The 288,358-nt window shown below is 45.8% G+C and overlaps 1 protein-coding gene and 1 long non-coding RNA gene across 2 annotated transcripts; one reads left to right on the top strand and one right to left on the bottom strand.

Moving 5' to 3' along the window:
• The first annotated feature begins 89,978 nt into the window (after positions 1–89,978).
• Positions 89,979–228,246, top strand: LOC146868463 (uncharacterized). The gene is made up of 3 exons (XR_014962901.1): positions 89,979–90,268; positions 190,666–191,098; positions 224,571–228,246. It is a non-coding gene; the product is annotated as an uncharacterized LOC146868463 (long non-coding RNA).
• A 6,068-nt stretch (positions 228,247–234,314) lies between these two features.
• Positions 234,315–272,733, bottom strand: LOC146868462 (CCN family member 1-like). Its single transcript, XM_085610243.1, has 5 exons — positions 272,423–272,733; positions 247,769–247,982; positions 244,228–244,596; positions 242,067–242,260; positions 234,315–237,761 (listed from the first exon to the last, which is right to left on the bottom strand). The coding sequence occupies exons 1-5, from the start codon at positions 272,480–272,482 to the stop codon at positions 237,459–237,461; spliced, it is 1,140 nt and encodes a 379-aa protein (XP_085466369.1). The 5' UTR covers positions 272,483–272,733; the 3' UTR covers positions 234,315–237,458.
• Between the last annotated feature and the right edge of the window lie 15,625 nt (positions 272,734–288,358).

The following is a 288,358-nucleotide window of genomic DNA, read 5'->3' as shown; positions in this document are numbered from 1 at the left end:
CTGAGCAGCAAACCAGGCCACTCAGACCAATCAAATAGGCTGGTTACTCCCTGGCAAGCAAAATATATTCTTTCACTAAAATGCTCAGCAGAGTCCCTCCAAATATTTGAAAAGACCAGCAGCACCCTTCTAAACAGTTGATCTGCTTATATAATTGCAGAGTCCTTTCTGACCTTGAGCAAAATGCCATTTTGAAGCATTAAGGGGCAGATTTACTATAATTCTGTATCCGGATTGCATCACTTTTGTAGTGCCGCCCGATGCAAATTAATTTTTGGTATTTTCTAAGCCACGCAGAGCCACTTTGTGTTGCTTTGCGTGCTTTAGTAAATAAAAAATTATGCGGCGCATTGCACTGCCTTGCATTACCTTACGATGGGAAGGCATTCTATGAGGGGAGGGGGGCATGGGAGTTCCCATGCATCCACCCCTGGATTTTGGTGCATTCCCAGCTTACTAAAGCTAGTAAACCTGGGACTGTGTCAAAATACTATGCCTTCCCAAGAGAGGTGTAACAAGCAGAAATATCTTTATTTTGTTCTCGATATTTCCTGCCTCTAAGAATTTTTTTTGTGCACCACACTGCATCACATGACTAATGCATAAATCTTAACAGTACTGCACTGCTGTCACTCCAAACACATCCAACTTGTTGAATTTCCCCCTCTCCTCGCACAGATCCGCGGCATAGGAGTTTACTACTGCAGCTGCCGCCCACCACACCTGCACTGTCGGAATGGTAGTAGCACTTTTCACAAGTGGTTTCAGCACTGCTTTCCAGATTTTGACCTCTGAGATGCCAAATGCCACTGCACTGGTGTGATCCAGGTCTCATTAAAGCAAAGCTGGCCTGTTATTTCGACTCTCCTTTTCCTGACTCTGCAACTTCTGTAAGTTTCACCTGAACCCAGTTGACTTGAAGTGGCTGGTCCCAGAAGGATGCTGACTCATGTGTGGTAATTTTATCATGTACATGTAATAAACTGCAAAATGTGAGTTGGACTCCACCAGGGTGAGGGTGATAACACCGGCTCAGCTCTGGCCGTTCAGCTCCATCCACCACTAAGCAAACCCCAAGGAGCCCTCATTTCCATATGACATCACAGGAAGCTGCGGAAGCAGGTGGAGGAAGTCACAAAAATTCCATTAGTCATCCTTGTTTTGTCGTACAGAGTACAGTTAAGATCCAATACTACCGCTTTAAAATGTGCATATATCTTCCCATGTCTTGTCCATAACATGGGTCAACACTGATGTTTCTCTCAAGTGAAATTGCAACTTTCAGAACACAGCATAAGATATGTACCTTGAAAATTGGTCAGTTTAAAAATGTCACAGATTTAAGACCGATGGAAAATCCCTGAAAACAATGAACAACCTGTTACTATTAATCTATGATACTTTGTAAACTGCCCTCAGACGATATTAATACTGTATGTGCAAAGGTTTCCTCTCATTAGCACGAGTTTAACACCTGAATGTAGCAATCAGCAAATGTAATGTCACCAGTCAACTTATGTTGAAGGGTCTGCAACTGCGTGGCACCAAGGGTCCAGCTTTTAAGAAACGTTTGATTGATTCCAACTAGAAATATACATACATTTAAAATATCAAATAATGCAGCAACTGGTGGATTGTGTAGTAATACTAATGGTAAACCTACAAATATGTAAAAACACCACCACCATTGCAGAATCACATAGTTACAGTGGCCTTGATTGCAGCGTACACCTTGTGACAAAACAAGTGTTCAAATGTATGAAATGAAACCCGGGAGACTGCAGAAGCTCTCTGAGGCCTAGCCCGGGCACACCTCTGTAATTGTATTGCACCTGATTTAAAAGGTCAAATCTTTGCTCAAACCTCTAGTGCTAATTATGTGCCATACCTGTTGATTCAATGAGACAGATCTCAGTGAACACAAAGGGGCAGCTTTACAAGAAAGTGACGCATCTGTAGAGATGCGTCACTTTCCCTGCGCCACCATGCAAAACCCTTGCGTCACCATGGATGCGCCATATTTACAATACGGCGCACCATGGCGCAAGGATTGACAGATGCGTCAGAAATTCTGACGCATCTGTTGACAGAAAAGTCACGCATTGCTGGAGTCATGTCGCAAGCAGGCCGCAAATCCAGCAATGCGTGTTGCGGCCTATTCCCAATACACTGTGTCACTCCTTACGCTTGCTTGAAGCAGGCGTAAGGTTTTGACGCAGTGGCGTCCTAAAAGTCACGCAGTGAAATCTTGTAGATTTCACTGCGTCACTTTTACAAGGCTTTCCTGCGTGGGAACACCCACCCTGCATACATAGGGGCAGATCTATATTGGAGATGCACCACTTTTACGCCGCCGTTACGTCACTTTTGTGATGCAGCGGCGGTGTAAACCCTGCGCCACGTTGCGCCATATTTACATTGTGACGCATCTATGGAGATGCGTCACGATGTAAAGCCCTGCGCCACGTAAAACCTGCGTCAGGTTTCACGTGGGCGTGTCGACAGAGGGGGGGGGCGTTCCGTCGCAGGAACGCCCCTGAAAAGTGACTCAGTCAAATCTATAAGATTTGACTGAGTCACTTTCCCAACGCTGATGCGCCAAAACCCTGTGCCTGCTTGAAGCAGGCGTAAGGCTTGACGCACCATGTTAGGGATAGGGTAGGTTGGAACAGTGCTGGAGCACTGCGCCAACCTTACGCCATCGGATGCGTCACGCATCTGTTTATTCCTGCGCCATGATGCGCCGCATTGTAAATGCGGCGCATCATGTGTGGCGCAAGGGTAAACTTGCATGACGCATCATTCCTGGCGCATCCTTGCTGATTTGCAGGGATGCGCCAGGAAACATAAATCTGCCCCATTATACCTGGTGCAGGTATAATGTGACACAGGTCTTTACAACATGACGCATCTCCCTAGATGCACCATGTTGTAAATGGGCCGCAACTTTTACGCCACTGCTGCGTCACAAAAGTGACGCAACGACGGCGCAAAAGTGATGCAAGGGGCTTGTAAATCTGCCCCAAAAGGTCTAGGTCCTGAGGAAACTGATATTTGATCCCATTTGGGATGTATGTGCAATGGTCATTCCAATCGAGCATTTTGAGACCCTGTGGCCTCCGTGTTTGGCTGTTGTAAGGGATACTAGGCCCTCTGGGTGTAAATGACCCAGTGCTGGCCAAACAACAAGACGACTGCCAGAAGCCTGGCCTTTGAATGGGTGCAGAAGCAGGAGACACTTTTTAAAAACATCAATCAGGTGTGAGGCTGGCGACCTGCCTGGGACAGGAAGCAGAGCTTGCGGCGCCTGCGGTGGGGTTAAGTGGGTACAGCCTGTCACAATACCCGCTCATGCCAAGCAAGGGGGGCTGCTCCCAGGTGCTCTGGCTAACAGGTCCTGGCAGCCCAGGCCCTACAGGGCTATTTTTAGAGAAAGCCCGGCCCAATCAGACCAACTCCCCGCAGGAATGTCGGACATTTGACACAAACGCCAAACGCTTGTGCTTCTCTAAGAGGTGGGGCCAGGCCGCAACTAGAGATGGAGTTGTGGCAGGTTTAGGGGCGCGGGGCGCCGACTGCTGCATTCTCAAAGGGGTTCAAAATGAGAAATTAGAGGCTTTGAGATGTCACCACCATTATTTCAAGTGCTCTAGCCCTCCCTTAGGGTCTCAGTCTGAGTCCTGAAGTGGTTTCCCAGGGGATACACTGCCCATTAGCTTAGCAAAAATACAATGGGCCCGGGTGCAAGCACGAAAAATGTCTCCTTTTACTGCTGTTGGGATAATAAAATACTGCAATTTGGGCCCAAATGTCACTGCACCTGCTGCACCAATGTTAGCTACGCCCCTGATACTGCCCTGTCCGACTGCGAATGGCTTCGGCTTTACCAGATCCACGCATCCATGGCAGGCATGGCGCACAGGTGCAGCCCCTCCGTCCTCCTAGTGTGGCATGGGGGTAGCATGGAACCCTCCCTCACAGCAGCCCAGAGTCTGCCCTGCCCATGAGGCCCTCCCAATTTCCTCTGCACATAATATGCATTGTGCTGAAAGGGCGTCAGCCCGAGCTGCTGTAGCCTCCTGGACACACACAGGTCATCTTTTACAATAAATTGGCATAAAGCAGCGCTGCAAGTCTTTTTGCTGCGCTGCCCCACGCCAATTCAAAAGGGCAGAAAAGGAATTAACCGTATTTACAAGATACGGTGCATTCCTGTCCTTTCTGCTTGCGCCGAGAGCCGTCACATAATTTGGTGCCTAGTGTCAATGCAGGCACCCTTGCACCATAGTGCCAGGGTGTCTGCGTTGTTAGTAAGGGCGGGCATTGAACTCCGATCCGCTGGCAGAGATCACAGAGTTTTTCCCATCTCGGGCTCCGCTGGGAGCGCAAAGTTCGGCAAGAAACTCCGCTGCATTACGCAGCAGAGTTTACTGAGCATCACCCAGCACCCCAAAACCCTTACACCACCCTGTGTGGTCTGCCCTGACCTCCACATCCCCCTAATCTGTCCACATCTTCGGCCCAGTCAGGCCTGAGCAGAGGGGAAATCCCCTTAGGGCCATTGAGAAATGTAAGCCGATTTGACCCTCAAGTACGACCATATCCCTCAGCAAATACCCCCCCACAGCACACTTTGGTATCCCCTTACCCAGTGATTGAAAGGACAATATAAAAATATAGGTACTCACTATTCCAGCGTACTTGGGGGCATATCAGCAAGGGCCGGCGATAATTATCGCTCAGCACACTTAGCGCGAGGATAATTATCGCCGGCTAGCGCAGAATTTTATCGCTGAGATAGCGTGCCATCAGCAACACTTATCTCAAAAGCGATAAAATTACAGGCGCAAGCTGCCAAATGTGCGATTATAACTGGAAATACAGGGATAATCGCACAACGTTTGGCAATAGCTTGCTGATAGGGCAGGGCAGACTTAACCATGATATCCACCTTCCATTGGATATCATGGCTAAGTCAAACTAAAAGCAGGCGTAAGGAAAGTAGCGATAACCGCGGTTAGTGCTACTTTTCTTATCGCTATGCTTGTTAGCGTGCCCATTGATAATTGGAGAAATGTGAGTTAGTGACATTTCTTCAGTTATTTTGGGACGGAACGCTCACTTTGCATTTCATTAGAGATGCAAAGCGGGGTGTTGTTGTGACGGGCGCTAAGCCAGCAAAACACGCAATAGCGTGTCTTAGCTGATAAGGCGATGAAATTATAGCCGCTTTTCACCCGAAAACGGATGCAAAAGCGGCGATAATTTTATAGCGCCGCCTTGATGATATGCCCCTAGTTTACTACTGAGAAGTGCAGATACGCTCCCTCTGCGTCTGTGCTCTACCTCCGACTCAGTCCACTCCTGATTCCTTTCGTCACGAAGCTTGAAGGATGCTACACGCTTCGCATAGTCATAGATAACGGACATTGAAGTTCTTCCTGACAACCACTAGAAAGCAATAGTTATTTCATCACAACATTTCTATTCACTTTCAAGTGTTTGTCAGGGGAAACTTCAATGTCCGTTTTCTATGTTTATGCGAAGCGTGTACTAGGCCACTGTGCTTCCCCTCATAGTTTACTTCAGCCCTCGTACTGCTAGTCCGGGATCATTGTTGCAGCACATAGCGTCAACATGCAGGTGCTTACACTGATCGGACTTTTTCTGATGCAGAGCTGGCAATTTACTGGCACTCTCGCTCCACCAGGAGCAGCAGCATCCTGACAGCGAGGCCATCCTCGGGGGCAAAGGGCTTTGGCACTGGCATAATGATGACTCTACATCCGCGAGAGGTGGGTCGGAACGGAATGCTGTGATGTGATGTACGTTGTGGTTAGGCTAGATAGTCTGACCCCAAGATAAATTAACTTAATCCTCGTGCAGCTATATTCTTATTGAAATTGTTTTCCTTCCAATCATCTCCCTTGCAGTAGTGCTGTACCTGTTACTACACGATGTGTGGAACTCCGCAGAATCTCACAGAGTTTTTAACGAACTCTATGGAATTCCGCGGAGTGATATTCTGCGAACTCAGTCCACCTTTAGTAGTTGGCAGGATTGTTTTTGTGCTGAAAGATATACCTTCCTGCAGAAAACTAATTCATGGAGGCTTTTCCCTCTTTCTATGTGTGCTGAAGAATGCAGCACACATAGAAGGAGGAAAAAACAGGAGGAATAAAGATAATTTTCCTGGTTATACCTCTCCTATGGAGGTGTACAGTTTTGACGATTTCCCAGGTTTGCAGATTTGTGTAAATCTGGGAATGTGTCAAAACCCATGGGTGTTGTGTGGGAAACCCCCTGCATTGCCAATGGAATCCCCCCCAAAGCAGTGTAAGGCAATGCAGTGACTTGCGCTACCTTGCCTTACACTATATCTACGGGGCCATGAAAAGGCATGCAAAGTGGAATTTGCGTGGCATCGTAGATATGGATCTGAACTCTGCGCCACCGGAGCATCATAGAAAGTGACACACCGAGAGTGCAAGGGGCGTGTGAAAAACAAATAAGCCCCACAGTTCTTTCTCTGATGTGTGCTGAGCTGCGCTGCACATGTGACCTTAAGGCCACCCTAGTACAAAATATTTTGCAGATCATCCAGAGCTTAAAGTGCATAAAGAAAGTATGAGAACTGTGTTAAAGTAATGGTTGGGAAGTACATTATATTACATTACAAACGTTTAATTGGTTAATACCCTCACTGCAGATGTCTGTGTGTGTGCAACCGGACAGCCACATAACTAAATCCTGGTTGGTGCAGCTAGGAATAGTGACATGTATTGATAGTGCTATGAGATGCCATCCTACAACTGAAAGCACTGTGAATATGCAAGTCATTATTTAAAAAAGTGTATGGCACAGTATAAGATAGGGTGCCACAAATGGTATAAAGAAATTTAGGCCCAGATTTACTAACACTGTGCCAAGGGTTTGTGTCACAGAAGTGACGCAAACCAAATGCACAGTGCTGTAGTGGGATTTACTTTCCAAAGAAACTGATGATTTTCATTGGAATGTTGCATAAAGTAACACAAAGTAGCACTATGTGCTACTTTGCCCTACTGTGCATCAAGGGAGTGTAATATGGGTAGAACGTTGGCAACCACCAATGGGTTTTGTCACAAATCCCGGTCTACTAACATTGGTAGACAGGTTTGCACCAAAAACGTAAGCCTCCCCGAAGCAGACGTAATAGTGGAGCAATGTTTGAAAGTCTCCACATTTTTCCTACTTTAAAGGCGTATTGCACTGTGCAGCACACATATAAAGTGGCAAAAGTACGAAAGAATAGATATTGTACTACAAGACCTCCCCATAATTTTGCAATTTTGCAGTCCAACAATTCAAGTGCCTGAAACACGTTATTATAAAAATTAGACTGCCCTTTCTTATCAGCTTTGTGCTGCCACTAAGCCAATAAAAGGAGGGTGACCAATAGGCCAGCTGGCAGCAGAGGTCTTAATTTCCTCTAACACATTCCTCGTAACACTACTTGTCTTGCATAGACCCCCTTTTGTGCAAACTGCCTGCAGGATGAGAGTGTCAGAGATTGGGATCTGCAGGTATGTTCACGAGCCTGTCTCTCTGCACTTGTGCTTTTGAACCCCCTTCTCTGCAGTAGCCTGGCTGTTGTGGTGCACCCAGGACCTGACCTCATGTCGCTCATCACCTGAATGTTTTATCGCTTATCCCCATGCACATTAGTGATGCAAGTAAGTGAATTTCTAGTGGCAATAGAGTCATTTTAATATTTATTTACTACCTCCATCTCTCCTCTGTCCCCATCTACTGCTACCTCCTGACCTTTTGCTTCTCTCTCTGCCTGTTGTCTCCTGTGTCGGCCTCCTCCTGTGACTCATGTGACCATCTCCTCCACACTCCCAGAATCTTCAGATCACCAACACCTTAATGCCCCCTTTGCCTCCAGTATCCCCCTCCCTCATCCCCCCTTCCTACCTCACACCCTCTGCTGCCCTGTGCACTCCAGGGGAAGTAGGTTGTTCGATGCCAAAGAGAACAGAGTTGTTTGCATTCTGTGGCACCAGACAATCTCCTGTTCTGAGGTGCAGTGCTGTTGGAGACTCTGCCAGGTCACAGACTGTGACTTCTCAGAGCCTTCAGAAGTGACATATCACAGACCGAGAGCTATTTTTGTGATGAGCACATTTTCTACTTACTACAAAAATACCATAAATGTTGGGTTTTGAGCCACAAATGAAGCTTTTTTGCCACAAATCTTTCAAACCCACGCCAGCAAATACTGGGGTGGTCTGTAAAGTGCATTAGTGCAGGGTGAGAGGACAAAGTATGACTTTATAAATAAAACAAGATAAAAACAATGAAAATCCAATATGTAGGAGTTGAGATATGAATTTTGAAGGAATAAATATAAAAGTTGCTCTTAGAAGCAAATAGCGCTTAAAGTATTAACTAGTTGTGCCAGACCGGGACAAAGTCAAGAGATCAGGTCAACCGCGAGGGAGCATGGGACGAATACTGTGACCCATTTAGGCCATCTGAACAAAAGTACCTGGATCCTAGGTTTGCATCAACAGAAGTGGGGTGCAGCCAAGCGATGCTTTGGTGATACCCAATGCAGCAGTGGCGAGTGCGACGAGGGCCATGAGCGAATCACCGGTCCCGGAGTGCGACATTTCTGAGTGTGATGCGGTGAGTCCGGGTGTGATGTACCGATCTGATTCCAGCCCCAGCAGACAATGCGTCAATAGTACTGGGGCAGACCTCTAGGTCCACTTCCAAAAGTGCAGGACTGGGTTGGCACCTACGGTACGACGGACTTACCAGCAGGTGAGCCCAAGGGCTGGATGATGGAGAGTTCAAATTCTTTTTTTCCCTGAGACTTAGGAAACAGGAGGCATGCCAGCAAGCCCTTGAAGTCACTCTGGTTTCAAGTGATGCAGGTCCAGTCCTTCTCACACAGGCAGAGAGAGAGCAGCAGCAGAAGAACACACTGCAAGGCAAGAGTTCAGCAAACAGCAGATTTCGCAGAGTGGCAGTACTTTAGCAGCACATCAGCTCCATCATTTCCTCTCAGAGTGCTTATAGGTACAGCAGTGAACTACTTTGGTACGTATACCCAAGCATGCCTTTGAAGTTCGGGTCACTTCAAAGAGAGGTCTTTGAAGTGCACAAGGTCCTTAATTTCCAGCCAGACTATCAGTAGGGGGTGATGCGCCCTCTGTGTGGGGTCAGGCCACTACAGATTGAAGTGTAAGAGTCAGCCCTTCCCTCCTTTCTTGCCCAGGAAGAGTCATTAGAATGCCGATGTATGTAGATGGGTACTCAGACACACCTAGCCTTCCTGTGTTTGTGGCTATCTAGAAGGAATGAACAAAGTGTAGCTGTCACCCACTCCAGGCAGTCTTTCAGGCACACAGAGCTAAGAGCAGAGAAATGCCCACTTTCTAAGAGTTCAGAACACAAAACAATGAACCCGGCTCCGTACTACCGTACACTCCTACTACTCATGGAGTACCGAACAGTCAACTCTTTTATCTGTCGAATGGAATTTTTATTAGACCATTCCTGTTTCTTATTAATTTAAAAATTGATCGAAACTATTTTTTGAACTGAGAAAGAAACTCAGACTTATCACTTATTTTTAACAACAATCCATTTCAAGAGCATATAGCGCAATGGTTGCGCTATATAGATGACATCTGGTGCTTGTGGAATGGGTCTAAGGAAGAGTTGGAAAGTTTCTATGGTTGGCTAAACACCCGCCATCAGGATATCAAATTCACATTGACCATGAGCAGGACAAAGCTGACGTTTTTGGACATTGAAGTAGCGTCCAATGATAAAAAGTTAACAACTACTTTGCATAGAAAGGCAACTGATAAAAATACCATCCTTCACCATACAAGTGCTCATCCTAGGAGCTTGAAAGAAAATCTTCTGTATGGACAACTATTAAGAATACGTTGCAATTGTTCATCAAAATCAGATTTTGAACATCATGCGGTGCTATTTAAAGAACAGATGATCCTTCGTGGGTACCCAAAAAAGCTCTAGAAGCATTCAATAAAGAGAGCGAGGTACACGCCTCGGGTAGATCTTTTAAAAAAGAAGGAGAAACCACCATTGGAACGTGTGATTTGTGTGACCACTTTTAGTCTGGATACAAACAGATTCAGGCAAGTTATAATGAAAAATTGGCACTTTCTTGAAAACTTAGAAAGTGGTTTTCCAAAACCCCTGTTCGCAATGAGAAAAAACAAGAGTATTGGTCAACAACTAGTATGAGCAGACATCTTTCCCATCCAAAATAAACAGTCTTTAAGATCGCAAAGGCAATTGAAACCGGTTGAGGGCCATCATAAATGTGGAAAGTGTGCAGCTTGCGATTCAACCATGGAAGGTGTTGAATTTTCCCATAATGGTACCAAATGGCGCCATTCAGAATTCACTAATTGCAAATCAAAAAACATAGTGTATGCGATTGTCTGCCCATGTGCCTTATTATATATTGGCAAAACAAATCAACAAATAAATCAAAGGATCACGCAGCACCGTTCTAGGATTAAAAAGAAAGTGTTGACTGCCCCTATGGTGCAACACTTTATTGACAATTCCCATACTGAGAAGGATTTTAAATGGACTGTTTTGTCTAGCTTTGAAACAACCAAACGCTATTTTGATATTGATGCTGCATTATTGAGAAAGGAAGCTTATTTTATTTTAAAATTTGACAGTGCTTCCACTGGATTGAATGGTATGACTGAATTATCTAGAGTGTAGTGTGTATACTACAAATCCCATAATGCAATTCATGAGCATTTGCAAAAAGAGGGACTTTAGAGCGTTTTGATTGGGCAAAGTTCCTTTTCCCATAAATCATAGCTCTCCAAACAGGAAGTGCTCTGGTTTGAGGTGCCGAGTTGAGTCACAACCAGCATGGTGCACGAGTTGAATATTCCTTCTCGTTTTTGAGTGAAAAGTAAGTCACTGTTTTGCCCCTGTGTTTGTTTGGTTACAAATTACAATACTAAAAAACATACGACCGTATGCTTAAATGCGCTTACGTTTGTACTTCTTATAGATAATACCCGTAAGGGAAAGCACGCCCATATTTGATCAAAAGGAAAGTCCATTACATTCAGAGTTTTGAATTGGTGAAGATGCGGGAAAGTAAGTCCGCTTGTTAATAGTGTTTTAAAGTGCTTCATGCATTTTGCCTGTTTGGATACATTGTTAAATGAGGACAATATCATTTTTCATTTGTAGAATAAAGAGTCTTCAAGGAACTCAGTCCTGCCCATATTCTGCAGTAAAGGTACATATCTTTTTGGTGCTTCCCTCAGGGGTTGCAAGTCGAGAGTAGAAGTAGATATATTCAATACTTTGGTTCTTTCTTTTCAGAAATTTATACTGGCAAAGTGTTAAGGGAGCCTCATAGGCAGTAACTTAAACGAGTCCAGTGGCAGAAAAGCCCAAAACTCTTGGAGCAAACGAGCTGGAGCAGCCGCTCCATCTCTAGAAAACAGTTACTCACTAAGTTAGTCACATGTACAAGAGAGAGAATTCGTTCGGGTTGACGTTGTTTTTGCATCATTTATTTATTTTGTTTTTTGTAGAATATCCGGTCCATTTATATGAAGCCCTGATGATAGTCCCAGTACTATTCGCCTGGGTCTTGAAACGCGTTGGAATTTTGGGAAGCATTTATTTAATTCTGAATGAGGCGAGCTTGTAGGAAATTATTGGATGAAGGATTGATATACTATTCAGACACTCTTTTGATGCTGGAGTTGGAATAACACGTGGTTCATAACATTGGATATTTTCATGTTTATTACTACATTTTGTATATGATGTAAATTTTCCTAAAAATGTGTTTTGCATCAGATTAATGTATGAATTCATGTGCTGATTTTGTCATGTTGCAAGCTGTTGGCAATAATTTTTTCACAGTGTCTAAGTCCATTTTTGTCTTTAAGTGTATGTTAATGTGAATTGTATATACGTGTAAGTTCATGTGTGAATTTGATAAGTCTGTTATTCTTTTTCAGTCCAAAAAATAGTTTTGATCAATTTTTAAATTAATAAGAAACAGGAATGGTCTAATAAAAATTCCATTCGGACAGATACAAGAGTTGACTGTTCGGTACTCCATGAGTAGTAGGAGTGTACGGTAGTACGGAGTCGGGTTCATTGTTTTGTGTTCCGAATTTTGAATAGCCCTACCTGGCCCCGGTCCATTGGATTTAACCCCTATAGGTTTTTGCACTTTCTAACAGTGGCCTTTCTAAAATAGTACTGTGAAATCCAACTTTACCAGTAGCGAGAATTTATCATTACTTTTCCAGAGATATAAATCATAATGCAGCTACTCCTTTCTGATCAGAAATTACAGCTTAAAAGTGTATTAAGGAATCACTGAAGTTACCCTTTGAGAGGGGTAGGCCTCACAGTAGTGAAAACGAATTGAGCTGTCACCACCAGGACCTGTAAAACTTAAGAGTACATGTCCTACCTTTTACTTACACAGCACCCTGCCCTTAGGGTTACCTAGGGACTACTAAGGGGTGATTTGGGTGTAGTAAAAGAGGAGTTTAAGGCTTTGCAAGTAGTTTTAAATGCCAAGCCGATGTGGCAGTAAACTGCACATACAGGCCCTGCAATGACAAGCCTGTGACATGGTTAAGGGGATACTTATGTGGGTAGCACGATCAGTGCTGCAGGCCCACTAGTTGTATTTAATTTACAGGCAGAGGGCACATGTAGTGCATTTTTCTAGGGACGTATAAGTAAATTAAACATGCCAATTGGGGACGAGACAATATTACCATGTTTAGGGGAGAGAGAACAAGCCCTTTGGTATTCTTTAGCGGTGGTGAAGTGTGCAGAGTCCTAAACTAGCAAAACGAGGTCAGAAAAATGGAGGGATGAAGGCAGGCAGAACGTTGGGGGAAAACCACCCTAAGGCTGTCAGGTCTAACCCAAATATACATTTCTAGGAATTCACATCAGACTGCACCTAATGCAAAACCTGTTTTTTTTATGTTTCAATTAGAAGGACTACTCCAAAACTCAGGTAATAGCACACTCCATTACCTCTAAAAAAATATTTTTCACCATTCACCCTCAAAGAACCCTATCTATTAGAGCTATGTACTAGCCACAATGCAACATTTACAAATGCTGATTACCCAATTGAACACACTTACATTTCTTTCACATAGAAGGCATCCTGGCAAGAAGGTTTGTTTCTTATTTCCTTCTATCACTGACTTCACTGAAAAGGAGATACCCTCACTTCCCTTTTAGCCAGATGCACCTGAAAGTCAGCATTATCCATTCTGAAATTGTTTTAACAAGTACTGGAACTGATAGTTTAACAATTAAAGTATTAGGAACACTGTTTCCGATTCTCCCACTCATTACAACCACTGAGTTCATACAAAAGCCATTTACAGGTCCACGAGGCCTTGTTTTATTTTTCAATTCTTGTGTCTCGAATTGTCGCGCTCTCTTAGACTAATCAGGCCACGTGCACGCTGCTCATAAAAGACATTGGCCCCAATTGAGAACTGTGTGGAGCAGAATTCCAATGTGGAATTCTGTTCTGCACAATTGTAAGAGGTCCGGTGTTCCTGCATCTGGATTTGCTGTGTGCGGGAAATATTATTCAAGCAGGGAAAGGCTGCATTGTAGCCTGGACTCCTTCCACAACTATGGACTGAATCTCAGACAAGGCACAGGAGAGCATTACAGCTGCACCTTTACTGGCCAACATTCTCCACACCTTCTTTCACATGTCTTACCCCGCCCCTACCTTGCAACAGCCCCTGCACACTTTTACCACAGCCTCCTGCCCACTTGTTCAGAGCAGGCAGTAAATGTGTGTGTTAAACTCCACAGAAAATAGAATACCATGAGTAACTTTGCTTGGTAAATCTAGGTCCACACAGTAATTCCCGACTCCGTGGGGTTTAAGTCATGCTTGCACAATACTGGTTGGTTGTTACTGCATTGTGCTGGTAATCACTGGTGTGGAATGTGTACCCCACCAGTACGGTGCAACTTGGCACTGGGGCTATTGTGGGCTACTTAAGCTGCCTCTGGATAGATCAACAGGGAGGAAAGTCCCAGTAATCACATCTCACCATATCTACAAATGCACAACATGGGCAATCCAGCACACTTAACTTCAGCACACTAGGGGCACTTCAGCAACTCCAACAAAAGACAAAGAATGTAAGATTCCTTCAGAGTGTAACAGAGAGAGGCAGTCACATTGTATTGTACAATTTGCTTTAATGTATGGCTTGTGTGGTTTATGTCTGTGATGTTGTCTCTGCAGAGTTACTACACCAGCAATATCTTTTTGTAGGCATTGCATTGCTGTGTCCTGTTTCTTCAAACTAATGTTTAGCAGTAAAATGATTATTCCACTGTCAAACTAAGACTAGGTTTGTCAAAAGCAGCTTTACTCTGATTTTATGCAATAGATTGCCAGTGCAAAAGCACAACACCATGTACACTTCTCCAGTATCATGCTGACTGTCTGGTGTCTCTCTTGTACCCTATTCAAGGGGGTTTCTTTCTATACCCAGTCCAGGATAATTGCCCTAATTGGTATAGACATTTAAGAACATCCCTTATAGAGAACATGGTCCTTTTTCGAAATTATGGTGAAAAGGATTTGAGGCAGGATTGTTGTTGGAGTGACTTCTTTACAGAACATTGCTCATCAGATACATTCTATGTGTTCTGCAACTTTAGGGAATACTTGTATTTGTTTTTAACAACTTTATTTTTGGGTTTATGTGGGGTACGGAACACACACAGAAAGGCACGTACAATCATTGTGTGTATTGTTCAAAATTGCGAAGCATAGTGAACCCTTCCCCACTTCTCCTTTGCCATACAGTCTCATTGTGGATATGGGTCTCAACGTGATATTGTAAGCCTTGTTAGGTGGAATTGAGGGTCTGGCTGTCTTCTTCTTACGATGATATATGATATATTCTGCCTACTCATTATTCCCGTCTGATGTAGGTGACAAATGGCTGCCATATTGTCTCGAATCTGTGAATACAGTCATGTATCAATGCTGGTAGTCTCCCCAAGGCGTGTAGTGACCACATATTGAGAGTTAAAATGCTTACTTGTGCCATAGCTGAGCGACACTGAGGCGGGCGGCTATTAGTAAGTGGGAGAACAATTTTCCTAATGGGGTAGTCATGGGAAATGCTCTTTGGGCTTCTGGGTCTCCTAACAGAATGAGGAGTGGGTCTCGGGGTAGGGATATGTTGGTGATAGAACACAATTTGTTGCAAAGTTATTTCAAGGCAACCACATTTCTCCAGTTCTTCAGGGGGCCTCCTGCATTGATGTAGTTCAGTTATCTCATATGAGAACAGCTCAATGGGGAGTGCAAATAACAACATTTTTTATTTTGATGAAGGATAGAGCAGATCCCTGGCAGAATAATTATCAGTTGATAATATTGCCAACTGATTGGCAGTCACTCATTCAACAGCAGGAGGAATGTAAAATGAATTAGGAATCAAACCTGTGACTTGCCAGTCACACATCCCAGCATCAGGAACATTAACTCAATAAGCTCAATATTCGGAGACCTGTATATGTGCGCGCCTTAAACAAACATACAATGCAACGTCCCTAAAGATTAGATTACAAACATACCTTTGGTCAACAGTCAGGCTGGTGCGTCTTCCTGAAGATTGAATAGAAAATGTTTCATGAACTTACTGTCATTTCACAGAACGCATATATGGAACGTGAGCAAAAGGGTGGTCATCTTGATTGCACAGACTTGTTCTGAAGTGCTGTGAACTGAAATCTGCAGAAGTTGCTTACCAGTTGTTCAATCACTCATTACCCTTTTTAGGTCTCGCCTGACCCAGCACATGCGCTGGTCTGGCAAGACTTATTGAGAGGGCTCCAAAACGTGCTACCAGGCCAGCCTAGAGCTACAGTGCATGCGCGCGGGTGCGCGCGCCCCGTTTTACCGCGATTACTTTCACTTTCACAGCCGCAAGGCCGCCTTGATGTTTGATCGCGTTCGCGATCACTTTCACTTTCGTGGCCGCAAGGCTGCGTGGCATAGCCAATAGGTCTCTTTTTTGATACCTTATAAGTATTTAGTTATGCAACTGCTGCATGGCTAAACACTTATAAGGTCCCAAAGGCGAGACCTATTGGCTATGCCAATGCTTGTTGAAGATACGTGTCAGTTGCCTACAGACATTAGCAAGTCACTAAAACATGTTTGTTGGAATCGTATCTGGTTTCACTGATATATTTAAAATGCACAGTTTATAACTATTTGTTTGCAGTAGATCTAAGAACAGCTCCACCTCATTGTTTGAAGTGTAAACCCCATTTTCACTGGTTGACCTGTTAGCCTCTGCCGAAGTTCAGGTCTAGTGTCGCCCCTGATCTGAGGGCCTAAATGGGAACAGACCTCTCCCTGAGGGAGTCTCTAAGTGAGGGCGCCTAGGGACCCTGGGTCTTTCCACCCTGCTCCCAAAGTGTGCCTTCAGTGGGTGACCTCATTGGTCGATTAGAAAAAACACCTGGAAATCTGCACTCTCAGTACCATTAAACACATGGTTGCAGCTTTTTGAAGTGTAGGTGTTGACAAATGTTTGCAAAAATTCTTAAATCCCTTCGTGTGTTCCCCTACTGAGCTACAAGCGTGGTCAAAGTGGGCGGGATCGGCAGGGCACTGCGTGCCCCTACTTATTTAATTTAGTGGAATCCGTTCCCCTACTTTTTATTTTTAGGTCTCGCCTGACCCAGCGCATGCGCTGGTCTGGCGAGACTTATCGAGAGGGCTCCAAAAAGTGCTACCAGGCCAGCCTACAGCTACAGTGCATGTGCGCGGGCGCACGCGGCGCTCTTGACCACGATTACTTTCACTTTCGTGGCCGCTTTGATGTTTAATCATGATCACTTTCGCGGCCGCACCGCCGCTTGGCATAGCCAATAGGTCTCGCTTTTGGGACCTTATAAGTATTTAGTTATGCAACTGTTGCATGGCTAAACACTTATAAGGTCCCAAAGGCGAGACCTATTGGCTATGCCAATGCTTGTTAAGAATGCATCCCAGGACCGCAGGCTCGGCGCTCGTGAATGTTCGAGGATGGGCTGGCTGGCAGAGAAGGTTAAGGACTCTATCTTTTCCAAGGACAGTGTCCACTTCTCCAGCTGTGCTGCTGGCATCTGCCCCCGCTCTCTTTCTTCTAATTATTCCCTCTCTTTCTGTCTTGCTCCTCCTCACTTGCTAAAAACCGTGACTTCTAGAAACTCTTCTTACCCACCTTCCCCTCTCCTTTTGTTTATTTGTTCCCCTGTGAAATGGATCCGAAAACAGAAAAACAGTTTTACTTGAAATGTCGTTCTATTATAAAGTGCAGCCTCAGGACGAAGAGAAATAAAAGGTTTAAAATATGAAAAATATCTAAATAAAGCAAGACAGAGTCGTCACAAAGTGGCCAGAACAACATTGTTTTTCCCGGGTGGGGAAGTGCGCCATTCTTGGAGGTACTGCAATATCTGGTTGATGGGTGGATTGGAAAACAAAATGTGTACCGCGCCTCTGTGTTCACGGAAGTGGTCTTTTAAAACCATACTGCTTACATTTTGTAAGGATATAAGGAATGGACATGGAAACGGGTCCCTACTGGGTCCTGTAGCCATGTCCTTAACTTTTCAGGCAAAAGCACTTACTGATTTCTGAATGAGTGTAAAAGCTTTAAGGTAACCATGTTGTTTGTTGTTCCTGCTTACATTTCACATACTTTACCTAATTTTAAATTGCCTATGAGTATTTGCTTTTTTCCAGGATATTACTTTCTTTTGCAGGCAGCATGTTACTCTCATCTAGTGTATAATTTGAATTGAGTCGCATCCAGGTTTTTATAGTGGGCACAATTGGGTTGTAGCTGAGATGAAGGCAGTGCAAGTTTCTCTCAGTGGTGCAGTAACGTGTTCAGTGTGGGGGAGGATGTTGCACTATGGCCAGAGCTGCTGAATTTGGAACCAGGGAACCAGGTTCTGCCTTCATGACCAGTCCATCAGACCACTCTCCTGAGACAGCACATTCCCATGCTAGACTTTAGAAGGCTTTGCTAGGCCTTAGAAGTCCTGGTGTGGTGTAGCACCAGCTGGTGGGTCCTAGCCCCTAGCGGTGGCAAGTGTGGGTTAACCTTGAAGGCATGTCCACCACGATCCATACTGAAGTTCATCTCCAGTCTTGGCGGAAGGCCTACGAAGCAGCACACCCCAGAGCGGCAGTGACTCTGTCACTGAGGTCACAGGACCATTGAGGATGGTCAGCCTTACCCTTTGGTACCTCCATTGGCCTTGTTTCAGCAGTAGTAGTGTAACTCGCCAGGGATCGGCAATGCAGGATTTGCACACACACACCAAACTAAGTTTGCAAAATTCAAGGTCTCTCTGTTTCATGCACAAGCACTACCTGCTTTGGGGCCATCGGAATTAAGCAGCAATGGGGGACAAAATGATGCTGTAGTGTTGACTAAATTATGCAGCATAAAAAAGGCTTCAGCGTATTGCTGTATATTTTCTGATACTTTATTATTTTGACATTTTTACACATTCTAACAGTCTCTGCAAAGATTTTGCCTTATTAGTACCAGTTTAACATAGAAATGCAGCAGTGAGAAAGGTGTCCATTCAACCTTTGCAAATGGTCGCCCACTTCGTAGTAATGCAAGTCAAATATTTTAGTAACTTTAGATCTGTTGAAGCTTCAAACAATGTATCAGTTAAAATCGTCAGATTATGCAGCAGATGATGTATTTATTATGTGGCAAATGGCAGAGCCATAATTATGTGCAAAACATTTGCAAATTACGATATTTTGCCATTCATGTTTGAACTGCTCTTGTGGAAAAAGGGAGAAGTGCTGATGATAGAAACTCCATGGAGACAAATGGCTTGTGATTCCACTTTTAAGCGTATTTGGAACATTCTGTGATTGGGAATGCATCCCACTTTGTGATAGTATTTTAATGTCAATAACTCATATTAAATATTAAATAAACATGTGCATCCATTGGTTGAATTAAATAACGCAGTAAGCTGTAACTGGTCAGTGAAATGCCAAACAAATACAAAAAATTGGGATGTTTTGCTCTTTCAGGGCCACACCTCTGACTCCGCCCACTGACCCAATCCTCGGGTTATTCCCACCCTCTGATTCTCAGTCCACAGTTCCCCTACTTTTATCCCCCAGTTCGACCACTGGCTACAAATGAACATATGAAAATACATGTGCATTTTTCAATTGCAGATCTATTTATGTTTTTTCTCAAAAAGGATAATAATACGTCCCCGGAAGAGAAACCCATTTCGATGTTCGCCAATGTATTTGATTTGGGAGGAGTGTTCCCTTTTCCCCTCCACCCTGGAAATGGATTTACTCCTGCCCTCGAGCCTGCACTGGTGATTTGTTTAGACTGCTTGATATGCTAGAAAAGGGGCTGTTAGTGAAGTAGCAGAGAGCGTATGAAGGCCTCGTGTAATGTGTAATGTCAGAAGACACCTGATCTCACAATTACTTCCTGTTCCTCCACCAAAGGCTACACTGATGACGTTGGGTCCACCCGGGGTTTCATCTGGACGTCTGTGTGAGCTGTGCTCTGCCTTTGTCTCCTCCTGCGTGGAGTTGACATTGGCAGAGAAGTCAGACAGGCTGAGAGCAGAGGCCCCCCTCTGCAGCCGGGAGTGGGTCAGTCCTGAATACACCATGTTAGATTTAGCAGGAGGTCGAGGAAAAGAAAGAGGGGCAGCTGTGAGAACCTTTCTGCAGGTGCCCCTCAATATGTTTTGCCAAATGGAGCCAAGCTCTTGCTTTCCAGCAGTTGTGTGAAGCGGGTGTGTGGTTAGGAGGCAGGCTGACTCAGCAGCCTTGATGCACTGATAGTGAGAGGCCTCCAAGAAGCGCATCTTACTGCTTGCTGTGACAATATAAAAAATATCTAGGCATAGCCAAGTTTTCAAGCTCCATGCATGATTTGCTGCTCTGGTCCACGTGTTTTCTTTGAATTCTAGGACTTGTAGTCCTGTCATATAAAGGAATAAGCAAGTCAACAAGTCCCAGAATTAAACACAAAAAATTTGGAACCTGTAGTCCTGTTATATAATGGAATACACAAGACTAAAAGTCATAGATGTCATTTGGGAGTAGTCAGGGGTCGCCGCTGCGACCTCTGGCTTGCTCCCTGCTACTCCTGGCACTTCGTTTGCTGCGACCCCTGACAACTCCCAAATGACGTCCATGCTTCAAGTCCTAGAATACAAAGTAAGAGAGAGCAGCACATCTCACATGGACCTGGGGAACATGGCAGAGCTGGATAGGCCCCAATTACAACTGCAGTGCCAATTGCGTTTTAGGTACAAACTGCCACGTCTGGTGGTATTTGCTTGTGTATTATTTGCACAAGTAAAGTGCCTATTGTTGCTATTCGCCACAGTTTTATGACATGTAAAACCTGTTAAGAAGCTTGTTGATAAATAGAATGATTTCCAATAATTCCAGGAGGATTTGAAATACATTTCCTGCGCACTTTAGAAATGTCTCCTCATTCCATAATCTTCAGCCAATGTGTAAAAATGCATGATCATCAAAACAACATAAACCATCAGAATGAAGCCTTAGAATACACTTTCTCATAACATATATATATATATAAAATGTTTCATCCCTCCCTTCTATAATATTTCCCTAAACACGGTGGGGCTCAATTTGGCTTGGCAAATTTAGTCAGACCAGTCCCCATATGGTGATTAGCGAGTGAAAGCAGAGAGCGAGTCACACCACTACAAATCAATCAATTAATCATTTGTAAAGCGCACTACATACCCGCGAGGGTCTCAAGGCGCTGGGGAGAAAAAGGGGGGGGGGGGGGTGCTGCTACTGGTCAAACAGCCAGGTCTTGAGTATCCTCCTGAAGGTCAGCAGGACTTGGGTCTGTCGTAGGCTCAGTGGGAGGGTGTTCCATGTCTTGGCGGTGAGGTGGGAGAAGGATCTTCCACCGGTGGTTGTTCTTCAGATGCGCGGGACTGTGGCAAGTTAGAGGTCGGCGGAGCATAGCTGGCGGTTGGGGATGTAGAAGGAGAGCCGTCTGTTGAGGTAGGCTGGGCCGGTCTTGTGGAGTGCTTTGTGTGCGTGGATGAGGAGCTTGAAGGATATCCTCTTGTTGACGGGGAGCCAGTGCAGGTTTCTCAAGTGGGGGGTGATGTGGCAGTGTCGTGGTACGTCGAGGATCAGTCGTGCCGAGGCGTTTTGGATGCGTTGTAGTCGTTTGATGAGCTTGGTCGGGGCTCCCGCATAGAGGGCATTTCCGTAGTCGAGTCTGCTGCTGACGAGGGCCTGGGTGACTGTCTTTCTTGTATCTGTCGGGATCCATCTGTAGATTTTGCGGAGCATGCGGAGGGTGTTGAAGCAGGAGGAGAAGACGGCGTTGACTTGCTTGGTCATTGAGAGCGTTGAGTCGAGGATGATTCCCAGGTTGCATGCATGGCCGGTGGGTGTCGGGGCTGCCCCCAGTGCCGTCGGCCTCCAGGAGTCATCCCAGGCTGAAGGGATGGAGCCGAGGATGAGGACCTCCATCTTGTCCGAGTTCGTCTTCAGATGGCTGACCTTCATCCAGTCGGCGACGGCCTTCATTCTTTCGTGGAGGTTGCCTTTGGCGGTGATGGGGTCCTTGGTGAGGGAGAGGATCAGTTGAGTGTCGTCAGCGTAGGAGATTATGTTGAGGTCGTGCTGTCGGGCAACGTGTGCGAGCGGGGCCATGTAAATGTTGAACAGTGTCCGGCTGAGGGAGGATCCCTGGGGTACGCCGCAGATGAACTCGGAGGCTTTGGAACGGAATGGGGGAGGCGGACACTGTGGGTTCTGCCGGAGAGGAAGGAGGTGGTCCATTCCAGAGCCTTGCCTCGTATCCCTGCAGCGTGGATGCGTGCGCGTAGTGTGCGGTGGCAGACGGTGTCAAAGGCAGCGGAGAGATCTAGGAGGATGAGTGCTGCGGTCTCACCGTTGTCCAGCAGGGTCCTGATGTCGTCGGTGGCGGCGATGTGGGCAGTCTCGGTGCTGTGGTTGCTGCGGAACCCTGACTGGGAAGGGTCCAGGATTCTGTTTTCTTCGAGGTAGCGGGTTAGCTGTCTGTTGACGATTTTCTCGATGACCTTGGCTGGGAAGGGGAGCAGAGAGATGGGCGGGAAGTTCTTGAGGTCAAAGAGGCTTGCGGAGGCTCTCCCCCAAGAACATTTGGAAGGAAATGGCAGAAATGGTGCATTCTACAACACATTTGTCATTATATATTCAATTGCATAATTTTTTTAAAGCATAGTAAATGATGGCCTTACAGTGCAGCAGAATATGGCAATCTTTATTGGAGTTCTTGAATGATTGCCTCTCTATCAGGCTCCAACAGTGCCTCTCATCTCTCCATAGCCCCTCTCTCACATGTATTTATTTTGTTTTATAGCACCTCTCAAACCAGTGTCGGGTGTCGGAGCAATATCCATCACACACACACTCATACAGGTACAATGAGTCATACATGTGTTAATCAGTGTCTAGAAAATGCTACATCAGACAAAGGGGAATGCAGTGTGTAGGATTCACATGTGATCTATACTGATAGGCATTTGTAAAAGTGCTTGGTCTGGGGAAGCACAAACTCAGGATACAAAATGTAACACTGTGGTTAGGGTTGACTTTACAAATAAGAATTTATTTTTACCCAAACAAACAATTTTTTAGCAAAATTAAGATAATGAAAGACTGGGATACAAACATAACTTTGTAAACTAGATTATGATTGTAACTTATGATCTGCACAACTCTGTGACAAAACCAGTAACCCACTGAGCTATGCACAGAAAATACTGTTCTGTGATCTGCATAGTTCACACACTCTGCAGAGGGCATGTTAACTCTCTGTTCCAACTTAGATGAGTTAAAGCTGCCACTAGACAAAACATCCATCTCTCTCCCACAGGTACATTAATCCCTAGAGTTATCTTGGCACTTTTATTATTGCCTGAAAACTGTTGGATATAGAGGGAACTCTGCAGTGCTTTTAAAACTGCTGCACTGCTACAAAACCCGGCGCACAGTAACAAAATCGTCCCCCCGCGCTTCCAGACTCCCGGGGAAACATCCGAACCCAGTACGGCCAGTCCGGCCTTGAACACACCCACACACGAGTAAGCCAATTGTTGTTTACAAAACACATTTCTACTACTGACTCAACATGCATCTGAGCATTCAACTGTAGGAGCCTTGATATCTAAAGATAAGAATGGCCTTTTGCGTCTTCTCAACAGTGGTTATGTGGCTAGTTTCTGATAACGCGTATGATATATCTTCAGAAGAGTGACAGCTTCATAATCTGCAATGTAACAAATCTTAACTAGGATTGTAAAGTTCTCCTGACAATAAGCAATCGCTTCCCCAACCTATAGCGATACCTTAATACAATATATGTCAGGCACAAAATATAATTAAAGTTTATGAAGGAAAGAGCATCCTTTCTATTCCCCATGTGGCATAATGAAGTGTGCAAAAACATGAGTTCATAATCCTAAAAGGAAAGCCCCCAAAACAGTGTTGTTTAAAAAAAAAAATTTTTGAAGATGAATGGTTTCTTAGAACACTTTATTGTATACGGTTTGGTGCTTCAATCACAACAGTCCTGAAGGTTTATCCTAACTCTGGCAAACATTTCCCTGGCGTCAGCATCTATAGAACATGATTGCCCAGGAAGAATGCCCTGGCCTACAAGGAACTTATCCTCTGTAACTTCAGAAGGTCAACCACCACTTGCAAGTCTCGTGAGAACCCTGTGGCTTCATGGAACATGTAGATTCCTTGATTGAACTAAGGTGTCTCGCACAGTGTGTCCACCAAGATGCAACACTCCACACACTCTGACAGACTATCCTGCTTCTGAATTCACACGCTGTCAGTCAGTTTGGAGCATTGTGCTACCATGCTCCCCGAGCGAGAGGAGGTAAGTTTGAGCAACAGAATATGTCAATAGACTCCATATTTTGCTCAGAACATCTCCTTTGCTAATTGTGAATAAGAGATGGGTGTAGATAAGGAAGGTTAATTGCTTCGGAAAAGTCTTTATTGAAAACTCAAGTCCTAAGCATGTTAATAAACAGTGACTGGAATGATGCACATTGATCCAGATACTAAAACTAGCAAAAGCTAAAGATGTATTTACTTTTAAAACATTAAACACTATGGACAAATGTCAAGAGTTGCAAAGTAGAAACAAGGGTGGTGGCAACTCCTAACTAAGGGGCCGATTATGTTGGCGTGCGGATCGCCACTGCCCGCATGGCGGTGGCGATCTGCTGCTAGCATTCACCGCCCACCTACCTTTCTCCCCGCCACACATTACGATGGGGGGGACCCCGGCGGACGGGAAGACCGTCCGCCGGTTTTCCACCGATCGACAAGTCGACCGGGCAGAAAAGGGGCTTAACATGGTGGCGGTGTCTGGAAGACACCGCCATCCATATTAAGATGCAGGCGGTCACTCGCCTTTCCATGGTGGCATTGCCGCCATGGAAAGGCTCAAGGACTTTGCTATTGGGGGCCCGTAGCGGGCCCCCAGGGTGTTGAGGGGGGTGGGGGTGCACATGGTGGGTACCTATGGTACCCCCTTGCATTTGCATGCACAAGGTGCCTTTTTTACATTGCCGCGGGTGCTGCTGACAGCACCGCCCGCTGCAATGTAAGAATGCCGGATGCGCCTGTCAGCGTGGCGGGCACATCCTAATTTCAATTGCGGGACCGCCGCACTTATTGTGGGTGGTCCCTTTTGCCGTTACAGTGGTGGGCGGACTTTGTCCGCCCGCCATCGTAATGGACCCCTAAAACCTCTCCGTGACATAAATCCCATCCTTTGGGTTCCCACCTTCAACAGTTTAGGAGGTCGTAAGAATTCTGCTTAAACCTTCCTAATAATTTGTGTTTATGTGATGCCACATTGGAAAACGACAGTGTAGCAAGTGGAGAGCATTTTAAGGTAGCATGGCTAGAGAGAGGGGCATAATGCATAGTTCTAAAAAGAGGATACAGGGATGCCAAGCATGGCCAGCCTCTGTGATGCAGAAGGAAAAAGGGAGTGGGGTAGGTTAGTTTGAACATTGTGATGGAGTCAATGCCAGATACACGGATGGATGGGCAAAACACATTGTTAAAATTTAAGGCAAAGAAAGGACTCATTGGTCACCAGCATGGATTTGCCAGGATGCAGTGACATATAGCAGGTACAGAAAGCAGGTCAGGAAATGTAAAGATTGTGCAGAGGTCTTCCTTGCCCTTCAGTTGTGTACAAAAGCTATATGGTGACCTTTCCACGCTGCAGTTTTAAGACATCAGGGCTGCCGCTGCCTAAGCAAGCGCATTGAAGTGACCATAGACAGCTTATTCCCAAACAAGCATTCAATGAAGGCGACCTAGTCACCTTTTCTCAAGGTATGAAAGAGTCAACACAACCCCAGGTCTCTATCTGTGTAATTTGTGGATGCGATGTGTGGACATTTTCCCACACGCCAACTGTTGGAATGGAAAACAACATTTTATCAATGCATTTGGAGAGCGCGACCCTCTACCGTGAGTTTATAATAGTAAGATGACGCTCTTTGACGCCTGCCCCAGTACATATGATGATCATGTGTATGAGCTAGAAGCATTATTTTGACACCGACTGAAACCCTGAGCAGGGCTTTATGGTCTAGAGGGACTCGCCAAGTTCACCTTCCTTTGACTGAGCTTGACTACAGTCAGTTTACCGGGCTCAAGAGGACTGGGCTGATGTTGTACAGATGTCATTTAGATTGGCAAAGCAGGCCTTCTAACCTGCCCATTTCCAGTAGAGACAGGGCTGGCCTTAGAGCTGGTGGCGTCCTGTGCGACAATCAGTCATGGCGCCTCCCACCCCCCCATGACCTCCTCCACGGATTCCCTGACTACCACCAGGCAAAAGTGCCCCGCATCTCTCCATAGCCCCTCTCTCACACACATTTCATTTTTTTAAGTTTAAGGATAGTTTATTGGAGATAATTATAAGATAGATACAACAGCAATATAACATAGTATATAGCAATAATAAAAATGAAAAATATGCTGTATGCAATAAAGAAAGAAGAAATAGAAGGAAGAAAAGGAAAGGGAGGGGAAAGAAAAAGTAAAGAGATATAAATAACCTATAGCAATGCAATTGAAAATATTAATCAAAAGTATAACATGTACATCATATTAATCTCATTACTACAAACTTGACTATATAATGAGAATAAGCACAAAATACAGTAATATTGAAATACACTTAATTTAAGGGGGTTTGGAAACTTCTTCTATGGCTTTAATATGTGATGGTAATGATTGAGCAGACATATTTAGAAAATTGGTAACGGGTAGCCATAATAAGTCACGTTTAATGGCCAGCGTAATCGGGTGAACATAAACTCTATCTAATCTGTGGTTATAACAAACACCATACCACCAGGCTTGAAAAGAAACATTTGAAGCATTTTTCCACGATTTAGTGATCTGTTGAAAAGTAACAGCTATAAACAAGTCAATGCTGAGTGTATTAAGGGAGGTGGAAGAGGACCAAACTTCTGCAACACTACCGAGAAAAATATGAGAAAAGGAAAAAGGGATATGTGTGTGAAATATTTTATTAATTTGTTGCCAAACCTTAATCCAAAATTGATGAATAACTGGACATGTAAATAACATATGCTTAAGATCTGCAACAGGGGCTGGACATGACCAACAAGTAGAGGGAGAGAGAGGGTTGATCTGATGCAATTTGTCCGGAGTAATTAAAAGTCTATTATATATGAAAAATAGTGTTTATGTAGTATTTGCTGCCCTAGAGGATTTCCTCAGTTTATTCCAAATTTTTTCCCATACTAAAGTGGAAAAGGAAGTACTTAAATCAGATTCCCAACTAGATTCAACTGCGGATTTATCTCGAGCCGGACCAATGAGTCTCAATTTATTGTAAATTTGAGAAGCTGAAGTGTTCGATGTAAGGAACGAAATGTGAACCGGAGAAGGAATAACCTGTGCGGAAGTAATCACGAGTTTATTATAAGAACTTTGAGCAGCCATGGACAAGAATACATATTTAGAATGAAAGGAAGAGGGAAGAGAGTAACGCTTTTGCAATATGGAGAAAGATATGCAGGCATCGCCTAGAAAAAGCTGATGAATCCATTTAAGACCAAGATTGAACCAGTCCTTCCAAAAAAGAGTTCGATTTTTAATCTTACTGTGATTGTTATACCAAATCGGAGACTGCAAAAAACGATTTCGGTCATCTAAACCATCTAGCATGAGAGGATAAAGAATTTTACTAGAATGTTTAAGAATGGGAAGAGAAAATTTTTGGGGGTTACTAGACATGGATAAAAATTCATCGAATGAGAAAGGCTGGATGAACTAAGATTCGATTTCTACCCACACAGGTAATGATAACAAATCATTCGCATTCTGAGACAATAATGAGGAGGAATTCTTAAGAAAGAAGGAAGTATGATATGATGCAAAATCAGGGAAGTTAACTCCACCTAAGTTTTTAGGTTGTTTTAGTTTGGAAAAAGACATCCTAGCTTTTTTATTCTGCCACCAGGATTTAGGAATGTTAACAGGAAGATTAGATAAGAAAAATAAGATTATAGGGACCAACATCATTTTTACAGAATCTAGCCTACCCCACCAAGATAAAAACAAGGGATGCCATCGCGCTGTGGAATTAGTTAACGTTGACCGGAGGTTCTTAAGATTAAGTGCTACAGTCTCTTTAATAGAAGGAGTGAACCATAAACCTAAGTATTTAATTTTAGTAGGGTTCCAGTGAAAAGAAGAAGAGACAAAATCAGCATGATAACAATACTTTTTTAATGGAAGAATTTCACATTTATCTACATTAAGTCTGTATCCGGAAACTAAAGAAAAATTAGAGACTTCTAAAAGAAAAGCCGGTAAAGAAGACTGAGGATTAGATATAAATAAAAGAATATCATCAGCATATGCTGAGAGTTTTAGATGTTTATCGCCATAAGGAAAACCAGTAATATTTTTATTCATCCGGATTTTAGATAAGTAAGGTTCTAAAGACAAAATAAATAGGAGGGGAGAAAGAGGACAACCTTGCCTGACACCCCTGAGAAGCGGGAAGGAAGAAGAAACAAGTCCATTGGCTAAAATAAATGATCTTGGAAAAGAATAAAGCAGCGAAATGTAGGAAAGAAATTTAGGACCAAAACCAAACCAAGTAAGAGTTGAAAAAATAAACTGCCAATTTACCCTGTCAAAGGCTTTCTCAGCATCTAAAGCCACGGCTGCTAACGAAGATTTATGGGAGTGAGATTTACTAAGTACATTAAAAAAGAGACGGGTGTTATCAGAGAGATGGCGACCTTTAATGAAACCACATTGTTCTTTACCGATTAATTGAGGTAGAATATTATCCAGACGAAGCGCAAGAATCTTCGCAAAAATTTTATAGTCCAAATTGATTAAAGAGATAGGTCTGTAATTTTTACATAGTGAATGATCTTTACCTTCTTGAGGAAGGAGACAAATCAGAGCCTCTTGAAATGAACCTCCGGATCTCTGGGAAGTTATAAAAAACAAGAAAAGGTTAAGTAGTTTAGGAATGAGCAACTTGGAAAAGTGGATATAAAATTCTATAGTAAAACCATCAGGTCCCGGAGCTTTCCCCTTTTTAAGTGATTGAACAGCTCGGAGGATGTCTTTAGTATGTATATCAGATTCTAGAGAAGAGAAATCCACATCCAAAGCAGGAGGTGGAGGAATAGAGGCCAAATATTGGTCAATGTCGGATGAAAGGGGTGAAGATTCTGGAGTGTATAGTGTTTTGTAAAAATTGGAGAATTCTAAAAGAATGTCTTCATCTTTATGGAGTAGGGAATTAGATGAGGATATAATAGAATCAATTTTGGTACGTTCCTTTTTGATTTTGAGATAATTAGCAAGGAGGTTGCCAGATTTATTCTGTGCACTATAAAATTTAGCGCTAGATTTAAGTAAATAGAGATTTGCAGATTCAGTAGAAAGTTTATTAAAAGAAAGTTTGGTATTAATAAGCTCCTCTAAGGTAGACTGGTTTTTTGTTAGGTAATAACGGTGTTCTAATTTATTAATTTGTAAATTAAGTGTCTGAGATGAAAGAGACACTGCACGTCGCTTTTGAGCAACAAAGGAAATGATAAAATCCCTAGAAGCAGCTTTAAAGGAGTCCCATACAAGTTGAGGGGACAGTTGAGGAGATTCATTTTCTTTGAAAAATAAGGAGGCAAAATCAAGAAAGGCTGGTGTGAACTTAGGGTCTAATAAAAGAGAATTATTAAATCGCCAGCGTCTAGTACCTTTAATGTGGGGGAGAAGATCAAAACTTAAGGAAACAGGGGCATGATCAGAAATTAAAATAGACCCTATGTCTGAATGAGAAATGTGCTGAGTTAAAGCCTTGGAAATGAAGAGGTAGTCTATTCGAGATTGTGACGAATGAGCAGGTGAATAATATGTGTATTCTTGTAGTGTGGGATGACAAAGTCTCCAAGAGTCCACAAGAGCTCTTTGAGAAATAGTGGAGGTGAATTGAGAATGTATAAGAGAAGGGACAAATCTGGAGCTGGAGTTTCTGTCAATAAAGGGATCCACAATCATATTACAATCCCCACCAAAAATCAAATATTCATCAGTACATTGCATTAGAAGGGAAAGAATTTGGGGCCAAAACAATTTATCCTGTGAGGTGGGAGCATAGACATTAAAAATGGTGAGAGGAATCTTGTTAATCAGTAAGGAAATCGCAACCCATCTACCATCAGAATCACTATCTTGTCTGATAAGCTGGACATGTAAGCGTTTATGACAAAGAATAGCAACGCCATTGCGTTTTCCTGAGCCTGGTGAAGCAAAAACATGGCCTACCCAATTTCTTCGTAATTTAATTATTTCAGTATCCGGTACATGAATTTCCTGTAAAAGAACAATATCTCCCTTTAAATTTGCAAGATGCGACAAAACTCGTTGACGTTTGATAGGAGAACCCAAACCTTTAACATTCCAAGATATAATGTTTAACGACATTTAAATCCTATATAAACGTAGTCCAAACAGTTCGTAAAAGAATTTGCCATACAAAAAGGCAAAAATAATGCGAAGAACACAGCAAAGATATGAAAAGAGATCATTAATATAAAGAGATAGTAGTGAGAAATATAGAAGAGCATGAGACTGTAGAAAAAATGAGGATAAGAAAAGAGATGAAATAAATGAGCAGCACAAAAGAAAAGTTGAAAAAAAGAGATGGAACCAGGGAATGAGGAGAAAAAAGAGGGAAAGAGTGAAAATAACAGAGAACATAAAGACAAATGAAAATTAACAATTGATAAAACAATACAATAAACGAAAGCCAAACCACAAAAGGACAAGAGTGACGGGGTAGGCGGAGCCACATGGGGAGGGCCAAACACCAGACGAGAGGTCGCAGGACGCGAAACGCACAAGGAAACACTATCCAGGCGAAGTGAAGGACACTGAAAATAAGGGAGCACAGAGAATAATTAATGCGAAAAAAGTATAATAACACCAAGACTAACAATTATGACTAAAACAAAAGAAAATCACATCTGCAAACAGATACGTAACAAACATGACATCAATGAGACAAGAATATTCACAACATATTATGGTTTAGCAATGTCCATAGAAACTCCTGGACAAGAGTCCAAAAATCGTTGAAGTGCAGCAGGGGCTTCATAACTGGTAGTTCTGTTGTTGTAAGTCACCTTGAAAAGACATGGGTGAAATAAGCCATAACGAGCGTTCAAGCTGCGAAGAGCTGGTCTCATATCCAAAAACTTCTTCCGACGATCAGCAGTTATTTTGGCGTAATCCTGAGCGAAAAAGAGATTAGAACCATTCCAAGAAATCCTTCCTCCTAGTTTGGCCGCCTGCTAAGACCTTAAGTAGATCCGTATATTCCAGGAAATACAAAATTACTCCTCTGGGTTTTGTTGAGGAAGATGAAGAACGGGAGTTTTGGCCCAGGCAATGTGCACGCTGGATATTTAATGGAGGAGAATCTGCAAGACCGAGGAGAGTTGGAAGAAAAGACTGAAAATAGGATATTGCATTAGAACCCTCAAGACCTTCAGCCAGACCATAAATGCGTAAATTATTACGCCTATTGCGGTTTTCCAACTGTTCAACTTGTTGTTTAAGATGCGCAACTTCTTTATGGATAAGAGGAACCTGCCCAGCAAACTCCTGGGCAGATTCAACTCGTTTCTCCAGAACATCAACTCGTTGCTCAGTGTGAGACCAGTTATCCTCTAAGCTCTGTAAACGAGTATTGGTTTCCTCCATATAAGGTTTGAGGGCACGGATCTCCTCAAGAAGAAGTTCCAACGAAAGAGGTGAAGAGGGATAAGTAGGAGAAGGAGGATTCGTTTTCCCTCGTTTTCTAGGCGTGAGAGGAGCTGAAGATGGTATTTTGGACCACTGTTTAGAACCTAGTCGAGTCACTCAGGGTATCATCTGCGTTCTCCTGTAAAATGTTAAAAGGGTTCAAGTCCTCTAAGGATGTACCATTAGGTTGCGGAGCATCTTTACGAGTGGACCGAGATGTTGCCACGGTCTTAGGCTGAAAGGAGGTGATTTTCAGCAAAATACTGGAGAATAAAATAAAATAGCTGTATGAAGTAATCAGATGGAGGACAATATACAATGTCACTGAAAATAAGCTAAAAAAAAATCCTGTCAGATTGACGCCATAACACACAAAAATCCAGGTTCAAGCGCAGAAATAGCAAGCGCAAAAATAACAAGTCCAGAAACAAAAGGTAGATAAGAAAACACAGCAGTAGTGGTCAAATATGAAGAACCAAGCGCACCACAAAAAGGAGCTCAATAGAAGTATAATGAAATACAGGTTAGGCAGTCATTTCATCAAAAATGGACATCTTCTGAGGTAAAATGACAGCAAACGCGGGAAACACCTGAAAAATATAAACAAAATGGCGGCCGCGAGTGCATTTCAGTCTTTATGAGAAGAAAAAACATCTTGTAGCTCACCGTACATCGGTAGCTGTGGTGCGCATCATAAAACAGCACTTCCGACGGTATTATACGTGTTTTTCACGCTCCAAAATCGAGCGAAAGTGGCCTGGATAGGTTCTGCCGTTCACGGCATCGCGGAGCTCCCGAAAGTTGCGGCCGTCCCCGAAGGCGCCTAAGCCACGCCCCCACATTTCATTTTTTTAAAGCACTGGTAAAGGCTGGATTTACTAATAGGAATCTATATCTACCCTAATGAACCCTTTTTAGCAACATTAGGACTAGATAATGAAAGACTGGGGGAAAAACATTATATCATAACTATTTGGGGGAAAAACATTATATCATAACTATTTTATTCAGGTTGCACTCCTTGATCACAATTCTTAACAGTCACAGTTCTATATTAGGGATGTATCTTATGTACTGCGGTAGCAAAAGGATCTCTGTGACAAGAGCAGTAACCCACTCAGCTAACCATACAAAATACAGATTTTTGATCTGCGTGGTTCATGGTCTTAGCAGCAGGCATATTAACCCTCTGCACTAATGTATGCCACTAGACAAAACTCTGATCACTCTCTATATAACAGAGGCATTAAACACAGGAGTTATCCAGACATTTGTATTGCTGCCCGAAAGTTGGATGCACAAGGAACTCTGCAAAAGATGTTTTTGAATCGTAAGTTATTGCCAAACACAACACAGCACACCCACTTAGGCCAGCGCCCCCTTCCTAGGTCAGTGCCTAAGTGCGGCTGCACTAGTCAAGGGTTGAAGAGAGACCAGCTGTGAATTGCAGGGCTCTTCCAGGACATTCCAGGAATGCTTTGCAGAGGGTCATGTTTTGGGGCATAGAGGAGAGGAGTAAGAGAGCCCCTGTGAAGCTAAAGAGTGCCCATGTCGTTTCCTTGCCCACTTTGATCTGCAAAGGCTCCACCCCCCACCCCTCGCCCCAGATTAATTGATAACCTTGTTATATGTAGCTCATGCCTCGAGTCTCCCAGCTCCCTCCTCCTCTTCCTGCAAGCACTTTGCAACTAGGACTGTAACTGAACCCGTCTGAATGAAATAAGGAAAAGGGCGGAGTAGCCAGAATCGCTCTCAGAGCTGACTGTTGGAATATACAACTTCTGCATGTACTTTTAGTCTAAAGATGGTGCAGAAACTTCCGCCCATTGTGCCAAGATATTTTCACCAGAATCCGGGCTCTTCACACAACTGGCGACTGAGAAACTCTATTGGGCTCCACATTTGGGGTATCTTCCACCTACTCCCCTTTCTAAGAAAGAAGGTCAGACAAGCTAAGGATGCCCACTGGCACTTACAGGAGTAATCTGCTCTAGGAGGTCGAGGTCCAAGGGATCCCAAAGTGACTCTGTGGGGATATAGGGTATGGAGGAACTTGAGTGCAGCTTTATTCCATTGCAGAACTAACTGCCAAGAAGCCATGTGGTGCCAAAGAAGAATGGGCCACAGTCCCCTGTTCATGCATAGATGACCCTGAGGAAAAGTACATCAGTGGAGAGGCTTGCATTCAGAATTAATTACCTACGTCATGAGGGGTAGGCACCGAGCTTGTTTTGGATGGTGAGTTTGGTGTGTTTGCCTAATGAAGTACCCAGGCCGCAACATCCATTGAGCAGCAAACGCTGCAAGTCAACAGCAGCCTCCTTCACTGGTGCTGGCATACCTTGGATCCCCTTGCAAGGGCGTCAAAGTTCCCAGTTGAGCACCTGTCAGCATTGAAGGGCAGAATCACCGATCCTTGAACTATGTTGGCATTGCAGGGCACACGACATTGAGCAGCGGGCCCTGCCAGCAGAACACAGGGAAGACCACCGCAAATGGACTGATCTACACATAATATACTGAGCATGCCTCATACAAATCAAAGAGATGCGGAAACAGGATCTGCACCAAATCAGGGGGTATCCTTCCTGCTCTAGTAGGTACACCTGCTCATAAGTAATACTAATATGAGACTTTGTCTTGATTCTCTCTCTCCCTACCCTAAAGACAGCTAGTTAATGTAACTCCCCTCTGTGTTGGAAGGAGTGGGTTCTAAATATCAAGTAGGGAACATTGTCATACCCTAATATTGTAGGCAATATATTGAGGACAAATATTGTATGTATAGATTTTCTATATCTAACTCCACATATACCTACTGTGTCTATATATATCTTCCAGATATGTACATGTGGAGTTAAGAATAGTAAACCTATACTTCTGCTTATGCACTTACCTTTCGATATTTTTGTCTTAAGTCTTTGGCTATGATACTAAGGCATAACGATATCTCCTGCTCGATGTTCCAGACTTCCGTAACAGGAGGTTGTTAGTGCATCCTAAAACACTCTGTGCCGTCAGCACAAAGGATATTTCTGAATATTATAAGACATGGGGGAAATTTAAATTATGTCAGCAATTTTGGGAATTTTGTGTAACTATCTTTACGCGAATTTTAAAAATTACACCATTATGCCGCTTCGCATAATACCTCACTCACAGAAATTTCTTACAATGAATAGCGCAATTCGCTCTAAAATCGACCAAAGATGCACAGAAACAGCAGAATGCAAGTGGCTGTCACTGCTCTACTTTTATTTAAAGCATCTTTGGGACAAAAATTGACTTATAGACACATTTTGCACTTAAATATAGCTTTAAATGATGGATTCACATTTCACGTAATTGGGTTTATTTTGCATAATTTTCCCGTAAATTCACGTAAATACAAGAACTCAAATTCTGCCAACAATAAGGCGTGGTATCTCCTTTCTGAGCTGAGACCAACTACATGTATTGAGAGTGATTGACGCTGTTGTTGGTGGAGACAAGTGGAATGTGACTGTGAGAAGCCCTGGAGACATCCCCTTAGAGAGGGGTGGCACGCTTTGGCCATGCTGTGGTCCTATCAAACACCACCCCCATGCTCCATGCCTGGACTGAATGGTAATACCTAACACGAAATTGATGTAAATGTACTGTAAAGGAATAGCCAAAACTTTCTTAGGTCTAACGAAAGTGTGATAACCAGTATCAGATGATGTCTGCATGTAACTGACGATGGTACATATGTTATTGTACTGGGTGCATGCTGTTATAAAATAAAAAAAAATGAATAATATCTCTCTCAGGGGAATGAGGGAAGATTTTGGGGATAGTGTTGAGTAATATGTTGCCAACATTCTGGTGAGGCAGGGCTTGGAGAGTGGTTCTGTAAGTCTGTATGATGAGATGAGGTGAAAAACCATCAATTTTCATTTTGCACAGCCTCCATACATGGTTTCAGGTTAGACCTATTTCCCACTTGGGCTTCTTTAGCGTCATTTTATTTACACATGCTGTTATATGTTTGCAAACATATCTCTTGCAAAGATGATCATGTAAATAGACGTGAATAGGTGTTGTGTATCACAACAGCTGTGCATTTTATGGGAATTAATGACTAAATATAAATAATGATGATTTGTTGACTTGTAGTTGATAGATCTATAGGGGAGCTTCTTGGCCCAAATGATGTGATAGTGTCAGAGACAAAGAGAGATGGAGCCCCTGCACCGTTTTGGGGAGTTGTCTTGCCAACGGGCTGCTTGTTCTCCAGAAGTGTACAGGAAATTGTAGGAAATATTTTGTAACTTGCGAATTACTTCCAGTAATTATAAGGGTGCGACACCTTGTGGTTTAAAAAACAGTTTTTCTTTTCAGTTTGATGATCTCATCACCGCCAGGCGCAGGTGATAATAGCACACATAAATCAGTGGCTTAACAGGAGACCATGATGGATTTGTGTGCCATGAGTAGGCGAGCACATGCACCCAATGGAAGGCAGGTTATTCCCCATCTACCATCAGATTCTATGTTCCTGGAATATTTCCTTCGGTGATGAATGCCCAAGTCGACTCCATTGGCTCATCATGTGTCATCCTGGAGCTACAGCAAGACTTGAAAAGACAACGAAGCTCACAGGACACGTCACTGAAAAAATATGAGTCATCATGTCATTAGCATCCCACCCTTGTCAGCATGATCTTTCCAAAAACATTATGTGCTATCAAGGGAGAACAATGAGTGTGATAAATTGAGTCTGGCACCAGATCATCCAAGGCTTTGCCAAGGTGCAAGAACAGAAAGTTTTCACAATCTGCCAATGGGTGTCAACTAGGATGAGTCAAGTGTAGGGATGAAAAAAATAGAAGAATACATCAAAGAGTCTGATGATGCCTCTGACAAACTAATTTATTGAGTTAATTTATTTGTCCATTATTTAGGTCACTGAAATTTATTTTATAATACAAGTGAACAATTATTATATATTTTATATAAGTAAGCAACCTCATTAACATCTTCCTACTGTAGCTGTTCTGTCAGAATGCCAGTTTTAGGTGCAGCAGGTGTGTGACTGTGACATCCACCAAGGCTCTTGGAGTGCTCACAGTGTCATATGTGGACCTTGTCCAGGTCTTCACAAAGATGCAGATTTGTAGATTGAAAAGTCACCTCACCCCAGTGGTGTAACACAGAATGATGCCCCCCCTGCAGAATGTGAACAAGGGCCCCTTAGTCTCCCATATCTCACAGGTATTCATTGGCTTTGGGCTGAATGGGGGCCCTCCTGAAGGGTTTGGGTCCCCTGCACTCCTGGGGCTGCAGGGGCTTGTGTTACTGCTGCTACCTCACCAGATTGGAAGGATGATTTCTGCATCCAGGGATGCAATAACAAGGAGTGGTGCCCCCCTGGGTCTGTGCTCACCCATAGAGCTGTCGCTCTGTTCCACACTTTTGTTCTGGGTACATAGAATTCCTGATAGAAATGAGTCCCTCCGTACTACTGAAGTCAATTATATATGTCTTCCTTAGTTTGGTAAATCACTTCATCAAGATGCCGGGTTTCTCTGCGTACAAGACTGTAGCAGAACCATGCAATAAATAGGCACTACCTTACTTCAACAATTCATTAACTATATCTACATTTTTGCACACTCCATCATACTGACGCTAAGGAATCCGCCATATACAGGGTGCAGTACAAGCTGCTTGCTCAAGAATTCAAATGAACCTATGGTACAGCCTCACCCCATGTTTTTCATAACAAATCATCGTGCCACACCTCTCAGTTCCCAGGCCTCTCTGCCATACTGGATCATTATTGGTCCACCTCAATTGCAACAGAATCACAAAAATATACATCATTGTGTATGTACATATGTAATTATTGTACGTGGTGTAAGAGTCTTTACTTTTCCACTCAAGCATCACTTGCCAGCAGCTCTTTTCATGTAGCTACCCTTCCATAACTTAATTCACTTGTCTCATAGATTTGTACATCATGTCTGTTAGGACAACCTAACCTCAATGCATACAAAATAATGCATAGTAAACAAGATGATGAAGTATATCTTCTAGAATTGTACTACTTCCGAAAAGGATTGTTTTTGTGTAGGAAGGCATACCTTCCTGCACAAAACAATCTGAAGAGGCATTTTCCTCTTTCTGTGTGTGATGCATAATGATAATGCATAAAAAGAGGAAATAACGAGGAGAAAATAGATTTTTCTCCTCGTTACATCTCTCTGTTGTTCTGTCCTGCGGACACATGAATTCTACAACGCTGCACGAGCACCCGGGCCGCAGCATGAATAACCACTCCATCAGTCGGGTTGGTGTGTAGGTATAGGTCTGACCCGGATGTCCGGTCATGACCTGTCTTTATTAACATATCTGTTTCTGGGGGTGATACCATCAGCCCCCTTGCTGCAGGCTAACTCCGTAGGACACCCCTGACTAACTAAACAACATGGGGTGATCCACACAACATAACATTCCTCCTTTATTATAAATTGACTGACAACAGATAGAAAAACAAAAAGAGAGAGAGACAGAGAGAGAAAACACAACAGACTGAATGTCCGTGCCTTAAGTCAGTATGAAACCTCTCAGCCGGGAGGACAATGCAGGTTTGGCTCTGCGGTGGTACCTCCTTTTTCCTCTCCATTTACTAACTTGTCGACGGTCCTCTTCTCGAGTCGCTCCTGATGAGTTGTCACGGGAGGCATCTGGCAGGTGTATGTCTTGTCGGCTGAACAGCCAGATGTCATTCACACCGGGCTCGACATACTCTTCGGCATCATCCGCCTCAGGTGTGTCCACCCTGGAAGAGGCAGACTGTCGGTACTCCTTGAAGTGTGAAATATTCCTTGTTACTGTTTCGTCACCTTTCCTGGCAGTGATCATTGTTTCTTTTATTGTCTGAATGGTACAGGGGTCCAGTTCAAACGGGAGTGAGAACTTCCCTCGGGGGTTACGATTCTTCAACAATACAAGATCACCCTCTGCCAACGACCGGTCCTCAGCATGCCTTCGCTTGGACATGTAATCATTCCTGGTCCGTCGTTGCTGGAGCCGTTCAGCAACCTGGTCGCACAAGCTCGATGACTGGGTTACCTGAGGTATGACATCCTCCACCATCTGGTTGATACACAGCTATCCGAGGCTAACCAGTGTCATGGAATGAGGCGTCAGTCTGTAGTCCCTCAGAAGAGTGTACAGGGCGCATTCCATGTTCTGCCCCCAGGCGATGGCTATCCACAGAACCTTGTTAAGGGTGCGCATGAAGCGCTCCGCTTCCCCATTCGCTTGAGGCCAACGAGGTGTGATCTTTTGGTGCCGAACCCCCTGGACTGCAAGTAATCGGCAAGCTGATGACTAGTCAAAGGCGGGCCATTATCAGTGTGTAGTTCACGGAAAAGTCCATGGGTGGCCATTATCTTCTCAATCCGGGGTATCGTGTTACTCGCCGTGATAGAGTCTAGAACCTCGACCTCCGGATACTAAAAATCATCTATAACCACAAGCATGTGTCTTCCATCCGGTAGACTCCTGAAATCGGCACTTGCTCTGTGCCAGGGAGGAGGTGGTATGTCTTCTGTCACAATCGGTTCTGGTGGGTCAGGTGGGCCAACCACCTGACACAGTGAGCAGGACCGAACTGTTTGCTCCACGGCGTTATGGAGGTCGGGAAACCACACCTTGCAGCATGGTCTTGACAATTCCTTGGTGAGCGATGTGAGCTAGGTCAACCACTTGTTGCTGCATGGCTTTGGGAATTGCCAGACGGGACCCTCTCATAAGACAGCCTTCCGGTGAGACGGCTAGTTCTGCGCAGACATTGTGTAGGTCCTTTAGTGCAGTTTGCGCTTCATCAGTTCTGCATGCTAGCTTGTCCAGCAGCAGATGCCACCTTCCTGTCACCACTGCCGAGATTGCCATCTGCCAGCATTCATCCTCTTGGGTTGCTCCCATGATTTCCTCCAACGAGATGGGGAGAGGGGGAGACTGTTCTACGACCAGCTTGACATACTCTTCGACCTCATCCACTTCGTCTTCCTCTTCTTTGGTCACCGGTCTGGCATGTTGTTCTGCTTGGGTTTTCGGATCAGATAGAACCCGCTCATCAGAGCCTCACTAACCCAGCCAGAACGTTACCCCCTCCCTAGAACCTATTTACAATAATGCAACCACATATATCTACCACCTAAGGACAGGGGATTCCTACTATACATACCAAGACCTCTTATAATCGGCGGCCTCGCGATCCCACACGGATCCAGACCTCTCTGCCCATACGACAGTATCACAAGTGGCGGCCTCGCGATCCCACACGAATCCAGACCTCTCTGCCCATACGACAGTATCACAATCGGCGGCCTCGCGATCCCCTACGAATCCAGACCTCTCTGCCCATACGACAGTATCACAAGTGGCGGCCTCGCGATCCCACACGAATCCAGACCTCTCTGCCCATACGACAGTATCACAAGTGGCGGCCTCGCGGTCCCATACGAACCCAGACCTCTCTACCCAGACGGCAGTCTCAGCACAATCAGCGGCCTCGCGATCCCATACGGATCCAGACCTCTCTGCCCATACGACAGTATCACAAGTGGCGGCCTCGCGGTCCCATACGAACCCAGACCTCTCTACCCAGACGGCAGTCTCAGCACAATCGGCGGCCTCGCGATCCCATACGGATCCAGACCTCTCTGCCCATACGACAGTATCACAAGTGGCGGCCTCGCGGTCCCATACGAACCCAGACCTCTCTACCCAGGCGGCAGTCTCAGCACAATCGGCGGCCTCGCGATCCCATACGGATCCAGACCTCTCTGCCCATACGACAGTATCACAAGTGGCGGCCTCGCGATCCTATACGAATCCAGACCTCTCTACCTAGACGGCAGTCTCATACGACAGTTCATCCTATGATCACCATAACATACAAAAAGGGAATCAGTCTCACTATTCACCAGATCACACAAGGATTGCCAGTTCGAGCATAGCCTGTTCTCAGGTTCGAGGGGCTCCTCTTTCCCTTATTCAGTTACCACTTACCTGATCAGGGTTAACATCTGTTCATGTAGCCGCAGCTGACTAGAAGAATAGGCTACCCTCTTATACAAGAACACGCAGCACATGTTGGTTCACTACAAACTGGATACTTTATTACTCATTACATACACAATCACATAACATTACGATATAACACATAACCTGCAAAGAAAAGTGAAAGATTAAGTTGTACACTCTAATAAGAAAGGGTCGACATCACCTTAGTAGTATGTAGCCTGCACTCAGTGGTCATCTAGGTTCCCTTCTCGTCTGTGCCTCGGCTCGCCTGGAATCACCCTTCTCCGAGTCACTGGGACCTCGTTCTTATCGGCTACTCTCTCCTCTCTGGCTATTCTGCTAGGAAAGCATCTGTCTCTCGGTTCTTCTCCGCCTTCAAGATGGCGTCTGTCTTCCCTGGAATAAGTAGTAGCTTTACTGCTAACGGCTAGATGCCGCCTACGGACTGAACATGTAACTGCCTCAGACTTTCACTAATATAGAGGTGCGTTTCCTCATGGAAAATTCCGGCCCGTAACCTGCGGCCCACCAAATTCTTGTACCTCCCCGTACCAAGGACACGTTCCCAGCCGGCCGGCCTGATGTAGTGTCTTCGGCATGAAGAAAAATACAATCCTTCGATAAGGGCCGGCCTGAACCGGTTCTCTCCATGCGAATAACACCTCATAACTAAAACATTACATTTGACCTAGAAGCATCCCAAGCTGCCGGAGCAGAAAGAAAGATGGAGTCTCTCCCGTTTGAGGCCTACCAGGCCTGAATTCAGCACATCTCCATGAAATACCCTCACTACAGGACAGGTTATCCCTAATACTAACGAATCTATCCCCTAGGCTATGTGTGCGAGCCCTGATCTATGGGGAAGAGCACAGAATCATGTCGAAGTGCCTAGTAAATAGGCTCCATTCACTACTCTAACCCTTAGACTTGAATGGTAAGAGACTGAAGTCACATTTAATCATCTTTTCCTCACAAGAAGGCCGGGAAAATCGAGCAGAACATTTCACCCTTGACTTCAGTCTATTATACATTCATTAAACGGAACTAATATCTGTGGAAGAATAATATGAAACAAAACTAACTGATCTATGTCTAGTACCAGGTGTGCAGAATTGAAGTAGTGAAGGAATACACTGAATAAAGCAACAGATAGAAATCAAAATGCCGATAGTAATCAGAATACCTCCTAATATTTGACGTAACATATGTAAATCAGGTAACCAATTAAAGAGCCAGTCAAACCAGCCCTGGTCAATGTGTTTTCTAACTTCTTCTGTCAAGTCATGTAGTTTATCAATGTGAGCTTGAATGGATTTTGTATGATCCGACAAGTTAAAACAACAAAGACCCTCAAAATCAGAACAATCGTGTCCATGTTTAAGCAAAAGATAATCAATGGCCGCTCGATTTTGAAAGATAGCCCTTCGTTCACCCTGGGCGTCTAATAGCATGTCAGACAGGACTGTAGAAGTATGATTGATGGATTTTACCATCCAGCAGGCCATTTTCCCAATAGATTTGGCATTATAAACTGCCAAAGCAGGAACACCAACAATTGAAATAGCCAGGCTAAGGTATTCAGACTTGGAATATAAATGCAAAGATGAGTCACAATCCTCCTGTAACCTCACTGTATCTCGAATCACACGAGAGTTGGCATTCGGATGTGACGAAAACATGAGCAAGCTCAGTCTAGTAATGGCACAAGGGCCTCCAGAAATATTTGCGGGTATATATGGCCAGGAAGTATTACCACATGAGAAAAGCCATCCGGCAGGCAGTAACATCGTGCGATAATGACTGGGGGTAACTACCATACTCTTGCAAGTCATGTTATTCTGAACAGAAGTACATGTTTTCGGTGTCCTTTGAAGGCACAAAGTTCGTTCATGAGCGGTGAATGAAGTGGCACCTTTCAATCTTAAACGCATACATTCAGAAATCACCCTAGGATCACAAGTAAGGAAAAAACATAAATCACCCTGTGTGATATTATAGGTAACTATTTGGGACTAGATGGGCGGTATCGGGTCTGACAGTACAGTACACAAGGGGCAATACTCATGGGCAGCGAAATCGCCCAGAAGAACATTGGGGCGAGCATTTGAAATATTAAAAATATGAGTCAAAGTCTCCAATGAAGCAGGGACAGCAACTAAACAAGTTGCCAGAATGTCCGTCACCGATCTCATCGGTGTCAAGCAGAAATGAGGGGCTTTAGTCACTTGCTTGGCCAATGTAATCCAAAAGTTCGGCGACGAATCCCACGCAGCGAAGGAACGCGACACTCGGGTTCTCAACTCAGCCCGGGTTGATGGGATCCCTCCTCTCTCGTCGTACCAGCCCAAAAGAAGTCCAACGCCGACACATCCTGCAGCAACAGTCCAAAGAATGATCTGAAAGAGAATCAAATACAGGTATTATTCATTCTCGTAAGTAACATTTGTCAGCCGGGACTGCTTCCCAGCTATCTTTCCCTGGTCTCATAACTAAAATGGTGTTGTCTTGACCGGTTGCAATCACTTCTGCTTGTTCAGGGGGATTCTTAGGCGACTGCACCCAAACTCTGGCCCCAGGATAATCTGTGGAGCCAAAACCTTTCTGGCCTCGTACAGTTAGCAACGTTGGGGCAGTGCCTTTTGTCATCTCACCACTGAAGACAGGCATTATTAGCAATTGAGCCACTCGGTCAGTTTGATGTATCAGTAAGTCAACCTCACTGCTATTCAGCAGGAGCACCTTAATCTCTCCCTGATAATCACTATCAATGATTCCTCCAAGCACCTGAATGCCTTTTACAGCCAGCCCTGATCTAGGGGCGATTAATCCGAAATTTCCAGTTGGTATATGAACACCAACACCAGTCTCAATGATGACTCGATCCTTACTTTTTATAACGGTGTCATCCATGGCATGCAGGTCTAAACCTGCCGACCCTGGGGTCGCTCTACATGGAGCCAAAGCTCCGGGAGTAATCTCCCAGTACATCACGGTCTCTCTGATTTCATTGGGCTTAGCATCAACATTCGGAGGAAACAAACGCATAAGTGGGGATTCAGCATTTAGAAAAGGACGGTTATTCAAAATCAATAGCGCTTGAGGCAAAAAGTCTCGCCAATTCTTATACTTGTCATCTGTTAATTTACGCAATTGATCTTTTAGCAAGCCATTCAACCTCTCCACAAGACCCGAGGCCTGTGGATAATATGGTATATGAAACACCCATTCAATATTGTTTTCCACACAGAATTCCTGTACCAATCTTCCACGAAAATGGGATGCATTATCAGATTGAATTTGGAATGGCACACCATAATACATCATAATCAATTCCAATGTTTTAATAGTATTCAATTGGGTAGCTTGCTTACAGGGAAGGGCCACCAACAGGCCACTGTATGTATCAACAATGGTGCAAACATATTGACAATTCCTACTCATAGGAAGTGGACCAATGTAATCAATCTGCCAAATTTGAGCGGGCAATTTCCCGCGATGTAAATGACCTTTAACAATTTGGGGCACTTTGCGCTGCCTGATATGCTGACAAATGGGACAATGTAGAATAACATTTTTGATTACATCTAGGGGAATATAAATTCCTCGATCAGCAGCCCACCTGCTAGTGGCTTTCTCTCCAAAGTGTCCTGCTTTCTGGTGGGCCCATTTCGCCAATCCCGCAATATCAGAATCTTGCGTGTCCACCACTGCCTCAGCAATTTTAGATTTCTCATCTGCAATATTATGAAAGAATTTGTCAAGAGAGTCTATCGGGGTATGAGCATCCACATGGAAGATTGTAACAGTACTCTGTGGGAGCATTTCCCAAATCTCCTGCCATAATTCTTTTCCCCACAGTTCTTTTGAATGGATTTTCCAACTATGGGAATGCCAAGTCGGTAACCAAACTGCCAGTCCATTGGCAGTAGACCAAGAATCGGTAAAAATATGACATGTGCCAGGTAACTCTTGTTTCAGAACTTGATAAACAGCATAGAGTTCAGCAAATTGACTGCTCTTACCCTCACCAGTTGTACTCAGCAATTTTTGTGTGATCGGATTATAGGACACTGCCTTCCAATGCCGTTTCGTCCCTATGAACCTTGCTGAACCATCCGTAAACCAGACATGGTTTCTGTCCTCTGCGGACAAATCATCAAAAGGTTTACCCCACTTAACAGGAGACTCCTGTACTAAAGGTACGGAACATTCACTCTCAGTCTCAGTTGATGGCGCCCGTGCCACCTGCTCATGCAAAGATGCAACTCCTTTTTGTCCCACACGTGCCCTGTCTTGTATATACCATTTCCATTTAATCACACTCGCCTCTTGAGCGTGTCCAATTCGGTGAGTTTTCGGCGAACTCATAACCCACTGCATGATAGGAATCTCAGGTCGCAAAACTATATCATGTCCCAAAGTCAATTGCTTGGTATCCACCAGAGCCCAATAACATGCAAGTAACTGTTTCTCAAAAGGTGTATAACGCTCACCAGCATCAGGTAACTTTTTAGTCCAGAAACCTAACGGTACTCTACTCTTGCCTTGTTTCTGCCACAAACTCCAATTCGCATAAAGGCCTTGTACAGACACATTCAAATCCACATCACCATCACATACAGGCCATAAATCCAGAGCATGCTGAATTGCTTCTTTTGCCAGACTGAACGCATCTTGCTGTGGTTTACCCCATTCAAATGCATTCTTTTTACGAGTGACCTGGTACAAAGGGGCCAATATTTGACTCAAATGAGGAATATGCTGGCGCCAAAAGCCAAATAAACCAATGAAGCTTTGGGCTTCTTTCCTATTCCTCGGAACTGCAAAATCAAGAATTTTCTGTTTAACCTGAGGGATCACTTCTCGGTGCCCCTCATGCCAATTAATGCCCAAAAATTTCACAGCCTGGGACGGACCTTGTAATTTATCCGGATTGATTTCCCAACCTTTCTCACGCAAGCACTCAATGACTCTATCCAATTGGGTCTGAACTTCCTCTTGTGTTTCGCCTTGGATCAAAATATCATCAATATAGTGACATATCTGAATTTGCGGATGAACCGGCACCTCAGCCAAATGCTCTGCCACCAGCCGGTGACATATCGTAGGACTATGCACATAGCCCTGGGGAAGACTTCTAAACGTCATCTGACGCCCGTTCCATGTAAAACTGAATTGTTCCTGACACTCAGGGGCAATCGGAATCGAAAAGAAAGCATTAGCAATATCAATGGACGCATACCATGTACCTGGATGTTTTTGGATTCTTTCAATTAGGGTAATAACATCCGGTACTGCAACAGTCACAGAGGGTGTGTGTCTATTCAATTCTCGATAATCAACAGTCATGCGCCAAGAATTATCACTCTTACGTACAGGCCAAACAGGATTATTCCAAGCAGAAGTAACTGGGGTTATAACTCCTGCATCCACCAACTCCTGAATAGTGGTACTAATCTCTTCATGACCACCTGGAATACGATACTGCTTCTGACTAACCACTTTTGTCGCCTGGGGAACTTTTATGGGGGGCATTCTTAAACGACCAACCCGTACAGGCCTGGACGATATATAATGTTTAGTTCCAAATTGGTAACATCCATCATCTAAGTGCAAAGTCATTCCTTTCAAAATATCAATTCCAATTATGAATTCTAAGAGTGGCACCACCAATACAGAGTATTCTTTTCTAGGAATTCTACCTATTCTCATTTCAAGTAAGGTTTGAACTGCGGGAGTTTCCTTTCCACCTAATCCGGTAATTGTAAAAGGCTGACCTTTAAACTTCTTTGATTTTCCATGAATAAGAGTGGCCTCCGCTCCTGTATCTACCAATGCTCGGGCCCTTTGGATATTACGATGTCTCCAATAAATATCAATATCTACATAGGGTCTATTATCTCTGTGAGCCCATCTGTGTACTAGAGCTTGACCTATTTCCTAGTCCTTTTTACTGTGTTCTGTGTACCAGGATAAATCAGGATAAAGACTCTCACGTTTCCCAGGTATCGATACCTCCTGTTCATATCCATCTCCATTACGAAATGGATTACTGTTCTCTGCATTGTACTGCGGGTTTCGATCGGCCAATACGTGTCGATCCTCTCTCCTTCTCAACTCAGGGGATTGATCCCTATCATCTCTACGTCTGCTGTTAACATAATCATCTCTCCCCCTCTCTCTTTCCCCCTCTCTCTCCCTGTCTCTCACACGACGGGGGGACAAATCACGTACATAACGTCGATCATCACGACGATCAGAGCGCCCACGCCGGTCGTCATCACCGCTACCGTCAGAAAAACCACGATCACACTCAGTTGTCCGAACACGCCGGGCACCCTCCTTTCGATCCAAGCCACGTTTGCGAAACATTTCCCACAAACGAGAAGTAGTCTCACCATCAATGTCCTCCTTCCGCACACCATCGGCCATAAGACCAAAAAACATATCACGTCTAGTAAGTTTATTGTCACCAGGAGTACGAGTGTCAGGCCGGGACTGCCGTTCAGGTTTAAACCACTCACCCAACTCACCGAGTTGGCGTACCGATTCCAGCACCACAGATAACATGTTACCAGTCTGATTAATCAATAAAGTCATCACGACCTGCTTATAAGCAACAGGGGAAGAACGAATAATACGATTCCGCACAGAAGATGTCAAGAAACCATCAAGCAACCTGTCAGCAGTATTTAGAAAAATTGCCGTTTTCATCACCTCCTCTTTGAGACGTTGTGCAGCATCGCGCAAAGTATTCCACGGTTTGTCATTCACAGGCCAGTCAGACTCAGTAGGATATTTTTGATTACAACCCTCAGTCGCCAATTGAAGCAAAGAAATTTGACCACCAGCATTAAAGTTACGAAAATGATCCTGTACAGTAGAATCCGAACTCAAGGAACAAAACTTCAAACAATCGCCAGCATCCAACATAATGCCAGCAGCGCCCAGTTCATAAAGGCGCACCATCCATGTGAGTAAGGTCTCACCAGCTCGCTGCCGAAATCGCTGCAAAATATCACTAATTTCTTGTTGAGTAAAATCCTCCAAAGAGTCTAAAGCAATACCATTCGGAGCACCGGGAGCCTGCTGCACCTTCCGCCGAAAAACTGGATGCACTGAGACCGCGGGACGAGCATCACAAGGAGCTCGACCAGGACACGTAGAGGAACAATCAGTGTAAGAAGCATCGACTCCGCTCGAAGGACGAGCGCAATCATGGGGTGCACCATCAGAGGCGCAAGAAGCAGACTTACAATCACGGCCGGAGCGAGAGGACTCGCGCTCGGCAGACTCCTCACCCGAGGAAAGAGAATCACTCGAGTTCCAGATATTACCATCCCATTCATCAGGATTCCAATCCAGTCCGGCTTTCGCCACGACCAGACGCACCTTTCGCGTCGAAACCCGACCACGACGACTCTTGTATTTATAACGAGCAATTCGCACAGCCGCCCTCTCGGCAATAGTTTGGTACGTCTCAAGTTTGTCAGCAAGCAACTTATTTTGACACCGCAACAAAGTATGAGCATTCTGAATCTCAACAAAGTTCGCTTCCAAATCCTTATGCAAGTTCTGTAACTTCAACAACCTCTCATGCAGAATTCTGTACGCAGACAGAACAATCCAACCTCTGCGCCCCAAAACGGGAAGCTCATCACCCTTAGATACCGGCGCCTTCTGTAAACAAGCAATCACATTAGCCGGCTCCGCCAGCTCCAAAAAAGAATTCCAATTCTCACTCAAACCAGTAGAATCAGCCCACTCACGGGCTAAGGCTTCATAAGGCGTTGAATCCCAGCCGGGAATATCAACGGGCAACTTAAAAGTAGATTTCGACTTTCTAGAAAACATCTCGGAAAAGAAAGAAAAAGAGAAAAAGAGAAAGAAGAAAGAAGAAACAGAAAGAAAAAGAAAAAAAAAAAACTACACTCACAATTATATAGAAATAATATACAAACGAAACCACGCACGCGCCGAAAGCAAACACGACACAACCACAACACACACAGGTTTCGTAAACGGTTCGTGACGCCAAATGTTCTGCTTGGGTTTTCGGATCAGATAGAACCCGCTCATCAGAGCCTCACTAACCCAGCCAGAACGTTACCCCCTCCCTAGAACCTATTTACAATAATGCAACCACATATATCTACCACCTAAGGACAGGGGATTCCTACTATACATACCAAGACCTCTTATAATCGGCGGCCTCGCGATCCCACACGGATCCAGACCTCTCTGCCCATACGACAGTATCACAAGTGGCGGCCTCGCGATCCCACACGAATCCAGACCTCTCTGCCCATACGACAGTATCACAATCGGCGGCCTCGCGATCCCCTACGAATCCAGACCTCTCTGCCCATACGACAGTATCACAAGTGGCGGCCTCGCGATCCCACACGAATCCAGACCTCTCTGCCCATACGACAGTATCACAAGTGGCGGCCTCGCGGTCCCATACGAACCCAGACCTCTCTACCCAGACGGCAGTCTCAGCACAATCGGCGGCCTCGCGATCCCATACGGATCCAGACCTCTCTGCCCATACGACAGTATCACAAGTGGCGGCCTCGCGGTCCCATACAAACCCAGACCTCTCTACCCAGACGGCAGTCTCAGCACAATCGGCGGCCTCGCGATCCCATACGGATCCAGACCTCTCTGCCCATACGACAGTATCACAAGTGGCGGCCTCGCGGTCCCATACGAACCCAGACCTCTCTACCCAGACGGCAGTCTCAGCACAATCGGCGGCCTCGCGATCCCATACGGATCCAGACCTCTCTGCCCATACGACAGTATCACAAGTGGCGGCCTCGCGATCCTATACGAATCCAGACCTCTCTACCTAGACGGCAGTCTCATACGACAGTTCATCCTATGATCACCATAACATACAAAAAGGGAATCAGTCTCACTATTCACCAGATCACACAAGGATTGCCAATTCGAGCATAGCCTGTTCTCAGGTTCGAGGGGCTCCTCTTTCCCTTATTCAGTTACCACTTACCTGATCAGGGTTAACATCTGTTCATGTAGCCGCAGCTGACTAGAAGAATAGGCTACCCTCTTATACAAGAACACGCAGCACATGTTGGTTCACTACAAACTGGATACTTTATTACTCATTACATACACAATCACATAACATTACGATATAACACATAACCTGCAAAGAAAAGTGAAAGATTAAGTTGTACACTCTAATAAGAAAGGGTCGACATCACCTTAGTAGTATGTAGCCTGCACTCAGTGGTCATCTAGGTTCCCTTCTCGTCTGTGCCTCGGCTCGCCTGGAATCACCCTTCTCCGAGTCACTGGGACCTCGTCCTTATCGGCTACTCTCTCCTCTCTGGCTATTCTGCTAGGAAAGCATCTGTCTCTCGGTTCTTCTCCACCTTCAAGATGGCGTCTGTCTTCCCTGGAATAAGTAGTAGCTTTACTGCTAACGGCTAGATGCCGCCTACGGACTGAACATGTAACTGCCTCAGACTTTCACTAATATAGAGGTGCGTTTCCTCATGGAAAATTCCGGCCCGTAACCTGCCGCCCACCAAATTCTTGTACCTCCCCGTACCAAGGACACGTTCCCAGCCGGCCGGCCTGATGTAGTGTCTTCGGCATGAAGAAAAATACAATCCTTCGATAAGGGCCGGCCTGAACCGGTTCTCTCCAAGCGAATAACACCTCATAACTAAAACATTACATTTGACCTAGAAGCATCCCAAGCTGCCGGAGCAGAAAGAAAGATGGAGTCTCTCCCGTTTGAGGCCTACCAGGCCTGAATTCAGCACAGCTCCATGAAATACCCTCACTACAGGACAGGTTATCCCTAATACTAACGAATCTATCCCCTAGGCTATGTGTGCGAGCCCTGATCTATGGGGAAGAGCACAGAATCATGTCGAAGTGCCTAGTAAATAGGCTCCATTCACTACTCTAACCCTTAGACTTGAATGGTAAGAGACTGAAGTCACATTTAATCATCTTTTCCTCACAAGAAGGCCGGGAAAATCGAGCAGAACACATGTCTGGACAGGAAATCGGCTAGGTTGTGTGCCCCGGGGCGATAGAGCACTTTGAACTGATACTCCTGTAACTGCAGGATCCATTTTTCAATTCTCGGTGGAGGTTTTGACGAGACTCCCATGAAAAGAGGAATTAACGCCTTGTGATCTGCGTGAACTGTGAATGGTTGGCCGTACAAGTACAGATGGAAGTGGCAGCACCCCCAATGGACCGCTATTGCCTCCTTCTCATTATGCGAGTACCGCTGTTTCGTGTCTGTTAGGGCGCGGCTTGCATAGGCCACTGGGGCCCATTCTCCATCTGGCTGCTTTTGTGACAGCACCGCGCCGAGTCCAATTGGGCTCGCATCCACTGAGAACTCCGACTCACGGGTCGGGTTGAAGTAGAATAGCGTTGTCTCAGCCAAGAGTGCGCATTTAGGGGCATATTCACAAGAAACTATCGCCGAGTCAATGGCACTTTATCGCAGCCAAAGTTGTGATCAATCTATCACCCCATTCACAAGCTGGTGTTAATAGCCCACAGCACCAGTATACCGGTGATAGCAGCCGCAAAAAACATCGCCACAGAGGCCCCCCACAACTATCGCTAATAAGATGCAGAGTGGACGTTTCCGTGCCAAAAGCCGTGACAACATCACACCTCAACATTCACAATGACCAGACAGAACTGCGATAAAAACACAAAACAGGCGATAAGGCATGTTAGCACCAGGAAATCTACACCTGCTCTGACCTGGTGTAAAGTCGGACGGCAGCCTGCACAACAACAGGGAGCACAGCCCAGGGCCACATCGGAAGGGTAACAGATGCCATGGAGCCACCAATCATGCGGCCCGGACACCTAAGAGGGCCACCAACACCCACCAACACCACCCCCAGGACCACCCCTCCACATCAGCTACACCTAAACATGCACAAAATAATCCGCCTGACGTCGCACAATCACAACTTGTGACATGCATGTGTCGACACAGAAATGAGCAGCACACATTCACTTTCGAAGCAACAAATGAAACTTTATTAAAATGAACACGGAAATGAAATGAAGACACATGGCCGCTCCCCTTGGGACAATCCGTAGGTCCCAGGCTGCAAGACAAAAAACATGATGAGAAGGTGTGTCCTCCGTACATCAAAGGACAGAGAGTGAAGGGGAGAGAGAGGAAGAGATGGGGAGAGAGACAGAGAGAGAGAGAGAGAGAGAGAGAAGAAGAGAGGGGTATAGAGAGAGAGAGAGAGAGAAGAAGAGAGGGGGACAGAGAGAAGAGGAGGGGGGAGACAGAGAAGAAGAGAGGGAGAGAGAGAGAGAGAAGAAGAGAGGGGGAGAGAGAGAGAGTGCCGCCCCTGCGCACCCAGCCCACACTGCTCACCTGCTGCCACTGGTGTGTCTCCAACCACGTGCCGGTATGTATCGCAGTTCACCAGGTCACACATCTGAGTCAGAGCCGTCAGCTGAAACAGAGTCCAGATACATGACTGGCACAGTACACACACCTGCACAAGACAACATCGCCTGCCCGCCCATGCATATCCAGGCAGAGGTACCCCAACCCCTCCCGCCGCCCATCGGAGCATGCCCGCCCATGCACACCCAGGCCTCACTGCTCACCTTCCGCCACCGGTGTGTAGACGAGAAGTCCCACCATGTGCCGCTGCAAGCTGCAAGCCCGGGGCCCGTGGACATGGCACCCTCCACACCATGCAACCACGCTCCATAGGCCAACAGGTCTCACGTTTGGTGCTGGGTCTTGATTGCTCCATGGCAGAGGACATACTAGTGCACCCGGCACCATCGCAGGCTGCACACCCGCTCAGCCCAATGGGTGCCACTAACTCTGGGATCCTGGAAGCGACGCCACGTGGCGGTAGGCCCGCGCTGCCCGCTGGCTCCGGCTACACTGCGGTCCAGCAGGGCTCACTAAACCTGAGCTGTCCGGACCACCGGGACGGGGCATCATCGCAGGCTGCACACCCGCTCAGCAGCTTAAGGTGCCACTGACTCAGTGCACCCAATGTCACCGTCCCGTGGCGGGGTGCCTGTGCCGGCCGCAATGCTCTAAGCGCCACTAACCCTGTGCAACCCCAGTCAGCGCCATGTGGTGGCAGGCCCTGCCAGGATTAAACCCTAATTTTCTTACTTGGAAAATACCCTCTGTGTGCTAAATTAGATCAAATAAAGATAACTGAAAATCCTAGCTGATTCCAAGTATCCATTGATAAAATATGCAAAGCAAAATGAAAGCTCCTCTGTATCTAAAGCTTCAAATATTTATTTTCATTTGGTGAATGAAATTTGCATCATCACAAGGACAAGTTTGCATGGATGATGATCTCTCAGGGCACCATTTTAGCTTGTCTGGGCCGAATCCAAGACACAATGTTAAACTCTAGGAACAATTTTTATGCATCCATGAATCAGATATTAACCTTGGATGTGTGCTAATTGATTGTCTGGTCCATCTTAGTCCCACATCTCAGAAGTCTAGATACCCAAAATGTTGTCAAGCTGTGCACTACAGAATGTCGAGGAGATTTTCAAAATGTAATGAAAAAATATATAGGGCCATATGTATCATTCCAAATTGCAATTGCAAACGCCAAAATTTGCCGAATTTTGGCGTTTGCGATCGCAATTGGGCTAAGTGGTATTTATGAATGAAAAACAGCCTCGCAAAATAAGGAATCGCAAAATTTGTGATTCCCTATTTTGCAATTGCATTTAAGGAATTGCACATTGGGATTCCTTAAATGCAATGTAAAAAGCACAGAAAAAGTACAATTTGGCCTTAAGGAATCGCAAATTACCACCAACTTCAAGTTGGTGGTAATTTGAGATTTCTTTGAAAAATTCACTTTTTTGCATTTTTCAAAGTGCCATGTGGCGCACATATATGCCCTTAAGGCATGTATGTGCGCCACATGTGCACACATACATATTTCAGGGGTGCAACAGGGTGCCCTTTTCACACCCTGGCACCCTTGAAATTGCATTCTCAATTTGCGATTCTCTAATCGTAAATCGCAAATTGAAAATGTCTTCCCATTCATTCCTATGGGCTAGGAGGAGAATTGTGAATCTCTAGTTGTGATTCGCAATTAAGGAATATGTAGGATTCACAAATTATTTTGCAAATCCTACATACATCTCATTTTGCGATTCTCATATAGTGATTCTGTAAAATTCGCTATTTGAGAATCGCAAGACCTAACTTCCATACATATGCCCCAAAATGCATTTAGGCCCTCATTACATGTTAGTCCGACAGGATTGGGTATTTACTAGGCCTGGGCTAAAATTTCGTTCCGTTCGTGGAAATTGCGATAATTTGACATTTTCGCATTCCGTGGAAAGCGCGAAAATGTCAAAATTTCCCCATTCCGCAGCTTGGCGATAATTTGTTTCTTGCTCGAGATGTAAAATAATACATTCTCGCGCGCGCGCGATCTCCTTACCTGAATCCCTGCATTCGCCGACAAGTTTTCTTGATCCGGTCGCGTTCTTCATGAGATGTTGTATTGTTTTTAGCCATTTGCGCTGTCTCGCGACAGTTCGCGCCCGCAGTGACGTCATGCGTCGCGCGATCACGTCTTTCTTCTCGCGATCATGCACCGCGAGACAACTGAAAACAAGATGGCCGTGAGAAACCACATGGGTAAGTTGGCGAGCCGCAACCATGCAGAAAATCTCGCGAACATGCGGGAAAAAAACTTCCGCATCTTCGCGATATTTCCGCGTGTTTGCGATAATTTTTAACATTTTCGCGATAATTTGCAAAAGTGGATTTCGCAAATTCCGCCCACCCCTAGTATTTACCACACAAGGTAAAGTACCAGTACTCCAGCGTGAGGTAGTTACCACATGTGATTTATACCTCCTATTCCAAGTTTTGATCAGGAAACGAGGCCTAGCACTCAGAATCAGTTTTTAACACACCGAATTCTGCATGCTTTGCCTTTTTTTCCAGGCCTCTCCCTCCCGATAAATTTCAGCAAATTGACCTGCCACAACACCTCGGGAGTTTAGCTACGATTGAGCTCTGGAAAATATAAGTTAGCACAAAATAATGTAGTGTTGATGCTGTAATATATATATGAGAGATATGTAAGTGAAGTCGGAGTATCTGGGATAATTTTGCCTCCGTACATCAGTCAGACCTAATTCCTGATGAAAATATTTTATAGCTTTCTAAGTTTTGGGTTCATTTTAACTTCTGCTTTTATTTGAGGAACCATGCACCATAAGTAGAATTCAGTTAAAATCATCCCATTACTTAACATTGGCCTTGATAGATGCCAAACCGAACAATAGTGCAAATAAGGTATCTGCCTTATCTTCTATGAGCCCATCAGTACTACATAACTCTTCTCGTTTGCACTGTCCGCAAGACCTGCTGTATGTACGATATGGAGTTCAACCAAGCCCATGGACTGCCATTGGTTCTTTGTTGTGGCACTCGGAAATGCTGCTTTTTTATTGATGCATTGTCCCTCCTTTGGGCGCTTGGTTCCCTCCCAGGCGATTTCACTTATTGTTTAATTTGATTGTCCATCACAAAGTGTTTGTGCTCGTGACACACCGTGCGATGGCCCCTACTCCTGTGTTCCTCCTGGTCGGCCATCGCATACAAGAGTAGTAGTATTTAACTCATTCACTATTCTTTAATATGTGGAAAATGGACCAAAGTGACAGGGAGCTGGAAAAGCTGCTTCCAGTCACTTGTGCTCACCGTGAAAACTCACTTGGAAGCAGCGAGAACATAGAGTAAACCCAAAACGAAATGTCAAGTGCCGATATGTCTTGGAAGGGACGCTGCGCATTTAGGAGTCTGGAACGCCCCCCATAGCAGTAAACATTATAAAGTGGAGAATTTGGTGTTGTCGAGTGACTTCCCGTGCTGGAGTACACGTGAAGCCCAGTGCAATGCCGGATACTTGTTTCTGGTTCAGGGAAGACCTGGCCTGCCATTTCGGGCTGGACTGGTACCATATGGAACAGGGTCAAAACTGATTTGCATATGGCTGGGTCTAAACTGGAATGGCTTGGCATGCAAAACAAATGGTGGATTTAACCCAGATCTGTGACTGGGGGTGAATGGTTAATTCAGCATTCTGTCCATCATCTGTTCCTTTTGCATTCATTGCTCTAAGTGGGAAGGGTATGCCCAGACGTGGGTCACAGGCTCGCTACACTACCAGATTCAAACTAGCCTGGCTGATGAGGGGTATTACACCGAAACCGGTCCCAGGATGATTGATTCTGGTCCAGGTAGGACCTGGCCTGGCAGTTCAGGCTGGACTGTTCCCATTGGGTACAGCGTCAAGACTGATTTGCAGCATATGGCTCGGTCTAAACAGGAATGGGGTTGAGTGCAAAATAACAATCGATTTAACCCAGATCTGTGACTGGGGGGAACATTTGATAAATTCCAATTCTGTCCATTATCTGTTATTTTGCATTTGGTGCCTCTGTTCTCGGCGCTGCTGGTCCATTAATGTCTTTGGTGGGTTTATTTCCCGCATGGTATCACTTTTGTAACACCTAATTGAAATCTGTTTTAGTGCACAACCTGGACAGCCTTAAAACTAATGCTGCCAATTTAGAGGGTGGCCTTTCAAACACTGGAAGGCCATCCCATGGTGAAGGCATGTTGGCTTACATAAAAAGAACGATATGCTTGTCGCAACAAAGAACACAGATTTTGCAGCCTCTGTTTGAGAGTAGCACTATATTTACATATAAATCTATATTTATAATTACATCTGGTTTCTGTTATGTAATTATATATTCACCCCCACAGAGGCTGGTCTCTCTTGATAAATTCACGCTTCTTCCCAACCGTATCCGTCTGTCCAAGTATTTATCCTCCTAGCATTCATTCACACAGCCAAGCTGTAGATAAGAAAGCTCAGTGGGTTGGGTGTCAGCTGATCAGGTACATTTTTTGCTTCCAAGTTACAGGTATGACTCCAGCGGCAGCTGGCTCGTCTAGTCAACCATTGAAGGGAGATAGAATGAGGAGAAGGGGTCTACTTAATGACTGCAAACACCCTCGGGCGTGAGGACATCATTTAATCTGTGAGTTGCATACATGTCAGTCTTTCCATTGCACTTCACCCATATGGAATCCAGTTATGCATTGAAAGTGGGGACACTGGGATGTGTAGATTATTGTATGGGTATACTGCACAGCACAAACCACTCTGCGCGCTAATCTGCTCAATCATGGATGTGCCTTGAATTGGGATGGTTTCTGCTATGATAACTGTGCGGCACTGACCCCCCGTTTGCATTACACGTCTTGTACTGGTCATGGTTCCCAAGTGCACCAATGCCTGCAGAGATATCAGATGGCAATAACTGCTGTGAGTGGAAGGCGTGTCCTACCCACAATGCTAGGGGATATTTGACGTACTGGTTGAAAGGACCGCCAAAGCCTTAGGGGCAACACTTCATAGCATCCAAATGTGTCTGACAACTGCAAGTGTTCTGCAAGTGGCATGCGGCCTTATATATTACAAACAAAAAGGATCCCTTTGGGGAAAAATAAATAAATAAAAGACCACGGGAAAGCCAAGCAAACACAACCGACGTCCGCTCCATATAGAAAAAAATGCATACCAGAAGCAATTTAAGTTCGCCGATTCTCACACGAAAACGATGGCATCGGAGCGAGCATGGTACAGTGGCATGCCCAGAGCTTCAAGCGAGTACTTTGAAGCTGACCCTGTGTGCACTGGAACAGGGCTGCGTCATAACAGGTTAATGGAGCAGCCGCATTTACTGAACAGGACCAAACCATTTTTAGAATCTTATTGCTTTTTTGCACCGTCCTGCACTCTTCCAATGAAAAAGTGTGCCCTAATTTTGCCGTAAAATCAGTTAATTCTGTTTTTTATCACACTGGTTAAAACAATAGTGCAGAATCAGTTAATTCATTTTTTTTTTACATAATAATTGTTGACTAAGAACTCTTTGTTCGATTCACAATTACAGTAGTGAAGATATATATATGCAATAACGTTTGTCATATGCACAGCAATCCTGGTACAAAAACCTTTCTGTAGTACAGAGTTCAGAAAAGTGCGTTTGTCCTGCTTTGCATTACACAAGTAGCAGAATGGTGTTAATTCGTTTTGCTCTCATTTTTTGCACTAGTGCAAGGTTTTTGTGAAATAGCACTTGTGACTGAAGGGCCAGATTGCACTGCTGCTTGTATCATTTAAAACCAACGTTTCTGGCTTGCACAGATTGCAGGTGAACCTGCACCTCCTTACAGGATATCCATAGGCATGCAGTGTACCAAATCCATTCATCCACTCTGCCAACCATCCATCCTCTCTGCCAACCATCCATCCACTCTGCCAACCATCCATCCACCCTTCCATTCTGCCATCCACCCATCCATACATCATACATTCATCCACTCTGCCATCCACCCATGCATCCATTTGTCCATCTACTTTATCATCTGTTCACTCATCTTTTTAACCTTTCATCCAGCATCTCCTTACTCTGCCATCTTTTCACTTGTCCATCCAGCTACCCATCCATCCATTCACTCTGCTATCCTTTCACCTGTCCATCACCTATCCATCCATTCCATCTGCCATCCTTTCACCTGTCTATCCACCTATCCGTCCATCCATTCACTCTGTCATCCTTTCACGTGTCCATCCACCCCATCAGGGGTTGTCCGTCTATAACAGCATAAGACCCAACCATGCAAGCATGGGGCTGCACCCAATCCAACAACTTATGCTTATCTAATGATCGGAACCAGCCCCTATTACTTTAGTCCACCATAAAAAACTGAAATGACTGCATGGAATGGTTTGCTTCGAGCACACAAGACTAATCCAAATAACTAACAGTAACTAATAACACTAAACTAACCATTAACCATGGGTTCCGGAGCAGCGTGCTGCCTGGCGTTAAGCGCTTCAATGCCTAGTCGGTGGATAGTATGCGCTGTATAAATGTGATTACAACCTACACGACACACACAGTATTACCTTTGTGATGAATTAGGTAGTCTGAAAATATGCTGCATGGCTAAACACTTATAAGGTCCCAAAGGCGAAACCTATTGGCTATGCCAATGCTTGTTTTACTTTGTTTCTAACCGGTTTTAAACACATTCTATTCATATGGGAAACGCTACTTTAAAGTAATCCCACTGAAATCATGTATGCTGCTTTCACCTTAGGCACAATACAGTTATTTGTTATTGTGTGCTTTTTAAACTGCTGTAAACTTTATTTTGCTTGTGAGTTGTTAAATCTTTTACCGGCCCCTTCCAAACACCAGTGTTGCAATGTAGAATAAGAATAGCCCCCAACGCTTCAATGTGAGTCAAAGTTTTTAAAAGCTGCTCTCAAAGTGAATTTAATAGCGATTGTGCATGAAGTGCAAGTTGTGGAGAGGTGTGGCTCACTAGTTAGAGGTGGCAGACCCGTAAGCAGAGAATCGGCCAGGGACCAGGGTTCAATTCCTGACGTAGCAGGGTCGTGGACCAGGGTCAAAATGGACTTGATAATTCTTGCCTCGGTACCTACTCTAACCAGGAACACACTTGGCAACTCTGGGCATTAAGCTTGTCTCATCTCTACAACGGCCCCCCACAGACGCCGGGGATGCCTGGTTTCACCTTGGAGATACCCAGAAAGGGACCATCTCACAGGGTCTCACAGGGATATCGAGGACGGGTTCCCCATTGCTGGGGCAGCTGTGCACTTTACAAGTCTACAAGTCTACAACATTTACATACCTAGCACAAAGGTTTATCTCCTTGTTTAAGAGGACTTTTAATCTGTGGCCGATATGGTTAGCTCTTGCACTTCTCCAGAATCCGCCCTCTTGTAGAGGAGAGCACGAAGCAGTGGTGTAACAAAAGCCCCCACATCCCCAGCAGGGTGGGAGCGGGTTCCCGAGCTCCAGCATGGCCCTCTCACGCACTATGCCTGGCAGCAGGCCATTTGCCTGAGAGCTCCTGACTGGGTCCTTTGCAGGGTGGCCCCCCTCGAGTTTTGTTACGCCACTGGTACTAAGCAAATCACATTATATGAGAGGTGGGTTGCATTTCCAACCAAGTGGTAAGGCTGCTGAAGTCCTTAAAATGCCATTTACTAACCTGGTCGATAAGTCCAGTCGTTGGTAGGACTGGATAAGCATGTAGGGACAAATTTACAAGAACTGGCGCATTCCTTGCATATTAGCAGGGATGCGCCAGTTAATTTGCGTGACTGGAAAATAGCCTTGCGCCACCATGGATGTGCTGCATTTACAATGCCGCACACCGTGGTGCAAGGATAGACAGATGCGTGACGCATCTTGTCGGTGTAAGGGCAGAGCATTGCTAGAGTCGTGTCGCAAGCACGATGCAACACCAGCAATGGTTAGGAATACCTATTCATAACATGCTGCGTCACTCCTTACGTCTACTTCAAGCAGGCGCAAGGTTTTGACGCAGTGGCGTCATAAAAGTGACTCAGTGAAATCTTGTAGATTTCACAGCATCACTTTTAAGAGGCTTCCTTGCGACGGAACGCCCACCCTGCATACATTATACCTGATGCAGGTATAATGTAGCGCAGGGCTTTACAGCGTGACGCATCTCCCTAGATGCGTCACGTTGTAAATATGTCGCAGTATGGCGCATTATTACGACACCGCTGCATCACAGAAGTGACGCAACAGTGGCGTAAAGTCGGCGCAAGGGGCTCGTAAATCTGCCCCTCAGTCTTTTACCCTTCGTAAAAAAAGGTTAGGGGCGGTGTTTGTTTGGAATTTATATAGTACTGCATATTATCCTGATCACTCAGGAGTACCATAATATGGGAAAATGTGGAATAATTTAAATATGTCTGGCTGGTTAAAGGAACTGCTATTCAATCAATGTTCTTTGACCAGTCGCGTTGATGTGGCATGCATGGTGTAGTAGACATAATACTTAGCGTAATTTGTTTTAAAATATTGTACCAGCAACAGGGCCAGCCTTTAGCATGGGCGAGCTGGGCCGACAACCAGGGTGCCAATATTCTGAGGGACACACAGAGCTGTTTGCATTAAAGTAATGCTAATAGCAGCCCCCCTGTCGTCTTGCTCCAGGCTTGCCGATGTCCCTGCGTGCTTGTTTCTGTCTGATTGTGGTTTTAATTCTTCATGATCATACTGAAGGCAATGTTTTTAACACCCCATTGCCCCCTTCATTTTACCCCTCACCATTTCATCCCTGCTGACACACACCAACAAAACCATCCTCAGCGTGAGGCAGCTATGCCGGGGTGATATAGGTGAGCTGGGGGAGGTCCATAGATGTTTTTGTTCAGGGGCAGTCACTGCTCATCCAGGGACTGACTAGAAATCACAAAAGGGACCCATGCTACCTCATTTAGGGGTATATTATCAAGGGGCTAATGCTGCTTTAGCGGCACTTTTTTGCCGCTAAATCGGCGATAATTTTATCGCCCTAGTAGCAAGCTGCAGTTAACGGGCCTTAACGCGAGTTTTTGGGCGATAGCGGCACGTTTTTTTATCTCAAAGCTTGTTAGCGATATTTACCGCTAATGAGATGCAAAGTAGGCATTCCTGTGCAAAAAGGCACGCAAACACCACTACTCCATATTATCAAGGGGCTCCTTAAAATTCTGAAGAGCCAAAAAACTGGCTCTAACTGCTGTTAGAGCCAGTTACTTAAGACCAGAAAATAGCTGGTCTTAAAAATGGTGATAAAACTTGGGCCCATATTTCTGCAGGTTTTGGCGCTGGCCAGCGCTGCAAGCAATGTTGCAGCGCTGCCCTGCGACAAAACTAAAGTGCCGAAATGCACACAATCAATAAGATAGTGCACATTCCTGTGCTGCAGTCATGAATAGTGTTGCTGTGCTGCGACAAGACAGCGTTGCAACACTTCTCACTACACCCTTCTTGCGACAGCATGGATGCACTGAAATCACTGGACAGTGCTCCATGATGCAAGTAATGAAAGATATGTCAAGATTCCTGAAGTATCTGCCTGCGATAAAGTCACGTATTGCTGCAGTCGTGTCACAACCATGATTCAACTCCAGCAATGCATGGGGTCAGCCTATCCCTGTGGCAGTGCCTCACCCTCATGCCTGCCATTAGGCAGGTGGAAGGTACTGATGCAGTGCTGTTCATGAGGGGTGCCCGAATGTTGGCGCTGTTGAAAATCCATCGGTGGTGGTTGCGCGCTGCGGTGTCATCGTATGGAAGCATTGGTGGAGTGTTGGTGCGGAGGAAGTTGAGATGTTCTTCGCTGGCCTTGATCCAGATGCGAGGGGGTGCGATGATGGCAGTGGCATCCGGTGGGCAAGGTGAAGACGTGATGTTACCAAAGATGGTCGGTCCAGGAGAGTCCGGTGTTTTGGCTGTAGTTGAAGTACCCGCTGGCGGATGTGACGTGCTCGACCGTTTGTGCTGCTGTGTGGCCTGTTGAGATGACTTGCTGCTTGCGTCTGATGTCGGTGACCCTCCCCAGGAAGGGGTTGTCCAGGTGGAACTTGAGTTCACCGAGTTGGATGTCGTCGGTGGATGGGAGAACCTGGGGTGCAATGAGGTCTACAATGGTATTTGAGAATTGGTGGCCATGGCCCGGGGGGCCTCCACATGAGGGTGCTGCAGAGGATCTTCTTGGGCTTGGTCCGGATCTGGGAGTTGACGTGGTCCATGGTCACCCTTGGCACATTAGAGTGCATTGTCAGTCGGAATGTGCCTCTGTAGGTGACGGCAATGCCTCCTCCTTGACGGTCGGGATGCTCCTTGCGGGTGATACTGCAGCCGTCAGTGATGGCGAAGGGGATGCCCGGCATGGAACAGAGGTTGGTCCTGGCAGGTGAGGTGGCGTCCAGGGTTGATGTCGAGGAGGGCGCTGGCGTCATAGGGATGGAGTGTCCAAGAGGAATGCTCCTTGGTGCTGAGCGAGGTCCAGGGGCAGACGGACGCAAACGGCGTAGCCTATGGGTTGGCTTTGGCACGGGAGATGACCATTACAACGCAGGCAGTACATTGTTAACAACGCAACTACGACAACACAGGATCCTTAACATCGCATTTGATCACAAAGCATTGTGAGGTCAGTAATGGGGTAATTTAAAGTTTCCCAGGTGTGTAAGGGTTTTGGGGTAAAATTTGAAAATATACGTTTGTCTTGGGTAAAATATGAAAAATTGAGTGTTTGTTAGGGTTAAATATAAAAAATTGTGTGTTTTCTGGGGTAAAATATGAAAATCTGGTGTTTTTTGGGGTAAAATATGAAAAATGGGGTGTTTGTTGAGGTAGTAAAATATGAAAAATGGGGTGTTTGTTGAACAAATGGGGTGTTTGTTGGGATAAAGTATGAAAAATGGGTTGCTTGTGTTTTTGGGGGTAAATAAATGAAAAATGGGGTGTTTGTTGGGGTAAAATATGAAAAATGGGGTGTGCATTTGTCTCAAATATGATTTTTGTGTGTGTATTGGGGGCTCAAAAAAATAATTCCAGGGTTCACAGTTGGGTTTGTGGTGCAAAGGTTAGTTTTGGGTTGCACTCACTGAAGTGGGAACAGTGATCTGTATGTCTCCGCTATGCAACACCCACTCTACTGTTGCAATGTGCCAAGTATTAGTATGCATTGGAATGGAATGCGAGGTGATGGCATGCATCGCAACTACGTATGTATCTTTAGCACACGAGTGGTAAGCCTGCTGTGCATGGCGCACAGCAGCCACCGTTGAGAAGTGCGGGGTGTGCTGGACAACTGTGAGGTGGTAAACTGCCGGAAATAACACTGGATGGTGCGTAGACGCAGGGATGTGTGTGTGAGCGTGTGTTGTTAAAAGGTTATTGAGGTAAGTCTTACCTCGAAGATGTGTACTGTGTCTTTGTAGCTCCTGCTCTCCTGCATCTGCTTCCAGGAAAAGGAAGTAGGCAGCCAGGCTCCCTCCCCTGAGTCAATCACAATGCTGCGATGCAGCGGTGAGATTGGTAATCGGCAACGGGACCAGTCATGCAGCCAGGGGCTGGAGGGGTGGCCATGTTCTCCATGCAGGCTGTAATGCAGCCTGCATTGCAAACAAGGAAGTGCGCATGACTGCTTTGGACGGCCAGAGTGGGCCGACCAAACAGTCATTGCGCACTTGAGTGGGTATGCCAATCCGCCCATGCCCTGCTCTGTGTTTGGAGCCATCCTACCCACCCTCTCACCCTTAGGATACATAGCATGATTACATCAGTTAGTTATCCCTTGTTTTTAACTTGTGATCTGTTTTTTGGGCTTCTCGGAGCCCGCACTTCCTGCTTCCTGCCGCTGCTGCCCCTGTGGCCCTCACCCCTGTACCCTCCTAAATGGCAGATGCTGTGTGGTTGCGCAGCGGACATGCGCCGCTGGCGTGCAGAAGGTGCTCCTAAGCCAAGCCAGTCTGCGTCCGTGATCTGACCACGACCAGCACCAGGACCTCTGGATATCAAGTCAGTCTCTGCTACAGCTCAGCTACCCTCCACGAACTCAACCACAGAAAACTCAGAGATTGACAACAGGCTTGGCCAAACACGACCCACGGCCAGTTCTCCTGCTTACACTGCCGCCAGACCTTAACCACCACCCCGGCCTCCAACACATCCGACGCCAGCATCACAGCTAGAGAACTCCACACATGGATCTCCAACTGCGCATACAAGCTTGCCCCGCTATGCAAGTCCAACAAACAGAGCCCCAGGAAAGCCGCCTGGTTCACCACTGATCTCCAAGAAGCAAGATGCACCTGCAGATGCCTGGAGAAGAACTGGAGAAACACCAAGATGCCCGAAATCTACACCACCTACAAGGACGCCATGACGGAATACCACAACCAAATCCTCAACAACTCCACCAACTACAAGCAACTCTTCAAGGTCATTCATGAATTCACCAACCCACGCAGCAAAGCCACAGACATCACCCCGTCCCAAGACCTCTGCGATAAGCGTGGAACCTACTTCCTCCTCATGATCAAAAAACTCTCCAACAACCTCGCCGACCACCCACCAGACGCCACAGCCGCCCCCCCGCCTCCCCCAACACACCAGCCAGCCTACCATCTCCACCTGGATGCCGGTCACAGCTGAATACACTGCCTCGACCATGAAAGGCATCCACTCGGGGGCCTCCACTGACCCCTGCCCTCCTCACATCTACCACAGCACCAAGATCGTTCTACTCGCCGCCACAGACGACATCCGCACCCTCCTGGACCAAGGCCACTGTGCAGTCCTCATCCTACGCAACCTTTCAGCGGCCTTCGACACCGTCTCCCACCGCACACTAGTCTCCAGACTACACGACGCCGGCATACAAGGAACAGCCATAGACTGGATCCAATCATTCCTCACCGGAAGAAGCCAAAGGATCAGACTACCACCCTTCCTCTCCGATCCCACGTAAATCACCTGCAGAGTCCCACAGGGGTCATCTCTGAGCCCGACCCTCTTCAACATCTACATGGCCCCCCTCGCCGCCATCGTCCGACAACACGGCCTCAACATCGTATCCTACGCTGATGACACCCAGCTCATCCTCTCCCTCACCAAAGACCCCACTACCGCCAGACTCAACTTCCAGAAAGGAATGCATGACGTCAAAGTCTGGATGACCAACAGCTGCCTGTAGCTCAACGCAGAGATGACAGTTGTCCTTGGAACCACCCCTTCAGCATGAGACAGCAACTGGTGTCCGCTGCCCTCGGAAGCCCACCTACCCCCTCGGACCACGCCAAAAACCTCGGCATCGTACTCGACTCATCCGTCACCATGAACCGGCAGGTCTACACCGTCACCTCCAGCTGCTTCAACACCCTCCGCATCCTCCGCAAGACCTTCAAATGGAGCCCCCCGGAGTCAAGAAAGATACTCACCCATGCACTCATCACCAGCAGACTGGAGTAATGAAATGCATACCACGCCGGCATTTACAAGTCCCTACTCCACAAACTCCAGACATTACAGAACACTGCCACCAGACTCATCCTCGGCATCCCCCGGCATGAACACATCAGCCACCGCCTACGTAGACTCCACTGGCTCCCTGTGGAGAAAAGAGTCACCTTCAAAATCCTCACTCACACCGACAAAGGCCTACACAACAATGGACCCAAATACCTCAACAACAGAATCAACTTCCACGTACCCAAAAGAGACATCCGATCTTCCAAACTCCCACTGGCTGAAACCCTGCGCATCCACAGAGCCAGAGCAGGTGGCAGATCCTTCTCCCACATTGCATCCAAGACCTGGAAGGAGCTGCCGGCAGACATCAGACCCGCCCCCTCTCTGAAGACCTTCAGGAAGACCCTCAAGAACTGGCTCTTCGGCTAACAGTTCTGCATCCCCCCCCCAAGCGCCTTGATACCCTCACCGGTGAGTAGCACGCTTACAATTCCCCTGATTGATTCATTGATTGAGTTATCATCATGTGATGATTGTTCCTCTTCTGCACTGCTTGAGGCGGTGGGGCAATGCTCTTCCGCCATCATGGAAGAGCCGCCACTGGCGTTATGTCATCTACGTGTGTTAGGCATGAGCGACTCACCCCACGGCCCTCTTGTGCTATGCGTCCCACCTTCTCCTTACCTGGACATTGACACCGTGGCACAACCCATTGCACTCTCTTCAAATCTGTGACTCAGCCAGCAGGAGCCTCAGCCAATTGTGATTTCATTCGGCTGGTTACAGCAGTCGCCGCCTAGTACGCTGGTGGACCTCCCGATGCAGTAGATGCAGCAGGGTCCCCTTAGCTGTGAAGGCACAGCGCTCACCCCACACAAGTTCACTGTAGCACAGGGGCCTCAGCCTCCACAGCATACGGCCAGCCCAACATCATCCGGCCTGTGATGCAGGGAGATGGCACACACCGTTGGTAATCCCCTCCGTGCATGCCGGTGTAGTGGTGGATTGTAGTATGTGATGCGGACCTCACTACATTGGTGCGCAGGAGAGCTTCTACCATTAACTGCTCCAAGGGTCGCAAGGCGGTCTTCTCACACAGGTCAGCTACGTGGCTCCATGCGACCTGCCAGACTTCATTACCAGGTACTGGCGGTCATCTTGCATCAATGTCTCCCACCACGGCTCATCGACTCCAAAGCTCCTCCACATCCCACTCCAGGCTCCAGACGCAGGTCCAGCGAGGCATCCAGGCTCAAGACGCAGGTCCAGCGGGGCATCCAGGCTCCAGACGCAGGTCCAGCGGGGCATCCAGGCTCCAGATGCAGGTCCAGGGAGGCCTCCAGGCCTCAACTCAGGTCCAGCGAAGCATCCAGGCTCCAGACGCAGGTCCAGCGGGGCATCCAAGCTCCAGGCGCAGGTCCATGGAGGCATCCAGGCTCAAGACACAGGTCCAGCGGGCCATCCAGGCTCAGGTCCAGGGAGGCATCCAGGCTCCAGACGCAGGTTCAGGGAGGCATCCAGGCTCAAGACTCAGGTCCAGCGGGGCATCCAGGCTCCAGACGCAAGTCCAGCAGGGCATCCAGACTCCAGACTCCAGACGCAGGTCCAGGGAGGCATCCAGGCTCAAGACACAGGTCCAGCGAGGCATCCCGGCTCCAGATGCAGGTCCAGCGAGGCATCCAGGCTCCAGACGCAGGTCCAGGGAGGCATCCAGGTTCAAGACACAGGTCCAGCAGGGCATCCCAGACACAGGTCCAGGGAGGCATCCAGGCTCCAGATGCAGGTCCAGGGAGGCATCCAGGCTCAAGACGCAGGTCCAGCGGGGCATCCAGGCTCTCATCCTGGTCATCCTGGATGTTGGGTGGCTTGAGGGCGTGGTTGGTGTGTGCTGCACTTGGCCCTGGCTGCTCCAATCTGCATTAAACTTTTTTTGGGGCATCTTTACTATGGGAGGTGGACTGTTAGGCTATTTTTTAAGTTAGAGGGAAAAATCACTCATGTTGGGCTGCCTAACATGCGTTTTTTTATCGCTAATGGGCTTATCACCACTTTTTTAACGTTAGCGCAAGGATTTTTATCGCCGTCCTGCAAATGTTATCGCCGGACATTTTAGCCGGTAAGAGAAACTATTGCCTGTTAGTGGCGTGTTATTAATACGCCGCTAACACGGCAATAATTTCCCGTGGTGGACGGCGATAAAAAAAGTCACGCTAACGGCGGTTAGCGATAATTATCGCCACTTCTTAATATTACCCCCCTTAATTTCTTAGCATTAGCAAGGGCACCATATTTTTCTCCACCCAGGGTGCTATCTTAACAAAGGCCCAGCTCTGAATATTAAAAGTGCCTCTGTTGTTATCACTCTGTACATGTTTCTTTTAAGTTACTGCCCAAATCACATCTGCGACTCGTGATGAGAAATGACGAGCTCCTCCAAATCTAAGCTTTGATATCCATGGGTAAAGGGGCTTTGTGCATTGATGGTTTTAAAGGGCATGATTAAAAAGCTGTGTTCCCAGAGGCATTTCCTAAACTTTAGTGTTAAAGGTTTCGATTGCTCTTTATGCTGTTTTGCTTTAATAAGAAGGAAACTGCTTAACCTCGCAGTATAGAATCTTTGGTATTCTATTTATTTCTAATGTTCTGTGAGCAAATGTTTTCTTTCAGGTCCTCGTGCCGGCTCCCCCTGCGAAAGGTCTCCTGTCCAGCTTGCCCGCAGTCGGCTACCCTCTTGCTGCTTTGTCGCAGGCTGCCCTCTGTCCATGCATTTTCTGCTTGTTTCTTGCCCTGTGTCTGTGACTTCTCTACTCGTTTCTTTCCCTCTGTTTTACCTTTTTTCTGCTCATTTTTTGCCCTCTGTTTTTTTAGGTCGAGCCTTCGGTCTGTGTGGCTATTTAACCAGTGGCATGTGAAGTAACAGTATATGTAGCACCAAGGGTAATGTGCTGCATGGCTAAATACTTATAAAGTCCCAAAAGCGAGAGCTATTATTGGCTATGCCAATGCTTGTAAAAAAATCTGTTCTTCAGATCTGAGAGTTCATTATGCCTTGGGGTCATTCAAGCTGAGCACACATGAGTTTTTCGCGTGTAGGTGCCCTTAGGTAAATGGACAGCAGCTGGTTCACAACAGAACATGAAGTCCAAAAACTGAAAGTGTGACGGCTGTCCTCGTCCGCCCTGGCTCGGAGTCTGCATGGGCTGGGCCTGGTACCGCCGATGGGAAACGAGTGTACGGGGCTGCGGAAGCAGTCCAGGAGGAGAGGTAGCGAGGGAATGAACCTGTGTGCTGACCAAGTGTTCCAGGCACATGTGGAAAGTGTTCCACATACCAGTCTGACACAAGGGCTCCTGCTTCCCTTCTCAACAAGGCAGCCTTTCACGGTCTGGGCTACAGGCCCAGTACAGCCCGCCCGCCCCTGATCTCAGCGTGACGTGTCCCACGCCGGTTCCCGTACTCTGTCTCTGGTCGCCCCGTGCAAACACCGGCTAATGTTATTTCTGCTTGTTCTGGACAAAAACAACTTCCAGTCTTGTCATGTGAACCTTCAATGCCCTTTTAATAAGCTGCTGGGAAAGTGATTGGTAGTTGTCCATGTACGCTGGCACGGCACCCACGCTAGGGTACCATGCCAGCCAACTCCATTTTGGATCCCATAGTGTGCCAGGTAACTCATGAACGGCAGCGCACTCTCAGGGTGCAAGACATGTGTCTAACCTTTGCCCTTTACTAACATTACATCTTAGGCTGTCATTTCTATCAGGAAACAGTATTATATATCCCCCTCCATGCACAGGTAAGAAGCATTAACATCATCACAAATAGGCTGATATTAAATATTTTTCATTTTAGGAAACGAAAACAAAAAAAAAAACAAGTAATTTCCATATTAAGTTTAAAGTACCATCGTGAAATGTACACAAAAGGAAATATGAGCACAAGACCTAATGATTAGTTTGGAGTTTGCCTTGGGAAGATTGTGCCCAACTGTAAGTTTGGTGTGAGATGTAAACAAGAACCTCAGAGAAAGCAGTGAGTTTACAGGTGGGGGCTCGCGCTACAGCAACATCTCCCTGGAGCGAACATTGGGGCATATCAACAAGGGCTTTATCTCTGCTTTTTTGGCTTTAAAAGCCAAAAAAGCAGAGATAAAACTAGTGCCCTATCCACAACAGGGTGCTAACACGCAAATTTGCATGTTAGCACCCTTTTACTCTACGCTTCCCCTTGCATCTCTAATGAGATGCAAAGGGGGCGTGCCAGAGTAAAATAATAGGAGAAATGTCGCTAAGCGACATTTCTCCTATTATCAAGAATGTCGCTAACCCTGTTAGAGACAAAAAAAGCAGCGCTAACCGCGGTTAACGCTGCTTTTTTACGTCTGCTAATTTTCAGACTTAGCCATGATATCCTATGGAAGGAGGATATCATGGCTAAGTTTGCCTGTCCCTATCAACAAGGTAACGTGTGATTATCGCTGGGTTTCCAGCGATAATCTCACGTTAGCCTGTTAGCGTGTAGATTTTTATCGCTATTGAGATAAGCGTTGCTAATAGCACGCTATCTCAGCGATAAAAATTCACGCTAGCCGGCGATAATTATCCTCACGCTAAGAGCGCTGAGTGATAATTAGCGCCCGTTGTTGTTGATATGCCCCAATGTTTGCTCAAGTGCCATTTCGAGAAATCAATTATGACGGAATGTAGTTGTTGTAGAAGGCTCTGTTTGTTTGCTTTGCCTCCTCAGTAACCTGTGGTGCAACTGATTCTCTGCAGTTCGTGGTCTCCATCTCTACTCTTCCTTTCACATGGCACTTCTCCCTACTCCTTATCTTGACACTTTATTAAGTTCAGTTTTACTTCCTAATATATTAACATATCTTAACAGAACCTTATTTAAATTTAAGGCTCATCATTTTAAGGCATTCATGTTGTGAACATTTCCAACTACATTTATCATTTTTTAAACGTTATAAATATTCAGATTTATTATTTTATCAGTAGCTGTCCAAAAGCAAGGAGAAAGTAATCAAAAAACAGGGACGAAGCAAAGGGAAGACAGGAGCAAGAACGAAGCAGCAGCACGTGGAGAGCTTGGCCTAAGACCTGCTCAATGGGGTCGTGCAGCGGCCTCCACTGAGTTGGCCATGGGAGGAGAGAGGGGAGCTAGGTGGTGGTGGATGTGGCAAGGCGGGAGGCAGGAAAACATGCCGAAGGCAGGAGTGGCAATGAAGGCAAAACAAGGAGAAAGCAATGAAACGGTGGGGAAAGCAAGGAGAAGGCACTCAAAAACTGGGGTAAAAGCAAGGCGAAAACAGTGAAAAAGAAGGAAAAGCAAGGAGAAGGCACTCAAAAACTGGGGTAAAAGCAAGGCGAAAACAGTGAAAAAGAAGGAAAAGCAAGGAGAAGGCACTCAAAAATGAGGGAAAAAAATTGAGAAAGCAGTGAGAATGAGGGAAAAGCAAGGATAAGGTAGTGAATAATTAGGGAAAGGCAAAGACAAAACACTCAGAAAATAGGGAAAAAGCAAGGGGAACACAGGAACAAGTGCGATGTGGCAGCAGGGGGAGAGCTGGGCCTGGGACCTGCTCAATGGGGTCCCGATGTGGCCTCTGAAATGTAGGTCTTGGGAGGAGGCAGGGATGCTGGGAGGCATGACTAGGCAGGAGGTGTGAAAACGGTCAACAGGCAGGAGCGGCAATAAAGGAAAACAAGCATTTGCAATGCAATAGGTCTCGCATTTATAAGAGTTTGAGCTATTGGCATTGTAAAATTACAATGCCTTTTATTTATGTTTTGGTTTTAAAACAAATAAAAGGCATTGTCATTTACAACGTCAGTAGCATAAACTTGCATAAAAACAGTGTGTGGAGTGCAGCAGTGTGCGGCGTGCAGAAGTGTGCGGTGTGCAGCAGTGTGCGGCGTGCAGCAGTGTGCGGCGTGCAGCAGTGTGAGGCATGCAGCAGTGTGAGGCATGCAGCAGTGTGCGGCGTGCAGCAGTGTGCGGCGTGCAGCAGTGTGCGGTGTGCAGCAGTGTGTGGCGTGCAGCAGTGTGCGGCGTGCAGCAGCGTGTGGCGTGCAGCAGTGTTTCGTGTAGCAGTGTGAGGCATGCAGCACTGTGTGGCGTGCAGCGGCGTGCAGCAGTGTGCTGCGTGCAGCAGTGTTGTGCAGCATGCAGCAGTGAGTAATGCAGCAGTGTGCAGCAGATCGGTAAATATTAACTTGTGCTCAAAATTTTTACGAGTGCCTAACATTTTCCTTCAGACCCACCAAGCAGCCACCCCTAGCAGACAGGGCTCATTGCCTAAAACTATCCTGGGATTTGAATCCGCGCCGCGGTCAGTAGTCGCACACAATGGAAAAGTTAATACATCAAGCCGTTTTGTTTGAGCGAGTCGCGCGCGCCCTCTGCGGGTGATCATGGGTAAAGTGCGCGCGATTACACAGACGCACGCACCTGCTGTCCCTTCTCGCAGACGCTTTTATAAACAGATAAGCTGAGGGGTGTCGTGGGGGAGTGACAGCTGACAGTCTCGATGGGATATAATGCCGGAGAGACAGGGTGACGAGGGGCATGCTCTCCTCATACGTAATCTAGTCCATTGCCTTATTCTACCAGACACTTTCAATTTATTTCCCTTTTGACAGTCAGTGAAAAAGTTCCGGGGAGCGAGACGTTTTTGAAAAGGAGAGCAGCGGTGATGTGTAGAAGTGGTTAGCACGTGAGGGAAACAGTCTCAGGCACGGATGGGAAAAAAACAGTGTGCATAGGACCAGGTAGGGACAGACGAGAACAGATTGAGCCACAAAAAAAAATAGGTTGTGATATACATAAGAGGAAATAAGCGATGATTAAGGGACAGAAATTGGGTTAAATCGCCGGGGACAGACGAAGAGATGGCGTAATGAATGGCCAGAACTGCCTGCTTTGGAACTGCGTGTGGAGGGAGGGGGCGGCTAGATTCGAGGTGACAAGAAGGGCTGGGCGAGAAGGGAGGGGGGAATGTCAGCAACAGAGGAGCCCGCGAAAGTGAAAGTGATCGTGATTACGATCGCTACGGAGGAAAGACACATGGCGCTGCGCTCGTGCACGTTCACGTGCACTGTAGCTTTAGGCCACGGCAGCACTTTGAGAAGCCCACATATAAAATGTCTCTTCGAGCCTTTGGCTCGCGAGACCTAAACATGGAGACAGCAACAGAAACGTGGGGAAAGCAAGGAGAAGGCACTTGAAGAAATTGGGCCAAAGCAAGGAGAAAGCACTGAAAATGAAGGAAAAGCAAGGAGAAAGCACTCAAAAATGAGGGGAAAAAACAAGGAGAAAGCAGTGAGAACGCGGGAAAAGCAAGAAGGCACTCAAAAACGAGGGAAAGTACCGAATCAACATTGATGTACTTTGCATTGTTTAACCCCTTCCCCTCCCCCTTCCTTCTTTTTTGGATCTTTGGCTATGTATATTCAATTTATATTCAATAAACAGATTTGAAATAAAAACTAGGTAAAAAGCAAGGAGAAAGCATTGAGTACAAGGGAATAGAAAGGAGAAAGAACTCAGAAAATGGGGAAAGGGAAAGAGAAAGCAGTGAAAAATGAGGAAAAAGCAGGGAGAAAGCACTCAGAAAATGGGGAACAAGCGAGGGGAATACAGGATCAAGAGCAATGCAGCAGCACAGGGAGAGCTTGACCTGTGACGTGCTCAATGGATACATGGAAGGGGTATTGGAATGACTGCTAGACCAGGCTTCCGCCAGCTGCATTTTTTAGGTCGAAGCCTGCGCTGTCTTGTTTACTAGCGTTGGGCCCGATTCACAGAACTAACTTAAAACAAAATCCTAAACTTACTACCATTTACTCATTTTGGTATTCACCGAAGGCACTCACTCGTTGATGAGTAAGTGCCTTCTGTGAATACCAAAATGAGTAAGTGCCTTCTGTGAATACCGAAATGGTAGTAAGTTTAGGATTTTGTCTTAAGCTAGTTCTGTGAATCGGTCTCAACATCTTGGGGCATTCAGAAAGCTTCCCTGGGAATGCCTTCCACCCATTGCTTACCACTAGCTTGTTGGTTTGTAATCCACATTTGCTTGCTTTCTATGTGCTGCCTTTGTTTGTTTTAGGCTGTCCAGCTTGAGTTTGTCCCTTCCCTTGCCAAAACCTTATTTACTGTATTCTTCCACCGGTCCTGGATTTTCTGAAACAGGCCTTTAAATCTTGTTCTTTAAAAAAAACATTTTTTTAATTATATATCCAGAGAGATCCGATTACAATATATAAAACGATCATACTTATAATAGAAAGCAGGCTAATAATCATAAATAGTTACATATATGCAACTAATAAATAGTATTTAAAAAGGATGTCGCAGATACCATAAATACTATAAATACAAAGCAGTTAACGGCAAAGAGAAGAGAAATACATATATATATAAGTAAAAAGACAGAAGGCAGTATTTCATAATTATTTACATTGAGCTAATGCGTGCGCAACTTAGGATGACTGCCAGAGACCTCCGCCTCTTAATCTATCAGGACATCCCACACCCTTTCTCCATTTTGTGATATACAACCAAATGTATGCCCTAGTTTCCTTGCCCCCCTACCCCTACATGCGTATGAAGCAGTCTCTTGGTTGTATATCCCCAGGAGCCTTGCTATCCATATCTGAAATGTGGGGGGATCCGGGTCCTTCCATCTAGCTGCAATTATTATCCTAAATATCGCTGTGCCAACAATCACGCAATATTTCCCAGCAGTATTCAGGCCGATGCCGCTGTCATATCCCATACGTATCCGGGTGGGGGACAGATTAATCTTATGACCCATCAATCCCTCCCAAAAACCCGCCACCCCATTCTTCAGGGGAAGCAATTTGTCACAATCATAAAACCTACCTATTATTGTGGCCGGCCCCTCCCCACATCTCTGGCCGTTATTGTCTATTCTCTTGCCCCAGTCAAATAGCTTAGCAGGGCTGAAATACAAGTTAAAAATAGTTTTAGAAAGTTATGCCTTCAGAGTAGTTGATAAGAGTATCTTAGCAGTGAGTGACAATGCCATATATATATCAACATCTGGATTGTTCAGCTTCCTAGCCCAGATGGTTTCAATTTTCTCTAGGTCATCTGAGACGCTATTGAGCAGTGTACTGTAGATGTTCTTTATCCCGTTTCTCCTCCAGGCGATTATCTCTAGTACAGGTATTTTCTCCAGAGACATAACTGGTCTGCGGGTGACAAGGAATTCTCTGATTTGCAAAGATTTAGAATACTGCTTACTGGGAATCCCACAGCCTTGCTACAGTGTGGAAAAGGAGCATGGCTGATCTGCCATATATAACTCTCCTAAGGTGGCTAGGCCTGCCTGTTCCCACTGTCTTCCCATAGTGTTGTAAAAGAGGGGTGGAAAGAGAGAGGATTGCCACAAGGGGGTATAATGGCATATCTTTGAAATCACTATAGCTTTGCGCACTTTGTTCCAGATTTCCCAAGCGCTATAGACCACCTTAAATCCAACCTTCTTATAGTATCTGTGCTCTACCTGCTACAACAGCAGCCCCACAGCATCTCTCCCTGTGGCGAGCTCATATATCGATGGAATTCTGACATATCTTTCCTCCTCTGTCTCTTGGTTAGTGCCCACACAGAATAAAAAAGACATCTGTTGTAAACGTGCCACCCAGTGGTAGAGTGTAATGTTCGGGAGAGACAGTCTGCCCCGTCCTTGAGGGAGGGTTAGATATTTTAAGAAGCGTCTCACTTTCTTGTATTGCCAAACAAAGTTTGAGAATATAGATTCTAATGTTTTTAAAAATACTACATCTAATGCCACTGGAATAGACCAAAACAGGTAATAAGATTTTTGGCAGCACTGTAATTTTTAAAAACATTCCCTCGCCCGATAATAGATAAATGCAACTCGTTTATCCATTTGAGATCCGTAGTAATTGTCTCTATCAAGGGGTTAAAATTGATCTTGCCTATTGTATCTATTTTTGGGCTAATCTGGACTCCCAGGTATACTGCACTTTCTACATGTCGAGAGTCATTAAAAGTTATATTATCTGTACAGATTACTAGCGATTTTCCTTCATTCAGTGAGTATCCTGATGCATGCCCAAACTCTTCAGCGATAGCGACAGCCTCCCTTATTGCATTTGTCGGATTAGTAGTTAAAATAGCAATATCGTCAGCATATGCTCACACCTTAGTCTCAGACACCTTGCATACAATCAGTTTAATCTCCTGGTTTCTTAAAAACTTCTCTATCAAAGGGTTTAAATGCAAGGCAAATAAATGGGGGAACAGGGGCATCCCTGTCTGGTTCCCCTTGATATTATCATGTTTCCCGATTCCTTTCCCATCAACTGCAGCCGGGCTCAAGGATCAGAGTACATTGCTCTAATGGCCCTGATAATACGTGGGCCAAAGCCTTTTAGCTCAAGTAGCCCCAACAGAAACCTCTAGGCCACCCAATCAAAAGCCTTTTCAGTCTCAAGGAGGATCATGGCCATCTGCCCCCCTGTTCCAGCCTGGATATCAAAGAGTGTTATAGCCCCACTAATGTAGTCAGTTCTCCCTTTCCTCAGAATAAAACCATGCTGACAGGATGAAACCAGATGACCTATGACCCTCCCTAGCCGAGTAGCCAACACTTTAGAGTATAGCTTGGTATCCGAGTTGATCAGGGATATCGGCCTATATGAAGCTGGATTATCCAGTGGTTTATCTTTTTTAGGAAATACAAAAATATATGTCTCTTTCCAGGACTCTGATGGACACCCACTGTGTTGCACTCCCATAAACTGATCCAATAATATAGGGGCTATCAATGTTTCTATAGCCTTATATGGCTCTAGGGGAATCTTATCAGGGCCAGCCGCCTTCCCTGATGGTAGTTTATGCAATGCCGTTAGAACCTCCTCAAGTGTAATATACGCATCTAACTCATTCTTAAAATGTTCATCAAGGATGGCCCAAGTTTTGCTTCTGTTATTATTTGCAAAATTTCTTGAGCTATTCCTGTGTCCTCTGTGTATAGGAGCTGATAGTAATCCTGAAATACCCCTAGAATATCAAAGTTATTAAATTCTTTAACTTTTTTTGTTGAGTGAGTAATACTAGCATCTTCCCCACTAATTCTCCATTCTTATATAGCTCATTTTGCTGCGTCTGGTATTCTTCAGTCGATTTCTGGGTGAGCCACCTGTTTATTTTGGCTTTTGGAGGAAAAATCCAGAGCTGAGTTTGTGCTGTCTCCTGACATGCTCTGCTTCTGCATTGCCCAACTCAGTTAGTAGTCAGTCATTCTCTATCCGACGTTGCTTACTTGTCCGGGCGACAAAGCTGACAGTTTCCCCCCTTAAGCAAAACCAAAGGGGATGATGGACGCAGTGTTGAACAATGCAAGCACTCACCCCCAGTCAACTGATCTGGGTTTAATCCATCAGCATTCTTCAGCTCACTCCGCCACCCCAGTTCAGACAAGCCATATGCAAATCAGTCTGATTCTGTGCCTCATGGGAACAGTCCAGCCCGAACTGCCAAGCCATGTCTTCCCTGGACCGGAAACAAGCATCCTGGGACCGGTTTCTGGCTAATCAGCCGTCATCAGTCATGACGCACAGGGTCAGACTGATTTGCATATATACTGGATTCAAGATTGCCTGGCTGATGAGGGTTAAGAACCCGAAACCGGTCCCAGGATGCTTGTTTCCGGTCCAGGGAAGACATGGCTTAACAGTTCGGGCTGTGCTGTTCCCATAAGGCACAGGATCAGACTGATTTGCATATGGTCATGTCTGTACTGGGGTGGCGGAGTGAGCTAAAGAATGATGATGGATTAAACCCAGATCATTTGACTGGGGGTGAGTGCTTGCAATGTTCAACACTCTGTCCATCATCCCCTTTGGATTTGGTTTCCCCCCTTAAGCCAGCCTCAAATGTATCCCAGACTATGCCCCTACTGGCACTATATCTATTATTATCAAAAATTCCTTGGGCCCAGCTCTTTATACATTCGATATAGGCATTATTTGCCAGGAGTTTCCTGTTCAAAGTCCATTTATTGCTGGTTTTGCTGGCCATGAAAACCTTGATTTCCAGAACCAGTGGATTGTGGTCCGATATTACCGTTGGTAGCTTCCTTATCCCCACTTCATTAACCAAATCCATTGAAGTTTAAAAATAGTCAAGCCTAACATGCTTCTTGTGGTGGCAGGAGTAGTACGTATACCCCAGGTTGTTAAGACCTTTAATGCTCCAAATATCGGCCAGGCCATGGCTGTTCATGAGGGAAGTCAGTGTCCTATGAACTCTAGGCTTCCTCCCTTAATACCGCTGGCCGCTACGGGTCTCAGCTGATATATCAAAGTCACCACAGATGACCAGTGGGCAAGGCAAAGTTGCCAGCTCTAACTCAAGGTCCTCAAAAATCTTCGAGACATCTTGGTTCGAACCGTAGATCGCACATATTGAGAGGCCTACCTCCAGCTCAAACAATGCCCACCGCCCCAGCGTATTTGACAATTTGCATTTGGCTGACCCCAGGGTACCCTTTGCAAAAATCGCAGCTCCCTGGGTGTTGAAGCACTGAGATGTACAAACCAGCATGCTGTACCCACCTATGCCCATCAGGTTCCTTTCCCCCCTAAAGAATATGAGTTTCTTGCAAGCACACAACATCAAAAGCATTTATCCAGACAAAATCAACCAGCAATTGTCTCTTGCTTCTTTCATTCAGCCCGTCCACATTTAGTTAGCAGATATTTATCCTACCCATTTTAAGTCCAATCTGAGCCAACCTAGTGTGCCTTCATGTGCTTTGATCCCTACATTAAGTGGCAATTTTGCATTAGCCTCCATTTCATCTCTGGGTATATATTTTTTAGGATTTTCACCCCCACCACCACCAACCTTTGCCCCTGCCCTCCCTCTCCACCCACTCCACCCTCTCCACCTACCTCCCCATCCCCCCTTCACACCACCCCTTAGAAGCACTCAGACTAAAGGTCTGCGCACGGTGGGTACAGCACACATGACCGAGAGCTTTATAATAATACCATATTATATATTCTGCCCAGTGTATTGATCCCTATTAGTTCCTATACATACTTTTTCTTGTCTTCCCATAAGGATTTCTTTCCGATCCTCCTATATTCCCAAATAACCTTCCGTTAATTAACCCCCTCAAACAAATCAGAACATTCCTTATGCCTTTAAACCCTGCAGATACTCCTTGGCCTTGATCTCTGAGACAAAGAAACGCATTTGCCCTCCCCAAATCCCTTTTACGTGCCGGATTGATCAGGAAGGCTTGCGCATTCTTGTCCTGAAAGGGCTTGATCAACTTCCTTAACCGCCAGCGCCTCTCAACCATAGTAGTCCGGGCGTACAAAAAACGAGACTCTGAAGAACCGGGCTCATTAAGCCTGGCGGCGCAGGGTACGCCTGAAATCTTCTGAGTTCGCCTTCCAAATTACAGAGACACGGAACACTCTGTTTGGCATAGGAACTTCAATTTTTTAGCTGCAGCTAGGTACAGTTGTCCTAGAAGTACATCAGTGGTAGGTTCTCAGGAGACTGCCACTTCAATCCGTGGCTCACAGTCTTTTGTAGCGCTTGAATCCCCTAAAGCAATAACCCCCTCAATGTGCAATTAAAATGCAAATCATCCACAAGAAAACATTCTTTGTACAAGATACAGGATAATGGGTAATAGAAATTCCTTCCCTAAGGTCGTGTTCTCTACCCGACCCTATAGGTCAGGCGGCATAGCCATTCCTTGGTTAAATTAATTTACGACAGGACGTGTTTGCGTGTTGAAGAGGGTGATTCGTAAAACAACTGGAGAGGCCGAGAACGGTCACCAAGGGTCAACAGATGGTTATCTCGGGGATTAGTTGCTTCGAGCCGGGTCTCAGAATGGACTTAGCTCAGGGAAATAGGAAAGGTCGTGTAATATGTGCAACAGTGTAGAATGTGAAAGAAACGCTACGAAGGTTGAAGGTGCCTGAGTGAGGGCAACAGCGTAAAGGTGTTACTAGGGAAGATGGGGCCGTATTTGAATTTCCTCAGACCCTCCTTTTGCCATTACTCAGGCAAAGAAACCAGAGGCTGTTGTTAATCCGAATCGACTTCAATTGCCATGAAATCTACAAGCTGTTGTTGCAGCATTATCTTTGTTTTCGCTGCTTTCTGTGATACCGGATTTGGAACACACAGGGTGGCGCAGAGCCCGCATATGGCGGGACCACATTGTAGGCAAAGGCAACATGAGAAGAGAATAGCCAAAGTCGCTCCGACAAAGGTAAGAATCTTCCATCCCCATGTAGACAGTAGTCCCCCAAACCATCCCATCAGAGACCAATTCCCTTCATCCTGGTGAACGGACTCAGCGATCTTTTGTAGCTTAGAGATGGCTTGGTATACTGTAGGGGCGTTGTCTGGAATAAAAATGCAACAGCTAGATACGATCAATCTGCATACGCCCCCACGGTCAGCAAGGATGATATCTAATACCATCCTGTTCTGAAGCGTGACAAGGCGGTCAGCAGCGAGTTCTGCAGTGATGTTACTTAAAGCTCCAGCTGTTTCATTGACAGCGGCTTCTACAACTCAAATTAGTTGTCCTATGTCTTTACTGTTGGCAATTGAGCCCCAGAATGGAAGGAGTCCTTTCAAGACATCCCCGACTTCTTGTCCTGACGTATCCTGGTCAGACGCCACCCCTCTTTTCTGTAAATGATGCTTGGCATCTGCTATATATGTAGGGGGCAACAACCAAGCGATATAACAAGTGCCTCTCCAATTACCAGGTAGAGAAGTGTAAGCCTTATTTCCACACACGAAGTATGTATTACGTGAGGGAACCATGCGAGGCCAATCTGTCCCATTCAATGTCACAATATGTTGGCAATTGCTTGTACCTTTATATTCTAACCCTCCTTTCCTAATACAGAATGGTGCTTGTCCAGGTACCACTAGAAAAGTTTGTCCTTTTCGAGAGGTTCTATTAGAGGGCAGAAAATACAAATCCGTAGATTTGGTTTGGCGATCAGCATATTCTGACTTCTCACTATCCGTCCCATATATCCTTTTTCTGTCCCGCCAACATAAATGGTATAGATGTACTCCCAAGCTCCTTACTTCTCGAGTATCCCCATCTCCAGAAAATACCCAACTGGCGCTCAATTCCCACCATGCACTACAAGAGCCATTAAATGAAAAAGGAAGGGTAATGTATGGCATTCCAGTATTCACCGAACTTGGCAGAAGACCGCAAACCCAACAGTTTGTCGCATTAGTGGCCAATTGATGTTGGTGTAGCATGGAAACAAATGTGTTGTTGCGGAATTCACTCCTTCTTGACTCAACATGAGGTGGTAGAGTGACATGTGTATGCATTTCAACCGTAACTTTGGGAGTAGGCTGTGTAAAAATTACGTGTAGTCCCCATCCTATACAAGACAATATAATACATATCAAAATCAATATTATTAAAACCACTATAAAACGATTATGCAATAATTTACAATGCTTCGTGCTCATTGTTTGTATTTTGTCCATTCCCTTGTTAACAGTCATTTCCAGCTCTAAATATTGCCCGTGACGGGAGGTTGCTTCACTCAGCTGTGATTGTCTGTAGTTCTTTATACTTTCCTACAAGTCCCACAGGCCTAGAGCCACATCCTGGGTCACAATTCTGAGACTTACGATCACGGCCCTGCAATCATGTGGAAATCGGGATAAAGACAAAAGTCAATGAAGCACTATTGAGGTATTTTTGTTCAGTCTGGGCCTCAAATCGTACCTCCGGGAACCAGGTACAGTTTGCTCTTGGAAAAGGAGATGTGGTTTAGTAGTGTCCAATTTCACTGCCGGTGGTATAGCTGTCTGGAGGACCTCGTCGTCGTCTTGTCCTGCTCCGGCAAAGTCTAGGCGCGCATCGCTGATTAGTCCAAATCTTGGTACTCTTCCGGTTTCAGAGTCACTAATTCGTTTATGAACCCATTGATCATAAGGCAATGGTAGGGGCACTTTCTTGCAATGTACCCCATGTACCCAGTTCTTTTTGCTGACCACCTTTACTGCAGTACGTGTCGTCAGTAGCACCTGACGAGGTTCTCTCCAGCGAGGTTCCAAGTTCTTTGACCTCTGGAAGTTTTTGACGCAGACCCAGTCTCCCGGCCGTATGGTGTGAACAGGATCCGTTGAAGCCTGGGGCAAAGTATCTTGTACCTGTTGGTGAAGGACACGTAACTTAGTGGTTAGATCATGTAAATAGTCAATTAACAATGGATGCTCTATCTCTGAGTATTTCTTTGGCCTTGGGACTCCCCAAACGTTTGCAGGGCGTCCAAAGACAACCTCATAAGGACTAAGCCCCATACGGCAAGGGGTGGTTGTTCTGGTGGATAAGAGAGCCAAGGACAAGGTATCAGGCCAGGCAAGACCCGTGCTGGCTTGTATTTTCGCCAGTTTAAGCTTAAGGGTGCCATTATAGCATTCCACCAAACCTGCTGACTGAGGATGGTTTGCTGCGTGGAACTTTTGCTGAATGCCAAGGCCTGTACATACTTTCTGCATGATCTGACCCACAAATTCACTTCCGTTGTCACTCCAAATAATTCTCGGTAACCCAAATCTTGGCAGAAACTCCTTCAAAAGGACTTTTGCTGTGGATAGAGCAGTATTATCTTTCAGAGGATAGGCCTCTACCCATCGGGAGAAGGCACATACCACAACAAGAACGTACTTCAGATTGTTACATCGTTCCATGTGGATGTAATCTATTTGTAAAACCTCGTAAGGGTAAGTTGGGGAAGCAAAGTGTCCTGCTGGTGTTGGTGTTCCCTTCCCCGGGTTATGCATCAAGCATACAATACAATGCTTAACCAGATTGTCTGCACATTTAGGGATCCCCACATTCTTCCATACCGGAGCCAGAAGCTTGCATATACCTTTAGCGCTAATATGGGCTGGACCATGTGCCATGGTAACTACTGGGAGTACATAAGCATCTGGTAACAACCAGCGTTGATGTTCTGACAAGTCTGTCCAGCACCCTGTCACATCCAATCTTCCTATACTTTCTTTCCACGTACTCAATTCTTTCTCTGTGGCCTCTGCCTGGATCATTTTCACACTGTCCACAGTATTCTCACACATCCCTCCTTGTGCAACCCATCTAGCAGAGCCCGCAACATACATGCGGCTTGTAGTGTCTCTAGCTGTCTCTTTCGCTATGTGGTCTGCGAAAGCATTTCCTTGACCTACATCATCAGTGATCTTCTTATGTGCACTACACTTCACAATCGCTATCTGAGTGGGCAAGGTGAGTGATTCAAGGAGGTCATTTACCAATTGGCCATGCTGTATCTTAGTGCCATGGGATGTGAGAAACCCTCTTTCCTTCCACAGGCGGCCAAAACTATGGGCCACTCCAAACGCATACTGACTATCAGTATACACATTCACCCTTTTTCCTTCAGCCAACACACAAGCTCTAGTCAGTGCTATCAATTCAGCTGCCTGGGCTGAGTTATGTATAATACGCGCTGTTTTTACAACAGTGTATAAGGTAGTGACTGCATAGGCGGAGGTCGTTTCACCATTGGGAAGCTTAAAACAAGAACCGTCCACCCATAAGTTCCCATCCGGGTCCGGGAGTGGAGTATCCTTTAAATCGACTCTGCCTTTTGTCTCTTCCTCCGTGCGGAGGAAGCAGTCGTGTTGCTCCTGAGTGTCATTTTCTACTGGAATTGGCAGCAATGTTGCCGGGTTCAAGGTATTACATCGCTTAATGTGTATGTGGCTAGCCAAGAGCGTCAATTCGTACCCCGAAAGGCGTGCACTCGTGAGGTGTTGGGTCTTTGTTCTATTTAGGAGGGTGTCTACTGCATGCGGTACCATGACAATAAGGGTATTATCTAATACCAATCCAGCAGACTGGCGAATGGAAACTGCTGCTGCTGCTGTAGCCCTCAAACAGCTAGGTAATGCTTTGGCCACTGGATCTAAGGTGGCCGAAAAATAGGCACAGGGGCGTTGCTTTTCCCCAAATCGTTGCGTTAAAACTGATAACGCGCAACCTTCTTTCTCATGAACATAGAGTGTGAAAGGCTTACTGTAATCAGGAGTACCTAACACAGGGGCAGAGCACAAGGCAGTGCGTAAATCAGTGAAACTTTTCTGACATTCCGCAGTCCATGGAAGCGGGTGTGGTGTATCTTTAAGAGTGAGTGCCAACAAAGGTTTTGCCAGAAGGGAAAAATTGGGGATCCATTGTCTACAATAAGAGGTAATACCCAAAAAGGCACGCACCTCTTTTTGCGTACATGGAATAGGTATTTGGGCAATTGCTTGGATACGTTCTGGGGTCAATCGCCGTCCCTCCTTTGACAAGAGATGACCTAGGTAGGTAACCTCTTGGCAGCAATATTGCAATTTTGATGGTGAAACCTTGTGGTCGGATAAGTGGCGTAACAGTGAAATGGTAGCCTTTTTACAAGTGTCTTCAGAATCTGCTGCAACCAACAGGTCATCCACATATTGAATGAGAGTGGCCCCTGGTGGTAAACACAAAGTATCGAGCTGTGATTTCAATGCTTGACTATAAATGGAGGGGCTTGTGCAATAGCCTTGAGGAGCTCGCTTGAACCGGAAGCTTCGGCCTGCTAAGGAGAAGCCAAAAATATCCCTACTTTCCTCAGCAATGGGAATGCTGAAGAAAGCATTTTTGAGGTCAATGACGGAAAACCAGGAAGCTGAGGCTGGTATCATTGTCAGCAGGGCATTAATATCCGGGACAACAGGGAATTGAGGTACCACAATCTTGTTGACCTCTCTCAGATCAATCACAAAATGATAGACAGGTGGCTGAGAAGGGTTGGTTCGTTTAAAAACAGGCAGAACAGGGCTATTACATACATTTCCCCTAGTCTCTTCGACCACATCGTTTTGTACCAAATCATGAACTATAGTCAAAAGAGCTTTTTCGCCGTCACTGGAAATTTTACAATGTAGGGAGGAATCCGCAGGAGGCCCACATCATTGGGGCCGGTGGCCCAGATGGTGGCTGGAAGAGATTGTAATTCAGGGGGAAGCTGATCTTTAGACAAGTACATCGGTGAGGTCAATTTCTTACCTAAGGTAAGACGTACACCAGAAGGGGAACAGTGTAATGTCGCATACAATCTCTTCAATAAATCCAAGCCCAACAAATTTTCACCACAACCAGTTGTTAAAAGGAGCGGGGCCTCCAATTTGTAAGGACCTATTGAAATGGGCAAAGGGCATGAAACTGGGTTTTGAACTGGGGCGCCAGAAAACCCTACAGAAACATTTGTACAGCCAGACAAAGGTGACCCAGGGAGTTTACAGTGAATCATAGAGCTCTTTGTGGCACCAGTGTCTAATAGGAATGGCTCTGTAACACCTAGTGCTACCACATCAACATAAGGCCCGCTTTGGTCCACTGGAACTGATACTACTCCCTTACTTTGTCCATGGCTGTCCTAGCTAGGTTGGGAATTCTGACTCTCATCCTCAGTATAGTAATCACTGTTGTAATAGTTGGTAGACTGAACATTTTGCTGATCAAAATAATTCATGGAGTTTCCAGGGGGCATGGAACGTTGGTTATTAGGCGGCGTACCTCGTCCTCTACCTCTTGGTGCTGACTGATAACCACCCTGGCCTCGTGACGTGGGAATACCGCTTGTGCGCTGTAACAAAACCGGGCAATTATACATTAAATGGCCTTGTTCTTTACAGTAAGTGCATTGATTTTGGCCCAGTGGGGGTCGGGGAACGAAAGGCCCAGACCTCTGCAACTGTTTCTGGAATTGTGGAGACGGCTGATATTCACGTTGGGCAGGGCGAGGAGGATAAGCTTGTTGCAAAAGAACTTTTGTTTTCAACTCTTTGGTCTTTTTATCAAGTTTCTCTCTTTCCTCTTTATCCCTATTTTCATAGCACTGGGCAGTAGCCAATATCTGGGCCGAAGAGGAGACCGCCCATGCACTTTCAGAATTCTTCAATTTATTAGATATTTCCGGAACCAAATTTGACACAAATTTGTCTACAAACAACCGTTGGCCACCTTCCGTGCTCATATCCTGACCACTATGATCGATGAACGTCTCCTCGAAACGAGTGAAGAAATCAGAGACGTTTTCATCCGCTTTCTGCTTACAAGCTGCTAACTTATCCCAATTAACTCGCAGAGGTGGCATCATAGTTTTCAGTAAGGTAATTATCCTAGCTGGGAGTTCTGTAATTAGAGCCTCAGGTTTGGCACCACCCACTTGGAGTCTGTCCGCGGCGAGTATGGCAGCCCAATCACCCCCCAGTTCCCCCACATGGTCCTCCTTCCGAATCCTAGCCCATAACGGTTGTGGGACCACATTACCCATTAGCATGTCTATATCAGCCAAATTCATAATACATGCATCGACAGTTTGGGACAACTCTTTGTAGTACCCAGCAGGATTTTTACGGGGGTCCGGTAACGACTGCTTAAGGGCCAATACCTCAGATCGTTTCCACGGAACGTGTACCCACACACGTTGAAAGTGAGCAGGTATAAGAGCATTACCACCCTGAGCTGCAACCTCCTTTTTCCACACTGGGGGAACCTCTCTCATGGGATAGTGTTTTAATTTTCGCCTGACGGGCGAATCGCGTTTTGGCAAGGACCGGCAGGCAAGCATCATTCTAAAAGTGACAAGCGTTCCTACCGCGTCCTCAACCTCTGCGCCCACAATCAGCCCTTTATCAAACTCGGCCTGTACATCGAGCAGGCCCTGAGGGGCTCGTCCCAATCCCATATCCTCCCACTCTTGACTTAAAATGTTACACATAGCATCGAAAACATAACTCTGCGTTGGCGCCTCCCACTGCTGAAAGGTGACCATAATATTTTGCACACTATACTGGGGGCCATTCGTGATCCACCTTCGGGCTTGAAGATCTAGCACTTCCCGTTTCTCCGGACCTGGGAGCTGACTACGAGTTTGTCTACGAGGAGGAACAGGGGTCTTTTGAAATGTCCCAAAGAGAGGGGACAAAAGGCCAGAAACGGTATCGATCATTCGCCTCCGAGCGGAGGGAGAATTCGTCATTAGGACAGGAGACAGAATATTAGGCGGGGCAGAAAAGGGAGTAACATTTACGAAGGGAGCCGAAGGTAAGGGAGAGCTCGGTAATACCGGAGAAAGCTGTGGTGGGGGTGCAGGAACGGATTGAGGAGCGACAGGTGGGACAACAGGCGGAACAGGCGGGGCAGGTGCTAATAATAAAGGTGCATTCGCTCCGGGAGCAGGCGGTAATCCAAAAGGTACATTAGCTCCCTGCGCATAGGGCGGGGTAATCTCAACAGATGGGACATTAAAGAATCCTTTTCAGGGTCCACATTTTAATCCGTAGGGGAAGTTGGCAACACTGGATAACATTTATCTACCGCCATACGATGTTGCCTATCTGAGACCTCAATCGCATGATCGGTTTCATTATTTTTAAACTGTTGCGCAGCTTGTAAAATAGACATATCCCTCCTATCTCTTTTAGCTTGTTTTATTTCTTTCTGTTTGTCCTCCTTACGCCATAGGCGAAAAGAGTCAAACATAGCCGGCCCACTTAAACAAAGTGTTCTCCAAATTATCTAAAATATTGAGCTCAAAACTGCCGTTCTGTGGCCATCATAAAACACCATATTTCCTAGTATAGCGAACCCATACCTCATTAAAAGCTATGGGGCCAATACCATGTTTAGAATATACTTCATAAGTGGGAGTTCCGGCCGGAGGAATTGGACAAGAGTCCTCCAGTCGGGAAGCCCTATCCCGATTACAACAAAACCATCTTCCAAACTTACTGAAACCAGGCATCGCTACCACAATAGTTTCTTTACAATCTTCAAGGGGTTAATTAGTCACTTTATAGTACAAAAAACTGCACTCACCCCTCGGTTTCGGCTTTTGCAAAAGTGGAGCAAAGACAAAACAAAGACAAAGGAGTGGCCACTATACTTAACTTAACCTGATGTTTCCGTACGCCAACAGAGGTCCGTCTGATGTCTCGCGATACCAATTACCAAGGGAGCCAAAGCGTGGCCGCAGTCAGGGCAGCAGGTCTTTGCAGCCGTTGGAAGGGAGAAGCCACACGGTAAAAAACCTTCGGTCCACTTACGACATGCAGGGGTCGATCACGTGGTGCGCGTCCTCCGGAATTTCCTTGCGGGGCTCCTCACGATCCTCGGGCTGGACCCTCGACCTCTGAAGCGGCCTCACAGAGGGCACCAATTGAAGAACCGGGCTCATTAAGCCTGGCGGCGCAGGGTACACCTGAAATCTTCTGAGTTCGCCTTCCAAATTACAGAGACACGGAACACTCTGGCATAGGAACTTCAATTTATTAGCTGCAGCTAGGTACAGTTGTCCTAGAAGTACATCAGTGGTAGGTTCTCAGAAGACTGCCACTTCAATCCGTGGCTCACAGTCTTTTGTAGCGCTTGAATCCCCTAAAGCAACAACCCCCTCAATGTGCAATAAAAATACAAATCATCCACAAGAAAACATTCTTTGTACAAGATACAGGATAATGGGTAATAGAAATTCCTTCCCTAAGGTCGTGTTCTCTACCCGACCCTATAGGTCAGGCGGCATAGCCATTCCTTGGTTAAATTAATTTACGACAGGACGTGTTTGCGTGTTGAAGATGGTGATTCGTAAAACAACTGGAGAGGCCGAGAACGGTCACCAAGGGTCAACAGATGGTTGTCTCGGGGATTAGTTGCTTCGAGCCAGGTCTCAGAATGGACTTAGCTCAGGGAAATAGGAAAGGTCGTGTAATATGCGCAACAGTGTAGAATGTGAAAGAAACGCTACGAAGGTTGAAGGTGCCTGAGTGAGGGCAACAGCGTAAAGGTGTTACTAGGGAAGATGGGGCCGTATTTGAATTTACTCAACTCCCCCGCTTGATCTCTTCATTTCAGGCCTGGCTTTTTCAAAAACTGCTTGCTGCAGTAGAAAGTTCTCAAAGTACACTAAGATGTCCCGAAGCTTAGGCCCTTCTTTCAGTGGATGCCTCAACGTAAAAGGAACACGATGAGCCCGTTGCACCTCTTGTGACCAATTCCAGTCAGACAGTTCTGGGAGGGCAGCCTTTAGTAGCTCTACTACGTAGGTTCAAATGTCCGACCCCTCTCCTCCTTCCGAGACCCCAAACACGTGTAGGATGTTACGCCTCCCACGATTTTCGTGCTCCTCCAGCTTCCCCTGTATGTCTACTAGTTAGGATTCATGTGCGTTGGTTAGTGCTTGTGTTGTTATGAGATCGGTCTCTGTTGAGGTTATTCTTGTTTCGATGTCCGTCATCTGTTCCCCGATGGAGTTACATGTTTTGGTCAGCTTCCTAACCACCCCCTGAACCTTGCATAGTGCAGGCTGAGCTTTACGACTGTCCTGGTGTGTCTCATCCCGATGCATTAATATCGCCTGATAGATAGCCTCTAGTGTAGGGGAATTTGAAGCGGCTGTATCTATGTCTGGCACCCCCCCTGGTGAGGTGTTGGTTAGTTGATTAGTAGATGTATAGTCCCAGGTGAGATCTTTACCTCCTTAGTGTTGTGTATTACTTATGTTTCCTGACTTGTGTGCAGTTTGGGCTTGGGCACCATCACTCTCTTCAGAGGCGATTTCGTTATTACTAAACTCCGAGGAGGAACATGCGAAATTATCCTCTGACCATTCAGCCCCATCTGAAACTGGAAAAAAAAGTCACTAAGCTGTTTCTTGGGGTCGGCTTTATCGGTCCCTTCTCCCACCTGATGATCATCTGGGAGCGCTAAAGCCAGAGTGCGAAGCATGGTCCCCTGCCTCATAGATTCCAGCTTGTTATAGGGATTGGTTCCTTAGAGGGGCTTACTTATAGGTATTGAAGGAGCAGCCATTGTTGCTACAGTTATCCCATCTCCACCCTTGCCCACGGAGACCTGGGTGTCTGCAGTCGCAGGGGGTCCCCCCTCCTGCTCTTGCTACTGCTTCCTTGCTTTCCCCTGATAAGCAAGGCATTGCGCTGTCAAGGACTGCTGACTTCCTAATATTTTGCTCTGTCCCCCCTAAGAATCAGAGGAGCTGGGTTCAGTACTGTCAGCCTACCGTCGTTTGCAGAGAACTTAGCAACCTGCTTCGGTTCCAGTGTCTCTAGGGCACATTCCAGCCCGACATCTCACAAGACACCTGCTCAATCTTGGCTCAGGCTACTGTTGGCTCCCTGGGTCCACCCTCAACTCTCTTCCATGCCAGATACTGCTCTTGTCTTGCGGCGGACCCCCGAAACAGATCAGCCACTGTGGGGCTGGCCGGGCGTAGCTTCCCAGTGGTCCCGCCCCTTCTTTTATTCTCCGAAGGCTGCTCGTTCTGTTGTACCGATGTTCAGCATCCGTGCTGAGGTGCTGGCTCCTCCATATTTTCCCCTCCATGTTCCGCAACCCCGGGCACACTCTGCGCCTGGGGGCGAGCACCCTTAGCTTTGGTGCCCCCGCCTGCAGGTTTCGACCCTTCCTGATAATTGCAGGTATCGGAGCTGCACTCGCCCCACAGCAGACAGTGCAGGGTGAGTGCACCAACAACGCCGCAGCAAGCTGTTTCAGCACAACCAGCCCCACAGCGATCCAGGTCACCCGTGGGCAGCAGCCTACTGCATCAGGAGACATCAGTTCCAGATCGAGGGTCATCAGCTCCACTGGTCAGTATAGTTTCATAATCCATAGCCCTCCCATGGCCAGTGTGCTACAAACAGCCTCCTAAGCAGCCACCATCTTGATTCTCACCCGTTCTGTTCTGCTTTGAAGAAGCGAGAACATCGCTAAATCTTGTTCTTATCTTGTCAAATTTGCTGTGCATTCAAAGACAGAGGTCAAGTGTCAGGCTCACTCTTCCAGGAAGATTGTTGTTCACTTTTCTTTTTCTGACTTCAAAGTGAGAGGATTTATGTGACAATAATGGTGGCTCATGGGGGAGTGTTTCAGGATGGGTGTATGATGTTATTTTTTTTCTAGCACACAACTAAATTTAAATGTCTGTAAATGAACTATATCAGAATATATCATAATTAGAAAAGCACAAATGAAGCACATTTATTGGTAATTCTGAAGTATAGTGGAAACCCATTTGTATACGATCAGAACAAATCAATACACTAGGTGATGACATTTCCACATTTTATTGTTTGTGTGCTGTATATGATTATCAGCAAAACTTTATGTCCGTGCAATGTAATGGTCATTTCAGTCTGTAATGACAGTGCACTACCACACCATGAATAGTCCACTCTATGCCACTCCATTCTACTCTGCACCCCTCCACTCCACGCCACTCCACACTGCGTCACTCCACTCTACTCTGCACCATTCCACTTTATGCCACTTCACTCTATGCCTCTACTCTATGGAAATGCACTGTTCCCACAACACCCTACTACACACAACTGCTTTCTTTGCCACTGCACTCTACACCACTTCAGTCTGCATCACTCTACTTATGCCACTCCATTCTGCAATACTGCACTCTATGTCACTGCACTCTGCTCTGTACCACTTCACTCTACTCTACACCAGTGCACTCTATGTCAACTCACTCTAATCTACTCTGCTCTGTACTCTACCGTGCACCACTCCACTCTGCTCTGAAACAATTTATTCTACGCCACTTCACCCAACGCCACTCCACTTGGCACCATTGCACTCAGTGCCACTCTACTCTGCGTCACTCCACTCTACTCTGAGCCACTACACTTTACTCTGTGCCACATCACTCTACACCACTTTACTCAAAACCAATGTAGTCTATGCCACTGCACTCTTTGCCAATCTACTCTGCACCACTCTTACACAACTATACTCTGTTACACTTTACACCACTGCTCTCTATACCTTTGTACTCTACCACTGCACTCTATGCCACTCTTTTCTAATCTGCACCACTGTACTCTACACCACTGCTCTTTATGCAATTCTACTCTGCACCACTCTTCACCACTGCACTCTATGCCCATGCACCACTATACTATACACTACTGTACTCTTCGACAACCTACTCTGCAACACTGCCCTCTCTGCCACTGAACTTTCAAGCCACTGCATTCTACGCTATGCCACTCTACTCTGCACCACTCTACTCTACACCACTGCTCTCTACACCACTCTACTCTAAACCACTGCACTCTATGCCAATGCAGTAAACACAACTCTGAAGAACTAGGATTTTAATCCCAGCGGCGCAGGGGACACGCCCTCAGTCTTCGGGTTCACCTGTCTTAGAGTACAGAGACACGGGATTCTTCTGGTGACATAAAAGATCATATTTATTAGCTGCAGCCAGTAACAGAGATCCTAGAAGTACAACACGGTGTATGTGCTCAGGAGACTGCTCAATATAATAGAGCGGAGCGTCGTCTTTTATGACAAAAACCACATTCCTGGCTAGCATCAATTACTCACAAACTTGACCAATCAGAGGATGATATTTACAGAGGCATCACATAACGACAAACCAACTTTCAGTTATCCAACCCACTGCCAATGACAAGGCATAAATCCAGCATTCTTGCTCGAACAGGCCGGACGGGCCCATCATAAAGACCTCAACCCAAATCAATAATTAGGCCATAAGGCCATAAAAGTAAGGAGCAGAAACAGATGGGGAGAAAGATAGAGGGGTGTGTGCGTGTGCCATAGAATCAATAATGTCCTGTTCTTTGATCTCTATCTGACCAGCTGCTTAACAAGGTACTGGCTTAACAAGTTTAGCTTCGGGCAACAGGGTCAGTTGACTCAGGTCAAACTGAAGTCAACACGAGCTCAAACTAAGGTGTATGCGTCCCTAGAGGCTCGCTTGGCCACAGTCATCCTTTAGTCGTTAGCCTATGTGAGGGCAACCACAAAATGGCGGTAATAAACAAAATGGAACCCACGGGTGCAGACTAGATCGTTAAATACAGAGTGAATCCATCGGTGTAGCATGACGAAAATGCTTACGCGTACCGCACTTGTCAGTCGCGGTTCGCTGATACCAAAATCATCACGATACGACAACCTTCGTTAGATGGGGTCTGAATTCACAGAACCACAGACCCTCCTTTTGCCCTTACATAGGCAATAACCTAAACTCACGTCAATCTGAATCCACGTCTATGTTCATCAGATCATTGAGATGTTGCTGTAGCATCATCCTGGTACTTGGTAACTCTCTCTGGACAGGTCTCCTCGCACACGAGGTAGCAAAAAGGCCACGTATTACGGGAGCACACTGTACACAAATACAGAACAGGAAGAGGGTAGCTAATACCATCCCAATGACCATCAGGATCTTCCATCCCCAAGTGGATAACAATCCCCAGAACCATTCCATAAACGACCAATCTCCTTCGGCCACATGTATGGACTCGGAGATCTTATGTAACTTGGAGATGGCTTGGAAAACTGTCGGAGCGTTATCTGGGATGAAAACACAACAGATCAATTTACAGACCCCCCTCTATCTGCAAGTATGACATCCAACGCAACTCTGTTCTGAAGAGTCATAAGGCGATCCGACTGGAGCTCAGCGGTCAAGTTACTAAGGGCGCCGGCAGTTTCGACTATGGTGGACTCAACCACTCTCGTCAATTGCCGTATGTTCCTGCTGTTAACCATAGGTCCCCAAAATGGCAGAAAACCCTTCACGGAATCTCCCAATTCTTGTCCTGCGGTATCTTCCTTACTGAAGACGCCTCTAACGACTCTCCTTTTGTGGTAATCTGCTGCAGCTGTAAATGTAGGAGGCAACAAGAACGAGACAAAACATGTGCCCAAGAAATCAGGGGGCAACCATGTATATGCTCTGTCATGGCAAATGAAGTAGGTGCCCTTAGCTGCTAAAAACGATGGGGAAGTCTGGGATGCAAAAACATATGTCTCAGTGCAAACACTCTTCCCTAGCTGAGCTCTAGGATTCTTGCCATTTCCTTGCAGACAGTAATGACCCCGATGGGGTACTATCCAGATCGGGGAGGATCTCTTCGCTCGCTGGTTCCCACTCAGACTAACTCCATATCCAGTGACGTTCCATCCAATATACGCCAGTGTCTCATCTCTCGGGATAGCCTCATAAGAGCTCATTCCTCTAATCATGTCGACTATTCCCTTGACCAGAGCACTATTCTTTGGGCTATCTTTCAGAGAACGTAGGGGGTTAACTTCACGGGCATAAATGAACATCGTTCTGTATGCCCACACAGAACCATTGTAGCTAAATGGCAGGACCAGGTAAGGAATACCTTTCTCTGCAGTATGGGGCATAAGGCCACACACCCAACAATTAGTTGTGTTCACTACTAGCTGGTGTTGGTGCAGAAGCTGAACAAAGGAGTTATTAGCGAATTCCATTCTCCTAATGGACTCATGCTCAGGCAGAGGGTGAAAAGAATGCGAAGAAACAGTAGGAGGAGGCATAGGTTGTGTAGTGGGCATGAATGACGCGTGAATAGAGAATGTCACATATCCAATTAAAAACATTATTAGACTCAACAGTATAAACAGACATAATATTAAAAAATGTTTTCTACTCATTATTATACACATTTTGCTCTTGAGGCTCACTCTTTTTTTTTGATAAACAAGTTTTATTGTTTTAAACAACACAATAACAGAAACAGTCTGGTATTCCGAATCAGTACTACATAGCAATACATTAGGAAGCACCCCCCGCTCCCCCCCGCCCCCAGAATCCCCCCCCAGCCCCCGAACCGCCCCATTAAGGTATGTTGCCTAGCCATTTCCCCCAAACCTTTCGGTATTTCTTGGGGCATCCTCGTGCCCGATAGAGAGTCCGCTCCTGCGCCGCGCACCAGTCCACCCCAGCGCCCCACTTGGCCACACTTGGCGGCAGCGGTTGCTTCCATGCCGCAGCAATGTCGCGCTTGGCCACCATCAAGGCCGTCATGAGAAACAGCTGCTCTGAGCGCGTGCCATCTAAGCCATCTGTGATGCCCAGCAGCGAGTGTCGTGGAGAGGCTCACTCTTTTAGTAGGTCTCTCCATCTCAAAAAACTCCATCCTCTAACCGTGCTGCTCGCGGCAGATGGGTGTTCTGTGCTAAGGAATGCGCCTGTCGGTCCAGGGAACGCCCTGAGACCAACCAGAACCGTCGACCTAACGTCTTCGGCTTGCACTCCAAGGACTTGGCACCGCGACCCTACAGCTGAACCAGGATGGTGGTTCGAAAAACAAAAATCAAAAAAAAGTTTCTCGGAGGGGAGCCAAACAAAAGAATAGCAAAGAAGGGACGCAGTTTGTTATTCGTCCCACGACTCTCGGTCGCAAGTTATAGCGCTCTTTACCAGGCAATGTCTGTTCTCAGAAGAGTAACTCAGGTTCAAAAGTGTTCAAATGGTTTGATGGAGGTACAACTTCTTGGAGGAGTTCGTCGCTCTCTGGCTCAATGTTTGTTCCAATCAAACGGGCATCGCTAAAAGGCAGAAAACGAGGCACGGTCTCAGTCTCAGACTCAGGAAGTCCTTTTTGGACCCACCGGTCGTACGGCAGAGGTAAAGGGACCCTCTTACAATGTACGCCGTGAATCCAGTTCTTTTTACCGTGCACTCGTACCGCAGAGCGGGTGGATAATAACACCAGATACGGTCCTATCCAGCGGGGCTGCTCGTTCCGGGTTCGCTGGAAGTTCTTCACGAGCACCCATGCTCCAGGTTCAAGGGTGTGCCCTGGATCTTCAGAAACCTGTGGCAAAGTATCATGAACCTGTTGATGCAGAACACGCAATTTAGCCGTCAATTCATACAGGTAGTCAAGCAATACAGGGTGTTCTATCTCACTAAATTTTGTCGGCCGCCGCACTCCCCAAATATTTGCCGGGCGACCGAACACAACCTCATAAGGACTCAGACCCATTCGTGAATGCACAGTCATTCTTGTGGACAGAAGGGCTAACGGCAAAGCATCAGGCCATTGTAGACCAGAGCTCGCTTGAATTTCGGCCAATTTCAATTTTAACGTGCCATTGTAGCACTCAACTAGACCAGCTGACTGGGGATGATTGGCAGCGTGGAACTTCTGCCGGATACCCAACCCATCACACACTCTCTTCATCACTTGACCCACAAATGCACTCCCATTGTCACTCCAGACCACTCTCGGCAAACCAAACCTAGGGAAAAATTCCTTAATAAGGGCTTTAGCTGTGGACAAGGCAGTGCTGTCCTTCCGAGGGTAGGCTTCCACCCATCTAGAAAAAGAGCAAACAACCACTAGGACATACTTCAGGTTGTTGCACCTCTCCATGTGGATGAAATCTAGCTGCAAAGCCTCAAACGGATACGTGGGGGGAGCAAAATGACCAGCTGGAGTTGGAGTTCCCTTACCAGGATTGTACATCAAACAAACCATACAGCTCTTGACCAAATTCTCTGCACACTTAGGAATGCCAGCATTTTGCCATACCGGGGCCAATGACTTACAAATCCCTTTCACACTAACGTGAGCCATCCCATGTGCCATGGTAACCACTGGAAGTACATACGCGTCAGGCAACAACCACCGCTGATGCTCTGACAACTCAACCCAACAACCATTCGAATCCAATTTACCCTTACTTTCTCTCCATTCATTCAACTCTTTCTCTGTAGCTTCAGCTTGGATGGATTTCACACTCTCAATTGTATCTTCACACATACTCCTATCTGGAATCCATCTCGCTGGACCCGCAACATACATTCGACTCATCACATCTCGCGCAGTCTCTTTCGCGACTTCATCTGCAAACGCATTACCACGACCAACATCGTCCGTGACTTTCTTATGCGCACTGCATTTCACGATTGCAACTTGCAACGGCAAAGTAAGAGATTCAAGAAGTTCATTCACCAATCGACCATTTTGGATCTTGGTCCCATGCGAAGTCAGAAACCCACGTTCTCTCCACAATCGTCCAAAGCTAAAAGCAACACTGAACGCATACTGGCTGTCAGTGTACACAGTCACTCTTTTCCCTTTCGACAACACACACGCTCTTGTCAATGCAATAAATTCTGCCGCTTGTGCGTAGTTGTGTGGGATACGAGCAGCTTCAACAATCGTATGCAAAGTCGTAACCGCATATGCCGCAGTCGTATCACCGTTCGGAAGTTTAAAACACGAACCATCAACCCATAATGTACCATCACATTCTGCAAGGGGAGTGTCCCTAAGGTCTATCCTCCCTTTTGTTTCTTCCTCAGTCCTGAGGAAACAATCATGCTGTTCTATATCATTTGTCTCAGTTGAAATCGGCAACAATGTGGCTGGATTCAACGTGTTGCATCTTTTTATATGTATATGACTTGCTAACAAGGTCAATTCGTAACCTGACAACCGAGCACTAGTTAAGTGCTGTGTCTTGGTACGGTTCAACAAGGTATCCACTGCATGTGGAACCATCACAGTCAGTGTATTGTTCATTACCAGACCAGCGGACTGTCGGATTGAAACAGCCGCTGCCGCTGTAGCTCTCAAGCAACTCGGCAACGCTCTAGCTACCGGATCTAGAGTTGACGAAAAATAAGCACATGGACGTTGCCTATCGCCAAACTGTTGAGTCAAAACTGACAATGCACATCCCTCTCTCTCGTGGACATACAATGTGAAATGTTTACTGTAATCGGGAGTACCCAACACAGGAGCTGAGCACAGGGCGTAACGCAAGTCTGAAAAACTCTTCTGACATTCGTCAGTCCAGGGAACGGGATTTGGGGTATCCTTAACAGTAAGAGCTATCAAAGGTTTTGCAAGCAAGGAAAAATTAGCAATCCACTGTGTACAGTACGATGTAATACCTAGAAATGCACGCACTTCTCTCTGTGTCGTAGGCACACTCATTTTCGCAATCGCTTGGATTCTCTCTGGGGTCAATCTTCTACCCTCCTTTGATAAGAGGTGACCTAAGTAGGTAACTTCTTGTCGGCAATACTGCAACTTCGACAGAGAAACTTTGTGATGGAATTCAGACAAGTGACGTAACAACGACAGAGTAGCCTCTCTACAAGTCTCTTCATTTTCAGCGGCGACTAAAAGATCGTCAACATACTGAATAAGGGCAGCGTCATTGGGTAAAACCAACGAATCAAGTTGCGTCTTTAAAGCTTGACTATAGATCGATGGACTCTCACAATAGCCTTGAGGAGCGCGTTTAAACCTGAAGCTTCGGCCTCCTAAAGAGAAGCCAAAAATATCTCTACTCTCTGCGGCAATCGGGATGCTGAAGAAAGCATTCTTCAAATCAATCACCGAAAACCACGTGGCTGTAGCCGGAATCAAAGTCAGTAGAGCGGTGATGTCAGGCACAACAGGGAATTGTGGAACAACGATCTTATTCACCTCGCGAAGGTCAATCACAAACCTATATACAGGAGGCTGAGAAAAATCAGTTCGTTTCAGAACCGGCAAAACCGGACTATTGCGCATTACCTCTTGTTTCCTCAATGACACCTTTCTCAATCAGGTCAGCGATGATCGCCAAAAGTGCTTTTTCACCATCACTTGAGATACGATACTGTGGAATGCGTGGTAATCTAGCATTCGCCTTCAATGTCACGACATATGGTGGAATCTTCAAAAGACCCACATCATTAGGACCAGTAGCCCAAAGAGAATCAGGAAGAGAAGACAATTCAGCTGGAAGTCGGTCTTTAGACAAATACATCGGAGAGATCACTCTCTTTCCCAATGTAAGCTGTACTCCTGAAGGAGAACAATAAAGCGTCGCATACAATCTCTTCAATAAGTCCAAGCCCAACAAGTTCTCACCACAACCTGTCGTCAGAATGAGGGGTGCTTCAAAGTCACGAGGTCCAACAGAAAGAGACAAAGGACTAGAAATTGGATTGCTAACCGGGGCGCCAGAAAAACCTACTGAAACATTCGTTAAGCCAGACAAAGGTGCGCCAGGGAGTTTGGTGTGCATGATAGAACTTTTCGCAGCACCAGTATCCAACAGAAAAGGTTCAGACACCCCTGATGCAATCACTTCAACATAAGGTCCACTCTGATCCACTGGAACTGAAACAACTCCCTTTCTTTGTCTGTGGCTGACCTAGCAATCATTACCTTCCATACTCTCCCCTTCAACGTAATAATCGTCCGCATAATACTGAGCCGTCCTACCAGATGCACCATTCTGTTGATCAAAACAATTCATCGACTTCTGCGGAGGCAAGGAACGCACAATCTGAGGCACACAACGTCCTCGACCTCGCGGAGCTTGTTGAACACCTCGACCTCTCATAACAGAAACACCATTTGTGCGCTGTACTAATCTCGGGCAATTATTCTTGAAGTGACCTTCTTCTTTGCAATACTCACACTGATTGGGGTCTACAGGGAAACGCGGTTGAGAAGACTCGACCATTTGCGAGCTTCTCTGATAGTGTTGTGGTTGCTGATAATCACGCTGGGTATTGCGGGGCGGGTATGCTTGCTGCAGAAGAACCTTAGTCTTCAATTCCTTAGTCTTTTTGTCCGCTTTCTCCATCTCATCTTTATTTCTATTGTCAGAGTACTGGGCAGTAGCCAGTATCTGCGCTGATGAAGAAACAGCCCAAGCACTTTCAGAATCCTTCAACCTATTGCACAACTCGGGAAGCAAATTATGCACAAACTTGTCAACGAACAACCTTTGACCACCTTCTGTACTCATGTCTTGACCACTGTGGTCTACAAACGTCTCTTCAAATCTAGTGAAAAAGTCGGACACAGTTTCGTCTTTCTTCTGCTTGCACGCAGACAATTTGTCCCAATTTACACGTGTAGCAGGCATCAAAGTCTTCATATAATCAATAATTCTACCAGGGAGATCAGCAATCACATTTTCGGGTTTAGCACCACCTATTTGTCTTTCATCTGTGGTTCTAAGATTATTCCATGTATCACCTAATTCCTGCACATGATCCGTATGACGGATCTTACTCCATATAGGCTGTGGAACAACATTCCCAAATAACATATCTATATCAGCCAAATTCATAATACAGGAACTCGCAGTTTGAGATAGTTCCTTATAAAACCCCGCAGGATTTTTACGTGGATCAGGCAGAGTCTGCTTTAGAGCTAGTACTTCGGCACGCTTCCATGGAACATGTACCCAAACGCGCTGGAAATGTGCCAGAATAGGTGGATTAGCATTCGCATCACCAGGTCTCCAAACGGGAGGAACCTCACGCATCGGATATTGACGTACCTTTCTCCCAACTAAAGAATCAAGCTCAAATAATGACTTAGAAGGAAAATCGCTCCTAAATGACAACAATGTCGCGACTGCTCTTTCTACATCGAGACCCACTATAGTTCCTTTCGCGAACTCGGACTGCACACAGAGCAACTCAGGCGGAGCCCGCCCTACCTCACTATCTTCCCACTGTTCACGGAGGAAAGAACACATCACATCAAATACATATCTTTGGGTCGGTGCTTCCCATTGATGGAAAACATTCGTAACACTCTCCAGATCATAGTGTGAAGGATAGTTAACCCATTTACGTGCCAAGTGATCCAGCACTGTCCGTTCATCAGGACCAGGCAATTGACTACGCAATTGCTTACGCTCTACAACAGGAGACATACCTAATGAACCCATCAGAGGAGAGAAAAAACTAGCAACCGCATCAGTCATTCTTCGTCGGGCAGAAGGAGAAGGTGACAAAAGAACAGAGGACAAAGCGGAATGAGAAGGAACCGAAGTCGGAAGAGTGACAGAAGGGACAGACAACACAGGTATAGAGGTAGTAGACGAAGGAGGTAGCAAAGACGGCGGCCCTTGAGAAGGCTGCGCTGAAGCAATAGTAGTAGCCAGCAAAGGGAGAGCTGGCTGTTGAGGAACCGCTGGCGGTAAAACAACCGGAGGTTGTGAAACTACAAGTTGCGGAGGTGCGGTAGCACTCTGAGCATAAGGGGGTGGCAAACTTAACAGATGCAACATTAAAGGATCTTTCGCAAGATCCTCCTTTTCTTCTTGCTGTTGAGGTGGCAAAACTGGATAACATTTGTCTACCGCTAATTTACGTTGCCTAAACCTCTGTTCGCTTTCCTGCTCTTCCTCATTATCCCTAAACTGTATCGCAGCCTGCACCATCGACATACCTTGCGCACGTTTATTTCGTTTCGCTAACTTAGTTTCCTTTTGTTTAGACTCCTTTCGCCAAATGCGGAAGGAGTCGAACATTGCCGGCCGGGCTTTCTTTTTGAAAAGTCTGACTTCCAAATTATCTAAAATTTCCGTGTCGTAGCTACCATATTGGGGCCACTTTAGGACACCATCTTTCCTAGTATACCTAATCCATACCTCATTATACGTGATGGGGCCCACGCCGTGTTTCAAATAGAGCTCATAGTTCGGAGTTCCGATCGGAGGCACCGGACACGAGTCCTCCAATCGGGAATCCTTTTTACAACCATAACAAAATATCTTTCCAAGTCTGCTAAGGCCAGGCATCTTCGCTCACTAGTCTAGCTTCAAACTTCAAGGGAATATCAGAAACGATAGCCTCGTGAATACACGTGTCCCTCGGCTTTGGGGCCTGCAGGTACCAAATCAAAGCGATCCCGAAGGATACCAAATCAAAACGATCCCGAAGGATACCAAATCAAACTGGGAGACGCTCCACTCATACTTAACTGAAATATCGATGACGTCGCCAGAAGACCCGTCTAGCGTCTCGCTTTACAAATCATCAAAAGGCTCCAAGACAGGGCGACAGTCAGGGCAGCAGTCCCTCGTAGCCGTCGGAATGCGGGGAACTTCGCAGCAAAGACTTTCGGACCACAACGACATACAGGGGTCGATGAAGTGGTAGGCCTCCCTCCAGAATTTTCATACGAAGCTCCTCACGATCTTCAGGCTTGGACCGGCACCGCTGAAGTCACCCCGAGTTGGGCGCCAACTGAAGAACTAGGATTTTAATCCCAGCGGCGCAGGGGACACGCCCTCAGTCTTCGGGTTCACCTGTCTTAGAGTACAGGGACACGGGATTCTTCTGGTGACATCAAAGATCATATTTATTTGCTGCAGCCAGTAACAGAGATCCTAGAAGTACAACACGGTGTATGTTCTCAGGAGACTGCTCAATATAATAGAGCGGAGCGTCGTCTTTTATGACAAAAACCACATTCCTGGCTAGCATCAATTACTCACAAACTTGACCAATCAGAGGATGATATTTACAGAGGCATCATATAACGACAAACCCACTTTCAGTTATCCAACCCACCGCCAATGACAAGGCATAAATCCAGCATTCTTGCTCGAACAGGCCGGACGGGCCCATCATAAAGACCTCAACCCAAATCAATAATTAGGCCATAAGGCCATAAAAGTAAGGAGCAGAAACAGATGGGGAGAAAGATAGAGGGGTGTGTGCGTGTGCCATAGAATCAATAATGTCCTGTTCTTTGATCTCTATCTGACCAGCTGCTTAACAAGGTACTGGATCCCGCACAGATATCCTGCATGTGATCCTCAGCCTGCGCTACATGCCCGTGTTGGTGATTGAGAGCGGCAACCGATCGTGTGATCCTGAAGTTTCTGGCGGCGGTACCGCCTGAGAAATGTTCATTTGAAGTTTGCGGCCTGTGCAGCCCTGGAGCCGGGACCTCGGGTGGACAACATGGCCGGGCGGCAGTTCAACAACAGCGGCCATTGGTGACCGGGTGGAGTCGGAATACCGAAGCGGAGCGAATATTGGCCTAAATCTCACTGTGGTCGCTCCTACCATCGAGCGTGGCGTAGTGGGTGCATACCCGGGGTGACGATTCCAGGGTCTTTCGGCGATTGCCTGGGCCCTCGCCGGTGAACTGATCGGACGCGGCCTGTGGCTCGTCCCGATTTGCGCGGGCTGCTCCCGGTTCTCGCGGGCACTGGCCCAGGAGGAGAACGACTGTTACCTGTGACCACACACTGGATGCATATTTTGCCTGCCTCCGGAACCCTGTGTGCAGTGCCATGGAACTTGATGCGCTTGTGCCTGAGTCCCGGTTCCCATCTGGGGTGGCCCTGCCCTGCGGCCATCTTGATGGGATGGACTCTATCATCCTGTACATTGGGTCACAGCAAGATTGGGAGTGTGTGGCGCAGAGGAGCGTAGCGGAGCGAGCGCAGGGGGCTGTGCTGGGGTACGGTGACCTTCTCGACGCTCTCGGAGCCCTTCATTCCACCCTGGTTCACGGCGCCCGGGTATTGGGGAGGAAGCTGGATGGTATTGCGTCAGCGTCGGAACAGTTGAGGTCTGCCTGTCCCCAGGTACACAAGGATCTGCTTCACCCTACACAGGAGGAAAGTAACGTGACCGCCTCTGTGAATAAGGGACAGCTGGAAATTTCGGACACTGTGGCAGCGGGTGGTCGGCTGGCTGTGGGGTCGGCCTGTTCCGGAGATTTTGGACTTGAGCAGAAGGTGGTGACTTTGTCCCATGCGCGGCCTCCGGCGACCCGGGCGATCTTCCCGCAGCGGTCGCTTGCTCTGGCTGATTCCTCCTTCCTGGACCTTGTGTGCGGCGCAGGCCCTGGGGCAGTACTGGGAAAGGTGATCTTCCATGACGATGACTGTGTTGGTGTTCAGAGACATCCTCCCTACATGTGTGTGTCCCTTCCTGGTCTTCTTTGGACGCTCCTCTTCCTTGTAACTTTGGACATGATGATGGGTCGCTGGGTATGCATTGGTGGATTCACAAAGCGTGGCCAAGGATAAGGCTGATCCTTCAGAGGTTGTCATTTAATAGGCGGGCGGGCTTGGGGGTTGTGTGCTCTCACGGCATAACTAATAGTGTAGTCTGTGAATAATGCTCCCCATTTCTCTTAGACATGGTCGAATTTTGGTTGTTTACTGTTTGTTTTGGGGAGGAATATATTGTGCGGGAGGGAGAAGCCAGGGGCATGATTGAAGGCCCTCCTCCAGTTTATTACTACTCTCTCCCCTTCTCTGTTAGGGGGGGTTTCCTCTCTTTCCCCTTTTTCTCTGTTTCTTCTATATTTCGGGTCTGGTTCTGGGGCGACAGGCACACTGCGGGGGGGGGGGGCCGTAGTCATCTGCAGAGGTGCAGGGTGGGGGGTTGGGGGAGGGGCTTCTTTAGTCCTTTACTTTGTTCCTATGGCCTCCTTTTTCTTCTCTTATTCTTCTTTGTCTTTCTTTTCTGGGGTCAGTACGGTAGGTTTCCTTCGTTGCCAATCATTGTTTTTTATTTGTGCATCAATTTCCGTGATGTCTTCTGGGTCCTAGGGCAGGGGACTGCAGGCGCAAACGGCTCGTGACATTCCTCCACATCCTGAACCTCCTGTTTCAGCGCCAGTGACTTGATAGATTGCTGTTCATTGTTGACGTTCACTACTCTGCCTGCCATTTTTCGCTGCTGAGAACTTGATTGGCACCTGATCCTTCTATCCCTTATTGTAAAATGAAAACCTTTTATATCCTGGTTTCCCCTTTGGGCTGTTCACTGGACTAGAGTATACTAGCATGGAGAATCTGCTTCCCGAGGTGCTGCGTGTGATTAAGATTTGCTTGCTGTTACTTTAACTGCTTAGCGGCCGGCCCCGAGGGTTGTAGGCCCATACTTGTCTTTGGTTGCAATGTCAATAAAGGTTTTTCAAAAAAAAAAAAAAAAAACAAGGTACTGGCTTAACAAGTTTAGCCTCGGGCAACAGGGTCAGTTGACTCAGGTCAAACTGAAGTCAACACGAGCTCAAACTAAGGTGTATGTGTCCCTAGAGGCTCGCTTGGCCACAGTCATCCTTTAGTCGTTAGCCTATGTGAGGGCAACCACAAAATGGCGGTTATAAACAAAATGGAACCCACGGGTGCAGACTAGATCGTTAAATACACAGTGAATCCATCGGTGTAGCATGACGAAAATGCTTACGCGTACCGCACTTGTCAGTCGCGGTTCGCTGATACCAAAATCATCACGATACGACAACCTTCGTTAGATGGGGTCAGAATTCACGGAACCACAACTTAACTCAAAACCAATGTCCCCAAAACACTGCACTACACACCACCTGCTTTGCACCACTGTATTCAATGCCACTATACTCTACTCTGCAACACTCTATACCACTGCACGCTATGCCACTGCATGCTAAGCCACCATTATACTGTGCACCACTTTCCTCTATTGCACTTCTCTCTGCACCACTCTACTCTGCACACTGTACTCTGCAATATTGCACTCTCCACCACTGCATGCTATGCCAGTGCACTCTAGGCCACACTACACCATTGCTGTCTGTCACTGCACTCTATGCCACTCTGTTGTACTTTACACCACTGTACTCTATGCCACCGCTCTCTGCACCACTCTACTCTGTACCACTCTACTCTGCAGCATTCCAGTCTACACCATTGTATGCTACACCACTTCACACTATTGCACTCTACGTCACTCCACTTTACGTCAGTTTGTTCTACTCTGCACCACTGTACTGTCTGCCACTGCTGTCTGCACAACTTTGCACCACCCTACCTTGCCACTGCACTCAATGCCACTGCGCCATTCAACTCTACACCACTCTACTGCACTCTATGCCAATGCACTTTGCACCACTACACTCTGCATCACTCCATGCAACTCTAATCTATTCTGCACCACAGCACTCCAAGCCACTGCACACTACTCTACAGGTCTGCATTCTATCTTGTACCACTCCACTCTACCCTGAACCACTCCACTATATGCACCTTCACTTTACTCTGAAACTGTGCCACTGCACTCTATGCCACTGCATTCTGCTATGCCCCACTCTACTGTAAGTCACTCTACTCTATGCCAATACACTTTACACCACTTTACTCAAAACCAAATCATTATATGCCAATCTATTCTGCACCACTGCACTTTACGCCACTTCACTCTAGGCCATTCTACGACACCACACTCTATGATACTCCACTCTATGATGCTCTACTTCATTAATCTATACTCCACTCTGCCACTCTACTCCATTCTCTGCCACTCCACTCTACAGCACTCTAGTCCACTCAATATCACTTGAAACACTACTCTACGACATTCTACACAACTCTCTTTATGCCACTCCATGCCACTTTACTCCACTCTATTTTACGACACACTACCCCACTCTAGGCCACTCCACTCTGTGAAACTCTATGTCGCTCCACTCTAATGTTTGCCAGTAGTCTAGTCTATGCCATTCCAATCTACAACAATCTACTTCTCTCTATAAGAGTCTACTCCACTCTGCGCAACACCCTCTATGCCACTCAACTTCACACCACTCAACAACACTGTACTTCAGTCTTTGCCACTCAACATATCTCCACTCTATGCCCTTCCATTCTATGACACTCTACTCTCTCCACAACGCTCCACGCCACTTGACGCCACTCAACTCTACTCTACACAACTCTACATCACTCCATAATACTTCACTCTTCTCCACTTTACGACACTCCACTTCACTCTCCTTTATTCCGCTAACTTTTAACAATGCTGAACAGCAGCCACACTGGTGTACAACATGGCTAAAACATATTGGGAAAGCCAATAGCTTTTACATAGGCGAGATCTATTAGCTTTGCCAATGCTTATTTGTTCGCTTTTAATTCTATGCTATTCTCCTAGAAGACTTAGTGCCTCGTTAAATGTTCTCCAGATATAGGTGTAGAGATACCAGGGGTCCACATTTCATGTTCAGGCCAGTATCCCCGCAGATTGCTGGATCACAATGCATTTTTCCCAGAATCCAGAACGGGGATAATGTGCAAACTCAGGAATGCTTGGTCCAAATGTGTGCATCTTCCCCTTTCAAAAGAAATAATGGACCTAAATCTGCATATATTTACTACCTGCTTAATGCAGGTGGTGAAGATGTGCAGTGGCTGATTTCAGGACCGTGGGGCAGAGAAGGCGAGCAGAGAGCGTTTGCTGCTTCCCCTCATCCTGCCTTTATAGGTGTGGTAGGGGCTGGGCACAACAGCTGACCACAGATCCCATAGCTCCACACTAAAGCCTGGACACAGTGTCTCTAGAGTCCTCTTTTCATGTCTAGAGTTAGTGGACTCAATAATTATGTGCCCCGAGAAACCGGGAAACAAAGAATGGCCCTGAGCAGTACTACCCCAGGGGCACCCCTCTGGTGCACTTGAAATGAGGGCCCAAAGGACAGCATGGGGAATTTATTGGAACACCTGTTTTCCATGTTTTATTTTTAATGTATATATGCAAAAAAAGAAAGCTGGTAATGTTTCATCTCTATTTATGGGAGTAAATAAGTGATAACGGAAAACTGGGAGCCTTACTTATATTTCATACCTCTGAAAGTGCTCTCCATACATATCACGGGTGCCTTAGGCTTACAGCAAACCAAGCAGTAATAGAAAAAAAAATCTTAAAATCACATTTTACCAGTCAGCTCCTGATATTCTGGCAATTAGCCCTGGCTGGCCTCCCCTGTTGATCAGCACACGATGGCCTAAACTCACAAGGCATCCTACAGGCGTGTGATTTTATTTTGGAGTTTTGTGAAACAATGCTAACTGCCAGTGCTCTGCAGATAGGTTTGCTCTTTATAGGGTTACATTGAATCGATATATATATATATATAGGACTCCTAACTTCTGTGAATACCGAAATGAGTAAGTGCCTTCTGTGAATACCAAAATGGTAGTAAGTTTAGGATTCTGTCAACCGGGCCTTCGAAGTCTATTTGTAGATTAAATGGTCACAGCCAATATTTGATCTTCTTTATGCAATTGGCATTGCTACTTAAATCATGTCCATTTCTACGAAAGACTAAAGGCCAGAGTCCTGATTGCAGTCAGACCATGCACCAATAGGCCGCCCTTCGGTCCGACCGCCACATTTTAATGGTGGCAGTCGGACACACAGCGGGCAGAGTCCACACCGCCGACAGAATCTCATATCCCTACTGGGTGGCTGTCTGACTCATGGCCCATAATGATGGCAGCGCAGAGCCAGGCACCACCGTCGGGATTTCGATATCCCTTTCTGACAGCTTGTTCATGGTGTGTACACAGACATGTACAGGCTGACGTAAAGATATATTGAGGGCCCCCAAACAGGGCCCCTATCCCTCATGGGCCACTGCAAAGGGGGATGTGACTGGGGGGCACATGTAGTGCCTCCACTCACCTCCATGCACCGTATGCCATGCACCACATGGTGCATGGCACACGGTCCATGGATGTGCAGGAAGTGCTCCTTTTCACTGTGACTTATGCGCAGTCCTTTTCGTGGGCCATACCACAAACTTTTGGAAAAAGGAGCACTTTCTTACTGCCAGCCCGGCGGTTGCATCCTAATGCGGCGGTCGGACCGCTAGCTGCTGGTTGAGCAGTCGCCTGACCGCTGCGATAGCAGTCAGCAGTCTTTTTTTTTGTCCACATTTTGCCAAATCTCTTGCTAGGATTACTCTTATCCCTCTGGAGTCAAGGGGGGGAAGAAATGGGAGGAAGAGTAGTGCCCCACAAGAATACGGCTGTTTCCACTTCCATCTCCTTCGCATATGTGGACCAAGGAAAATCTAGGAGAGGCCAGGACCGACAGCATATTTGGCTTAATCATTGAATCCACTTGCCTTCTCTCTCCACTGTACCAATAATGTCCAGATCTTATGCTTACTCCTTGGTTCGCAGGTCATATCGGACTCACTTGTATAAATAATACTTTTAAGACACTCGGTGAAGGATGGGGGACTTTCAGATTTCCGTAGCCTACAAATCTCAGCCTCGCCAGCAAGATCACATAAAACGTAAACTTGGAACTAACTGTGTTTATCTGTTCTTCTTCCTCTTGGTTAAGTCCAAAAATTATAAAACGAGGGCTTACCTTAATCTGGTTACCAATTATTTCCCCAAGAAAATCACAAACCAAGGTACAATAAGACGCAATTTTTGGACATTGCATAAACAAATGCAGGTCATCCACTGCGGTGAGCAAACACCTTGGACAGTTGTAGATATTGCCTGTTACCTTTGACAACTTTGCTGGGGACCAATAAACTCTGTGGGCAGTAAATAGATAGTAACGTTTAAGCGATGCAGGTTTTACCACTGTTCGTAACATACAGAATGAATCCAACCATATTTGCTTCAAATCCTCATCGCCAAACTCTTTACCCCATAAATTTGACATTTCAGTTTCGATCTTCTCATCTGTCTCCAGGAAGGTCCAATAACAAAAGGAGATTTTCTTTTTCCAATGATCAGTCCTCATCACCTGCTCAAGCTTCGAATCCTCCTCCTCTTGTGCCTAATCTTGTGTTGGCCACCAGAAACATAATTGATAATACTTAAACCTTGTCAATTGTCCCTTAGTGCAATTACTTAACACTTCCCAGCTCACTAGGCTTGAGCCCATCTTAAGATCTGCCCAATAACGTATACCTCCCGATTTTAAAGGTTGACTAAGTTGATCTCTCAGGCATTCTGGGGTACCTGGGATTCCCAGATCGGAGCCCGTGATGAATAATATGGGACTCACAATCTTTTTCGCAGGTACATCCAAGTTTTTAAAGCGGACTTCAGAATCTTCAGCCTCACCTTTTTTTAAAAATTTTAGGTCACCATATTTAAAAAGGAAATGGTGCTGGCCTTGGCAGACATCAGTCAGCATAGCCTCAAACAGTAAGACCATAGATGACCTATCTGTTTTGTTAGCAAGCATGTGGATATTCTTGAAGTGGAAGCGTGGCAATAACCAAGAAAATCGGGTAAAAACCAATCCTCCTGCCTCTCACCTCCTTCTCAACTTTTTCCAGGCTATCCTGGGACCTTTTGATGCTCAGATAGAATGACCTATTTTCCCCTGGAGCTTGGCTATGTCCTCCTTCCAAAAAGTTAAAGGGATAGAATTAAAAAGAAAAGTGATTTTTGGGAGAATAGTCATTTTCATAAGATTTACCCGACCATAGATGTTTAAAGGTAGGTTTGTCCATTTTAACAACAGACTTGCTATCTCCTGACTAACTTTCTTCCAGTTTATTTTGGGAATATCCTAGCTACATTTCTCTCCATTTCTCTCCATAAGCAAAATGTTGACGATTACTCACTTTCCATCTGTCAAGTGTCTTTTTAGCTAGCTGTGCCTGGAATTCCGCCTGCAACTTCTCCAGTTCTCTACTAAGTGCAGACACACTATCTAAGCCATCCATTACAGCCTTCTGTAGATCCCCTTCTTTTACCTTGATCTCTCTAATTCTGTTCTTGTCATCCTGCTTCGCCACCCGCCTTTTTCCCACCATTATAGACCTTAAAATCCTGCTTAGATATGCTTTAAAAGCATCCCAGACTATTTTCACTTTTGCAGAGCCATTATTGGACTGAAAATAGTCAGCTGTTCTTTCCCCCAGGTCACGTACCACTTCCTCATCCAATAATATAGTCCGATCCAGCGTCCACCTTCTCTGTCCCTCTTTTTGATGGAACCTCAGGGACATGGCCACTGCAGAATGATCTGACAAGATCGCTGGAATATGGGTTACCGCCTCCGCATACATATCCTGATCCAGTAGAAAGTAGTCTATCCGGGAGTGATGCCTATACTTCTTACTATAAAAGGTAAAATCCCTAACTTCCCCCATCTTGCTATGCCAGATATCAATCACATTGAATTCCCTCATCATACTCTTCAGTCTGGGAAATGTTTTTGGAGGACTAATGTATTTGACTCTCAATGTTCGGTCCAAATCGTTATTCAGGACTAAATTAAAATCCCCTCCCAGTACTATCGGGCCGTTGTCTCCAATAAACAAGATTCTAGCTTCATTAGGGCCTCCAGGTTATCATTGTTTGGCCCATAATATACTGCACACACTAATGGCCTATCTTGAATTAATAGGGTGGCCACTAACCATATGCCACAGAGATCTGATTCATATTTAACTACCCTTATTCCGGAGTTACTTCTGATTATAAGGGCCACTCCTCTAGTGCTCCCTCTCTGGTCTGAACACAATACCTCCTGGACCCATCTTAACTTACTAAAGAATCGTCTACACTCGCTATTTTCCAGATGGGTCTCTTGCAGCAGTATAATTTGTGCCTCATTATTCATTGGTCCAAATGGGCTGGGAAGTCTGATCAAGGTTCTATGCTAAAGGAGATGAAGCTGTGTAACAGAAACAGAGTTTGGGAAATAGAATATGGATAGGTCAAATGTAGTTAACTTTTTATCATGGCATGTGAATGGGTTGAGACTTAGGAAGAAGGTGTCCCAGGTAGCAGTCAGCAGTCTGGCTGCCCGCTATCGTAATTAGCCACTACATTTTTAATGGTAGAAGGCTTCAGATAGTCTGCATTACATGACTGATACCTTTAGGAAACATTACATAGAGATATTGTTCATTGAGTACGAAAATTGTCAAAATTCCACCTAACCCACTGTGAATCAGGCATGTAGCTCGGCAACATAGTTATCTGTAGTGTACAATGTATTATTCTCAAGGTTGTCTCATGAGAAGAACCCACATTATTACTCAGTTAACTTTAAAAATGTTACGCTGGAGTGGGACAATGGTGGAAGTGGATTGAAAGGGAACTTTGTGCGGCAAAGGTGCCTCTAAGGGAAATGAGATCTCTGGTTTAAGATGAGGGACCTGGCTATTAATGGGCGAGCAGAAGTTTAGGCATGGCTTTTGGGCTACTGGAGTGAAGTTTCTGCAGTGAGCTGACCACAAGAATAGGCAGAGATGGTGATTGATTCCAGCTATGTAACTAGTAATTTACTAACTTTCATGCTAGGACACTGTAAAAATGATATTATTTTAATAGTCATGGCCATATAAATCTCCATGTCCTCATCGTGCATTCCTCTAGAAATAGAATCACAATTCCATGGTGTGGTGTCACAAATTCACTCTCACCGGAAGCATAAGAGAGAACTTATAAACACATAACTCCTTCTATGGGTCCTGCTTGGAGAGACTCTAACATGTGTTTATAAAGGTAAAGAAAGTTGGAGATATGTTAAAAAAAGTCAATCAATCAGGGAATTGTGAAGTGCGCTACTCACTCGTAAGGGTCTCAAGGTGCTGGGGGGTGGGGGCGTGCAGCTCCAGTCAGTCGAAGAGCCAGGTCTTGAGAGTCCTCCTTCATCATTTATGTTTTGTAACGATGTAAAATAGAACAGCTGCCAAGAACTCATTTAAGGTCTACAAAGTATTTCAACAAAACACACAATAGAGCATCAGGCTGTAAATGATAAAGATATATACTGCTTTCAAAGTGCTTGCTTGCAAGTGCGAGAAGCACGTAGTTTGCCTAAGCAGAGCACAAAGCACTTTCAATATGATAACATTTTCAAGTCGAAATAAATAAATAAATTACATGTGTTTGTTAGCCGCTAAGTCAGATGCTCGGTCGGAATGATTTTTTTTTTTACTCCAGCCTTATGTTTCAGTTTAAAACTTATTGCTTTAAAACAAATGTCATTTTTTGGGAGGCACAACAAGGATTTATCACATACTGCTCCGCCATGAAACTTATTTTTCCTGCTTATGGAACAAGAATGAAAATTGTTTGAGGGAGTGAAACAAAAATTATGAGTCATGCATCTTGACTATCGCCTTTTATACCTGGCAAAACGCGGAGTTCTCTGGAACTTCAAGGCATACCTTTTTGGAAAAACTCAGAATGCATGGGACTGAGCAATAGAGGGCATTTATTAACTAGGTTAGGTGGAGCCCATGGAGTTTCACTCCGTTGAATTCCATGGAGTTATATAGAAACTCTGTAAGCGGAGTTCTGAGACCAGTGGAATTTGGAACATCACACTGCTCATGCTGATTTTTAGAGTAAAGAGTTTGTTTCACGCTGTAGAATCAGTGCCCATGGCAACATTCATCACTCCAGAGGGCGCTGCTTCTTTCTGCCACCCGAGTAGATGTTCTACTCTAGTGGCAGCTTTCTCAACATGCAGGGCCGGATCCATGCCACAACCACCTGCATTGAGAAATCTCCTGGGAGGTGTTCTAGCACTCCAGTTTCTCGCTCACGCTCGCCAACTTAACACTGGTGAGCCACCAAGAGAAAAAACTCCGCCATGGAGTGGGCAAAACTCAGTAAACTCCGCAGGCAGAGCAAACTTTGCTGGCAGAGCGGAGTTTATTTCCCACCCCTAATATTAACAAGAAATTGTCAAATGAAGGAAGATGTTGCAGACCCTGAAGAGAAAACAAGACTAAATTCAAGGAGCATCAAAGCAAGTGACAGAAGCGGGCCAAGTCAAGGGGAGCCAGAAAAAGGCAGAGCAATAGCAAATTTCGAGTCAGACTCAGTAGAGGAAGTGCTCAGAGACTAAGCAAAATGACTAATGTTTGCATGTAGGGCTGTGGGGCAAGTATGGAGACCACCAAAAAGTTAACTCTCTTCTCTCAGTTGCTCCATCTTTCCGGACATAAAACTGTGTTTCAGTTGGAAAGGGGGATATTTGATGGACAGCTTGAACCACGTTGGAGAAGTTACTACATGCATCAACCAACATACATTTCAAGTTATAGAATAGTAAGGTAGTGGTGATTGAAGGGCAGTTTAGTAGAATTAGAGATAAATGGTTAAGGCATTGCAGTGATGATACTAGAAGAAGTCGAGACATACACAAACCAGACCAAACATGGCAAAACAAAGTACAGAATGGCTGGAGATATAGATGTCACGCCAACGTCACTCTGCGTGAGGTCACCTGGAATGTAAATGGCTTACTTAATAAGATCAAATAGAGTGCAGTACTTAAAGCCGTCATGCATTAGTATGTTAGGTAATCTTCCTGTAGGAGACTTACTTAATGGGATCAAAATGGCCCTTCGTTGCACGACATTGGTGTCTAGCATTGCCAGAAGGACTGTGTCTCTGAAGAGAATCCCAGTTCTCCTGCTCCCTCTCTGTCAATTGGAATAGGCATTCGCGGATCAAGCAGACAGCCAGAATGGAACAGGGGGAGGTGAGTGAGATAGAGTAGGCCTGGGCGAAAATTTCGTTCCGTTCGCGGAAATTGCGATAATTTGACATTTTCGCGTTCCGCGGAGAGTGCGAAAATGTCAAAATTTCTGCATTCCGCAGCTTGGCGATAATTTGTTTCTTGCTCGCGCTGTAAAATAATACATTCTCGCGCGCGCGCGATCGCCTTACCTGAATCCCTGCGTTCGCCGACAAGTTTTCTTGATCCGGTCGTGTTCTCCATGAGATGTTGTTTTGTTTTTAGCCATTTGCGCCCGCAGTGACGTCATGCGTCGCGCGATCACGTCTTTCTTCTCGCGATCATGCACCGCGAGACAAATGAAAACAAGATGGCCGTGCCCGCGAGCAACCACATGGGTAAGTTGGCGAGCCGCAACCATGCAGAAAATCTCGCGAACATGCGGGAAAAAAACTTCCGCATCTTCACGATATTTCCGCGTGTTTGCGGTAATTTTTAACATTTTCGCGATAATTTGCGAAAGTGGATTTCGCAAATTCCGCCCACCCCTAAGAGAGAGGTAGACGCATGTGGTGCTCTTCTGCTTTGGATTTTTAGAAAGAGAATAGTTAGACCTGTAGTTTCTAGGATACTTGATACTGAGCACACTAACAAAAGGGCAAACAATCATAGCAGTTAAGGCATGTAAATGTTAACAATGCAGGCACACAAAGAAATGGGTCTGACCGGACTCCATGGCAGACAGGGCTGTGATGTGCCCAGACCTGGTTACCGGTGCCAAAACCTAGGACTCTATGGTATCTGGTAAAGTACAAGTATTCAAGCTGATAGATCTGCCTAACCCCACTACAAGAGGGAAACAAATGGGGGCAAACAAGAAAGGTGCAGGGAACAAACACAGTAACAATCTCTCACAACGGGAAGCCACACAACTATCTAGTAAGTTGCTAGGCAGCTAATGCATGCTAATTAGGCCTTTATTAATCCCTCTGCCTAACAAGCCCCAGGAATGCTGGGTTTTACCCGGAAGTGAATACTCTTGGAGGTTAGCCATCTAGTTCTCCTAGCAAGACTCCACCAACCCATTCTCCATTTCTTCCAGGGAACCTTAAGCCCACTCCCTTTCTCCGGAGCAGATGGTCTCAGGACTCCTAGTAGTCCTATTTGTTTTACATTATTTCCTGATTCCGAGTTGCTCAAGTCGTGCTGCTGACTGGCATTCCGAGCCTCTGTTTTTCGAATCCTGACAGAGGTTTGTCCATGGTTTGCCTTTGAGATTTGCCAGAAGATTACAGTGTCCTTTGCTTTGCATTTTTTCCTGCTTGTAAGCTTTTAATGGCATTCATTTATTTATTTTAAACGCATGATTTTGCTCATCGTTTCACTGTTTTTTTTCATTGAATTCTGTGCTGCTTTGACATAGGATAATAGTGCGCCTATACCATCTACGTTATATATTCAATAGAAGGATTTATAAAGAATCGTCAATTTGGGCAAATATGGAGGAGAAATTCGCATATTTCTTTTTCACATTTGCATCACAAAGTTCATTAGGTACTGGTACGAATTGAGATAGAGAAAAACACTATTTAATACTGTTCATTCAGATATATTTTCAAAGTGAAATAAACCTTTGAGTACCATTAAAATCATGTCATTAAGCTGCATTAATAAAATCGTTAATCTGTATCTTTCTATTGTGAACCCTTCTGGAGATCTGACACCAAAATGGAATAACATTGAGAGCATGAAACCGAATTCAGAGCAAGAGTTTCCTAATTGTCTAGTTGTATTATTTATTCTCGCCTAAAAGAATCTTATGCTTCTTACTAAAGGTCTCCATCTTCTGCTACAAGTAGAGTTTTCAGCATCAGACCCTTGTTGCTCTGACCACGGTGTTCATATATATCTCTGTAATGACTGCCCAAAAGCAGGCAAAGAGTGTCAATAATTGTTACTTTTTTTGTCTTCTTGCTGCCTACCACTTCTTGCTTCCATTCAAAGAGCAAATGGTCTAATGCTATAGGAAACACAAACAGACATTGCACTACGGACTGCCAAACACCTCTGCAGAGGTTCACTTCTGCTTGTTCACACACAATGGCTTCTAGGCACTCGAAGAGGTCAGACAAGTGGTCCATAGGTCAGACCGTTCCTCTGCACTCCGTGTGTGGGCTTGCGAGTCCTTGTAAGTGTAAGTGGCCTGTTCTCCACTTCTGACAGCAGATGGTGTTAATGGAACAGTAGTGGTCTGGTGGCTCATCATATATAAGGGTGCTTTATGAGCAGAGCAGGTGTGCCGCTGGCTCTCATAGCATTTTTCAAGTTTAACTTTGTCCAGATTCTTGATAGGATAAGCTACAGGCTTCCCAGGATTCTCACAAGGAGTTGTAGGCAAAAACAGCTGACATGTGGGTGAGTCCTTTTTAGGTCTTGCCTGACCCAGCGCATGCGCTGGTCTGGCGAGACTTATTGAGAGGGCTCCAAAAAGTGCTACCAGGCCAGCCTGGAGCTACAGTGCATGTGCACGGGCGCGCGCGCCGCGCTTTACCGCGATTACTTTCACTTTAGCGGCCGCACGGCCGCTTTGATGTTTGATTGTGATCGCGATCACTGTTACTTTCGCGGTCGCATTGAATAGCCAATAGGTCTCGCTTTTGGGACCTTTTAAGTATTTAGTTATGCAACTGTTGCATGGCTAAACACTTATAAGGTCCCAAAGGCGAGACATATTGGCTATGCCAATGCTTGTTTAACCTTGTCTTGCTTCCTAGATACTGCCTCCTGAATGGGCAAACCCAGTAATCCATCCTGGGTTGCAGTGCAAATTCAATCTATGGGTACATTGTGGGTCCCAGAGGCATTTCACAATACTGCCCTCACACCAGGACAATTCATGGACACGTTTTGCATTACCACCAGTCAGAAGAGGTTTACCTTTCACCCAAAATGAAAATGGTTTAGGAATTTTTGGAAGAGCATATGTGGTAAAAGACAGGGACAACAGAGGGGTATTTTATGAGTTGGCATTAGCCAAGACCTTTTGATTTTAATAAAACGGTATGTATGATATACATACATATAGGGGTTTCCGTCCAGCCCTCTGATCCCTTGGTTTATTACTGTGTTATTCAATCAATCAATCAATCACTGCATTTGTAAAGCGCGCTACATACCCGAGAGGGTCTCAAGGTGCTTGGGAGGGGGGGTGCTACTGGTCGAAGAGCCAGGTCTTGAGGAGTCTTCTGAAGGCCAGCAGGTCCTGGGTCTGTCGTAGGATGGTGGGGAGAGTGTTCCAGGTCTTGGCGGCGAGGTAGGAGAAGGAGCTGCCGCCGGCGGTGGTTTTTCGGATGCGAGGGACTGTGGCGAGGGCGAGGTTGGCTGAGCGGAGGCTTCGGGTGGGGGTGTGGAAGCTGAGTCGGTTGTTGAGGTAGGTGGGTCCGGTGTTGTGCAGTGCTTTGTGAGCGTGGATCAGGAGCTTGAAGGTGATCCTTTTGTTGACGGGGAGCCAGTGCAGGCCTCTCCGGTGGAGTGTGATGTGGCTGCGGTGGGGGACGTCGAGGATGAGTCGGGCCGAGGCGTTCTGGATGCGTTGGAGTCGTCTCAGGAGCTTGTTTGTAGTTCCTGAGTAGAGGGCGTTCCCGTAGTCGTGTCTGTTGGTGATCAGGGCCTGGGTAACGGTTTTTCTCATGTCGAGGGGGATCCATTTGAAGATCCTGCGGAGCATACGGAGGGTGTTGAAGCAGGACGTGGAGACAGCGTTGACTTGCCTGGTCATGGAGAGAGTGGAGTCGAGGATGACCCCCAGGTTGCGAGCGTGGTCCGTGGGTTCCGGGGCTGTGCCTAGTGACGTGGGCCACCAAGAGTCGTCCCAGGCTGATGGGGTGGGTCCGAGAATGAGGACCTCTGTCTTGTCTGAGTTCAGCTACAGTCTGCTGTCCTTCATCCAGTCGGCTACGGCCTTCATTCCTCTGCGGAGGTTAGCTTTGGCGGTGTGGGGATCTTCGGTGAAGGATATGATCAGCTGGGTGTCGTCGGCACAGGAGATGATGTTGAGGTTGTGTTGTCGCGCAACGTGGGCGAGGGGGACCATGTAGATATTGAACAGCGTCGGGCTGAGGGAGGATCCCTGTGGGACACCGCAGATGATCTCGGTGGTTTTGGAGCGGAAGGGTGGGAGGCGGACGCTCTGGGTTCTGCCGGAGAGGAAGGATGTGGTCCAGGCCAGGGCCTTCTCTTGGATACCGGCATCATGGAGGCGTGCTGATAGGGTGCGGTGGCAGACTGTGTCAAAGGCTGCTTATAGGTCCAGGAGGATGAGGGCGGCTGTTTCTCCTTTGTCCATCAGGGTCCGGATGTCGTCAGTGGCGGCGATGAGGGGCGGTCTCGGTGCTGTGGTTGCTGCGAAAACCGGATTGGGAAGGGTCCAGGGTGTTGTTAACTTCGAGGTAGCGGGTCAGCTGTTTGTTGACAATCTTCTCGGTCACTTTTGCCGGGAAAGGGAGCAGGGAGATGGGCCGGAAGTTCTTGAGGTCCTTGGGGTCCGCCTTGGGCTTCTTCAGAAGGGCGTTGATCTCGGCGTGCTTCCAGCTTTCTGGGAAGGTTGCTGTCTCGAAGGAACAGTTGATTGTTTTCCGGAGGTGGGGTGCGATGGTTGCGCTGGCTTTGTTGAAGACGTGGTGAGGGCAGGGGTCCGCTGGGGATCCGGAGTGGATGGAGTTCATGGTTTTGATGGTGTCTTCGTCGCTGATGCTGGACCAGACGGTCAGACGACTGGTGTGAGTGGTAGTCGCAGGGGTGGTGGACTCGGTGGTGGGTGCGGGGGGGGTCGGAGTTGAAGCTGTCGTGGATGTCGGTGATCTTGCGGTGGAAGAAGGTGGCCAGGGAGTCGCACAGGTCTTGAGATGGCGGGATGTCGTTGGTGTTGGAGCTGGGGTTGGAGAGTTCTTTCACGATGCTGAAGAGCTCTTTGGTGTTGTGTGCGTTGTTGTCTAGGCCGTCCTTGAAGGCGGTCTTCTTGGCGGTCCTGATGAGTTGGTGGTGTCTGCGGGTGGCGCTCTTGAGGGCTGTGTGGTTGTCTGGTGTTCGGTCGTGGAGCCATTTCTTCTCCAGCTTCCGACAGGTGTGCTTGGAGATCCGGAGGTTCTCGGTGAACCAGGCGGCTTTCTTGTTGGTGTGGTTGGTTGTATAGGTCTTGAGAGGGGCGAGGGTGTTGGCGCAGTCGCTGATCCACTGTGTGAGGTTGGTCAAGGCGGTGTCTGGGTCGGTGGGGTCGGTGGGTGGTCTCAGGGCGAGGGTGGTAGTCAGTTGGTCCTCGGTGTCTTTGCCCCAGCAGCGACGTGGTAGCTGTTGGGTGCGGTGGTGTGTGGTGGGTTTTCTGAAGGTGAAGTGGACGCATCTGTGGTCGGTCCAGTGTGGTTTGGTGGTGTGGTTGAAGGAGACGTGGGGGCTTGCGGAGATGATAAGGGTCGAGCGTGTGTCCAGCGGCGTGAGTAGGTGTCGTTACGAGCTGTTTGAGTCCGAGGTTGGCGAGGTTGTCGATCAGGGCGGTGGAGTTGGCGTCGTTGTTGTTCTCGAGGTGGAAGTTCAGGTCCCCGAGGAGGATGTAGTCCGTGGAAGCGAGGGCGTGGGTGCTGATGAGGTCGGCGATGGTGTCACTGAACTGTGGGCGGGGTCCGGGAGGTCTGTAGATGAGAGATCCTCTGAGGGTGGTGTTGGGGTCGGTGTGGATCTGGAAGTGCATGTGCTCGGCGGTGGTGAGGGTGTCATCGGTGTTCGTTGAGATTTTGATGGAGTCTTTGTGGATGATGGCCATTCCTCCTCCCACTCCGTTGGTGTGGACTCTGCGGGAGATCTTGTAGCCCTGTGGGATGGCTATGGCGATGTCTGGTGCTGAGGTGGCGTTCAGCCAGGTCTCCGTCAGGAAGGCGACGTCGGGGGCGGTGGAGTATAGGAGGTCCCAGAGTTCGATGACATGCTTGTGAGGGGAGCGGGTGTTGAGGAGGATGCAGCAGAGGTGGTTGGGTTCTCTGGCTGGTGGTGTGGAGGGTTGGATGCTGGTGAATCTGCAGTTCCGGCAGGTGAAAGGCCCCTGGGTGCGTTTCGGGGTGGCCCGGTAGCAGGGGTGGTCTCGTCTGGTGTTGAGTGTGTGGAGGGTGCTTGCGTCGTAGTGCAGTCTGGCGTTGCGAGGGGTGCGGGGTCCAGGGGTTCTGGCGCTTGGTGCGGTCCAGGCGCGGACGGGAGCAGATGGGCTTGCCTTAGGCGCGGCCCGCTGCGCGCGTCCGCTGCGTTGACGCTTCGCGGCCTCCATATGAGGGCAGAGGGAGGGAGGAGCAGCTGGGAGGTGGGAGCGGGGCGGCCAATGGGAGTGAAGGGGCGGGGCCGCAGGGGCTCAGTGGCGGGGGAAAACCCGGGGAAAAAACGGCGGGAAAAGACGGCGGGAGAGGGACAACAGAGCACAGGGGTACAGAAAGCAAAACACAGGGGCACAGAATGAAAAAACAAAGTGGCACAGAAAGCCAAGCACAGGGGTACAGAATAAAAAAGGGAGTGAGCAGTCAGGCGGCAAAAGCGGCAACGGAGGTTCAACCCACAGGGGGCTGCGTGGCGGATGGGGGGAGCGACCTGCCTGGTGACAGGGTCAAAGGTCGCTCTCTACCACCGCTTCGTGGCCTCCATATGAGGGCAGAGGGAGGGAGGAGCAGCTGGGAGGTGGGAGCGGGGCGGCCAATGGGAGTGAAGGGGGCGGGGCCCCAGGGGCTCAGTGGCGGGGGAAAACCCGGGGAAAAAACGGCGGGAAAAGACGGCGGGAGAGGGACAACAGAGCACAGGGGTACAGAAAGCAAAACACAGGGGCACAGAATGAAAAAACAAAGTGGCACAGAAAGCCAAGCGCAGGGGTACAGAATAAAAAAGGGAGTGAGCATTCAGGCGGCAAAAGCGGCAACGGAGGTTCAACCCACAGAGGGCTGCGTGGCGGATGGGTGGAGCGACCTGCCTGGTGACAGGGTCAAAGGTCACCTTTCTCTTTCGCCAACTACAGGATATAACACGAGGCACTGGCTCAATGAACATTCAGTCATTGATTAACTTCACTGTGAGTGACGGCATTCAACTCTTTATCTCTTTCATTAGGAGCACATTCACATACAAAGTAATCCTCTTCAGTGCCAGCTACTACTATGGAAATGTCGGCTTTTTAAGACCAAACATATCTTTTTTTGTAGCCAATGTTTTATTCAGATTGATCAGGCCCATAACTTCTCCAGTAATACGTTTGCAAAAGCCATTGAAAAAAAAACAACAAGCATTGAAAAAGTCAAAATGCTAGTGGCCAATGCCAGACCCATAGGCTTTACCAATACAGGTTTACTGTGAAGCTGCTCATCTACAACCATTTAATGCTTGCTGGGTGGCATACATGTGCCATGAAGAGTGTGCAAGCATGTTTTCTGCCACACAGAGACCTGGTGACAAGAGTGATATATGGGAGCACCATGTGTGTGTCCTTTCAGAATGGGAAATTTCACTTTTCACAAAATCAAGCTGTTCATCCATTCCACATTTGCCCACAGAGTAAACACCCATTTTCTGTCCTACAAGGGAAAACTTAACTGGGGACACTTGCAAAGAAACGGTCAATTTCAACTATAAGGGGGCAGCGGCAGTGCTTAATTTGAGCCAATGCTTTCCAGTGCTGAGCACCGGCACTTAATTGGTTTCTAGTGCTCCGCACCCGCACCTAATTGTCAGCACCACACTTAGGGCAGTCTGCCACAAGGTGACACTGCTCATGTAATTTAGAGAAGAGCAGTATAAGTTGTTTAGAAAAACAATATACATAAAAAAAATGCTAATACCTGCCTCCCAGTCATTCCTTTAGCTTTGGCGACCTGGAATAATCAGAACTGTCGCATTTACACGTGAAAGAGATGGTTAGTAGTTGTTTTGGCAGCAATGACAAGGGCGATGGGTGATGCAAGCTGCAGTGGCCTCCTGGTCAGAGCCCTGGCACTTAATATTTTACAAATTAAGCACTGGGCAGCGGACGACACAAGGGTCAATCTTTTTACATGGAGCAACGAGTGTCTCTAAAATTATACACGATCAAATGATGCGACCAACTAGTTAAAAGATCCTGCTGAGCCTGCACAACAAATGTCCTAAACAAATGACAGGCGCGTCTTTACATTTAGCTATTAAACATGCGACCGGAACTCAAAAGGATTCGGAGAACCAGTGGTATAGGGCTTAACTCATCACAAATAATAAACATGCAAACAGACATCGCAAAGGAACATACAGATCATACACAACAAACAGCAAACAATCATCAAAGTGGAAAATGAAAGAAATAGACAATATAGAGAACATACTACATTGTGCATATACTGCAAAGTCTTTAATATGTTGTGCGGCTGAAACACTAATCTTAAGCAGTGCTTTGCACCTGAAGTAAACCACGAAGACAATGAGATGAGAAAATCACAAATGTAAGAACAAATCATAACAATGCGCTAAACAATTTGCGCCATTATCCAAAAGCAACCCCTGTATCCATGAATGAACAAGGGATCGTAGATTGTAATTTAATTTTAGATACACTGCCTTGCGCTTATTTCTGATGTCCAAGCACGATCACTATAAGCATCAAGTGCTTCCAACTGTTTTGTTTGATGGGTAAATAGATAAAAAAATAATTGAGTCCTTCTGTGGATACACATCTTGTTGCTGCTGCTTGTTAATTCAATAACTAATGTAATTGGATAACTTTGGGATCCACAATCAATATCAATTCATCAAAACTTTATTCAAATGACTGTGTTAAACTTCTACTAACCTTATAACTCAACAGCAAACCTGCAATTGAAGCCACCAAAAGAAATCATATGATTACTGTATTAGTGGTAGTTGGTTTGTTGACATAAGAAGGTTAAAGGCGGGCATTGAACCTGTGAATTGCAGGTTGCAGACTCAACATCAGCAGATGCCAGGCACTCTGGGCCATCTAAAAGAGATGCCTATGGCAACCTCTGGTTTTCTGCTTCAGACGGGGAGAGCTGTTTCAGGGACACACGTGAAGCTGGGAGGAAAAACGTGAATGTGTGAAGAGTGGAAGATGAGTCATCGAAAGAGACCCCAACAGAGACCGTAATTAGGCGTGGGCGTAAATCCGTGTAGCCTAATCACGCAGAATTACCTAAGAATTCCTTGAGATTACGTATGAATTACGGGAAAAGAGGATGTATTTTGTGTTAAGAAATAGTGCTAAATGCAATAGAACATGAATAGTGAGTGCGAGCAGTCGATTGTGCAATGTGCTCTTGGGGTAGGATTTTCACCCAAATTACTAGCAACATTTAGCACTATTTTCTTAGTACAAAACACACCCTTGCATCCAAAATGGAGACGAGGATGCATTTTGCACCAAGAAACAGCACTAAATTCAGCAGAACACAAATCACAAGTATGAGCGAAAGCTTCTGCTCACTAAATGTGATCTCGCTGCAGGATTGTTTACCACAAATTACTTTTAATCACACAACCAGGAGTAATCGCATATTTATTAGTAATTTTGCATCAAAGGTCAATGCAAAATGACTTTGATAAATCCAGCGTAACCCAAATTCTGCCCAGGCCTAATTGTAACAGAGTGGCGGGATGGAGGGAGGGTGTGATTACTAGGCCTGGGTGGAGCTCATGGAGTTGCACTCTGCAGAATTCCCCATAGTTGATGAAAAACTGCGAGTTTTTGCGGAGTTCCGTGAGTGGTAGGAGTATAGTCGTGTGTTACTCGGTAGTAGTATAAAATACCTTTATTTTCCCAGGCTCTGTATAGCTAGCGCTATTACCCTAAAGCATGCATTGCACTTTTATTGGATTCTGTTTTTTGTTTTTTACCCTTTTGAGGGCACTTGTGTGCCTCTAATGTTTGCCTACTAAAGACTGATTGCCATGACAGGTGAGGTACCGCTACACAAGATCGGGCAGGCACCCTGGGATTGAAGCTTGTGGCTGAGCTCTGGGAGCAGTTACCAGCTCTAAACAGACCGTTAGCCTTCTGCCATTTCAATTTAAAGCACTGAGCCAAAGGTCTTTCTGAGCCTTATTTGGCTCCATTATGTTATATGAGTACATACGTGGGTGCGTGTGATGGACTGGGCAGTGGGCACGTTAGTTAGAGGGAAGGGGGAATGTGGTGCTCTCAGAGGATCGTGATGTGCAGAGTGGGGGAGAGAGTCATACAGAGATGAGAGAGTTAGATGGGAGTGTAAGCGAGTTCCAGAAAGTGAGAAAGAGCTAAAGAGGGAGAGGTGGGAGTAAAGAAGGGAGAGCGGTACATGAGTGCACAAGAGATCCACCGAGTGAGTGGAAGAATGGGGGTGAAAGAGAGAGAGAGGAGTGAAGAGGAACAAGAGAGAAGGAAATGAGAGATCGAGGGTGCAAGAAAGATGGACCAGGCGGAGCCATAGGAGATAGAGGAAGGGAAAGGGAGAAATAATGAAAGAGAGCGTGGTAAACGAGTGTGGTAGAGAGAGTAGAAAGAAAGATGTGTGGGGCGCAGAGTGAGTGATTGAGGGCCCGATTCACAGAACTAACAAGACAAAATCCTAAACTTACTATCATTTTGGTATTCACATAAGTAACTTACTCATTTTGGTATTCACAGAAGGCACTTACTCATTTCGGTGTTCACAGAAGTTAGGAGTCCTAACTTTAGGACTCCTAAATGCCTTCTGTGAATACCGAAAGTCTTAAAGTTAGGATTTTTCTCAGTTTAGGAGTAGTAAAGTTAGGACTCCTAACTTTAGGACTCCTTAATGCCTTCTGTGAATACCGAAAGTCTTAAAGTTAGGATTTTTCTCAGTTTAGGAGTAGTAAAGTTAGGACTCCTAACTTTACTACTCCTAAACTGAGAAAAATCCTAACTTTAGGACTTTTGGTATTCACAGAAGGCATTTAGGAGTCCTAAAGTAAGGAGTCCTAACTTCTGTGAATACCGAAATGAGTAAGTGCCTTATGTGAATACCAAAATGAATAAGTGTCTTCTGTGAATACCAAAATGGTAGTAAGTTTAGGAATTTGTCTTAAGTTAGTGCTGTGAATCAGGCCCGATGAGTAGAGCTTAGAAAGATGTGGTGGAGGTGAGTATCCCAGACTCAACAGTGAGATGGTAACAAAAATGCTGTAACTGTTGCCTCTGTCAGGTGGAGCTGGTTAATTTTACAGCAGGACTGTTTACTCCCGTGGCACGAGACCAGCCCTGCGCTGAGCTCGCATGGCGTTGTCACCCTTGTGTTCCTCGGCACCCCTCTGGACCCTTGGTTTCCTCCTGCACCTGCTCTCACCCACTAAGACTTCCACATGCCAGCTGGGTCACCTCCTTCCTTCTCTAGCCCGAGGGCTGCTCCACCATGCCTGGCCCTGGGTTAATGTGTTCCCTTCTCTAAAATGCAAGGGTCCTCCTCCCTACTTTGGGGCCTCCTCCTAGCCAACGCTTCGCCTCATCTTACACACTCCTCTTGCTTCATCGGTCCATTATCGGCAAGGTCTCGAAGCCTCGCTCACTCGTAACTTCTCCAATCCTGAAATTCACCAACTCCAGGAAGGATGGTGTTACCAAATACAAGGCATATTTACAAGGAAATGGCGGAGCTGTGGCAAAATTTGCAGCGCGGCACTCTCCCATTTCCAAACCGTGGGGATGCACCGTATTTACAACAATACAGCGCCCCCAGTGGTTTCCCTAGTGCTTGCGCTAAAAGTAGCTGCCTAGTGCCGACACAGACACTCTTGTGCAAAAGTGGAAGGATGTCTGCATTGCAGGGAATTATTTTGTTTCTGCAGCAATGTGTCCCTTCCTCATAAACAATCAATAATGACGATTTGTTATTTCTAAGTGTGCTGTAGCAAATTGTCATTATTTAATGATTGTTTATGTGCAGGAAGTGACACCTTCCTGCACCAAGAGTGTCCCTTCCTGCACATAAACAATCACTATTGGCGTTTTGCTCTTTCTATTGTGCTGTAGAATGCAGCACACATAGAAAATGCAAAAACGAGGAGAAATAAAAATATTTCTCCTCGTTGTGCCATTCTAAAACCTGCTGTTACATGGTGTTAGTTTTTGGCACTGCCTCAGATAAACACAGCCTTGTAAACCTGGGGCAGTGTCAGAAAGCAATGGGTGTTACGGTGGAACTCCCACAGCAACATCCAGTGCACGCCCCTTTAACACAGAAAACTGCGTGAAAGGGTACCATAGTTACAAAGCGTTGTTAAACCCAAAAATGTGGCTTAACGCCACTTTGTAAATATAGAGCAGGGCATTGCGCCACGGAACATCGATAAAAGTGACGTTCCTCTGGTGCAATGCCCTTGTAAATATGCCCTACAATGTTTCGCATGGAATGCAATTCCAAGGCTGTGGCGATAGTCTAAATGACGACTAAAATAATGAAGAACAGTTCTGCTACAAACATGTGATGGCTGGGCTACGGGCAAAGTTAACTATGAATGTGACTGAACCTACCTCAGCCTAACCAACTCATCCACGAGAACTCAACTAATGCGCTTTGCATAACACATGTTTTCATTAAGGGCCAGGCAGTACAAAATGTAGACCTGTGGATTAGCCAGACTTATATAGAATTTCTTATTTAGAGTTGTACAGTGCCACTTTGCTATCTACTGTCTGCTGTTGTCACTCACCTCAAGAGAGACTCCACAGTTTAAGTGGATTTATGATTTACCATCAACCCAAAGAGCAGAAGGAATGTCAACAAACCAGTTGAAGAGAATGGCACATGGAACAGACGTCAACGCCTAAAAGCGTTTATAAAAGCACTTAAAGTGACAAATGTTCAGACAACGTTTTTATTGCAGAGACACAAATGATCTACAACCATGCATTCTTGTGATGTCATTGGTGAGATGCAACTTGGGCAACATCCTTCACCGGAATAATGATGCGCCTGCTTCCAGCAAACGAAGTAAAAAATCCTTAGACAATCGTAGACGCACAGCTAGTTACGCAGAAACCCATAGGGCCCGATTCACAGAACTAACTTAAGACAAAATCCTAAACTTACTACCATTTTGGTATTCACAGAAGGCACTTACTCATTTTGGTATTCACAGAAGGCACTTACTCATTTCGGTATTCACAGAAGTTAGGAGTCCTAACTTTAGGACTCCTAAATGCCTTCTGTGAATACCGAAAGTCTTAAAATTAGGATTTTTCTCAGTTTAGTAGTAGTATAGTTAGGACTCCTAACTTTAGGACTCCTAAATGCCTTCTGTGAATACCGAAAGTCTTAAAATTAGGATTTTTCTCAATTTAGTAGTCCTAAATTTAGGACTCCTAACTTTAGGACTCCTAAATGCCTTCTGTGAATACCGAAAGCCTTAAAATTAGGATTTTTCTCAGTTTAGTAGTAGTATAGTTAGGACTCCTAACTTTAGGACTCCTAAATGCCTTCTGTGAATACCGAAAGTCTTAAAATTAGGATTTTTCTCAATTTAGTAGTCCTAAATTTAGGACTCCTAACTTTAGGACTCCTAAATGCCTTCTGTGAATACCGAAAGTCTTAAAATTAGGATTTTTCTCAATTTAGTAGTCCTAAATTTAGGACTCCTAACTTTAGGACTCCTAAATGCCTTCTGTGAATACCGAAAGCCTTAAAATTAGGATTTTTCTCAGTTTAGTAGTAGTATAGTTAGGACTCCTAGCTTTAGGACTCCTAAATGCCTTCTGTGAATACCGAAAGTCTTTAAAATTAGGATTTTTCTCAATTTAGTAGTCCTAAATTTAGATTTAGGACTACTAAATTGAGAAAAATCCTAATTTTAAGACTTTCGGTATTCACAGAAGGCATTTAGGAGTCCTAAAGTTAGGAGTCCTAACTATACTACTACTAAAGTGAGAAAAATCCTAATTTTAAGGCTTTCGGTATTCACAGAAGGCATTTAGGAGTCCTAAAGTTAGGACTCCTAACTTCTGTGAATACCGAAATGAGTAAGTGCGTTCTGTGAATACCAAAATGAGTAAGTGCCTTCTGTGAATACCAAAATGGTAGTAAGTTTAGGATTTTGTCTTAAGTTAGTTCTGTGAATCGGGCCCAGTGTGGGCAAAAATAATTTCGACATCCCCTCAGCAGGCCCCTACCTGCGATCCCCTACCTCGCCACAACCCTCCCATCACCAATAAGGCAAAATATAACTTTTTCAAACATATATGAAATTCCACCCAGAGTACACGCCGATGCACTTTGGGGGGTCTTTGAGGGGGTTTGGATACCTAAAATAAGCGATTGCCGACCAACTGTAGTTCATATGTTTTTAGCATTCCCGTAAAAAATACGCACTTCTGGTCTAGGTTGTGTTCTGGTGCATGCTGTTTGCTTAGATGCTTTGAACTGAAACCCCATGGAAGGTACCCCCGTCCCCGGGGGAAGAAAAAGAGCTTCACAAGTCGAGAAAGGGGCATGAGGGAGGAGGAAAAGTCATGCAGCGGCCCTTGGGCATACAGGGTGGAGCGGTCAGGGCCTTTTAGAGCACCTGTGATAGGACAACCTGTAACACGCATTAGAAAAGCTCAAACACAGTGCCAAACCATCAGCCTATAGATACAGCCATGGATATCAGCCCCACCCATTCCACACCCATTACCAACCCTGGTACCCGCAACACACCCACAGACTGACACGGTGAACCAGCATCAAAGACACTTCTTAGCCAGGCTCTAAGCTGAGGCCGCAGACTGTGGAGGACAGCTTCACGTGACACCTCAACGGTGCCGAGACTCCAAGTAACCGATAACCTTCGTGCCTTTTTTTTAACTTTGTGATCTTCGGGATCTTTGCAATGCAACTAGCGGGAGAAATCTACTGCCAATCATTTGCTGGAGGAAAAGTTCACTTATGACAAATTTCGAAGTAAAAAAAAAAGATTTTGTTTGCGGGTAAAACTCTCTTTTGCTTGAAACTGAGGAGAGTTGAGCGAAGTTGAGAAAGTAAACAAACCGCTAATTGTAAACTGCAATTTGCCATCTTTGCCAACATAAATTTGAGAACTTGTCTTTCACTAGCAAATAGCAACACCCAAAATCCAGCAGCGAACACCTGCCACAGACAGTTAGACCAAAAGAGCACTCACAAAAAACGACATATAAACAAATGTACATTTTACATCTGCTGTGTTTTTTTGCTTTAACAGTGAATTGAAGCAGAAATGTTTAAATTGATTGTGTCATACTGGCGAGAAATGATGTCATTGGGACCTCTCCTCGGCGGGTAGGAAGGGTCACAGAGTTGCAGTTTTTCTTTCACCAGCTTCCTGTAACTTTTTAAAAAGCTACGATTATTGGCCGCAGTTCCCAAATTAATATGCTGCATGGGGTTTTCGGGTAAAATCAGGGCTTTAGCAATCTCTGTAAGTTAAGTCTAGCACGGACAACAGTCTTAAACGTAAATCAAGTGAAACGGCCTATTGGCAACTAGCAATTGCAGTGAAATATTGTCAGTTTGTGCTGAAATACTATGCCAGGGCATACACACAAGCAAAGAGAGAAACTCCATTAACTAGAGTTAGACCAACAATCGGGATCCACAAAAGGCTTCGCTCAAGTAATAAAAACGTTTGAGGGGCGTGGCCAAGATGGCGGCCAAGTAGGAGCATTTCCACAGCGCTCTGCCCCCTCTCTACACCGCACTGCAGCCCTGTGTGGTAAAGGAAGATACAGAGTCCCTCTGTATAATTGATTAATCATTTATTGTAGCTTGGTTCTAAGATAGGAGAGTAGGAGAGGATAGAAGGTATAGACTACACCCTGACTGCATCTTACAATGCCCTGGTTGTAGGAGCCCGTGGGGAGGAGGACTGCCCGAACAGTGGTGAACTCTTCAGACCCCCTTAATGTGTGTGGAGCAGCGAGCCTGATCCTGTGGCCACAAAATGGCGACCCCGCGGGGCTGATTGTCCAGTGACATGGGGCCGTGCCTCCGCAGAGATGCTTCACCTGACCATCGGCAGCAGCCTCTCAGCGTGGACTTGGGGCCTATAACCTCTTGGTTGCTGCTTATTACGTGGCTGCCACCGGCCCTGCATTCATCGCTCAGTGCCACTGGGACATCTCCATAACTATCCAGTCGACCTGCGGCTGGAGGAGCCCTCTTTAGCGTAACCCGCGTGGCATGCCTCGGACTATAGTCTCCGCTGTTCTCGTACTGTGGCTTGGACACCCTCCATGGCACTCTTCGAGCTGTCGACCAGCAGGACTCTTTTTTCTGCTGCCCGCATCAAAGGTCCCTCGACTTACATCTGCTGCGGAGTAGTGGAGGAGACCCCATCGGCCGGTGCCTCTCAACACCGGATCTTAACTTTGTTTTTCACCAACAAAAGGACTATCTCTTTCATAGGAAAATATTGGAGTTACCTTATTCGTTTTTGTAAGCTGTCATTTCCAAATGGGAGTAGGCAACCAGTTAACTGTTTAGTGTCTTTGGAATTACAATAAAAAATTCTAACTCGTGGTGAAGTTGGATTTTAAATTGCAATTTTTAAAATGCCACTTTTAGAAAGTTCAAAGCAATGAGCACATTCAATTATGGGCAATTTGTTATATATGACTTGGGAATTACACAAGCCTTTTTTCTAACCCCGGGCAGAGCTGGCGTAGTGCCACTATGCGGAGTTTCACGGAGTTGGGAAAAAACCATAGGGAATTCTGCTCTGCTCTGCTCCGCTCCCCGCCTCCACCCCACCCTACTAAAAAATATTAAAACACACATTTAAAAAGAAAAAAGGCACTTACCTGTACTGTGGTGTCTCCGGGCTGGCCTCCTCCTTCTCACCGTCATCTCTCTCCCGCAAACCCCTATGTCCGACGTATGTCTTTTCAAGGACTGCGCATGCGGGTTTTGCGGGAGAGAGACCACGGCGAGGAGGAGGAGGGCAGCCCGGAGAAGCCACAGTACAGGTAAGTGCATTTTTCTTTTAAAATGTGTGTTTTAATATTTTTTATTGGGGGAGTGGAGGCGGGGAGCCTTTTTTTGTTGGGGTGGTGGCTGGCTAACTCCTCTCAGCTCCACTGCGGAGTCAGAGTTTTGTGCAAACTCCGCGTTCTTGGCTGAGCGCGGTGTAGTCAATACTCCGTACACACCGCTGGCAGAGCAGAGTTCTCTGCCCGCCCTTACTTTTTTCATTTCAGCCGAACAAAACTTTTGAAAATAAAAAGATAAAGATAATAAAGCGTCGTTCTCCAAATACAAGTTGACCACTGCTGTTCAATTAACCAAGTGAGTTTAGTTCAGCCATTAGAGTTGACCCTTTGTGCCTCACCTGAAATACTTAACTGATGTCCTAATTAGTCAATGGTAAATTTTCTTCTCCCAGCTCCATCAATTGTGCAGATATTGATGTGGAGATGGATCAATCGAAACCCACATGAATTAAGTGATTGTAAGTTTTTAATAGTGATGTGTGTGCTGTGATTGACTCTTAAACCCACTCTGTTAATAAGCCATAATGCTAAAAAAAACTTTGTATGGTTTTCCAATTTTTTAATGTAGTGTTCTGTAATTCTGTGTCCTGATGAGAGCCCATTTAATCACATTGGGTTCAAAACACGTCAACATCTCTAGGAACTAGGGAGTATATTGGAAAAACAGCATTGTCGCACAGGGAATGCTTGAGTGAAAGATTGCTGAGTTTGTATCCCTGTGAATTACCTTTTGGATATGTACTAAACTTGTATCCTCTGGCCAAAATCCAACAGTTTAGGGGCTTTCAGTAATAGTGAAGTGCCATAGGACCTCTTTGGGCATTGAATTGCAGAACCGGGACAGATATATGTTTCATCATGTGCATTGCCAATGTTTCATTGTTATGTTTTAATGTAAGGTGTTAACGTGATGTCATGATTTATGATAGGTGGACTACCATCATTCAAAAAAAGTTCTGGTGTATTGTTAGTTCAGTTTGTTTTGTGCTCCACTGTTTATGACTATTTTTTTTTTAAATCACAAGAAAAGTTCATGCACAAAGCTGAAAAATAAATGGCGATCACAATAATTCATATGTGTGATCACAAATTGTAAAGTATGCTGATGTTCTAAAAAGGTCAGTACTGGCATCTGTGTGTTTGATATTATAGAGTGGCTTAGCCTTGCTTACAGTTAATTGGCCCAACCCCCCTCTTTTGCTCAGACTTTTAGAAAGTTGGCATTTTCCAGCCTTTACCATTTAGTTCCTACAACCTATCTCTGGGTCACATGACTGGGTGTAGCTAACAGTTGACCTTTGTGTATTCCTCCTAGACAGCCACACACAATAGAGAGCCTAGGAGTGCCTGAATGGGTCATCAGTGGGAGAGAGGGCGGAGCTGGGCACAGCCCTACTCACACTTGTATAAACCTTGTCTTGCCTCTACACAAAGGGCTGCACACCCCCCTGTAGCTGGTCAGGAGTCATGACAAGGAAGGCAGGATACATGGGAACTTCATAAGGAAACCTCTAAATGCCTCTCCTACCTTCGAGAGGGAGGGCACCAGGTATAAATATTGAACCCTCTCTTCAGTACACTTTTGGATCTATGGATATTCTGCCAGGAAGGACTGCTGTACTGCTGAAAGGACTGGTACTCTGCTGGACTGCTGCTCTGAAGGACTGCTGCCCTACTGTGCTAAAATGCTGCCCTGCTGCTCTCTTACCTTTGTGAGTAGGACTGGACCTGCATATCTGATCCCAGGACCCCAGAGTGACTCTAAGGGATAGTTGGCTGGCCTCCTGGTCAGAATCCTCAGGGACATAACAGGCTTCCAACAACCTTGAACGCAGCACCTGGACTCAGCCATCTGTGAGTCCTGCCAGCCGCGGTCGGTAGTAGGAGTTCCTGCAGGGCGGTGACGTTGGGAGGGGGAGGGGCAAGGTGGGGGGTAGTAAACTATGGATTACGGAGGTTTACAGGTAAGTAAACATATAAATTAATAAAACGAATTTCGTTGCGTGCACTGCATCCCCAAATGCGATGCAGTGCACGCAACGAAATTCGTTTTATTAATTTATATGTTTACTTACCTGTAAACCTCCGTAATCCATAGTTTACTACCCCCCACCCTGCCCCTCCCCCTCCCGACATCACCACCCTGCAGGAACTCCTACTACCGACCGCGGCTGAGTCCTGCCCTCCCAAAGTGGTTCCACCCTTTCCCTGGAATCCTGGAAGTGAGCCTAAAGGTGCTCTACCAACCCCAGCTATGGTCCCCATCGGAACCAGGGTGAAGTGATGCAAAGCAATGCAAAGCCTCGCTGCTCAGCTGTCAGCTTCATTGGAACCGATGCAAAGCAACACGAAGCCCTGCAAACCCACTCCACACAGCTACCAGCCTCATCGAAACTGACACGAAGCGCCGCAGAGGCACGCAAAGCCTAGCCTCACATGCATACAGCTCCATTGGACCCGACGCAAAGCGATACAAAGCCCTGCCAAGCTTTGCTGCTCAGCTCACCAGGACTGACACAAAGCGACACCAAGCCCCGCAAAGCCTCACCGCACAGCTTACTCGGAACTGACACCAGATGGCACAAAGCCTCCTAAAAGAACACCACATGGACTGCCTACCAGGATTTAGGGTACTTTGTTCAGCGGGCCTAACTGGGTCCCTGCAGGCAGCCCACACTCCATCGAGGTTACCCTGAACTTGTGACTTTGTTCCAGTCCCGCACGACAAGATAACCACAGTTGGCACTTTGTAGTTTTTGGCGCTATTTTCACTAAAATCTTTAAAACCTGCAAATCTCTGGTTCTACTGATTCAATTTTTGTCATTTTGGTCTTGTTTTGTTTATTAAATTCTACACTATTTTCTAAACCTTCTGTGGGATCCCTTTGTGGTGCTGTTCCACTGTGATACTGTTTGAAGTGTTGCACAATTACTTTACACATTGCACCTGATTTAAGCCTTACTGCTCTGTGCCAAGACACCCAAGGGTTGAGCACAGGTTGATTGGGGATGGCTTGTGCCTCACCCTGACCCTCAACGATTAATACAACTTCTTACAGGCCTAGACACAGATAGAGCAGAACGCGCAATCCTCCGATTACAGCATAAAAGCTATGCTGGAGGGAATAGGGCAGGGTGACTCCTCACACGATTAGAGCCTACATCCACAAAAATAGAATGTCAGAGATTCAAGCCCAGTTGTGGTGTGCCCTCTACATAGATGTGGAAATTGCACAGGCTTTTCAGCGTTTTTACGCTGACCTATATATATCCGAAGAAGCAGACCCCACAGAAATAGATGACTCTCTCGCTGGTACTCATACAACACATCTCACAGAGGCACAGTCCTTCGCGGAGGATATCCACCTGAACAAAGTCCACCCTGCCATCACTCAACTGCAACCTGGCAAAGCTACAGGACTCGATGCTTTACCCTGAGCTTCTATAAAGTGTTTGCCACCCAGCTGGGCCCTGTCCTCACACACCTATGCAACCCCTTTGTGGAAACAGGCACCTCACTAACACTATGAAGGAGGTGGTGATCACTTTGATTCCTAAACCTGGAAAAGACCCAATGAAATGCTCTTCCTGTCACCCTATAGCTCTCCTAAATATAGTTGCCAAGCTCTTCACAAGCATCCTATGCAGGGCCTGGTGGACCCAGATCAAGCAGGCTTTATACCAAAGAGAGGTTGCAGTGTGCTTTTAGCACCTCATAGATAAAGCATTTTGCTCTCAGATCCCAATACTCCTCATGTCAACTGACGCCGAAAAATCATTTGATCGAGTACATTGGCCATTCCTATGGCAGACTCTCAACAGGATAGCCCTGGCACCACGGTTCGGAAAATGGGTCATGTGTAGCTACAACAGCCACATGGCAGGGCTGAGAGCCAATGGCCTGCCAACATGCGTCTTCCATATAACCCTGGTCGTAGTTCACGAAGTAGCGCTACGCGTAGGTACGCAAAGTGCACTTCGCACTACGCGAGCTACGCGTAGCCCTTCGCGAACTGCGTAGTACCCTGTTCGCACTGTGCAAGATGCCGTTTTCAATGATTGCACAGTGCGGACAAGCATCCGGCACTGTGCACTCATTGAAAACGGCATCTTGCACAGTGCAAACTGTAGTTTTCTGCCGCTCGAGTAGATTTTTACTCGAGCTGCAGCTTTCTCAACGCGGACTGGTAGTTTCTCATCGCGAGCGGTCGCAAGCATACGCGACCACTCGCAATGAGAAACCTGACCTCCCCGCATTGAGAATCTCGCCGGGAGGTTTATTTTCCACGCTCGCGATCGCCAACTTGATGTTGCTGATCGCGAACGAGGAAAAAGTCTCGCCGGGATGTCATTTTGCTTGCTCGCGGTCGCCAACTTGACGTTGAGGACCGCGAGCAAGCAAAAAATGCCAACTGCACTACGCAACGCTACGCTACGCGTGTTTGCACTGTGCTACGTGCAATTCGAGTAGTGCGAAGTAGCGCAAACTTTGCAAACTACGCAAGCGTAGCGTAGTGCTTTGCTCAGGCTTACTTCCATGTTGCCAGAGGCCCACTCTCCCCACTCGTCTTCATTCTTCACATGGAGCTGCTAGCAGACAGGACCTGAACGGCTGTGCTGATTAAGGGAATCATTCTCGTACGGCAAGAACATGAGATAGTGGTATATGCTGATTACTTCATGGTGGCTCTTACACAGCCTTTCTCACTTTGCCCACTCTACTGCAAAAACTGGAGGGATTCGGTTCTGTGCCTGGATTTAAAGTATATAAATATACACAAATCGCAGGACCTCACTCTCATAATATCTCAAAATGACAGACTCCGACTGGAGGCCCGTGCTCCTTTCCCATGGGTGGACTCCTGGTTTTCTTACTTAGGACTTAAAATCGTTGCCTCACTGGGGGCAACAGTCGATCGTAACTACACAGACCTTATGATTGCGGAACGCTCATATTCACAAAACAGGAACATTAAGGGCTTTCTGTGGCTAGGCCGCAAAGCTGCAATAAAAATTAACCTTCTCCCTAAAATATTGTATGTCATGCAGACACTCCTGCTGTAACCACCACGACACTATCTTAGCCAACTACAGCAGGTGATTCAGAACTATATATGGAGGACTAAATAGCCTCACATGGACCAAAAGAGAGCCTATTTGACTATAGCAGAGGGTATCCTAGATATTCCTCACCTCACTCACTACTATCTCACAGCCCAACTCTGTTACATGTAGAATGGAGCAGGCCGCTCACGGAGAAACGACGGTGCTTCATGGAGCCATGCATAGCCAGTATACACATCCGGAGAGTATATTGGCTCTTAAAAAATACCGGCCCAGGGGTGTACATGTCACCAGTTACTCAAGCTATGATTGGGGCATGGGACATGGTCATGAATTCTAAGGGTCTGTCCTCACACACATCCCCCCTCACACCTATCATAGGCAACCCCAAATTCTCTCCTGCAGCAACTGTGCAGACCTTCCAAGCCTGGCAAGTAGCCAACTGTAAATGGGTAGGTGATGTGTTTGATCACGTGTCTCATTGATTTTCCACAAATTCAAGCACGCTATGGCCTACCTACCACCTGCAGAAGCTAGCCATTGTACCACCGGCAAACACTGGGTCTCCCAACCCATCCTTTGCGGGTAGACATCTTACAAAATTTGAGAAATTATTGATTACCAGAAACAACGATGAGGACCTTCTCTCCGATATCTATGCCTCTCTCAACAAATCCACAGGCCCCACCAAGTCTCCAGCCCAAAGGAGATGGGAGGTGGAGCTACCATGCTCCTTCACACCCTAGGAACGGACCGACATTCTTCGCAAAATGCAGATCTCATCCCACAGAGCGGCGGGCTTAGAAGCCTTACTCAAGATTTCCCATTATTAGTACTTCACCTCTGCGAGGGTGGCAAAACAGAAGACTGGCAGCATGGATGCCTGTTGGCATAATTGCAGCCAAACAGTCATATGACACACCTTGTTTGGAGATGCTCCATACTTAAACGATATTGGGAGGCCGTACTCAAGGACATTAATGAGATTTTGGACACTGACATCCCCACTCTACCTAGTTATATATTACTGCGGCTATCGAAAGCACTGACCTACCCCCTCCACTTGAACAAAGGATGGCCATCACAATGACACTGCACAGCTGAGCAGGCAATCACATCCAAGTGGGGCACCGACTCCACACCCCACCATGCTGTTTGGCTGAATAAATTGTGGATATTACTAGAATTGAAAAAATTGCAGCCTCAATGAAAGGCAATTTACCACAATTCGACAAAGTATGGGGCTCATGCATCTGCTTCCTGGGGCAAGAGTTTCATGAACTCAGCTGCCCGACGTACTTCTGAATTCTTCGACTCACACGGGGAGATCATGCAGAAAACTACCACAATGAGAGAACACAGACTTAATTCAGATACCTCATGCACTCCTCCCCAGAGATGCTGAACCCAGTCAAGAAAAGATACCACAGAGGTGGAGAGCCCCCTTTTTGTATGGACCACCCCAGGTTCATTCCTCTTCCCCTCCCTGCACCCCCCAACCTGTGTTCCCTCCACCGCCCTCTCTCACCCTAAATGGATATTCAACCATCAGAATTAATAAAACAGATTTGAACCATAAAACCTTGGCTAATAAAAACTTGCCTCAAGTAATAAAAAACTATGCACAGATCCGATCTCAACCCCAATGTGATCCAACCAACTCGAAGTGAATTAGAAATCACATGCATTACAGAATATTAACAAATTACATAGGGGCATATCGGCAACTACCGGCGATAATTATCGCTAAGCGCACTTACCGCTAGGATAATTATCGCCGGCTAACGTGGATTTTTATCGCTGAGATAGTGTGCTATTAGCAACGCTTATCTCAAAAGCGATAAAAATCCTAGCACTAACTGCCAATCGTGATATTATCGCTGGAAACCCAGCGATAATCTCACGAAGTTTGGCGTTAGCTTGATGATAGGGCCTCACATACTTAGCCATGATATCCACCTTCCATAGGATATCATGGCTAAGTCAGTCCTGAAGCAGGCGTAAGGAAAGTAGCGATAACAGGGGTTATCGCTACTTTTCTTGCCGCTATGCTTCATAGTGTGGGGCTTGATGATAGGAGAAATGTTGCTTAGCGACATTTCTTCAGTCATGTCAGGGCAGGAACGCCCACTTTGCATCTCATTAGAGATGCAGAGCTGGGCGTTAAGAATCTGGGCGCTAATGCAAGATTTCACGCGATAGCGTGACCTTGCTAATTAGGCGATAAAATTATCGCCGCTTTTCGCCCGAAAACAGACGCAAACGCGGCGCTAATTTTATATCGCCTCGTGGCTGATATGCCCCATAGATTGGTCAGTATGTAATATATAAAGAATTGGTTTCGCTTTTACCTTCCAGCTGCTGACACTCCTAAGCAGCACAAATGAAGGAGAGCCTTTGAAATTTGAGTAATATTTGCTCTTTTCTATCTGTGCCTTTGTTTTCCTATAATTTACAAGAGTTGCGCCTGCTCCCCTACCCGAATTATCTTCTGAAAGGGCAATGCTCAGGAGCTGCTGTCAGTCTCTGAATATTATGCCTGTTTGTTCATTTCCCTTCTTCATTCTTTCCATATTTGTCTGGACCATTAATGCGCCAACCCCACCACTTCTCTCGCTGGTGTGAGTTATCTGGGGCCAAGTCAAACTATTTATTTGGTTTTGTACGTCACAAGGTGAAGGAGCCAACCAAGAAGCCATAATGGTTGTATTCAAGGCCGGGAGCAGGATGTGTGCGTTTCCAGCAGAGCGATCCGCTGCCTTGCGCTAATGGAATGCTCTGACCCTCTGCTGCTATCAGGTGTCCAGAGGGTTGGAAAGCTCTGACTGGGCTTCTGTGACGGCCCGGCTTGGCCGCTTCTCGTCCATTAACAGGCTGTAAGGATTAGATGATTTGTCTCTGAAAGGCTTCTGGGTGGCTGGGGCATAAAACGCACCAACTTCTTGACAGGCGGAACAAGCGAGGGAAGCGGGAAACTGATCAAGAGTGGGATGAGACGTTCCAGTTCCATTGGCGTAGCTGGGGGGGGGGGCAGTCTTTTTGGGGGTGGCGGAGGTGAGCAAGTAGTGTTTGTCGACTACCACTATCCTCCCCCACCCCCCGAGAACAAGTCGTCCATCGGCCGCCACCCCCCCTTCGCACCCTGGAACAAGTCTTTCATAGGTCGTCCCTCGCGCTCGGCTCCACTCTTACCTACACCGGGTGGCAAACTTATAACGGCTGCCCTAGGTGGCACTAGGTCTAGATACACCACTGTAAAGTCCAGATACAACCTACAACAGCATATTGATGTAAGCTTAGACTTGTCCCTCCTTGAGGGCACTGTGCTCTCAGAGAGATGTTACAGTACAGACATGCCCTACCAAAACATATTAATGCAAGCAGTGCTTAATTTGTAGAAGAATATGTGCTGGTGCCCAAAGCTCTGTCCATGAGCCCACGGCCAGCTCATCGAATACCAAGACTGCGTAGTCTGGAATCCGCCTCATGCCTCTTTAATCCACCACCTGACACTCCTGTTTATCTCAGTCTTGCAGCTCCCCTATGTCTCCCTTTGTGATGGTTTTTCTGTCGTTCTCTTCCTCCTTCTTTCCCCTTTGTATGTTTATCCCTCTCTTGTTCTCGGGAGAAGTCAGATGAGGAAGAATAAGTGATGGATCCCAAAAATTAGTGCCGGTGGCCCCCACTGGCAACCACTGGCTCAGGGTAAGCACTGGCATACCAGACCCCTCCCTTCTTGAGGGCAGTGTGCTCTCAAGCATACTGATGTCATAGTTGGACTGGTATATAGGGCAATCAGGGAGTACTCGCTGGGCTGGGCTGGTCTGTCGGATCGGTGTGTGGCTATGTTTTTTTGGCCTGTTCGATAACGAGGTGCGCTGGTTTTCATTGTTGATATTCCTGATATTTCCACAAATAGTTCCTCAGATAAACACAAATGCATGCAGCCTCCCATACCTTGCAAAATAACCCTAAAGCTTGTCTTTACAAGTTACAAACTGGAATGATTAGCAAATGTGAGCCACTTCTTTAGCTTTATTGTTCGATAATCTGGACCATTTTTATTTTAGGCCCTGGGCTGTTTATATTTGCCCAGTCAAACTCTGACTGATGTAAATTCAGATGTATTAGTCCACTCTTCTCTTGAGGGCAGGGTTCCCTCAGAAAGATGTCACATTTCCGAGATGACCTACTAAAACACTAAAACATACTGATGCTAGCCCAAATATACCAGACCCTGCTTATTTTGATGGCATGGTGCTCTAAGAACATCTAGCAAGCGGCGCAATCAAGGTGATTTATAAGCCTGATCAACTCTTGTGGTTGACTCGGAATACTGAGGGTGAGATGGGAAAATGATTATGGTCCACTGCCACTGGTGGATGCCGGTTGAGAGAAAACACAAGAGTATCCTTGGAGCAGACAATTATATTGGGTGTTAAGTGACCCCCATTAATATAACCATTTACCCTAATATTTTTGGACTGGAGTAAGAATAGTAATCATGGCCTTCTGAAATATATGCTCTTTCTGTAATGTTTGTGGGACTGGAGTTGGAATAGTATTTCTGATCAACTGCCCTCCCAAATATATGCATATTCCCAAATATTTGTGGGATTGGGATTAGATTAGAAAAACTTGTCCTCTCTCACCGCCCACATATATGCTCATTCCCCACAGTTTGTGGGATTGAAGTTAGAATAGTAGATTTGCCCACTCACATATATGCATTTCCCTGATGTAGTTGGAATAGGTGTTGGCAAAGTAAATCTGTCCCCTCACCCGTGTATGCACTTTCCCCAATGTTTTTGGGGCTAGAGTTAGAATAGTTAATCCAATCCCCCAAGTATATGCGCTTCCCTCAATAGAAAACTAAATTCAGTATACATAGGACTGGGTATAGAATAGTAAACCTGACCCACCCTCCACCCCCACCAAATAAAAGCACTTTCTCAATTTTTGTGGAACCGCATTGAAACTGTAACAAGCACTGGCAAAGCCAGTATGGTTGCTTGCTTTAGCAATGTCTTTTAGCCATGTTGTACAGCTGTGTGGCTGTGCTGCATGACTAAAAGTTAGATAAAAAGCAATGCAATGCAGCCAGTGTGGGCCACATCAAAGCACTTTGTTTGAATGGCAGGTGGGATGGTAACACAGGCAATGGAAGAGGGGTGAGAACTAACAAGCAACATGGACAACTGATGGGTGGGAGAGAAAAAACAACTTGAACAACAGGACAGGAGGGTAAAAAAGGTCAAATGATTTGTCCAAAGACAGTAAAAGGGTGGGAGGTGGAAGGACAGAAGTAAAACGTACAATGAATAGAGTGGGAGGAGGGAACCAACACAGACAAAGGGAGGGTGGGAGTAGATTATTTTTGCCAAGGTGGGAGGGGGCAATATCAAAAATGTCTTTTAGCCATATTATACAGCAGTGCATCATATCACTTTTTATCTAATTTTTAGCTAAAAGCTAGATAAAAATCAATATAATGCAGCCAGTGCTGGCCCCGTCAAATTGATTTTTCTTATGGCAGGTGGGGGGAGGTAACTCGGACAACAGGAGGGAGGATGAGAGCTAACAAGAAACACAGACAAAAGAAGGGTGGGGGGGAGGGATGAAGCAACATGAACAACTGGAGGGTAAACAAAGCAATATGACTTAGCCACAAACAGTGGGAGAGTGGGAGGTGGGAGGAAAGAAGCACAACAGACAATGAGAGGGTGAGAGGGAAGAAGCAACACAGACGAAGGGATGATGGTAGGTGCTTAGTTTTCCTCTGATGGGTGGGGCAGCACAAACAAAAGCAAGGAGTGTGGGAAAGAACAAATAACATTTACAATGGGAGGGTGGAAGGTGGGAGGGAAAAATGAATATTAATGAAATGTTGATGTTTTTGAAATTTTTGAAATGTTTGTTTTGTTTTAAGACAAATTATGGTATGTCTATTTAATTTAGAAATGTATTTAGATTAATTTAAAAACAAAATGTATATGTTTCACAATTTTTTTAATTTTCATTTTGAAATACTATAGTAAATGTAATATTGCATAAAAATGCACTCTAATTGAAAGTAACTATTGCTTGTAAATGTATAAATCTTTTAATAAAAATTATTATAAAACACCATACTCTATATTTTACATGGAAAAGCCAGCTGATGCTCTACTGCTGGAAACCTTGCACTTCGCAAAGCTCTAAATGAGTTGGCAAACTGCAGCTATGGTGGAGCTGCCCACTCACTTATGGCAAGCTCCCACAATGCCAGACTCTTAACGACACCTGTATTCTAAGGCGAAAAATTGAATGCATAGAGTCTAAGTGATTATTTAGTGTAGTATGGTTGAGCAACCAAGACCTATTTCATGAGATGGGTTTGTGTCACATACCTTACAAAACAATTGATTATTGTAAGACTTGGCATCTTTGACGTGGTTTCCCCTGACTTCTTGCCTCTACCTCCTGTATTTTTGACGTGTGATGGATTTAGTTTTTGCTATGGCAGGAAAAAATAGAAATTCCCGTAAAATCCATTCAAATTGCATTCAACCTCTCGCAAACAATTTTAATATCTACCAAACTACAAGCACAATTCTACAAGACTTTTTTTCAGCTATACTATACCCCTAAAAAGATAGCAAAATGGAGCACTGGCAAGGGGACGAGATGTCCAAGATGCGCACTTCCCGAAGTGGATCTAATTCATATGTTTGCTACTTGCAAGGAACTCTATACTATTAGACGGGATAACTCTATTTTTCTTTCTAAAATCCTCAAAACCGATATTGTAATAACAACAGCAGAAATAGTTTTGGGGGCAGAAGGGGATTCTCGATCAACTCAAATAAGGGGATTAATATTTGTTTCAATGGCAATATTTAGAATTTGTTTAGCGTCGGCCTGGTTAGATTTACATCCACCCTCATTTTAACAATGGCGAGCGCGCTTACTCGCAACTTATAGTCTTGAAATAGCTATATATAAATGTAAGGGCCTGAACAAGAAAAAGAAAGGTCTAGCAGTCTGGGATCCACTCAGATTATGGATAGAGGATTAGGTGTAACCTTTTAAAAAAAAAAATATATATATATAACTGTTAATATGTTTAAATTAAAAATGGTTTTGCAATAATTTTTCTTTGTTAAAAGCATATATATGCAAATATACTGTTTCGCCTGTATGCTGGTGGGTGGTGGGGGGTGGGGGGGAGGGATGGGTAATGCAATTAAAGCAAAAAAAAATCAATAAAGATTTGTTTAAAAAAAAAAAAAGGATTTCGTTTTTGCTGGCATAGATGCTTTGGGCACTTTGCCACTGCTGATCAGTGTCAAAGTGCAAGTGCTCCCTGTGTAAATTGTTATTACAATTGGTTCTCCCTGATTGGCATATTGGAGTTACTGGTAAGCCCCAAATAATGTGCACTGAGTGTGCCAGGGCCTGTAAATCAAATGCTACTAGTGGGCCTGCAGCACTGATTGTGCCACCCAAATGAGTAGCCCTGAAAAGGTATCTCAGACCTGCCACTGCAGTGTCTGTGTGAAGTTTGTATACTGCCATGTCGACCTGCAAGTGCACCCACTTGCCAGGCCCTTACTTTCCCTTGTCTTACATGTAAGACACCCTATGGTAGGCTCAAGGTACACCCATGGCGCAGTGTATGTGAAAGGTACGACATGTACTGGTGTGTGTGGCATGTCCTGATAGTGAAATACTACCAATTTTGTTTTTCACTATTGAAAGGCTATCTGTCCCATAGGATAGAAAGGGAAATACTTTGTAACATCTTACAAGTATAACTTCTCATTTGGACAAGATAGAGAAATAACGTTTAGGCTTTTTGTATTCACAATTTAATAGCACATCTTTTAGTAAGGATGTTTTTTAACTTGTGTGTCTGAAAATACCACTTTTAGAAAGTAGGCATTTTCTTGTTTAACCATTCTGTGTGCCTCAGCCTGTTTGTGGATTGACTGTCTGGTTTTGGAGTGACAGGGGCTGGGGATGTGCATTCACTGTAGACAGCCACTGGGGGGTTAAGTTTTGCCTGGCCCTTCCTGGATGACTCAGAGCTGAGCTGAATGGGGCTTGGCTGCATTTAGAATAGTGGGAGGAGATTTCCTTGCACCTGAATAGGGCCTCGCTCCCTTGCACAATGCTGTCTCACAGGAACCTTTGCCAAGGAGAAGAGCTGAAGAGCTGTGAGGAGGAGTACTACCCCTTTTCTGTGTGCTGTGTGGGGTTGGCCTGCTTTCTGCCAAGGAAAGGACAAAGACTGGAACTTTGCTGTGAACCTGCTTGAAGAAGATCTCCAAGGATCTGTGTGTGCTGGCCTCCTGTTCTGAAGTCTCAGGGAACAAAAACTTCACCCCAGCTCCCCTGAACTCTGTTGCTGAGAGTTCTGACCTGCCAGGAGGTGCATATTCCAGTTGTGGGCCTCTGGAGGTTGTCCCTTCTGCTGGGAGCTGGAAGAAAAGAAGAACTGAAGAAATCGACGCATGGCTCTTCTTGCGGCTGTTTTTCCGACACAGCACCGCTGTGCGAGAAGAATCTCCACACATCGCTGCGCCACTGCAGAACTGACGCAGCGCGTGATGCGGCAGCAAGAACCAATGCATCGAGGGATCTCAGCTGAAGAAACCGACACAGCGCCACTCGACGCCGCCGCATCGATCACCAACGCATCCCGGATTTTCATGCATCGCACCTGTGCGTCTAGTTTCCCCGACGCACCCGCGGACCAGAATCATCTTGGAGTCAACGCATCACTTCTCCCTAAAGACCAGATTTGATGCATCACTTCTACTGTGTGCAGCAGAACTGTCACATCACTTCCTCAAGGTCTCAGGAACTGACGCATCTCATTGTTTTTGACGCTTCTCATTTCTGCGGCTGTTTGGCCTTGTGAATTTTGACGCATCTACAGGTACTTTGTGAGAAATCACGCATCCATAGTTTTCTATGGACCAAGCTGTTTGAAACTTTTGAAAATACATATTCTTATTACATATATGTTGGATTTTTGTCATTGTGGTCTTGTTGAGTTTAGATAAAGATACTTTATTTTTCTAAACTTGTATGGTGTCCATTTGTGGTGTTATCACTGAATTGTTGAGTGTTTCTAGTACAAATACTTTACACATTGACAGTGGGATAAGTTTGCCTGCTCGTCCCAAGCTACCCAGGGGGTGAATAGGGGTCATCTAAAGTGTGTATCCCCCTACCCTAACTAGAAGCATAGGTCCACATTTGGACAAAGGTACTCTGCCAACTAGAGACCCCCATTTCTACCAACTATCAAAGACACGATAAACATCAATCACATTTAAAAATAATTCAATTTCAGTAATCATCTTAAAGCTATAATAAAGTGTAAATGCTAAAGAACTGTGAAAACTGCATGCCCTAGCCCTAAATTATTGGCCCTAACCTTTCTAATGCTAAAAAATGTTTTTTTCCCAGGACTAGTTTGTGTCTGTTCCGCATTTTATTTTGTTCTTGCTACCTGTCTTTGGCTATAATGGGTCAATGGTAGCCTATGAGAGGTTGCGGCCACTGTCTTCGACCATGCCCAGTAACTTATAATTGAGTGGCCACAATAAAAAATAATTCACCTGGAGTATTCGGGTACAAATTTGTCAAACTGCACCGGTTATTACTATACATGACTATTCTCCTTACGGACAAAGACACATGATGCAAACAGGAAGTGCTTGGACCCTTCACTCATTGGATTTATTAATATTTATTTTATATTGTGGGAAAAAACTGAAGTTGAAAATAATATTTTCCACATTTATTTAAACGATAAGTGTATATGCCGACACATGAAAATCCATAATAATATAAAAAAGCCAAAAGTAAAAGAACAATACTTTGAAAATATTTAACAATGTAATATAAACATAACCACCGTGCAAAGGTGTGTTTATGTCTGCAGTTATGTAAGTTTCTTAGGGAAGTTCTCATGCCTTTTATGGGCAATTAGTCTGTGCAGCTCGTAGTCAAATGACAATTTTGAAAGATACTCAAAAGAAGACCAGCATTCAGCATTTCCATTTTAAAAGTAAAAACCCTGAAAGACAGATATATGTGTAAACATCACTAAAAAACGAAGCTGGCTAATGCTTCCTAGCCCCCCTTTTATTTTTGGCTTTTAGCTCTCTGGTTGACTATTTGCGATTTCTCCAAGCTCCAATTTATGTATTTGCTCTTGGGGAACGTCCTTCAGGATGAAGCTGGAATCCCGCTGTGCCTTCACAGCGCCGGCAACAGAACAAATGCATCTTTAGCACGCATTCGTTCTGCACTCAAGTCGTTACAAGAACTTGCTTTAGGGGGGCGCAATTGTGGAGTGATGTTGAAATTAAAGTCCAACACCTTCCCTACTGTTGCGCAGAATGGAGTTGGAATAGTAAATTAAACTATTCCAATATCCAGTGCCCCTCTAAGGCAAGTCGTTAAAACGACTTGCGTGCAGAACAAATAAGTGCTAAAGACGCATTCGTTCAAATGGCAGAATTCCTAAGGCATGCATGAAAAACGCATTCTGAATTCCGTCATACATTCAGTAAGCACTATGAGGTGGTATTTCTGATATAAGGACAGGATCTGTGCATATTTACATTCTATTGCACTGAACACAATAGGTGCTTCAGCATTCGTAGATGTGTGATGTGATGTTGCAAACTCTTTGCTGTCTTTCAAGAAACCTTTGTGAGCTAACTTTCTACCTGCTTCAAATTGTATCTGTAGGAAGGCTCTAGAGGACATCTGTGCAGCCCCAGCACGTAGAATGGTTTCCAGCGCCCGGGGCAAGGCAAGTATTCCTCTGCGTCTGCTCCGGCTCAGGACCCTCCCAGCTAGGGCCCAGGTGTGCAGACGTCGCCATCTTGATCTCACTGCATTGGCAGTGGCCACCCTTCTCCTATTTCTAGCAGACGAGGGGAAATGTGGCAATGGGATTATTTAGACTACTAGTACAATTTTTTTGTCTTTTAAAATTTTGCATCCTTAAGAAGTTTGCGCACAGGGCAACCGCCCCTGTGGCCCATCTGGCGCTACGCCATGGGCCACCACATCAATGGGCAGAGATATTAGCCCGTTGCAATCATTTGTGGAAGAATCATAGTCCTCACATTTTTGTTCCTGATATCTTGACTCAGTGCTTGGGATGATGATTGGTTTAAATGATAAACTCAAGGGCTTGAGAATGGGTTTCTCTGGCACTTTTCTTTTCCTCTTATGCATAGGCTTGTGGGGACGTCCCAGTGCACTGCACAAACATCCTTAGCTTTTTTTTAAAGTTGATATTCCCAGAACAGCAACCCCAGCTGCCCCATCACCTCGTAGAGACATTTTAGGACTTTTTATGTTGTTTGCAATATTTAGCACAAGTAAAGCTATCTTATTACAGAGTGAGACTTCCACACTGTCCCAGATCCTCCCACGTACTGCCCCTAGTCATGTTACAGCAATGAAAGCTCATTACAGTACTGATCCAGAGGTGTACACCAGGGCCAGGATAGGCACAGCCTGAAAATGGAGTAAAACCAGTTGTATGCATCAACATATGTTGCAGGAAAGTCCTAAAGATAGTTGCTATAGATGCATTTTAGGTACAGTTTAGGACACCAATGCTAAATATAATGTCAAACCACTGTTGTGGTTACTTATTAAATATGGTAAAATAAGATGGAAAGTCAAAAGCAGACACAACACAGCTTTCAACTTTTGCACTCTAAACAGCGGAGCGCCTTAACATAAATCTAGGACTGAGTAGGATGGTACACATTACTACAATATTGGCCCAATAACTGACCATTGAAAAAGTGCATCATTTGTGGTTTTTAAAAAGCTCCAACATTTTGATCCGGCTGTGGAAATGTCCACAGGATACACTGTGGTTTAAATAGGACTTCGTGATTGTGAGGCTCCGGAATATTCTTAACTACTTGAATCTCAGTTGTGTTATTGTTTTGTGGCTCCTCAAGTCCCTCCTTCTGCTTAGATTGGACGTTTTACAAGAATTCATTCTCACCTAACAGTTAACTTTCATTATGTTTGTTGCCGAAATAATTTACTCTTATCTACAATGCATCATGGAAGTATTTCATACTTCTGACACAGTAAAATGGCTTCCAAAATTGTATGCATGGAATTTTATAACTTACTCCACTAAAACGTTAAATGAAGTCTGCTTTCTGAATATGTGTGTGCCTCTGTGTATATCTATCTATCTATCTATCTATCTATCTATCTATCTATCTATCTATCTATCTATCTATCTATCTATCTATCTATCTATCTATCTATCTATCTATCTATCTATCTATCTATCTATCTATCTATCTATCTATCTATCTATCTATCTATCTATCTATCTATCTATCTATCTATCTATCTATCTATCTATCTATCTATCTATCTATCTATCTATCTATCTATCTATCTATCCAAGCAGAGAGAGAGACAGACAGAGAGCGCAAGAGGAGGAAGTGTCATAGAGAGAGAGAGAAAGGGAGAGAGAGAGAGAGAGAGAGAGAGGGAGAGAAGAAGGACTTAAGATTGATGCTGATTTTGAAGAAAGAATATTACACCACAGCTGAGAAAAGCTCCGAATACTGAGGGAGGCGCTACCCCCACTTGCGGATGTCCCAGGTATTATTCTCAGGATCCTCGCAGAACATTCTTGCAGAGTTTAGCCTTCCTTCCCGGATGTCAAATGACCCCCTAGCAGATGGCCTCTTTAAAAATGTTCTCTAAACAGCCGTAAAGAGACAGCACTGTGTGGGAGCCCAAAAGCAGACCACCCTCTACGTTCATCTGCTGAACACCAAACAGGTGCATGATGTCTGCGCTCCTTCACAGAGCTCCAGACTGTCTGAGTCATTCAGTCTTGTCCACTTTACAAAATGTGTTCGAGCCACGATGATATCCGCTCTAGTTTTCTTCCCCTCTAATACGGTCTGTGATTTTCTTTATCATTTATTAATAAATTGGTTGTGAACTGTTATTCACCAAGAAGAATGTAGAGTTACCAGGTATACGTTGCATAGCAGACAAGCAGTGGCAACGTCAACATTTCTAACTTCTTTTAATGAAAAAGCTTCAACTTTTGGGTCGTGGGTGTGGGTTTTCTTTTTTAGTGTGAGGTTGTGCAAAACTTCTGCTTTTCGCGCTAAAACGTCCTGGTTTACCTTGAGTTCCGCCTTTGCAAATTTGTTCTCCACATAGCAAGATATTTTTTTATCACAGCACATACTTGGAGCCACACAAACTATCAAACATTTGCAGAGCTGTTCTAGGCACAAGGGCATTGCAAAAGAGGAGAGCACTGTTTGTTTTCTGTGGTGTTTAAGTCAGATTTGTGATTTTTTTGTTATGCGGATATTGTCTTAGTGCTGCTTAGAGGTTGTTCAATTATGTTTCATTTTCACTCGTGAGATGATGTTAACCTAAAATGTGTTGCAGGAAAAGTAACACTGCACCTGCGAGACATTGTCTCCTTGAGACATTAGCTTGTCTGCATCTCGTGTGACTTTTGTGGGCTGGTATTCATATATATTTTGTTTAATATGCATAATTTTATGTCATTTTAATGAAAATCATGAGCATTTCGCCAGAACAAGTAAGTCAAAATGTCATCTACCTCCTACAGTTTTACAGAAAAAAAGTTGTTCTCAAGTAAATACATCTCCGATGTAAAGTCGGATTCACGATTTTAATGTGGATGTTGATGAGAAAAATGCCTTGAGGCCTTTACAAAATTGCAAGTGGCAGATTTACAAGAACTGGTGCATCTTTGCATATTAGCAGGGATGCATCAGTTAACATGCAACACGCAAAAATACCCTTGTGCCACCACGGATGCGTCGCATTTACAATCCGGCGCACCGTGGCTCAAGGATAGACAGATGCGTGTCGCATCTTTTGTCGTAAGGGCAGCGCATTGCTGGAGTCATTTCGCAAGTACATCGCAACTCCAGTAATGTTCAGGGGCGGCCTATACTTATTGTGCTGCGTCACTCCTTACGCCTGCTTCAAGCAGGCGTAAGGTTTCGATGCAGTGGCGTCGTAAAAGTGACACAGTGAAATCTTGTATATTTCACTGCATCACTTTTTACAAGGCTTTCTTGTGTCGGAACGCCCTCCCTGCATAAATTATTCCTGACGCAGGTATAATGTAGCGCAGGGCTTTACAACGTGACGCATCTCCCTAGATGTGTCACATTGTAAGTATGTTGCAACGTGGCGCATTGCTTACGATGCCGCTGCGTCACAAAAGTGACGCAGCGGCGGCGTAAAAGTGTCGCAGGGGGCTTGTAAATCTGCTCCCAAGTCTCTACAGTTACACACAGGATAAAAAAAAAATTGCGACTTCACACAGCCCTGAGGTTTGTGCATAATTCTACTGTGTGTGCCCTGAGAGAGTAATGGTACTTGATGGTAGTTTAAGTGGAAAACGCAAGGATCGACTGGTCCGCGGAGTCAGCATTCACTGTCACAACCAGGTATGATGCACATGTGTGCAGAGTGAGAAGCTGTTGACCCTTGTCACCAGGGAGTATTTCCATTTAGGAGGACGACAGGGCACCTTTCAATACGGTGACTATATATTTATCTGAACAATGCCTGCAAATTCACAATTACATGGAAAATTATACTAAATTCAACAAAGCTCGCTGCTCGCTTGCCAGTACCTTATGTGAACACCTAAATACAATATGAAACCAATGTTAAACCTTCCGTTCAAAAGTCATACAGTGTACAGGTGGCAACTCCGTTTGAGGTTTTAACGTTATTTAAATGCCTTTTAAAACTGTAAAAGGTTTTTCAGGCTTCTGTTTTTTTTCTCACAAGTTTTCCTTTCAAACCTATGCTTTTTACGACTTTACATTTCGGCCTTGTGGTATTTTCTTAGGATTGGAGGCCTGAAGCCAGGAGCCAGGGAGGGAAATGGATAGCAAGTGAAGTCATCCGGGAGATAGTGCTGAAGAAGGAACGTCTGTTGGTGTCAGGGCAGCGTGGGCGCGAGGGCAGCTGGTCAGCCCGAGCAAGGCAAACCCACTTTATAGGTCCGTGTGCAAAAAACACCGTCTAACACAAACCCTTCCTGGGGCCCCAGGTTTATTGCCTCATCTACCGCACAAAGGGACCAATATATGTGTTGTACCAGTGACTGCATCATCCGAACAGTCCGAATGGGTCCACTGTCGGCCTTTCAACAGTTTTAGGGGAGATTTCCTCACTGTTAATGGTCTACTATCTGGACTGGAGAATTAGCAGTTGTGGGGTGGTACATTTGCCAAGGCTGACGTCAGAAGGGCTACTGAACTGACAAGCAGCTGAGACCCCCCCTCAGAAAAAAACAAAGGCCAACTAGATTACCGTAAACATGCAAGTTACAACGTCTATGGCTCACCAGCACAGAAATAGCAGCAGCGCTAAGCCGGTGCCCCGGGAGTCTGAGGAGGAATCTAGTCTAGGGAACAAGAGCAAGCTTGCTAATCAGTCCAGAGTATGTCTTTGTCTTTTCCTAGCAACACCAAAGCCATTGGCAAACAAGGCTGGAAACTTAGTGGGGTGGGGTATGATTGCAGCTTTGGGCTTCTAGAAACCCCTGAGCCTGGGATATCAGAGTACATGTAATGTGGAAAGGCTTCGGCACGGCAAGGCAAGTAGCCATCGAAGAGGGTTGTTTCCATACATCCTTCCTCAATAGTAGGAAAGGAGTTTACAAACAGGGGCTACTCTTTGTTGAACCCCCACCAGACATGTGAGTGAGCCCCCCCACGGCCTTACTCATGCACCATACCTTACCCCCACCGGGTAATCATAGCCGAGTCTTAGTGGGTGCATAATGCCCGCAGTTTATTTGAAAACAGGAAACATAAACTTCAGATTTCTCTTGGTCTTACCTATGCCCCATGATTTCAACACTGCATCATATCTATAAAATTATCACACTCTGCTGCATTGGTCCATAAACTCCTTACAGCACTTCCAGCACAGCCCCCTTGAGTGACAGCCCTCCCTTTTTAGGTCTCGCCTGAGACAGTGCTTTAGCGCTGCTCTCGCAAGAGCTTTTGTAAATGGGGGATCTGGAAGTGCAAACGAGTGCTTTCAGGCCTCCAAATACAGTGCATGTGCGCCGTGCGCGCGCACCATTTGGCAGCCTGCACACCGTTTGCTTTCACTTTCGCGGCCGCTTTGATGTGTGATCGCGATCGCGATCACTTTCACACAGTGCATGTGCGCCTGGCGCGCGCACCATTTGGCAGCCTGCTTGTACATTTCGCGAGCGCTGTGATGTTCTCAGTGAGCCGCGCGGCCACTGCGAACATCAAAGCGCCCGCGAAATGTACACGCCATTTGCCACCCCCTCCCTTATCCCACTTCCTGCTTGTTCTTCAACGAGCCCGTGTACGTCTAACGCAGCCATGGCTCTGGCAAAAGGCAAGTGGGTGTTCGTCGTGGGAGTTGGAATGACAAAGGTACCTTTTCATCCACGCATAGCTACCAAGTTTTCACTTTGCTAACGTGTGACGTTTACATGTTTTCAGGGTACTAATGTGTGGCACTTAAATGCATAACACGAGACGCTTTGAGTGAGAATCTCACGTAATGATATAAATATCGGAAATGACCCCCTTTACCAATTTTTCGGAGGCAACTTGGATACGATTGTAATGTTCCTGAAGTGTTTCTGGCAGGCCTTTTACATGCATTTTTTTATCATGCTTTCGGCAGTTTCGGTACTAAAATGTACTTCCAGCTGTGTATTCTAGCACTGACCGAGTTAATGATTTCGGACTAGTAATGTGAGTGACATATCCTGTCCAAAATAAACATGCACACACTCACCAAATGACTGCCCATCATAATGGGCCCTGACATTTGCACATGTACAGCATTCCCCATGGAACTTTCAATTGCTCAGAGTATCTTAGGTTCCACAGGTTTACAAAAAACGTTACGGAAGTAAAAGAGTCTTGTTTTGTCTCTGGATGTGGCAGGCCTAGGATTTGATTTAGAACTGAAAAAAACGACCGCTTTTGATTGAAGTGCCAAAACTGGAGGAGAATGCACCATTGGCACACATCCTCCCATACTATCCTTAGATAAAGAATTTTCAACAGGTATCCCTTCCATCATCGCAGACTGAGCACCTCAGCTAGGAACTGTAGGATTACCTCCTCCAGCCCCAGCTTCAAACAAGTCCCCAGATTGCAGGACCACAGCAGCACTTAGACAACGTGCTGAAGTGACAAATGTAACATCTCTGGGATCGATACATCTCTGTAAAAATGAATTGACTAATTTGTATGTGAGGCCATACCCGCCCTCTTCCTGTTATTGCAGACCAGGGAACTCCTGACACCTTCTGTCCAGCTTTTCTTCATACTTTATGAACTTATCTTCTCCTTTTGTTTCCCACTTTCCTCTCTTTAAACACTCCCTCTCCCTTTCTGCTTCTTCTTCCCCTGCACTCACTATGTTTTCACTCATCAGTCTTTTCACTGTTGTGTTTTCTTCGCCCCTTCATTACTCCATCTCTCTGCTTCTTTATATCTCTTCTCCCCCTCTTATCTTTGCAGCTCTCTCCTTGAATTCTTTCCCACTTATCACTTTGCAACGTTCTCTGTCCTGATTTTGTATTTCTTTCTCTCCCCCTCACCATTTGTCTTTTTTCTCTCTTCTCTCTTTTTTTTCTTCATACTTCCAGCTCACCATACTCTCCCCCCTTCATCTCTCCACCTCAATGTTCCCAATGTTCAATTTTTGTTTTTTGAACATAAATAAAAGGCATTGTCATTTACATTGCCAATTGCTTAAACTCGTGTAAATGCGAGACCTATTGTATTGCAAATGCTTGTTGTGTCTAGCGCTAGTGGCCTCCAGACTTCCTTTGCTACCGAAATCTGAGTGGGTGGCCATCAGGCTGTAAGTGTTGTGATGCCTGCTGCTGACTCCAAGCTGGCTAATTGCCTGCTCCCCCGTGCCTCTGTTGAAAGGCATCCCAAGGACACTGTTTTTGCGTCATCCTAGGCGAGTGTGCTTTCTTGTCTGTCTACCTTGTACAGTTTCCTTCAAGCTGCCCATGGTTCCTCGACCTCTGGCAGCTCCCCTTTGTCCCACACTTCCTTATGAATACCCCAGCTGTTCCAGTGCCCCTACCAGGTTTAGTAGGAATGTATCCATCCCCATCCCTGTCAGATGAATGCCACCTGACTTGTAATACCCTGATGTCTTAAGATTGATGAGGCCGTGTCTCACAAAACCTACCCGTTCCCTTTGCAGACTTTTGCCATTTAAATATTCAGCTTTCTTCTAGACCTTTCCAATGCTGCATGGTTCTGGATGCCCCGCAATTCGTGCCGCGATATGACCTCAGACCATAGGACATCCGCCGGGCGGACCAACCTTGCCACTGCCATTAACCCAGATATTATGGCACCTAGCAAGTCTTTTCTCCCCAGGGTTGCCAAATCCTTGCCCCCCAAGGTGCAGCTAGGCTGCATCAGACCTTTCTTCCCACCCTAATATTTCTTGGATGGTGGGTAGCAGTTGCGTCCCCATCGCATGCCCGACTGCCCCCAGCCATGTCACCGCTGTGTTTTGCAGCCATATGCCCATGCATTCCTTGCATGTCTTGGCCCACTTTTGCTCCCATGCGAAGTCCGAATGTCCCAGGAGCCACACTCTGCACCTGTCTCCGTGGGGCCCTGCGGTGGGAGAAACACAGTCTTAACTTGTTGTGGGTCGTATATAGCCTTTAAAGACCCCTGACGCCCAGTGACCTATCTGCTTGATGCGCTCCTCACCTAGCCCGCTAACCGATGCCATGATCGTCGCCCCTATGCAAAATGAATGCAACCCAAACTTCTTGGCTGGCTAACCTGCTTTGCTTATTGCCATCCTCAGAACTGCTGAAAATTGGAAGCGGTTCAAATACGACCCATCCTGGTGTCTGAACCGCGGTCTACCTTTGCGTAGTCCCTGCCCTAAATACTCCCACATGAGGCATACTGAGCAGCATGCCTTGTCCTCCAGCAATCCATTCTGGAGCTTCTCCCTTTCCTCTCCTGATCTGTTTTGGACCAACGCAAGTATATCGTCATAAGCTCATCGCCAATGCGGACATCCTACCCCCACATGCACATATACCCTGGGTTATTTTGGAATCGGCCACCAGCTCGCTGATCCTGTATGCCCCGAAGTATGCCACGGTGAATGCTGCTCTGAACAGCACTACTTAATGACTCTGTCAGCAGATATCAGGGAGCGCCCCTAGCAGTTTTGTTAGCAATGGAAACTCAATAGCCTGTCTGTGATCTCTGTTCCTCGGTTGCAGCCTTCCCCACCCTATCATTGCTGCCCTGCAGTAGAATGAATTAGCCGGATCCACCGCTGTGGCCAGTTTTGCATAATGTGACATTGCACTGAGGTGTGTCTGTGCCCACTCTTTACCTTTCCCTTCCTTGAAAGCCCACTGGATGACGGCAGTTACTTCCTTAGTCGTCACTGAGCTGTGCTCCTGTGCCTGTGACCTGTTGGAAGACTTCCCAGCACTTATAATATATTTGCGCTGTCTTGGGCATCAGTACATTCTCCATCAACATCCTTAAGTCAGCTCCATCAGGCCCCACATCTGCACGGGCATGGGCATCATAACCTGATCTGCATGTGGGGCCAGCTCTCGAAATCTCTGCCGTTGAAAAGGAGACACTGCATCAGCTATGGAATTATGACAGCCCGGCACATGCCTAGCTTTAATCGCTGTATTCATACTCAGCTGGCACCCGACCAGGTGGCTTAACAGCCTCACTACCCTTGGACATTTTGCGGTCCCTAAGTTTAATGCCTGCACTATTACATGGTTGTCAATTCACAGCGTGATCTGTTTGTTGGTGAGTTTCTTCCTTGTAGATTGTAAATGCCATGATGATGGGGAAGAGCTCGAGCAAAGTAATGTTTTTTGTGACCTCTGCTTTGTGCCAAGACTCTGGCCACTTGGCCACCATCTAGGCAGTGCCCAGGATTGTCCCAAAGCTTTCACTCCCAGTGACATCTGAGGACAATTCCAATTGTTTGGCTGTCACCCATGGCTTGCGCCACATCAGTGTCCCATTGAAGTTAGCTAGGAAGACTTCCCACTGCCACAGGTCCTCCTTCATCCCCAGCGGAGCCGCACCCTATGATGTTTTTTTGACAAACCCTTTGGTAGCCATGCCAGGCGCCGTGCAAAATGTCATCCTACAGGGACCACCTGGTTGGCAAAGTTGAGCTTCCCCCCCCCAGGAGCTGTTGGATCTGCCCTAGTGTGGCCTTCTTCCTATTTTGGAGCCTTTGTTCGATCTCACACAGTTCCTCCACCTTGACCGTGGGGAGCCTGCACACCCCTTCCACCGTATCCAGCTCAATTCCCCAAAAAGATAACTTTGTGGTCAGCCCCTCCGTCTTCTCCTCCGCTAGTGGCATCCTCACCTCCTGTGCTTGCTCCATAAAGCTTTTTAGAAGGCCTGCGCAGTCTGAGGTGCCTGGCTTCCCCATGAACAAAAAGTCATCCAAATAATGTATTCTCGCCCCCACTGAGTGTCGTGACCCTACCTCCCACTCGAGGTAACTGCTGAAAGTCTCAAAATATGCACATTAGATCATACACCACCTGGAAAGGCATTTGTCAAAATAGTACGCACCGTTTAGTTGGAACCCTAGCAGGTGGTAACTAAGAGGGTGTACTGGTAGGGTACGAAATGCAGCTTTAATGTTTTTCCTGGCTTGCAAAACTCCTTTCTCCATCATCCTGATCATATCCACTGCCTCATCTACTGTGGCGTAAGATACAGAAATGCTCCCTTGGTCTAGCCCATCATTGACTGACTCACCCCGCGGGTATGACCAACAGTGGATAAGCTGACATTTCCCTTCCTCTTTTTTGGGAACCAACCCCATCAGGGAGACCACAAAATTGTCAAAAGGTGGTTCTGTAAATGGTCTTGCTATCCTGCCCAAGAGGAGCTCTTTCTCTACTTTCTGTTTCTCTACCACTGGGTTCTCCATGACTGACTTCAAAGTGTGGCTAAGGGGGCTAACCTGGGGACCCTAGTAGGGGGTTTGGAACTCCACTGTGAATCCCTTAGTTAGTAACTGTCCACCCTTCAGATTGAGATACTCGCTTAGCTGCCTTTAACGACACCTCTCTCCTGATAGGGGTGGGGAGGTGGACTGGTGGGACTGGTGATTGATCTTTCCCCGGCCACCCCTCTGCCCTGTTACTTCTTGCTGCTATTCTTGTTTTCCCCTGCACCTTTTGGCTTTCTGCAATCAATTACTGGGTGTGATCCGCCACAGTTCCCACAAGCATGTCTGAACTTGCATGTGTGCACCCGTTTACAGTCATCATTATCGTATTTTCAGCATGCTGCAGGCCGGCACATTCCATTCCTGGTACTGCCGTTCCCTTTAGATTTGCTCCAGTGTTGGGGGCCTTCATATCTCCCTTTGTATTGTGTATTCCGAAAGGGGTAGTCCCATGTGCTTACCCCTTCCCTTGCCGCCACCATGTGATTAGTAAAACCCTGAACATCCTGATGGTCCCACTCTATTACTGGCCATGTTTGCACTTCATTGTAGCGGAGCCAGGCATCCCCTTGATACTTCTGCTGTGCTTTATGCACCTTTTGCTTATGGAGAAAAAGCGGAGTTCAATTGACCACTCCACCCTTAGTCTTTTATGTCCTCATCTTTCTTATCCCGTGTTGTAAGGTCCAGCCCCACCATCCGCACCTCTAGAAGTGAGAAGATATCAATGTACTCTCTGCCAAATCTTCTCCTTAAATGCTAGCATAATGAGGCTGGCTATGCCTGTCTTGTGTACAGTAATGGGCGGGTCCCCCGGGAAAGGCCTTATGTACTTGCTTGCAGGTTCCCTCCCACCTGCATCCTTCGCTGCCTCTTCGGTCCAGGCCTTGGTGGGGACAGTACCCCCCCTCACCCGCTGCCCCCTAAAGGATATTCGCCTCCTTGGTTACCGTCTCTTGTATTGTTGCTGCAATCCCCTGCACCTTCTCTTGGCATCCTGCGGTGATGTCCATTGGGGGTATCACCACCATACCTGCCCTCTGGCCATGCTTGTTTTCCTGCTGGTCTTTGGTTGCTCTTGAGGTTTTAGTGCTGCACCGCCCTCTCCTTGGAAACATGCCAGGCCAGCCATATATTGGGTAACCCTGAGAAGTCCCCCCACCCAGCCTTGTTGCAACACATGGTCCTGCACCCCTTTGGTGATGCTTGGCGCCAGCTCACCGTTCTCTCTTTTGTCAACCTCCCTTGACTCTCCGTGTCTGTCTGATGAATTCGCCCTGCTTCCTCATGCCTTCTGGTCCTCGCCTTCACTCTCCTTAGAGCTGCCTTCATCGCTGCTGGGCATCGCCCTCAAGGAACCATCTGACCTTCTGGGTCTCTTGCCCTTCTTGGCTCCTTTTCCGTGTCCTCTTTTCTCCCCTTTCTGGTCGCTGAGCAGCCTTTGTTATCAAACGCTGAGCAGCCTTTGATAACCTGGGCCTCTTCGCTGGTACGCCCAGTTGTGCCATCACCTGCTAGCCTACCCACTTGTGCCCTAGGCTGGACACCAGCTGGTGTGCTTTCGCCAGCAGCACTTCGAGATCATCATCTAACTCAAGGTCCCCGCCCATTTTTCTCAGTGCCCTGCTGCTCTCCTCGGCCGGGTAGGGACCTTCCCGCTTGACCCTTTGTTATACCTGGTGGACCAACGGCATTCTCATGATTCCCTGCCCTTGCCCAGCATGATTCACTGATGCCTTCTTAGCTTTCCCCCGCAGCCTGTCCCGAGTGGACGGGGACTTGTCGGGAGCCCACGAAGGCCCCGCCTAATGCCTCAGCCACTCACCTCCACGCTCATCTTCTCAGCTTCCCCCACCATATGTGCCGGACCGCCCTCACATGCCTCATGGTGGGGAAGGGAGCCTCTCAATCAGTCATGGCTACCTCACGGTAAGCGGGGCCTTACGGTGTCCACGGGGTCGATGACCATACTTTGTTCTTTTTAGTCCTGCGTGGCCACTGCTTTACGTCTCTGCTTCTTCGCTCAAATCCTTGCCACTGCTGCTACCAGAGTCGCAATTCCCCCCAGGCTCGCTACTTGTGCCTGTGCCTCTCCACAAGGCCAACATTCTGCCACTCTTCTGGTCTGCTGCTCTCCCCTGGATGTCAGCCCTTGTGCCCTCAGATGCAGGGCAATCCCCAGCGGCAACCTTCTGCAACGTAGGGCTGTCAAGGTATGCCGTTCCTGACCTTACCCCCTTTTTGCCCTTTGCTCTAATTGGGGGGCTCAAACCCCGGCAGCCAATTGCCTGCCTGCATTTTCATGGGTACCAGGCTCTTTTCTCAGGCATTTTCTTGGCTCCGTGAGGCCCCGCCCTTGGGAGGCATTCTTCGCGGGCCTTCCAGGAATCAGGCTTCGCCTTCCTGGCCCGCACCATTTTTGATTCCGCAGTGCAAAGCTCTAAATATGATGGGTATGTCCAAACTCACTGTGCCACAAGACTAAATAGGTCGAAACCGGTATGTGGTTGCTTGTGCTTCCCCTATCTGCAGGAAAACCTGACATGGCAACTGGGCCTAGACTGTTCCTATTAGCAGTATCGGCTCCTGGAGGGATTACATTGTGCTGCATTGCCATCTGGCGTTGCAGCACTGGCGTAACAAAAATTGAGGGGGCCTCCCTGCAAGGAACGTGAAGGGGCCCCCTCCGGGCTCAATAAAGAGCTCACCGGCAAGAGTGCTGTGCTGAGGGGGCCCACTGGAGCTTGGGGCCCCACCGCACCGCGGGGGCTGTGGGGGACTGTGTTACGCCCCTGCGTTGCAGTGTGCGCAATGTAATTCTTTTTATTTATTTCTTTATTTATTTACCTCCGTTTGGCCGTATGCCGAAGTTTACTACCCCCACCCTGCCTCTCCCCTGCCCCACCTCACCGCCCCACAGCACCCCTCCAGGAGCCGCTACTGCCTATTGGTATAGGATCAACACTGATTTGAACATGGGCGGTCTATGTCTAGAGGGTATGTAGTGAGCATAAAAACAATGAACTTGAATGCAGTGTGAGTCATTTCCAACAGCAGAGTCTAATTCAGCATTCAATCAATCAATCAATCACATTATTTGTAAAGCGCACTACATACCCGGTAGGGTTTCAAGGCACTGGGGGGAGCGTGGGGGGGTGGTGCTGTTACTGGTCGAAGAGCCAGGTCTTGAGTTGTCTCCTGAAAGTCAGCAGGTCTTCCGTTTGTCGCAGGTCGAGGGGGAGGGTGTTCCAGGTCTTGGCGGCGCGATGGGAGGAGGACCTGCCTCCGGAAGTGGTTCTCTGGATGCATGGGACCGTGGCCAGGGCGTGGTCAGCGGAGCGGAGATTCCTGTTGGGTACGTAGAAGGAGAGTCGACTGTTGAGAGAGGCTGGGCCGGTTTTGTGGAGTGCCTTGTGTGCGTGGATCAGGAGCTTGAAGGAGATTCTTTTGTCGACTGGGAGCCAGTGCAGGTTCCTCAGGTGGGGGGTGATGTGGTCGCGGTGCGGGACATCGAGGATCAGGCGTGCGGAGGCATTCTGGACTCTCTGTAGTTTGCTGATGAGCTTGGACGGGGCTCCGGCGTAGAGGGCGTTTCCGTAGTCGAGTCTGCTGCTGACTAGGGCCTGGGTGACTGTTTTCCTCGTGTTAGTCGGAATCCATCTGTAGATCTTGTGGAGCATGCGGAGGGTGTTGAAACAGGTGGAGGAGACTGCGTTGACTTGTTTGGTCATGGAGAGTTTTGAGTCGAGGATGACACCCAGGTTGCGTGCATGGTCGGTGGGGGCCGGGGGGGTGGACCCCAGTGATGTGGGCCACCAGGAGTCGTCCCATGCGGAAGGGTTGGATCCGGGGATGAGGATTTCCGTCTTGCCTGTGTTCAGTTTGAGGCGGCTGTCCTCCATCCAGTCGACGACGGCCTTCATTCCCTGGTGGAGGTTGGATTTGGCGGTGAGGGCGTCCTTTGTGAGGGAGAGGATCAGCTGAGTTTCGTCGGCGTAGGAGATTATGTTGAGGTCGTGCTGTCGGGCGATGCGTGCTAGAGGTGCCATATGGACGTTGAACAGTGTTGGGCTGAGGGAGGATCCTTGAGGGACGCCACAGATGATCTTGGAGGCCTCGGATCGGAATGGGGGAGGTGGAGTCTCTGAGTTCTGCCGGAGAGGAAGGAGGTGGTCCAGTCCAGGGCTTTGTTACGGATCCCTGCGTCGTGGAGGCGTGTGTGTAGTGTGCGGTGGCAGACTTTGTCGAAGGCGGCGGAGAGGTCCAGGAGGATGAGGGCCACCGTCTTGCCGTTGTCCAGCAGGATCCTGATGTCGTCTGTGGCAGCGATGAGGGCGGTCTCGGTGCTGTGGTTGCTGCGGAATCCTGATTGGGACGGGTCTAGGATGTTGTTGTCTTCGAGGTGCCGGGTGAGCTGGGTGTTTACTATCTTCTCAATGACCTTTGCTGGGAACGGAAGCAAGGAGATGGGCAGAAAGTTCTTGACGTCGCTCGGGTCCGCCTGGGGTTTCTTCAGTAGGGCGTTGATCTCTGCGTGCTTCCAGCTCTCAGGGAAGGTGGCGGTCTCGAAGGAGAGGTTGATGATTTTGTGCAGGTGGGGAGCGATGGACTTGCTGGCTTTGTTGAAGATGTGGTGCGGGAGAGGGTCGGATGGGGATCCGGAGTGGATTGTTCCCATGGTCTTGATTGTGTCCTCGATGCTCACGTTGGCCCAGGTTGTCAGGGTGTCATGGGCGGTGGGGTGCTGTGGGTTCGGTGCAGTGTGGTCGGCAGGGGTCGTCCGGGGTCTGAAGCTGTTGTGGATGTCTGTGATTTTCCGGTGAAAGAAGGTGGCAAGGGAGTCGCACAGGGCTTGCGATGGTGGGATGTCATTGGCCACCTCCTTTTTTATTTTCCTTTTTATTGATGACCTGGATTTGTGATGAGGAGCAATGCTAAAGCAGACCGATGTCACACTGGAATCTCACATGGCGGAACATTCCTGCCTCTGCCAGTAACTGTTGGTGAACTTTGAAGTTCTCCATAGAGAGGTAAATAGCCACGCACAGAGCACAGAGTTGAAGTGAGCAGACCTGACTTGCACCAGGTGAGTTTGACAAGGTTGTCTACTTCAAGAAAAGTTTCTTTAAATGTATCTAGAAATTGGTAAAAAAAAACAACCATTTATTTTGGGAGCAGCTCAAAAAAACATTGTATGGAATTTAACTTGACCAGCTAGTATTTTTCAAGATGCATAACACAGTCAATAATATTTATCTTTCTCTTGCATTCATTTTCCATCCTGCACCTTCCAATCATTTTCAACCCTGAACCTTCCAAATAGATTTTCAGTCATATACTGAGATTGGGCCATTTTCAATCTCCCACCCACTCCATTCTAAGTATTCTCACTCATATACTTATCACTGAGAATATTTTCGTATTCGTCAGGATGAGAAAATTAGAAAGTTATTTAATGTCACTCCAAAGAAAGCATTGCTAACCCTCAGGTTTGAGAGCTCTCATGGGCATAGATATTGCAACAGCATATAGAGCCCTTAAAAGCTCGGACAGACAGTAAACAACTCTAAGATTACACTGTTCCCAGAGGCTCAAGCTAATGGCAGCAGTAGTTTCAAGTATTTGTATGTCCCAGTGCCTAAATTATTATTGCTATCCATTTTTCATTCAATTGTGTGAAGTTACCTAATATTTCGTCTAATATATATATATATATATATATATATATATATATATATATATATATATATATATATATATATTCACTGAAAAAACCATAGGTTTCACACATGTTATAGTTAGCGGAAATTTTACTGATAAAAAACCAATGAAATTCCCCCGTTATAGTTAGTGCAGGCAACTATAACTCACGCGACCGCAATCCTCTGCTGATGCTAATACTGTATTTAGACACTTATTTGCCCATGTCTTCTTCCATACATTTTTAGCTATACATATATTACAAATATTTTTTTTTCATAAAGACACATATGTCATCAGCAGAAGATTGCGGTCGCGTGAGTTATAGTTGCCTGCACTAACTATAACGGGGGAATTTCATTGGTTTTTTATCAGTAAAATTTCCGCTAACTATAACATGTGTGAAACCTATGGTTTTTTCAGTGAATTTGCAAGGTTTTTTAAATGCTAATTCCTAACTATAACGTGTGTGAAACCTATGGTTTTTTCAGTGAATTTGTACGGTTTTTTAAATGCTAAGTTACTTTACGCCATTCGTGGCGTGCACGCCCACTTAACGCACTGTGCGCGCACCGTGCGCGCACAGTGAGAACGCGGTGCGCTTCGCGCACCGCGCGCCCACTTTACGCAGTTAGTGCCGTACACGCAAGGTGGGCACGCGGTGCGCGTAGCGCACCGTGCGCACATGGAGGACATATTATGCGCTTCCTTGTGATAGGTAATCTGTTAAATTTAATTTGTAAGTGATGACAATAATACGCCATGCACAGAGAGTGTTTTTTTTTTTTTATTAAAATTTTTAGCGTAAGCGCACCGTACGCGTACGGTAAGCGTAATCGGCGAAATTTTCAAAAAATAAAAATTTACCGTTTTTGGCCTTAGGGGATCTTTGAGGACTCAACTAACATGGCTATGTGCATGGGCGCTGTCTAAACAGCCCCTTTATATGTTTTTTGGCTTTGTTTACAGCCCCCCCTCAGAGTGCGAGAGAGAAAATGGCGGCCGCCGCTTCCTGGTTTCGACCGATTCGAATGTTTACTTAGATGTAACAGCCAATCAGAATCGCGCTCGCGCACGCCACCGTACGCGTACGGTAAGCTTACGGTAAGCGTACCGTAAGCTGGCTCAGATATATATATTGATTTAAAGGCTATTTTCTCAGAATCTACTGAACAGATTTACACCAAACCTACAAAAGGCACTTCCTTGACCTAGGGACTACCTCTCTGCCAAATTTCTAGTAATTCTGTTCAGCCGTTCGGGCTGTAGCCCTGTCTAAAGGTCCTATGGAAAAATGCATGGGAAAAACGCGTTTTGGGACCCCCCTTTTATCTCAGCCCCCGCTTGACGAATCCCCCCGAGACTTTCAGGGTAGGAGCGGAGCGTAGCGCCCCACCTATTTTGAAAAATTCGCGAGGATTCGTCAACCGGCGCCAAAGTTATTCAAAATAGAATGTTGCGGATTTCCTATGGAAAAGGGGTCCTAACTATAACTACCTACTGGCGACCGCCAGTAGGTAATATATATATATATATATATATTTCCTGCGATGACCACATGAACAAACTGGAGAAAGCAAAATAAGGGCCAGATTTTCTTACATTTACATTGGTCTTGTGTCACAGTGCTGATGCAAAGCCACACAAAGGGGGATATTCTCAAGAACGTGTGATAGCTATCTTGCAAAATTTGCTTAACGCAACTTTACACATCGCAGTCTATCGCTGGAAAATAATGCCGTGTTAATGTTGTATTCTCAACCCTGCGATAACACGCCAAATGGGCGCGTAAAACGAACGCAACGCTGAAAAAACACAAAACACGACCGCAAAAAAAAGCTGCGATGTGGCCAATCCCGTTACAAAATTCTGCGATAACCAGCAACAGGCCTGCAATTCCCACTCATCATGCGGGAAAATGCATTATAAAAGCAGTGTAAAACAAATACAAAAACAAATAAACTGCGTAGCACCATGGATGCACCCGTACTGAGTGCAGAGGACAACGCGAAACCCACAAGCCCCACAGATGACCAGCAAGGAACCCCAGGGTCGGGGAAGGCCAAGGAAAAGAGGAAGAGGAAGATGCGGTTCAGTCAGCAGGAAAACGGGATCATCGTCACGGAGGTGATAGAACACTTCCAACAACTGTACGTCACATCCAACATGTCATTGGCAACAATTACGCAAATATGGCAGACTATCTTATACCATGTGAATGCAGTTGCAGCGTTGAGGAGGACAATGGAAGAGGTCAAGAGGTGCTGGAAGGATGTGAAGGCCAGAACCAAGAAGAAACCCGATGCCAACATGAAAGCATCAACACAGATTGGAGGTGGGGGCCCTGCGGCACAGCAGGAGCTGGATGACATGGAGAAAATGGTGGCCACAGTCAGCAGTCGGGATACGGTGCCAGGAGTCGTGGCACCTGACACTGCTCAACATGACCTGACACAACATCAACAGGGTGAGTACCGACCAGGGACTGGGGAGACGGGGGGAGACGGGCACAATGGCACACATACACAATTAAGCAGAGCACGCTACACACCCACAATGCCTCTGGATCATGTCCCTGCCACCTGTGGCACACTGCAGCACACATATATATAAACACCAAGTAGGCCCCCGTCCACAACGTGCCCAAAGGGGTCTCACCCCACACATCACCAATATCACAACCAACACATGCACACGTGTAAAACCCAGCAAAGAATCGTATCTGTGAGCCACACGGACAACGCAAGTGACACTACACGACGATTAGCATGGCTGCAGTCGAATCATCATGACATTGTGCATGCCACGACACTTAGGTGGCTGAGTATGAACCACATCCGGAAAGGAGCAGGCCACACCAACACATCCACATGCACAAACAACCCCTGACGCAAAACAAATCTGCGGACAAACCATGCCAAAGAGTCACAACTTGACCAAGAGCCCAATACACCCAAGTCCGAAACATCCCAGCACTGTCGAAGCACAGAGGTCAAAGGCACACCGCCTTAAAGGGATAAGGGGCAGCCAAATCTGAGCAGCAGGGGTGACTCACCCACAATGCAGCACACACTCATAGCAATAACAGCACATCAACATTGACGACTATGTGGTACAAAGTGCAACACTCCCACGACAGAACAGAGGACAAAACTGGTTCCGCCTGTTCATGAAAACTGGCCAATCACATCTGGCATAGAAGGAAACTGTGAGATGAAAATGTATGTGTACAACCTCACATCCGTGATGTAGTTCAAAATGTCCACTATCCCGCATCAAATAGTCAGCTCCTCCCAAACAGTCGCAATGTACATTGTCATGCATTCCCGAGGTAAACATGAACAATGCATCAACATACATGTCAACACAATGTGAAAATGCATCGCCCCTTCACATAGCAGAGGGACAATCGACACCTCCTGCAGAGATCAGTGATGATGTAGAGGACCTCCACACCCTCGACAACGACGCCCTAAAACAGCTCATGGACATATTAGGCAACCCACCTCCAGGAGCAGAGGAGCCCAGCTGCATCCAGGAGACCCCACCCCCTGCACAGACCACACAGCAGGAATCACACACCACCACGGGTGGCTCCCAGCACCTCACAGAAGCACACATCGCATTCCACGGCCAGGAGTCAGACTGCCAGGATTTGGCTGAACAGGTGCGGGTGGGGTCCGAACTCATGGCAGCCGAACTCGATTACATACGTGGGTGTCTAATTCCCATCAGGCACCACTAACACTCACAAACGGACACACACACAGTGACATAGCCACACGCATTTGCACATTTCCAGTACTAAACCATGCCCAGAGCCCCGGGACAATCATTCACACCCCTACGCTGGACTTGCGTACGCTGGCCCGGTCCACTCCTCTTACGTATGAAGGGGGGGGACGACAGAGCTACATGTACAAGGTATTATCCTCTGCCTGCGGTGACATGGTTCCGTCCGCTGCACAACACACAATGTAAGTGGTAGGGCCCGTGGCCACCATGCATACGTAATGAGCACCCGGAAAACATTTTGATAGTCAGTTGAACTGGCCACGGGCACGTGCGCCTGGCCACTCTTTATTACCAGGGTCACCTAACCAGTGACGCCTTTGCTGGATGGGTGTTGGCTGAGTGTGAGCCAGCCCTCAGGGAGTGGTTGGTGCTGGCAACAACTTGAACAGTGTTCACCATTAAAGCGGAAACAGAAAACACCAACATAACACAAACAACTGCGAAGCATCATGTTGGTAGCCGGAGCAAGTACAGAGGTCCCCCAATATCCAATTAGAAGGGTCAGCGAGTCGCAGTGCACTGAGGTAGGGGCACCAGAGCTGATCGTGCTCCTGTGAAGAAATTGTCCAAGATTGAGTCCCTTCGGGATATTCCTGCTGCAGCTGCAGTAGGGTGTTTTACATCTGCCACATCTTCCCCATCATTGTCCCAGGTCTTCCCAACTACCTGAGGTGATATAGTTGTGTCCGCAGTCCACAGGGCTTGGAGCTTACACAGGCACGTGGTGGGCCCTCTCTGACACACGCCGGTGTCAGCAGGTGAGCGGTGTGGCCTGGTTGCACAGGGGTGGGCAAGACGGGTCTGGGGACCTGCGGCCTTGGGTGCAGCAGGCGCACATGGTCGCAGGCACCGCCGCTCACGGCGTCAGCCTCGTGGTGTGCTGGGAGGTGCCGCCCTGGCAGATACATTGGGCATTCCAGAAGAGAACCACACCCAGAGCAACAGGATTTTTATTCACACCCCTACGCTGGCCTGGCGTACCCCGGGCCAGTCCACTCCGCTCACACTTGCAGGGTGGGACGTAATGAGCTACTTTCCCCCTCTTCCCCCACTGCCTGGGGTAACATGGTTGCATCCATTTTTCACTACACTCCAAACACCAACAGTATATGTCGACATGGGCATGTCTGTGGTCTGCATACTGCAGTCTGACTAGCACATGCACGCCACACTTGGCATTGTGTACATTCTCATTCATGGGTCACTTGCCTCCTTCGCACATGCATGGTTCCCACCTCTCCCAACATTCTGCTATTGTGTGGCTGTGGTGCCATGCCGTTGATGGCTCGTGTACATGGCTTGCCCAGGTCACCACAGTAAGTTGTGATGTCGTGTCTGGTAGGTGGGCATGTTGTTTGGCATGTTGTGTGTGAGTTTGTAATGTGTGCATTCCCAGAGTTGTGAGTTGCATGATTGTGGAGTTGAGGTGGGGGTGTGTCCATTTGCTACTTACCAACGAGCAATGCATTCCCATAGGTGGCAGCTTCAAAGCGCTGGTTGATGATGGACTGTCGGGAGATGAAGGAATAATGCACACTGCCTGGGTAGTTGGCGACGACATTGGTGAAGAGTCCCCGGTGGTCCACTATTGCCTGCACATTGATGGAATGTGTGTGCTTCCTGTTGCGGTAATTGTGTGCAGTGGCGGCAGGGGGTGCGAGGAGTACACGTGTGCAGTCGATTGCCCCCAACACGTGCGGGTAGGCAGCTATGGCGTGGAAGCCTTGCTTGGTTTCCAGCTGTTCCTGCGCAGTGTGTGTGAAGTGAAGGTACTGGGATACCAAGCTGATGATGGCATCCTAGACAGGTGTGAGGAGCTTTCATGGGGCTGGCTGTGAGACTCCTACGACTCTGGCAGTTGTTGGTTGGAAGGTCCCAGATGCCAACATGTGCAGCACAGCCAGCAGCTTTGTCTGCGGAGGGATGTTGGTTCTCCACTGTGTTGATGCCCTCAGCCTGTGGGCAATGATGGTCAGGATGCATAGGATGGTCAATCAATCAATCAATCAATCAATCATAGCATTTGTATAGCGCGCTACTCACCCGGAAGGGTCTCAAGGCGCTGGGGGAGAGGGGTCCGTTACTGCTCGAAGAGCCAGGTCTTGAGTTGCTTCCTGAAGGAGAGATGGCCCTGGGTCATCCGAAGGTGGATGGGGAGGGAGTTCCAAGTCTTGGCTGCCAGGTAGGAGAAGGATCTTCCTCCGGCAGTGGCTCTGCGGATGCGTGGTACGGCGGCGAGGGCGAGGCTGGATGATCGTAGCTGGCGGGTGGGCGTGTAGAAGGTCAGGCGGTTGTTGAGGTACTTGGGGCCCAGGTCGTGAAGAGCCTTGTGTGCGTGGGTGAGGAGCCTGAACGTGATCCTCTTGCTGACGGGGAGCCAGTGCAAGTCTCTCAGGTGGCCGGAGATGTGGCTGTGTCGGGGGAGGTCCAGGACGAGTCGTGCGGAGGCGTTCTGGATGCGTTGGAGTCTTTTCTGAAGTTTGGCTGTGGTTCCGGCGTAGAGGGTGTTCCCGTAGTCCAGTCGGCTGGTGACGAGTGCCTGGGTGACCGTCTTCCTGGTTTTGGTGGGGATCCATCGGAAGATCTTACGGAGCATGCGCAGGGTGTTGAAGCATGATGATGAGACCGCGTTGACTTGTCTGGTCATTGAGAGGGAGGAGTCCAGGATGAAGCCCAGGTTGCATGCGTGGTCCGTTGGCTTGGGAGTGGCGCCCAGGGCAGGGGGCCACCAGGAGTCGTCCCAGGCGGAGGGCGATGATCCTTTGACCCTGTCCTCAGGTAGGTCGCCCCCCAGCCGCTACACGGTCCTCCTGTGATGCTGCCCTCGCTGCTTGCTGACTAGACCACCTGCTCCTGCTTTCCTGTGAGTCCACCACCGGTTCTGCCCTTGTGCCCCGTATCCCGCTCCCCGTTCTGCATTCTGTACCCCTCATTGTTGCCTTGTTGAACTTTTGCGCCCCGTATCCCGCTCCCCGTTCTTGCATTCTGTACCCCTCATTGTTGCCTTGTTGACCTTTTGTGCCACTTATCCCGGTTGTCCTTTTAAGCCTGTAGTGGGCAATGACATCCTCTGGTGTTAAGTCTGTGAGGCTGGAGCGTTTTCTGAAGGTCCGCTGTCTTTGTCTGCGCTGCCTCTGTAGTAGTCTGGGGAGGGGCGGGTTGGCTCGGGGGGAGGGGGGATGCGGGCCTGGGTGTGGTGGCCGTGGGTGTTGTGGCCCTCTTGGGGTTCTGAGATGCATGATGAGTAGCTATATGGCATCTGTTGTTCTTCAGGTGTGGCTCTGGGCTGAGCTCCGTTTATGGTTCAGGGTGTCATCCAACTTAAAACCAAGTCGGAGCAGGTGCTGCTAACGTGCCTTATCGCATGTTTTGTGAACTTATCGCCGGTCTGGCTAGTCGTTGAGAATGTTGCGAAGTGGTGTTGTCGCTCCTACTCTGCATCTCATTAGCGTTAGTTGCCGGTGTCATCTGTAGCTATGTTTTTTGCGGCTGCTATCGCAGGAAAAGGGGGGATATGGGCTCTTAGCACCAACTTGTGAATAGTGCGATGAATTTATCGCTACTTTGGCGGCAATAAAGTGCCGCTAACTTGGCGATAGGTCCTTGGGAATATTTGCTTTTCAAAATACCCCTAACGTAATGCAAAGTAGTGCTATGCACTACTTGGCATCATGGATGGCATCTTTGCGTTACCGTGCAACCCATGGTTCTTGATACAAAGTCCTATCTTCTAAACAGGGTAGACAGGGCTTTGCGCTAACAATTCAGGCATCTTTGAGGTAGAGTTAACATTTACGAAAAGTTTTCTTTTCTCTTAACTTCTCTAACTTTGCATATGTGCTGTAATGTACTGCAGATACAAAGTGAGAAAAGTTTTAAACTCTGTCTAAGAAAATTATTTTGTACTGGAAGGTTGCTAACCATTATGAACTCACTCTAATGCTATGGATCAAAGGTGTACATATGGCACAAGACATCCTAAAGTGCACCAGCGTAGCGGATAACAGCAGCGCCATACCATAGTAGATATGGTGAATGAGATTTTTCATAATTAAGTGTTTTACATTCATACCAACATTAACATGTGCACATGAAAATATATTTAATGTGTGTTATTCACATTTAGATAAACTTTAGCTAACATAGTCCTGCATTTTAAAATGGCTGACGTTGCTATTCTATTTCATGTCACATGTATTTCTGTACTCCCAGAGAAGCCGACGCCACATGTACTACTATGATGTGCACTTTGTGTTCTGTTCTCATGTGAACTGCTCTGTTTTATGCAATACTTGTTGAATGCACTAATGAGTGGTTGCAATGCACCTCCAGGGTGCAGCTTGATCCAGTGTATCAAATGATGTTGGCCATAACTAAATGTTTATTATATGGGAACCATGTGTCGGTGTATCACATGTTAAAATTGTGTGGTTAAAGCTTATGCAATGCAGACAAGAACATGACTAGGACACGTTACAGCGCCTGATTTTAACACGCATGCCATCACAACGCATTTTTAGAAACTACTTACAACGAATTCGATTACAGCGCATACCATTACAACACATGCCATTACAATGCATAATACTTTTAGGGCAACATTAGTGTAAGTGTTGGATAGTGTAGGGGTAAAAATCACTATTACCACTCCAGTGATTGCAACAGTAGGGTAAGTGTTGGATAGTGTAGGGGTAAAAATTACTATTCCCACTCCAGTGAGTGCAACAGTAGGGTAAGTGTTGGATAGTGTAGGGGTACAATTACAATTCCCACTCCAGTGAGTGCAACAGTAGGATAAGTGTTGGATAGTGTAGGGGTAAAAATGACTATTTTCCAATAATTACCTTATAATGTGTTGTAATGGCATGCGTTGTAGTGGCATGCGTTGTAATGGCATGCATTGTAGTGACATGCGTTGTAATGGTTGCGTTGTAATGGCATGCGATGTAAAGGATGTTGCGTTGTAATGACTGCGTTGTAAATGTAGTGCGTTACAATGACTACGTTGTAATGGTTGTTTACCCAAGGACATATATGGAAACCATGTTTTGGTTCACCAAATGTTAGAATCGTGTGTTTTAAGCTAAAGCAATGTAGATGATAACTCAGGAGATCCTCTGCTAGCTTCCTTGCCTGATTGTTAGCGAGAACCTCTTCTTTGCAGACCCATAGGTTGTATGTGATTTCATAGAAAAATGATTTCATGGATTACCATTACTGAAAAAGTATTCACCAAAACTGTTTAATGGATTTTTTCAGAATGAGTGGCATTTACCATTTCATTGAAAGCAATTCATAGAATATCTTTTTGAAATTGGTTTTGGCATGCTCACTTTGTAGGGTGTAAATGCAATAGGTTCAGGTCTTACTTTAAGACACAGTTGTGTCTGAGGTATTTATTTCAATGGTTAACTTCAGGGGACATTATTTTAGATTTATATCTGTTTCATTGTCAAACAATTGCTTTGGATGCTCTTAATTCACTGACTACTAAACACCCCTAAACACCACCCATCTTGGACCACCCTCACAACCCATGAACACCCTCCATCCCTGTCCCCAGACAAACCTTCACAATGCCTAAACTGCACTAAACACTGGACTCTAAAAGCCCTTTGTACCCCTAAACTCCACCCACCCTATGAACCTTAAAACCACTAATTACCCCTAAGCTACACCCATCCTTGATCCCTTAAAACCTCACCAACCCTCATCTCCACTCATCCCTGAACCCATAAAACAACCTCATAGTCCTTAAACAATATCCATCCATGACCCCTCAAAAAACCATCACCATCCATAAATTCTACCCATCCCTGACCTCTAAAACCCTTTCTACAACTAAACTCCACCCAATCCTAAACCCTCTAAACCCTTTACCACACCTAACCTCTACCCATCCTGAACCGTGTATCAATGAACCCTAAAAACCTGTAAAAACCAATACACTTCATTTACACTTGAACCCTAAAAACATCTCACACCCCTAAATTCCACTTCTCATGAAGCCAAAAAAATCTCCCCACCCTTAGACACCACCCATACCTTATATAAAAAAACCCTCACCATACCTATACTGCACCCATTTCTGAACCCTAAAAAACCCTTTCTATGGCTGAACCCATTTCTGACCCCCCTAAAAACTCATTGGCACCCCTGAACACTACCCATCATTCAAATCATAAACACAGCATTAGTCCTAAATTCCACCCAAGTATGATTAATGTAATTTTCGATTTTTCCTTAAAATTATCTTTCCTTTAAAACGTCCTTTAACTTTTGATTTTTTTTTAAATTATCTTTCCTCAAAATTGGTTTTCCATGATTTAGTTTCCTCCAATGGGTTTTCTCGGTTTTTGTTTTTCTCTCAATTCACATACATCAGACTGAATAGTGGAACCTTGCCCTGTCTTAGCAGAGTACGGTGCTTTTCTATGAGAGAACTAATTTTGCTTATCTTTCCTTTCAGAGACAACCTTATAATAGTTTGTATTTTCTTTCATGACTTTTGGATTACTTTGAACTATGCATTGACCATTGCGTTTATGTGGTGATCATTGATTTATAAATAATTTGGTGATTTGAAATTGTAACGTTGCTAATTCTTTAATTAACTTTTATGGTTTGAAGCTTAACCACTCTGTGTCTTCCTTGTGGAGCCTAATGTGCTGAAATATATTGAACTTTGATGTTTATCCCCGTTTGGAACTGAAGATTTATCAGAGTGCGCTTGAGGGGCTCAGAATTTGCACCAGAATTTGCACGAAGTGCTCCATCAGTGTCACTGTCCTGCTGTCTACCTTTTATGCAACACAGCAAAGGAACTTTGGTAGCTGCACTGTGTTGCATGATTTCTGAATAAATCGGTTACAGTATGTCCAGAATGAACCAACATGGGTGTCTCTTTGGGAAAACAATGCCTAACCAATTACAACAAGCATTTACAATGCAATGGTCTCGGCATTGTTAAAGTTAGAGCTATTGGCATTGCTCATGACATTATTTTTGTTTATGTTTTTGTTTCTAAAACATTTAAAGAAACGGCATTTTTATTTACAATGTCAATAGCTTAATCTCTCTCAAGAGTGTGCTTTTCATGGCTTAAGCAATTAAGGGTAGCTTAAAACATGTGAACTACAGTGGTATGCTTCACTCAGCATGTTACCTGACCAGCATTTACGTGTCTCTTTATGAGTTTTCTGCTTTTGCATCCTGGCCTGTCCACTCTGTTGGCGCTCCTTCCAACATCTGCAGCCACCTAATTTCACAAATAGAGGACTGTACCACTGAAGTAAAGGTTAACTACTTAAATGGAGGATTGTTTTTTCAAACTAGCATAGTGCATCCATTAAGCCCTAAATATATATAAAATTATTTTATTAACGTATGTTGCCAACATGCCTTTGTATTCTCATACATTGCAGGCCCATTTTGGTTGCTGGCTACATCTGTGCAGTTCACCCATTTCGTGTGCATGCGTTACAAGAAAGGATTAACTATCTCGCTCTTTACTCGCTGGAGTCTTTCATTCTTTCTCAATCGAAGTAGCAATCTGGATTTGCCGTTGTAGGCTCATAAATTCTAAATACAGTTTTTAGAAAGTACCAAAAGGTAGAATTAAGCAACAAAAAGTAATAAACAAATGTCATCTTCTTAATTGTCTTATTAGGCCCTACCATGGAGAGACTTACTGTTTATATCCCATTTAGATACACAAACATATTTAATGTTTTTCACTCCCACAATACGAATATTTTTTTGCTCCATTTTGTTTATTGTTATTGACTAGTGGAAGAAGGGTGTACAATTTTCCTACTTTTTAAGTAGTATATACCGCAAATCTGTAATACAGAACGGCAGAAACCCTGACCTTAGAAACGCGTTACTAAATGGGGAAGCTTGTAGCTAAACAATTTCAAGTTTGCGTTGGGCACTCGCAGACAACGCGATAAAGGCGGAAACGCGCAAATATTTAGAGTGCACTAAAGCACTGCGTCCTCTGTGGCAAGCAGAACCAAAACAACCACCACAAAAGGGGTTACATTTATCAAGGGCAAAAAATGTACTTTATAAGGAAAAGTCTCCCGTAAAAAGAGTGCAAATTAATTGTTATGCAAAGACAAATATACCACCATGTTTAAAGACAATGTGTTTCTTCAATACCACAATGGGCAACCTATTTGCCATATTATTAAGCAAAAAAAGAAATGTCATTTGAGTCAGAAATTAGGGCAGCGAGCATTTCTAAAAAACTGTATTATGCATCGGAAAGGGAAAGGCTCCAAGAGTTGTGGGTGGCATTTTTGCACAAGTCGTACCTCCACTGGATCTACCAGTGTAAACCTCTGACCTTGTGGGTCATACGCCAAAGCAATGGTTTCCCTGCACTTTTGAGGGCAGGCGAACCTCACTGACTTTTCATGCTCATGTCCAATATGTCAGGCATGGAGGACATGGACTAGGAAAATATACAAAGCCCACGTGCACAGGATAGGGAGCGGATACCCTGCAAATCAGGGGTCACTTGTTTTTTGTTTCAATAACAAAAAATGCTCCTACTTCGGGAGTTTGTTTTATCAACACAATAAATTATACCAATCAGCTCTTTACACTTAGGCCCACATGCAAACTTGAGGTGATGAGAGCGAACTCGCAGACAGTGCCTACATTAAACCTGTGGTTCCCAGTGCTCGGCACCGTCACTTAATTGTACGCACTTGTGGCAGTCTGCCACCTGGTGCCGGTATCTGTCTAATTTAAAGATGAGCACAGCAGGTATTTGTTGATTCAATATACATTAAAATGTTAATACCTGCCTCCCAGGTCATGTTTTTAGGTTAGGGGTCCTGGAATTGTCTGAATTGTTACATATGTAGGAGTGAGACAATTAGGAGTTGTGTTAGTATCGTCATTGGCAGCGATGGGAGGGGCAGTGTGTGGTGCCAGCTGCAGTGGCCTCCTGGCGAGAGCCCTGGCACTTCCTGTTTTACTAATGAAGCACCGTTGATAGCTCAATGCCCATCAGTTAATATATGTGTGTGGGCACACATCGATCGCCCACTGTACATGCTATAACTATGATGTATGATAACATGTTTTATTCAAATCAAAATGCAAAAAAAGGAACAACAAAGTGGCCAATAATAGGTTGCTTTACTTTAAAGGACTTGAGGAATAAAGGCAGGGGCTAGTGGCAGTACCATGAGTATAAAGAATTACAAAAGAAAAATCTGTTTTAATGATCCAAATACTGTTCTATCTCAGTAACAAAAACGTGGTTACTTTAAATGATGATCTTTTGCAGGCGAGTCACACTACACCAAGGCTGAAAGCAAACTAAAGCATGTTCCAATCCTTGATGATTTACAAAAATAAATAGACAAAAGTGACTTATTCCAACGGGCTGAACACACTTAATAAAATAAAAAGGCATTGTTAAAGCTGCAGTGCCCTCATCAATGAAAAAAAATATTGGCTAACTGTAAAAATATTTTGTTGGTCTCAAAAAGCACACATTGTCATGGTAGTCGCCAGTACTTTGTGTCCGATTTGCTCCTTGCAAAAGGGAGGAGTGCGGTCCCTTACACTGAAGTTATCCAATGGCTTTAGTGGGCTGGCGCATTGCGCCGTGCTGTATGCTGTAGTGGGCAGAAGAAATGTGAATGACACAATAACAGACCAATGGGGCAGAACGAAAGAAAATAAGCATATAATATATTTCATATTTGTATAATTAAAAGGTCCTGGCTAATTGCAGGCTAAAAAAGCTTACATCGTAAGCCATACTAACCATATGAGTGCTTAACTAAGCTACAGTAACTAACTGTGGTAGGACTAACGTTCCAGGCACTTGCAATTGTTGAATTGGTCACACAAGCATCTCTGCTCATGGGCAAATCGGGAATGTTGACCGGACCTGAATAGGTGAAGACGATAGACGTGTCGGAATAGGAAGGAGGACACTGCTGAACTCGACGAGTCAGATCAACAAATAAATCGGGATCACAAGAATTCCCAAAACAAATACTCAACTTCACGCAAAGCACAAACACATTTTAAATCACTGCAGTGGGTTGTGAGCAGCAACAAAGCCACTGCCTTTCAAAAGTCGGATTTCAGTCTAAATCTGCACTGCCTTTCAAAAGTTGGACTTCAGTCTACATCTCCCATCAAGTAAGCAGACCAGGCAGAGAGGTATGCAACATGTGATTTATACAGTATATCGGAAGCACGCCGGATCCTAGGCACTTGTGTAACTTTGAAGGATCAGGTATTGCGGGTCCTGCATTGAAGTGAATGACACTTCAGATTTTCCCTTCCTTCCCTTGTGCCACTGACAGTGATGTAACTAATATCCACATAACCACACACGCATATTTCTACATTAAAAAATCCTCCTCCAATCCGGGCTCCCACGATGACGTGCCGTATAATCCGGCCGCCTTCTCCTCATTGTGCACCGCCCCAGGCCTACGGTCCTGTGTTGCAGTCCACCCCTCTGTCTATGATGGCAGGGTAGTACTGCTCGCCACCTCCCCCTCCCCCCTTGTGGTGTTGATATGTACATTGGGGCCTCTGTCCCGGTATGCCTGATACCCTCTTCCCTCAAGGAAGGCGGGGCCTTCTCGCCCACAGGGAGTGGGAACTAGTAACTCTCCCTCCCAGCACCGGGCTCCCCCTTAGCGTCCCGCGCTCTTTCGCACTCACCGTGGTGTGTCTGAGCAGCGGCGGTAGCACGGGCTCTCCCGGGCCTCTCTGCACGGGCTGCCAGGACCCCGGCGGCAGAGATAGGGCTGCCCGCAGCGGCACCTGATTCGAAGAAGCACAAAGGAGGGGTCACGGAAGGAGGCGGGGGGTGGTGAGATAAATCATAAGAAAAATAACCGGGGCGGCGGTTAGACACACAAAACGAAGGGGGAGGGATAAACAACTTAGGGATATTAACTGGATGGTGGTCGCAAGGGAGGCAGCAAGGGGGAGGAGTCGGCGGGTATGGGAGGAAATGTTGACTATAGAGTGCATCCAAGCACAATAGTGGAAGGGAGGAGCAAGTACGTAAGGAAGGAGTCTTTGGGAGCAATACTAAAAGGAAGGCGGGGAGAACGGAGCACAGAATGAAGCCAAATAATCGGGCCAAAGCGGGCGGCGAGTCTAACAAACTGAAATGCTATTGGTAATAGGGGAGGACAGGGACCATTGAAAGTAAGAGGAGCTAACAGGGATGATGGGGAAGTCCGCACTGATCATACATTCCCGCATTTGGAAAAAGTTTAGAAGACGAATAAGTTGGAACCAGGGAAGCAACGGGGAAGCCCTGTAACAAACAAACAAAGACAAAGTAGGATAAAAAGCAACAAAACAATAACAAACATAAATTTAAAAAAACCTCACTTACCAGACAGCTCCGGGAAGCCTTCGCCTCACAGCAACCAACACAAAATGAGCTTGAAAACAGGGAAAACAAAAAAAAAAAACACGCCCACCGTCGGAAAAAGGGGACGGCCAGCACGATTAAGAATTTTCGCAAAAACCACGCCCCCCGATCCGAAAAGGACGGGGCATAATCGGAGTGACTGGACCTCTTCTCCAGTGGCTGGCCAGCATTTAAGAGGCCAGCCAATGGAGAACAGGAGAGAAGAGGGGCGGGTGCAAGCCCCTCTTCTTAAAGTCATTAAATCTCGCGAGCGAGACTGCGCAAGCGCAGCCATCGCTAGCCGAGACCTAAAAAGACAAATGGATAGAAAACAAATCTGCATCCAAAATAGTTTTAGTAAAGATGGCCACTAGAGGGCCTCAGTACATAAAAAGCTAGAGGTACTGAGTAATACTAAACTGGGCACAACCAGGGAAGCGATGCTAGTATGACGTCATATACCTTGTTAGATGCTTGCATGCTGCCTACTGGGTGCTACAGACTTAGAAATCTGTATATTGGCACTTGAGACTAAGATCCCTGTCTTTAGTAATTCTCCGGTGCCCAACTGAAATTGACATGGTCGGTGAAGACTGTTCAGCATCCTAGATTCACGTTTGTATGAGTCGTGTGGCCAAATGAACAAACCAGGCACACCACAGTTGTAGTTGGTGCCTCAACCATTGCTTTCACGTCTGTACACAGCCAGCTACAGTGTGAAACCCAACACATCATTGACTGTTTACAGCTGCTAAGGCACACAGAACCTCTGTGCATTTGGATCTCCGACAGGAGGCAAGCTGGATAAATCAAATGTATAGTACCCTGATTGTTTCAGGGGTAATATGGCACCTGATTCGCCCAGGTCTGGTTGTTAGTTTTATTCCATCACAGACTCTGGAGAATGAGAATAGATTCCTCCTCTTTCAGGAGTCAGGGAAGGGTTTCAGGATAGAACCTGCCACAAAGCTCAGTGGGCTCCTGAAGTGCTGGAGTCCCATCCATGCTGTGTCTAAGTACAAAAGTGTGACAGTGATAGGCTGACACTAATCTAAGCTACATCCCCTTTTGCAGCAAAGGAACCTCATACAAATCGTGTGATGTTTTGGAGCTAAATGGTTTCCTGTAATTTCAAGGTGGTAGAGGGCTCAGCAAACGAGAAAAAGCTCTCCAGGAATTGTGTTCTCAGTCTTCTTCACCATATAAGTATTACAGCTTACTCTATGACAATGCAAAAATATATTAGAAATAAGTTCTGACAGAAATGGTTACAGATCTTGTAATTTCTTCAATGAATACATGCACATTTGATAGTTGAATTACAATATGCATTTTAATTTAAAAAAATATATATATGTCCACGTTCAGGCAACTAGGCCTGGCTATTATCAGCTGAAACCCATCCCTGCAAATGTTTCCAAGGAAGTGTCCATTAAGGAGAGGTATATGAGGGTTGATGCAGGCATCCAGGCGTAAACGCCTCTGTCGAGCTTGAAAGAAGGGTGCAGAACATGCAGAACGCTTGGGGATTTAGATTTGGACAAACATTGCTTTTCAATAAATATCTGTGTCAACCAACTATATTTATTCTGGCTCTTAATGGATGTAAAACATACATTTTTAATTTGTCAAAGACAAAAACGAAAACTATCACTGTCACCCCCCTCCCCCCCCCAGTCTTTAATCCAATCCAAGTAAAACAGTGGTCATTTGGCCCCATTCTTTAAGATTATTTTTTGAGTAGTTGCAGCTACCTCTACGCTTAGGATTGATTTACTCATGAATTCATTTCTAAAACATGCCTGTTTGTAGACCTGATTTACAAATCTCTTTTCAGTCAGACACCTACTAACAGAAAATGCTTTGTGAAACAAGCCTGGAAATTCATGACCAATGCACACCTCAGACAGGAGTAGGACAATTAATTGCAGACAAAACTTTGTGAATTGGGGCAGGACGTTCAGGAGCAAGGCCAATCTAACATTTGAGCAAAATAACTAACCATATAAAAAGCTTTGTGAATTTGGCTGAACATTCAGGAGCAATGCACACTCAAGAAAGGAGTTACAAAATGGATCAAAGAAAATGCTTTGTGAATTAAGGCTGGATATTCAGGAGCAATGTAATCCAAAGAGAGGTGTGAAACAATTAATCACAGAAAAAAACACTTGTGGGTCAGGCCTGGGCATTCAGGAGCAATGTACACCCAAGAAGGAATTAAAACAATTAATCGCAAATAAGGCTTGGTAAATAAATCCTGGATATTCAGGCGAAAGGTACACCCAAGAGAGGTGAGAACAGTTATTCGCAGAAAAACATTTGTGGGTCAGATCTGGGAATTCAGGAGCAATGTACACCCATGAAAGGATTTGAAACAATTAATCGCAAATAAGGCTTGGTGACTCTATCCCGGATATTCAGGAGAAAGGTACACCCAAGAGAGGTGTGAACAGTTATTCGCAGAAAAACATTTGTGGGTCAGATCTGGGAATTCAGGAGCAATGTACACCCAAGAAAGGATTGAAATAATTAATTGCAAATAAGGCTTGGTGACTCAATCCCGGATATTCAGGAGAAAGGTACACCCAAGAGAGGTGTGAACAGTTATTCACAGAAAAACCTTTGGGGATCAGGCTTGGACATTTAGGATCACACCAAAGACAGGAGGAAGGCAATTAATCACTGGAAAAGCTCTGAGAATTAGGCCTTGAGATTCAGCAGCAAATCACCCCCAAAACAGGAGTAAGACAATGACCAAGAAAGCTGTCTGGAACAAGCTTGGACATTCAGAAGCAATGCACACCCAAGGCAGGAGTAAGAGAGTTAATCATAGAAAAAGCTCTGTTAAGCAGACCTGGGTATTCAGAGCAATGGACGACAATGAATCACAGAAAAGCTTTGTGAATCTGATGTTTAGTATTTTACTCTCATCCCATCTTAGACAAGAAGATCTGCTCTTTCTCTTTGTGACAGACCTAGAGTTCTACCTCAATTTAAGTCATCAGTTACCCAAATCTGTTTTCTCTCCTGTACTAATCTCTTGTCACCTCATTTTGAAACTTGTCTATATTTAGGCGTGTCCTTCTGTAAGGACACTGCCTCGGTAGATCAGATACCTCAGCCCTTCTGCCAAACTCATTAACCCATCACTTAGTTGTCCACCTTTATTCTCGGTGACAATAGAAGTCAAGTTTGAAATCTGGTGCATGCACCAACAGGCCGAGTACATCCAAAATCTTCCTGTCCTGCTTCTACCTTCTCACAACCTACATTTATCGTCCCAACGGGCCCGTTTCCCAAGAGGCCACCATGTGGCTATGCATTAATTACAACTTTCTTGTTATGGACTTCCACACTGAACTTAAGCATCAAGGGGCATATTATCAAGAAACGGCGATAACATTATCGCCACTTTAGCGGCAGAAAACTGCCGCTGTGGCGATAATCAATTTATAAAGCGCACTACTCACCCGGAGGGTCTCAAGGCGCTTGGGGGGGGGGGGGGTGCCGCTACTGCTCGAACAGCCAGGTCTTGAGCTTCTTCCTGAAGGAGAGGTGGTCTTGGGTCAGGCGCAGGTCGGTCGGGAGGGAGTTCCAGGTCTTGGCGGCCAGGTAGGAGAAGGACCTTCCTCCTGTTGTCGCTCTTCGGATGCGGGGGACGGCGGCGAGGGCGTGGCTGGTTGATCGGAGATGGCGTTTGGGAGCGTAGAAGTTGAGGCGGTTGTTGAGGTAGCTCGGGCCTTGGTCGTGTAGGGCTTTGTGTGCGTGGGTGAGGAGACGGAAGGTGATTCTCTTGTTGACGGGGAGCCAGTGCAGGTCTCTCAGATGTCCGGAGATGTGGCTGCTTCGGGGGATGTCGAGGATGAGTCTGGCTGAGGCGTTCTGTATCCGCTGGAGTCTCTTCTGAAGCTTGGCGGTGGTTCCGGCGTAGAGGGCGTTGCCGTAGCCCAGTCGGCTGGTGACGAGGGCCTGGGTAACCGTCTTCCTGGTCTCAGTGGGGATCCACCGGAAGATCTTCCGTAGCATGCGCAGGATGTTGAAACAGGACGAGGAGACGGCGTTGACTTGTCTGGTCATGGAGAGGGAGGAATCCAGGATGAAGCCCAGGTTGCGTGCGTGGTCTGTCGGTTTGGGTGCGGTGCCCAGGGCGGGGGGCCACCAGGAGTCGTCCCAGGCGGAGGGCGAGGAGCCCAGGATGAGGACTTCCGTCTTGTCTGAGTTCAGTTTCAGGCGGCTGGTCGTCATCCACTCGGCTACGTCTTTCATCCCTTCGTGGAGGTTGGCTCTGGCGGCGGCGGGGTCGTTGGTCAGGGAGAGGATCAGCTGGGTGTCGTCGGCGTAGGAGATGATGTTGAGGTTGTGTTGGCGTGTGATGGCCGCAAGGGGGCTCATGTAGACGTTGAAGAGGGTGGGGCTGAGCGAGGATCCTTGAGGGACGCCGCAGATGACTTCGGAGGCCTCTGACTTGTACGGTGGTAGGCGGACTCTCTGTGTCCTTCCGTCGAGGAAGGAGATGATCCATTCCAGTGCCTTCTCCTGGATTCCGACGTTGCTGAGGCGCTGCACTAGGGTGCGGTGGCAGACAGTGTTGAATGCTGCGGAGAGGTCTAGGAGGATGAGGGCCGCTGTTTGTCCGTTGTCCAGCAGGGCTCGGATGTCATCGGTGGCAGCGATGAGGGCGGTCTCGGTGCTGTGGTTGGCTCGGAAGCCAGACTGTGAGGGGTCGAGGGATCCATTCGTCTCGAGGAAGGCGGCCAGCTGCTTGTTGACGGTCTTCTCGATGACTTTGGCTGGAAACGGGAGGAGCGAGATGGGGCGGTAATTCTTGAGTTCGGTGGGGTCCGCTGTTGGTTTCTTTAGTAGAGCGCTGAGTTCGGCGTGCTTCCAGCTCTCAGGGAAGGTGGCGGTGTCGAAGGAGGTGTTGACGATGTCTCACAGGTGGGGTGCGATGACAGCGTCGGCCTTGTTGAATACGTGGTGAGGGCAGGGGTCGGTCGGAGATCCGGAGTGGATAGAGTTCACCGTGCGGATGGTGTCTTCTGTGTTGATCGGGGTCCAGGCGCTGAGGGTGGTGGTGGGGGGCGTTGGTGCGGTCATGGGGGGCGTTGTTTGTGGGATGAAGCTGTTGTGTATGTCAGCGATCTTGTTGTGGAAGTAGGAGGCGAGGGAGTTGCAGAGGTCTTGCGATGGGGTGATGTCGTTGTTTCCGGCGTTGGGGTTGGAGAGCTCTTTCACGATGTTGAAGAGTTCCTTGCAGTTGTGTGCGTTGTTGTCCAGCCGGTCCTTGAATGCTGTTTTCTTGGTGGCGTGGATTAGTTGATGGTGCTTCCGGGTGGCGAGCTTGAGGGTGGTCATGTTGTCCGGTGTTGGCTCCCTTCTCCAGGCTTTCTCGAGGGCTCGGCAGTTCTTCTTGGAGCTCTTGAGTTCGTCGGTGAACCATGGGGCTTTCTTGCTGCCGGGTCTGCTGGGCGGGGTCCTCAGTGGGGCGAGTTCGTCCGCGCAGGTGCTGATCCACTTCGTGAGGTTGTCGGCGGCCTGGCTAGGGTTCGCTGAGCTGGCTGGAGGGTGCTGGCTCAGGGAAGCGGCGAGCTGGTCGGCTGTGATCTTGTTCCAGCTTCTTCGAGCAACCTGTTGCTGGTGGTGGTGGATCGTGGTTCTTCTGAAGGTGAAGTGGACGCAGCTGTGGTCCGTCCAGTGGAGTCCAGTGGCGTGGCTGAAGGTGATGTCTTTGCTGGATGAGAAGACGGCGTCGTGTGTGTGTCCGGCGAGGTGGGTGGGGTGGACACCAGCTGCTTGAGTCCGAGGTTGGCGAGGTTGTCAAGCAGGGTGGTGGTGTTGCGGTCGTTGTTGTTCTCCAGGTGGAAGTTGATGTCCCCCAGGAGGATGTAGTCAGCGGAGGGGAGGGCGTGCGGGCTGATGAAGTCGGCGATGTCTTCGCTGAATGGTGTGCGTGGTCCCGGGGGTCGGTAGATCAGGGTGCCTCTGAGGGTGGTCTTAGGGTCGGTGTGGATCTGGAAGTGTAGGTGTTCGGCGGTAGTCAGGGTGTCGTCGGTGTTGGTCGTGATGCGGATGGTGTCCCTGTGGATGATGGCGATGCCTCCTCCAGTCTGGTTGTTGCGATCTCTCCGGGTGATCTTGTATCCCTCTGGGATGGCGATGGCGATGTCGGGTGCTGAGGAGTCGTTCATCCAGGTTTCCGTGAGGAAGGCAACGTCTGGAGATGTGGTGTCGAGGAGGTTCCAGAGTTCGATGGCGTGTCTGTGGACGGAGCGGGTGATGAGCAGGATGCACTTGAGGTGGTTGCTGCTGGTGTTCGGCTTGGCGGGTGCTGGTGTGGGGCAGGTCCGGATGCAGGTGAACTTGCAGGCGTGGCAGCTGAAGGGACCGTGGGTGCGTCTCGGGGTGGCTTGGTAGCATCCCGGGATTCGGCCGGTGTTGAGTGCGTTGAGGGTGGCTGCGTCGTACGTCTGGCGGGTGGGCTGGGGTCCTCGGGGGCCAGGGGTTCGGGCGCTGGGCGCGGGCCGGGCACGGACAGGCGCAGACGGGCTTACCTTTGGCGCACCTTCGGCGCACAATCGGCGCGCCCGCTGCGCGTTGGCCACTCTGCCATATGAGGAGAGTGGGGGGGCGGAGCGAGGGAGGGGCAGCTGGGAGGGGGAGCGGGATGGCGAATGGGGAGGGCGAGCGAGGGAAGGGGGCGGGGCCACAGGGGGGCAGCGGCGGGGAGGTGGCGGGAAACGCGGCCGGGGCTGGGCGAGAGGGGGGGGAGCACAGGGGGCTAGGGCAAAACGGCGGGGAAAAGATACGAAAAGGCGGCGAAGCAAGCTGGTGGCAGGGGGCACAGGAGATCCGCATACCTAGCGGATCCGGCGGTCGGGGCACAGCGGAGGGCACAGGGCACAGCTCAGAGCAGAGGTGGCACCAGGGGATGGGCTCACTCACGGGGAGTGTGCTCGGGGGGTGAACTGTCCGGAGGGACAGAGGTCACTGCACCTCTCTGGCAGCAACGGACTCTAAGTAGTCTTGTGGGAGGGAGGGGCAGCTGGGAAGGGGAGCGGGGTGGCGAATGGGGAGGGCGAGCGAGGGAAGGGGGCGGGGCCGCAGGGGGGCAGCGGCGGGGAGGTGGCGGGAAACGCGGCCGGGGCTGGGCGAGAGGGGGGGGGGAGCACAGGGGGCTAGGGCAAAACGGCAGGGAAAAGATACGAAAAGGCGGCGAAGCAAGCTGGTGGCAGGGGGCACAGGAGATCCGCAGACCTAGCGGATCCAGCGGTCGGGGCACAGCGGAGGGCACAGGGCACAGCTCAGGGCAGAGGTGGCACCAGGGGACGGGTTCACTCACGGGGAGTGTGCTCGGGGGGTGAACTGTCCGGAGGGAAAGAGGTCACTGCACCTCTCTGGCAGCAACGGACTCTAAGTAGTCTCGTGGGAGGGAGGGGCAGCTGGGAGGGGAAGTGGGGTGGCGAATGGGGAGGGCGAGCGTGGGAAGGGGGCGGGGCCGCAGGGGGGCAGCGGCGGGGAGGTGGCGGGAAACGCGACCGGGGCTGGGCGAGAGGGGGGGGGGGCACAGGGGGCTAGGGCAAAACGGCGGGGAAAAGATACGAAAAGGCGGCGAAGCAAGCTGGTGGCAGGGGGCACAGGAGATCCGCAGACCTAGCGGATCCGGCGGTCGGGGCACAGCGGAGGGCACAGGGCACAGCTCAGGGCAGAGGTGGCACCAGGGGACGGGCTCACTCACGGGGAGTGTGGTCGGGGGTGACCTGTGCTCGGGGGGTGAGATGTCCTTCACATTTAACATGGGCTTCAATTGGAATTCCATAGAGCATATTATCAAGCCCATTATCGCCATTTTAGCAGCAGTTTTCTGCCGCTAAAGCGGCGATAATTTTATCGCCTGGCTTGATAATATTAGGGGTGGGCGGAATTTGCGGAATTAACCTTCGCAAATTATCGCGAGAATGTTTAAAATTATCGCAAACAAGCAGAAATATCGCGAAGATGCGGAAGTTTTTTTCCGGCATGTTCGCGAGATTTTCTGCATGGTTGCGGGTCGCCAACTTACCCATGTGGTTGCTTGCGGGCGCGGCCATCTTGTTTTGAGTTGTTCTCGCGGTGCATGATCGCGAGAAGAAAGACGTGATCGCGCGACGCATGACGTCACTGCGGGCGCGAACTGTCGCGAGACAGCGCAAATGGCTAAAAACAATACAACATCTCATGGAGAACGCGACCGGATCAAGAAAACTTGTCGGCGAACGCAGGGATTCAGGTAAGGCGATCGCGCGCGCGCGAGAATGTATCATTTTACAGCGCGAGCAAGAAACAAATTATCGCCAAGCTGCGGAAACCGGAATTTTTGACATTTTCGCGCTCTCCGCGGAACGCAAAAATGTCAAATTATCGCAATTTCCGCGAACGGAACGAAATTTTTGCCCAGGCCTAGATAATATGCCCCTAAGTATCTGAGATGATGTAGAAAGCCTGGACACCTGACTATTGGATCCAGCTAAGCAACTAAAAACTCCACTCAACTGAAACTTTAAATAAGTATCCATATTTTGAGAATCTTAGTAAAATAAAAAGTTATTCTTAATTCATGTTTCCACATATTTTCCGAAGCAAATCAAAAGTAATCAAATCCACTCCAGACATCCCATGTAATTTTTCTCTTTCAGCTGGAATATATTAGTGATTGGATCAGTATTTTATACTTTGCGCCTACATGCTGTCGAGTATTAGCATAATTAGAAATAGCAGCACACTATATTAGCTTAAACAATGAACTTTACAATGAAAAAACACTCAAAAATTAAGAATGATATGTTGTGCATAAAAATACATTTCAATTATAGATGTGATGTGTCAGTTCCAGTATCCAAACTTTTGTTTCTGTTGCTCTTCATAGCACTATGAAGCGAAGGCATAAGCATCACTATGGAAAGAACATAAGAACTGTCCGTGAACAAAATGCTTGTTTTACATATAGTTGCACCATTTGAACTCCACATTATATTCAAAAGCGCTTTGTAAAAATTCGGAAATAATTGAGTTTCAAACCACGGAATAGAAACTTAAATTGCCCGTTATTTCCCCCATTTCTTGTATTTCAGAAGTCATATCCCACTGAACATACCATGGCCCACATTCGGAGAGACACAGGGAGACTAGGACCAGTTGCAAACGCTGTTGATACCCGCTAAAGCAAGTTGTGTTGTAACCACACCTTGCAGCTTTCTAGTGTGCACATTTCACCACATAATGTCGCATAAAATCTCCACAGGGAAAAACACGTGACTGAGAGAAATGTGCAAAATTCGGGTGGGGTAATTCAGAGTCTTCAGGTTATCCTTCATTCCGACCTTGTAAACTCAGGGCCATTCTTATGACCTGGTTTGCGTCGCTCTTGCTCCACACAATGTGGTGCAAGAACGACGCAAACTTTAAGTCAGATTTTTGAAGCCGTGCAAAGCCGCTTTGTGTGGCTCACAAAATCTTGAGGTAACGCAGTGCAAATCACTACGTTGCGTTACTCTGCCCTCAGTAGGCGTTCCATGGGCTTTGTGTGGGTGTTTCCATGGAACTCCCATGTGTTTTGTGGCATTCATAGATTTACAAGACCTTGTGAACCAAGAAATGTGCAAAAAAGGAGAGGCATAATGAGGAGAAATAAAGCTATTTCTCCTTCTTACGTCCTCTTAAACATAGAAAGAGGAAAATGTCTCTAGAATTGTTTTTTGTGGAGGAAGGCATGCAGCACAGGCACCCTTGCACCATTGTGCAAGGGTGCCTGCATTGACGCTAGGCTGCCAACAGGGTGCCAGGGCTGGGGGAAAAGTCAGGAATGCACAGTACGCTTTGATTATGGTGCATTCCTCCCCTTTCCCAGTGATGCAGTGCAGCGCGGAAAGGTGACTTGCTGCACTGCACCACTAGTCCATAACTATGCCTTCAGAATATAGCAGTAAAATTGCAAAGGTAGCGAATGGATTAACCCCAGGGCCTCAAAATGAGGCCCTGTGTATTCTATTTAACACATGTACATCATTCGATCTTCACATTTCTCTTCAAATGTCAGTACAATACAGGTGAAATAAAATTAGGTAAACAATTTAGCTTGATCAAGAATAAAATATGAAATTTTGACTTTTTTAAGGACGCCTGGATTTTCCTTATATTTATTCTTTTTAATGTAAAATTAATATTGTAGAAAACAACATGAAGCATGTCTGTGCCATAAATGTATTCTATCCTATCAGTCTTTACAAAGCTCAGCTGAGTCGTTTTTCACTTTTACGGGAGTGCTTGTTGCAAATATCTCACTTGTGCTTTAAATTCTCAACATTCCCCGTCATTCGCTTCCAGCAGTGACCTGCACTCCAGATGCAACCAGAGTCCAACACCACCGAATGAAACCATGGTCCACTGGGCTAATACCCTGCTTTGCATCTGACATCACACTACAGTGTATCACTTATCAATGACATTGGGAGGAGAGAGAGCAAGTCATCGGAGATGGAAAGTTGTAAAACAAAAATTTGCTAACCAGCTGAAACCAGTTTGAAATAAATTTTAGCAAAGCCTTTGGGGATTTGTTATAGGAAGAGTTTGGCAATAAGAGGACGACAGTGTGTTGTAACTAGCTGTCCCATATAGAAAATCCCTCAATGAAGCAGCCTCTTGGGCTAGAACACTGAGGTAGCTGAGAGTTAATCTGAGCCCTCAAAGGAGAGTGTTCTGCAAAAGAGTCAGAAAAAATGAAGATCAGGTCATAAGTGGTGAACTGAAAAGGCACACACAGCAAAGTGTAGCGCCGTGCCGTAGCATGCAGACACGTCTGATTAAGGGCCAGTATTTCATTGGATCTTTTAAAAAGCCTACACTCATTAACAAAAAGTGAATCCAGAAACATGTTATCATGATTCCAACGAAAAACACATGGAAGAGCAAGAGGAATTTGTGAATAATACAGCGTCTTTATGACCGGCTAAGGCATCTAAACATATTGGGCCCCATTCACAAAAGTAATCTGAGACAAAATCCTAACTTTAAGACTTTCAGTATCCACAAAATGCATTTAGGAGTACTAAAGTTACGGGGCCGATTCACAAAAGTAATCTGAGACAAAATCCTAAATTTACGACTTTCGGGGTCAACAAAATGCATTTAGGAGTACTAAAGTTAGGATTCCTAACTTTAGTACTCCAAAATGCATTTTGTGAATACCGAAAGTCGTAAATTTAGGATTTTGTCTCAGATTACTTTTCTGAATCGGCCCAAGCACTTCCTAAATAAAAAATACTAAAGTTACAGGGCCGATTCACAAAAGTAATCTGAGACAAAATCCTAAATTTACGACTTTCGGGGTCAACAAAATGCATTTAGGAGTACTAAAGTTAGGATTCCTAACTTTAGTACTCCTAAATGCATTTTGTGAATACCGAAAGTCGTAAAGTTAGGATTTTGTCTCAGATTACTTTTCTGAATCGGCCCAAGCACTTCCTAAATAAAAAATAAAAAAAAAAACAATTCAGCAATTAAACTGTCATTGTGTCCGAAAAGTATAAAAAGTCAAAGAACATATGCCGGGCCCCATTTACAAGCTTTATATGTCATCTGCAGTTTTCATAAAGGGCTTCTTGATGCTCTATGATAAATACACTAATGAGAACAGAGAGGGTTATCCTCTAAATGCCATAGTCTTGATACACCGCCCGTCCAAGCAATGGAAAACCATGAAAGCCAATGGCTAACGAGGGCTAATCAAAATCCGCCCTCCTGCTTTACATGAGTTGGTAAAATAGGGGTTTCATATTGCTATAGCTGTCTATAGCCAGACCTAAAATGCCTTCACCATACTCTGAGGTTGTCTAAGGAGTCGCAGTGGGGCTGAACCTGCAAACTGAGTCCATCCTTGTGGCGTGGTGAATATATGAGAATCCTGGTGCTAGCCCCATTAAAGCAGCCAGGGAAGCAACAATGTCCAAAGCTATTGTGGACAAGAAGCCAAAACCATGAAGTGGGCACAGCAAGGTTGAATGGAGCTCTGAACTGCGACTGCATCCATCCAGTAATATACTAGAGTCATTAGACTCAAGAATGAAATGAAATGAAAAAAAACATTTATAAAGCGCATCGCTACCCGGGAGCATCCTAGCGCTAAGGACTGACATGGGGGAGGCAGAAAAACTAAGGAAACAGAAAGAATGGAGTGGCACACGGGTATTACTTGTGTGCAAGCACACATTTATTGAAATAGGGATACCAGTCCATTTTAATGCCCTGTTTAGATGAACTCGAGATCACCCCATTGTAACGTCTGATATTGACGGCAGTCGAATTGACATTCCAGTGTGTTAGGCATTGATCCATCAGGCATAGCATGCACTGACCTCAGGTGGCGCAATCATCTTATTGGTCTGGTTTTCGATCTGACTTTCAGTCTGGTCTGGCTTTCAGTCTGGCAGTTGTCTGCAAAATCTCCTGTTTATTATAAACATAGAATGTCAGCTTCTTCAAACATGAGTTTCCCTAGTGCTGCCCCTTCAGCCATTGGTTTGAGGAAGCATCAATCACATCTTGGATCAGCACAGAGGAGTATTTTTATTTCACCAACAAACTATTGTGTGTTTATAGTGTCATTCCACCTCTTAGTATTGTCTTTCATTGGAATACATAAGGGACTGTTTTACACCTCAAAGGTGCACCCATCCACACTTTTGGCACATTTATTTCTTCATCTCATATGTGCATTACACATACAATTTAGTCCTTTTGTCATTTGTTTATGCAACAGGCCTTTTTTTTATAATTGATTTTGTCGCTGCTGGAGTTTTACACTGACCTTACGATGGCCACCCTATTGGGGAGCCCTTTTGCAGATTTGAACAATCTGCCCCAAAATGGAGATCAGTGCATGTGTAGTACAATAATTCCCTTAGGAAGTAAATCAGCTGCTCACATCACTGTGCCTCACATGTGCACTGTATCGTAGGAGCAGTGAGTGCTTATTTCTCTACCATTTTAATTACAAAGCCTTTACATATGCAATTTTGCAACTCTTGAAAATGGTCGAAACTTTGCTTATTGTGACCTTTTATTGTTCTCTTCCTTTCTGACTCTCCAGACAGCCCCCTTGCTCAGGAAGTCGGTTGCAGAGTCTGAAAACTTCCAGGACACATCCAGCTCAAAGCAGGAGCCTGAACAGTTGCCTGTATCTTCTTCCTGGTGGCGTTAATTAAGAAGTGGCTTCAGACAGAGTCGGTGGCACCTTGGGAACACACTCCACCACAGTGACTGTTTAGACCCCGGTGTGCCTGAACCGCAGCGGCAAAGGAATGGCAGTTCTGATGGAACACACCCAGCCACACCTGTCTACTTTCTGATATGCACTGCGGTGGAGAAAACCAAACAGAAGAGGCTGTAGACAGTGAGGCTCACTCTGATAGCTCAGTCATGGTGTATACAGGCATCACATCAGTTTGTGTCACTGTAGGGAGCAGAGGGCACCATGGAAATGTAGTGGGAGACATGCAAAGTGTTTGGAGAAGCAAGCAAGGGTGAGGGTGTTGTTTGTTATGCCCAGTTCTGCTCTTTGCAAGTATTTGCGAGTATCAACCACTTTGAAACAATCCACCTTTCAGATTCTATTAATGATCAAATGAGGCAAGTTGAACAGCTGTTAGAGCTCTACAGAATTTACACTTTTGAAAATCTTTATCTCTAGTTTCATATTTTCTCAAATATCTACTGCAACGTAGGTGTTCGAATGTATATATTTCAGTGGGGAAAAAACAGAGTGATGTAAGGAATTACCGTCTACCACTGGCAATCACTCAGGTTCAATTCCAGTCCATTGTTTTTACCACTGTGGTACTCTAGACAGAGACTGGCCATAGGCATATCAGTCTGAGTCCTGCTCCTGTATGAAGAGTCCAGCCCTGATAGGCCAGGTCCACTTCAGATGAGCAACTGCAGCCTGGCTTCAATCTACATATATTTATTAGGGCCTCAATATTGGCCGACTGTCGATAGTGAATATTTTTGTACTTTTTGAGAATCAAACCATTAGTCAGTAGTTCAGTCACGTGTGCTATAACAGTCCTCATGATCTAATGAGAACAATTAAATGAGCATTAGCAAAGAAAATAGAGGTGATTAAAATATTGACACTTGCGAGCACAGGCATGTAGATACGTGCACCTGTGTATATCTGCATTTGCATGCGTTAGCACATTCAAGCCAAACCCATTGATTTTGTCAGTGTTTGTTAAAGTTGTCTATGGTTTTAGGCATTCTTCTGTTTAATTTCATAATTGAGGGTGAAGTCAGTGAAGTGCTCTGAACTAGCCTCTTCTGTCCAAAGCTGCTGACAAGAATCAAGACTTCTCTAGAGGCACCATTCCTGCAAAGTTATTATTTAACTATTTAATGAAAGCATCACTAAAAACTGCACCCTGGGCAAGTATGCACTAGGCATGGGTGGAGTTCACGGAGTTCCGCTATGCAGAACCCTGCAAAGTGACCAAATAACTCTTTTGCGGTATGCAGAGTTCTGCAAATGGCAGAGTGCGTTATCAACGTGAGCGGTAGTGACCATCTGCGACTGCCCGTGTTGAGAAATCTTGCTGGGAGGTGGTCTGGAGTAAGATTTTTTTGCTCGCAAACTTAATGTTGGTGAGCGTGGGCAAGGAAAAAACACTGCCGTGCGGAATGGAGTTTTTCCAAACTGTGCACGCTACGCGGAGTGAGGAAAACTTTGCTAACTACGCAAGCAGCGTGGGAATTTTACGCCCAGACCTAGTACGTACCACTCAACTCTATGGAGCTGCTGACATGTCAATTCCCACTCTTTGCAAATCATGACCACCACCTCCCATCTCATCTACAGACCTCCCAGGCAAAACAAGGATTTTGTTGATGAATTCTAAAATCTTCTCACCACCTCATGTATCTGACATGCCCACACTACCCTCTTGGGTGACTTCAACCTCCCATATAACACAACGTTCAAAAACACAAGCGAAACCCTCTTCAACCTCATAGACAGATTCAACATAGAACAGTATGTCACTCAACCAACCCACTCCAAAAGCCACATCCTCGACCTTGTCTTCTCATTATAACTAGGTCTGGGTGGAGAAATTCAATCCGCTGGCGGAGTTTACGGAATCCCGGAACTGCACGTTCTGTATGGAAGGCAGAGTTACTGATAAATTCCACTGCATAGCAGAGTTTTTTTCTGTTGGCGTATGCAAGACTTGATTTGGTTCATGCTGACAAGCACAACGAGACTTGCTGGCTGCTAGCGGGCGCGAGCAACCGTGGCTGCACCTTGAGCAGGTTCTCTACTCAAGAAGCAGCTAAATCTACTTCCTTCAACGGACCGTTTAGCTTGTTCTTTGTGCAAGAATCCTTTTTTTTAATTTGACTTTTTTTTCCAACAAAAAGGTAGTCCCCCAGAGACTCCAACTTCCTGTTCATGTCCAGCATGCTCCTCCCAGTGTATTGTCTATCTCCTGGTCACTTTTCATCTGGATTTGAAGCTCGATGGATCACTCTCTTTTTTTCTACTGCATTATACCATTGGATTGAAGGACTTTGTTTTTGAGATTTCACAAGTAAGTTCAAAAACTATTGTATAAGGGTGTTGCTTGTTTGTTGGAGGGCATGCACTAGTATGTATTTGCACTTTTATTCAATTTCTTAAATGGATTATGGTGGGTGGCCTGCAATTTCAGCTGGGGCCTAGTTATATTTATGTATTTAATTGTCTTCTTTTGTTAAAGAACAATGTTGCAGAATTCAGTACATTTTCTCCAAGTTTGTTAAATTTGCAATATTTATGTTACAATGTGACCTAGTCTGCCAAAGGGCCAGCCAGTCAGTAGAGCCAGGCCAGTACTAGTAATGGGTGCATGAAACAACAGTTTCTGTGGTATATGTTGTTTTTAAAAAATCATTTAGGGCTGGTAGGGCAGTGCATTAAATGAAAAATGTTTTTTTTTTGTATTTCATGTTTTTTTGTGTACACAAAGTGTATATGTGGGGTAATATCTGATATCTTGGGAGGATGTGTGTGGTGACTTGCAACAATTTTTATAGCTAAGTTAATGTTTGTTTTTGGCATTGCTGAATTAATTATAGTGCTTTCTTCAGTGTTACCAATGCCTCCTTTGTCTGGTCAGTGTGTGTGTTTCCTATAGGCCAATATTTGTCTTTGTTCTCCATACCATGTGGCTAGGGGCCACTTTGTGTTGTGTAGGCTAGCGTGTGTTCTTTGTTTTCAATGGCTCCTTCCATGCTGACCGTGTGATCGGTGGCCATTTTGTGTAGCCAGCCAGTGTGCTTTTGCCATTTACCTATATGTGTTCTTTGTTGTGCCCATGTTTCCTTGCTTGCTGCTTGACCCTCTGGTCGGTGGACATTTTGTGTAGCCAGCCAGTGTGCTTTTGCCATAGGCCTACATGTGTTCTTTGTTTTGGCCATGCCTCTTTACTTGCTACTTGACCATGTGGGCGGTGGCCATTTTGTGTAGCCAGCCAGTGACTTTTACAATAGGCCTGCATGTGTTCTTTGTTGTGGCCATACCTCCTTGCTTGCCGCTTGACCATGTGGTCAGTGGTAATTTTGAGGAGCCAGCCAGTGTGCTTTTGCCATAGGCCTGCTGGTGTTCTTTGTTGTGGCCATGCCTCCTTGCTTGTCGCTTGACCATGTGGTCAGTGGTAATTTTGAGGAACCAGCCAGTGTGCTTTTGCCATAGGCCTGATGGTGTTCTTTGTTGTGGGCATGCCTCCTTGCTTGCTGCTTTACCATGTAGTCATTGGGCATTTTGTGAAGCCAGCCAGTGCACTTTTGCCATAGGCCTGCATGTGTTCTTTGTTGTGGCCATGTCTCCTTTTGTGCTGCTTGACCATGTGATCAATGGACAGTTTGTGTACCCAGCTAGTGCACTTTTTCCATAACCCTGCATGTGTTCTTTGTTGTGGCCCTGCCTCCTTGCTTGCTGTTGTTGGTTCACCATGTGGACTTGGCCATTTTGTGCCGCCACCCTTATTTTCCACTTTTTAAAGGGAGATTTATAGGAGAGGGCTATGTCTTTTTGTATTTATTCATTTGTTTTCCTTTTCCCTGATATCAGTTTAATATTATGCTTGAGGATCATTGTAGTATTTGTTTATAAGCAGTTTTATAATTATATGCTTTAATTGCATTGTTTTCTACCTGCACCCCCTTGTCTGCCAATGGATGTATCATAGTTTACTAGCATTCCCTGTTTATTATTTCCATTTCCATTTTCTTTCTTTTTTTAAATTTTGTTTACTTTTTAATTTTGTTTTTCAATAACTTTTTTTATTTAATTTTATTGTTTTTTTTTAAACATTTTCCCACCATCCATCCAAAATCTGCCTGCCATAGACGCACAAAAGTATATGTTTTTTAGGTTGAGCCTAGGCAGCGCATGTGCTGTCTCTCGACATGCTGTAATCTGTTCAAGCGACTTTGACCAAGCCCATCACTTTTGATTGGTTCCTTTTTGTGCCGTGAAAAAATCAGTGCTTGTGATAGATGCTTCTGTTTTATTTGTCCCTCCTTGTGGTGTTCTGTTCCCTCCCTTAGCGACTGCACCAATTGCATGCAGACCTCCCCTTATCAGCATTTATGTGGTTTGGTGCACTGTTTTTCTCTATTCACCTCCCTCTTCTTTGCTGCCTCTCGGACTCTGTGGGCACAGTAATTTCTTCTGCCTTTTCTGCCATTGAAAAGTGTCCCTTTCGTAGCCGCAGAGGAATAGGCATGGCAAAGAACAGCATAACGGGTCCCGGGACGAAGACGTCGCACTTATGATAGCCAATGCTTTATGTTTCTTTTAAAAATGTCTTTTAAAAACATCACACATCTTCACGGAGGTGTGCTTCAACAGCCACACACTTACCGCACCCTCCAACGCTCATGACTGCAGCGCTTCATCTGTTAAACACTGCACAGTGAAACATCAGCCCCCAGAAGATACATCATTGTTTATGTTTCTGGTTGGCCATCACATCCTGTTTACGGGTCCTCCTGGTTGGCCATGGTTTCACAGATGTGCAGTTCAAGTTTTTTGAGTCCACAAAACAACTGCAGTGGTATGACCATCAATGTCATTATTTCAAAGAAGGGAAAATTTCAGGCCCTTTTCCACAGGCCAATCACCACGGCATAACCGGTTAAAAAAACGCATTCCTGTACATGTTCCTACGTCACCTTATGCTCATACTTCCTCATGCCTTTTTGGGACAAAGTGTCATGCCATCCTTCGAGAATATCAGCGTTTCCACCGGTAACTCTAAACTAATTCTGGGCAGTGAAGTCTGCTTCGCTCGCGGAGTTTGCTGAGTTTTCCGCACTCCGCATTACGCCTAGCTTGCGGAGTTCCGAAAAACTCTGCTTTGTGGAGCAGGTATTTTTTCTTCGCTAGTGTTCGTCAATGTCAAGTTGGGCAGCGCGAGCGAGAGAAAAATACACCTCCCGGCGAGATTTTTCCTCGTTCGTGATCGTCAACATCAAGTTGGCGATCACAAGTGTGAAAAATCAACCTGCCGGCGAGATTTCTCAACGCGGGCAGTCAGATGTCTCATTACGAGTGGTTGTGTATGCTCGCGACTGCTTGCGTTGAGAAACTGTCCGTTCGCGTTGAGAAATCTGTCGCTGGAGTAAAAACCTACTAGAGCGTCAGAAAGGAAGCAGCGCCCACTTGGGCTGTGTATGGCGCCGTTCGCAATGATTGCACAGTGTGGACAAGCATCTGGTACTGAAAATCATCGCAAACAGCATTTATCTAACGCACTCCGCCTCTTGCGGAGCTTCGCATAGCGTGGAAGAGTTTTTTTTGGCACTTCGCGGAGTTCCGCTACTCCGCCCAGGCTTACTCTCAACCTCTAACTTCTGTTAATCTCTTCTACTTGTGGATTTTTCATGGTAGTAAAATACATCTGTGGTTATAAATGCACAAGATGCCTCTTCCCTGCAAAAGGTGAATGCAGGGCTTTAAGTGGGATCAGAAAACTGGGAGGGTTCTCTCAAAGGGGTGTGGCCGATGCATGACATAAACAGTTCCGCTAAAATCTGTGCTTAGTATAGTGTGCTGCCGACTGGTATTTTGCTGCTTTTGTCAATGTATCCAGATATACAATATAGCAACTAACATTACACCTACAACAAGCCAGGACTATATTTCTTTGTCAATAGTTGTTAGTTGCATAAGATAAATAAGCAACACTGTAACCCAACTTCCCATAGCACCCTATCATACCGTCCAGTTAGAACATTAGATTTGATTTAAGATCCTCAAGATACTTCTCTTGTTGTATGGTGGATTCTGTCCTTCCATGAGCAGATTCTGTCCTTCTATGAGCTGTGACCATGCAGTTCTTGGTCGTCTTCTGTGTCCATGGACAAACTGTTCCTTTGCTCCTTTTCTGCCATTAGTAATACTCTTCACAGCTTCTTTGTAACTGAAGCATGCCGGAAACTGTAGTTTCTCCATTTTTATCACAGCCCGACCTTTACCACAAACTGCAGGGATGAACATCAGCACAGTAGAAATTGTAGTCTAACCTGATCATTCTCTGGGCAATGTTGGCTGCCCGTGGTCCACGTAGGGGACCCTCATAAGACGGCGGCCGTCTTAGTGCCACATTAGGGCACACGAGACAGTCCAGCATTGTGGGACCCCTAGCGGTCCGTGTGGAGCATCACTTCCGGTAGGGGGTGGGCGGGGGATGAGGTATAAGTGCCTCTCCCTGCCCACCTGGCAGCCTCTTTGTCGCTGCCCTTGATGCCGTTTTCAGGCCACTTCTCTGCTGGCCTTCCTGCACGCCATTGTTTTGCCATTGTTTGGTCGCATCTTGTTTGTGGGAAGGGCAGGAGTTGGTGGTGAGTGGCCGTTGGCCCCCACTTTTGTTGTTCTCTGCCTCGTGCAAGTCACCCGCAGCCCAGCCACAGATGCAGCTGCTGCACAAGGCCGCGATTGGGCTGCGCTGTGGCTGGGTGTAGGGACATAGACGTGCTGCACTTACCCGGGGGTGGCACAGCCTTCAGCTCCTGGCGGTGGATTCTGTACGGCGGGGGCAGCACAGCTAATGGGGGAGGCTGGCAGGAATCTGGCACCGCTCGTGGCCAGCCGCGGCTCTGAGCTGTTTGGGAGGTGCTGTGGTTGGAGTCACAGTGTGAGGGCCCTGAGCCTGATCCTCACGTAGGGTATTTATGATCCCCAGAGTGCAAAGTGTTTGTCGCGAGCATTGTTAAGCGGGAGTACATCTGCGTTTGCCCAGGGCCCTCCGGCAGCGTTTCAGGAGCTGCGCGGTCCTTAGCGCAATGAGCCTTGAAGCGCTGAAGTGACGGTTCTGGCGCACGTAGGCTCTCGTTCGGGTGGGGTAGAGTGGCGGAGCTCATCCTTTGCCAGACGGGCTGAGGGGGGGTGAACTAAGTGTTGGCGCACTATCGCGTTGTACCAGCCCGAGGGGAGGCGCGGCTTAGGGCATCGGCTGGATTGAAGAAGGGGACTTCAAGATTTGCAGGGCCAGTTGGAGCCTCTCCTGGGCCGTGGTCATGACTGAACTCGCCCTAGATACTGGTGAGCAGTGGCGGCTGGTGACATTTGAAAATGGTGGGCGGAAAGTTATCGTGGTACTGCACTGAGGCGAGCGAGCCCGAAAAACCTACCGGGGTTTAAAAAAAGAAAAAGAGTGGATAAATGGAGCATTTTCAAGCAAATTTGAGAAAGCAGGAAGGTTGATAAAGCACTTGCGAAAGTGTTATGAAATCAATAGTAGAGATTTGACGTAGGTAGCCAGCCGCTTGTTCAGTATAATCAGAGAACTTCACTTTTCAACCCCCAAAAACAGCACAAAATTTCAAAGTCCAACATTAATCAACCCCCAAAAACACAACGCACTGACTCACTTGTAAGCACTGCATTTTCCTTTACAATTGCCTTCTCAATATTTTGGCAACTGTGTACCTCCTTCACACACACAGTTGCACAGAATCACAATCGCAATTTAAATAAGTGACCTTTGCTTTGATTGTTCAGCAGAGAGGCCAGGGGTTGGATGGCTAAGTTTTCTGAACACCTTTTTGACCCACTGACCGGCACTGTGAGAAATTGACACAGCCTTCAGCCTTTGCTCTAAAGCTCTCAATGGTGGCCCATTAAAAATGCCTGAATGCAACTCAGTTCAAAGTATGCACTGTACAAGAAATATGCTACACAACAAAATACAGAAATACAGCATCCTGGAAATAGTGGGCACTCTTAAGGAATGCAAGATTAAGTAAAACATGTGAAACATAAACAAAAGCTATATCACTGACATGGAATACCTTAATGTTTTATGCATTCATTGCTCAGAAATCAGTAATTTCCCAGTTGTGGATGGGTGGATTGGTGGTGGATGCAGGCATGCAATGTATTATAATGTTGTTCCATCTATAACAACAACATAGGGTGCATGCAGGGGCCACAGGACAACTGACCTCTTTCTAGGGTCACTAATAGCTTCATCATCAGGGCCAGGATATCTCATGAATGTCTCTAAGTTCATCTTTAGAAGATATCACTTCCAATTGTCACTAAAGTGAACAATTCCAATGTTTTAAAGAAACATATTTTAGTCAAGTCAAGTCAATAAATTTATATAGCGCTCTACATACCCAGAGGGTCTCAAGGCGCTTGAAGAAGGGTGGGGACTTACTTGTCAAATATCCACGTTTTAAGTTGCTTTCTGAATGCTAGGTGGTTCTGAGTAAGGCGAAGGTGAGTGGGAAGTGAGTTCCAGGTTTTAGCTGCCAGGTAGGAGAAGGATCTACCTCCCATGGTGGTTTTGTTGATGCGAGGTACAGTGGCAAGGGCCTGGTTGGAGGATCGTAGCTGGCGGGGGGGGGGGTGTAGAAGGACAGACGTGTGTTGAGGCATTCGGGTCCGATTTCGTAGAGTGCTTTGTGTGCGTGGGTTAGGAGGCGGAAAGTAATCCTCTTATTGACGGGGAGCCAGTGGAGGCTTTTCAGGTGACCAGAGATGTGTTCTTTACGCGGGATGTCTAATATGAGCCTAGCTGAAGTGTTCTGGATGCGTTGGAGTTTTTTCTGGAGTTTTGCGGTGGTACCGGCGTAAAGGGTGTTTCCGTAGTCCAGTCGGCTCGTGACCAGAGCGTGGGTGACTGTTTTTCTAGTTTCGGTGGGGATCCAGCGAAATGTTTTCTTGAGCATGCGAATAATGTTGAAGCAAGATGAAGAAACGGCGTTGACTTGTCTGTTCATCGAGAGTGAGGAATCCAGGATGACGCCCAGGTTCCGTGCGTGGTCTGTCGGGATGGGTGTTTTTCCAAGGGCCTCTGGCCACCAAGAGTCATCCCAGGCGGAGGGGGAGGTGCCTAGGATGAGGACTTCTGTTTTGTCTGAGTTCAGTTTCAGACGGCTGTGTTTCATCCATTTTAAGTGCCTTTCTCATATTGCAAACGGCGTTTGTTGCATAATTTACATGCCAAATACATTGATGACTTGGCTCGTGTTTTGACTCTTACAGCCAACCCTTACCCTTGGCTCGGCTCTTAATTTGATGGCTTCCCTACCTCTTGTCTAGGGGCCTAAGGTTATTGAATATTTACTGCTCACTGCCTCCTTTGCACTGCATACTCCTGCCTCACTGGGCTTCTCCTACATGCCCGCCCGTTCAGACCTGCTGTAATATCGGCTTTTCATTAATAGCCGCTGCTGCAATACTCCCAGGCCTGATCAGCAGGTGTAACAGTACACGACCCTCTGCCCCACGGAGCCGTGTTTTCTCAGCAGTACTCTCGGCCCTCCCCAGTATGTGTCCTATTAGAGCGGTATTTTGATCTTTCTCGACTAGTAGCGCGGTATTCATTTTGGACAATTCCAATTGTGCTCAGCAGTATTTGCACCCCCCCCCCCAATCCGCCACTTCCCTAATCAGAGCCGGTCACGTCAACAAAATTCCGAGGTCTGGTTACAGGCTTTTCCGTAAACCAGTACTTTAATCATATTCATGTTTCAGCCGCACTTTGAGGTCTAGCCAGGTGTCACTGTAAGCGCAACCCAGTGCTGTTAATGGCTGCGGTTATTTGGCACTTCCCAGACAGCATGTCTCCCTCTTCCGTTGGTAACTGGCTCGACTAAAGAAGGACGATGACACATCTATCTAGTATCTTATTCTGCGGGCCAATTGAGAGAGAAAAGGCTGCCAGTCCAAGCACCCGGTTGGAAATTAAATATTAATTTTAAAAAAGGCTTTATAAAAAAACTCAACAAACATTAGCAAGCACAATGACATAAAACGGCACAGATAACACGATCAAACTCCAGAACAAAAACAATCAACAGAGAACCCCACAAACAAAAAAGTCTCCAGAAACAAGAGACAAGAAATATTACACAAAAAACTTACATCACTGCCGGTCCATGCCACCTCACAGACCTCTGCTCCCCTGGGCGCCTTGCCGCCTTCACGAATGGCACTGGCGGGGTCTGCCAACCCCTCTCAGCCAGGATTGGCTGAGGGCACAGCTTATGCTACGCCCGCCGCCTGCCCATTAGGAGACCGAGGGGCTCCTAATGGGCATGCGCAAGCCAGTGCAAACACAAGTGCGCATGACTGGGCACGGGTGAAAATTCGCTCACCTTTGTTGTAAATTAAGGCAGAATGTGATTAAGCATTTACTGAAAACATTAATGCTTCCCTTTTATCGTGTTTTCCTCATTATGTTGGCCGAAGTCCGGACTCCATTTTGTATTGACATGCTGCCATGTGTTCACCACGAGGAGAGTCCGACCTCTGTGTTAGTTGCTCTTGTAATCTGCCTAGTAACAGTTATAAATAGCTTTCTTGTCTATCTGGCGCATGCCCAGACTTGACCACATCTGTTATAATTAGCTTTGCTTGACCATGTGTTTTCGCGGGCCCAAAGAGCGTGTTGGCTCTGCCCATGTATTGATTCAGTATCGAGAATGACCCTAAATGGTAATGTTCTTCAACCTCATGTGGTATCCACCCACTTATGAGCCCCTCTGTTGTGTATAAAAGGGGACTGTGTACGAATGTTCTTTGTGCTACTCCTTGCAATACTGAAGAGTGTTGTGTGGATTGTAGGACCACCCTTAAGGGTTAATAAACGTTGTTTTTGTACTTTGCAGTTTCCGTGCCAACTTCCTTATAGATTTCGTTACAGAAGAGCGAACCCTTGTCTCTTGCGGGCCTAGCTGGGGCTTGTATTCATCAATTGGCGCCCGTCACGTGGGGCTCATCGGCGACTCGGATGCTCGAAGGACTGGTCGCGACGAAGGTGAGGAGTTTGGCCGGGGACGTGATCACTGCCAGCGGCGTCTTAGCCCTGGCATCCCGAGGTTTTTTCTTCCTTCCCTTCCGAGCTGACCGTCTGGGTGGCGCCGGTCATCGACTGAGACCTCTCCTGTCGGTCCTGCCGTGAGAGCCGTTTGGGCGATTGTGGAGCTTGGCAGTTGGAACCTGGACTCTTGATTGGTAAGAACCGTTGTACGGTACTTGCTCCGAGTTTTGAAGCCTGGTCTGGCTATTTGAGTTTGATTGATGGTGACTAGTCATATTTTGAATTTGTCTTTGTGAAAATATATGCGTTGCAACACATATAGGCAGGTAATGTGGAGAAATTTCTCCGGAGCTGTGTAAACTTTGAACGGCGCAACGATTAAGTGCCATTTTCTTTATAATATTGCATATTTTGCATTATTCCTAGCATGCCTGCTTTTAGCGCACTCCGTAAGTGGTGCTGCTGTTTTGGAAACCGGTTGAACCTCGAGGAATCTGCTCCAGCTCCCCCAGAGGGGACTCCTAATAGGGATATGTACGTGAACCATGGTCTTTCTTCCATAATGTACAGCACGTTATGGAGGAAATATACGAGGAAGGATCCTGAGTTGCGATGGCCTTTGTATGGATCGTTTGATATACGTAAGATTGAGTATGTGGAACAGTGTATGTGTAAGCGACGTGCTCGTCAGGATATGTTTGAGTGTGTGCGATTATGGGTGAAGGAAGTGCGTGAGCGAGAGAAACGTGAGAAAGCGCTGTTTGATAAGGAGCAACGAAAGAATGATCATGTGCGAGCGCAGGAAGCGAAGCGTCGGGAGGACAAAGAGCAAACGGACAGACAAGAGAAAGAGCGTAGGCTACAAGTGTCGGGTCAATATGTTGTTCGTCAGCCACTTTATCCTGTCCTTAATAATCCTGATGACGATTTTTATTTACTAGATCGCTCTCCGCCCCCTTATGTTGGCGCATCTGCTCCGCGGCCGCAAGATTCTGGCCCGGCTTCGGGTAAGGTCGACACACGGTCCATGTTATCGACCGAGCATATGGCTGATCTTCGGAAACTTTCCCTCCGTGCACTTAAGGGCAAGATGTCTAAGGATGAGTTGTTCCATACTTGGGGGTCGTGGCAAGATAGAGAGAGGGTGTATTTTCTGTCTCATTTCGCGGATGAAGTAATTGCTGCTTTCCGAAAATATTCTAGTGTCCTTGAGCCTGACGAAGTGTCTTCGGATGCCGGAGCATTACGTAATGGTGTTTTTTCTCCCCCTAAGGCTCCTGAGGCGGCTCGGCGGCTGTTCGCTTTACGGGACGAGGTGCTGGCCCTTAGAGAGAAAGCACGTCAACAAACGGAGGAGGAGAAGCAGTCGGATTCGTCTGCAGCAGGGGGCCACCCATCCGCCTCCCAGTCAGATAAGAATGACATAGTGCATGCTAAACCAATGCGAGAGGCGGCGCCTTTGTATGTTCCTCCTAAGGGAGCAGGGACTAGCTCGGATATTAACTCCGCCGATGCAAGGGGATATTTTGTATATAATTGGGTTTACACTCCATGGCATAGGGCCGATGTTATGGCATTAAAGAATGCGCTGCCTGACCCCCGCAAGAATCCAGCGGCCTTCTATGAAGAAGTCGAGGGGGCCTTGAATTCTTGCATTATGACCTTAGCGGATATAGACTTGTTCTTTGGCCTTATCCTACCGCCGGATACGTGGCGCTCTGTCCGAAAGGTAGATGATGCGGTTGCCTTCAAGGCCCGGTGGTCTGACCTTGAGGATGAGGATAGGGAACGGAAGCCCGCACAGAAACCACCCCAGAATATTTTAGATCTCCCTGCGGCTATTGTGGCTAAGTTGAAGACGATTATCCCCCCTAAAAAGATTGATTGGAATATGTTAGCTGCGTGTAAACAGAAAGTTGACGAGTCAGTTGCGGACTTCTTTACGCGCTTTGAGGAGACGTTTCATGATTTTAGTGGCCAGTCGCTTACTGACGACACGGGCCGCCACCTTTTCGCGGACAAATATGTGGCTAATCTGCTGCCGGCAGTTGCGGCCCGGTTAAAAGCGAGTGAGAGTTCTTGGTCCTCCGCGACACCGACGGCCCTTCTGACCATCGCCCAGTATTATGAGCGTCAGGAGCACGAGGCGAAGGGCCAGGAGGAGAAGAAATCGAAAGATCTTAAAACCAAAGTGATGTTAGCACAAGTATATGGCCCGCCCCGCCGGGGTAATAATAATAGGGGAAGGGGTGGATCTTATGGTCCCCCTTCGGGCCGATCTGATTTGAATAGGAACCAGTGTGCGTATTGCAAGCAGTTGGGCCATTGGGCCAGGGATTGCCCAGCGTTGCGTGCTTCGCGTCAGGGGCACGCTCCGGGTGGCCCGAGAGGTAGAGGGGGCTTCTCGAACTTTAGAGGGAATTCCAACGATAATGCCCGTTTCGATACTGCCGGACAGCACCGAGATAGCTCAAACGTTTTCGATCGCCAGCACCAGTATCATGTATCGGACATCGATCGATCGGGATATCATGATTCTCAGCATGCATAGGAATGCGTAGGATGGGGGTCCGAATCAGTTGAGGTGCCGGTCGATCAGACGGGTCCTTATGTATCGGCTGAGGTTTTAGGTTCTACTGATCAGTTCCTAGTGGATACAGGAGCGACACGTAGTGCATTGTCTAGGTACTTGGTTCCGGGGGCTCCCCCATCCGGCTCAATAGTTACATCGGTAGGGTTTGACGGTACACTCTCCCGAAGCCCTCTTTCACAGCCCCTTGCATTTAAAGTTGATTGTTTTTCTGCGCCCTGCCCGTTTCTGCTTGCTCCGTACACACCGGATAACATTATGGGCCTTGATATGTTAAAGTACTTTAGGGCTACAATTCGTTGTTCCCCTGAGGGTGTGAGGGTGATTTTAAATGACAACTACCCCCGATCTGGGCGGATGTGTACGATCTCAGAGGATGCGTTATTGGCTACCCTCCCCCGAACTTTATAGGCGACGTCGGACACAGATGTTGGACAAATGGTGATTCCTCCGGTCCACATTAGTGTCCAGGAGGGGGCGGTACTACCGCGCCTCCCACAGTATCGTATTTCCCAGGAGGGCGAGGAAGCTCTCATACAGATTGTGCGAGATTTGATCGCAGTAGGAGTAGTGGAAGAAGTTCCCTATAATATCTGTAACAGTCCGATTCTCCCTATTCTGAAAAAGGACACGGATGCAAAGGTCTATCGGTTCATAATTGATTTGAGGGAGGTAGACAAGATCGTGATACCTCAGTACCCGGTGGTTTCTGATATCACGACGTTGCTTACCTTGGTCCCGCCTACGGCGACCGTGTTCTCAGTGATTGATTTGAAAAATGCCTTCTTTTCTATTCCCATTCACCCTGATAGCCGATTTCTTTTTGGGTTCACATTAAACAATAGATCTTATCGTTTTTGTAGAATTCCCCAGGGCTATACAGAAAGCCCTAGTATTTATAGTCAGGCTTTGAAGCGACAGTTGGATTCCTTTGCCTTACTCGAGGGGGTCGCCCTCATTCAATGACATCCTGTTGGCGGCTGACACCCTGGAGTTGTGCGAGAAAAGCACGATAGCCTTACTTTCCTTTTTAGCATTCCACAATCACAAGGTCTCTAGGAAGAAGTTGCAATTCTGTAGACCAAAGGTGACTTATTTGGGTCACCTTTTGTCTAAGGAGGGGCGTGCACTCACACCAGATCGTATCCAAGTAATTTTGGACACACCAAGGCCATCCACGCAGAAGGATGTGCGTGCATTTTTGGGTCTTGTTTCTTTTTGTAGGCAGTGGATATTGGGGTTTTCACACATAGCTAAGCCATTACTAGCTCTTTTGACAAAAGACACGCCTATCCCAATCCCTTGGTCAGATGAGTGTGATGCTGCTTTTCAGCAACTGCGACAGGCCCTTTGTTCAGCACCAGTGTTAGGGACCCCTGATTATGCAAAACCCTTTTCGTTGTATGTGCATGAGAAAGATGGATGTGCATTGTCAGTTTTAGTGCAGATGCACGGCGACAAGCAGCGCCCTTGTGCATACTTTTCGGCTGTGCTTGATCCTGTCGCCCGAGCATTACCAGGGTGTTTTCGCTCGGTAGCGGCGACAGCTGTGTCAATACGCCAAAGTGAAGGAATTGTGTTGTCCCATAAATTGTTGGTGTTAGTTCCCCATGCTGTGGATGCCCTGCTTAATCAAACAAAGACGCAGCATTTGACCAGTGCCCGTTTAACGGGATATGAGCTGACGCTTTTGGCTCCTCATATTACGTTAAAGAGGTGCGTGACATTAAACCCGGCCACATTGTTGCCATACCCCGAGACCCAGCCTGAGGCGCAGAAAGCGCATGATTGTATTCTTGTGACTGAGGAACAAACAAAGGGTCGTATTGATCTCCAGGATACGCCCTTTTCAGAGGTAGATGGAGAGTTGTGGGTAGATGGATCTTGCCTGAAGCTACCAGATGGTACGGCTTCAGCAGCGTATGCAATTACCACGTTACAGACGATAGTGGAGACAGCACGCATACCACAGAAATCAGCTCAAGCAGCGGAACTGATAGCGTTAACACGAGCGTGTGAGCTCAGTACAGGATTGTGTGTGAATGTTTACACAGACAGCCGCTATGCCTTCGGAGTAGCGCACGATTTCGGCCTACTCTGGAAGGAGAGAGGGTTTCTAACGTCACATGGGGTACAGATAATGCATGGGGAGTTAGTTCATAATCTTTTAACTGCATTGACATACCCAAAGAAAATCGCCATTGTTAAGTGTAGCGCCCATAGGAAAGTGGTTGATAAGGTTGGAGAAGGGAATGCGTTAGCGGATCGAGTAGCACGGGAGACTGCGATGCAGCCCGGTACTACTGCCATGTATGTAGTGAAGTCACAGGTGGAGAGATGGCATGATGCGAAGGAGGAAGTGCGAGAAATACAAAAGACCGCTTCTGACAAAGAGCGGGAACAATGGGCTAGCGAAGGAGAACTGGATGACGAGGGTTGCTGGAGAAATAAGCAGATGAATAGATGGAAATTACCCACGGCTTTTGTACAACCTATGGTCCAGATGGCACATGGGCTAGCACATGTTGGAGCTTCCGCAATTGTGAAATTGCTTACCCAAGTCTGGGAGCATCCAGAGATTGCTAGCACAGCAAAGAGGGTGGTGCAGACCTGTATGATCTGTCTGAAGTATAACCCAGGGAAAGGCACGAGAACTCCAGCAGGAGGATTTGCGACGCCCACTGCACCCTTTGAGGTTCTGCAGATGGATTACATCCAGCTTGAGCGCTGTAACAATTTGAAGTATGTTCTAGTAGTGGTTTGCGCCTTCAGTAAATGGGTTGAGGCGTACCCTGCGAAAGACAATACTGCAATGACTACAGCGAAGCTATTGCTGAAAGAGTTTTTCCCCCGATACGGCGTCTGTAGACTTGGACTGTGGAGTGATAATGGCCCTCACTTTGTAGCGGATGTTATAAAGTATGTCTTGAAGGGCCTAGGCATCACCCAGAAGTTCCACGCCGTGTTCCACCCCCAGTCTGCAGGACTAGTCGAGAAGTATAATGGTACACTGAAGCTTAAGATCGCCAAAATCCAAGCTTCAACATCTTTGACTTGGCCAGACGCCCTGCCACTGGCGTTATTGTCAATTAGGTCGGTGCCACACTCTCGAACCGGCCTTACACCCTATGAGATTGTATTTGGACGCCCAATGAATATTTGGGGTCCACCAAGGCCTAAGGCTGTGTATGATGTACCTTGTGTGATGATGAGTGATTATCTGGCACAATTAACGGATAACTTGGTTTCTATTCATCAACAGGTCCGAGAGGCGCTCCCTGATCGGTCTACTGGCGAAGGACATGGTCTCCGGCCTGGAGATCATGTAATGATAAAGGTTTTCGACAGATCGAACAGTTTGGAGCCGAGATGGGTCGGACCTGAGCAAGTCCTTCTTGCAACGAGGTCGGCAGTGCGAGTCTCGAACAGGAAGAATTGGATCCATTCCCTGCACTGTCGAAAGGTACCGCCCGGATTGGTAGAGTCTGCCGTGCTGACCGATCAACGAGACATCCTAGCAGCAGAAACAGGCCGTGCTGCAGAGCCAAGCGACACTGAGGAGCTCTTTCCGGACCACGCGACTTCTGGAGGAAGGCGATATCATCTGCGACCAAGGAAGTGAGGTTTCCAGTACCGGGACATACTGTCAGAACGGCCCTTGGGTTAGTGAAACGGAGAGCCGATGAGGCAAGGGGGGGGGATCAGCCCTGCATTAGTGTAGTGACACCCGTCTTGGCCCGCTGGTGAAGAAATCAACCGCTGCCCAAGGGGAAGAGTTCTGACAGACTTTTAGTTTCAGGAAGATATCAGGGTATTGTTTCCTTTGACATGGAGAAGAAGAAAATTCTTTGTGCGTTGGGGTTCATGCTAACAGTAGCTATCGTTGGTATAACCACATGGTTTGTGGAGGAGGCAACTCCTGCTCGAAAGACACTTGTGTTGACGACTCCAGTGCCTGCGGAGCACTACTTTTATACATTGCCATATCAAGAGTTGAAGCATCGACAATCCTATTTGAATAACACTTTCATTCAGATGCTGCATCACACCCACGTTGCTACGAACGCTACGAACTGTTGGATATGTGGGATGATGCCAGCCCATCAGAAGAAAGGAGGTACGCCATTCATACCACTTCCTTTCTCTCACAATGGCTCTTGTAGAGCTTGGTACACTTTGTTGTTTGCCACTCAGAAACCGACAGTGGGACGATTGCTTTTTAGACTTAATAAAGAATGCCATCAGGACAAGAATGGATATCCACAAGCGAATGGGACAATTTGGGAATGGGAAGAGTACCGACCGGACAATGAATCCATCCCCTATATCTTCACAAACACCAGAGACACTGAGGGGAAGGACAAATTCGTAATCCAAGTAGCACAAGCCCAAGCGGACCTGTGTGTCCAGAGTGTGGGTTTTATTCCTGTGGGTGTCAGTGATTGTATAACCGTACTAAACATCGATGGGTTAAACAACAGCACCTTCTTAGCGTCCCATAATACCTACTTTGTATGTGGAAATAAAGGTTATTACCGTTTGCCGGCTGGGTGGTCTGGGGTATGCTATGTATCATTCCTATTACCTCCTGTATTCTTAGCACCTGCGTCATATCATAAGGATTTAAAACTGTTGAATAATGTGACTGTAAATAGATATAAACGTACTCTATCAATTGATGAGGTGGATCAAACAGATACCAGCTTGCAACAGTATATTGATTTTAACTTAGGATTGTTCTTTTTTGTTGGAGCTGCTTTGAATAGTAGGAAGATCCGAAGATTAACAAGAGTGGTAGAAGCTGTGACTAATCAGACTGCTGCTGCTCTTGGGAATCTTACGGAAGAATTACAGATTACCAGAATTGTTGCATTGCAGAACCGTATGGTATTGGATGTAATGCTAGCTGATCGAGGAGGAGCCTGTAAAATTATTGGAAGTAGCTGCTGTGTGTTCATTCCTGATCATACGCCATCCGTTTATAATGCCATTAACAAACTGCACAAAATAGCAGCTGAAATCCACACAGAAAACGGCACTTGGTCCTTTTCTGGATGGTTTTGGGCGTTGGTTACTGCCTGGGGTTGGAAGGTTCTAACTGGTCTCTGTATTATTATAGCAATTCTGTTCCTTTTCTGTATGTGTATTCAATGTGGACCATTGTGCTGTTCCGTATGCATTTCACTCTGCATTCCAGATAAGAAAACTATTGCCGATGTTGCCCGCCAGAAGGGTCTAGCTAAAGAGGTTAAAGGAATGATGATAATTGACATATATGATGATTATTCTTGGAAACCGGATGTCTTCAGTAAATGCTGAAAGGGTCGTCTGTTGTAAATTAAGGCAGAATGTGATTAAGCATTTACTGAAAACATTAATGCTTCCCTTTTATCGTGTTTTCCTCATTATGTTGGCCGAAGTCCGGACTCCATTTTGTATTGACATGCTGCCATGTGTTCACCACGAGGAGAGTCCGACCTTTGTGTTAGTTGCTCTTGTAATCTGCCTAGTAACAGTTATAAATAGCTTTCTTGTCTATCTGGCGCATGCCCAGACTTGACCACATCTGTTATAATTAGCTTTGCTTGACCATGTGTTTTCGCGGGCCCAAAGAGCGTGTTGGCTCCGCCCATGTATTGATTCAGTATCGAGAATGACCCTAAATGGTAATGTTCTTCAACCTCATGTGGTATCCACCCACTTATGAGCCCCTCTGTTGTGTATAAAAGGGGACTGTGTACGAATGTTCTTTGTGCTACTCCTTGCAATACTGAAGAGTGTTGTGTGGATTGTAGGACCACCCTTAAGGGTTAATAAACGTTGTTTTTGTACTTTGCAGTTTCCGTGCCAACTTCCTTATAGATTTCGTTACAGAAGAGCGAACCCTTGTCTCTTGCGGGCCTAGCTGGGGCTTGTATTCATCACCTTCCCCACTCATGCGCACTTGTGCTGCTGCCTGTTGCCCCTGGTCTGACAATCATGTCAGTCAACATGACGCCGGACCGCCCACCCCCTTCAGACTCTGAAGGGGGTGGGCGGTCTGACGTCATGCTGACTGACATGATTGTCAGTTGGTTCTCCCTCGGCGTCTTTGAACTTAAGTAAACTGATTCAGTTTACTTAAGTTTAGAAACGCCAAGGGAGCTACGGGCGGGGGGACTATGCCCCAACGCCCCCAATGGACGCACCGCCACTGCTGGTGAGACTGCTGGGGCAACCGGAAGAAGCGACTGGGTGCGTGGCATTGGACACAAAAACTGCAGGTCAGGCATGAGGGGGCCAAAGGAGGGTCCGGGCCCTTTCGCTTTGCTTTGGTCACGTCGGGGCACTGCCTCAGCAGCCTGATAAGATGGTAGCAGCGCAAATGATTAATTGTCGCACTATGTTGCACCCGACATGCATTTGCACGCGGGGGCCACAAGCGGGTTCTTAGGAAGTGTATTCGGGATCTGCGCAACTGTGCAAGGTTGGCTTGGTATGCGATTCTGGAAGGTGTGATATGACGGGTGCGGACATTTTATACAGTGTGGCTGAGCTAAGCATCTCGGGCACAGTTTTTCTGCTACTTGCATCAGGGGTTGATATGACTGGTAGAGCAGTGCTTGGCCTCAACCTGCTTAGTAATATAGGAAAATCCGATTTTAATTTGATTGTACTTTCTATGTGATTTACATTTGCAAATTGTTTCTGTTCACATGGTGGCTATATGGTCACGGCAGCACTTTGGCATCGCAAATCTTGAAGGGCGTGGGGATTTAGCTCAGTGGTAGGGCGCATCCTTTGCATGTGTTGGGCCCCGGGTTCAATCCTCAGCATCTAAAGGCTTCCTTGCCATGCCGCCAGTGTGGTCCAAACGGCGGAGGAGGGGGGCCTCGGGTCGCCAGGCTGTTACACATGCCTCTGGTCACACCTCCTCTTGGACACGCTGTCCTCGTGTCGCGGTGCATTCTCGTACCTGCAAGCAGCGTCGGTGTTCATGCGGTGGAACAACTTTCCTGCTACTGCTCAGAGGCAGGTTTCTTTAGGCCAGTCACAGCAGAGGTTTTGTCTCACTGTGATGGTGGTATGATCTGCGGGATAGTTTATGGCTTTATTTTGGGCTGCAGGGCAGAGGAAAGGGATTCGCTGTGTGCAAGCTAACAAGTGACCCGGTAGGAGTATGATCCCAGCCTGATAAACAAAACGGCACAAACTTTCCATAGAGCGAAGTCTGACAACTTCATCTGCTAGAGCAGAGTTTTCAGTTTGAAAATGACTGGGTTTTGAAGCTCTGGTATGTTTATTTGTTATATTAATTTACTAATTATTAATTATTAATTATTTGTCTTGTGTAAGTGTTTATATTTACTAATCAACTTGTTTGTTTTAACAAGAGAGAATTACACGTGGGGATGCATAAATGTGCTATTTAACAATAATGTGCATGTTTTCATGTTTAAACGTTGCTGAGTGCTGTTTATTTTTAAGCACGAAATGCTTTTCGAATTAATGCTTTTCTATGTTGCAAGAGCTAGATAATTGCATACACATAAGGGTATTAGTGGGGTTAACACTGTTCAATCACTATGCTGTGGTAACGTTGTTTTTGTCTCTTTTAATTAAGATGGTCTATTGTGGCCTATTGTGGCCTAGTCAAAGATGGCCGATTTGCAAAACCTGGCCTCGAGTAGAATTCGTGACGAGAGAGAGCCTTGCTGAATATGGTCCTGAAGTCAGCTGACCACAGTCCTTGCTTGATTGAAAATTTCCGTGAGGACAGCAGCAGTTTTGGGCGATCTTCAAGTGAAATGAAGCGTCCTTGGCAGCTTTGGGAAAACAAAGGAGCTTTAAAGAAAGACTCTGAGCTATGATCTCATTGCCGAAGAGACGTGGAGTTACACGATACAAATGTATTTTTTGGTTCCTGTTCCGTTATGTTTATTTTGTGATTTTTCCTGAGCGGAGATTTTTAAATGTAGCGATGCTACATCCTTTCCTTCTCGCTTTGCTCAGAGGTTTGACGGAAGAAGTTATTACAAATTATATTTTTCTTTGTTCAACTTGCTATAAGAATTGTTAGCCTAGAGAGGGCTTTGCCACTTGCCATTTGCCTTTTGCCGCGTTCCGAATCTGCGTTGGTGAGGATCCTTGCTGAGAGGACTTCGTCTTGAGAAACTTTACCGAGAGACTTGTCCTGACCTGTTCTGACATTTAGCTAGAATAGGTAACTATGAGAAAAATGATTTATTCTGATTGATTTTCTTTGACTAATTTAGATAAAGCAATATAATTTTGAATATGGTGTTGGTTCTTATTTCTTGTCAATTATTGAGTATCCTATTTTGATTATTATTGTATAGATTGTTTAGATTATGTTTAAGGGCAGTCTCAATAACCAGATCTTATCGACCCCGATATAGATGCAGGGTGTTTAGGAGTTTTCCTTCCACAGGTTATTGCTGGTAGAGTATTTGAGCGTATGTTAGTGAAATGGGCCCTAGTGTATGAAGAATGTATGTGCGTGTAACTGTGAGATTACTCTATCTGTGGAAGTAGGGATATTATATGCACCCTGATCTCTATCACATCCACCTCAGCATATCACCGCGCCATACTATGTCAGAGCAGAGGCTGCTGATTGATCTTCATTGGAGTACCTTCTTGCAGCCACGGTGCCATTTGCGCTTGGAGACTGAACACATGAGCTCCTCGCAGTCGTGCATTTAGGAGGGTGCAATGAGGTATCAAGGCCACCAGGTGGCACTGCGCATCCCGTGCTTTGTTGACTCCAAGGGTCTTAAACTTACTCCTGCAATGCTCCTATCACTGGGGAATACATTTTTCCTGAAGCCGGTTCCTGCGCTGGCTGATTTGTCTACAGCCTCTTCTTCGTAAGGGGTCCCCTATCCCCACTCTTTTGTTAATTATAAAGCTGGTATCGATACGGTCGTGAGATTGAGCCATGCAGGGCTCAAAGCGTGTGGAAAAATCTGAGCCCACACTGGGCTGAAAACTGACATGGCCACAGAACGGCTTGAGGTGCATTTGTGGGGGGCGTTAGGGTTACACTGCTTAGGTTTACAGCAGCAGTGGTGTCGTATGTTTAGCGGCCGGCTTGCAAACTGTGCCCCAGTGTTAAACCACGACGGATTACTTGACTTTGTTTTGTGAAGGGATGTCCCTGAATTAGTTTCTTTGTTGAAAAGTGGATTATAAATGTATATAATTTCTAAAAGGTTCATTGCATGTGTTAGCGAGGGTTCTCCGTGCCAATTGTATGCTAATTTTAGAGGAGTTTCATATGTGATCCCAGAGGCCTCCCGATGCTAGGGGTTAAGAGACCGCGGCACATCTGGGGTGGCAGAATGGCATTTGCATGTTCTAGCCTTTGAATTGATGAATCAGGAAACCTGCGTCTCAGGGTGTCTGCTAGCCTTGCTTGACAATGACAATTACTGTTAATTTTCTGGCCGGGCTGTCAATCGTGCTATTGTGCTATTGTCTGTAAAGCCATGGTCGCAGGTTCACCCCGTGCAGGCTATCAGCTCAAAGAGGAATGCGGTCAGCACTTCAAGGATTCAGACATCCCCCAATAATCGGCACAGTCAGGTAAAACCACACTTTTCCGCGTCACGGATCGAAGCAGGGTAATGACAGAACTTCGAGACAATATTGCAACAATCTCCACGTTTCCGGCAACAGAGATGTCCACAAAGTGTCCGACACGTTCTGAAACAAACCATTCTTACACCTTTCATTCAAAGATGTTCGGCAACCATAGATGGACACACCTCTAATTTCAATTATAGCAGACTGATTACTAAGCAGCAGTTGCATCGCTAAGCAGTTTAGTTCCAAACACTGTTCGTGTTAGGAGCAGGGAGATGTGTTAGTGTCAGTTGGTGTAGGACAAATAGGGAAAGGAGGTGTGTAGATTCAATTCAAGTGTTTTAGGTGGTCAAGGGGTGGTGTTGACCTTTTGCAATATCAGAAGAGTAACTAAGGACAACAAAGTCCCCCTGTGTTGCTCCGGCAAAGCCCAACTATGTCTGTTAAAAAGCTCTGGCTGATGTTTACTGTCTCAGCACTAGCAATAAAAAGATGCTAAATAAACGGGCAAACATTTATTTAAATGTTAATTTGTGGTAAAGTAAGGAAGTAACTAGCGAGCCCTGCAATGCTCAACTTTAGGAACATCTATCTTTAATTTTAAAGACATTGTTCAGCAAAAGTGTAAAAATATGATAGTCTCTTCAAAATTCAAAAAGTATTTAATTAACCTGCAGAACATTTTCATCTTAGTATATCAGTGCATTGACAAGTATTATTTAAAGTGAGGGTTTCAATGTTAATTTACAAACAATAATTCTTCCCTCCTCCCTAACAATAATACCAATGGTGAGCTAAAGAGGTAAATCAGTTGAAATACGCACTCTTTCGGTGACCTGGGTTCCTATTATAAATGAAAAACATTATAGTTTATTAAATTAAACACAGGAAAAGGTTGTGTACAATGTCATTTATTTTGAAGTCCTCTTATTTGTGATAAGGGAGAAAAAGGTGGGAAAGTGAAATAAAACAATTGCCTAACGTCACACAATTTAATAAAGTGGGGAAGCTGGGATTAATCTCAGGTTTTCTGGTTTCACATTATGCAGTTATTCTTCAATTCGCCTACACCCACCTTAATGCCAACCCCCTGCCCATCCTCCACCACGCAGGCAGCAATGCGGCCCTCGGTCACATCCCAGACCTAACTTATGGACCGTTGGAAAATGTTTGTGAGTACCCATGATCTAGAGGAACATCACAACCCTGGTTGGGGTGTCAATTCTGTTAAAGCCTAGGGGGTATTACGAGGGTATGGAACTGAGGGCCTTAGGGACCCCTGACGGAGCATGGGAGATGTTGCCAGTAGGCCCGCATCACTCCACCGTTCGCCCCTAGTAGGGTTTTATATGTACCCAATTTTATTACTACGTCGAACAGCGTATCACCTCAACATTTAAATGTGATTTAGCGCCAGAAGACCTTTCGGGGTTACGGTGCAACCAAATACGTGTCTGGTTTGGCACATACATACAGTTTTCTTGGGCAAAGCCACAGGTTCATGCTGCAACGGGATAGAGTCAGAGATCTGAAAGACTAGTTTCAGCGTCAGGTGTACCAAAAATATGGAAGACAATTAGGCTGGTACGGCAAGGGAAGATATTAGTCGCCACTCCCACCTCAAGTTCACCCTGACTCCGTTTAAAGAAATACCATTTTCTTTCAACAGGCCTGGGCAAAAAAATGTAACACATTGAGTCACAGCTTCAGCCAGCTGATTCATTGAGAGTTTCAGGGGTGGTACCCCCAGGCTCCCACTTCAGTAGCAGGGAGAAGCAGATGTAGCGGCAGGTTAACATACCCCCAAGGTGTATCGGTGGGTTTACTAGATGTGTATCTCTGGGCTTACAGCTGGGTAGAGACGTTCTCTACGAGGGGTTTTCCATGTAAGTTGGTGCTTATGACGGTTCTCATCACCAATGCGGTGTTATTGTATCTGCCCAAGGGGAAGGGACATATGAGGTACTTCAGCACTTACAACGGAGCACATTAGGCGGCAGTGTATGAGACAAGGGACAACGGGGAGATTGCCATCTCTAACGTCAGCAGCCACTCACATGTTTCAGCAGTAAGCAGCCATGGAAGCCTGGGGTGGAAGACACCACAGATAAACTAGACAGGCATAATTCCTGTAAGTAAGGAGGGATTCATGGCGAGTACGTGCGGACTCCACTACTTAAAGGCATATAATTCTAAGCCCATCGATTAGTTGAACCTGTACACATCATAGGGGGATAGTCTTCAAGGTTGAACAGACTATTGGGTATGCCTTGCCAGGACTCTGAAACACTCCAAACGAATGTGTGCCTCCACAAGGATAAAATGCGGAACACACGGACCGGGGTACGTTGGGCTCAAACATCCCCTTCACCAAGCTGCAGGGCGGCATGTTTTGCTAGTTGTTCTTGAGTCAGGCAAGCACAGTAAGTGAGCTGTATGAAGTAACAAGGTTACTTGCAGGGAGGCAGAGGGAAGCCAGCGGACCCACATAAGGGGGGGTTGCGCCAAAACAGTATAATAGGAATCTAGCGAACTAGGGCTTTTGCTGTTTTAGGCACCAAGGGTCACAGTTGATCAGCAGGTAGAGGTACCTGGGATCGGGCCACTGTAGTAACCCTGGGGGGCTATGTAAGGGTAACTCAGAAAAGGGCGCAGTGAAAGCAATGGTGGGCTCAGTCCAAATATTCCTCTAACCAGACTTGACACCATCAAAGGGTTCGCCATGGTTTAGCAATCAAAATGGGCTGTGCAAATGTTGGGCCAACTCAGCGAACAGTTGCACACTGGACCTTGTTACAGGTTGCGTCAGTTACAAACCCCCACTGCCCGGATAGCAGTCCAGCTAGGCCGGGGAAAGGGGACATCTAATAGGAGGCATGTTGGTGAAACAAGATATTAAAGCACTAAAAGGCTATAATGTATTAAGAAAAGTTGGCTTGTCCATGATTCAAGCGAAGGCAGGTAGCCCTACTTATGTACTTACAGATATGGGTGTGCTGCGGCTCCAAGGAGGCCTGGCCCTTCGCCCTTCAGGAGAGGGTTAATTACTGATTCAAGCTGACAGCTCGCCCCTTTGCAGGTTGAGCAGGTATTGTAGGCATGCCTTACAATGTCAGGCAGTGCGGGGCGAGGCTAGCGCCTTTTGCAGTCACTCTTTCAGGATAGGGGCAGCTACTGCAGCTTTCAGGGCGGGCATGTAAGTGGAGTGCCTCATGCAGGTGGGACGATGAGAATCCCAATGTTGCAATGGTACTTCCGTCCGTAAGCACCCAGGGGAGTGGCTGGAAGACAGGGTAAATGAATTATGTTCAGTGTGAATTATACCAAAGCAACCCTGGGAGGCATCGGATGTTTAGTGGGGTGCTATGTTAGGTGTAAATTAGGTGCAAACTTGAGTAGTTGTATAGAATGGTGTGCCGTGCGCAATAAAGGGTGTTAGCAACCTAGCATTTCTTTATTTTGCCAGGATCAAAGGTCTGCGTGAATGGCCTTCCATGCGTCAGGAAATGGTGGCATGGGTTTTCCTCCACTGAGTTAATTGGTTGGTGATCCCAGGCATGCGCTGGAACAGCTTGCTGTAGAAGGTGCGGCACAGACTAGGGGGGTGTCTCCCCTCCCAGCATGTTAGTCACTAAGTTAAGCAACCAACTGGAGGCATGTGAGCGATGGTGGTCAGAGAGGACCCCATGTATTGGGGCAATGGGTCAGGGGAAGCCGGGGAAACCTCACGCCGGTGAGTTACCAGTGCCATGCGCACATTCACTGAGCAGAGGGAGTTTTTTCTTTAGACACGGTCTGCTGCATGCCAAGTCCACAGGGTGTTTTGAAAAAGATGGGGGTTCACCTGTCTAGAGTTGGGTATGGACTTGTTTTGGCTTGACTAGGACAAGTTTTGCATATACAGGCAAATTGTAGAATGTACCAACCAATTAGGGGCATGTTAGCTATGGTGGTCAGAGATAACCCCTCGTTTAGGGTGGCGAGGAGACCAGTCAGTGGTTGCCGTGGAATCCTCACGCAGGAGAGTTAACAGTGCCATGCGTAGATTCACTGAACAGAAGGGGTTTGGCTTTATCAGGCATGGCTTGTGCCAAGTCCACAGGGTGGTTTGAAGAAAATGGGGTTCACCTGTCTAGAGTAGGCATTGACTTATGTTGCTGGACCTTGGAGAGGCCCTGGAATCACGAGGATGTTGGTAAGAAGGCCTACCTTGGTGGGGGGCCCTGGTCATGATGGTGGCCACACCCAGAGCTGTGGCGGAGTTACAAGGCGATCCAGAGGCGGAAAGGTACTCAGGGGTTCCCTCTTCAGGAGCACAAAGGGTGCAAAGGCCAAATTCCCCAGCAAGTCCTCGCGCTGGACCCTGGAGGAGTGACAGCGCTCCTTAAGCCCTATGGGCGGTTGTAAGCCTGAGCAACCGGGGGTTGCCTGGAACGCTCTGCCCCTTCGGGCGTGAGTAAGGGGGTGGACTGGCGGTCCACTGGTGGGAGGGGTTATCCCCTTCCCCAAAATTGGTAGGCACCGATTGGCAACGGCCACAGTGTAATTTGGCTCATCAGGTGGGCAGGCGGCGAAGGGGCTGCCTATCCTTGGATCGCCCGTAAGATAACCCACCATGTTGGCATATTTGGTATGTAAATAAAACTGCAGCAATTTTCTCCACAAACAAGGTGTTGTGTGGTTTATTTCCTAATAATATTGCTATATGTGGGATGGGGAATGTTGCTGATATTGGCACTATGTTGGCTGCCCCTCGTCCACGAAGGGGACCCTCATAAGAGGACGGCCGCCTTAGTGCCACATGAGGGCACACAAGACAGTCCAGTGTTGTGGGACCCCCTACGGGTCCGCGCGGAGCGTCACTTTTGGTAGGGGGTGGGTGGGCGATAAGTTATAAGTGCCTCTCCCTGCCCACCTGGCGGCCTCTTTGTCGCTGCCCTTGATGCCGTTTCCCTCCCTACTGCTTACCCTGCGTAAGTGCAAGGGTGGGGTGGGAGAGGTGTTCTAACTTGTTATTTTGTGTTGCAGGTGAATGTAAAAATGTAAATGTAAATTTGATACTTGTATAGCGCACTACTCACCCGCAAGGGTCTCAAGGCACTTGTACGAATACCGCTGTGGAACCCATCCTGGCTTTCCCTGTGAGGCGTCCACTCCTGGGCACCCCCAAGGTGGAGGCCAGGCATCCTTAGCATTGTGGGGGCCGTTGTGGAGATTAAGCAAGCTATTGCCCAGAGTTGCAGAGTGGGACTCCATGATTGGAATAGGCACCGAGGCGAGAATTATCAGGTCCGTGGAATTTTTGAGCCCAAGACCCGCCGAGGCGGGGAATTGAACCCTGGTCCCGGGCTAGACCTCTGCATCAGGGTCTGCCGCTCTAATCATTGAGCCACACTTCTCCTGTAGGTGGAGTTACAGGGGGATCCAGAGGCAGAAAGGTACTCAGCGGTACCCTCTTCAGGAGCACAAAGGGTGTAAAGGCCAAATTCCCCAGCAAGTCCTCGCTCTGGAACCTGGAGGAGCAATGGTGCCCCGTTAATCCTACGGGTGCTTGTAAGCCTTTGGGGGTGTGAGTAAGGGGGTGGACTGGCGGTCCACCGGTGGGAGTAAGGGGGTGGACTGGCGGTCCACCGGTGAGACGGGTTATCCCCTCCCCCAAAATTGGTAAGCACCGATTGGCGAAAGCCACGGTGTAATAAGGCTCATTAGGTGGGCAGGCGGCGGAGGGGCTGCCTGCCCTTGGATCGCCTGTAAGATAACCCACCATGTTGGCATATTTGGTATGCAAATAAACCTGCAGGAATGTTCTCCACATTGCGGTTTATTTCCTAATAATATTGCTGTACGTGGGATGGGGAGTGTTGCTGATATTGGCACTATTTATATACCGCTATACCAATATGTATACCGTTATCTACCGTTGTCTCTCCAGAGAGACATGTCACATCCGGCGCTATTTTGTGGTATAAAGCTATGTAGGTAAATGGTTAAGCAGTTTCATCTCTAGAGTGGAACCTGCCACTTCGCATGGCCCTCTGGGAAATGTATGCCGGGCATTGGACCTTACCTCTAATATGAAGGTGAACCTTTTTGAATGCAAAATATGATTGTGTGGCTCTTTATGGTCTGTAGGCAGAAGTGTTTGTAGATACTTTCTTCGTCGAGAGTTAAAGTACCCTCTGTGTGGAAAAGAAAAAAACAGTACAGAACATTGATTTATCTTCCCTGAAGGTTACTTACAATCCCCCAGAAAACGTAATCTACTATATCATTGCAGTCCAATTGAGAGATACAGACCAAACCTATAAGAGCACCTTTCTTTAAAGTGAATCCGTCTCACTGGCCAGAATAAGGAAGCTCATTTGCTGTAGTTATGACAACGCCTCGGCTGCTCAGGGCCGGTCTGTGCCCCTTGTTCTAGACTAGACATGCTTTGTACCTGGCCACATGTGGACAAGCAGCAGAAAATTGTCACTGAACTTCGGCGATGCCCAGCTTGTCCAGTGACCTACACACTCCATGTACCTAATCAGCATGGATGCACGAAAAGAAGTGTACCTCAGCTTTATGTGTGTACAACACATCTACTACTGAGCCTTTATGATGTCCAAACCGTATAGCAGTAGAGCATGCCATGTACACAGGTGTGCAAGGCATAGAAACTAATTATGTGTGCAAAATAAAAATCTCGTCAAGCATTGCAAAACTACTAAGCACCACTGCACCATACACCACTATACTCTAATCTATACCACTGCACACTACCCCACGATACTGTACACATTTGCACTCTAAAAACGCTTCACTCAGCCCCACTGTACTCCAATACAATCTACACTAATGCACTAGGTAGCACTTTACTCCACAACACTGCACACTAAAACACATGAAACTAAAATGCTATATACAGCAGCATTTTACACCACTACACAATAAAGCAATACTCACCACCACTCCACGCCACACTATATGCCTCAACACTATATACCACTGTTCTCTACTTCACTCCATTATATACGACTGCACTCTACGCTACACCACTCTACTGAAAAAACACTACACTCTACAGCACTTCACTCTACACCCCTTTACTCAAAACAAAGGCACACTACCCCACTATACATACGCCAATTACTTTGCACCACTACACTTTACACCAACATACACTTCAACATTCTTCTATACACCACAGCAACCTACGTCACTATAAACCATTGCACTCAACATCACTACACTTTACACCACTTCATAATACTCTAAAACAATCTTCTATACGTTACTGCACTCTATACCACTACAAAACATGCAACTCTATGCTACTACACAATACTCTATGTCACTCAAGGACTCTACTGACTATGCTATGCCGCTGCTGTCTAATACTGCTGTCTATACCATTACACTCAACACCACCTTACTAAAAACTAATATACTTTACACTACACCTACCATAACTACTTTATTCCACTGCACTTTGCACCACCATACACAACTGCATTATACTCTATACCACAGCACTCTACACACTACATTACTCTACGCCATTGCACTATATCACTACACTTTAAGAAACTGCACTACATGCTACTCTATTCTACTGTGCACCAAAGTATTCTACCTCACTCCTCTCTGCATCATTAAACTTTACACCATTATGCAACACAACACCATACAAACACACAATAATGCTCAAATGTGCATAACTACACTGTATACCACTACGTTCTATATTACTGCACTTGGCACCTCTCAGCTCTACTGCACTCTATGCCACTACACTCTGCAGCACTTCAATGTAACCAACACTACTCCACTCTACCCTGCACCACTGCAATATGTAGCACTTTAATTCCCTATACCACACTTCACAATACATCATTGCACCATATACAACTACAATAAAATCGACATTACTACTATACTCTATACCACAGCACTCTACTCTACCTCACTACACAAAAACACCAATACACTATGCACTGCTTAACTCAAAACAAATGCTCTCCACACCAATACACTGTATAGCAATATATTCTGCACCATTGTACTTTTAAGCCATTTAACTCTAAGCCACACTACTACTATCTACTACACTATGCAAAACTAAACTCTACAATGCCAAACTCTATAATACTATAGTACATTAAACTATACTTCAGTAACACGCTAATCCACTATATACCACTACACTTTATAGCACTTTAGTCCACTCCACTATCTGCCATTCAACAACCTTACTTCACTATTATAAAATATACAATACTCTATGCAACCGATCTTTACACTACATATCATTTTACTCTACCATTTTATAAAGCACTATACTCCTACACTATATAACAATATACTCCGCTCTACGCCACTGTAATCTACAACACTATACACACACCCTCTACACTACTACAATATACTCAACACCAGTAAACAATACTATAAAAACACTCCACTCTACAACACTATACCAAAATATAATACTATAGTCCACTCTACAACAATATACTCCCCCCCACAACACTTCACGACATTTTAAACTACTTCATAAAACTACTCTTCACTCCTATCCACGCCACTAAACTCCATTATATGGTGAGACCTATTGGCATTGGTTTTTCTCACTCATTCCTTGTGCCTCATACTGCACTTCTGCTCACTCTCCTCCCTTGTGCCTCACGCTGCTCTGCTCCTCACTCACCTTCATTATGCCTCACATTGCTCTTCTCCTCACTCTCCATCCTTGTGCCTCATGCTGCTCTTCTCCTCCTCACTCGCCGTCCTTGTGTCTCACGCTGCTCTTCTCCTCACTCTCTGTCCGTGTGCCTCGCACTGCTCTTCTCCTGACTCAACTTCCTTGTGCCTCACACTGCTCTCCTCTTCAGTCTCCTTCTGTGTGCCTCATGCTGCTCTTCTCTTCAGTCTCTGTCCTTGTGCCTCATGCTGCTCTTCTCCTCACTCTCTGTTCTTGTACCTCCTGCTGCTCTTCTCCTCACTCTCCATCCTTGTACCTCTTGCTGCTCTTCTCCTCACTCTCTGTCCTTGTGCCAAACACTGCTCTTCTCCTCACTCTCCTTCCGTGTGCCTCACGCTGCTCTTCTCATCACTTTCAATCCTTGTGCCTGATGCTCTTCTCCTCACTCTTCATCCTTGTGCCTCACGCTGCTCTTCTCCTCACTCTCCGTACTTGTGCTTTACTCTGCTCTTCTCCTCACTCTCCTTCCTTGTGCCTCTCGCTGCTCGTCTCCTAACTCTCCATCCTTGTACCTAACGCTGCTCTTCTCCTCACTCTCCTTCCTTGTGTCTCATGCTGCTCTTCTGCTCAGTCTCTGTACTTGTGCTTCACGCTGCTCTTATCCTCACTCTCCTTCATTGTGCCTCACGCTGATCTCTTCCTCACTCTCCTTCCTTGTGCCTCACGCTACTCTTCTCCTCAGGCTCCTTCCTTGTGCCTCACGCTGCTCTTCTCCTCTCTCTCTGTCCATGTGCTTCACACTGCTCTTCTTCTCACTCTCCTTCCTTGTGCCTCATGCCACGCCTTATCTTTAAGTATAGAGGCTGCACTTTTCTTTTGTCCAGTGCAGCACCAGCCCATCACCTCAACATCAGCACAGCCCCATCTCAGCAACAGAGCAGACCAACCTCGCAACAGCACAGCCCCACCTCAGCAACAATGCAACATCACCTCAGCACTGTACTAGCTCGGGATCACTCAGCACCACCTGAGCACCAGTGCAGCACCACCACCTCAGCATCACCCCCGCACCAGCACACTTCTGCCTCAGCAACACTCAGCACCTAATGATTCTCCTCTAGTGTCCGTCCACTGCTCGTAATTAAGGTACAATTTCCCAATCTCCTGTTGTTTTCTTGGCAACAAAAATGCTTATAACACCATTATACCTTTTCAACACAATGCACAGCAGCCACAATGCTCTACAACATAGCTTAAAAACTTTGGTAAAGCAAATACCTCTGGCTAAACACTTATAAGGTCCCAAATGTGAGACCTATTGGCTATGACAATGCTTGTTAAGTATTATTATTATATTTTCCCCTGGACCCCCTGCCTGCCATAGGGCCACAATACACATCAGCATTCCTTTTTTAAGGACTAATCCATTTTCCCCTGGAAGCCCTGCATGCCATAGGTGCACAACAGCCACCAGCATTTTTTTTAAGGTTTATTCAATTTCCCCCTGGAACACCTTGCCTAAAATAGGTGCAAACCAGCATTCATTTTTAAGCATTATTCAATTTTCCCCTGCATATCCCTGACTGCCACAGGTGTCTCCCTTAGATGCACACAAAGCAAACAGTTACATCTGTTTGTTGTTATCCTGTTTGGAAACTAAATAGTATGTTCTGGTGTTGTGGTTTGACTTTGAAATGCACGGTTGTTGTCAATTATTTAGGATACAAATAGTAACCATACTAAATTCTATTGTCTGTAATAATTCAAACCGCTACAATGCAATATTTCACTAAATATTTTTCTTGCTGGTTTGGTTTTAGGTGCTCAAGAGACATCAGCCACAGTACTGCCTGCCAGTCACATGAGTTCTCCAATCTCTTCCACTTGTGCAGTTGATGGCCCCAAAGAAAGGTGGTGCCAAGAAAGTGGCCAATGGGGAGATATAAGAAGAATCAGATTTCCATCGCTGGCTTGCCGGCCAACAGCATTTTTTGGAATACTTGTGCCTGCAGCACCAGCCCCTGGGAGCAAGCTGGGAGCAGCACTACCGCATCAACGGCACCACCCCACCCTAAGCCCAAGGCCATGTCTCTCAGCAAGGCATCCACTGCAATCATGTCTATACTGACGAGCAGTGACCTTGAATTGGATGTGTCTCTTTTGCAAAGTAGTACCCAATCATTGCAGGAAAATGAACAACAGCTTTTAGCCAGCAAAGGATCTTACTGAAGTAGAAGCATAATAGGAGGTTGAGCTTCCTGCTGAGCAAAACCTCCTCTTTTACAACCATTGAGGTCCAGATCTCAAGCAAGAAAAAGGAAGATACTCCACCATCTTCTCCAAGCCCCCCCTATCTGATGATGTGAACATGGATTGAACCCCGGCTGAGTCGAAGAGATGCTAGGAGAGGCTCAGGAATCGGAAAGTTCCTGAAAGCCTTAAAATTATGGAAGGGAATAAGGATGACAAGCCAGTTATTGTGGAAGCTCGCCACAGGAGATCAACATTACTCCTCCTAGTATTCAACCTACTCAGAGGGATGTGGCACTACCACCAGTGCCGGCATCCATATTTGATATCCCAAAGGGACCTGCATCCACCACAAGTTCAGTAGAGATACGCACTGCAGAGATCCAATCATCGACACACCCGCCTACCACCAGTTCTCCATAGATTGGCAGTGGCACCAGTGGCCCACTGAAAAGGCACACCTCTCCAGTCTGGGACTTCTTTATGGTTAGCAAGCAGGAGGACAACATCGCAATATGCTCCAGCTGGATAGCTAGTGTTCGTTGAGGTAAGCTTAGTACACACTATGGTACTGGAGGCCAAGCAACCTATTTGAAAAAAACATTACACACTCTACTGGGAGGTGCACCTTAATCAACTTTCTGCACGTGATGGTGGTCAAGGGGATGTGAGAGGGGATTGGCTCCGGAGGCTCCGATCAAAGTGGGAGGTATAGGTGATAAGGAAGAAGAGGGAGACATCTATATGCAAAGCAGCAGTGCGCCAGTATCACCCACCTCAGCAACCTCACAATGGCACAAGAGTCAGATGGAGACACCACAGCAACAGCATAAAGTTACTGCCCCAAGATGCACATTGAGTATACCATTTCCCAGTTCTATCTGGAAGTCGCCTGTGTCATTGGTACCAAAAATAAAAAACATCAAGGCTACAATTATGAGCATGATTAGTCAGGAGTGGCCGTACGAACGCAACCAACCAATGGCATGTTTGTACAACTGGAAGCTGGCTAAATTGATAGCACTGGATCTCCTCCCCTTTTCTTTTGTAGAAGGAGTAGTTTTTTCTTTTTTTAGAGTTTATGTCATTCATCTGCCCGAAATGGAAGTTTCCCAGCAGGACCTACTTTGCCAGAGTGGCTGTTCCTGCGCTCCTCAACGATGTGCTGGAATTGGTTGTTAAAAGCTTTGCAGCAGAGTGGTGTTCAGACTATCCACCTGACTACAGACGTGGACCAGTTGTCAAGCCACTTATTGCATGTGTATCACTGCACACTGGATCGCTTTTGTGGGGATTAAGCAATAGATATCCTTTGGTCTCAGCACTGAAAATACTTTGAAGTGTGTTAGGTGGCTTGCAACATTCTGGAAGACTTTAACAGCAAGGTGTTTGAATGACTTCAACCCATAGGTCTCAGAATTGGGTTTGTTGTCATAGACAATTGCAATAATATAGTTAAAACCATGGCACATGGTGGCTATTACAGGGTCCCGTGTTTACACATTACATCAACATCATTGTCAAAATGAAGAACTAGTCAGCAACTTACTGACCATCTGCAGAAGAATCTGCACTCATTTCAGCCATTCTTTTAAATCCTGGAAGCAGCTGAGGATCATTCAGCGTGCTAATAGAGTACCAGTTAAAGTCCTCATACAGGAGGTGCCAACAAGTTGGAACTCAACCTATAACATGTTGCAATGTCTGTTTGAGCTGTATAAACTGATCAATGAGTATGTCATGCAAAGAGGAAGGGATGTAAATAAAAGCATGACCATTGGGCTGGACAAATGGAAACTAGTCAAATGCTTTAAAGAGATGCTACTTTCTTTTGAGGTTTTCACATGGGAAGTCAGCAAGGAGAACAGCACGTGGGCCAAACTATCCCACTGGTGTATCTGCTAAAGAATCAGTTAAAAAGGAGGTCTGACAGTTTCGGAGCTGTGGGCAATGACAATGAAGATGCGTATACCTTGGTTCAGAGCGTAATCCGTTACTTGGCTGAGAATACAACGTTAAAATAAAATACTGGACACTTTTATTCCTTTTTCAGAAGGCAATGTTTCACAATAAAAGACGTGGATTGTTGAGCGAGCCTGAGTCCTGGAAGAAGAACGGCTGGAAAATAGAGTCCCACTCATGGAAAGCAGTTCTGGGATGCCGCCTTCAATTTCCCTAGAGGGCAGTCCTGTTGTCTTACAGCAGCCAACACCAGCAACAAGAACACCAGTGGCAAATACAACAGGAACATAAGAATAGTCCACATCCTTTGAATTGACTTGGTGTCAAAGGGCAGGGCTTAATTCCAGTGCAGAGCTGAAGGCAAAAGAGGTTGAGCAAGTGGCAGCACCAATGACTATTGAGAGTGTGTTCCTTGAGTATCTGGATGACCCAAGAGAGATCTATGTGGATCAAACCCATTGGTGTTTTGGTATGCAAAGATGCACTAATGGCCACAGCTAAGCAGGCTGGCAACAAAGTGTGTGGCCTGTCCGGCAGCCAGTGTGTCTGCTGCGCAAGTATTCAGCGCAGCTGGTGTAGTCATCACAGTGAGAAGGACCAGTCTCTTGCCTCAAAGTGTGGAGAGATTGACCATGATGAAAATGAACCAACTATTTATACCACTGAATTACACCGTTCCCGAAACACTACAGGAGGAGGAAGAGGTTGACTGGTCAGACTCAGATCAGAGATGTTAGCTGACCAACTTCTGGCTGAACCACCTGAGTTTGATGATGAACTCATTAATATTTTGTACTTACCTAAATATTACCTTGCAAAGACTGTTAGTCCTCTCACCATTAACACATGACAGCTCGTATAGTCATTTGTGTTATCCAGTAATGTAAACCTTACCTTATTCCTTCTCAGGAAACATGTACATGCACATTATGTTTTTCAACTTTTCTTTATTCCTTTGTTTATAAAAAATAATAAACCTTATTTGCAATCAAAATATTCTGTTAGCATGGACTTTGTCTCTCCATTGCTATGAATATTAGAAACATCTTACCACTACCAGAAGGAAATAATTAGCTTTTTTTCCAGCTCAATTTTTCAATGCTGCAAATTCCATTGAGTGTGACTGATACCAAACAGGATTTGCATACCACATGGCTTCAGTACTCCATGAAATGTCATATGCAGATTTTAAAATCGTCTCCTATGATCCGAGCATACACATGGGACAGATTACAAGAATAACCATTTGTTTATGGAGAATGATTATTTAATACATTTGTGAAGTACCACGTGTCCCAATATGGTGACTTTGGGATCTTAATTCTGCAGTAGTGCCTGAATTTGGTGTTTTAATGATTAAAGTCTGACCAGATATGAGTAGTAGCTCTTATTTAATATTCCTCAGCCATGAATGGCTTAATTTTCAAGAACATCATGAATCGCAGGTGAGCCATTCTGCTGAGCCTGGGATTTTAGGTGCACCAGAGACTGGGGCCCATAATTGTGAATTGAGCACCAATGCTAGGCAAAATAAATATCCAGACCTTCATCGTGGAAAGTTGTGATACATTGTGGATGATAATATTATCGATCAGAAAATATATGGGATAAAGTATCTTCCCTCGCCGATTTATAATTTTGTTGCAAGAGATTTTGGAGTTCAGACACCAGAGGTAAAAGGATGACATATGATTTCATGTATAATGTCACAGCTTTGAGAACTTTGTAAAATCCTTATATATGACAGGGTTTTTTATTCCTCATTATAAATGTGAGCACCATCACTAACACTCCTAAATTAATATTTTCCTGCTCCTTCTATGAAAAAGATACAGTTACAGATCAAATAAATGTGCAATGTATATTCAGAAAGTTAGAACCTGCTGCAAACCATATTTTATGCAACTGAAAGTAAGCAATTAACAAAACTGCTGTTCTGAATGTAATATTCAAATAGCATCCTCCCTTTGTGTAATGAACTATGCACTGCATACCTTTGCTACAGTGACTGCATTTTCAGGCAAAACCCAAATAATTAAAGCAAACTAAAACTAAACTGTCCCATTGTTGAAGCATCACTTGCAATGCAACAGGGAATTATTTCCAGGCAAAATATACACTGGCTTCCTGGGGAGATGTTCACACATTTAAAAGCAAGCATTGGCAAAGCCAGCATGCTGCACCTTTGAAAGGTTAAAACTGACCTATTGGCTTTGCCAATGCATGTTCACATTGGCACTCCCATGTTATAACACATGCGTGCCACAGAGATGCCAGTACAAACATTATAGGAACCATGTGCACACAGCCTGACTTTGTGTGTTTATTGGTGGGGATGGGTGGCGACAAGGCTTCCTGAGTGTTACAATCACAAGAGACATTACTTTTTGCATGTTCAGAACATGTTGTGGGCTGATACCAATGCTGATGAGCAGCATTGTGAGCCAATTCCAAAAGTTAGCTCTAACCACAAAGGCTACTGTCTGAAAAATGATATTCAAAAGCCCTTTTCTGTATGTTATTTTCTTATTTTAGGTTAGTAGTATGTTACAGCTAGATTGTGTTAAGGACATTTGGTATATTATCATCCAGTTATTGCAAGCTTCTATGTATTTGGGTAGTAGATAAAGTACCCTCCTGCCATATATTGCAAGAATATCTAAGTAACTGAGGCGCTCCTTGACAATATAGACAAACAAGGTGGAAAGCAGAGTTCCTTTATAAGGTTATGGAACTCTTATATGATACAAGGGGCATTTTGTTCTTTATAACACAGGGTCACACCATTTCAGTTCCCACAAACCAGTTAATTCCTTTGTGTCTTGCTCTTTCATGTTCAAAGCAGACAAAGAGAACAAAAGCAGAATCTGTACTGTAAAATTAAACAAGGCCAAAAGCAATTAGAAATCTTTACAATAAAGATAATAATTTGGTTAATAAAAGTCAGGTTACAAATACTGTTGCTCTGATTGTTTAAAAACAAGCAGACATTTCATCTTTCCCAAATGATCCATTGCATGAAAACTAATAGACATGCTGCCATAAATATCCCCTTTTTGCTGATAACATTTTTCTTTTCAGATACATTTATCAGAAGAAAAAGTCAGTTCTCATTTTCCGTGTTTAAACTGCGACTTTAATTATCTTCCAGGACAGACCTTTCTCCCTGGCAACTGGCTCTGTCAGCAGGCATTGTGACGTGAGAACTCAACTGTAATAACTTATTACAGTTGAGAAGCTATGCAATTTCATTATTACAGGTGATTATAGGCTGCAGCAAACGTTTCATGTACTTTTTGTATAATACATGGAAGCCTGAAATTCTGAACAAAAGGACATCTCTAACCTCCTTATTACAGTTCAGTTGTCGTGTTTGTAGTCACCTGTAATATGAAAATTATGTAAATGCTCAACTGTAAAAAGTTATTACAGTTGATTTGTTACATCAATGATGCCTGCGGGCATGGTGAAAGGCAGGTCAGAAAGCATAATTATAGCTACAGTTTAAACAACAAAAATGAGACCTGTTTTTTTCCTTCTTCTGATCTTTTCTAAAATAACCAGTGATCAGAAGAAAGGAGAATTATTTGGTAATTTGTTTATTTTTTCCATGTTAAGAGTTATTACCGTAAACACAGAATCTCTCTGCATGTTTCTATACATTCTGAGTTACAGCATTTTTTTACAGTCCAACTTACATTAACCTGATTCTAGTATCTGTTTGCAGCAAACTACCTGCTGCTTTTTTGTGTTTTTAATTTCCACAGTACAGTTTTTACTTTTATAGTTCTTGTCTACAAACATACCGTCTTTCATATGAAAGAGGAAGACACTAAGAACCTGATTTAGAATTTGGTGGACCAGGTTACTCCTTCACAATTGTGACTGATATCCCATCTGCTATATTACAAGTCTATTATAGCCTGTGGCACCTGTGATACAGCGGACGGGGTATTCGTCACTTTTGTGATGGAGTAACCCATACACCAAACTCTAAATCAGACCCCAAGTTTTAAGTGGTTTGTGGGTAGAGTGATGGTGTGACCATGACGGAAGTAATAAGTTACCCTCTGGCCTATGTTCAATGGAGGTTGCAAATTACCTCAATGTTCCATGACCTTTTAAAGGAACTGTGTCTTTGGCCTCGTTCCTATATACTCAACAAGCTCCTCCCTGACTTGCAACATCCTTATAATGTATGGCAGGGGAAAAGTTATCCGTCTGTAGTCTAAGGAAAATGCCAATGCCTGTGTTAAAGAGTGCAGGAATTGCTGTTAGCATGAGCTAAACGCCATTTTGTTCCTGGCAGCCATTTTAGTTAGCCATATGCTTTCTCCCTCTTCCAGAGCCTTGCACATGCTCAGAAAGACCTGTAGCTTCCAGAATGCACCTCCTTTAGACTGTAACTGTGAGGCTGTTCTAACTGATGTGAGCAACTCATTACTCCTCCTACTTGTTGACTGTGCATGTTCTGCATGACCATCTATGTGTATAACTCTTCTCATGTGTACTTGTACCGCCTCCTTTTGAGCCCCTGTGAGGGTATATAATGCCCCAGTTCTCTGTACTCCTTAGACTGTCTCCTACAGTGGCCTGAGGGTACTGTATGACGCAGTCTCCCTCATGTGAGGTTAATAATTACTTCTCTTTGATATTACTGCTTCTGTGCCAATCTCTTCTTTGTTGGTTTAAAGGACCAAGTGTATCAGTGAACCCCTAAAAAGGTTTTTATTTCTTCACCTGTGGCAGTGCTAGGTTGGACTGCAGGTGTTGTGACGCCACAATTAGCTTCCCGTAGCTTATACAGTCCATATATAGATGGAGGACCACCTGCTCTATGGTCAGCTGTAGGAGTGTTGTAGTAGTAAAGATCACCAGGACCTTAAAAAGACAACGTGGGAGCTACTGGGGCGAGTGTTACAACCTGAGAAGGAGCAGAAGGATAATTTGAATTGAAGAAGCTGTACAAGTGCATTTCAAAGAAAAACAAATGAAAGAAAAGTAGTCACTTTATTTTATATAAAATTCTTTTCCTTTAATACTGATAGACACGATACAAATATATATTAAATCGAAAATAACAGATGTCTTAAATAGACACTTTACACTCTACTTCATAGATACAATTTAAAAAATCGTGCCTCAATAATGAAGCAGGGTCTGAAAGAAACACTCCACCGCAGTGAAGTCTATATACAAAAAGATACATTATACTCCCACCCCATTAAAATAAAAAATAAAAACTTTTTGATGAACCTAAAAATAAAAAACAATAAATCAATAACCTTTTGCCTTCAAAAGGCAAGTCAGAGGGGTGCCCAAAAATATATCTCTTTATGTATTATACACATTGCAAAGTACACAGTGCTTCCCCACAGTTGAACACACACAGTTAAGACTTATGTACAAAATCTAGAATTTATATCAATTTAAAACCAGCCACAGTTTTCATCTTCAGGCTCCTAATAGTCCTTTCTATTGTTTTTAAGGCACGTGACTGTCTGTACTCTCAGAGGAAAACAATAGGTCGGATTTTTCCTGCTCTATTGGGGTGCTGTATTATTTCTTCCATTACTTTGTCAGGCATGGTGTGCCGCCTTTGTATACACATGTGCAGGTTTGCAGAGCTCCCCATTATTGGCCTTCACATGGTTTGTGGGGTTTCATGTATTTCCTACTGCTAAAACCAAGTATATATGCCTCCCCCAGTAAATAACACTGTATAATAAAACTTGCTACAAGTAACAAAATACATTTTCTTTTTACCCTCTGTTGCAATTCCATACCACATTATAAGAAGCTTTGAGCTCCGAGGTGGAGGAACAAATGTTGGCATGGGAGTGCTGGCCAGTAGAGTCACCGCTCTAAAAGCATAGGGAATATGTGGCAGTCTGTCTTTGAAAACAACGTTTGAAGGGCTCCTGCATTGTGCAATCTCCACCTAACCTCAGGTTTAATGGGGTGCTTCAGCATTTCCTGTACCCCTAATTCCAGTGCCACTGTTTTACCTTGAAAATGAGCATGTCGTACACAAGTGTATGCCTGTATAGCTTTTCCTTACAGGTGCCCGGACACACACACAGGTAAGGAGTGCCTAGTTATACTTGTGTACAAAATGGTGAAAATGGATTCTGCGGACACTTAGATGCGTCATAGAAAGCGCTTTTGACTCCAAAACCCATCTTGTAGAATTTGAAGATAAATGTGTTTTCTTAAATTTTACAGAGCATAGTCATCTCTGCAAGAAAAAAGCATTGTAATCATTCACACCTCTAGATAAGCATTTCCCATCCTATTGATAATTTAATACGGCCCAAACTAATAGGACATGCCCAGCGTGTTTAATTTGAGCCAGTGGTTGCCAGTGGAGCCCACCAGCACTCATTTTTGGGGACCAGCATTTATTTTTCCTCATCAGACTTTGACCCAGATCAGGAGACAAAAAGGGGAGGAAGGAAAAAAGAGAAATATTGAAGACAATGACAAAAAAGAACGGGAACAAAAAAATCCCTGCAACAGTGAGATAAAGTGGTAGTGAGTGTTGGGTGGTGATGAAAGAGGCATTAGGTGGAATTAAGTCTACACAGCCTTGGTATTCTGCACCACAACCTTGGAAGGCTCAGGCCACAAGCTTCTGAGCAAAACTGGGAACAGCACTTATTCTTTTACAAACTAAGCAGTGATGCTAGAACTACCCCGTGTAAATAACAAGTCAACTAGGTGTTTCTACAAAATTATGGAATTTGGAATATGTTAAGGAAACCATAACCATGGGTGTAGGTTGATGAAGCTTGAATAATAAAAGAGATCAGGAAGCATCTCATATTACTGTTCCACAATAATCTATATACTAGTGAGATGGATATGGATTTTAAAGTTTTGGGTTCAACACAAACAATTAGAGTCAATATGGCTCTGTTGTGTGTTCAATATTCAGAAAGCCGCATTAATTCTAAGGCTATTTCTTTATTTTGGTCATGGCTAATAGAGCCAGTCAGTTATTTCAGACTGAACATAGATGACAAAAATTAAATGCTACAATAATGTTGATCGCTGAAAAATGGATGTAGATTGCAGGAGTGTGATTTAGGACTAACAACCACGGTGACCCTTACTAGGTCAAAATCCTAGCTTCACTAATGGATCTAACTCAGTCAAAGTCCAGTAGATCCGTAATGATTTCACTAGATCAAAGTTCCATTGGTTCACTAATGGATCGCAATAGGTCGTAATGAAGATTTGGAAATTTTATACACTAAATGTTTTCATTTTATCGGCAAATGGTTTTTATCTTGTTCTGTTTTATAATTGTGCAATTTATATTGTATTAATTGAGTGAAAGGCTGCAGCTGAAAAGTTTACCCATAATTTTTTTTTTTTTTAAAGAAGCCAAGAGACAGTTCCATTGCTTGACTAATTGATCTTCCTGTGTCAACATCTGATGTACCACTACTAACTAGACAATAACTTGGAAGGCATTTAAAGAATTACAGAGCTATTAACAAAATGTGCAGTGTGCATGTGTAGCGGGCAGAGCTCATGGTCATCTCTATGCATTTGCAGGAGTTTTAAAATGCATGCTCGTTCTTCTATGGTTCAGCCCAAACGATTCTGCCAACAGCGCCACAAGAGCGTTCCAGCTAAAACGTAGCCAATCATTCATTTCTCTACTGGGTTGTGAAGACCACAGAACAGTGTTTCTCTAGCCTGTGGAGGTCACAGGGAGGAGTTTAGATCACGGTCATGAATAACTCAACCACTCAGAACTATTTATTATCCTCAAGTGACGCGTTGCTTAAAACATAGGCTGTCCAAATGGCCGACAGCAATGCAACTTGATCATGATTCACACATTTGCTGTTAAGACCTTCTCCATTATGGAGTACTGGATCATAATCCACTTTGTTAGTCGATTGTTGTTTGGTGTCATTAGTCTGTTTTCAAGTCTACATAATTCCCCGTCTCATTTGTTATGTAGGGAATTGCACAAAACCTTCTCTGTCCCAAAATTCTATGGGAAAACCCAAGAGTAATAACAGTGAGTGGTATGGAACAAACACAAGCTCCCTTCTAATATTCCTCCAATGGTGATCTCAGGAATCCAAATCTGGGGACCCATTGCCACATGTCACTGACAAAGGGAATCTGCTGATGGTGTAATTATAAGAAGAAATAAACCACCTTGATGATGTGCATACACAAGACCCCAAAGGGTGCTTCAAATTCTCCCAAATGAAGTGTCTAGCCATGCTTCATCATTAAGTGCCACAAATGTCAAGCTGTCCTAGGCATTTTTCGACAAGTTAATAGTGTCTGGCATAGTGATGCATTACCATGTTTGTCCAGGGGGTGATGATCGGGCATAGGACCAAACACACAGATTGCTTCAGATGAGGGAACTGCAAATGCATTTTACAATGCCATGTTTCATTCAAGTATTTCTTTTTGTGACACACTAAAAATATTATTTAACTTATTGCTAATGAGATATTGAGTGATACAGAGGCTTTCCAAGTGTGACAGGACAGCAAACAGGGTGCGGGGTTAATCGGTACTGATGATGAGCAGCGGTTGCTTTTTGTTCAAAGAAAAATATATCTTTTAGTTCTAACAAAGACTCCTAACAGAACTTTTTGTCTTATTTACGAGGTCTCAAATCCAAGTCTATTTATTTATAATAGTGATTACTTAGCCTACACTCTCGTGATATTTCTCATATTTCTTGTTGCCAAAAAATAAACAGAAGCAGTTTGTGGGGGATATCATACATCCTCAGTATCTCTTGAAACTTTCCAACTAACAATAGAAACTGTAAGTTTACAGGTTAACATTCATTTATTCCTTCATTAACCCGTTCGACGCGCATGACGGAACTCTTTCGTCATGCACGTCGGTTGCGCTGTGCGCATGACGGAACCGTTCCGTCATGGCCCCGCCCGCGCACGGAACCTTCAGCGTGGCGCGGAAATCCGCGCCGCGCTGAAGGGGTTAAGTGTACCCAACATTGAACATACAATGAGTCATTGAAAGAGGCAAAAGTATCTCAACAGTCTTGGAACTGCCCCCATCTTTGAGGAAACACATAGTTCGAACTTGAATCTCACACCCCATTTTTTCCTCATGTTTTATAAACAGCACAAGTTTGGCAACACTTTTGTGTTTGAAGTTGTCAATTACTGTCCTTGCAGCTAGTTTTCTTTTGCAGGCTGTGCACCCTCAGAAAGGCTAACTGCCACCAATGACCCCAAGGCTTGACATGAACTTCAATGATGGGGCCCTTAGTGCATCAATATCCACAAGCCTTCAGGAGCTCAATACGAACAAGATCAGAATCTAGTTTATAAAGTGACTAGCAAACTGAAAGGATCCCTGGAGTATAGGGTTGTTACATAGGGCAGTGTGGTGAAACCTCTAGTTGCTCATTTGGTACAAACCTTCTTATTCTATGCATCTAGTACCCTCTACACCATTCCTCCATGGGCTCCATTTCTCCTCCATGACATGATAGGCCAACTCATCAAGAAACACCCTGTATAACACCATATAGAAGCATTTGGAGCCTAAATGCCGGAGAGGCTCAGGAGAATCCTACTCCACTTTGCTGTCGACTACCTGGTATTGTTTTCATTTAAACAGGTCAACTTTTCATTTACCCCACGAGAGGTTCATGAGTTTTAAGTACCAGTCTGTACAAACCTGTATACTTAATTACAGGTTTTCAACAGTCTACTATCCCAGCCCTCATGATTAAAATTAATAGTGGCTATTAACACTAGGACCAGATGTAGAACAGAAACAATGGATGAACAATCTGTAGCCAAACTCCAGAAAGCATTTTACAATACAGTCATATGTACATGTTGGTGTTTGGTGGCTGGGCAGAGCTTTGTGAAGGCTCGCACAAATATGAGGCTCATGGTGGCACTGTTGAGCCTGAAGGGCTACAAGACCTTGGTGGAGAACTCACAAGTAAATCACGACTTGTGTCGACCACATTTGTTGTGCATGGTTCTACAATGCTGCACATTATTGGAAGAATGTATCTCCTAGTGCACAAGTGCAGCAGAGTAAGGTTAAATTGGGTTTCTAGAGCGCACCCCACCAGGTGCAGGTACACACAGATTCACTGACTTGTGTTCATCAAGATAAATATCCCAGCCACACAAGGCACAGGCACCCGTCGGCCAAGGAGACGTTCTGCTGTTTTGATATGTGCACCATCGGGTCAAAAGGACATATCCATTTATACCAGGATGCCCCTCCAGCATTATTCATGAAGAACACGGGTCCGCATACCAGCCAATGACACTCTCTGGAAGACAGAGCACTTGTATCACATGGTAAGGTGCGACTCCCACAAAAGCCCTAGACTCAAATTTAAACACCACACCGATTGGTGGGAGAAGAAGAAAGCCTCTTCCAGGGAGCTACTGTTTGATCATTAGGGACCCCAGACTTCACAGGGGAGTTTGTACGGCCAATGCTACTAGAATGCCTCAGTCTGTGAACCTGTGAATGTCATTGTGAAGCCGGTAGTGTGGATAGGACAACTCGCTGTGGTAAGGACAGCTGTGGTGGCAGCGGCACTTCTCAACCCACATCATGGCTTTGCGGAAGGTCTCACCATCCTCACAACGGAAGCGGACATGTACAGTGCGGGTCTTGGCAGGGGTACAGCAGCGGCCATCAGTGCATGAGCCGCAGAAGTGTGGCTTGTAGCTCCGCATGCTCTGGCAGCCTGAAAAGGTGAACTTGACGGAGTGTTTCGATTTTCGGGTCCGAGTGCACTTCTTACCATGCTAAAAAGGCAAAAACAAATGTTCAGCTTACACATCCAACTTGCTTTGTACAAACGATGCATTGAAATTTAATGTTGTGATATTAAAATGAGGGACTGTGGAAAAAACAACAACAAATGAAAAGCAAATACTTTATTGTGCATTACAAAGCCACTTTAAGAGGCAAAGCCAGACCTTTCCCCAAATTCTCCATATGCACCACTGTCTGCAAGAAAAGTTCTCCTCTCGACTCTTCCCTGGCGAAGAGACAATTGGCTACGAGGCAGAAAGTGTGCTTTAAGTTTAAGTACTTCTAAGGAGTAAGTATGCTACATAAACAGACTGCAATGAGATTGGTAGCAGATCTTTGGGAAATGGCCCTTTACTTCCCTGGCTACACAGCAGCCCATAAATATTTTTGTCGCAAACCTTAAGGGTGGAGCTGGCTTAAAAGGGCTTTGCTCTACAATATGCATAACTTGGATCAAGTTTAAAAAGGCAAAAGCTTAAGCAATGAAAACAATTACAAATCAAGAAAAAAAGAGATGTGACAGGCGAAAATATGACGTTACAACGCAAACAATTACAACGCATGCCTTTACAACGCGGTTTTAACATCGCAGCATCCATTACAACACATGATTTTACAACGCATGCCATCATAACGCATTTTTAGAAACTACATTTACAACGCAATCCATTACAATACATACCATTACAACGCATAATACTTTTAGGGCAAGAGTAGGGTAAGTGTTGGATAGTGTAGGGGTAAAAATTACTATTCCCACTCCAGTGACTGCAACAGTAGGGTAAGTGTTGGATAGTGTAGGGGTAAAAATACTTTCTCCATGTACCACAAAACCCATACCCACCCTAAAACAAAATAATCCCCATTACTTACCTTATAATGCATTGTAATGGCATGCATTGTAATGGTATTCATTGTAATGGCATGCGTTGTAGTGACATGCGTTGTAGTGACATGCGATGTAAAGGCAGCTGCGTTGTAAAGGCTGCGATGTAAAGGTAGTGAATTGTAATAACTGCATTGTAATGGTTGTTTCCGTGACAGGCGTGCCTTGTCTAGGTGACTTTGAAGTTCCTAAAGGTGTGATTAAACACATTGGGCTTGGTTCCCACTGGTAAATGTGTTGTAAACATAAGTTTAAGACACAATGTTTCTCTTTTGCTCCTACCAGGAATTCACCAAGGGATTCCTGGCACATGTGAATGGTCTTACATGCACAGCTACCTCTGCCACGAGTATAGAAAATCCCCACTCATGAAACCACTCAAGGAGATGTTTACAGGCATTAAAAGGCATGGTTTGCCTTGGATGTTTGGGAAGGCCCACAAAAATGTACATTTCTGGGCATTCCCAAACTGGTCCCTTTCAACCCTGGGAGTGATAGAAGATACTCCAGGAAAGGGCTGGATAATTTTTGCTTTAAGGATAAGTAGAGGAATGATCGCCCACAGATTTGGGGCCTAATTATGACCTTTGGAAGTGTGAGGGGTGGCAGCACGCCACCACCATACCCCCGCACTGCCAAGAGTCGCTGCCCACCAAATTTCAACTTAAAAGTAGTCTGGCGGGTAGCATGGTGGCCCCAGAGTGGTGCCATTTTCAAAGGCAGCATTGCCTTTGAAAAAGTCACCGTAATGGGAAAGCCACACAAGGTTATTGCACGGCAAGGACTTTTAAGTCCATGCTGTGCAGGAACTGGTGTGCATGCACACAGGGGGGCACATCACGTGCCCCCCTATGTGCATCTACATGGCGTGAGGCACCAGGGGGCCCTGTACAGCCTCCTTTGTTTCCTCTCCACCACGTTTGCATGGCAGTAGAATCACCATGAAAACCATGGCACAGAGGAAACTCATAATATGCATGGCAGGACCGCTGCATATTGCGGCCTCAAGACTGCCACGCCACTTTCCAGAGAGTGGCGGCTCGCTGTGTCAGCGGTCCTATGGCGTTCCGACCGCCCAAGTCGTAATGGAGTGGTCAAACCGCTGCTGCGGTGGCGCTGGACCTCCACCGCCGCGTCATGAGTCTGCCAGTCCTCGGACCGCCAGACTCGTAATTGAGCCCTTGCTGGGGTGTACGCGGAACGTAAAATATTTTCCCTGCCAAGATATATAAACAATTGTGCTTTTACACAGAATGATTTATTGTCACTGCCTGGAGTTATCCACTATGAAGAACTCCACACAGAAGGTATAGCATCTTGATGTTACCAGAATTAGGCGGGGGAACCAGTGCGTGGTGCATCTTTGCACATGTACTTCTGTGAATGTGTGCAAATTTTATTTCAAGACTGGAGGCTTGAAAGTGCAAGAAAGCGAGGCATAATAAGGCTGCATCTAAAATAAAATTATGACTTCCCATCATTACCACTGGGAAAATCCTGCATTTAATCAAGGAATTGTACACTCAGACAGACATAAATCTTTGCCCATACTTCTCATTTTTGTGAGCACTGCCAGTAATTCTTTTTGTAATTTTATGAATGGAAGTAGGTTTGTTGTGCTTTTGGCGTATTATAGAGGACACTGGAGGACTTCCAATTACTGCAAGTCATTAAAGGTCCAATTTGTAAAGCTATTTTTATCTGTAGGTGTGAGAGTCCTGACTACATTTAATTTCCACTGGGATTTTAGATACAATCAATGATCTATTTCTTTAATTACTTAATCGCATAAGTCTGCCTGTGCATCAGTTAATATTCCATCCTGTTTAAGAATCTCTATTGCAAACAAAAATAATAATCAGAGAACAAAAATGAATTTACATGTACAAAAACAAAACATCATCACTCCTACATTAATGCAGGCCATGCGATGCCCTGCAGATGCCTTACGTGGAGCCAATTCCATATTGAGCAAGCGCGCTGCTCAGTGTACACCTGAGCTAGCTGCCTTTCCCCTGCACCCGGTGTCTGCCGTACATCAGCAAAGTATGTGTCCTACTGTTTCCAGGAGTATAGAGGCTGGGTGCAGGAATGGACCTGGACCTACTTATTTATCTGATGACAAACATATATATATATATATATATATATATATATATATATATATATATATATATATATATATATATATATATATATTTTTACTTTTTTTTATGAGAAGCATAGAGATGCCTCAAAAGGGCATTTGGTTTATGATACAAAACCTAACCAACATTACACTTCAATAGTTATGCATTATTGACCTTTTTAACCACACACATCCCAATTAGTGTTTTTTTAAATAATGGTACCCTTTCTTCGAATCTTTACGGAGAGGTTACACGTTCAGATTTTCATATCTGAAGTAAAGCCATCAAGGGTCTGGGGCGTATTTCTCTGGTGATGCTATCATTAAGATTTTCCATCCATCCAAAACAAAGTTTATTGACAACAAACATCAATTAGCGGTAGCCATGGGTGGGAAGTGGTACCCCTGGCTTTCTCCTGATAGATATAGCACTGCTCTCTGTACTAGATCGCGTGGACCATTAAGGTAATGAAAGGAACAAATAGTAAGCCAGGCTCTAAAAGCTGTCTTTACTTTCTGTAGGTTGCTGTTTGCTGTTACTCTATCTTCTAGCAGCCAGCAGGTTGCTGCTGATGGACAAAGATGGGAGAAACAGGTCAACCCTATTAAATCAGAGATTAAAGGGCACATGATCATTGTCATCTAAGGATTTTTGAGGCCTAAGGCAAGACATATTTTAAGGCTCTGTTCATAATAACTTTGAATTGTGTTACCCATTTCCTGCTAATGGAAGCCTACACGATGTCAAACAAACTTTCAGAAACAGGGTTCACACAAACATCCTTTAAATAGGTATTTCTAGGCATCCCAAAAATCCTTAGTATACCACTGGGCAAAGAGAAGAAAACTCAGAGGTAGAAGTAGATGGCGAGCAGAGAGGTTGAGATATGGAAACAGACAGAGGTGGCCTAGATAGCGAGAATGTTTACTTTTCCACTGGGACCTTTGGAAGCTGGGGGCCCCGGCAATTGTCCACTTTGCTCATGCCTTAAAACGTCTCTGCACATGATGTGACTTCCAATACCCCAGGCTTTCTGGTGAATGTTTGTCGAGTCTGGTTCACAGAATGCTTTTGATTCAGTTTCTTCCATTAAAGCTCTTGGAGATTCTCAAATACAGACTAACAGAGGTGTGTGGGGGGTGATTATTTCTGTAACAACTACTTAAAGAGGAGTGTTAATTCACCTGTAAGGAATAAACAATTTTAAGTAACAATCAGAAAATCGCCTCTTGCAAGCAGAAGAATGGTAACCAAATGGTGCACGTATATCTGTCCTTTACCTTTGGTTTAGCGGGCACAGTGGTGTCGCAAGGTCTTATCTGGCAGAGCCGCATCTCCTTAATCAGCTTGCACAGAGGGTTGTCGTTGGTGATGCGGGTTGAGAAGCCCATGTCACATGTCTTGGAGCATGGTGACCATTCCGTGGTCTGGACTGCACACCTAGATTTGCTAGGTCTGGAATGTGGCATCAAACCTGTGCAGGGAAAGAAAAGAACACCTTATTATGACACAATAATTAAAACTATTCTTAACTTCTACTTAGCATGTCAATAACAACACTGCACAGCCATGCAATCCTGCTGGTGTAGACTAGATGGGCCCGATTCACAGAACTAACTTAAGACAAAATCCTAAACTTACTACTTTTGCTTTCACAGAAGGCATTTAGTAGTAGTAAAGTTAGGATTTTGTCTTAAGTCTGTCCTAAATTTGTCTTAAGTCTGTCTTAAGTCTGTCTTGTCTGTCTTAAGTCTGTCTTAAGTCTTTCTTAAGTCTGTCTTAAGTCTGTCCTACTACTTTTGGAATTCACAGAAGGCATTTAGTAGTAGCAAAGTTAGGATTTGGTCTTAAGTTTGACTTAAGACAGACTTAAGACAGACTTAAGACAAAATCCTAACTTTACTACTACTAAATGCCTTCTGTGAATACCAAAAGTAGTAAGTTTAGGATTTTGTCTTAAGTTACTTCCGTGAATCGGGCCCGATGGTTTTGAAAGCACAACTTGCCTGTCCCTGAAGAAAAGATAAACCCTTCTGCTTGTCCTTCAGGGTGTGCTGTGCTACTAGGAATCAGTCACTATTAGTGTGCTATTGAATGTATGAGGATGTTTTAATCTGGTCTAAAGTTTGAGATGAAGTTGCCATTTCTAAACAAAACAAACTCAACAGTCTCTTTCTACTTAATGGGGATCACTGCTATTATTAAAACTCCAACGTACGGCACGGTTTAGCAACTTCAGAAGAATGAAGTGTTGAGTCTCCTATCCTGTAATTCAAACCTTTGAATCTGCCGGTTACTTCCTCACAGTTCTTTGCAGCAGACGCTGAAGCCACTGAGCTATATTATCTCAAGTCCGCAGAAAATAACCCTCTTTATATTACTGTGACTGTAAGATTATATAAACACCTTAACACTTTTTATGCAGGGTTCCAACAATCCATCAAAATTTGATTTGTTAAAATTGCCAATCCTCAGACGTCTGATACCTGTGGCTGCCTTTATAATATTACCAAGGTCTCCCTCCTCAAATGAATACATTAAATAAAATACCTAAAAAAAAAAAACTCCTTCTCTGCAGCTTAATTTTCAACTAATGTTTTGGCAGCTCCGTTTATTGGGTCTTAGTGGGAATATTTGCATTGTATGGAAGAGTTTCCAATCAAGAATAGGCACTAAGGGACTCCGGAGCTTGATGCTAGGGCTAAAACTGACGCATAAAGTATTTGCATACTCATAGAGCTATGGGGAGATTCTGATCGGCGCACCAATGACATTAAATTAGGATCTACTGCTGAGAGAACTAGAGGTAGTGGATGCAATAGAAGCCAATAACAGATAAGCCAATCAAAAAGAAGATGGCAACTTACTAGTACAACCACTAAATCTTCAAGCATCATTTTCAGACCCTCCCTAAACACCCATTCTTGTCACATGACATCCTCATTAACACATGGAGCCCTCAAAGTTTTTTGTTTTTTAAATGCAAGCAAAGCTTTGTAAAGTTCCTGATTTCACCCTTTGAGGAGTGAGCTTAGTTCTCCTTCCCCAATCGGAGGTTTTCCTATAGTTTTGTAGCAATTGTCACCACATTGTGAGATAATATCCACACTAATCAAATCCAGCCCAAAGGTGGAAAATGTATGCAGACTCTTTGTCTGCAAATGTACCTTTTGCAGAGTTTTTCTGTGCACAAGTTGAAGAAATTCTCCCTGCAAAATGTACAGCTTGCGGCATAGATTCTAGCAAATGGTCAGATTTTCACTCGAATGTAAGTAAGCATACAGAACTGAAAGTTAGCAATAAAAAAGCTAAACCACTTCACATCTCCCAATAAAAGCAGAGCAGTATGCATAACTACAGTATACCTTAATTAAGTGCTCGAGTGGTACCCTAATTACGCGAGGGTGCCACTTGAGCACACATGAGAGCTTTGCGCCTTACCCGGTCCTTGTTTGACACCGCCGCGCACCAGGCTGATGAGCTCGTTGCTGGAGACCAGGTCGATGTCACTCTCCTCCCTTGCCTCTTCAGAGGACCTCCAGGCGTCGTCTGGGTCGCCGGTAGTGTCACCAGAGTCTTCTGGGATGTGGTTGCTGTCGCACATCCACTCCTCGCAGCACTGGCCAGGTACCTTCACCAGCCGGGGGTTAATGCAGTCACTGCTGGGCACCGCCATCTCCTTGGGACAGAGGGGCATGCAGCCCACCACCCCATCAATGCAGGTACACTGGTGTTTGCAATGGGGCTGGAAGTTCTCCCCGTTCTGGTAGAGCTGCCCAAAGAACTCGCACGGCCTGCCTTCAGACTTTGCTGCGAACGACAGAAAAGCAAACAATCAGACTGGATCTGAACAAGGTGAGCGAGCAATGCACTGACATTTCCACTAGAGGGCAAACATGTCCCTGTACTAAATAAACCAGATTAAACTTCTACAGTAATAAAAAGCATTTAGCAAATAGACCTGTTTTGCATTCTGAGCCCTGCCTAAAACTTTTTTTAAACCTGCTTCAGGGAATAAACACAACAAAATCGATTGCTTTCGGAACATAATGCATCTATGAGATAAAGAATTTCATGTGTAATGAAACAAAGTACTTTTGAGTTGTAAAATAGTCCCCCATGCATTGCAACGCATGCATTTCACAGTGGTGGCAATAATACAACAAATGTCCAGCAGCATGAGGTGAGAGGTAAACTCTCCTCTGAGCAGACAAAAGGCCACCATGTGCACTTTAAATAAATGTTACCAAAAGATCACGCTACATGTGTTGTCAGTTCAGACCTAAACATAACAGTGTTCTGTTTCCAACCATTTCCATTACAGGCTGCTAACCCCTTACATTTAAGCAATTTCAGCTACAATTAAAATACAGCCAACCCTTTTCCTAAAATAATTACAGGGCCAGACAGAATTACACATTCGAACTAAATCTGGCTGGATATTGTTGAGGGTGCATTGGTTAAGAACGTATAGAATAATAGGTGGGTAAATGTACATTATGGTTGTTTCTCACGAAGGGGTTTTGTGAGTCGAGCTAGAGTTTCCTATGATATACTTGAGAACTAGGGGTGTGAAAAATGTGCCTACTTTTAGCTCAAAATGCATGCCAATTTTTGAGTCAAGGAGACATTTTGTGCTAAACATTGCAAAACATCAGTGCATGTTCTGTTGTTCTCACACCTATTCATTAAATTATTAATGCAAATAGCGTGTAATTACACCATGGGGTGTACTTTTGGGAATTTCACATAACAAGTATAGTGCGAAATTATGCTAATTACATCAGCATAATTAAAATTTTACTCAAGCCTGCTGAGAACCCAATGGTGAAAAACATCCCAGTTATCCACTTTTTACCCATCCATTAATTGTATGTTATGTATACCCCCCACAAATCAACTTCCCCTGCTTCCGCCATCTGCCCAGCGGCAGAGGATTGAGGGAAAGCCATGCATAAGATGACCTCATCAAGTCCTCCCAAAGATTAATAAAATAGTTGGCCTCCTGCCACCCACCTTCACTACCGTCTATAATTACACCCATTATACCCAACATGAGTAAATAAATCACTGCTTTTCTGCCATTCAAACCCCCCATTAACAACATGCATTATCTCACCCTTGCCCAAACTGAAAAAATAGTTGGTTTCCAAGGACCAACTCCACCACGATCTGCGCCTTTACTCCCGCTCCCGCCCCAGCGCATGCTCTCGGGTGAGTGCCACCGGTCAGCTGACTTGTTACCCCCTATCGAGCGGATCTGCCGAGACCTAAGGCAATAGAGAACTATGGCATTTGGTGCAAGCAATGCACTGTTCACGTTCTCCCTCAGGTCTGTAGAGGCAGGAGTAAGTGGGTGCCTGCCAATCACCATTTCACTGCCTCCCTCATGTTACGATCGACCCAGGGAAGACAGGGGAACCCATTGGAAAGTAAGCGCTTCCGCTCATGAAGCACTGGAAAATAACATTTGTTTCTCTTGATATCACAACAGGGTGAAAAAAACAGATTTCGATCAATGGACGCTCTGAATAGCATCCAGAATTTCTGATCCATATTACAGGGATGTTTTTCACTGAGGGGTTCTGAGTGACATAAAATAGCCAATCAGAGCGAATCTTGTGTTGTTACAATGTCAATCATAACATCAAGGTGAAAAACACCCGCTTTATTCAGTTACCTAGCTACAATATTATGTTGTGTATGAGCTCCAAACACATCCACTATTGCAAACGGGCTTTTGGAATTGTATTTCAAACAAAGAAAGAAGTATGGATTAAAGAGACTCTAGGACTGATCATTGGTCCATCACAGCAGCGGGAAAGAAACTTTGCTTCCAACTGCTGCAATGCAATTGCAATGGACAACATCATTTTGTAGAGACCCTACAGGATAGTTAACATAGGATTGGGGCTCTATTGTGATAGATAGAATTATAAACAGGTAACTGTGAACAACAGGGAGGTTTTCTACAGAGGGGTTTGGAGTGACATCAGCACTCAGAACTGAGATGAAAAACTTCCCTTTCATTCACTTTTTACCCATCTATAGTTTTATGTTATGTGTGCCCCCCCCCCCCCCCAAAATCAACTGCAATTCGGGGGCACAGGAGTGATGGGCTTTCTCCTCCCGGTCCCAGAGTAAAAAATAAGAAAGTAATACCTGGTCTTCTGCTTCCCACCACCTCTGTGCAGTCTCCCCACTTTTCACACTCAAAGATGTGCCCTCTGCTCCCCGTTGGGGCAGAGAACCTGCATAGCACTCACAGTCTCTCGGAGCGCCATGTAAGCTTTGCCTGGAATTCCATTATGACATAGCAACAGTGGGAAACAACTTATGTTTCTGATTGGTATTATGTCAGAAGTGAATTGCGAGATATGGAATTTGGTAGTCACAAGAGTGGCATTCGGTGAGAGCCATACATAGCATATAGAATTATAGAAGGGTAACGGTAAATAATGGGAATGTTTTTCAGCAAGGGGTTCTAAGTTAAATCGAATAGACAAGAGCAAAGTGTGAATTTTCTTTGATGTCACTCAGAATCCAAAGGTAAAAATCATCCCTGTTATTCACTGTTACCCATCTATATTTTTTCAATCTGTGGCTCACCAAAATCCTCTGCCACTGTTTTTAAGTACTGTGCAGGGACAGAAGAGCAATGGGGGAGACATACCTAAGATGGCCTCTCCTACCAGTTGCAAAAAAGCAAAAAACAAACAAAACATCTGGCCTTCTTCCACCCACCCTTATCAGCCTGTGCTCAAGCTGGTGCTGCACATAGATTCTGAGGGCCCTGTCAGAGCAGCCTGGAATTCCCTTACGAGGCAGCAACAGTGGGTACAGCTTCGGTTAATAATTATTGCTACGTCATAGCAGTGAAAACCATATTTAGAACCTGGCATTCGTGCTAGTGAGACTCAGTGAAAGCCATACATAACATACAGTTTTAAGATCAGTCCATAAATCAGGTATGGGTACTCACCTCGACAGATCCCTTTGGTGGACGTCAGATCTGCCCCAAAATCACAGTGCAGCCCTTTGATGTGATCACAGGGATGGTCCAGAGAGCAGTCTTCATTGTACTGCCTTGCACACACTCTGCAACAGCTGCAATAGTCCAAGATCAAACTGATGCCAGGCGAGCAAGCCGAAGGAACTTCAGGGCAACTGCACTCGGCAGGGCAGGCACAATCCACCTGGGACGGAGAAATGAAACACAAGTATAAGCAAGTATAAGAAATATCTACAAGAAACCATGCTACGTATGGTGATAAGTCATCAAGTTTACTTTCTGGTAGTCAAGGATGGGTCAGAGTGTGGGTCATGACCCGAGTGTCCAAGAAACATGAGTTGTGGAAATCAAATATACATGGCTCACGTCTTCATTCAAGTGGAATTATGTGGTGGGAGAAGTGATTTCTAGGGAACAGTGCAGAAGGCACTCAACAAAAACAACATCACAACCATCCTCAGCTGGACATCTTAACAGAGAGATCAGGAATGAGCTCATATGGACTCAGACCAAAGTGGAAGGTTATTGAGCATGAACAAGCACCACAAGTAGGGTAATGCTCCTGTGTGAGAGCTCAGTCAGTGGTTCCACTGCAGCACTTGTATCCCACAGTTAGAACATTCCTTAATACAATGGCCTTAGAGGCATACCTGCAGAGTCATGGATGGACAAGTACCACAAGTAGGGCCATGCTGCTGCGTGAGACCGCAGTCAGTGGTCCCACTGCGGCACTTGTGTCCCACAATTAGAACATCCCTCAGAACAATGGTCTATAAGGCGTACCTGCAGAGTCATGGATGGACAAGTACCACAAGTAGGGCCCATGGTTCTGTCTGAAATCCCAGTCAGTGGTCCCACTGTGGCACCTGTATCCCACAATTAGATCATCCCTTAGAACAATGGTCTAAGTAAAGTAGCTGCAGAGTTATGGATGGACAATATACTCAGTACTATGGAAATCCAAATATCTATTTTTATCAATCTTCAGCAGAATACTTTTACAAGTGGCATATGAAGCTTTAGAAAGAGTGCGCACGAGGATCTGCATACATTTTCCAGAATTGAATTAGGTCATAAAAACACAAGGATAATAAGTGGCGCAATGCAGGTTGTGCTTGACTTTATTAGCTTTTTTGTTTTTAGCATTAAATGTATCACACTATTTGGAGACAAAAAAAACTTTGCATGGGCGAAGGCTAAAGAAAACCTGGAAAATGGCACCCTCGGAGATGGGCAAAATTCAAAATCTTTGTAAACATACACGGATGAAAAAACACATTACATAACCCTACTTTAGAGCCAAGATTGCTGGACTACTGTTGTCAGCCACCCACTCTCCCCACCCTCTTCCCTCCTCCTCCTCTTCATTTATCCCAGCCTTGTCGTCTAACCCCATTTACCATATCTTGTTCCTGGACATCTGGTCGTGTTCTTCCATTTCCAAACAGAAGATTTGAGCTGTGTTTTTAGGTTTACCACTAGATCCATTGGGGGCTAAGACAGCAAGGCTCTGCGTTGCATCACACGGACCGTGCTCAGGTCATTTAAATGCAGAACAGCATTCACTCTGGGACCACTTGAGTTGTGTAGTCTGACAACTTCGCATGCTAGGAAAACACTTTCTTGCAGGAGAAGTATCCCACAAAATGGTTTTGCTAGGTTCTCTTTTTACTTTTAAGCTTCACCAAATTTGCTGATATCCTGAAGCTGGCAAATTTTTAAATAAACCTCACGGAAGTGTCACAAAGAGAACTTTGACACCCATAGTAATATTATTTGAAAAACATGTTAAACATATATGGCTCTGGATTGGAAATCTCCAGCAGATCCGTTAACTACGGTCTTGGTAACACCTACTCTTGGCTCTGAACTCAAATGCAGTTAGGATAAACCAAGCCAAAGACCACAATACTGAAAGGCTGGCAGTGCAGTGTATGCAGACACATTGCACTAAATACCCCATGCCCGGTATTGCCAGTCTGGTACTGGCACACCACGTACAGGCACAAAGAGGCAATGGCACAAAATACTTGATGCCAACAGGCGGACTTCCTAAAGGCGTACGGACAACAAAGCTGAAACTAGTGCCAAGTACAGGATCCCTTGCCACCTGTGGAGTACAATATAAAACTGATAAAGAGTCAGGAGTATGGATCACCTGGGAGAAGAAAGACCTTCCCTCCCTTGTACAGATCACTGGACAATTCCTCACAGCATTGTAGAGAAGTAAAGACCTGCTTAAGGCTGCTATATTAGGGAGAAAGGACATGGTGAGGAAGGTAAGCAACATCCTTGACTCAATCATTCTATGTAGACCTGATGATTAATAAATAAATGTTAAAACACCTCAGTGCCAAACATGTGTGCTCTGGACATTCCCAGCGGTTGCGCTCTTGATTTACCACTCATAAGAAATAATAGGGAACAAATCGTATGTGATGTGCCCATTTTGCATCCATTATAACAGAATCTATGTGCTTTTCCCTCGCAGTTACCAGCTGCAAAACACTGGTAACCAGTGAGCTCAACACTTTGTGAGTGCAATTTGCAGGTACCGCAAAAACAGGTTCAAATACTATTTGCATTTTCTTCTGTACCATTACTCAAGCACTAACTTTGATCATAACCACTGCAGAACTTGGCTCTTTGGACAAATGCCACAAAACAACCACATTCTGCCACCTTGGTAAGACTGATCTAGTGACCAGGCAATAAGGGCTGATCACACACCGCCAAATTAGAACTTTTATGAGGAATTCAGAATCATGAATTAGTCCTCATAGAGAAAGTAGTGTACACTTGACCCCTCGTGGACTCTTCAACCTATTGGTAGGGTTCTGCGAAGAAAAAAAATCCTCAGGTGGAATTTTGTGAAATTCCAGATTTTTGCAACTTGCCAAGTCTGTGGTGTTACATTTTAAATGTTTTTGTTTCAGTCCATTGAAAGTTATCAATAGTACTTTGAAAGGTTTTTTTGAAGGTTGAAAAAGGAGTACTTATTTCAACATGATGTCTGCACCCACAGAGAGGAGAGAGGCAGAATACCCGAGTCCCAATAAAAGTGTCTAGTCAGGTTGTTTTTTGATTAAGGGACAACGTATGTAACATTATAGGGAGACCCCCAGCTGCACAGGTCTCAAGCAGGAGCCCCCAGGTACATATTATGCACTCTATGCCTGAAAGTCAGGTACCATGAGGTGTCCGTGACAGTGGAGAGTTTTTAGGAATGGTTGTTCGTGGCTCCACAGCTACATGAGTTCATTAACTGTGAGTATCTTGTGAAATATCACACAAACACGTCACTGCAGACAAGAGTCAACAACGATTCCACACACTCAGGAGGTCTTTGTTAAAAGCCACAAAGGCCCCCTCACACACACCCTAGCTCTTACTAACTGGGAACATTTTGGAAACTGCACAAATGCAATAGCTCTTCAATTTGTTTTCATGTTTATGAAATGTTTCAAAAAGGATGAGAAGCAGTTTTAACTAATCTGCAACAAAGGTTGCCTTGAAACAGTGTATGTTTAATTGATTCATGCTGTGTGTGCACTGTTCTTATTTAGACTTACACACACACACGCACACACACACTACTTCACACTCCCCCATCTGTCTTTCCCACGAGCACTGAAGTGGAAGGAAATACACATATTCCTTCCAGTGCCCTTCAGAGCCAATGCCCCACCACCAACCTTTTACAGAACCACTGAAATAAACAACTTAGAACTGGGCCTGAGCTTCAGACGAGGAAGGAACCCACTGCTTATAACCTGTGAAGTCAGGCCACCACGGGCAACCCTTTTACCGCCACATAAAACAAAGTAGTTAATGGAGTAGTCTGGATGCAATTTATTAGGTACAATGGTTAGTCACCACAAGCAACCGGGGATTAGTTGGACGTCGTAATGACGAAATTAATGTTGAACATTCACTCATTATTCATATTTTGGCAGTCCTTGATGTTGTGTCCGGATATGAGGGGCGAGGCATTAGGGGGAAGGGTTAAGCCCTACCACAGATTCCTGGCTTCAACTTAATACCGACCGCTTGTTTCTGTTGCCGGCACATAGGCGGCCACATCTGCCCTGTTGGGTACTTCCAGGGTTGGATTGGGAGCAAAAATAGGCCCAGGCCCCCCAATAAAAGTGGCCCATATTTTGCAGATTGCACCATTTTGCAAGACACTTCTTCAGTGTTTGAAGTATTTGAAAAGATGGGGCGCGTGGTGGGGTTTTCCAAAAGAGACACGTTTTCTCAACTTCACTGCAATAAAAAAAATGCAAATGTTGCCAGGACTCTGTGCACCGATTAGTTCACACTGGTGAACCACATCTGAATAGAAGTGAGGTCACTTCTGCTCAGGCCCCCTGCCCCGGCCCAATCTGCATACATTAATGGGACGGGCCAGCGAGAGACTGGGAATGACACCTCCACCCCGTTGGTACAACGAAGATAGCAGAGACCCTTCTACCTCCAGAAGGACTGCTCAGGCACCCACTGAACATCACAGACACAGCCCAAATCAGCCACCACACTGCCCCAAAAGTGGCCCACAGCTGCAACTTAGATACCGGCACATTGCCCGAGTGCCTGCCTTACCAATCCACCCTGGGTACCTCCCCAAATCTCTCCCATCCGAAAGCCAAGGAAGTCCGTTCCCCTCCCTCTTTAGGTCCACTTGAGGCCCAGGGTCCTTATGTTTTTCTGCCTCGACCGCACCACTGCAACAGTTCTTTTATGTTTAAGTCTTCTTACCAGCCTGGGTGGGTGGGCAAAGCATCCACAGCACACTCCTGTAGGTAGGTCAAGGTTTGCCTGTGCCTGCTGAATTCCCACCTTTATTCGTCCTCCTGGCTTGTTGATGGTCGGTACAAATGCTGCCCCTGATATTGCCCAATCGGGTTGATGTGATGTCATGGTCTCCGGCTCCTAGATCTTCATGCCCTCTGCCTCTCCCTGAGGTTCACCTTGGCCCACTATGCTTCCTTGACCTTGCTTTGGAGCCTAGAGGAGTCAACCACCATTTCTGGTCCACCATTTGCCTGATGGGCCCTCCACCTCAGTCATGGCTGCAGTGACGCCGACTGCATGCTTCACATGCCGGGCCTTGGCACATTCATGGGGGTGGTTGCAGGTACTGGGAACAGGAACTCATGTTAGGGACTCATCTTTGGGAATGAGGGGTGTGAATAGAGGCTGCAGAACGTAGAACAGCACAAGGCAGCCATACAGGCATAGGGGACAGGGGGGGAGCTCCCTGCAGAACTGTAGTACAGGCCACACTAGGGACTAGAGTGAACTTCATGTAATCAACATAATACTACATAGAGGCAGTGTACACAGGAAGTGTGCAGGCCATTCGGAGTTTGCAGAGGTTATACAGGCATGTAGGGAGAGCGGGATCTCACTGCAGAGCGCAAGGCAGCACTGATGCAGGCAGAGAGAAGTAGCAGACTGCTCACTCGGGGATTTTACCCACACACTAAGACAAGCCCATCACTTGGATATAAACAAAGTCATAACGTACTTCAATTCAATAACCATACTGCCCATGAGGCTTGATCCCGACAGCTGTGATATACAATCCATACATGGTACATTTCTGTATATTTTCACCCAAGAAAAGCTTTCCTCCAAATTGTACGACCATTTTCAGTGCAGTGTGAGGTCATTTGCGCAGTCCTCAAACCCACCCATCCAGGAAAATGCAAGGTGATCATTTCTCTACAAATGACATTGGGCAAAGACCGAAGTTACATTCAGCAAAGGGCCTTTATAAAATGGCAAATGTTCGCGGATTTTTTTCCTCCTGCAAGTTTTCCTTTCACTGAATTTTTCTATGCACAAGTGTCAAAGCTGAAGATTTCAAAGGTTGTCAAGTTTTCCATAGAATTTATTTTGTGAATTTTGCAAAGAAAAATGCAACTTCGCACGTTCCTACAAGAAAAAAACAGATTAGTTTGACTTTAAAGCCAAAACGTGTATGTCCTTTATCTGGAGTTAGGCATTAAGGCATCAAATGATGTAATGATTGCACAGGTCTGTGAGCAGATGTGCACCACTCTTTTAGGAAGGCAGGACAGGGTCGCTGGCTGGAGGAGACGAGGCCGCTACTGGGAGCAGCACCCGAAGGAATGAATACTACTCTAAGCTACAAGACTCAGGAATGCATGCTGTCCCTGGGTGGGCCAACAGATGTCAGTTTAAGAGCAGCATTCCCCACCCCCGATAGTAACATGCACCTGCTGAACTGCTCTCAGCACATTCACACATATCCACAGAAACAAGGCACTTGTTCATAGGACAGACTATGGCTGCGTCAATAACAAGCCTCACTTTAACTCGTGAGCTGCCACCAATCACCCAAAAAACAACTATTCGCTGATTAGGGCGAGACAGTTCTGCTGATAGGATTGGACAGCCAGTATGCACGCAGTGTTACAGAGCTGGTTGCACGTTCTGGTTTGAAGTTTGGCGAGCGTGGTGCTATCAGTAGTAAGTCTGTGCCATTGTTTTGTGATCCTGACCACATGCATGATTTGTTTCATTCAAGGTGCCAGTGGCCAGAGAATACAAGGGACGGTGGCTCTTTGCTTTACTTTCCCCTCAGTAAGGCAGGTTTTGTCTGTGCCAAAGTTGTCTGTTGGACATCAGGTGTGCGATCCAACTATCTCTTTGACCCTGACAGGGCCAGTGAGATGGGCTCAAAAGTATTTTGGTTTCTCTTGGTGCCCTTGGGGAAGCACCTTACAAGGTACACCTTTCTTTATCGCTCAAACCAATGTTTGCATCATGGTGTTGGAGCTGGACAGTAAGATTTGCTTGAGGCCTGCCCCACAACTAATCATCTGGAAACCTGCAGGGGGAGGGAAGGGCAGAGCGAGGATCTTATGTTTCTGACTTCTTGTTTAGAGCAGAGAAAAAAGATGGTGGAAGACGTTACCACCAAAAACTCCTGTTGAAGGCTTTGGCTATCCTCCAGAATGGATCCACAGGAGAGTCAGAGCTGTTCAAGCAGTTTAGAAGAAATGTTTGGTAGATTCAGTAGGGTCAACGGGTCACAGTGGGATGTGTGAGGTGCTAGAGGGAAGAGCAGCACTGAATGTCTGGACTCACCATATTAACATCTGACAGCTAATTGAGACCTCCAGCCTCGAATATTTTCAGGGGTCAGTTCTAAACCGGTGTATGGTCTCAGGATGACCAGAAGCACTGTTCTCTTTGGTGCAAAAACACATTCCAAGAACAAAGAACCAGAAATGATAATTTTTCTCCAATAGTTGAAATCGACAGGGAGATCGTTTGTTTCAATATGCAGCTACAAGCACCAATCAGAAGACTGCAAGGGTTTCAACCAATCAGAGTGACCAGAGAGTAGCTCTCACTGACACCAAGAGAAGTGGGCGTGAACACCTCCAAGCTTCATGTGACTACACAGTCTCAGCATCCAAACCAGCCAATGGGCCACCAGATAGCAAATCCTATCATTGCTTGGGTGCCTCAAGATGAATGCAAACCTTTATGAGTGCCATTACTTGGTGTTCTAGAGAGCACCTCTATGTGGGACTTTATCAAGAGTTCCTGGCTCTAACCTGGCCAAGGAGTGAAACATGCTAAGGGCACCAAGATATCGAACATTAAGGGCTACAAACGTCTTATCTAGTCTAATTTGCTCATAGAATAATGTGCACTTGCTATATATTTCACAAGTGTACCCTTTTCTTTTATTATCATGCTGTCTAGCCACAGCCTCACCATTGCCATCACCACCTTTCCACACATTTACTTTATTTGCACGTTTTATTCTCCTCTTTAAAATACATACATACTAACAGACCCAATTCACATGGGAGGCTCCTGATTGTTTTAAGCCAAAAGTTGCTTTATTTTAGCTGCCTCCCACCTAAAATTGTTTGCTCTGCTTTAATGTAGGTGTCAAGGGAAAAATATACTATTCCCTGATTTTTTAACTCTCCCTAATTCAAATTTCAAGATGTTGGCATATATGAAAATGTGAGTTGGTTAACTCACATTAAAGAAATCTTGTGACCATTTTAGCTGATGAATATATATATATATACATATATATATGGGCAATGGAGTTCCTGGAGGGCAGAGAGGCTTCAGCTGCTCTGATTTTTAAAAAAACGGTCGATGGAGCTACACAAGGCATGACGAATTCCAATCAGTCCTCTGCCTCCAACATTAAGCAGAAGGGAAACCTACTGGAGAGATTACGAAAGAAAGAGCTAAGTAGATGGTGGGAGGCTACGTCGCTTCAAAATTATTTGGAAGTAGACCGTATCCCGAGAGGCCTGAGAATTTTCATCGTACCAACGCTGAATAAGCCTAAGCAAGAGGTCCTGAAGGCATGGCTAGACAATACCACTGCATGCTCTAAAATGATGTTACAAATCCTCATCAAAAATGCATGGGAGGAACATAAGGACCTAGTCATTGAAATACAAAAAATACTTGACGAATTGGCTAAAGAGACTGACCAGAGTGAAGTAAATAAAATCCTAACAACAATAAACGACAGAATAAAGATATTTGAAAAAGATATAATTGAAAGAAAACAAAGAAAGTTTGAGAGGGATGAAAGAGATTATCGCTCTGGAAGAATATTAACTTTCGCCAGAAAATTCGACAAGATACGTTCAAATTTGACCAAAGATCAGGCTCTGGGAGCCGCGGATGAAGGAAGATGGGAATCCGGTACAAGCCTGAGTTCGGATGTGGAATCAACAGACAGCAACACTCCTTTTCCAACGGAAATTACATCTTTTTCCGAGGAACTACGCCTCATGCAAGAGGCAAACGAACACTCGATGAGAGGAAGAACAAGGTTCCAAGGGAGAGGAAGAGGAAGAGGAAAAACGCAAGTAAAAGGAGGCGAGAACGGCGCAAAAAGGAGAAACAATACTGGAGTGGGAACAAAGAGCCAGAACCAAAGAGGCAAATAATGGAGCACCAAGAACTTACGGTAATAAACCTTTCTAACAGATCTTTGACTCCAATAGAAGAAGAGGTTCTGAAATTGGGATTAAGTTTCTGTCCAGATTTCCCACTAGATTACTCACAAACTAGAATTGATATGTATTGTTTTGTAAGAAAATTGAAACTGTTTAAAATCCATCACATGAGAAATAGTAGCATGAATGCAACAGGGCCAGTTTCTCTTACCTCTACATCCTCTCTAGATGATACTGAGATGTTAGAAACCCTACGGTACTTAAGTAATGAACAGAGTACTTTTGATACACAATCCGTGACCTCACAGGAGGATAGTCTGAACACCCTGGAATCTGTAACTCAGATCCCGGAGGGTACGAATTTGGACACCACGAGAGGCTTAGATACTGTAAGACCGATCACTACACCCTTTAAGGGGAAGTCTAAATACAGACCACAAACCCCTAAAGATAACATTGATTTATTCCATGAAATGGTTAACCAAGATATTGAACATCTTTTGAAGAAACCTGCCACTAACACTAACCTCAGTAAATCTAAGAGGAATGCTTTAAGGAGCCTACAGGATGACAATAGTGTAGTGATTAAGCCATCTGATAAAGGGGGAAACATTGTCCTATGGGACAAAAAAAGCTATATGAACGAAGCTATGAAGCAACTGAATAATGCAACATGCTATGTCAAAGTTGACAGGTCATATACTAATAAACTACAAGGTACCCTCTTTACTCTCCTTGATAAGTGGGCAGATGAGAAACTGCTGAGTTGGGACGAATTGAAATTTCTAAAGAACGAGACACCCACTATTCCCACCTTCTATTTGCTCCCGAAAGTACATAAAAACTCCACGCAACCCCCAGGCAGACCTATTGTCTCATCTAAGAATAGCCTATTTGAGAATGTCTCTATTTATGTAGATTTTTTCTTGTCTGATTATGTTAAGGATTTAACTTCACACATTAGAGACACTAAAGATTTTTTACAGAAGATTGAGAATTTGTACTGGAACAATAACTATTGGCTGGTCTGTTTAGACGTGGAGAGTCTCTATACGAGCATTAGGCATAGAGATGGGCTGAAAGCTTGTGAATATTTTTTGAACTCTAGGGGTAAACATCTCTTGAGTCACACATCCATGTTATTGCAGTTGATTGAACTGTGCCTTGTGGAAAATGTTTTTACTTTTAACGGGGCACTATACAAACAAATACAAGGCACTTCGATGGGCACCTGCTTCGCTCCCAGCTATGCCAATCTTATGGTCGGCTGGTGGGAGAAGCAGGTGCTCGGAAGCGAAGTGATGGAACAATGGACAGACAGGGTCAGTATCTGGCTAAGATTCATTGACGACATTTTTTTTGTGTGGGAAGGTGGAGAACGAGAACTGTTGGCATTTGTTAATGTATTGAATGAAAATGCTGTAAATTTAAAATTCACTATGCAATACAGCCAAGAAACAGTTGACTTTCTGGATATTAGAGTAACAGCAAAACATAACAAATTAGAAACAGAAGTCTTCAGAAAAACCACCGCAGGGAACTCAGTCTTACATTCAAGCAGTTGCCACCCTCCTAATTTTAGATGGAGTATACCATTTGGTGAATTCCTCCGTGCTAAGAGGAACTGCAGCACAGAGGAAGCATATGAAAGGAACAAAAAAGAAATGTCAGAAAGGTTTCTTGCTAGAGGGTACCCACAGGGAATGATTAAAAGAGCAGAGAAAAAAGCTGATGACATTAAGAGAGAAGAGGCGCTGTATAAAGCACCTAAGATCAAACAAACGGAGACTGATTCTCCAATCAGACTCATCACTACTTTTAATTCCCAGTCGCATCAATTTCACCAAATAGTCAAGAAGAGATGGGATGTTTTGATCCAAGATAAGGTTTTAAAAGAAAAACTTGGCCCACACCCTGCAATCACGTATAGAAAAGGAACCTCAATTAAAGACATGATTGTCAAGAGTCATTTTTGTAACCAGCAACCTACTTGGCTGGAGAAAATAGGAGGTTTCAATCGTTGTGGAAAGTGCAAAGCATGCAGCCACAGCGAGAGTGTGAAACATGTGATCCTTGAGAGAACTCAAAGAAAATGGTATATTCGCAAGAATATTCAGTGCACTACAGACTATGTTGTTTATGTAATCACTTGCCCTTGTGGCAAGTGGTACATAGGGTCAACTATCTTCCCAGTGAAAAAGAGGATTCTAGAACACTGGCGGGCTATTACTAATAAGGATTTTAGTTATAGCACAGCCAGACATTTCTGCAAAGAACATGATGGCGATTGGACGAAGGCTAAATTCTTTGCCCTTGACACCGTCATTAAAAACCCTAGAGGAGGGGACAGAAACCAAGCTTTACGTAGGTTGGAATCAAAATTTATTTTACAAGCCGGTTGTGTAGCTCCGTTTGGGATGAATAACGATGAAGAAATGCATGTACACCTTTAATCCCCCAATCTGAAATTGGTTGAGATCGGTGCAGCACTGTCCTTTCTGCCTTTAGGAACTCCAGTTTTTTCCTTCTGATTTTTTGAGTTCAGTCTTGATGTTGCTTGTATGCATAGTGATTGAAACCATGTATAAATTAACTTTAGTAAAACTTTTTCTTTGTATGGATGGTGATTATAGTCACAATATCAACGTGTAGAATCAATGGTAAAGAACTGAATTATTTGATCTGTACCCTATCTTTTATCTTATGTCTCTTTTTTGTCTCTCCCTCTTAGAACGGACCCATGAAACCGACATGCAGCACTGTTATTGATAAATAATACGAGCACGGAGATTCAGAGGGTTGTTCTTATCACCTTCTCCTTCTCTCTTTGGTTTATATAGAACACTGGGCCACTTTAATAAGAAATTGGAATTAAGTGCACTCCAAGATTGACACTAGCAGAGGAATTAGAGACTAGTAATGGAGACAACAATGGTACTATACCATAATCTCTCTTTTCTTTCTTTTTTGAGTATGTTTATACTAAGGGTACACACTTTTTCCTTGTCTGATAAAACTACGACCTGATCGTTTGTTATATGTATTAAGAAAAGTAAAAAATTAGTTGTGAAATGATTTTGATCTATGCGTTTAAAACAAGCTTATATATATATTTTTTTGTTAAATTATGACATGGAGTAATTCTTTCGTGTGAAAGTCTTTTGTTTATGTCTTCGGAGGCTCGATATAATGACTGAACTCTGAACCTAAGGTCATGTGACCAAGAGCTTGTTTGCTCGAAACGCGTCTTTGCCCTGTGAAATAAACAAGGATTTCAGGAAACTGGATTCGTGTGGCTCTTTTCTCGCACCAGAAGGAGATTTTGCGAGTTGACTGGGAATATATATATATATATACATATATATATTCACTGAAAAAACCATAGGTTTCACACATGTTATAGTTAGCGGAAATTTTACTGATAAAAAACCAGTGAAATTCCCCCGTTATAGTTAGTGCAGGCAACTATAACTCACGCGACCGCAATCCTCTGCTGATGCTAATACTGTATTTAGACACTTATTTGCCCATGTCTTCTTCCATACATTTTTAGCTATACATATATTACAAATATTTTTTTTTCATAAAGACACATTTGTCATCAGCAGAAGATTGCGGTCGCGTGAGTTATAGTTGCCTGCACTAACTATAACGGGGGAATTTCACTGGTTTTTTATCAGTAAAATTTCCGCTAACTATAACATGTGTGAAACCTATGGTTTTTTCAGTGAATTTGCAAGGTTTTTTAAATGCTAATTCCTAACTATAACGTGTGTGAAACCTATGGTTTTTTCAGTGAATTTGTACGGTTTTTTAAATGCTAAGTTACTTTACGCCATTCGTGGCGTGCGCGCCCACTTAACGCAGTTCGTTCCGTGCGCGCACGGTGCGCTTCGCGCACCGTGCGCGCACAGTAAGCACGCGGTGCTTACTGTGCTTACGGTGCTTATAAGCCATGCACAAATGATGCCCTTCGGGCACCATTTGCACACGGGGTGGAGAGAGTGTGGATAATTTTTTCTTTTATTATTTTTGTTAAAAATATTGTGGTTTTTCACACCACTGATAAGCCCTGCACATTTGGTGGCCTACGGCCGCCAAAAGCACAGGGGGTGGGGAGAGTGTGGATAGTGTTTTTTTTTTTACATTTTTTACCGTACGCGTACGGTAAGCGTAATCGGCGAAATTAGCGAAAAAATAAAAATGGCATTTTTGGCCTTGGGGGGTCTTGGGGGACTCCCTCAACATGGCTATGTGTGTGTGAGCTGTCAAAACAGCTCCTTTACATGTGTATTGGTTTTATTTAACAACCTAACTCTCAGTGCGAGAGAGAAAATGGCGGCCGCCGCTTCCTGGTTTCGGCCGATTCGAATGTTTACTAAGATCTAAGAGCCAATCAGAATCGCGCTCGCGCACGCCACCGTACGCATACGGTAAGCTTACGGTAAGCGTACCGTAAGCTGGCTCAGATATATATATTGATTTAAAGGCTATTTTCTCAGAATCTACTGAACAGATTTACACCAAACCTACAAAAGGCACTTCCTTGACTTGAGGACTACCTCTCTGCCAAATTTCATGTAATTCTGTTCAGCCGTTCGGGCTGTAGCCCTGTCTAAAGGTCCTATGGAAAAATGCATGGGAAAAACGCGTTTTGGGACCCCCCTTTTATCTCAGCCCCCGCTTGACGAATCCTCCCGAGACTTTCAGGGTAGGAGCGGAGCGTAGCGCCCCACCTATTTTGAGAAATTTGTGAGGATTCGTCGACCGGCGCCAAAGTTATTCAAAATAGAATGTTGCGGATTTCCTATGGAAAAGGGGTCCTAACTATAACTACCTACTGGCGACCGCCAGTAGGTAATATGTATGTATATATATATATATATATACATACATACATACATACATACATACATACATACATATATATATATATATATATATATATATATATATATATATATATATATATATATATATATATATATCTTTTTATTTATTTTTCTCAGAAAAAAACGAAGTTTAAACTGACCATATAATCAGGTATGGTGATAATATCTTAATTTCCATTAAAACCTCTCAAATTCATGGAAAGAAAACAAAGGTTAAAGGTATGTTATAGTCAGGTGAAAATGTCAGTTAAACCATACCATTTTAAACTAACAAAAGCACTGAAATTCATTGGTTATTTATCTCAAGTAACTATAACTCGTGCTCTAAGGTAACTATAACTTTATAACTTGCGCTCCCAACATGCACAGTCTTGTCATCAATTATGTCATTTCAGATTTTGCAGTCATGTTATTAATGATGGCATAGATCATGTCATAAGTAATGTACCAGTACATGGCAAAGACACAAGTTATAGTTATCTTAAGGATCAAATTATAGTTACTTGAGATCCTGAAATGGTGAATTTTAGTGGTTTTGTTAGTTTAAAATGGGGGGTTTAAACTCATAATTTCACCTACATATAATATTCCTTTGATCTTTGTTTTTTTCAGTGGATTTCCAAGGTTTTTGTTAATGGAAAATAATCTATTATTACCATACTGAACTATAATGCCACTTTAACATTCGTTTTTTTCAAAGAATTTGTAGGATTTTTCAAAGTAAATTATTATTTTATTATGATACGCAACAGCAAACCCATTGTTTGCACTGCGTGGAGAGGAATTGCAACCAACCCCTCACCTGCAGCAAACTCCACATCTAGTGCAACGTGGGGTTGGCCGCAGGTCCTGTCCTTAGGCCAGGCCCTGCAACCACCCCTTGTGGGCAGCCAACCCCATGCCTTGGATGGCCTTTGGTGGAGTTCACCGCAGGTCCATTGCCTGAGGCAGGCCCTATGTCCAACTCCCCTCAGTTAGCCAACCACATGCGGCACACAGCCTTCGGCCATGTGTAATGTGTGGTTAACCAAGGACCAAGCCCTGTGCGCAACACCCACTGGTGCCCAACCCCCTGCTCCTCACAAACCATGCATAGCGGGGGATTGAGTGCAGGGCCTGGTGCCAAAACTTCTGCAGGTGCACATCACTGAATATAAGGGGTGTCATTTTAACACCTTGCATGCGCCGCAAATTTTCGCGCTGTGCGGGCGATTTTAAAATTCGGCGGGATTCGGGGCTTTTTGAACACCAAAATATAAAATGTGGGCCTTTTGGCTTTATGAAAGGGGTAAGAATATCAACATATGTCAACTGCATGGCCTTTGTGACCAATAATTACAATGAAATGTATATTTCATTAATTCACACAGTTCAATGTTTAATAAAAAAATGGTCGCTGAAGAAAATAATAGAGCTTTAAAAAAGAGAACCATCAACATGTCTCTTGAACTTTTTTCTAAAATTTTTCAACCTGCAAAGTGCAGCCATATAACCAACCACAAGAGGGCTCTGCACTCCAGCTGAAGAGCATAGAACTTCAACTAGGAGTGTTTGAAAAGATATGGTAAACTCTCCAGGGGTCAAGGATTCAATGACACAGGAGACTTACTGTTACATTTTTTTATGTTGCTGGGGTGCTGCTGCACTGTCTGCAGCCACCTGCCCATTAAAGAAATGTTTGGTGGCGCACCTGCCTCTTTAAGAGGCACTAAAATAAATGTAAATTGATACTTGTATAGCGCACTACTCACCCGCAAGGGTCTCAAGGCACTTGTACGAATTCCACTGTGGAACCCATACTGGCTTTCCCTGTGAGGCGTCCACTCCTGGGCACCCCCAAGGTGGAGGCCAGGCATCCTTAGCGTTGTGGGGGCCGTTGTGAAGATTAAGCAAGCTATTGCCCAGAGTTGCAGAGTGGGACTCCATGATTGGAATGGCACCGAGGCGAGAATTATCAGGTCCGTGGAATTTTTTTGAGCCCAAGACCGACCGAGGCGGGGAATTGAACCCTGGTCCCAGGCTAGACCTCTGCATCAGGGTCTGCCGCTCTAATCATTGAGCCACACTTCTCCACGTATTACATTAAGTTAATACCCAAGGGAATTAAGCAGTGCTTCTTGCTAGGAACAGTGAATGATAAATGGGTGGCTCCTGCTACTTATTTATTTATTTATTTTTTAAATTATATGTAGGATGTCCTGGTGTCCACGCAGGACACCCAGATGTGTATTTTTTGGTGGTGGCTGTAGAGGAGCCTAAGGGCCCCCTTGGCTCCATCAGCTCCCTTTTTTTACTTAAATAATATTGGGGAGGAGGTTGTGAAGCCCCCTCTCTGAGCATTTACAGGCCCAAAAGGCCCCATCACCCGGGGCCATATTTTCTTTGTATGTAAAATAGGGCACACTGCCCCAATCGCCAAGTCTTCATATGCCCGGTGCAGAATCCCTTTTAAATAGGGAGGCACGGCACCCCTGCCCAAGCTAACATTGACTCTCAGTACACAATTTTCCGGGGCCTAATATGGGAGCCCTGGTGCCCACCCGGGGCACCCACAAGACACAACAAGGGGGGCAGCAAGAAGAGCCCCAGGGGCCCCAGGGCACCGTCAGCTCCCTGCATGCATCCATACTGGGTGTAGCGGGAGTCAGCATAGCGACTGCCTGAAGGGAGCAGGTATTTTTTTATTCTCCCACTATGTGGGAGCAATCTGTGTTTCCCTGCCCACAGGAGCATGGGCAGGTAAAAATATGTGTCATCCCACCCAGTTGGAGCATTTTTGCAACTCCCCCTGCAAGGTGGGAGAGCACATGTTTTCCCTGCAAACTGCTGCATTTGTTTCCATGTTGTGATCAGTCAATCAGAGTGCTCACTCGAGCCAGGTAGCCAAGAGAAAAAAAAGCCGCCCAGGCCAATCAGAACGCTTTGCTTTTAGAAGTTGTGCATGTGGTGGGACTCTTGCAAGAGCCCCACACACCCAATTGTCCAGCTGTACAAATATTTATTAACCTTAATTCTCAAAAACAGCTTAACGGCTTATCCACAAATCACCTAAAGCACACTTTCTAGACCAAAACGTAGCTTCCTGCCAAATCTGGTGTAATTGTGTTCTGTCATTTTAGCTGTAGCACGTTCCAAAATATTTATGGGAATTGCAGGGGATTTTGTGTTATGGGACTCCCCCCCCTCCACACACACACTTGAAGGATCGTGCCTACGTTTTTTAGGACTGAGCCAAGCAGGAAAGAACACTGTTTGGGAAAGTTCTGTGAAGATTCGTCAAACCACCCCAAAGTTATTAGCAAACCAACACAGCCATTTCCTATGGAGACAGACAGACAGACAGACATAACAGAGAGTGGACTTGAGTGCTTTCTTTGCTGGGGCAGGAACAAGGACACCAGTGGGTGACAAGGAGACTTGAGCGGCATTATTGATTCCTTGCCATTGGTTTCTACTCACAAAAGTGAAATGCAACCAGCTCGTGCCATCCTCTTAAAAACTATCAAGCTTGACATCTGTTAATAGGCGCAGAGCGTGTCACAACAGGCCCGGCACCCGGCACCCGGCACTCACTGACCCGAGTGAGAGCGCAGCCCCTTCGAGCCCCCCACAACAGGTGCTCGGGGAGACAGCGATCCTCGAAGCCGCCCTCGTCTGCTGAAGTGGAGGCTGAGACCCGGCAGCCAGATACACATCTCCTCTCACACACCAGCCGTTAAAAGCCTGGATTGTCCAATGTGTCACTGAGGGCCTGCACGCGAAGGCCGGGATTGGATGACAGAGGGCATGACGGGGCTGGCCGGCTGCCACCGAGGAGCGACATCTGAGGGCAGCGCCGCGCGTGCACGCGGGCTGAAAGATATCCAGAGAGACTTCTGGACGCCTGCGAAGTATTTCATTTTCAATTTAGTGCCTGGAAGCCTGCTTCAAGCAGACAGCGAGGACGAAAAGACACAGGACCAGTGCCACTGGGGCTTATTCTGCACATGGTTAACGCCTAGAAAGTCACAAATATGGGAGCCTGCAGGACTTGTCTCCAAGCAAGGGTGTGAGAGATGAGTGAATTATAAATGAAACACTAGCGGTATTTTAATTTCCCTTCAGAAAGATACCAAGTAAACAGAATAGTAAACAGGGAAACCTTAATGCCATATTTACTAAATGTTTAAATGGCAGATGTGCGATGCAAAGCTATTTTGTGCAGAAGGTTAAACCTCATGCGGTGCCCAGACCCCTTCACACCAAACCCCTGCTAATCTGTACCAAAGGGGCCTGGGTGGGACAGGCTAGTGCAAAAACCATAGACTTTTTCACAGAACCCATCTACTAAAATGTGACCTGGCTCTGTCCCAAATCCTAATGCCTAGTGAAAGTTAGTGCAAGCAAGAAGTACATGTCACATGAACGCTTTACAAAAAGCACACAATTTACATGGCTGCCCCCTGTGTGGTGGTCTGAATATAGGAATGTGTACTGGAAGGTGCACTTCGAGTATAAATCCTAGGCTGGACACTGCTGTCTCACCTTGACACCACAGAGAGAGGCACAGTGTCATACAGAATACCCAGATTTAGTGCCAGTACCCCAGGCGAAGTCGAGTGTCTGAAGGAATATGTTAAAGTATCTCTGGTCAGAATATTGTGTCAAAAATATCCAGGACCAAAATATCAAGAGGGTAAGTGCAAATAGGTAAGTATAAATGTACTATTTATAACTCTGCATCTCTGCATCTTCAAGATATATATATTGTCACGGTACACATATGTGGAGCTAAGTATAGTAAAACTTTGCTTACCCAGTGAAACCACCTTTTTACAATATTTTTGTCCTCTATTCTTGACACGGTATTTTGGACTCAATATTTTGTCCAAAGGCTGGTGACGTCATCATGTGACTCTTGCTAAATCTGATGCTTCGCTGTTTTCTGTTCTTCATACATCAGGATGGTGTTGTTCGATTGCAGTGCACCACTGCATGAAAAACAGTAGATCTGGGTCCAAATGTCTGCAGGTTGCCAATGCCGTTGTGGCAAACGTTAACATGAAATCACCACCAAACAACATAACTAAAGCATTAGGGCCTGCTTTACCCACAAGGTCTCCTCACAGGGTCCAGGAGACTGTATAATTCCAGGCCTCGTTAGGGGCTCGCACTACAACCATTCACCCCAAATCGCATCACCACAGAGGCCTAAAATTAATCTCGGGCAGAGTTGCTCTACGCTGCGCTCCACAGAGTCGGGCAAAAACTCAGTGGAGCTCTGCTCTGCGCCTCCACCCCCCTTCAATGAATATTTATAAAATAAAAATAAAAATGAAGGTAAATAAAACACACTTACCTTTATCGCGGCGTCTCCGGGCTGCCCTCCTCCTCATCGCCGTGGTCCTGCAGAATCTCCTACGTCAGACGTACGTCGTGTAGCACTGCGCGCACTTGTGCAGTCCTACCATGATGTATGTCTGACTTAAGGGATTCTGCAGGACCACGGCGAGGAGAAGGAGGGCAGCTCGGAGACGCTGCAATAAAGGTAAGTGTGTTTCATTTACCTTAATTTTCATTTTTATTTAAAAAAAATATGTATTGAGGGGGGTGGAGGCGGGAGGGCCCGGGGCTGAACTCCGCTCCGCTGCAGAGTCGGAAGTTTTGCATGAACTTCGCGTTCTCAGCGGATGCGGAGTATGCAAAAATCTGCAAACTCAGTCAGCGGAGCTGAGTTCCTGCCCAGGGTTACCTAAGACCTGTATCACTCACACTGCCAGGGTCTCACCCCTTGCTTCTTTCTCAAGGCTTGCACTACACCTATTACGTGCTTAAGTCTCGCTGATGTCCAAAGGTCTGAGTCACAGGCAGTACAAACAAGAGGCATTCTCTCTTTCCATTGGGCTTGGAAAGTTGACAGAGTAGCCACGACTCCAGAAATTGGGAGGGTAGTAAGCTAATATCTGTGAATTATTTTATGCGGCTGGTAGCGGATGTCCAGCTAGATTGTTTATTCCAGACTTGACTTCAAGAGCACAGATAAAGTCAACTTTATACAGAGGATGCTCAGCATGGAGGCACATGCAGCTGAGGCAGCTTCAAAATGCTGTAGTGAGTGACTATCAGCCTAGTAGATTGACCAAGGCACTCATTACAAGAGGCCCATTCATTTCAATGGCAGAATTTACTAGCCCCCATTAGATTTATGAGATCCGCTGGAATGCCATTGATTTTGTTAGTTTAATCCATAGACATCAAATAAAATCTGAGAAGGCAATCCCAGGGAAAATGAGGATTTACCAAGAGAAATCAACCCGAGAATGATCTTATTTCTTAGTGGATCCAGAGAGTCCAGCTTGTAATTCCCCTGTAACCACATCGCAGAGTTACCTGGTATCTGCAAATATAGTGGTGGGGGTGGGGGGAGAGTGACCAGCAGATCGGTGGGCTTACTCTAATGAGGACCAGAGAAGGCACTTTACATGAGGGTTTCTCTTTAAGACTATAAGACAACAGTAATAACTTGTTTACCATAATATGCTTCGCACTGCATTTCTGCCACTTCCAAGCGCTGTAAGCAGCACGTGTTTCAATTGAACAAATTAGGGTAGTCAATTTACCGACCTCTGAATTATGGAAGTCTTAGCCAGCCAGGATGGAATCCAAACACCTGACCTTCATCTCACCACATTTCCCAGTGGCAAACAATCAGATCACTAAGCTATCCTGACAGCTTAGCTTTGGAATGTAAGGGCAACGGTGCAATCTTAGCTCTGCAAAGTTTACATAGCACTGCTAGGATGCAACAGTACTACATACTGACCTGGAGGCTGGTGCTCCCTAAACCCAAGTGTTTAGGAGCGCTTTCCGCACTGGCGACTGAAATGGAAAGGCAACCAACCTGGCACAGGGAACAACCAGCACCACACCTTGCTGGCATCAGACCGCATTCCTGGGGCTGATGCAATTCACATCTTACTTCGCTCGCTAGAAATATGTGTAAGACAATGGCTAGACACCAATTACTGCTGTCGGATCACAAGCTTAACCTGCCAAGAAGTTTTACATAATACTAGATGTGTCACCAGTGTTTGGTACAGTCCATGCCAAATGAGCAGATATTAGGCTGCCTTAAATAGACTGAAAGGGCATAATACACAGCAGCAAAGGCACCAGACAGCTGTTACACAATATTGTATGTGTATATGTAGTGCATGTACACCAACAAGGGAGTCTCTAGGCACTATTGTCAGACTATGTATGTTGATTGCTACCCAGCTCCATCCTACTCATCCGGCAGCACTGTCAGCCAGTGAGCAGAGACACGAGGACACGTGTGCATAAGGACACTTTATTCAGCTTCATCCAGTTTCTTCTGTGTCAAAAGAAAGTGGGCCTTATACATGCTTTACTGACCATACTCTCGGCAATGCTTTGCTCATGACATCTAGCATTAGCTAAGACCTTTTGATTTTATGAAAATTCCATGTATACTTACTTATAGGAATAGGGGCTTTCAGTCAGCCCTTTCAACCATTCGTCTGCTGAGTCATTCACATTTTTCTTCAACCCACTTCAGCCATTGGCTAACCTCACAGTGAGTGACGGCATTCTACCCTTTCACAAGGAGCGTATCCGCACACAAAGTAGTTCATTTAAGAGCCAGGTACTCTAAAGCAAACTCTGCGTTTTGAGCCCCAAAAATATACTTGCTGTTTGGTGGTTGACCAGCTTCCCCAAGACTAACATTTAGCAGAAAACAAGAAACAAGCATTGACAAAGCCAAACGACTGGTGGCCAACATCAGAACTATTGACTTTGCCTATGCTGGTTTTCTAGGTCTGGTACAGGCATCTTTCAATATCTGCCAGAGCTCATGAGAGAAACACTGAGAGGGAAGTTTGGTCAACTGTCTTCAGCGATTGGCTTGTTTGGGTGAAATGCTTTTTGGTTCGGTGGGGGCTTCCTATAGTTTTGTACCAGACCCGACAGACAGTTTAACGTGAACGCCTCACTTCCTCAGAACAACTGCGGCCCTCAAGACATCAAACTTCCTTAGGTGCATCACTAGTTGCTGTGCAAGCAGCATTACCCGATAGGATTCGCAATCATTCCTCCTCGTCCCAGTCCTTGCTCAGTCAGATTGTTGTAGGTGAGAGGGCAAAGAACCAAATAAAATGAGTCTAACTCACCTATCCATGCAGGGCTGCCTTACTATGGAATTCTGAAAGGTGCGCAGCCCATATGGGGGTAAAGGTGGGGGTCGGGAGGGAACGTCCTCCTTGAACTCAAAGTCACCTGGTCCAAACAAATGTATACATCTTTCTCGGAGATCCCTTCCCTAGCCACTCCCCTCCGCCTTGAAGGTTGACTTTCCTTGCAGAGTTTAGGACAGCCACTGATCCACGTACATTGATAAAATAAGTTAACTCAGCATGCCTGACGATAGCAACAGTGCCATCACCTTCACCAGTGCGGAAACAATTGGTCAATCAGTAGCGTAGCTTGCATGCTTTATGTGCTGGTGTAAGCAAGGACATGGCCCCTTGGGCTGCCATTGTAGTACTAAAATATAGTAAATATCAGGGTTCAATGCCCCGGTGCCACTGCAAACACAAGATGATGGACGGAGTGCTGAAACTTTTCAACCACTCAACCCCAGTCCCAGATCTTGGTTTAATCCATAGTTCTTTTGATCGCTTTGCCACCTCAGTTCAGACCCAGCTATATGCAAATCCGTCTTGACCCTGTTCCTCATGGGAGCAGTCCAGCCCCAACTGCCAGGCCAGATCCTCCCTGGACCGGAAACAAGCATCCTGGGACCGGTTTCGGGGCATCACCCCTCATCAGCCAGGCTAGCTTGAATCCAGTGGCACAGCGAGCAAGAGACCCAAGTCTGCGCATACCCTTGGCCACTCCACCACCAATAGTAACCTCTTCGTCAACTTGGACTCAAACCGAGAGAAGCCACAACTCAGTGCTGGCAGAGAGTGCATGTTAATCCACAAGACACCAATGTAGGGGACCCATAACATGCGCCCTGACAACCGCTGCGTCTCGGACGTGTTTATGCGACATGCCGCTATCCCTTTACCACTTCCTGAAGCATCCTGACGTTCATGCCTCTCGCTGTCTCCGCCTGCTGCACCCGGGTCCCTGGGCAGTGGACACGCGCGGGCGGAACTCTGCGTACACCCGCTGATACGAACATCAGACATGGCGACTGTACTGCATGCATCTACCGCATGGCATGACCTGGACAGCAGCCTAACGCAATGTGATGCCCCCCCCCCCCCCCGCCGCACAGTGTGTTGAGAGAGCCCCCCGAGACTCCCTGAAGGGTGCATCCTAGAGGGCTGCTGGGGAACACATGAACATAGCTCTGCGGGCACCCACCATCTGGTGCGTCCTGGGCATCATGTGAGCACCAAGCTTTGCAGACATCCACCACTTGCTTAGCCCGACCTACACATCTCTTGATGGGACATATGCACCGACCGAGTTTTCCATTCCCCCACTGTGAGCAACATCCTAGGACACGAACCGGGAATGTTCAATTAACGCAGCCACCAATCACAGCACTCGAACTCTCGTGCATGAAAACTCTTCACTCGCGCGCCGCCCCTCGCACACGTGGATATGTGCACCCAGGCACACATGCACCAACCACACCTGCTGCCCGTTGGTACTTGTGCGCCCTCCTCTGCATGTATCACCCGCCTGTGTCCCAACACGCAGCTGCAGCAGTGAACGTACACCAGGCGGAGCGTGCATCCAGTGCTTGCTGCACCCCGGCACGCGAACAGTGCGGCCGTCCTACATACTTTATCAACTGGAATGTCAGACAGCAAACAGCACTTCCGCGGAACCCTCTCTCGTAGCGGTTCCAAACAATAGTGAAAGTGGCGAGTGAGTGAATAGGCAGTTATTGTAATTGCATTTATTTAGTGCTTACTACCCCTAACGAGGCGTCGAAGCGCTTTAACTGATCAACGTGCAGTATGTAGTACCAAGAGACCAGAGCTCTAGTCCTGGCTTCACCAAATGAGCAGGAAATGTGTTAAATGACGAAAGTTACCAACCTGGACAGTCTAATTGGCTGCGTGGATTACAAGAAAGTCGCAAACAGAGTCTCAGTTGTCTCATTCCCATACGTTTGAGTGGAGTCTCACACCCTGGCAGACTCCGTTGCCACATGCATGCTCTCAAGTAGAGTCTCACACCCTGACAGACTCCGTTGCCCCAAGCATGCTCTTAAGTGGAGTCTCACACCCTGACAGACTCCGTTGTCCCATGCATGCTCTTAAGTGGAGTCTCACACCCTGACAGACTCAGTTGCCCCATGCATGCTCTTAAGTGGAGTCTCACACCCTGACAGACTCCGTTACCCCATGCATGCTCTCAAGTAGAGTCTCACTCCCGGAGAGACTCAGTTGCCCCATGCATGCTCTTAAGTAGAGTCTCACACCCTGACAGTCACCGTTGCCCCGTGCACTTAGTTAATTCTCGCACTTACATATCTGTTGTCATTTACACTTAAGTGGGATCTTACACCTAAGCAGCCTGTTAAATGGAACCTCACACCTGACGATCTGCAACGGTCCTACGCACTTCAGTGGAGTCTCACTCCGGGTCAGGCTCAGTCCCCTCATATTTTTGAACTGAGGCAAAACAAGAAAGCAGTGCGGGCATCACATGGTTTGTGAAATGTCCACTACCCTCAGCGCCTTGCCTACCCTCTCACACATGCAAACACCTTTCGAGTGCTCACTCACCGGCCGGGCGGGCAGTAGCAGCAGTAGGCAGGGGGCCCAGAGCAGGCTCGTCACCGCCATCCTCCCAGATGGACTCAATGGGTGTTTTCTGGGTTCAGTGGAGTTTAGAGCAGAGCCAGGGGTCACCGGTCACAAGAAACGGAGCTTTGCAGGAAGGGCTCTCCCAACTGCGGAGGGGGCTCGGCAGGAGGCGCAGTCACGATGATTGGTTGATGCACTCGGTGCACAGGTCTGTCCGGCTCGTGCCGTTGTCAGCAGGTTGGTAGCCTCAGCTGGAGTCCGATAGCCTCGACTCTGTCAGGAGTGTTATGAGAAAGCCGGAGCCTGCAGCTGCCTTTATAGGAGTTCGCGCGCCCCACCTCCTTGCCTTGCACTTGGAGCATGCCCTCCTCTTACACCGCCCTCTGACATCACCAGCACGGCTGTCAGTTTCTGTGACATACTGTACACATACAGAACGGCAGCGCCCACACATGCAGCAGCCATTGACTGCAGCACACACTACACTACGCGGACAAGACAAATACAGACTAGACGCACACAAACATCACGCACGCACACCGACATGCCTTACCGACACTAGAAAGACACGCTGACATTCACATCCCATACACATGTATACATACAGAATAAACATACACATAGGCATGACACGCACATAGACACGATCACAGTTATCAGGCATGCAAACTGGCACACACACAGAGCCGATCAATATCAAACGCAGCCTGTCTCTCCCATATACGGACACACTGATAAGAGAAAACACCCACATACATACGTGCCAGGTACACAAGGTACAGAGACATCAGACACACAGACTCACACAAATCCTATAGGCACACGTCCAGACAGCACAAGCATTGAGATGTGTACATATGCATCAGACACACACTGTTTCTCTCACACACAAATACACACAGACAAGAGAGCACAAACATCACACATACATCAACATAGACTACAGAAAGACCGACTCCTATTGTCAGATACAAACCTAAGACGTAGACACAGCTAGGATAAACCACACACACCTACATGAGAATCCCAAGAAGCGGAGCAGCTGCCTGTGGGGCACCCAGTGCAATGCATCGGGTCCCAGATGTGTGAGGGGGCCAACTATAGCAGCCCTAAAAAGCCCCGAGAGGGCACCTATATAATCATGCTGGAGTAAGGTGAGTGAGCATTAACTAAGCCTTTACATTTTGGGGCATATTTATAATAACAGACGCATCCCTGCATATCAGCAGGGATGCGCCAGTTATTTTGCGCCCCAGCTCCGCCACCATGGATGCGCCGCATTTATAATGCGGCGCACCATGGGGCAAAAACAGCACAGATGCGTCACGCATCAGTGCCGTAAAAATGGCGCATTGCTGGAGTTGCGTTGCAAGCGCTACGCAGCTCCAGCAATGCTCTGGGGGGCCCTATCTTCACAATGCTGCGTCAATCCTTACGCCTGCTTCAAGCAGGCGCAGGGGCAGATTTATGATGACTGGCGCATCCCTGCATATCAGCAGGGATGCGCCAGTTATTATGCGCCACAGCTGCGCCACCATGGATGCGCCGCATTTATAATGCGGCGCACCATGGGGCAAAAACGGCACAGATGCGTGACGCATCTGTGCCGAAAAGTGTCGCATTGCTGGAGTTGCGTCGCAAGCGTGACGCAGCTCCAGCAATGATCAGGGGGACCCTATCTTTACAATGCTGCGTCAATCCTTACGCCTGCTTCAAGCAGGCGCAGGGTTTTGACGCAGCATGGGCCTAAAAGTGACTGAGTGAAATCTTGTAGATTTCACTCAGCCACTTTTAGGAGGCGCTTCTGTGCCGGAACGCCCCCACCTGCCCTGGAACGCCTACATGTGGCGCAGGGCTATACAACGTGACGCATCTCCCAGATGCGTCACGTTGTAAATACCCCGCACCATGGCGCAGGATTTGCGCCGCTGCTGCGTCACAAAAGTGACGCAACGGCGGCGCAAAAGTGGCGCAAGGGCAACATAAATCTGCCCCGCAGGGTTTTGACGTAGCATGGGCTCAACAGTGACTGAGTGAAATCTTGTAGATTTCACTCAGCCACTTTTAGGAGGCGTTCCTGCGCCGGAACGCCCCCACCTGCCCTGGAACGCCTACATGGGGCGCAGGGCTTTACAACGTGACGCATCTCCCAGATGCGTCACGTTGTAAATACCCCGCACCATGGCGCAGGATTTGCGCCGCTGCTGCGTCACAAAAGTGACGCAACGGCGGCGTAAATGAGGCGCAAGTCAAACATAAATCTGCCCCTTTGTTTTTATTTTGGCACATTTGCTGGGCATTCAAAGGCAGAGGTCAAATGTCAGTCCAGTCTTCTGACAAATTGTTGCTTATTCTTTTAACATGGAGACTGGTGTTTACTTTTCCTTCACTTGCAACACAGTTTTGAGGATTTTGTAAAGTGAACTGTGTGACAATCTTGCTAGTGTGAAAGAAAAGTCTGTATGATGCTGTTTTCTTCTAGCACAACATTTAAATATCTATAAATGAACAGCATAACTATTTCAAAATAAATATACATTTAGGAAAGCCCCAATGACGGCCTTGTTTTCTAATTCTGACTTTCACAGAAAGAAAGAATTGAATAGGATAAAAACAAATCGAGACACTTTGCTAAGCAATGTACAAATGGTGATGCATAAATGACAGAAACATACGCTGAAACCAAATTTCCACACATTATGGCTTGTGCTCTAATTAGCTTTATCAGTAAATGTGTATGTCTCTGCAAATTTAGTGGTCATCTCAATTGAAAATGTGCTGTCTATGGATGACAGTGGCTACCACACCATGCTTTAATAGAATATTTGTGACAGTGTCAGTCGCGGCCCTTGCAGGTAAGCGCAGTGGGGCTGGACGGGCGTGGGGCAGAGGCGGGGGTGTGGTATTGACAAACGACGAAATAGGTAAAGTAAAATAAATAAATAAATAAAATCCCTCACCTTGCGCTTGCCGCATAACAGAGTCGGCAATGCGGTGCTCGCAAGGTAAGTGGTTTTATTTATTTATTTTATTTTATCTATTCCGTCGTTTGTCACTTCCGCATAGAGCGCGGAGTTCCGAAAAACTCCAAGTAATTGTGATGAGTTTTTCCTCTCTTGCGGCTCGCTAGTGTTAAGTTGGCGAGCGAGGAAAATCATACACTAGACCACATCCTGGCGAGATTTCTCAATGCTGGCGGTCATGGTAGTTCGCTACCGCTTGCGTTGAGAAACCTGCCGCTCTCATTGAGGAAGCTTCAGCTCGAGTAGAACATCTACTCGAGTGGCAGAAAGAAGCTGCGCCCTCTTGCACTGCATTTGGTGCAGTTCGTGCTGATTTTACATCACTGGACAAACTCCAGACGTTAAAAATCAGCTCGACTTACCTCACACCGCCGCTTGTGGAACTTTACGGAGCGGCGCAGAGTTTTTTTGTCACTTTGTGATGTTCCACGTAGCGGAACTCCACAAACTCCACCCAGGCCTACATTATGGCCCATTAAGTCAAACACAAGAAATTTTTGCACAATCCTTGTGTATTTCAAAGTATTCTCATAAGCAGTAATGAAAAAATAGGAGGGACGATAAAATAATATAATTGCCTAGAATCACACAATTTGATCAAGTGGCCAAGCAGACTAATCCTAGGTTTTCTGGTATCAAACTGTGTAATTTAGCCACTAAGTTGGTATCCCTTTCTCACTCCTGTTTGACATGAAAGCTTAATGGTTTGTCTTGCATTCTTGGTGCATGAGGTTAGAGCGTTGGGCAGCAGCAGAAGCCACAAGAAAGCTTAGCAAATTTTGGGACTTAAAGGCTAATGAGAAACCCAAGCTGAACCAGAGTCTAGCATCTGGCACAAGCCTTTAGTGGCTCACCTTTCTCTAGACTTTATTGTAGGTATTCTGAGCCTGAAATATTTTAAGATGCTGTTGCCAGTGTGACACCTGTTTTTTATGTGAGAATTATTTAGCTTGCACAGTTGATGACCATCTTGTACCTTTGCTGCATGTGATGGGAATATACAGTGCTCCCAAATGCTCTAAATTGTGCATGGGGTAAATACATAGAGTCTCAGATTTATGCTGCAGATGTTTTCCATGTTCTATGTATGCAAGGGAAGCTTGCATTGATTCTGACCAGACAGGTTTGTATTCTATGGTTGTCAGGGAAGCGTGTCCTCCTGTCCGGCACTGCACATGTTTTGTGTGTGAAAATATTGCAATGCATGTGAGTCAAGTTTGCATTCACATGCCCAAGTGCTGTTCCTTACATTGATACCAAATCCGAAATCCTGCTTGTTCATTGTATCTAAGTGAGGCTTTAGATGGTGGTGCGTAAATCCACACTTGTTCCATGTCTTCAAAGGAAACTTAGTGTGGTCCTACAATACCAAACTTGTTCTTTGTCTTTGAACAAAGCTTGAACTTGCTGACCTCGCAGTCCCACACTTGTTCCATGTCTTTGAAGGAACCTTACACTGGCCCTGCACTGCCACATTTGTTCCATATCTTTGAATGAAGCCCGCATTAGCTCTGCAGTGCCACATTTGTTTCATGTCTTTGAAGGCAGCTTGCATGGCCACTTATTTAATGTCTTTGAAGAAAGCTTGTGCTGACCGTACAGTACCACATTTTTCCATGTCTTTGAAGGAAGCTTGATTGGCCCTGCCGTGCCACATTTGTTTCATGTCTTTCAATGAAGCCTGCACTAGCCTTGCAGCACCACATTTGTTCGATGTCTTTGACGGAAGCTTACACTGGCTGGCACTGCAGCATCACAATTCTTCTGTGTCTTTGAAGGAGACTTGCCCTGGTCCTGCATTACTGCACTTGTGCAGTGTCTTTCAGGGAAAATTGTGGTGGTTTTGACCAGTGCTGTATGTCTTATGTACGTAAGCCAAGTAGCCCTGTGCATCTGCTCCCTGTGCTCTATTTCTGTGGTTTTGGTCCGACCAAAAGACCATTTTAGCTGTCTCACCAGCCTCATATTTTTGCAAAAATAATACATAATCTAGCTTAGAGAAAATGGCCTTTGGGGAAGCCCACTTTGGTTATTAATCAGAGTGCCATTCACATATTAGTTTCTCTCTTGAGAACAGCATACATGCAGTTGAGCAGTGGATCAGCCATTGGCTTTGTTGCCAAAGTTTGGCTCCACGTAATAAACAATCAATGGTGTGAGAAGTTGGCCTGGCATATGCTGTTCCAAGTTATAGGGACACCTTGCACCAGTCCAATTCGACTCTTATTGATGATAGGTTTAAGACAACCTTTAAAGAATGCTATCCTAGTGGTAGCTGTGGAGAGCAGCCTTCAGGCTAAGTCTTGAAGGAGTGTTAAGCTTATTGTTTTACCATAATAACCTCTTGAATAACCAAATGAAAGAGTAGCCCACACAGGTATATATATAAAATATATGTATTTATTCTAGACAGAATCCAACAGTCTCTTTATGAAGCTGTGGCAAAGTTACAATATCAAACAAGCATTGATAGACACAATAAATAGCACTATTAACATTGGGCCCCGGGGGGGACCAAACCATATACTAAAAAAGTGGTATAAGAACCACGACAATTCTACAGGCAATGCCTAGGGCATTCAGGATCGCTGGCCCCTTAAGAATCCACCCCAGGTTATAAGGAAGGGGACCCACGGGAGACGCGTGCAGTGCAAAGAGCTGCTATCGGGATCTCTATTACAGCCTATGGAGAATGTTGCGGTTGGAAATAAACAGTTTAAAAATACTTCTAGCAGGAGTACAAAGTTAAAACTTTAGACTTAAGCTTTTGAGATCCCCACAACCACGAGAGTACCGAGGTACCACTGTTACCTGCCCCAGGGAAGCCGGGTGCATAGGTCGTTTCTGCTGTCGGGTCGCGGGCTGATTTTCAATGGGAAAATACCCAAAAGTTCTGCTAGCCAAAAGCGTCGATGATGCCGTGAAGATCAAAGATGTGAAGAATGTAGAGAAGAACCTGAAAGCAGAGGGGACAGAGTCTGGGTCACGGCAAACTGACCAGGAGGCTCAAAGCAAAGAGCCCTTCGATGTCGGGTGCTTCAATTGGAAAGTGGTGTAGCTTGAATCTGCAGCCACGGGCTCCGGGAGGCTTCAAGGAAGGCCAGCTTCAGGAGGGCGACTGTCCCACATCGGATGAGGGTCGTTGCAGTGTTAGTGTCCGGAATGGATCCACTAAGCCTTGGCAACCGCAACCCACAAAGAATAAACAAATCTGCTACAGTGCAGACCCACGAGGTTTGGGAGAGGTCTCTTTCAAGGAGACTGTAGAGCAGGCCTGGAGCAACCAGGGGAACTCTTGTTTTCAAAGATAGACCTCCGCTAGGGCCCACAAGTTGAGAGACAAGGGACCGCGGGAGGTGGCAATTTGGCGTGCATAAAAGGGCACCCACGGGCCACCGGAGGGGACTAGGGTGCTGATCTTTGGCACAATTACTGTAGAGTGGTTGGCTCGTAAATGGGCCAAAGCACAACTTCCCCACTGGTCAGGGTCGTGTGCTATGCAAGAGGTGGCTGGGGTCTCAGGGTATTAGGGATCTCGGCACCCACGCGGCCCACGGTGCCCAAACTCATTGAGCACACTCACTGGTCTCTTGGATGCGCTGGAAACCCACCTCAAGGTTTCTGGAAGTCGTCGAAGTTCATGAGAGCAGTGAAGTTCCAACTGGGTCACTTGCAGTGTTTCAGGTGCCTGCCAAGCAGGGGGATAACTCCTTTATCCCAAGGGAGATTTCTTCCGTCAGCTGGGCAGAAGCAAGTCGAAGGTCAAGACTGTAAAGTTCAAGATTAATCTGAGGCTCTGGGGCCACGTTATTCACCTTTATCCCCAAGATTAGGGGAGTGTCCAGAGTAGTGTCCACCAATGAGTGGTGAGGCGGGAAAGGGTGGCTACACCCTCTCCCCTTTGTGTGTTTCCCGCCTGGGCGAGGGGCAGGATGCCCCTGAACCGGTTCCAAACGGTGTATGCAGAATTAGGTCTCTGCAGCTGCCTACGTGCAACTCTGAAAGGACATTTGGTGCACCCACCCTGTTCCAATCCACATTATCCTGTCTGGGGAGATGCTAGCACCTCCCTGCCACAGGAGCCCTATTGTCCAGCTGGCGAGGCTGGGGTTTTCCCCAGCAACAGCCAGCCAGGGTCGTGTAGGTGGCGGGCAGTAGCCATTTTGTGAAACTTGTGCACTTTTAAATTGGTGTCTAAATTCTACCGTTTTTCCCATATCGCCCTCCTAGCAAGGGGGAATCGTACCCTCATGCCTATGGCTGGACTGGGGGTATGATTCCTACATGTTTGACACCAAACACGATATGGTTCTGTGTAGCCATTCTCAAGTTATCGCGATATCGCAATAGACTTATAATGCGGTTAAGAGTATATGGTATGGCTACACTACAAACAACCCAGCAATGATTTTATGATGGTTGCAGAGAGGCCCTACTCATGTAGGGGTCCCTCCTCACACATACCTCAGCACCCTTCCTTGTCGGATTACCAAGGCCTGCTATAGGGGTGACCTATGAGAGTATATGTGTTATAATGGGGTGGGATATAGGATACCGATATCCCTGTAAGGGGTGCTAGCACCACCTTACCCAGACTACAGTAGTGGTCTGGTGGTGTCAGTTTGTATGGCTGTCCCAGGGTGGCACAATAAGTGCTGCAGCCCTGGTAGGCCTACTGAGGGACCCATGTCCTGGGTACCTAGGGTACCATCTACAAGGGACTGTCAGGGCATCCTCAGCATCCAATTAGTTTGTACCTAGGGTACTTCACATTAGTTTTAGGGAGAACGCAGATAGGCTGGGGTCCTGGATAGCAGGATCCCAGCCAGACTAGTCAAAAACCACTCAAATACCAGGCAAAAAGTTGGGGGCAACCATTAGTCAGATTCCACCTTCCTACAAATGGTCTTTAGGATGTCAGAGAGTCTGAGTAACAGTATTTTGCCTACTTACTCTGTGCTACTCTGCATCTAGAGGAGTCCAACCTTTGGAGGTATATCCTTTAAGTTCACCCCCAGCAGCACATGCAAATGTAGCGCTAATTGAGTAAGGATAGTACCAGCAGCTGCACTACCATTACTACTGGACCAAAGATTTCTTAAGCAGAGAAACAGGTGTCACTGCTGCAAGCCTCAACACCATGCCATCATCTTGAAATGGTACTCTTCACTCACTGCCCTTTATCCCACTTCACTTCACATCGATTGTGTCTCCTTTACACACACTGTCCCTTGTCCCCCTTTACTTCACATCGATTGCCTCTCCACCGACCGACTACACAATCTTTACTTCACAGTGATTGTCTTTCCACCCAGTGTCCCCCCTTTACTTCTCATCGATTATCACTCCACCCAAGCGCTGTCACTTGTCCCTTGGTACTTTACATTGATTGTTTCTTATTCTTCCCACTGTCCCTTGTCCCCTTTACTTCACATCAAATGTCACTCCACCCAACCACTGCCTTTGCCCACTTTACTTAACATCAAGTTTCTCTCCTCCCACCGACTGTCCTTGCCCACTTTACTTCTCATCGATTATCTCTCCACCCAAGCGCTGTCACTGGTCCCTTGTTACTGTGCGTTGATTGTTTCATATTCTTCCCACTGTCCCTTCTCCCCTTTACTTCACATCAAATGTCACTCCACCCAACCACTGCCTTTGCCCACTTTACTTAACATCAAATTTCTCTCCTCCCACCCACTGTCCTTGCCCACTTTACTTGACAGTGATTTTCACTCCACTCACCCATTGGCCTTTGTGCCCCTGTACTTCACATCGAATGTCTCTTTCTTCACCCATCCAGTTTCCTCCCCCCTTTACCACCCATTGTCTCTCCACCTACCCATTGTCCCTTGCCCATTTTACTTCATATCGATTGTCACTCCACCAACCCACTGTCCCTTGTCCCCTATGCTTAACATCAAATGTCTCTCCACCCAACCATTATCCCATGCACGCTTTAATTCACATCAATTGTTTCTTCGCCCATACACTGTCCCTTGTCCCCTATGCTTAACATCAAATGTCTCTCCACCCAACCATTATCCCATGCACGCTTTAATTCAAATCAATTGTTTCTTCACCCATACACTGTCCCTTGCCCCCCTCTACTCCACATCAAATATCTCTCCCCACACCCACTGTCCTTGTCCACTATACTTCACATTGATTATCTCCCCACCCACCTACTGTCCCTTGTCCCCCCTGTGCTTCACACCAATTGTCTCTTCATCCACCCTCTCTCTAGCCCCTCCTTTACCACCCATTGTTTCTCTACATACCCACTATCTTCTGCCCACTTTCCTTCCCATCAATTGCCTCTTCACCCACCCACTGTCCCTTGCCCCACCTTACTTCACATTGATTGCTTCAGCACCCACCCCATCCTGTAACCGTCCATCTTCTATGCAACATTCCATTGCTTTGTAGCAGGATTCAAGTGAGTCAAGGGACATATTTACAAGGGCATTGCACCACAAGAGCATAACATTTTAGGACACTCCGGTGGCACAATGCATTAAGCTACTTTGTAAATATTGTACCCTTTCACGTAGATATCTGCAGGAAGGGGACATGCAATGGGTGTTGCAATTGGTGTTGCTGTGGGCGTTCCACCACAACAGCAAGTGCTTTTTGGCACTGCCCCAGATTTAACACAATGTGTAAATCTGAGGCAGCGTATAAAACTGGCACTCCTGAAAATCAGGCATTAGATTAGCGCAACAAGGAGAAATACTTTTCTGCCTCCTCGTTTTTTGCTCTTTCTATGTGTGCTGCATTCTGCAGCACACACAGAAGGAACAAATTGCCTTTAATGTATGTTTAGGCGCAGGAAGGTGTACCTTGCTGCACATAAACAATCGTCCCTGCAATTCAGGCACCCTTGCACCATGGCGCAAGGCTGTCTGTGCTGGCACTAGGCAGCTTTTTTTAGTGGCAGCACAAGGGAAAACACAGGGGTGCGCCGTATTCTTGTAAATACAGCGCACCCCTGCTTTTTTTAAATGCCGCAGCACAGCTCTGCTAAATTGCTTGCAGTGCAGCGCTGCATCTTTTCATTGTAAATATGCCCCCAATTGTCTTGAGACATATAAAACGATGTAAACATATTAAAGAATTTATCAAGTCAATATCTCTGTCGAAAAGAAAGCACTCACCCTTATATTGCCTGCTAGGATATTTTACATGACGAGTTTGAAATAAAACGACGCCCCCTAGAATGCAATTTACTGTGTGACAAAGATTTCTTGAAGGTGCTGCAGATGACATGAAACCCCTTGCCATCTACATTAAATGTCGCAAGCACAATGAGTTACTTCAAAGATGGATTCTTCTTGCAGAGCACAACTCCATATGATACTCAGATATGATGAAAAGTGCAGCCCAGAACTCTAAATCTGTAAAGTAGTAGGCGCTAGACCCACATACTTGTGAATAATGCACACAGACACCTTAGTAGGATACTGGCAACTGGCCCAGGGAACGTGCTCCTGGCCCCTTTTATTGCCAGGGTCAGCTGACCGGCGATACCTGTGATACCTGTGATAGGTGGGTGTACAATGCATAACATCACACTCCTGAACACTAGAATCCAGTGCGCTCACCGAGCAACAAAACTTTGTAACAGTTCTTGAAGTGGAAAACAATTACACCTGGACCGCGTCTGCCGGAACAGGTAAGCGCTTTGGGGCAGTGGAACGAGGCAGGGCGTGGCGGGGGGGGAAGCTGACAGACAACGGAATAGGTATAATTCATTTATTTAATTATAGCTACTCCATCGTCTGTCGACATCCCCCCTCCCACCCCGCCCCACTCACCACTTTTACCTGTGCCAGCCACCACATCACCTGGATCGCATACTTTGAGGGTTGTGGCAGAATGTCAGTGGGGTCATGAGGGGCGGTACAATGAGGCGTAGAATGAATGACTGTCAGCTTATGCTTCATTTTTCACAAACGCTATCCCCAAAGAAATTGTCAGCAAGGTCAAATGCCATGGTTGATTTGTTATGGATGAAATATCATGTCAAAGAAGGCACTGTTAGCTAGGCTGCAGTTAAGGTGCCCACTGCAGAGATCTATGTGTATCAAGAAAAATTCAGGACATAATACAGGCAAGCTCATTCTGATGGTCTGGTGCACTCATTATCACAGCTTTAATCATCATAAAATGCTTTAAATGGTAAATGTGACTGTTGGAGAGTATAGCATGTAGAAATAGGTCACTGATTTGTATTTTATAACTCAACGCTGTGCTTTAAAGCTTGCAGAAATCATTGTTCTAAGGTGAAGTGAACGTCCAATGTTATAAATCTGGTAAAAGCGCTTAGCTATTTATGCATCCTCTTTAAAATTCAGCATGTGTTCTGCAAGACATATGTTTGAACTCTAGTCTGATTTCAGTCAATTTCATGTTATCCTAAGGTTTATAAAATAGATTCCAGTGAGTAGTAATAATCACTTATTAACTGGGAAAATCAGTCTGTGTCATTTGTGCTTTATAAGTAATGATCGTTAGTGTGCTTACGAAGAAATACTGGGGTTGGGTGGTTGAAAAGTTTCAGCACTCTGTCCCTCATCTTGTTGTATTTGCTATGTTTGCCCTAAGTAGGCAAGGCTATGCCCAGACATAGGTCCCTTGCTCGCTGTGTCTGGCTGATGAGGGGTGACATCCCAAAATAGGTCCCAAGATTCTTGTTTCCGGTCCAGGGAGGACATGGCTTGGGAGTTCAGGCTAAACTGTTCCACTGATTTGCATATGGCTGAGGGGTCTAAAGTGGGTGGCAAAGTGAATATAACAATGGATTTAACCCAAATCTCTTGACTGGGGCTGAGTGTTTGAAAAGTTTCAGCACTCCGCCCAACATCTTGTTGTGTTCGCTACGAAGAAATATATACAGAGTATTTCTACAAAGCACGCATTGTACAGTATTGTGTTGTACGTTAGCATTGATATCCCTTCATGCTGCTGGTGTTAGTAGGCATAGATCTACATATCATAGGTAAAGTCAGAGCTTGGGAACGTCAAACACAATTCAACTCTCCTTTATCTTTAAGCAACTTGTGAAGTTACACTGAGGAGTCTCTTAGTTTCTCTCTAAGGACTGCTGGGTGTGGAGGCCAGGCTTGATCTTTCAGCAGTGCTACCTGTGACATTCAGCTGCTCTTGGCCAGGACACCGCTTGGACAAAAGGAATTAGCTTTACTATAGAGTGAGTCATACGTAGCTGGTCACTTAAAATAACCTTCTTCTGTTCTGCAGGTTGAAGCACACTGAATGCCAGACGTCAATGCATGTGTCTTGGTGTAAGCACATTGCACCATGAGGCAGGTGGAATCATTCACAGTGACCAGCACAGAATCAGTGTCCAGCTCCAGAGCAGCTTCGAAAACCAGAAACTGGCTGATTCTTGCTCAATTCCAGCACTGCTCCTCAACCTTTCATTTGCATTGAAAATCATGATTGTGCTACACTGCATGTGTAAATGCCCCTCAGAATAGCTTTTACAGGTTATTCAGTGTAAACAAAACCATCAGTCATGTTGAAGTATTGTTAGGGGACCGGGCAATCCAGGGACGTCATGCTTCAGGCCATATGCCGCCCCTTTACAATCGCAGCTCTAAAACCATGTTTAGCTTGTCCTGGCTCTGGATGCCCATACACAAACACAGATACCCAAAGATACCCAAACACTGTCAGACACTCATACATCACAGGCATATTGATGAAACACCAGATGGTTACCAGATGATTCCATGCACAAAGGGACACCTTTTTCACAACTCTGGGCTTTCTTTTAGCAATCTATGACACTCCTGGAGTTTTAATCCTCATTCACGTTAACTAAACCAATTGGAATAACACACTTGAAAACAATAATTTTGAAAAAATAATCCAAGACATAAAATATGGCGTCACTGATGACATGAGTCATCTGGTAAACGTAACACTCACAGACCCACATAGAACATACCTCACCGCAGACAGACACCGAAGCTCACCAGGGTCTGTGGCAGCTAGGTACAAAAAGGTCATATATCATTTACAAAATATTGTCTGATACGAATATCGTAAAAAAAATTGTAATGACTAGAATATCATGGGACAGAATATTGTGGGTAAAAATGTTGTGCTTTAAGTGTTTAAGATATTTTTTATATAGTTGTATGCAAAATAGATTTTTCATCATTTTGTAATATTTTATGATTTTGTACCTTATAAGCTATTAATATGTTTTTGGTAATGGTCTCCAACCTTTTTTTTTAATTGTTTTGGCAATATTTGTAATGTGTTATTTTTAGGTTTATTTTAATTTAATTAATTATTGGTGAGATGTTGGGTTTATTAGGGAATAGGTGAGAAGTATTTTTATTATATACATTACTAATATGTTTCACATTTTTTTAAAATGTATATGTTTAATTGGTTGATTGGATTATTAATTATATAAATTATCTGTTCCACACTCAGAATTGGCAGAATTTCAGCGACTCCGCATTACTCTTGTAATGCGGAGTTGCAGCCAAATTCTGCCAATAGCAGCGTGGCTGAATGTTACGTCCCGAGCGGCTCCAGAACAGAATATTGGTGATTCTAGCAAGATTTAACATCCCCAAACGCAATCTCCAGTCGCTAGGAGGACATCGAGCATGATTTCTATAATGTGGGCAGTCGCAACCGTTCATGGTCAGAAGTCTGACACTGAAGTAGAAAATCTAATCTAGCAGCCCCAAAATCAACTGGTGTAGCTGTGCTCTCTGTTACACGGCGTGGTGCGGTTTGCGCTGATTTTTCAGAATGAAACATGATACCCTTGCTAAATCACAGTGCGAGCAGCCTCAAGTGCCTATTTCCACCCATTTGCAGAACTCCGTGGAATCTCGCGGAGTTTATAAGTAACTCCACGGCATTCCGCTGAGTTTTTATCTAACTCTGCGGAATTCCACAGAGTCAAATTGCGCAAGTTTGGTCCACCCTTAATTTTAAATACATTTTTATATATTTCCCTACTGTTGCTTAGGTTGGAGTGGAAAAATCAAATCAGACTCCCTCAAAGTCCAACACTTTCCCTGCTGTTGCTCTGTTTGGATTGCGCTACTGAATATCAACACCAACAATATATTTGGCATACAAATATCGAGCACAAAATAGCGAGGGACAAAATATCGAAAGGTAAGTGCATTTAGGGTAGTATAGATTTACTATTCCTAACTCCACATCTACGTAACTTGAAGGTATATGTGCCGCTTATGTACATGTATGTGGAGCTAGGTTTAGAATATCTGGACTTACTTGCCTGTCGATTTTTTACTTTTGATATCATGTCTCCGATATTCTGTCCCATGGATATTGTTTAGTCGATATTCAGGGGGCACACCTTCTGTTTAGAATTTGAAAAGCAAACCTGAACCCTCCAAAGCTCAATGCTTTCTTTATTGTTGTTAAAGTTGGTGTGAGAAATGTACATTTTATTTGTATATTTTTTATATCTTTTCATCAGAAGAAAAGAGTAGGGTTTTAAAAAATCTAGTCTTTGAATCACTACTTGCTCCACAACCGCTTGTTGCTGATTTTGAGAGTCCGTTCCTCTCCTTCCTGTGTGAAAAAAAGCTCATGCATATATTAAAATATGCATTCATCGTTTCTCTGAACAAAAATGCAAAGCATCTAGGAAACATTAACTGACATGCTAAAATGAACGTTATTTCCCACATTTTAGAGAACATACAAAACACCACTGCAGTTCATGGATAAATATCATGACTTAAATCTTATTATCTCAAGTTGCTATATATCATTTACATAAAAAATCTGCTGAAGTTCATATGCACTCTGCTAAAGCCCAACAGCATCCCCCCTCACAGGACCTCTGCAACAACTTCTCAGAATTCTTCTGCAGCAAGATAGATTCCATATACGGGAACTTCGACCCTCAACCGGACCTAGATGACCTCACAACTCAACTCCTCATCTCATCCAGGGAAACAACCATAACCACATGGCCCGCTATCACCTCACAGGAAACTGCCGCCATTTTCTCCCAGGGCCCCATCGCATGCTTGCTCCTCCCTTCACCAGAGGACCTCAACCCATCAGCAAAGCGCTAACACTTATCCTGAACACCTCTATTTCATCAGCCACCTTCCCTGACACTTGGAAACAAGTCATAGTCCTCCTACTCAAGAAGCCTACCACTGACCCATCATTGCTTGCCAACTACAAACAGATCTTCCTGCTACTGTACCAAGTTCTAGAGAAACTCATGTTATGTAGTTATGTGATGCTGGCTTATAGAGCGTGCAGCTACTCTGCAGAGTGTCCCTGTGCTAGGCAATGGGAGACCGACCAGGGCACCTAGAGTAACTGTTAAAGAGCCAGATCTTTAGTTTCCTCTTAAAGATGTCCAGGTTGTGTGTTAGACAAGGTCTGATGGAAGTTTGTTCCAGTAGAGTGGACCCAAATAGGAAAAGGATCTCCCACTTATTTTGAGGTGAGTGATGCAGGGCACTCTTCCAAGGTGCGCAGAGGAAGAGCGAAGGGTGCGTACTGAAATGTGTACACTGATCCTCTCACTGAGATAGGACACACCCATATTGTGCATGAGCTTATGCATTAAGACCATAGCCTTAAAGACCACCATCTTTTTTTATAGGGAGCCAGTGAAGAGTCCTCAAGTGAGGGGTCATGTGAGACCTAGGTGGGAGTCTAAGTAGCAGTCTTGCCACCGAGTTCTGTACCACCTTCAGTCTATTGACAAGATAGTCGGAGAGACCGAGGTAAAGAGCGTTCCCATAGATCACGTCTATACTTAATCAGGGCCTGCACCACCTTTCTACCAGCAGATTCAGATAGAAGAGTTAGAGGCAGGAGCCAAACAGGGCTTGAATTTGAG

Source organism: Triturus cristatus, chromosome 1_2, assembly GCF_964204655.1.
Source record: "Triturus cristatus chromosome 1_2, aTriCri1.1, whole genome shotgun sequence".
NCBI classification, from domain to species: Eukaryota; Metazoa; Chordata; class Amphibia; order Caudata; family Salamandridae; genus Triturus; species Triturus cristatus.
This window is presented reverse-complemented; position numbering and strand designations above follow the sequence as displayed.

Excerpts from the sequence above, each read along its gene's own strand:
- LOC146868462 (XM_085610243.1), bottom strand. The coding sequence starts at position 272,482 with ATGGCGGTGACGAGCCTGCTCTGGGCCCCCTGCCTACTGCTGCTACTG. Across the intron at positions 242,261-244,227 it reads CGGTGTCAAACAAGGACCGG|GTTTGATGCCACATTCCAGA; the intron begins GTAAGGCGCAAA and ends TTCCCTGCACAG. Across the intron at positions 237,762-242,066 it reads CTGTGCCCGCTAAACCAAAG|CATGGTAAGAAGTGCACTCG; the intron begins GTAAAGGACAGA and ends TTGCCTTTTTAG.